Raw genomic sequence first — 278537 nt, forward strand, 5'->3', positions numbered from 1 at the left:
CTCCCCCTCCCCCTCCAACTTTCAAACCTCTTACTAACTCTTCCTTCAGTTAGTCCTGACGAAGGGTCTTGGTCTGAAACGTCGATTTACCTCTTCCTAGAGATACTGCCTGGCCTGCTGCGTTCACCAGCAACTTTGATGTGTGTTGCTAATATTATTATTTCTTTCTTTTTGTATTTGCAGTTTGTTGTCTTTTGAACACTGATGGAATGCCCAAGTTGGTGTGGTCTTTCATTGATTCTATTATAGTTATTATCCTATTATAGATTTATTGAGTATGCCTGGAAGAAAATTACTCTCAGGTTCGTATATGGTGACATATATGTACTTTAATAGTACATTTACTTTTGAATATTTTTGAGGTTGTAGATCGTTCACTAACTGTTGGCTGGCAATTTTTTTAAAAATTCCATTCAAACTCAAAACTTCCTCAAAATATTATAAATGTGTCACTCCTCTCCATATTTTCCCACTCTCCCATCACTTCACCCCTCAACTAGTTCCCCTCAATATTAAGAACAAGGCAATTCGGAAAACGTAACACCCTGCGGCGTCAAGTTTATACGCATGCGCTACCTAACCGGATATAATTGAAAGCCACTGAAGCTGTTTTTCAGAAAACTAGTCAGCAACAAATATTAAATGAAGAATCATCAAAGGTAAATTCTAAAGTGTGTGCTGTGATTTGTAATCTGTACTTATTGAACAGATCATGAAGTTTTATTGGACTATATCAGCTTTGAAATATGAGATTTCATCAACTTCGGTGAGTGTAGACAATGGAGGAGGGTGGGGACGCAGTGATACACCACTCCATTAATTAAGATTTATTATTGACACTCTTGTTTAACTATGTGCCTCACAACAAGTGTAAAAGACTGTCCAATATCAGGATATTTCACGGTCCTCGGCAAGACAAGAAGCTACTAGCCCAACGACACCTTTCGCTATGTTTGAGAATAATATTAAATAGGGGTGGTAGTGTTGGTGTTCACAAATTAAAACAAAGTGAAGCGTTTTATGTTTAATGAAACCGGTAGCACATTTTATTGAACTCCAAAATCTGAACAGATAAACGTAAAAATCCTTGCGTAACATGTCATTACATCACACTATCCTCTTGCAGCGAAACACTATGTTAGTGTTTCTGAATTATGTACATTTTTCCAAATTTCGTAACCCTACAGTAGAAGGAATAAATGAGAAAAGGCAATTTCCTGCTTTGTACGTAAACTATCTCAGGATAGCCTGTGTTTAACAAAATGGCTTGCGTTAAATTATGGTGTTTGCAGCGCCCTCTGCTACGTTATTTCAACCATAACAGGAGCATCGCTTTGAATTGTGGCGACCCACTTTCTAGCACACAGGCAAACAACAGGAATTCTGCAGATGCTGGAAATTCAAGCAACACATAAAAGTTGCTGGTGAACGCAGCAGGCAAGGCAGCATCTCTAGGAAGAGGTGCAGTCGACGTTTCAGGCCGAGACCCTTCGTCAGGACTGGCGAAGGATCTCGGCCTGAAACGTCGACTGCACCTTCTTCCGAGAGATGCTGCCTGGCCTGCTGCGTTCACCAGCAACTTTTATGTGTGTTTCTAGCACACACACACCGGCAGAGAGGCCAACCTCAAAAAGGGCGCTAGGCCATCTTCACCAGTAGGGGGAAAAGCCCGCTCACGGAAAGGGTCTGGGAATATGCATTCCCCACAGCAGTCCCGCCTCAGGATGGCGGGAACGGGAAGGCTTAAAAGCAGGCCGCGAAGTTTGAATAAATCTCTTTATCGCAACTCCAACTCACCGACTCCGTGTGGTTATTCTAGCGCTGTATTTAGCACACCGCTACAGAATGCTATTCTCATTACCACTTTTTCTACTAATCTGAATACTGAGGTATTGCAAACTTTGGCAGTTTGATAGATTTTTAAAATTTATGCAACACTTATGAATTGCTGGATGTTTTTGATGCATGCATCCTAAAAAAATAAACGTTATATGAATATTTAAAATAAACCAAATTATCCAAAGTTATAAAAGGAAAAAATTTTATATACCTTTAAAATATTTGAATGAGCTCAAACAATAGAAAAGCAAAATACTGCAGCATCTAACTCATCCTTCTGTTATTCTTGGTTCCTTTCGTAAGTATTTTCAGCAAATTTCACCAATTCCCATCAACTCATGGCAGGTTAGTCACAAACATCTATGAAGTTAATGGACAGATTGCCAATTACGAGTCACTTTGTTCTGGATGATATTGCTGCTCCATCATCCCTGGGTCCTTAGAGTGTGTCTTTTCCGTTTAATTTCTGAGCTTTTACATCCTTCTACATTTAGTTAGACAATTGGACTGATGTGAAGAATTTTCTTAACTTAGAGGGAGGTGAACCTATGGATTCTTTGCCACACAGGGCTTTAGATGGTCTTGCCAATAATATTCAGATCCTGTGAATGTAAAATAAAAAAGTATCCCTTGCTTTGACTCAGTTGGTGGGAATTCCAAAACACCTTATCATGAAATTTAATTGAGTGAACTGATGAAATCACAAGGCATGACTGCTTTGGTTTTAGACCCCATTCAATACCCCCCTCCACATTGTCACCTTCCCATCAACCAGCCTTTTGCAGAGCTTCACACTGCCCCGTCCCTCGCCAAGATCCGAATGATGCACCATCATTTAACTGGCAAGCAATGGCCATGTTCGTTATCACTGTTCATTCAGATGAGGATAACCAATTTAGTCTGAGTCAGTATTAGATCATTAGTATTTGAATTACGCTCCCCAGGTATCTCGTTTTGAACAGCTTCATCCAATAAAGGTTTCTGCCCCTTCCAAACCAAATCCATGTCCAGGACCAAGACTGGACACTTAGTCCATCACCTTCTCTTTAAAACTGTTTTTGAATCACTGGTTCTTTATCATTCTTTTCACTTGAACAGATGTTCTTCTTCAGATTTTACAAGTGGGGCAAATAATACATTGATTAATTCACTGGAGAATCAAGCATGCTTTATAAACATCGAATGTATGCGAATGATGCTGCATATACATGATCTAAGGTAAGGAATACGTGTAAAAGATTCTACACTGCATCTGCCACACACCAGGGCAGCAAAAATAAGGGAACACTGCCTTCTGCACACACAAGGCTGATAGAAATGTGTTATTGTTCATTCATGTCACTGGATCCACACCCTGTAACTCGATTTATCTTTCCATCAACACTGTCCAATCGGCTGATCGATAGAATGAACTGTCTGGACGGCTTGCAAACAGAAGCATTTCAGTCCAACTTGCTACATGGGACAAGAATAATCCAATCAGTGTGGGAACTTATTCAGGACACAAATTGTTCTCTCCAGAGGGCAATGATGCATCCCCCAGGTGTGTGCCATTCAATAGGCTTTAACATTACTTTATTTTAAAATAACATGAAAGTTACAATCCTTGTGCCCATGGAATAACTTCCATTTATTTCCTGTCAACACACCCTTCATGACTTTGTAAGATTATTTGAAAGAAGTTCAATCTTCTGCCCTTCATAGTGAAAATCCTGAGTTTCCACGTTTATTGACTTCACTGACCCCTTAACCAAGTGTTCTTCAAAGTTTACATCCTTCCATATTGCAATAACACACATTGGTGCTCCCAAGATTTCTGTATCTTAAGACACATTTATTAATTATTTGTTTTCTTTATTTCTTTACCGTCTAAATCAAAATTCCACTGCATCTGTTCGGTTGCAAGAATTGACAGACATTCTTTTTTTTCTGGGGAATTGTTCTTTAAATATCAACCATCAAACTGCAATGGAAGGTACAGTCATCTTATCTGCTTGTTTTTTAAAAACAATGAAACTGACTTGATTGAAAGGGTTGAGTGAATAAAAAATGTGACTTTCACGTTGCAAGACATTGGGAAATAGGGATGCACTCAGCAGTTTGGGTGTCACTATAGACCAGTAATAAGATCAAACAAACATTTTAAAACATCTACAGATGCTGGAAATCTGAATCAAACATACAGGTGCAGCGGGATGTAAAGGATACAAATGATTGTTTGTTCTCATCTAAAAAAGATAGGAACAAGGACATCTTGCTACAATTATTCAGTGTATTGTCAGATCTATAGCTAAAGCACTGGGTGCAGCTATGGTCTCTTTCTCTAAGAAAGGACATACAGATTGAGTCCTACACCCTTCAAACCAAACTGATGCTGAACTGGAACAAATGCCCCAAGGGCGCCCTGTAATGTATAAATAACCTAACACCTAGGCTTGCCAGCTCATTCTGCACATCCAGCATAAATGCCTTTCACTGTGAATGAGTATCGACAGAAGAGATTGCCTGGTCAGTTTCCAAAGCAAATCACTTAAGTGGCGTTCTGCTGTGAACCAGGAAGCTGCAGATGTGTCTTCAGTAAATTAATTCAGTCCTCTGTATATATTTTGCATTTTGGTTTGAAACATCAATTCCATAAGAGCAGATTTCTATTTCATTTCTCAAATGTTGCCAACACAGAAAAGTTTTGCTCATTTACATTGCTAATACAGTGACTCTGTAAGGCTATTCTGCAGAGTAATGGCACCAGTTTCAAGACATGCAGGACTACGAGAATTCTCGGTCCACAGAATGCTACTCTTAAGAGTTTGAGCCTGTACTTGCCAAAGAATGAAGAGACAGAATTTTATGAATCAGATTCCTGGCAGGAATGTTTTAAGAGGAGAGTTTGGTCAGGTATATCTGTATTCACCAAAGTCTATGAGAATGAGGGTATTTTATGGAACTGTTGAGATAGGACTTAGCAGGCTGGTGCAAGAAAGATTCTTTCCTGAAAATGAGGGCACCAGGGTTTGTCTGGAAGAAGTCACAGTCTTGAAATATTTAATTAGACAATTGGACTGAGTGATGAAATTTCTTCACTCAGAGGGAGGTGAACCTATGGAATACTTTGCCACACAGGGCTTTAGATGGTCTCACCAGTAGTATTCAGATCCTGTGACTGTAAAATACAAAAAGTGTCCCTTGCTTTGACTCAGCTGGTGGGAATTCCAAAACTCATCTTCTCATAGAATTTAATTGAGTGAACTGATGAAATCACAAGGCATGACTGTTTTGGTTTTAGACCCCATTGAATTCCCCACTCCACATTGCCACCTTCCCATCAACCAGCCTTTTGTAAAGCCTCACACTGTCCCTGTCCGCCACGTTCTGAATAATGCATCATAATTTAACTGGCAAGCAATAGCCAGGTTCTTTAGTGCTGTTTATTCAGATGAGGATATCCAATTTATTCTGAGTCAGTATTAGATCATTAGTATTTAATTTACGCTCCCCAGGTATCTCGTTTTGAACAGCTTCATCCAATAAAGGTTTCTGCCTCTTCCAAATGAAATCCATGTCCAAACCAACACTGGAAACTTAGTCCATCAACTTCTCTTTAAAACAGTTGTTAAATCACTGGTTCTTTATCATTCTTTTCACTTGAACAGATGTTCTTCAGATTTTACAAGTGGGGCAAATAATACATTGATTAAATCACTGGAGAATAAAGCATGCCTTATAAACATCGAATGTATGCGAATGATGCTGCATATACATGATATAAGGTAAGGAAAACGTGTTAAAGATTCTACACTGCATCTACCACACACCAGGGCAGCAAAAATAAGGGAACAGTGCCTTCTGCATACAGAAGGCTGATGGAAATGTGTTGTTGTTCATTCACGTCACTGCATCCAAGTCCTGTAACTCGATTTATCTTCCCATCAACACTGTCCAATCTGCTGATCTATAGAATGAACTGTCTGGATGGCTTGCAACAGAAACATTTCATTCCAACTTGCTACATGGGACAAGAATAATCCAATCAGTGTGGGAACTTATTCAGGACACAAATGGTTCTCTCCAGAGGGCAGTGATGCATCACCCAGGTGTGTGCCATTCAATAGGCTTTAACATTATTTTAAAATAACATTAAAGTTACAATCCTTGTGCCCATGGAATAACTTCCATTTATTTCCTGTCAACACACCCTTCATGACGTTGTAAGGTTATTTGAAAGAAGTGTTCAATCTTCTGCCCGTCATAGTGAAAATCCTGAGTTTCCACGGTTTATTGACCTCACTGACCCCTTAACCAAGTGTTCTTCAAAGTTTACATCCTTCCAAATTGCAATAACACACATTGGTGCTCCCAAGATTTCTGTATCTTAAGACACATTTATTAATTATTTATTTCTTTATTTCTTTACTGTCTAAATCAAAATTCCAATGAATCAGTTCAATTGCAAGAATTGACAGACATTCTTTCTTTCTGGGGAATTGTTCTTTAAATATCAACCATCAAACTGAAATGGAAGGTACAGTCATCTTATCTGCTCGTTTTTTAAAAACAATGAAACTGACTTGGTTAAAAGGGTTGAGTGAATAAAAAGCATAACTTTCACGTTGCAAGACATTGGGAAATAAAGATGCACTCAGCAGTTTGGGTGTCACTATAGACCAGTAATAAGATCAAACAAACATTTTAAAACATCTACAGATGCTGGAAATCTGAATCAAACATACAGGTGCAGCGGGATGTAAAGGATACAAATGATTGTTTGTTCTCATCTAAAAGAGATAGGAACAAGGACATCTTGCTACAATTATTCAGTGTATTGTCAGACCTATAGCTAAAGCACTGGCTCCTCTAAGAAAGGACATACAAATCTATGCTATGGCCTCCTCTAAGCTATGGTCTCCTCTAAGAAAGGACATACAAATCGAGTCCTACACCCTTCAAACCAAACTGATGCTGGACTGGAACAAATGCCCCAAGGACACCCTGTAATGTATAAATAAATGCCTAACACATAGGCTTGCCAGCTCATACTGCATATCCTGCACAATTGCCTTTGACTGTGAATCAGTATCAATAGAAGAGATTGCCTGGTCAGTTTCCAAAGCAAATCACTTAAGTGGCCTTCTGCTGTGAACCAGCAAGCTGCAGATGTGTCCTCAGTAAATTAATTCAGTCCTCTGTATATATTTTGTGTTTTGTTTTGAAACATCAGTTCCATAAAAGCAGGTTCCTATTTCATTTCTCAAATGTTGCCAACACAGAAACGTTTTGCTAATTTACATTGCTAATACAGCGACCCTGTAAGGCTGTTCTGCAGAGTAATGGCACCAGTTTCTAGACATGCAGGACTACGAGTATTCTCGGTCCACAGAATGCTGTTCTTAAGAGTTTCAAGCTGTACTTGCCAAAGAATGAAGAGACAAAGTTTTACAAATCAGATTCCTGCCAGGACAGTTGTAAGAGGAGAGTTTGGTCAAGTATATCTGTATTCACCAAAGTCTATGAGAACGAGGGTATTTTATGGAACTGTTGAGATAGGACTCAACAGACTGGTGCAAGAAAGATGCTTTCCTGAAAATGAGGGCACCAGGGTTTGTCTGGGTTAAGGAGTCACAGTCTTGAAATATTTAGTTAGACAATTGGACTGAGGTGATGAAATTTCTTCACTCAGAGGGAGGTGAACCTATGGAATACTTTGCCACACAGGACTCTAGATGGTCTTGCCAGTAGTATTCCGATCCAGTGAATGTAGAATAAAAAAAAATCTCATGTTTTGACTCAGCTGGTGGAAATTCCATAACTCACCTTGTCATGAAATTTAACTGAGTGAACTGATGAAATCACGAGGCATAACTGCTTTGGTTTTAGACCCCATTCAATACCCCCCTCCACATTGCCACCTTCCCATCAACCAGCCTTTTGTAAAGCTTCACACTGTCCCTGTCCGCCACCAAGTTCTGAATGATGCACCATAGATTTAACTGGCAAGCAATAGCCAGGTTCTTTAGTGCTGTTCATTCAGATGAGGATATCCAATTTATTCTGAGTCAGTATTAGATCATTAGTATTTGAATTACACTCCCCAGGTATCTCGTTTTGAACAGCTTCAACCATTAAAGGTTTCTGCCCCTTCCAAACCAAATCCATGTCCAGGACCAAGACTGGACACTTAGTCCATCACCTTCTCTTTAAAACTGTTTTTGAATCACTGGTTCTTTATCATTCTTTTCACTTGAACAGATGTTCTTCTTCAGATTTTACAAGTGGGGCAAATAATACATTGATTAAATCACTGGAGAATAAAGCATGCCTTATAAACATCGAATGTATGCGAATGATGCTGCATATACATGATATAAGGTAAGGAAAACGTGTAAAAGATTCTACACTGCATCTGCCACACACCAGGGCAGCAAAAATAAGGGAACAGTGCCTTCTGCACATACAAGGCTGATGGAAATGTGTTGTTCATTCATGTCACTGGAACCAAACCCTGTAACTCTATTTATCTCTCCATCAACACTGGCCAATCTGCTGATCTATAGAATGAACTGTCTGGATGGCTTGCAAACAGAAGTCTTTCACTCCAACTTGCTAGATGTGACAATAATAATCCAGTCAGTGTGGGAACTTATTCAGGACACAAATGGTTCTCTCCAGAGGGCAGTGATGCATCACCCAGGTGTGTGCCATTCAATAGGCTTTAACATTACTTTATTTTAAAATAACATTAAAGTTACAATCCTTGTGCCTGTGGAATAACTTCCATTTATTTCCTGTCAACACATCCTTCATGACTTTGTAAGGTTATTTGAAAGAAGTGTTCAATCTTCTGCCCTTCATAGTGAAAATCCTGAGTTCCATGGTTTATTGACTTCACTGACCCCTTAACCAAGTGTTCTTCAAAGTTTACATCCTTCCAGATTGCAATAACACACATTGGTGCTCCCAAGATTTCTGTATCTTAAGACACATTTATTAATTATTTGTTTTCTTTATTTCTTTACCATCCAAGTCAAAATTCCAATGAATCAGTTCAATTGCAAGAATTGATAGACATTCTTTTTTCTGGGGAATTGTTCTTTAAACATCAAGCATCAAATTGCAGTGGAAGATACAGTCATCTGCTAGTTTTTTTAAAAACAATGAAACTGACTTGGTTAAAAGGGTTGAGTGAATGAAAAGCGTAACTTTCACGTTGCAGGTCATTGGGAAATAGGGATGCACTCAGCAGTTTGGGAGTCACTATAGACCAGTAATAAGATCAAACAAACATTTTTAAAAATCTACAGATGCTGGAAATCTGAATCAAACATACAGGTGCAGCGGGATGTAAAGGATTCAAATGATTGGTTGTTCTCATCTAAAAAAGATAGGAACAAGGATATCTTGCTACAATTATTCAGTGTATTGTCAGACCTATATCTGAGCACTGGGTGCAGCTATGGTCTCCTTCTCTAAGAAAGGACATACAGATTGAGTCCTACACCCTTCAAAGCAAACTGATGCTGGACTGGAACAAATGCCCCAAGGATGCCCTGTAATGTATAAATAAATGCCTAACACATAGGCTTGCCAGCTCGTTCTGCATATCCAGCATAAATGCCTTCCACTGTGAATGAGTATCAACAGAAGAGATTGCCTGGTCAGTTTCCAAAGCAAATCACTTAAGTGGCCTTCTGCTGTGAACCAGCAAGCTGCAGATGTGTCTTCAGTAAATTAATTCAGTCCTCTGTATATATTTTGCGTTTTGGTTTGAAACATCAATTCCATAAGAGCAGATTTCTATTTCATTTCTCAAATGTTGCCAACACAGAGAAGTTTTGCTAATTTACATTGCTAATACAGCGACCCTGTAAGGCTGTTCTGCAGAGTAATGGCACCAGTTTCAAGACATGCAGGACTACGAGTATTCTCGGTCCACAGAATGCTACTCTTAAGAGTTTCAAGCTGTACTTGCCAAGGAATGAAGAGACAAAGTTTTATGAATCAGATTCCTGCCAGGACAATTGTAAGAGGAGAGTTTGGTCAGGTATATCTGTATTCACCAAAGTCTATGAGAACGAGGGTATTTTGTGGAACTGTTGAGATAGGACTCAACAGACTGGTGCAAGAAAGATGCTTTCCTGAAAATGAGGGCACCAGGGTTTGTCTGGAAGAAGTCACAGTCTTGAAATATTTAGTTAGACAATTGGGCTGAGGTGATGAAATTTCTTCACTCAGAGGGAAGTGAACCTATGGAATACTTCGCCACACAGGACTCTAGATGGTCTTGCCAGTAGTATTCCGATCCTGTGAATGCAAAATAAAAAAGCATCTATTGTTTTGACTCAGCTGGTGGGAATTCCAAAACTCACCTTGTCATGAAATTTAATTGAGTGAACTGATGAAATCACAAGACATAACTGCTTTGGTTTTAGACCCCATTCAATACCCCCCTCCACATTGCCACCTTCCCATCAACCAGCCTTTTGTAAAGCCTCACACTGTCCCTGTCCGCCACGTTCTGAATGATGCATCATAACTTAACTGGCAAGCAATGCCCAGGTTCTTTAATGCTGTTCATTCAGTTGAGGAAAACCAATTTAGTCTGAGTCAGTATTAGATCATTAGTGTTTGAATTACACTCCCCAGGTATCTCGTTTTGAACAGCTTCATCCAATAAAGGTTTCTGCCCCTTCCAAACCAAATCCATGTCCAGGACCAAGGCTGGACACTTAGTCCATCACCTTCTCTTTAAAACTGTTGTTAAATCACTGGTTCTTTAACACTCTTTTCACTTGAACAGATGTTTTCCTCCATATTTTACAAGTCGGGCACCTTACTCATTGAGTATATTACTGGAGGAGAAAGCATCCCTTATAAACATTGATGGTATACAAATGATGCTGCATATACATGATCTAAGGTAAGGAATACATGTGAAAGATTCTACACTGCATCTGCCACACACCAGGGCCGCAAAAATAAGGGAACAGTGCCTCCTGCACACACCAGCCTGACGGAAACGAGTTGTTTTTCATTCATGTCACTAGATCTAAACCCTGTAACGCTATTTATCTCTCCATTTACACTGTCCAATCTGCTGATCGATAGAATGAACTGTCCGGACGGCTTGCAAAGAGAAGCATTTCACTCCTACTTGCTACATGTGACAATAATAATCCAGTCAGTGTGGGAACTTATTCAGGATACAAATGGTGCTCTGCAGAAGGCAGTGTCGCCATTCAGTAGTTATTCAACAATGACTAGAATATGCTATCCGACTATCCGAGCTCCATTACTCTGACTATTGAACTCCAGTATACCAAATACCTCCTTTACCACCCTGTTCAGCTGTGATGCCACTTTCAGAGAACAATGTAGTACGCTCTGAGATATCTGTTATGGCCATTCCCTGTTTGACCCACTGCCGTCCAGCAAAAGGTTCAGGACACTAAAAGCCAGAACAAATAGACTGAGGAACAGCTTCTATCCCAGAGCTGTGGCCTCCGTCACACCACTCCCACAGAACAATGACTGAAACTGTGAGCACACACATGCACACACAAGCACTCAAATACTTGCACTAACGGCACTTTGTGCGTTACTGTAATATTCTGGTGCTGCTGCGACTTATTTTCTGCTACGTATCTATCTAATACTGTTTTTCTATTACTGTCTTGTTTTTATCTACCGCTTTATTTAATTGCCTGAGAGGAAGCCAAACAGACTTTCATTGTATCTATGTATAATGTCAATAAAGACCATTCAATTCAATTCAATACCATTCTCCGGCGATCTGCCACAACCTGTGCATCTTCTGCCTTGGTTTAACTTACCAAAGTGCAGCATCTCACACTTACCCAACTTAGGATCCATCTACTGTTCCTTGGCCAACTATCCCAGTTGATCTCGATCCTGTTTAAGCTTAGGTAACCTACTTCACTGTCCAGTGTATCACCAGATTTGGAGTCACCTGAAACTTACTAACCATGTATACAGTGACATCTAGCTGCTCACCATCCTCCTTGAAAACAGGCTGCAAACGTTCAGAGTCATCCTTAATTCTGGCACCTCAGAAGCAACACACCACCCTAGAGGCATTAAAATCACTTTATTTTAAAATAACATTAAAGTTACAATCTTTGTGCCAATAGAATAACTTCCATTTATTTCCATTCAACACGCCCTTCATAACTTTGTAGGAAGTATTCACTCTTCTGCCCTTCATGGTGAAAATCCTGAGTTTCCACGGTCTATTGACTTCACTGACCCCTTATCCAAGTGTTCTTCAAAGTTTACAACCTTTCCAGATTGCAGTAACACACATCGGAGCTCCCAAGATTTCTGTATCTTAAGACACATTTATTAATTATTTCTTTTCTTTATTTCTTTATAGTCTAATTCAAAATTCCAATGAACCAGTTCAATTGCAGGAATTGGTAGACATTCTTTTTTCTGGGGAATTGTTCTTTAAACACCAAGCATCAAACTGCAATGGAAGGTACAGTCATCTTATCTGCTAGTTTTTTAAAAATAATGAAACTGACTTGGTTGAAAGGGTTGAGTAAATGAAAAGCTTAACTTTCACCTTTCAAGAGATTGGGAAATAGGGAGTTTGGGTGTCGCTATAGTCCAGTCATTAAAATCAAACAAATTTTTTAAAAAATCTACAGATGCTGGAAATCTGAACCAATCATACAGGTGCAAATGATTGTTTGTTCTCATCTGAAAGAGACAGGAACAAGGATATCTTGCTACAACTATTCAGTGTATTGTCAGACATATATCTGAGCACTGGGTGCAGCAATGGTCTCCTTATTTAAGAAAGGACATACAGATTGGGTCCTACACCCTTCAAAACAAACTGATACTGGACTGGAACAAATGCCCCAAGGACATCCTGTCACGTATAAGTAAATGCCTAACACCTAGGCTTGCCAGCCCATACTGCATATCCTGCACAGTAGCCTTTCACTGTGAATCAGCATCAATAGAAGAGATTGCCTGGTCTGTTTCCAAAGCAAATCACTTACCTGGCCTTGTGCTGTGAACCAGCAAGCTGCAGATGCTGTCCTCAATAAATTAATTCAGTCCTCTGTATATATTTTGCATTTTGATTTGAAACATCAGTTCCATAAGAGCAGGTTCCTATTCATTTCTCAAATGTTGCCAACACAGAAAAGTTTTGCTAATTCACAATGCTAATACAGCGACCCTGTAAGACCGTTGTGCAGAGTAATAGCACCAGTTCCAAAAAATGCAGGACTGCGAGAATTCTCGGTCCACAGAATGCTATTGTTAAGAGTTTCAACCTGTACTTGCCAAAGAGTGAAGAGACAAAGTTTTACCAATCAGCTTCCTGGCAGGACAGTTGTAAGAGGAGAGTTTGGTCAGGTATATCTGTATTCACTAAAGTCTTGGAGAATGAGGGTATTTTATGGACCTTTTGAGATAGGACTCAACAGGCTGGTGCAAGAAAGATGCTTTCCTGAAAATGAGGGCACCGGGGTTTGTCTGGAATCAGAAGTCACAGTCTTGAAATATTTAGTTAGACAATTGGACTGAGGTGATGAAATTTCTTCACTCAGAGGGAGGTGAACCTATGGAATACTTTGCCACACAGGGCTTTAGATGGTCTCGCCAGTAGTATTCAGATCCTGTGAATGCAAAGTAAAAAAAAGTGTCCCTTGCTTTGACTCAGCTGGTGGGAATTCCAAAACTCACCTTATCATGAAATTTAATTGAGTGAACTGATGAAATCACAAGGCATGACTGCTTTGGTTTTAGACCCCATTCAATACCCCACTCCACATTGTCACCTTCCCATCAACCAGCCTTTTATAGAGCCTCACACTGTCCCTGTCCGCCACGTTCTGAATGATGCATCATAACTTAACTGGCAAGCAATGCCCAGGTTCTTTAATGCTGTTCATTCAGATGAGGATAACCAATTTAGTCTGAGTTAGTATTAGATCATTAGTATTTGAATTACGCTCCCCAGGTATTTCGTTTTGAACAGCTTCATCCAATAAAGGTTTCTGCCCCTTCCAAACCAAATCCATGTCCAGGACCAAGACTGGACACTTAGACCATCACCTTCTCTCTTAAACTGTTGTTAAATCACTGGTTCTTTATCTATTATTCTTTTCACATGAACAGATGCTTGCCACCAAATTTTACAAGTGGGGCACCTAATACATTGATTATATCACTGGAGAATAAAGCACGCCTTATAAACATCGATGGTATACAAATGATGCTGCATATACATGATTTAAGGTAAGGAATACATGTAAAAGATTTTACACTGCTGCTACCATGCACCAGGGCAGCAAAAGTAAGGGAACAGTGCCTTCTGCACACACTAGCCTGATGGAAATGTGTTATTGTTCATTCATGGCACTGGATCTAAACCCTGTAACTCTATTTATTTCTCCATCTACACTGTCCAACCTGCTAAATATTCTTGGCATTTTCAGATGTTGTTTCAGGAGTCAGATACTCAGCCCCTCATGCCTAATGTGTCACAGCTAATGAAATCTTACTTCAACTTCACTTTCATGCCTGACCCCCATAACATTCAACACCTCGACTGGTCAAAAATCTATTTTGTTGTTGAATACAGCCAGCATCTCTACAGATCTCAGGGGATTCCAGAGTTTCAGAAAGACAAAAAAAAAAAATGCTTGTCACATCATTTTTAAATTGGCAACTCTTTACCCAGATGTGCTTCTCTGTTGTAGATGCTCCAATGAGAGGAAACTTCTGGCTAGCCATTCTGTTAAGCCCCTCAAAACCTTCTGCTTCTCCCATTCTTCTGAACACCAATAAGTTCAATAAGACCATAAAACTATGCATATCAATATGTATACACACAGTATTTTATTTTATGTGACTGTATATTTGCTTGCTATTTTGACTGTGTTGCGTACGTTTTTCATCTTGGCCCCAGAGGAACGCTCTGATATTCGGTTGTATCCATGTATGGTTGACTGAGAATTAAACTTGAACTTGAAGACCATACGACATAGGAGTAGAATTAGGCCACCCTGCCCATTGTGTCTGCTCTGCCATCCGATCATAGCTGTTCCATTACTCTTTTCAAACCCATTCTCCTGCCTTCCTGTAATCTTTGGCGCCCTGACATCGGCTTTAAATATACACAATGACTTCTCCTGTACAGCCATTTGTGGCAATGAGTTCCACAGATTCACTACCCTCAGATAAAGAAATTCCTCTCATCCCTGTTCTAAATGGGTGCCTTTCTATTCTGAGGTTGTGCCCTCTGGTCCTAGACTTACCTACTATTGGAAATGTCCGCTCCACATATACTCTATCTAAGCCTTTCAATATTTGATAGGTTTCAATAAAATTCCTGATCATTCTTCTAAACTCCAGCAAGTACAGGCCCAGAGCCATCAAATGCCCCTCATACATTAATCCTTCCATTCCTAGAATCACTCTTATTAACATTCAATGGACCCTCTCCAATACCAGCATAGAGAGCCCAAAACTGCTCACAATACTCCGTGTGGTCTGGCCGGTGCTTTATAAAGCCTCGGCATCACATCCTTGCTTTTATATTCTAGTCCTCTCAAAATGAATGCTAACATTGCATTTGCCTTCCTTAGGCAATATACAAGTTAATCTTTAGTGAGTCCTGCAGTCCTGCACAAGGACTCCCTTGTCCCTTTGCAACTCTGATTTTGAATTTTCTCCATCTTCAGAAAATTGTCTACCCTTTTATTTCTTCTCCTGAAGTACATGATCATACACTTGCCTGCAATAAGTTCCACCTACCACTTCTTTGCCCATTCTCCCAATCTGTCTGTCCTTCTACAGACTCTCTGCTTCCTCAACACTACCTGTCCCTCTACCCATCTGCAAATTGTCTGTAAACTTGGCCAAAAAGCCAACAATTCTGTCATCCAAATCATTGAGATATAACATGAAAAGAAGCATTCCTAATATCGACTTCTGTGGAACAACACTAATCACCAGCAGGCAACCGGAGAAGGCCCCTTACATTCCCACTCGCTGCCACCATCAGTCATCCAACCACAAACACAAGAAAATCTGCAGATGCTGGATATCCAAAGCAACACACACAGAATGCTGGAAGAACTCAGCAGGCCAGGCAGCATCGATGGAAAGAGTGAACAATTAATGTTTCAGGCCAAGATCCTTCATCAGGACTGGAAAGGAAGAGGAGAAGTCAGAGAAAGATGGTGGGAGGAGGAGAAGAAGTACAAGGTGGGAGGTGATAGGTGAAACTGGGGTGGGATAGGTGAAGTAAAGAGCTGGCAAGTTGATTGAGATAGTGCTGGAGAAACATAGAAAATCAGTGCAGGAGTAGGCCATTCAGCCCTTCGAACCTGCACCACCATTCAGTATGATCATGGCTGATCATCCAACTCAGAATCCTGTACCAGCCTTCCCTCCATACCCCCTGATCCCTTTAGCCACAGGGGCCATATCTAACTCCTTCTTATATATAGCCAATGAACTGGCCTCAACTGTTTCCTGTGGCAGAGAATTCCACAGATTCACCACTCTTTGTGTGAAGAAGTTTTTCCTCATCTCAGTCCTAAAAGGCTTTCCCTTTGTCCTTAAACTGTGACCCCTTCTTCTGGACCTCCCCAACATTGGGAACAGTCTTCCTGCATCTAGCCTGTCCAATCCCTTTAGAATTTTATACATTTCATTAAGATTCCCCCTCAATCTTCTAAATTCCAGATAGTATAAGTCTAGTCGATCCAATTTTTCATCATATGAAAGACCTGCCATCCGAGGAATCAATCTGGTGAACCTTCTTTGTACTCCCTCTATGGCAAGAATGTCTTTCCTCAGATTAGGGGACCAAAACTGCACACAATACTCCAGGTGTGGTCTCACCAAGGCCTTGTACAACTGTAGTAGTACCTCCCTGCTCCTGTACTCAAATCCTCTTGCTATGAATGCCAGCATACCATTCACCTTTTTCACCGCCTGCTGTACCTGCATGCCCACTTTCAATGACTGGTGTACAATGACACCCAGGTCTCGTTGCACCTCCCCTTTTTCTAATAGGCCACCATTCAGATGATAATCTGTTTTCCTGTTCTTGCCACCAAAGTGGATAACCTCACACTTATCCACATTAAATTGCATCTGCCATGAATTTGCCCACTCACCTAACCTATCCAAGTCACCCTGCATCCTCTTAGCATCCTCCTCACAGCTAGCACTGCCACCCAGCTTCGTGTCATCGGCAAACTTGGAGATGCTGTATTTAATTCCCTCGTCTAAGTCATTAATATATATTGTAAACAACTGGGGTCCCAGCACTGAGCGTTGCGGTACCCCACTAGTCACTGCCTGCCATTCTGAAAAGGTCCCGTTTATTCCCACTCTTTGCTTCCTGTCTGCCAACCAATTCTCTATCCACATCAATACCATACCCCCAATACCGTGTGCTTTAAGTTTGCATACTAATCTCCTGTGTGGGACCTTGTCAAAAGCCTTTTGAAAATCCAAATATACCACATCCACAGGTTCTCCCCTATCCACTCTATTAGTTACATCCTCAAAAAATTCTATGAGGTTCGTCAGACATGATTTTCCTTTCACAAATCCATGCTGACTTTGTCTGATGATTTCACTGCTTTCCAAATGTGCTGTTATCACATCTTTGATAACTGACTCTAGCATTTTCCCCACCACTGATGTCAGACTTACCGGTCTATAATTCCCCGGTTTCTCTCTCCCTCGTTTTTTAAAAAGCAGGGTTACATTAGCCACGCTCCAATCCTCAGGAATTAATCCAGAATCTAAAGAGTTTTGAAAAATTATCACTAATGCATCCACTATTTCTTGGGCTACTTCCTTAAGCACTCTAGGATGCAGACCATCTGGCCCTGGGGATTTATCTGCCTTTAATCCCTTCAATTTACCTAACACCACTTCCCTACTAACATGTATTTCCCTCAGTTCCTCCATCTCACTAGACCCTCTGTCCCCTACTATTTCCAGAAGATTATTTATGTCCTCCTTAGTGAAGACAGAACCAAAGTAATTATTCAATTGGTCTGCCATGTCCTTGTTCCCCACGATCAATTCACCTGTTTCTGACTGTAAGGGACCTACATTTGTCCTAACTAATCTTTTTCTTTTCACATATCTATAAAAGCTTATACAGTCAGTTTTTATGTTCCCTGCCAGCTTTCTCTCATAATCTTTTTTCCCTTTCCTAATTAAGCCCTTTGTCCTCCTCTGCTGGACTCTGAATTTCTCCCAGTCCTCATGTGTGCTGCTTTTTTTGGCTAATTTGTACATTTCTTCTTTGGAGTTGATACTGTCCCTAATTTCCCTTGACAGCCATGGGTGCACTACCTTCCCTGGTTTATTATTTTGCCAAACTGGGATGAACAATTGTTGTAGTTTATCCAGGCGATCGTTAAATGCTTGCCATTGCATATCCACCGTCAACCCTTTAAGTATCATTTGCCAGTCTATCTTAGCTAATTCACATCTCATACCTTCAAACAACACACATCAAAGTTGCTGGTGAACGCAGCAGGCCAGGCAGCATCTGTAGGAAGAGGTGCAGTCGACGTTTCAGGCCAAGACCCTTCGTCAGGACTAACTGAAGGAAGAGTGAGTAAGGGATTTGAAAGTTGGAGGGGGAGGGGGAGATCCAAAATGATAGGAGAAGACAGGAGGGGGAGGGATAGAGCCAAGAGCTGGACGGGTGATAGGCAAAAGGGGATACGAGAGGATCATGGGACAGGAGGTCCGGGAAGAAATACGGGGGGGGGTGGGGGGACCCAGAGGATGGGCAAGAGGTATATTCAGAGGGACAGAGGGAGAAAAAGGAGAGTGAGAGAAAGAATGTGTGCATAAAAATGAGTAACAGATGGGGTACGAGGGGGAGGTGGGGCCTTAGCGGAAGTTAGAGAGGTCGATGTTCATGCCATCAGGTTGGAGGCTACCCAGACGGAATATAAGGTGTTGTTCCTCCAACCTGAGTGTGGCTTCATCTTTACAGTAGAGGAGGCTGTGGATAGACATGTCAGAATGGGAATGGGATGTGGAATTAAAATGTGAGGCGCTGGGAGATCCTGCTTTCTCTGGTGGACAGAGCATAGATGTTCAGCAAAGCGGTCTCCCAGTCTGCGTCGGGTCTCGCCAATATATAAAAGGCCACATCGGGAGCACTGGATGCAGTATATCACCCCAGTCGACTCACAGGTGAAGTGTTGCCTCACCTGGAAGGACTGTTTGGGGCCCTGAATGGTGGTAAGGGAGGAAGTGTAAGGGCATGTGTAGCACTTGTTCCGCTTACACGGATAAGTGCCAGGAGGGAGATCAGTGGGGAGGGATGGGGGGGACGAATGGGCAAGGGAGTTGTGTAGGGAGCGATCCCTGCGGAATGCAGAGAGAGGCGGGGAGGGAAAGATGTGCTTAGTGGTGGGATCCCGTTGGAGGTGGCGGAAGTTACGGAGAATAATATGTTGGACCCGGAGGCTGGTGAGGTAGTAGGTGAGGACCAGGGGAACCCTATTCCTAGTGGGGTGGCGGGAGGATGGAGTGAGAGCAGATGTACGTGAAATGGGGGAGATGCATTTAAGAGCAGAGTTGATAGTGGAGGAAGGGAAGCCCCTTTCTTTAAAAAAGGAAGACATCTCCCTCGTCCTAGAGTGAAAAGCCTCATCCTGAGGGCAGATGCGGCGGTGACGGAGGAATTGCGAGAAGGGGATGGCGTTTTTGCAAGAGACAGGGTGAGAAGAGGAATAGTCCAGATAACTGTGAGAGTCAGTAGGCTTATAGTAGACATCAGTGGATAAGCTGTCTCCAGAGACAGAGACAGAAAGATCTAGAAAGGGGAGGGAGGTGTCGGAAATGGACCAGGTAAACTTGTGGGCAGGGTGAAAGTTGGAGGCAAAGTTAATAAAGTCAACGAGTTCTGCATGCGTGCAGGAAGCAGCGCCAATGCAGTCGTCGATGTAGCGAAGGAAAAGTTGGGGACAGATACCAGAATAGGCACGGAACATAGATTGTTCCACAAACCCAACAAAAAGGCAGGCATAGCTAGGACCCATATGGGTGCCCATAGCTACACCTTTAGTTTGGAGGAAGTGGGAGGAGCCAAAGGAGAAATTATTAAGAGTAAGGACTAATTCCGCTAGACGGAGCAGAGTGGTGGTAGAGGGGAACTGATTAGGTCTGGAATCCAAAAAGAAGTGTAGAGCTTTGAGACCTTCCTGATGGGGGATGGAAATATATAAGGACTGGACATCCATTGTGAAAATAAAGCGGTGGGGGCCAGGGAACTTAAAATCATCGAAAAGTTTAAGAGTGTGAGAAGTGTCACGAACATAGGTTCGGAAGGGATTGGACAAGGGGTGATAAAACAGTGTCGAGGTATGCAGAAATGAGTTCGGTGGGGCAGGAGCAAGCTGAGGCAATAGGTCGGCCAGGACAGGCAGGTTTGTGGATCTTGGGTAGGAGGTAGAAACGGGAAGTGCGGGGTGTGGGAACTATAAGGTTGGTAGCAGTGGATGGGAGATCCCCTGAGCGGATAAAGTCGGTGATGGTGTGGGAGACAATGGCCTGGTGCTCCTTAGTGGGGTCACGATCGAGGGGTAAATAAGAGGAGGTATCCGCCAGTTGTCGCTGTGCCTCGGCAAGGTAGAGGTCAGTACGCCAGACTACAACAGCACCCCCCTTATCGGCGGGTTTAATAATAAGGTTAGGATTAGTGCGGAGGGAGTGGAGAGCAGAGCATTCCGAAGTTACTCTTCATACCTTCAAAGTTACTCTTCTTTAGGTTCAGAACCTTTGTTTCTGAATTAACTCCATCTTAATGAAGAATTCCACCATACTATGGTCACTCTTACCCAAGGGGCCTCTCACGACAAGATTGCTAACTAACCCTTCCTCATTGCTCAATACCCTTCCTCATTGCTCAATACCCAGTCCAGAATGGCCTGGTCTCTAGTCGGTTCCTCGACATGTTAGTTCAGAAAACCATCCCACATACATTCCAAGAAATCCTTTTCCTCAGCACCCTTATCAATTTGGTTCACCCAATCTATATGTAGATTGAAGTCACCCATTATAACTGCTGTTCCTTTATTGCATACATTTCTAATTTCCTGTTTAATGCCATCCCCAGTCACTACTACTGTTAGGTGGCCTGTACACAACTCCCACCAGCGTTTTCTGCCCCTTAGTGTTATGCAGCTCTACCCTTATCGATCCCACATCCTCTCGGCTAATGTCCTTCCTTTCTATTGCATTAATCTCCTCTCTAACCAGCAATGCTACCCACCTCCTTTTTTTTCATGTCTATCCCTCCTGAATATTGAATATCCTTGAATTTTGAGCTCACATCCTTGGTCACCTGGGAGCCATGTCTCTGTGATCCCAACTATATCATATTTATTAATAACTATCTGCACATTCAATTCATCCACCTTGTTATGAATGCTCCTTGCATTGACACACAAAGAAGGGGGGAATCTGATAAGAGAGGACAGAAGACCATGGAATAAAAGGAAAGAGGAGGAGCTAAAGGAAGATGTGATGGGCAGATAAGGAGATAAGGTGAGAGAGGGAAATAGGAATGGGGAATGGTGAAGGAGAGGTGGTGGGGGGCAATTACCAGGAGTTCGAGAAATCAGTGTTTATGCCATCAGCTTGAAGGCTACCCAACTGGAATATAAGGTGTTGCTCCAGCAAATTGGCATGTGGCCTCATCACAGCAGTAACAGTAAATGTCGACAGTTTACAAAATGATGGTGGAATGCAGCAGGCCAGACAGCATCCAGAGGGAAAAACACAGTCGACGTCTCGGCCCGAAACATCGACTGTGTTTTTCCCTATGGATGCTGTCTGGCCTGCTGTGTTCCACCAGCATTTTGTGTGTGTTGCTTGAATTTCCAGCATCTGCAGATTTCCTCGTGTTTGAATGTTGACAGTTTACTCTTTTCCGTAGATGCTGTCTCCTCGACTGCTGTGATGTCAATGCCCTTCTGAAAATCCAAGTAAACTGCATCCACTAACTTTCCTTTATCTATCCTGCTTGTTATTTCCTCAAATAGTTCCAACAGATTTGTCAGGGCAAGATTTTTCAGCCAACTTTAATCATATGCCTCCAAAATCACATTCTTAATAATGAACACCAATATCCTCCCAACCACTGCAGTCAGGCTAACTGGCCTATAATTTCCTCTCTTCTGTCTCCCTCCCTTCTTAAAAAGTAGAGTGACATTTACAATTTTCCAGTCCTCCAGAACCATTCCAGAATTTAATGATTCTTGAAATATCATTACTAATACATCCACAATTGCTTCAGCTATCTTTTTCAGAAAAATGTGGTGTAGTCCATCTGGTCCGGGTGACTTATCTAACTTCAGACCATTCAGCTTTCCAAGAACCTTCTCCTTAGCAACAGCAGCTGCACTCACATCTGCCCCGACGCCCCCAAATTTCTGATGAAAATAGCGCAAAGATCCCAATACTCATACAGAAATCCTTTACAGTCCTAATTAAGGAAACCAGTTTTTAAGAAATGTGCATTTATGGATTTTAGCAAAGGATCTCCATGATTTGTTTTTGGAAGAACAGATTAAATCTGTTTTATGGACATGCTACAGGTTATATATTTTCACTGTGGAATCAGATGGAAGTTTCCAAAGAATAGATAAGATAAAGTAATGGTTTTATCCTGTTCAGAATATGCTCACTCAATGAAGAATGTATTTGGTTTATTTTAGTTTATAATTCAGAATCTAGTAATACTGTTTCTGTCATTTTAGCACTTTGAACTGAACTTTGTATTTTTTATGTTTTTGACAGATATGAGTTGGAGTCAGTTCTGTTGGATTCCCAGGATCTCGGGCACATGACCCGTTTGGTGAATACTGGTGAAGATTTCCGTCTAGATGATGGAGGCAAAAGAATTCTGTTAGATCGCGTAATATCAGCTGCTCAACTGAAATATAATTCAATCCCCATGGTAGTCTACAGGCTGGTTCCATCAGTCGATACCATGCAGCAAAATAATTCACTATCAGTATGGGATGGGATTCAAGAGAACAGAAACAAAAATGATAAAAAACGCGGTAATAATAATGAAAATATTAAGGATAATAATACTAGTAATAATAAGTAGATTATTGGCTCTGAGTGGAAATCTCATTTGGGTGGATGCTGCACGATGTGTCCCCTCTTTCATATCAGTACCCTGAAATAACAAACAGTACACAATATGCGATTAAACGATTAAGCTTTATAACTCTTACTTTGACTATGTGGTTAGTAGAGAAACAAAATAAAATAGAAAAAGGATGCCAATCTTATTAAGCAGTCTGTGCACAATTGTTGGAGCTCACTCAGCAAGATCTTCTTTCCACCATTCGATCTCCGAGCGTCACCAACCTCCAGACTCCCACTCAGAGTCCACCCTGTCGGGCGGCCTACCACTCCTCTCCATACACGTCTTCTCTCTTCATCCCTCTCGCGGCTTCTGGCAAAAGCCCACAAGACCAATAGCTTCCAGAAAGGGCAACAGAATCGTGATTGGCTAACATGCATAATTATATCCCAGCCATAACCCAAACATTTCTGCTACAGAGAAACCATTATCTCAGCAATTAACATTACAGAGAAGCCATTACATTAGCCTTAGCAGTGAAACATTACAAAGAAGCCATTACATTTTAAAATAAATAGTATAATAATCATGAATAATTAATAATAATATACCAATGTGCAGGTTATGGAGAGGGTGTGCCTCATTTTCCAAAACTGATGTTTGTTTAGTGACGTCCTCTCCACCACTAACTCAAGAGTCTAGGTTGTAGCCAAGGAAGGATGCAGCCTTTTTGATGAGTTTATTTAGTCTTTTTGCATCACCAGCACCAATGCTGCTCCCATAACAGGAAGACTGCACTCGCTACAACAGACTTGTAAAAGATCTCCAACATCCTGCCACACATATTGAGGGATTTCAGCTTTCTTAGAAGATAGAATCTGCTTATCCCCTTCTCGTAAACAGGCTTGGTGTTGGATTTCCAGTCAAGTCTGTTGTTGAGGTAAACAGACAAGTATTTGTACTCCTCCACCTCCATAACTTCTTCTCCCAGAACGTATACATTACAGGACTCATCATCACATTCCTCTTCCTCCTAAAATCAATCACCATCTCCCTGGTTTTGGCCACATTCAGGAGCCGGAGATTCCTCCCGCACCACTCCACAAACTTGTCCACCAGTCCTCCATACTCTGTCTCCTGCCCATCTCTGATACACCCAACCACCACAGAGTCATCAGAGAACGTCTGCACGTGACAGGACTCAGATTTGTACTGAATGTCTGTGGTGTTCAGTGTGAACAGAAACAGAGACAAGACAGTCCCTTGTGGTGCTCCAGTGCCACTCATCACCATCTCAGACTGAAGACTGGGGTCTATTTGTCAGGTAGTCAGTAATCCAGAAGATAGTGGATTTGTCTATGCCCATCCTTTGCAGCTTCTTGCTCAGACCTATTTCCATCTTTAATATCTCTATTTTTCCCTTTCAGGGTTTGTTAGAAGAACCTGGCCTGGAGTTACACGCTGACTACAGTTCTTTGCAGGAATGGGACCCACTCTCGGGGTTCCACAATCGGCCGCTATTCGGCATGCTAAAGTCTCAGCCTAAGATTTCGGCACAGATTCAGAGGCCTATGTCTTTGCTATTGCTTTGCTCACGCTTGAGTGCTGGTAGCGGGTGCATTTTAGTTTTGTCAGTGGGGGGGGAGGGGAAATTGTTGCTTGCTGCCGCTTACCCATGGGAGGGAGGGAGCTGGGGGGAACTTTGGGGTTTTAACATTTAACTGTCATTCATTCTTTGGGGCACTTCTCTGTTTTCGTGGATGGTTGCGAAGAAAAAGCATTTCAGGATGCACATTGTATACATCTTTCTGACATTAAATGTACCTTTGAACCTTTTGAAGAAGTGGCTGGGTTGTTTTGAAGGCACTAGAGAAATCAAAAAACATGATTTTCACAGTGCCACCAACATCATCCAGGTGTGAGTGAGCTCTTTGCAACAGGTAGATGATGGCATCATCCACTCCCAATCAAGGTTAGTAGGCAAACTGTGGAAGGTCCAATGAAGATCTCACCCGTGATCCAGGGTCAGTCAGAACTGGCCTCTCCAGCACTTACATCAAATAAGATGTGAGCGCAATTGGCCTGTAGTCATTAAGCTCAGATGGAGTCACCTTCTGATCTCAGGCTGGCAATGGTGGCATAGTGGTCAACACAATGCTTTGTAGCACAGGTGACCTGGGCTCAGTTCCCACTGCTGCAAGAGGTAGGTTAAGGTACCGGCTGGTTCAGATCGCTGCTAGAAGCGGCAGAACCTGATGTTCAGTCAGAGAGTTAAGTGCTGGGTCAGACTGACAAGGTCAGGGTGTCGTGGTCCGAGGCAAGGTGGGGCCGGTTCAGGTCGCTGCTCCACACATTTACTCGGCTCTGTGCTGCACTATGGGACTCTCTTGCGGGCTTCAGCTCAGAAACACTTGCGGTTACTATTTGCATGATTGTTTTTCATTACACATTGGGTGTTCGACAAACTTGAAATTGTGATCACTTGAAAAAGATATTGTTCAATTGGGCTGCACAATTGATATTTTTCTTCTAGTTTAACATTGATATTGTTCTCCAAGATAAGATCTTAAGATATAGGAGCAGAATTAAGCCATTTGGCCCATCGACTGTGCCATTTCCTGCAGCTGGAACAGTTTGTGGTTGGGATGACTTGGGTCCCCAATGATCCTTCGGGCAACTTATACACTCCTGTCTTTGTAAATGTCCTAAATAGTGGGAAGTTCACATCTACAGATGCGCTGGGCTGTCCGCACCACTCTGCAGAGTCCTGCGATTGAGAGGAATACAGTTCCCAACCAGGCAGTGAGGCAGCCAGTCATTGTGCCCCTGTAGAAAGTCCTTAGGATTTGGGGACTCATTCCAAATTTCTTCAACCATCTGAGGTGAAAGAGGCGCTTTGCGAAAGCCACACTGTGACTCTGACAGCAGGCCCAGATCCAGATGAGTGACCAGACGATTTAGCAGGACTCTTGCAAGGGCTTTTCCTGTGATGGAGAGCAGCGAGATTCCTCGGTGGTTGTCGCATACTTGTCGATTGCCCTTCCTCTTGTAGAGGTGTACGATGGATGCATCTTTAAGTTCCTGAGGAATGGATCCTTGCTTCCAAAAAGACTGGAACAACTCGGTGAGCTTCTGTATAAGTACAGGACCACCGGCTTTGCAGATCTCTGCAGGTATGGCGTCTGCCCTTGGGGCCTTGCCACTGGATAGCTGGCTGACAGCTTTCGTGACTTCGGCTACTACCGGTGCATCATCCATGGTACTGTTGATGTCGACCTGGGGAATCCTGTCTATCGCCTCATCGTCAATAGATGATGGTCAGTTGAGAACGGCTTCAAAGAGTTCAGCCCATCTTTGCAGGATCGGAACCTTCTCTGTAATGAGAGTTGTACCATCTATACTCAGGAGGGGGGAGCTCCCGAGAGATTGAGGTCGATAGAGAGTGTTGAGGGCTTTATAGAATCGTTTCCGTCAGCGTATCCCTGTATTTCATCTGCCTTGGCACTCAGCCAGGCATCTTGCATCTACACAGTTTATTCTGAACTATCCTGCGAGCACTGCTAAAGGCGTTTTTCTTGGCAGCGGATGATGGGTCATTCTGATGGACATTATGAAGGCAGTGCTTTTCAACAAGTAGACCCTGTATCTCTTCATCATTCTCATCGAACCAGTCATGCTGCTTGTGGGTAGAGAGCCCTAGCATCTTCAGTGCAGATGAATGGACAGCATCCCTGAAGCGATCCCAGTTGTCCACAGCGCTGCCTGCAAGGTGTAGGTCAGTAAGCTTGGTTTCTAAATCTTCAACCAGTGCTGAAGCAATGCTGGGGTTCTTCAGCCTGGCCACATTAATCCTTTTCATTGCCTTGCTTCCTTGTGGTCGCCTCTTGGGTCTGATGCGGAGCTTCATTTTGGAGACAGCGAGCCTGTGATCCGTCCAGCAGTCAGCACCACACATGGCCTTGGTCACTCTGACATCCTGCCTGTCTTTTCTCCTGACAATGACATAGTCGATAAGATGCCAATACTTAGAGCGGGGGTGCATCCAGGAGGTCTTGTTACGGGTAGGCAAGCGGAAAGTTGTGTTGGTGATGAGGAGGTCGTGTGCTGCACAGGTCTTCAGTAAGAGTAGGCTGTTACTGTTACATTTGCGCACTCCATGACTCCCAACGACTCCCTGCCAGGCTGCAGAATCGCACCCTACTTTTGCATTGAAGTTGCCGAGCAAGATCAGCTTGTCGATGCTGCTCACTACTAATAGTAGAGCGTCTAGTTCTTCATTGAACCTGTCTTTTGTCTCGTCCGGGTTGGTCATTGTGGGGGCAAAGGCGCTGATCAGGGTGGCTTGACTTTCTGTTCTGTAGCAGAAGCTGTAGTGTCATGAGCCCGTCGTTCACACCCTTGGGGAGACTGGCAAGTTTCCGAACAAGGTGACTCCTGACAGCGAATCCAACTCCAGCATCACGACGCTCATTGCTGCCACAATCACTTCAGAAAAAAGTGTATCCACCTCCAGTTTCAGTCAGCTGACCTTCGTTGGCAAGACGAGTCTCACTCAGGGCTGCAATGTCAAGCTCTCTAGCAACTAAGGTGCATTTGTAGACAACAGATCAACATGCACACATCGACAACAGATCAACACACCTGTGTGAACAACAGTTTATTCACGGTGCTGAGGAGAGTCATTGCTCAAGAAGAAATAGATCCATACATTACAAGGGGATTTCAATCAGGTCCACCACCCAAGTAAAAAAGGCAGCAGCAGGTCACTACAGGGAAAAAGAGTTTTATCTAGAGGGAAGGCAGCATTTGGGACTGATTAGCAAGAGCAAATTAAAGCGCAGGGTGAGAACAGCAGCCATCGTCGCAGTGGACATTGTCTAAGTGGACAGAGTCAGAGTGGTGATCTTGAGGTTTTAGCTCTTCATGGCTTCAGTCAGACAAAACAAAAGAAAAGCTCGAGTTTTTTTTCCTTTCTTTACATCTGCTCAGCTATTGTATCAAAAGGGCAGGCAGGAAGGTAGGGGGTGGCATTGCTTTGTTAGTAAAAACATGAAATCAAATTATTAGAAAGAGGTGACACAGAGTCAGAAAGTGTTGAATCATTGTGGATAGTGCTGAGCAACTGCAAAGATAAAGCGACCATGATAGGAGTTGTATACAGACCCCCAAACTGTAGTAAGGATGTGCTCTACAAGCTACAACAGGAAAGAGGAAATGCATGTCAAGAAGGCAATGTTACAATAGTCATAGGGATTTCAATATGCAGGTAGATTGGGAACATCAGGTTGGTGCTGGATTCCAGGAGGGGGAGTTTCTAGAGTGCCTATGAGATGGTTTTTCAGAGCAGCTCATGGTTGAGCCCACTAGTGGATCAGCTATTCTGAATTGGGTGTTGTGCTCTGAACCAGAATTCATTCGAGGGTTTAAGGTAATCATAATATGACAGAAATCTCTCTGAATTTTGAGATGGAGAAGCTAAAGTCAGATGTATCAGTATTGTAGTAAAATAAAATGAATTACAGAGGCATGAGAGAGGAGCTGGCCTAAATTGAAAACACTGACAGATGATGGCAGGGCAGCAATGTTTGGGATTTCTGGAAGCAATGCAGAAGGCACAGGATATATACATCCCAAAGAGAAAGAAGTATTCTGAAGGGAAGATGACACAACTGTGGCTGACAAGAGAAGTCAAAGCCAACATAAAAAAAAACAAGAGAGGGCATATAATAGAGCAAAAATTAGTGGGAATTTAGAGGATTGGAAAGCTTTTAAAAACCACCAGAAGGCAACTAAAAAAGTCATTAAGAAAGTAAAGGTGGAATACTAAAGTAAGCTAGCCAATAATATTAAATAGGATAGCAAAGTTTCTTCAGATACATAAAGTGTAAAAGAGAGGTGAGAGTGGATATCAGACCACTAGAACACAATGCAGGGAAATCATAATGGGAGACAATGAAATGGTGAACGATCTGACTAAGTATTTTGCATCAGTCTTCCACTGTGGAAGACACTAGTAGTATGATGGAAGGTCCAGGTGTCAGAGGTCATGAAGTGTGTGAAGGTTCCTGAGAAACTGAAAGGACTTGAGGTAGATCAGTCACCTGGATCAGATGGTGTGCACCCCAAAGTTCTGATAGAGGTGGCTGAAGAGATTGTAGAGGCATTATTAATGATCTTTCAAGGATCACTAGATTTTGAAATGGTCCCAGAAGACTTGAAAATTGCAAATGTCACTCCATTCTTCAAGAAAGGAGAGAGGCAGATGAAAGGAAATTATAGTCCAGTCAGTCTGACCTCAGTGGTTAGGAAGATGTTGGAGTCGATTGTTAAGGATGAGGTCTCGGGGTACTTGGAGGCCCATGATAAAATAGGCCATAGTCAGCAAGGTTTCCTCAAAGTCAAATCCTTCTTGACAAATATTTTGCAATTCTTTAAAGAAATAACAAGCTGGTTAGACGAACGAGAATTGGTTTATGTTGTGAACTTGGATTTTTAGAAGGCCTTTGACAAGGTGCCACGTATGAGGCTTCTTGACAAGCTATGAGCCCATAGTATTACAGGAAAGATTCTTGCATGGATAAGGCAGTGGCTGATTGGCAGGAGGCAAAGAGAGCGAATAAAGGGAGCCTTTTCTGTTTGGCTGCCAGTGACTTGTGGTGTTCAACAGGGGTCTGTGAAAGGACCACTTCTTTATAAGTTATTTGTCAATGATTTGGATGATGGAATTGATGGCTTTATTGCAAAGTTTTCAGATGATATAAAGGGAGGTAGATTTGAGGAAGTAGAGGGGCTACAGAAAGACCTAGACAGATTAGGAGAATGGACAAAGAAGTGGCAGATGGAATACAGAGTCTGGAAGTGTATGTTCATGCACTTTAGTTGTAGGAATGAAAGCGTTGGCTGTTTTCTAAGTGGAAAGAAAATACCAAAATCTGAGGCACAAAGAGACTTGGGAGTCCTTGTGCAGGATTCCTGAAAGGTTACTTTGCATGTTGAGTCTGTGGTAAGGAAGACAAATGCATTGTTAGCACTCATTTCAAGAAGACTAGAATATAAAAAGCAAGAATGTAATGTTGGGACTTTATAAAGCACTGGTAAGGCCTCACTTGGAGTATTGTGAGCAAGTTTGGGCCCCTTATCTTAGAAGCATTCACTAAAACTGGAGAGTTCAAAGGATGTTCATGAAAATAATTCCAGGTTTGAATGGTTTGTCATATGAAGAGCATTTGATGGCAGTGGGCCTGTATTCACTGGAATTCAAAAGGATGAGGGGTGACCTCATTGAAGCCCATGGAATGGTGAAAGGCCTTGATAGTGTGGATGTGGAGAGGATGTTTCCTATGATGGGAGAGTCTAAGACCAGGGGACAGTCTCAGAATAGAGGGGCATCCTTTTGGAACAGAGATGAGGAGGAATTTCTTTTGCCAGGGACTGGTGAATCTGTGGAATTCTTTGTGGAGACCAAGTGTTAAAGCAGTTGTTGATTGATTCTTGATTGGTCAGGATATGAAGGGATACAGGGAGAGGGTAGGAGATTGGAGTCGAAAGGAAAACTGGATTATCAGTTGTGAAATGGTGGAACAGACTCAATGTGTCACATGGCCTTATTCTGCTCTTGTATTTTATGGTCTGAAATGAGTACCGATTTTGCTAAGTGTATTGGGTATAAAGACATACTGTTTGCTTTGAATCAAAGCCACTGTTGATCCTGCGCAGAATGCTTTAGGTTTCAGAAACAGAATCAAAATGAAGAGGAGTCCTTTTCGGCAAATGTGGCTGAATTGAAGAGATTGAGCATCATTAATTCGGTATTAGGCTTAATTATATGCTAAGATATCATTTAGTTTGTGGAATCTTAAAGGAAAGCAATCAAAAATGGCTCCTAACCAATGTTCCCTCTAATTTTTAGTAGCCAGTGTGCGCAAAAATCTTAGGTTGTGCAAATTTTTTTCCTGTGACAAAAGATGTGCGCACTGAATGCACACATGGGACAGCTTATGTAGGTTTACAAATAATCTGATATAAAACTGCACAGAATAACAACAAAATAACATACATACTTAAGTCACACTCACACAAAATGTTGGTGAACATAGGAGGCCAGGCAGCATCTACAGGAAGAGGTACAGTCGACATTTTGGGCTGAGACCCTTCGTCAGGACTAACTGAAAGAAGAGATAGTAAGAGATTTGAAAGTGGGAGGGGGAGGGGGAGGGGGAGGGGGAGATCCGAAATGATAGGAGAAGACAGGAGGGGGAGGGATGGAGCCAAGAGCTGGAAAGTTGATTGGCAAAAGGGATACAGAGCTGGAGAAGGGGGAGGATCATGGGACGGGAGGCCTAGGGAGAAAGAAAGTGGGAGGGGAGCCCAGAGGAAGATGAAGAGCAGGCAAGGAGTGATTGTGAGGACAGAGAGAGAGAAAAAAAAGAGGGGGGGGGATAATAAATAAATAAATAAGAAATGGGATAAGGGGAGGAGGGGCATTAGCAGAAGTTAGAGAAATCCATTTTCATGCCATTAGGTTGGAGATATTTAATTTTTATCATATTTAAGTCACTCAGTTATTTTTTTCTCTCTCCTGTCTTTGGCATTTACCCATTCTTTGTAAACTCTATCTCGACTAATAGAACTTCTATCCCATTGATAGCTTTTGATTCTCATTAACATGTCCGAATGGCATTCACCCAAATGGTTTCTCAGCTTGTTTTTGAGTTGATTCATTAGGCTAAAACCTCAATCACAGTCCGCACTAGACGCAAGAAAGGTTCCCCCAATGTCCATCAACTGTGCAAGGTCGCAAAACTGTTCATTTTGAAGTACAAATGCCACCATTTGAGCAAAGCTTGAAATCGGTTTGGATTTAATTTTTTCTTGCACGGAAAATTTTAAATCATGGAACTGTCTAACTATTACAATATTTTCAGCTAGAAAATCATGATATTTTAGACATGAGGCATAAACTTGTTCATTGCCAAATGTGAAGTCACAATCTGCAATTGCGGAGAAATCAAAAGCTGACCATTCTTGTACCTCAATTTTGATCTCCTCTGGGTTTGATCATTTTTGCTCTCGCTCATTTGCACTCAATCGTAACATGTTCTCCTATAATGGGTAATGGGTAATGATGGGTTCTGTTGCCTGAGCTTTTGCACACCGTCCAAATGCGATTTACTTGCCAAATGATGCTTCAAAAAGTCAAACTTCCAAATATCATCCCATTTCTTTCCACTAGCAAATTCTCCAGCAACTTTCTCATCACGACAATACCAACAGATAACTCCAGTTTCTGAATCATACATAAATATTTCTCGTAGCTGAACGTTCATGACCTCATGAGCTTCCAGTGTAACAGTTTCTACTATTTTGTTAAGCCATTCAACTTTAAACAAATTTGCAGTTCTTTTGCACTTCACGCCCTTTGTTTCTTTTGAATTTGACATAGTGAATCAATATTTTTTCCAATAAAAACTTAGTAAGCTATCTAAAGGATTTGAAACAGATCTTTGTAAACTTTATGATATGAACACTGTCTGCCAAACATGGCTGCCGCCATGATACAGCTGTACAAACCGGAACAGGATAGGTGAGGTTACGTTCATTAGTGACATGCATTGTGGTATTTGAAAAACCGACAAACCAGTTAACAGAAATAGTTATGTAAAAAATTATTTTCAATAAGTATAATTATTAACTACCACATTATTTTAGGTAACTAACCTCTTGTGTGCACATTAATTTCCTTTGTGCGCTGGTTGAAAAATGTGTGTGTGTGCGCACATGCGCACAGCTTAGAGGGAACTATGCTCCTAACTGAAGCACAACTTGCATTTAAGAGAGCAGTTGAAATTGATGTTTCAATGGAAACTACATAAAGAGATAAAATTGAGTTGCAGTCAAGAATAAAAGTGAGTGTGAACAAAATTGCAGTGTCTAAACAGAAACCTGCCTGGCTGAACAAACTGTGTTACCATTGTAGCAGGGGCTCACATACACCAAACCAATGCAGATTTAAAGCAAAACTTGCAAGGAATGCAACAAAATAGTTCATATACAAAGAGCATGTCAGGCAGACAAAAAACAATGGTCTGCACAGGAAGAAGAAAAAGATAATAAGTCATAGAAACATAGAAAATCTACAACACAATACAGGCCCTTCAGCCCACAATGCTGTGCTGAACATGTTCTTACTTTAGAAATTACCTAGGGTTACCCAGAAACCTCTATTTTTCTAAGCTCCATGTACCGATCCGGGAGTCTCTTAAAAGACCCTATTGTATCTGCCTCCACTACCGTCACCGGCAACCCATTCCACGCACTCACTACTCTGTGTAAAAAAAAACTTACCCCTCACATCTCATCTGTACCTACTTCCAAGCACCTTAAAACTGTGCCCTCTCATGTTAGCCATTTCAGTTCTGGGAAAAAGCCTCTGACTATCCACATGGTCAATGCCTCTCACCATCATATACACCTCTAACAGGTCACTTCTCGTCCTCCATCGCTCTCAGGAGAAAAGGCCGAGTTCACTCAACTTATTCTCATAAGGCATGCTCTCCAACCCAGACAACATCCTTATAAATCTCATATTGTAGTTTCAAAACCAGCACTAATCTGCATGCTACTGATGAAAAAAAAACTGGTAAGGATGCAGTGACACAGGACTGTATAGCCTTGAGATTTACTGTTTGAAAATTAGTAATAGGCAAGCAATATCGCTTACACCAGAAGTGAACAGCAAGTTAATTAAAATTGGACACTGACTCACAAACAAGAGAAGATCTGCAGGTGCTGGAATCCAAGCAACACAGATCTTGTGTTCCTTGCACACAGGCTCAGCTGTTTTAGTCATTCCACAAAATAAGTTTGAATGTCATTTCAAAGATACCAAACTGAAGTCTGAAGATATTCAATTAAAAACATACTGGAGAAAAGATATCTCCTGTGGGAATGACATTCATAACTATGAAATAAAACAGCCATCAAGCCACATTGAGCTTGTATGTGGTAAAAACAGAAGGATCAACATTGTGGGGCATGATTGGCTGAGACAACTGCAACTTGACTGGAGATCCATTCAATATGTTCATGCCACATCCCCTACAATAAAGTCAACTGAAAGTGAATTAAGTAAGGTACTGGATGAAGCCACAATAGTCTCCATGCCAAGCACCATGAACTGTTGCTCAACAGAAGACAAATAGGCATTGGTGCCAACCTCTTTGTTTCTGTCTGGAAAGCAGACAGGACAAAGAAAGGACTATATTGCTCAGAGGAAGCACAAAAATGATGAAAGCTGTAGGTAACATATCTGAGAAAGCCTCTGATATGTCAACCAGGCAGTTACACATGAAATGTGGTTTGGTTTGCAGCTGGAAGAGAGTTCAAGGAGTCTCAGAAAAGTTGCAAGCAATTGAATTTTTTGAGTATAAAGAACAGAATTTACCCTGTGTGCATTAAGGTTATTGGATGAAGTTCAACTGGGAGACAAAAAGCTGCTTGTAAAAGTAGATGCAAAGACAAAAACCAGCTGGATGAATGGAATGCCAAAAAAAGGAGTCAATGTAGATACAAAAACAGAGGATTCATTCGATGATGTTGTGGATGAGGAAAGCAGCAGGAAAAATCAGATCATAAATGGAGTAATAGAAGCATTCATGAGAATACTCCAGTGAACTAAATGCATCTTCCCAAGATCAAGATGCACAAACTAGAAGAAGAAATAAAGGGGGGGGGGCGTATGAGATGGAGAGAAAGAATGTGAATGGGAAACAGAAAAGGAATGGGAGAAAGAAAAAAAAAAAGGGGGGATTGAAGTAGGTCCGGAGAGAGTAAGGGAGGAGAAAGGTGTCCAGAGCTATCAGAACCACTTCCTACAGTCTCAGAGTCAACTCCGACAACCTCCATGGAGGAGGCCCCAGAACCAGATTGTTTCACAGCCACAAGTCTCTCCTGCCAAGCAGAGTGACCCCCTTGTCAGGAAAGATGTTATCCCAGAAGAGTAAGAAATCTTCCACAGCAATTAAATTTATATACCTGAATGTGACAATTTAAAATTTGCTATGCTGTGGATGTCTGTATATAGCAGTTGCATAATAGTATACAGTGTTTATAATTGAGGTACATTCTCTATTGAGTTTGACTATATACCTAAGCAGGGAGGAGTGCTGTGCATTTAATATTTCAATAATATTTTAGTATTCTTATATATTGGATGATTAAGTGTTCTTGTTTGTTTAAATAATTCATAATGAGGTATATGTACAAATACGTGTATGCATACATCATCACGTTACCACGTGATTCGTGCAGTGCCTCACTTAAATGAAACTCAAAGTTAAATATGCATTTTAGACTCCTGTGTCTTCCTTTGAATTAGCTTAATGGTTTACAGTTACAAAACATAACAGTTATGCTTGCTTGTATTTTCATAGTATCACTTGTGTAGATGCAATTGTTCAGAGATTTTTTCAGTGGTTACAGTTGCCTCTGTATCGTTCTGGAAGCTTCTTGGTTTTAGTGGCAGGTGTCACATTACTTGGATCAGGCTATTTTAATGGTTGATGTTATCATTGGGATTTCAATTGAATTTTCTGTTATCGGTAGTCTGGTATAAGATGACCAAATTAGTCGGCAAGACTTAACCTCATACTGGCTGACTGATTTGCTGAGCATCTGTGCTCTGTTCGCAGTGGCCATCCTCAGCTCCCAGATGCATTCTACCCCAGCCCTCCTTCCCATTCCCACACAACCCCAGTCTTCTCCACTGCCAGAGTGAGGCCAGCACAAGAAAAGCAACACCTCATATTCTGCCTCAGTAATCGACAATCCGTGAACTTTTCCCAGCTTGCACCTCCTGAGGTCCCCACCCCCTCCTCCCCTTATCTCCTGTGTTTCCTCCCCACCGTCTCCCCTTCTGATCAGGTCCCTCTCTGGCCCCCCACCACCCATTTTCATCCCACTCCCCTCTCATTCCATACACCTTCCCCCCTCTCATTCTCCTGCCTCAAATGGTTCCATTTTGCCCTTCACCTCTTTGCTACTGATTCCCACTTTCACCTTCCTTACTTGTCAGGTTCCAATACAGACACTGCTGATCTCCTGGGACTTCCACGCACAATAATCTCCAGAGTTTACAGAGAACGGTGCATGAAACAAAAACATCCAGTGAGCTGCAGTTCGGGGCTGAAAATAGCCTGCTAACGAGAGAAGTCAGGGGAGAATGGCCAAACTGGTTCAAGCTGACAGGAAGGCGACAGTAACTCAATTAAAGGTGTGTAACAACAGTGGTGTGCAGAAGATACTTTGATAGAAAAAATCAAACTGTTGTAGAAGGCATCAAGTGGAATGATCATATGATAATCATGAGAGTCTTTAACCTTCATATATTTAACAGAAAATAAGATTGGTGAAGGTAACTGGATGAAGATTTTGTGGGATGGTTTTTGAGATAGATTTGTTGAATTGGAACCAAACGGAAAACAGATCTGATATTGTGTAATGAGGCAGGATTAATTCAAAGGTTTCAAAAGGTACATTTTATGTTAGAGAAATGTATACAATATACCAGCTGAAATGCGTTTTCTTCGCTCTTAATGCTCTTTCAACTTTAAGGCGGCAGCACAGTGGCACAGTCAGTACAATTGCCTCCCGGCAGCACCAGCGAGCTGGGTTTAATCCTGACCTTCAGTGCTGTCTGAATGAAGTCTGCACGTTCTCCCTGTGACCAAGTATGGCTCCTGTTGCCGTTGGAGGGTGGGAGGTTAACCAGCTGCTGTGCATTACCCTTCATGTGGAAATGAGTGTGGAATCTGGACAGTAATTGATGAGAATATAGTGTGGAAATGGGTACTTTACAGGAGACTCAGAAGGGGTGAAAAGGCCTGTTATTTTTTTCACTCTTTCTTTCTTTCCATACGAGGTAGCCGCAACCATGATATGATTGAATTTTACACCCAGTCTGAGGAACAGAAGAATAAGTCTAGTTGTTTAAATTTAAATGAGTTACTATGAGTCATGAGGTATAAACTGGACAAAGTCGATTGACGTAACATTATGGGGTGTGTCAGTTGTAACGTGATGGCAGTTATCAAAAGGGATTTTTCGAATTTACAGAACAGAAAAGATTGAATGAGAGAAGAAAATTCCATTCTTGTGACGTACAAGAATTAAAAACTAGTATCAGGCTTAATAAAAATGCACATTATTGCATGAACTGGATAGAATAGAAAGACTTAGGATTCGTATGAAAGGAAAAGGGAGAGTTTGAGACTAAGCTAGCCAGAAATTCCAAAACAATATATATTTCTAAAAGTTTTGTGAGTTTGGGAAATTAAAAAGTGGAGGGATGGAGAGGAGAGAGAATGGGCCAGTAAAACAGGCAGGAGTAAAGTAATATATGTGATGGGACAGATAATGTGAGTTTGAAGTGTGTATTTTAAGGCTAGAGGATTTTCTGGGTGAGTGTGACAAACTTGGAGCATGGATCAGTACATGGAACTATGACGTGGTGGCCATTACAGAGACTTGATTTAGAGAGGGACGAGAATTAATGCTTACTGTCCTAGGGTTTCAATGTTTTAGAAAAGATAGAGAAGGAGGTAAAGGGTGGGGGAGAGTTGCTTTACAGTCAAGAACAATATCACAGCTGCACTATGGAGAGCTCATCCACTGAGCCTACTGTGTATAGGCTGAACTCAAAAACAGAAAGGGTGCAATTACTCTGATGGGATTGTACCACCCCACCCCTCAATAGCCACAGGGACATTGAGCAACAGATATGCAGTCAGACTAAGGAAAGCCGTAAAAACAATAAGATTGTTGTCACACAGCGCTCCAAATTCCCGAATATATACTGTGACTTCTGAGTGCTAGAGATTTAGATGCGACAGAGTATGTTAGGCGCATCCAGCAGGGTTTCTTAAATCAACATGTAGATAGTTCACACAAGAGGAGGGGCTGTACTGGACCTGGAGTTGCATAATGAGCCTGGCCAGGTGACCAACCTTCCAGATGATGAGCAGTTAAGGAATAATGATCACAACTTCTCATGTTTTAAGATAACTGTAGACAAGTATGGACTTTGTGGGGCAAATTATGACAACATTAGACAGGAACTGGAGAGAGTCAATTGGGAACAACTGTTTTGGGGCAAGTCCACATCTGACATGTGGAGGTTATTTAAAGAGCCTGCAGAAGAGCTTAGGCATATTCAGAGAATGGGCAAAGTGGCAGATGGAATATAGTGTTGGGAAGTGTATGCTCATACACTTCAGCAGAAATAATAAAGGCATAGCCTGTTTTTGAAATGGGGAGAAAATTCAGAAATCAGAGATTCAAAGAAACTTGAGAGTCCTAGTGCAAGATCTGCAAAGGCTAACTTGCAGGTTGAGTCTTGGCAAGAAAAGCAAATGCAATATTAGCATTCATTTTGAGAGGATTAGAAAACTAAAACAAGGATGATCTTTGGCAAGATCAGGCTTGGGTGAGACAAGTATCTGGTAAGTTGCTTCTTCCTCTTTATTTGTCATTCCTCTTCTGTTAGGGCACAGTTAGTGCAGTGGGAATGGTACCAAGAGCTGTGTTTTGTCCTGTGTGTGAGACGTGGGAATTCTTGGAGACCCCAAGCCTTTCAGACAATCACATCTGCACCAGGTGCACTGAGCTGCAGTTCCTCAGAGAAAGAATTAAGGAATGGGAGCTGCAGTTCGATGACCTTCTGTCATGGTCCGGTCCGCAAAGTCTGCATTCCGGTTCATGGTTGGGTCCATCAATCCTTGTTCCAGGTTTTTCTGTTTTCTCCCTTGTTCTGTTGGGTGCTTTATTTGAGGCACCTGATCCTCATTTCGGTCTGGCACATGAATACCTCTGCAAACAGTTTGCTGGACCGTTCCCTTCCCTTCCCCTTCCACCTGCAACGCTCACCTGAATCTTCCGCAGGCAACCTTCGCCTGTGTCCCCGCCTGTAATGCCGTCAGGTTCAACCACCAGAGCAAGACCAGGGCCTTGCTGTGTCAAGATAAGGAACAGTCTGCCGTTGTTTGGAATTGTCTCTTTGTGTCCTTGCCTTTGCTGGGTAGGTCCGGCTGTTTGCCGTTACCCTGAGTTGGGAACTATCTCTGTGTTCTCGCCTCTGCCGGGTAGGTCCGGCCATTTGCCACTACCCTGAGTGGAGAACTGTCTCTTCGTGTTCAGTGTACTGTGTATAGAAAGAACACCGGCCCTTGGTCCTGTTCCCAAGGAGGGAGTCCTGGCTCTGTGTGCTGTGTACAAGTCCCGGCCCTATGTCCTGCTCCCAAGGAGGGGTCCCGGCTCTGTGTTCCATGTTCTTGTCTCCCAAGCCCAAGGCTCCGAGGTTCCTGTCTCCCAAGACCAAGTCAAGTCTTCGTGTTTTCGTTCTGTCCATGTGTCTCGTTCAGCCCAAGAGTACCTCACCCAGCCCTGTGATAGAGTTCCCTCATCCTGTCTAGGAGTCTCACATCCAGTCCTGTAGCCACGTCTTGTTCTGGGCTAAACACAGATTCCGGTTCCGAGCCAAGACCCAGGTTTCGGGTCCTTGTCCAGGTTCTAGTTCTGGAGTCCCGTGTCCCTAGTCCAGGCTCCTTGTTCCTAGTTCCTTGTCTGGGTTCCGTGTTACTTGTCTATGACCTAGCCCAGGCCCTGCGTCCTAGTATCATCCAGGTCCTGTGTCAATATCCAGCATCCTTTCTTCCCCACTTCCCTTGCTTTCTTGACACACTGAGTCCTGTTCCTAGTACTTCAGTGTCTGTGTCTTGCATTTGGGCCCACCATCAATGCGCCCCCCTCCCCCCCCATGACATCTTCAGCTCATACAGGAGAATGAGGATATGATGGAAATGAGTTACAAGGAGGTAGGAGACAGGGAAGTGAGTAACTGTCAGGAGAAGGAAGGGAAATGGCAGCCAGTACAGAGTACCCTGTGGCTACTCCCCTCAATAATAAGAATACCACTTTGGATACTGTAGGGGGAAGCAACCTACCAGGGCTGTGCCACGGGGACCAGATCTCTGGCACTGTGGCTCAAGTAAGAAGAGAGCTAAAGAGGACTACAGTGGTGATAGGAGATTCCATTGTTAGCGCAATACAGATGAGATTCTGTGGACGCGATGGAGACACCTGGATGATATGTTGCCTCTCAGGAGCCAGGGTCAGGGATGTCTCGGATCAAGTCCACGGCATTATAAATGGGGAGGTTAACAGCCAGAAGTCTTGGTACATGTTGGCACCAATGACATAGGTTGGAAGGATGTGGAGTTCCTGAAGAGAGATTTTAGGGAGATAGGTAGAAAGCTGAAAAGCAGGACCTCCAGGGCTGTAATTTCTGGATTGTCGCCTGTACTGTGCACCAGTGAGGGTAAGAACAGGATGATATGATAGATGAATAAGTGGCTGAGAAAATGGTGAAAGGGGCAGGACTTCAGATTTCAGGATCATTGGGATCTCTTCTAGCGAAGGTATGACCTGTACAAAATAAATGGGTTACACCAATATCCTTGTGGGCAGGTTTGCTGGAGCTGTTCGGGAAGGTTTAAACTAATTTGGCAGGGGGATGGAAACTGGAGTGATAGGGCTAAGGATGGGGTAGTTGGTTTACAAATAGAATCAATGTGTAGTGAGACTGCCAACAAGGACAGGCTGATGATAGGGTAAAATTATAGTCATCGGGATGAGTTGCAAAATCAAAAAAGGTGAATACAGGTGCTATATTTGATTGTGTGCAGTATACAGAATAAGGTAAATGAACTTGTAGCACAGTTACAGATTGGCAGGTATGACGTTGTGGGCATCACTGAATTGTGGCTGAAAGAAGATTATAGCTGGGAACTTAACATCCAGGAATTTACATTGTATCAAAAGGACAGGCAGGAAGGCAGGGGGCAGCATTACTCTGTTAGTAAAAAAATGAAATCAAATCATTAGAAGGGGTGAAATAGGATCGGAAGGTGTAGAATTGTGGTAGAGCTAAGGATCTGGAAGAATAAAAAGGCCCTGATGGGAGTTAATATACAGACCTCCAAACAGTGGTAAGGATGTGGCCTACAAATGACAACAGGAGATAGAAAATGCATGCCAAAAGGGCAATGGGGGATTTCAATATGCAGGTAGACTGGGAACATCGGGTTGATGCTGGACCCCAAATGGGGGAATTTGTAGAGTACCTTCGGGATGGCTTTTTAGAGCAGCTCATGGTTGAGCCCACCGGGGGATTAGCTATTCTGGATTGGGTGTTGTGCAGTGAACTGGAATTGACTAGAGAGCTTAAGGTAAACGAGCATTTAAGGGCCAGTGATCATACTATGACAGAATTCACCCTGCAATTTGAGAAGGAGAAGCTGAAGTGAGATGCATCAAAGGAGTAAAAGGAATCACAGAGGCATGAGAGAGGAGCTGGCCAAATTTGATTAGATGATAACACTAGCAGGGATGACAGCAGAGCAACAATGGCTGGAATTTCTGAGAGCGATACGGAAGATGCAGGATAGACACATCCCAAAAAAGAAGAGAAGTCAAAGCCAATGTAAAAACAAGAGAGAAGGCATACAATACAGCAAAAATTAGAGGGAAGTTAGAGGATTGGAATGTTTGTAAAACCCAACAGAAGACAATTTTAAAAAGTCATAAGGAAGGAAAAATTAAAGAGGATACAAAAAGATTCTTCAGATATATAAAATGTAATAGAGAATAGATATCGGACTGCTGGAAAACGATGTGAGGGAGGTAGTAATGGTGGATGACATAAGTATTTTGTATCAGTTTTCACAGTGGAAGACACTGGTAGTGTGCCAAAGGTTCAGAAACATCAGGGGGCAGAACTGTATCAAGTTGCCATTACTAGGGAGAAGGTGTTTGGGAAACCCAGTGGTCTGAAGTTAGATAAGTCACCTGGACCAGATAGTCTACAAGGCAGGGTTCTAAAAGAGGTGGCTAAAGAGATTGTGGAGTCATTATTAATGATTTTTCAGGAATCAATAGGTTCTGGCATGGTTCTGGGGGACTGAAAAATCGCAAATGTCACTCCACTCTTCAAGATGGGAGAGAGATAGAAAGAAGGAAATTATAAACCAGTTAGTCTGAACTCAGAGGTTGGGAAGATGTTGGAGTTGACTGTTAAGGATGTGGTTTGGGGTACATGGAGACATGATAAAATAGGCCAAACTCAACATGGTTTCATAGAACACAGAAGAGTACATCACAGGAACAGGCCATTTGGCCCACAATGTTATGCCAAACCAGCTAAAAATCCAATCAAGAACACCCAAACACTAAACCCTACCACCTACAGCGTGTCCATACCCCTCCATCTTCCTTACATCCATGTGCCTATCCAAACATCTCTTAAAAGCCTCTAATGTATTTGCTTCTACCACCATACCAGGCAGCGCATTCCAGGCACTCACAACTCTGAGTAAAAGCCTTACCCCTCATACCCACTTGAACCCACCCCCTCTCACCTTCAATGTGTGCCCTCTGGTATTGGACTCTTCAGCTCTGGGAAACAGATACTCTCTCTCCTCTCTATCAATGCCTACCATAATCTTACAAACCTCGATCAGATCTCCCCTCAGCCTCTGGTGCCCCAGAGAAAACAATGTAAGTTTATCCAGCCTCTCAGGAAAGCAGCGTCCTAGTAAACATCTTCTGCACCCTCTCCAATACTCCAACATCTTTCCTATAGTGGGGGTGACCAGAACTGTACGCAATACTCCAGATGTGGCCTAACTAGACTTTCATAAAATTGCAACATAACCTCTTGACTTTTGAACTCAATACCTTGACTAATAAAAGCAAGCACTCCATAAGCCTTCTTAACCACCCTATCGACCTGTGTAGCTACTTTCAAAGAGCTATGAACTTGGATCCCAAGATCTCTCCGCTCAGCAACACTTAACGATGTTGCCCTGAACAGTGTACTGTCTCCTTGTGTTTGCCCTGCCAAGGTGAAACACCTCACATTTATCTGGGTTAAACTCCACCTGCCATTTGTCTGCCCATATCTGCAACATTGTGGGCCAAGTGGCCTGTTCCTGCACGTTTCCTTGAGGGAAAATCTTGCCTGACAAATCAGTTGGAGTTTCTTGAAGAAACAACAAGCAGGATTGACAAAGGAGAATCAGTGGATGTTGTGTACTTGGATTTTCAGAAGGCCTTTGACAAGGTGCCACAAGTGAGACTGCTTAGCAAGACAAGAGCCCATGGTGTCACTACACTCCCTTCCGCAATGCTTACAAAGTTCTCCTTTGCGCAGCTTTTGCAAAATCAGATCACTCTTCAATCCCGCTTTTGCTGACATACAGGCAGAAACTGAAATAAAAGATAGCCATAGTTAAAACTGTCCACTCCATGCTGCAGGACCGCCTCGATGACATCGACTGGAATGTCTTCCATGATGAGGATGTCTCGGATTTCATGGATGGAGTCACACGTTGCATCTGGAAGTGCATCGACGATATTGTCCCTCAGAAGTCAGTAAGTCAGTTTCCTGAACCAGAAACCCTGGATCAATAGTTACGTGCAAGCAGCACTTACCGCATTTCACATAGCTTACACTGCCAACAATCAGCAGCTCAAGAATTGCAGCTACAATCTGTGCATAGCTATCAAGACTGCGAAACAACAATACAGGGACAAGATTAAGTCAAGATTCAAAATGAATAGCACACTATGTGCAGGTCTGTAAAGGGTGACGGGTATACAGTAATCGAAAATGAGTGTTATGCATCAGGATTGTAGAGAGTAGCAAATGATTTGCCAGACAATCCTGAAGACGCCACTGTCTGGCACTCACCTAGAGACATCTGTGCATCTCCAAATGAACTTTATGCAATTACCCACATGTATGGGTTATAATTATTTACTTATATGTTTTCTTGGTGGATAGAAGTTCATCCGGCTGGTAGAAATAATGCTATAACAGTCGCCAAACTCTTATTAGGAGAATTTATTCCTAGGTTTGGAATCCCTGAAAAGATCTTGAGTGTGATTCTGCATGCCACACATCGCTAAGGGATAATTGATTTTGCATAGTGGGTGTCAGGCTTCAAAAGAAACGAGCGCGGAGAGTCGAGACATTCTGCACGCCACACGTCACTAGGAGGCGTTGGATTATACGTAATTAGATATTGGCAAGGGCAAATAAAACGTTAGGCTTAAGCAGAGTGGTCATTGTGGGAGCAGTCATTGTGAGTGAATCAGTAATACTGGAGGGACACAGCAGGCCAAGAACATCTATGGAAAGCATAAACAGTCAGTGTTTCTTGATTGGTGAAAGAAGTAGAGTGCTGGAGAAGGGCAAGTCTAATAGGAGAGGGTAGAAGACGATGGAAGAAAGGGGAGGGGGGAGGAGCACCAGGGCCAGGTGATGGGCAGATAATGAGATAAATTGAGGAAAAAAAATGGGAATGGGGAATGGTGAAGGAGAGGTGTGGAGGCAATTACCGGATGTTCGAGAAATCGAAGTTCATATGCCCCAAGAGGGGGTTTAAACTAGAGTTGTAGGGGAATGGGAACCAGAGCGCTAGGACAGATGGTGGAGTGATTGTGGGGAGAGATGTTGTTAGCCTACATACAATGTCAGGATTTGAAATGTTGAGCATGGTGAGACTTTTGTCCTGAGTTATGCATATTTCAATGCGACGAGTATTTTAGGAAAGGCGGACGAGCTTAGGGCATTGATCAGCACATGGAATTATGTTGTAGTCTTTAGGGGCAGGACTGGCAATTCAATGTTCCGGTGTTCTGTTGTTTTAGACGTGATAAAGTGGGAGAGATTAAAGATGGAGGGAGGGATGACATTACTAGTCAGGAAAAGATTTCATGGCGGTGCTCAGCCAGGACAGACTGGAGAGCTCATCTACTGATTCTATATGGGTGGAACTGAGGAATAAGAAAGGGATGATAATATTAATGGAAATATATTACATACCACCCAATAGTCAGCGGTGTTTAAAAGATCAAATTTGTAGAGACCGCAGACGGTTGCAAGAAACATAAACAAGAGAAAATCTGTAGATGCTGGAAATCCAAGCAACACACACAAAATGCTGGAGGAACTCAGCAACAGGGCGGCATCTATTGAAAAGAGTCCACTCAGCATTTCGGGCTTCTGAGTTCCTGGCATGCTGAGATCCCCCAGCATTTTGTGTGCGTTGTCAGAAACATAAGGTTGTTTTTAAAAACTTTCCACATATTGACTGGAACTCCTATATCGTTAAAGGGCTGGATGGGATAGAGTTTGTCAATGTGTTCAGAAAAGTTTCCTTAATCAATATGTAACAGGTCCCCAATAGAGAGAGTGTTATACCAGAACCCCACTTAGGGAATGAGACAGGGCAGGTGACAGACATGTGTGTAGGGGAACACTTTGCATCTATAGATCATAGTGTCATTAGTTCCAAGATAATTATGGAGAAGTATAGATCTGGTCCTCGCGTTGAGATTCAAAATCGGAGCAAGACCAATTTTGATGGCATCAGAAAGGATTGGAAAGTGAGAATTGGGACAAGTTTTTTTTCTGGCAAAGATGCATTTGGTAAGTGCGAGGCCTTCAAGAGGGAAATTTGAGAGTGCAGAGCTTGTATGTTCCTATCAAGAATAAAAGGCAAGGATAACAGGTTTAGGGAATCTTGGTTCTTGAGACCCTAGTTAAGAAGAAGGAGGTGTTTAGCAGGTACAGGCAGGAAGGAACAAATGAGATACTTGAGCATTATAAGAAATACAAAGGAACACTCCTTCTTAGGAAGGAAATCAGGTGGACTAAAAGAAGGCACAAGGTTGCAAAAGTAAGGAAGGCAAAGGCAATGTTAGCATTCGTTTTGTGAAGACTAGAATAGAAAAGCATGACTGTAATGCTGAGGCTTTATAAGGCATTAGTCAGACAGCACTTGGGGTACTGAGAGCAGTTTTGACCTCTCATCTAAGAAAGGATGTGCAGGCACTGGAGGGAGTCCGGAGGAGGTTCACAAGAATGATCCCAGGAGCGTAAGGGTTAATATTTGAGGAGTGTTTGATGGCTCTGGGCCTGTACTGACTGGAGCTTGGAAGAATGGGGGCGGGGGAGATCTTGAAACCTACCCAATCTTGAAAGGCCTAGAGAGAGTGGATGTGGAAAGGCTATTTCCTATAATGCCTAGGACCAGAGGGCTCACAGCCTCGGAATAGAGCGACGTCCACTCAGAAAAGAGATGAGAAGTAATTTCTTTAGCCACAGGGTGGTGACTTTGTGGAATTCATGACGGATGTGGAGTCAAAGTCATTGAGTATATTTAAAGCAGAGGTTGAAAGGTTCTTGATTATTCAGGGTATCAAAGGTTATGGTGAGAAGGCAGGAAAATAGGGTTGAGAGGGATAATAAATCAGCCACAATCACACTATCAGTCCAATTAATAGTAATTACATCAATGAAACTTTGAATTTGTCACAAGACTGGTAGGGAGAAGCCTGAGATAGCCCAACTATTAAATAGTCTTGAGAAAGTTTTTTTTTAAATAATCAAATAACCTTTAATGCAAATGGAGAGCAATATAAAGTAGAATAGCATCTCTTGTATTTAAACAACATGCTCATATTTTCCCGAGGGAAATTCCTACATCATTATGCTAAACGATTATCAACCTCTTTAAAAAGTACACTTACCATTCCAAAACTGTGTTTTGTCAGTAAATCTCAGTTTATAATCCACTTGAGAAAAAGCAAAGATGGCGTGATTCTCCCAACTCAGTCATCAGGCACAGAAATAAGCAAATGGCTCTGTGTTACTCTCCAACATATTTTCTCCATCAGTGCCCTTTGACAACTTTCACTAATCCCATCAGCCTTCAATCTTGTGTTTTCAGAATTCACCTTTGATTGTTGTACCTCAGATGTGATTTAAGTACAGCATCTTAATAGCTAGTACGCTGTAGTCTGGAAATGTATAACACAAACATGGATGCCTTTTGTGAAACAAGCTTCTGCAATTGGTTCATTAAAATCTTGGGCAATAAGAAATTCCAACACTCCACCAGTCATCCCTCAGAATTGAGATCAGGATAAGTTTCGACTTGTGTGTTTTAATTCCTCAAAGTTCAATCACTCAAAAATGACGGTTTAAACATGCCGGCAAAAACCTGTTAAGGCAGAACTGTTTGAATAATTTGGCTTTGTCACATCTTGTTTCAATGCCTTCTATTTTGTTATGATATTACACTTAGAACTTTTCCTTCATGAGAATCTGTTCATGTTTCAGATTTTGTACAATAATGTGCAATTATGCCAGAATAGGAACAACTTAAAATTAGTCTCTGCTTCCCAAGAAGGGTCATTTTGTCTAGAAACCATAGAAAAAACTACCGCACAGAAACAGGCCTTTTGGCCCTTCTTGGCTGTGCCAAACCATTTTCCGCCTAGTCCCACTGACCTTAGAAACCATAGAAAGTTAGAGCATTGTTGCTCTATTGATTTTTCAATAGCTTTTTTCATAACATACCAACAGAGAGATGCTGTTCACAGGAAGATGACTAGGTGCTTTGTAAAGGAGATCACCTGTTTGCTTTTGTTTGCTTATTACATATTCATCCATCAAGTTACAGCCTGACTGTCCTGGTTCACTGCAGGTCAGTGAGCAGCAATAGTTAAAAATAACTTGGGTTAACTACTTCAGTTTTGAGTAAAATTTTCAACTGGATCACCCAAACCAAAATTCAGACATTTGGTGGGGCAGGGGGAGAGGGAGGAGGGAAATCAATTTAATTAACTACCTTAAAAGTAGTTCCTCCTCCCAAAAACCATGCAGCTGTACCTCCCACAAAATTTGCAAACTAATGAAAAAATCGAAGATGTTGAAATAGTTGGTGTCATCATAAAATTTGTAGGCTCGTAAACAAGCTTAAACTGAATTACATCAAAAAATAAGCACCAGTTCTGGAAATGTGTGCCGAAATATTTGATTAGAGCTGTGATTAGCACTGATTATCACTGGAGATGATGCTGAAAGATTCACCAGCATGTTGTGCATTGCACTTATGAAGTGAGACCGGGTCTGTTTTCTCAGGAGCAGTAGAGATTAGGGGTACATAATCTAGGTGTGAGGGAAAATATGAAAATATGAGGGATATAGATAGCATAGACTTGAGGAAACATTTTCCCATATTAGAGATAGATAAAACTAGACGGCAGAGGTTTAGAGTGAAGGAAAAGAGATACATGGGGGGGGGGCATATAAGGGGGATCCTTTTTCACGCAGTGGGTTTGAGTATACTGGTATGCACTGCCTGAAAGAGTGGTGGAAGCAGGGTCAGTGATAACATTTTGTAAGTCTTTAGCTGAGCATGGCAGGGTAATGGACCAAGTGCTGGAAGATGGCAATAATATGGATGAATGCCCATTAGTTGGCATTGGCCATATAACCGTATGATTCTATGAGCTGATTAGAAGGAAGAAAATTACTCCTCATAGTTCTTGACCTACCCCATGTTAGGAATTCATGGTAGGGCCATGTTCTAGACCAATGTAACTTGACTTTATGCATTGGAGTTGGAATAGGTTGTGTATGTAGACAGATCGGATTGGACTAGTACAGTACCTCAGAGCTTTGAAATGTTTTTTTCCATGACAGCAAGCCTGGGTACAGTCAGTATATCTTGTGTGTTTATGCAGTTGTGATTCTATGGCTAATAGCATCAGAGCAGTTGATAATAGTATGTGGGAACATATCATAATGCCCCTGGCTCAGGCTTGGTTCGGGTTAACAGTGGTTGGATTCAGTTCTGGTTTTATATTTGAGCAGAATTTCTATTTCATAATTACATTCTGGACCCATAATCTGGAGGTAGTGGGTGACAAACTGAGATATATATATATAAGTCATTTTTAGGCAATCACTAAGAGCACCAGTAACTACCATGCATTTCAAAAACATACTGACATGTTCACTGAAATAAAGCATGCTAAACTCATTTCCACTGGACCACCAACTTCTTGCATCATCCTGCTTTGGTCCCAGGTAAAGCTAGTCCTGAGACGGCACCACAGTTGTTGGCCAAATCAAAGGTAGTGATGAATCACCATGTAGGAGGAAGATTGAAAGTGTGGTTGAATGGTGCCCAAACAACCTCCTCTCACTCAATGTCAGCAAAACAAAAAGCTGATAATTAACCATCGGAGGAAGCTGGAGGTCCACCAGTCCGTTCATATCAGGGGATTGGAGATGGAGAGGGTCATTAACTTATATTTCCTTGGCATTATCATATCAGAGGATGTGGCCTGGGACCAGCACTAAAGTGTCATCACAAAGATAGTGCCTCTAATTTCTCAGAATTTTACAGAGATTTGGCATGTTATCTTAAACTTGGACAAACTTTATAGATGCACAGTGGAAAGTATCCTAACTGGTTGCATCATGGCCTGTTATGGAAACACCGATGCCAAGGAACAGAAAAGTATACAAGCTACAGACACACTTTTCTGTTTTTTGAGAAGACCAGAAGGCCCAGAAGGTTCAGATGAGATGTTCCTGTGACTAGTTAAATGATGCATCTGAGGTACTAGTAGTGACTACATGTGGAGGAATCAGTTGCTCTTGTAAAATAGGTTGGACAGAACTTAATTAAGTAACTCACTGGTAAGCAAACAAATCCTATAGTTTTATGCAACAGCATAACTCTAGACCATTCAACAATGAAATAGAAAACTCTAAAGGACAATGGAGAAAGCTGGTAGATGGGGGAAAGCACAGCATTTTTGTGCATGAGAGTTTCAAGTTAGAGAGACTCTTATTGCACAAAAATAGTGTGCTGGCAGAGAGGCTAGTCCCTTAAACTTCCAGTTTTAATGGCATTACCATTACCCTGACTCAGTGTAAATAACCCAGGAACATCACTGACTAGAGACTTACTAGGACTAATCACAAACTCTGTGAAAACAGGAGCAGGTCAAAGCCTTTCCAATAACTATAAGGCACAAAGCAGGTTGTGATGGGATACTCTCAATCCAACTGGATTGGTGCTGTTCCAACTACATTAAGCAAGTTTGAAAGCATCAAGGCCAACAACTCATTTCAGATATCCTGCCACCACTGCACAAGATGTACCATATACAATATGTACTGCTTTGGCAGTTCTATTAGAACCTCACAAACTCCCCACCACAGTCAAGAGGCATGAGAACACTATCTCTGCACATTCTCCTCCAAGTCTCACACCATCCTAACATGGAAGTGTATGACCTTTCTGCCGCTGTTGCTAGGGTCTAAATCCTAGAATCCCCTCAGCACTATGAAAGCATCTTCACCAGAAAGACTGTTGCAGTTCCAGATGACTCACCACCACCTTCTCACAATAAGCAGTGGGTAATAAATATTGATCTTGACAGGGACAACCATGACTCTTAAAATAATTAATGAAAACATGGAGCAAAATTTCAAGACTAAATTATGTTTAGCAAAAGAAATAAATTGAATACAGCAGATGCCAAGAGAGAAACAACATTCCATTATCATCTAATACTTAATAGAGAAGCTACATTCAATTTAGAAATGTTTTGAAATAGTAGTTAGGGGTGTTTTTCTTTAATATGTGGTTTTACTGGGAACATCCTTTACTCAACAGTGTCACAAGTTTGCCATGAGCAGTGACAAAACATGTCATGGGTTTGGACCTGAACAATCAGCATTCAAAGAACATCTCCAGTTTCACAAAATATTCAATGAGAGGACAGAAGTTCATCCAGGTGATAGGATCAAGACTGGGGTGATCACACTGCTGATTTTTGCCACAACTGTGGGAAGGAGACATCGCCTGGGACTCAAACACATCCTCACAAGCCGGGCATCAAGGAAATCGGAGAGGCATCTTCTTGCTTACCTTGATAGTTGGTGATGACATTGATGCTGACAGAAGCTGAGAACTGACGGACACAGAGATCTCTAGGATGCTGTGATGATTTAAAAAAAAAAGGATCATAGCTTCAGGAAAAAAACACCCTAATCACATCAATATCAGGATATTGTTACAGTTTGTCTGGAAATACATTATAATCTGTTTCAGTGGATGATACAATTGAAATCCCTTTTTACTGGGTGTCTCTGGAAATGCAACTCGTTAGCCCCTCGTTAACAGCCACTGGACTCTGCGGTGAGAAACCCACCTTCCTTGGACTTCGTACGTCGAGGGTCTATACGACTTTGGTCCCGCCAAATCCATGAGGTTGAGATGTCTCACTCACCCAAATCCCGGATTGTGTGAATGTTGTGTAATTTACTGGCCTGGCAATCGCCCATCGGCAAGAAATAACAGATCGTACACTGTATAGATTTATAAAGAAGTATATTTAAGAATGTTAATGTAAGCAACCAGCTATTAAAGGAAATTTTGAAAAAACACAAAAGGGGCCCATTATATTTAACCAGTCATAAGTGCATGGTGGAGCTGAAATCTTCCAGAAGCCATTGTTTTCAATGTACACAATGCATCTTCCGAATGTCACTCGAAATCCATCTCAAACAAACGGGCTCTCCCACAGGAGTATTGGTCCTTCCTGTTTGAAGCATTTGTCTGTACAAAGCACCTTGTGCAACATGAACAGATTCCTCAGCCATCCTCCCTCTTGTCTGCTTCCAGCTCCCGCCAACAAAGACCTCAACCCACACCAATGTCCCTCACAAAAACTTCTGCTCAGCGTTCTCTACAACATTCTCCCAATTCCACCATCCTGACTGGCTGACACCACATTCCGAAGATGAACAGCAGAGCTCCTCATCTCAGCTCAAACCAAAACAGTCTGAAAGCAGAACAAACTGCTCCTACAGAACTGCTGAAATGAAATAGCGACAGCATAGCAGCAAAAATCTTAACACAAGTGAGATAAATAATAATTCAGAATAACCATCCAATTAAATAAGGAATTAGAGGAAATAATAATTTACATCCCATCTTATAGACTTTTTATTTCTGTGTTAGACCAAATTCAAAGTTAACTTGTAGTGTTTGAAAATGCAACTTCTCCAATCCCTTAATATGCAAAGCTTTTAAAGCAGGTGCTCCCTGCGGTGGATAATGTAGTGACCACACCTTATAATGCATAGGAGCTGCTGTTACAACACTGAACAGCCTTGTAATAACAGAAAGTCTTTGCATGAATGAGAATCAATATAGCTTTTCCTATAGCACTTGTTAATTAGATAAGGGTTCTGTGGAATTGCTGATGTCATGACCAATTTCCTTAGTGTCAGATTTTGAAAGGCTGTGTGTGTGGATCCCTTATTATTTCTTCTTCATTAGTTGACTGTACTTGGATGTTCTGTGTTCTTTCCGCTCAAACTTGTCATGTCCTTCCCTATGGGGGTAAATTAAAAAAAGAATTCTTTAGACATTTATTGTTTTTAAAGCCGAGGCAAGATCGACAAAGGTGTGAAAACAATCTGTTTTAGATGATAGGGTGCCTTATACAGACGATTCCCTTTATTCGGACACACTGGAACCAGTAAATTTTGGCCCAATTAAGTGGCTGCCCCAATAAGCCAAAGTTTCATGGAAATAGTTAAAAGGTATAAAAAAGACAAACTACTGTTTAACTGAGTAACAAATAATGTATTTAAGTAAATCACAGAACAAATTAAGGCACTCCCAATACCACTACAGTACTACAAAATTCTGTATTATTTCCAGTTATCAATGGAGGAATTCATCTGCCATGTTCTTTTGATTGACTGTAAATGAACAAAATCAGGACAGACGCTGAGTACAGATAATGGACAATCCTTCAGACAATTGCAAATCTTTCTTTTCATTTTAACTTTCAAAAGGACACCTTCAAATCCTTCATAACTTGCTGAAGTAGTAAAATCTATTCATTTTTACTCCCCGCTGTTTCTGGCATTTCTAAATGTAAATGCTTGAACCGTATTGAGCAAACCAGTTCCTAATGGTCTTTCTGCTTATTTCTCACCAACTATCAGAGACAAAAATCACTGTTTTTTTTTTTAAAAACACAAACACACGCAACTGACACCAACTGATTGCTCTAAGCACGGTGTAGTGTCCATGCGAGTGCACACGACTGATGCTAGTTAGAAACTATTCGGCAATAGTCTCCTGGCCCAATTAAGTGGCATGTGGTCTCAAATAAACAGCTGCCCCGATTAACCAGTGGCCCAATTAACCGGAATCCTCTGTATTAACATACTAAAGACTACTCAAAATGCACAACCCAGTTATCTTTCAAAGTCTGTGGAGTATAGCACTTCAATTTCAATACAGCAGTTAAAATATGAGTGAAGTTGTAAAGAATGGGATGCAAATTACAACATGAAACCAGTCTGTTCAGCCTCCAAATGATGAGCAGTTCTCATCCTATATCATTTTATGCCCCCTCTCTATCACCTACCCAACCTGTCTTAAGAAAGTAGCATCCTAATACTTGCTGCAACCTTACAATGCAATTGTTGTTCCTTTCTCTGCCTTGTGGCGCATCGGGCAGCAATCTTGCCATTTCTTTAGCATTTTTGTCTGGTTTTTATGAGGCCGAGTTACTAGCTCGATGCTCAACACAGCACAGATAGAGAGCATGCAAGGAGCCAGTCGGATTCAAACCCAGGACTACTCGCCTCAAATTCCAGTGCGGATGCCATTACACCAGCAGCCGGCTCAATACAAAGCTATGGAGAAAGGTTTTCTTCTTTCTACTCTAAATCTATTAATCTACAGCATTTGCCATTTCATTCTATACCCTTCATTAAATGACACCAGTTTGTTTTGATCCATCCTATTGTCTCTCTTGATAATTTGAATTCTTTTTACTAAATTTCCTGTACCATTTTTGTTCAGATGAAAACATGCCAACTTTGACATATATCACTGTTCCTTCATAAGCACTGTGTCTATATGCTGGAACTCCCGACTCAACATCAAATCAGGCTGTAAATTTGCATTGCTTTGTAGAAATCAGATTCTTTGCAAATTTGCTTTGCAAACTCCTAATGTCTGAACATAGTTAAAGAATGAAGTGCAGACCACACACAGTGCCTTCGAGTGAAAACTTTCTACTGTTGTCACCAGAAAATGTTTATCTTCATAACCACACCTTTTGCCAGTAAATTTTAGCTATTATAATTTTGCATGGTCTTTTTTTGTTTTTTTTAAAACATACTTAAGGTCCAGATAAGCCCACAGTAAAACAAAATGTAGTTAGTAATTGCTTTAAAGCAATGAACAATTTGGACTATCACCTGGTAAATGTATTAAATGTATTAAACTATGAATTAGTAACAGCTTTGTATCTACAGAAGTAACTCTTAAACTCCCTTGAATATATAAACAAAAACAATAAAAAGTCACAATTGCAAGGCAAATTTAATTATTCAAGTAACCTAAGAACAACATGATTCAAAATAGTCTTCATGTTAAGGGTAATTTTGGGTGAAATCGTGACAAAAGGGTTATCACTCTATCACATAGTCAGTGACACCGAGATACATCTTGGAAAACAAGCATTTTGATCTCAGACCATGCCAACCATCAACCATGTACAGTATTTATACTAACTCCATATTAATCCTTTGTCATTTATTCTCTCCACTTTCTCATCAACTCTACCACTCAGCTGCACCGTAGGATCAGTTTATAGTTGCCAATTAAGCTACTAAACCCCCATACCTTGAGATGTGCGAGGAAACTGGCACTCCCTGGTAGAGATCCATGCAGTCACAGGAAGAATGTGCACACTCCCAAGAGTACAGCATCTAAATTCAGCAATGAACCTAGGTGTCTGGTACTGTGAGGCAGCTGCTCTAATAACTGTGTTGATGTACTACCCCATAATGTTGTTTTCACCATCTCTGGTATTCCTATGCTTTTAATATTCATTGGCCTGATCCCCAATTCACCTCTTGCACACAGTAATTAAAGTTATGGGCTCAATTTCAGTTTTGAAGTTCTTAACAGCTTAAAATGTGATCAGGTTATTTCGTAGTTGCTCCATCAGAACTAACCATTCCAAAATTAAGCCTCATCTGCAATTCTGAACTAAGCTCATTTTGAACTGATTAGAAATGGTTGATTCAGATGGTTCTATTTAATATCAGAGAATGTATACAGTACCATCATCATCAGGGGCTGTGCCCAGTTTAAGCTTTGACTGCCATGGCTCACACACTCCTGTTTCAGGTCAAGTGGATCAATTCATTGGTATTCTTTTCCAGTTCTTTGGCTGCTGTCTCCATCATCATGTCTTTGTCTTCCTCTTGCTTTCTTCCCTTCAACCTTTCCCATAATTACCGTGCATTCTAACTCCTCTTTCCAAATCACATGTCCAATGAAGTTACATTACCGTTTCATGATCTCATACATTATTTCTCTTTTTGTGCTTGCTCTGTTCATGACATCCTTGTTAGATATTTGTTTTGTCCATGATATTCTTTGCATCCTCCTCAAAAACCACATCTCTGCTACTTCAATTTGTTTCCTTTATTGTCCAACATTCTGATCCATATAACATAACTGAATAAACGTAACATTTCAGTACTCTGAGGCAGGTTGTCATGCCTAGTTTAGTGTTGGTCAGTATACTCTTCATTCTCATAAAGGTGTCTTTTGCCATCCCTATTCTTCTTTTGATGTCCATGTCACACCTGCCATCTGATGTCACCCAGCTTCCTAAGTAGCAAAAGTTCTGTACCTGCTTTGTCTTCCCTGTTTATTCTCAGCCTGCAGATAGGATTCTCCTCTTTTTTGGATATCATCATACATTCTGTCTTTTTGCAGTTGATAGCTAGACCCATTTTTGCACTTTCTTCAATAACTATATCAATTAAGTTTTGTAGTTCTTCCTCCATACTTGCAATTAACACAGTGTCATCCGCATGTCTGAAATTATTAATGTTTTCACCACCAACTTTGATTCCCAAGATGTCTATTATTTTTTGTAATATTGTTTCACTGTATACAATAAATAAATCAGGGGAGAAAACACACCCTTGTCTAACACCTCTCTTGATTTTCATAAACTGACTCACTTCTCCATCTATTCCTACAGTGGCAGTTTATTCCCAGTACAGATTTCTGATTAGGCGGAGGTCTTTCGAATCTAGATCTACAGTTTCCTGTAATATTTCAAATAACTTATTGTGCTTCACTTTATCAATTGCTATGTACAGCATACAACCTGAAATTTCTACTTTCCACAGACATCCACAAAACCCCAAACATCAGGCCCCCATAGCCCTCCTCCCCCCTCCCATGTACAAGCTGCAGCAGAAGCATTAAAATTGCATGATGGCTGGATACTCATTAAACCAGTCACTCCAACCAAAAAACAATCCACTGAGAATAAGTTCTATACTTGCCCCACCCCATTCTAAGCCAACTTCTAAAGTTTTGGTAAATTTTGCTCTAAAATTCTGAGATCCAGTGTTTTCTGAAAAATCAGGCAAGTTACATTTTTGGCTTTTCCAGCAAGCGCTTGGAACATAGAAAACCCACAGCACAACACAGGCCCTTCGGCCCACAATGTTGTATCAAACATGTACTTACTTCAGAAATTACCTAGGGTTACCCATAGCCCTCTATTTTTCTAAGCTCCATGTACCTGTCCAGGATTCTCTCAAAAGACCCTATTGTATCCGCCTCAACCACCGTCGCCGGCAGCCCATTCCACGCACTCACCACTCTCAGCGTAAAAAACTTACCCCTGACATTTCCTCTGTACCTACTTCCAAGCACCTTAAAACTGTGACCTCTCATGTTAGCCATTTCAGCCCTGGGAAAAAGCCTCTGACTATTCACACGATCAATGTCTCTCATCATCTTATACACCCCTATCAGGTCACCTCTCATCCTCCTTCACTCCAAGGAGAAAGAGCCAAGTTCACTCAACCTATTCTCATAAGGCATGCTCCCCAATCCAGGCAACATCTTTGTAAATCTCCTCTGCACCCTTTCTATAGTTTCCACATCCTTCCTGCAGTGAGGTGACCAGAACTGAACACAGTACTCCAAGTGGGGTCTGACCAGGGTCTTTTATGTAACAATACCTCTCAGCTCTTGAACTCAATCCCACGACTGATGAAGGCCAATACACCATATGCCTTCTTAACCACAGAGTCAACCTATGTAACAGCTTTGAGTGTCCTATGGACCCAGACCCCAAGATCCCTCTGATCCTTCACACTGCCAAGAGCCTTACTGTTAATACTTTATTCTGCCATATTTGACCTACCAAAATGAATGACCTCACACTTATCTGGGTTGAACTCCATCTGCCACTTCTCAGCCCAGTTTTGCATCCTATTAATGTCCCTGCTGTAACCTCTGACAGTCCTCCACACTATCCACAACACCCCTAATCTTTGTGTCATCAGCAAACTTACTAACTTATCCCTCCACTTCCTCATCCAGGTCATTTATAAAAATCATGGAGAAGGGATCCCTGAGGCACACCACTGGTCACTGATCTCCATGCAAAATATGACCTGTCTACAACCACACTTTGCCTTTTGTGTGCAAGCCAATTATGGATCCACAAAGCAATGTCCCCTTGGATCCCAGGCCTCCTTACTTTCTCAATAAGCTGTGCATGCAGTACCTTATCAAATGCCTTGCTGAAATCTATATACACTACATCTACAGCTCTACCTTCATCAATGTGTTTAGTTACGTCCTCAAAAACTTCAATCAGGCTCGTAAGGCACGATCTGCCTTTGACAAATCCATGGGATGGTATTAACTTGGAATGTTATTTTCTTAGAAAAATCAAAGAGCAGATCACAGCAGATTTCTCTTCTAAAACTGAGTTGGTTGTCATACTATATTTTCATGTAGGCAGCCTTAAATGATTAATTATTTTACTTTATTAATTCCATTGGATTATGACCTATATTAAGTAACTTCTAAAATCCTCCTGGTGAGTGATGAAATCTTGGAGGAGTTGTCGAGAATGTGGGGAGAGAGAAGAAAAAACAGGATTTTGCAGGATGAATGTTAAAGGTGGTTGATAGCATAGACTTGGTGGGCTAAGGACCTGTTTCCATGTTGTCTGGATCCATGACTCAATAATAATATCAATACGGTGGAGTCTGGTTAATTGGGACATAGCAGACATACGTTTTGGCCCAATTAACAAGTCTGCTCCAATTAGCCGAAGATTCATGGAAATAGTTAAAAAGGCAAAAAAACAACAAACTACTATTTAGCTGAGTACCAAACTATGTATATAATTGGAAAACAAAACAAATTAGACCACTACCAATACCACTACAGTACTATAAAACCGTATTAGTTCCTAATAGTTATCAAAGGGGGAAAATTTATCCAGCATACGCCGCTATACTCTTTGATTGACTGTAAATGAACAAAACCAGCACAGACACCAAGTGCAGACAATAAACTGCCTTCATACAATGTTTTTGATGATTGTATACACCAAAACTTAATTTTCATTGTAATATTAAAGATGATTGTCGATACATTCAAATTCTTCGTAGTTTCTAACTTGCTGAAGTAGTGAAATCATTTCATTTTCATTCCTGGCCATTTCTAGCATCTCCAAGCCTCAATGCTTGAAATTGCAGTGAGCGAAACAGTTTTGAATTGTCTTACCACTTATTTCTTGCCAACTATCAGTAAGAAACGTCACTGCTTTTTGAACACAAACATAGAGAAATGACACATTTAAAAACCGTTAGCATGCAAAAGCACACGACTGACACTAGTTAGAAACTGTTTGGAAGCAATTTCCTATCCCAATTAAGCAACATAGTGTCCCAAATAAATGAAGGAAATTTAGCTATTTTCTCAATTTTGTTTTTGTTCTTTAAGAGTTGTCCCAAATAAGTGGCAGTCTAGATTAACCAATGACCCAATTAACCAGAATCTACTGTATGTACATTGGTATAAAGTATCATGCACAGATTATGAAAGTTGAATGACATGTTCATCTGTGGAAAGTTTAGGATCATTCCGACCCCTGAAAATTCTTAAACCTGTTAAAGCATGAACTATTTATTCCCATAAAATATTCGCAGTTACAAAGAGTTTGAGTAAAAGTGCCGCAAATCATTTATTCTTCTGAGCTGCTTTCAGCAGCTGGACCTCAAAGCATGCAGTTACCAGCTGCACTTACCTAAAGCATCTGTGACAGTAGAGGTCCCCATCACAGTCATGGCAACGGAGGACAGCATCATTATTGCAGATGGAACACCAAGGCAGCTCATCATCACTGTCTGGTGTCTCAGTCATAGCTGGACTGGGCGAAACATGTCGTTGCTGGAGATACAATTAGAAATTTGCTTTTAGTCAATAATTTGAAAAAAAAAGTTAATAAAGTTGTACATTAAAACTACCCCCAAGGAAAGATGATCAAAAGCTTACAACGGGTTGCAAGCTGCACTTTCAAGGAAGAGAGGAGAAAGGTACAGGCACATGCCTTTTTGAAAGTATAATCTTCCTTCAATACTACCTTTACCTCGATGTGTCTTGAGTGTGTTTATAAACCAATAAACTTCTGATATAAATAAATAAGTATGCTCCTACAGAGTCAAGGCTCTCTTTTAAGGAATAAGACAGTTGTTGGATTAATTTGTCTCTAAAGAAAACGACGAAAGAGTTGAGAAAGAAGATCAATAAGGGGAGATAGAGAATCAAACACTGTTGCAGTACATAATTAAAACTACAGCCAGATGAGCATTGTGAATCCTGGCAACATCTAAATGCTTATTCGCCACACAAGATGTTTAGTTTGATTTCCAATTGCAGACAGTACCTTTCTCCCAACAGGAATTGGCTGCACTGTCTTAGGTTGCTCTACAGGAATGTTGTAGCCACTTCTTCGATCTAGGGCAATTTCTTCATTTACCTGCATGTATAGATAATGAAATGAGAATATATTTTACCACTGCTGACAGTTTACCAACATTTAGACTATTGTTCCTATCCTCATATTATTACATTTCTGAACTAGTTGTGATTTTGCTGTTCAAAGGTTTCAAGCAGAAACTGAGCAAGAGCAACTACAAATTTGCTGATGCTAATTTAATCCAAATCAGTACTGCATGAAAGGTGAGAGGCTTCAGGGAGGCTGGAGATGGGACACAGGCTTCTAAGGGATTAGGAAACGAGAGTGTTTTCAAAATTTATACCAATATATTTACACTTCTCCATCTCAATTCTAACAAAGTAAAACTTAATTCATATAGCCCCTTAGGTCATTTGAAAAAACTGCACAAGTACAGTTGGAACATCATCACCATTGTGAGTTAAGAAACATTTCATTTAAATCTGTAAACAGCAAAATCCCCCAAACAATTAACAAGGTAAATGACCAGAAGATCTGCTTCTTTTTGGAATTGAATGAGGGACAAATGTTAACCACAGAGTCCAGAAGAACTTCTCTGCCCTTCCATTGTGCCATGGATGCCTTCATGTCTGCAGGGTTCCAGTTTATTAACTTATCTGAATGAGACCACATGCTCTCTCATTTCTGAATTACATTAGTGTTCTCGTATTGGAGTAGGGTTTGAACCCTCACGAATCTGGGTGAGCATTACAAGAGGCAAGATTCTGAAATTACTACATGTTACAAATTGGTCTGTCAGTCATTCTTAAATGAAGCCCAAATGTGAACATCTCAACATCTGTCAGCACAAAACAAGGGTTGGTTTTCTTTCTCAGGTCTTAGCAACTTTTGTGATATTTTGAGAGATTTCTTCAGAAACAAATTATTTTGTGATGGGATATATCAGGAAATTACTCCCTTTATTTTCCAGGAGCTAATAGGAATTGAGAAGAATGGGTCATCAATGACATAGATTAAAAAAAAGAGTAAAACAGAGGATTAAAAAATCAATTTTGCATTCCATGGTCCTCCAGTCTAATTACTTTGAATTTATATAAAAAATTATGCTTACCTTGTGTTTAAAAAAAAAGATAACAATCAGACCTGTTTCAAAATTCGCTGGGTCAACATTTCTTCGTTGTCTTCATCGCTTTCCACCCCAGTATATTTCCAGTCATCCACTGGTACTGCAAGCCCCAAAAATGGAAAGTTTATATTGCTTCAACGTTTCAACCTATTAGTTTCAGTCACTCTCAACAATAACCTCATGTAATTGAGAATATTCACATTGGTGGTAGTACAACCACTAACCTTTTGGATCAGAATACAGGTCACCCAATTCAGGACTAACAAATTCTTGTGATACACACTTTATCATGGCTTCTGAGCAAGCAATTAAATCATTCTAATGTAACCCATTATAGTTGGAATTCACTCCTCACTATTCATATTCTACATAAAGGATATCTGAAACCCTGACATTGGCAAACTGTGCCACAGCTTCTGGAGGTAATACTATTGCTAATGCTGGAAGAGTCAGCGTTTATTAGATTAATTCATGGACAAGCTCAATTTGATCATTGCAAAGGATCTGACCTACTCTGGCAATTGCTTATGTCAAAAATTAACACTCCTAAAATCTGTAATTGTAGAGTCATACAACACAGAAACATACATTTTAGCCCACACCAATTATCAAGCGTAATTTTATGCTATTTACATACTAATCCCATTCTCTTCTCCCCATGTTCCCTGCAAACTTTGCCCCTCTCCACCAGATTCTATCTACATACATGAGGTAATTTACAGAATCCAATTAACATAACCTGCAAATCTTTGATTTCTTGAACTTCCAGTAATTGTCCCCTCATTTACCACTCCAGTTTCCCTCTCTCACCGAGTCTCCTTACCTGCCCATCACCTTCCCCTTTCCTTTCTTCCATAGCCTTCTGTCCTCTCCTATCAGATTCTCCCTTCTCCAGCCCTTTATCTCTGTCATCAATCCATTTCCCAGCTCTTCAGATTTTCTCATGTTTGCAAATTTTTAAGTTGTGGGAGGAAACCAGAGCAACTGGAGGAATCCTGCCCATTCACAGAGAAAATATAAAAACCGAATGTAGACAGAACAATACTGGGAGACATATCCACATCATCTTTCTTTCCCAAAGGAACTGCTGGTAAAGCAGTCAAGAAAATAGTACTGCCACACCAATAGACTGTTTCCCAGGAACAATGAAGAGTCTTTGCCTACTTTTATGTAAAAGAGAAGGCTGGATTCTAATGTCCCGAATTTCAGCCATTTACTTCAGGCGGCTGAATGATAGTTAACTTTTCTACTGATAAGATACTAAATTGGAAATCTGAAATAAATAAAACCGAAAAGTCAAATAAAGAGAAGGTCAGTTTGTATCACGAAGATACCATTGAACAGAATTTTCTTAATCCAAGTAACTTTGGCCTGATCTCCCAGTAAAAGTGTTGGTTCGGAATAGACAATAGGTGCAGGAGTAGGCCATTTGGCCCTTCGAGCCAGTACCACCATTCACTGTGATCATGGCTGATCATCCACAATCAGTACCCTGCTCCTGCCTTCTCCCCATGTCCCTTGACTCCACTATCTTTAAGAGCTCTATCTAACTCTTTCTTGAAAGCATCCAGAGAATTGGCCTCCACTGCCTTCTGAGGCACAGCATACCACAGATCCATAACTCTCTGGGTGAAAAAGTTTTTCCTCAACTCTGTTTTAAGTGGCCTACCCCTTATTCTTAAACTGTGGCCTTTGGTTCTGGACTCCCCCAACATCAGGAACATGTTTCCTGCCTCTAGCGTGTCCAATCTCTTAATAATCTTATATGTTTCAATCAGATCCCCTCTCATCCTTCTAAATTCCAGTGTATACAAGCTCAGTCGCTCCAATCTTTCAACATATCCCGGGAATTAACTTTGTGAACCTACGTTGCACTCCCTCAATAACAAGAATGTCCTTCCTCAAATTTGGAGACCAAAACTGCACACAATACTCAAGGTGTGGTCGCACCGGGGCCCTGTACAACTGCAGAAGGATTTGTTTTCTCCTATACTCAACTCCCCTTGTTATGAAGGTCAACATGCCGTTAGCTTTCTTCACTGCCTGCTGTACCTGTCAACATGAATGGAGGTTGGCATATCACTTATTGAAATATGGGCAATAATACAGTGTCAGAAAGCCCAAGAGGGAGCCAGCGATGTCCTATTATTTCTATTAATCTTTCTGCAAGGAGAGGGAGGTTTATCCTCTCATGAAGATGACCCAAAGTCAGAAGAAGATGGTGGTCATGGATTATCATACGAGGAATGTTGGATTGCTCTGGGTCTGTACTCACTGGATAGATCATATAAATCAAACATAGTTTGCCCCTGGTTCATCACAAACTGTAAATCAAGTTTGTGAACAATGTATGATATGCATTTTACAAAATCCAGGAAAACAGATAAAGGTGGAAGGATCTCAAACACCACCCTCTGATAAATCGTGTGTGCATTTACAGATGGATTTTACAGTATTACTTTCATGTGAAGGATATAAATGTTTATTGGTCATTATTGATGTTTTTTCCTTCCATGGTGAGTTGAAGTATTTCCTTGTAAAAAGAGTGATACAGTTACAGTAGCTAAACGTTTATCGAAGGAAATCATCCCAAGGTTTGGGATCCCTTGGAAATTGTCTAGCAACAACTGTACCCTCTTTACTGGGAAGGTAATAAAAGAAACAAGTAAGGCCTTACAGATTGACCAACATGTCCATTGTAGCTACCACCCTCATTGTACTCTACACGCTGAGTAGAAAGGATGAATGGAACAATTAAAAATAAGCTTCGTAAAATGTGTTAGCAATTGAAAGTTAATGGGCAAATAAGGTCTACCTGTTTCCTCAATACTACCTGCCCCTCCACCAATCTTCATATCATCAGCAAACTTGGCAACAAACCCATCTATTCCATCCTCTAAATCATTGATATACAGCATAAAAAGAAGTGGCCCTAACACCAATCCCTGCAGAACACATCTAGTCACTGGCAGCCAAACAGAAAAGGATCCTTTATTCCCACTCACTGCCTCCTACCAATCAGACAATGCTCTAACCATGCCAATAACTTTCCTGTAAAGCCATGGGCCCTTAAATTGGTAAGCAGCCTCATGTGTGGCACCTTGTCAAAGGCCTTCTGACACTCCAAATATACAACATCCACTGCATCTCCTTTATCTACCCGACGTATAATCTCCTCAAAAAATTCCAAAAGGGTCATCAGGCAAGGTTTTCCCTTAAGGAAATCATGCTGATTTTGTCTTATCTTGTCCTGTGTCACCAAGTACTCCAACATCTTCCCAGCCTCTGAGGTCAGGCAAACAGGTCTACAATTTCCTTTCTGTTGCTCGCCTCCTTTCTTTGATGGATTGGAGTGACATTTGCAATTTTCCAGTCCTCTGGCACCATGCCACAGTCCAATGATTTCTGAAAGATCATTAGTAATGCTTACACAATCTACCTCTTTCAGAATCCTAAGGTGAAGTTCATCTGGTCCGGGTGACTTATGTACCCTTAGGTCTTTCAGCTTTTTCAGCATCTTCTCCCTTGTAATAATAACAGCACTCACTTCTCTTCCCTCACACCCTTCAACATCTGGCACACAGCTAGTGTCTTCCACAGTGAAGACTGATGCAAAATACTCATTTAGTTTATCTGCCATCAAAGCTCAAACTGGGCATGGCACCTGATGATGATAATGATGATGCCATCTCCTTGGCCCTCATTATTATTTCTCAGGCCATATTTTCTAGCAGTCCTATACACACTCTGATCTCTTACATATTTGAAAAAGCTTTTACTATCTACTTTGATATTGTTTGCTAGCTTGTTTTCATATTTCATCTTTTTCCTCCTAATGATTCTAGTTGCTCTAAGGTTTTAAAAGCTTCCCAATCCTCGGCCTTCCCACTAATTTTTGCTTTGTTGTATGCCCTCCCTTTTGCTTTTACATTAGCTTTGATTTCCCTTGTCAGCCACAGTTGTACTATTTTGCCATTTTTGAGTATTACTTTGTTTTCGGAATACATCTATCCTGCACCTTCCTCATTTTCCCCAGAAACTCACACCATTGCTGTTGTGCTGTCAATCCTGTCAGCATCTCCTTCCAATTCACTTTAGCCAACTCCTCTCTCATACCACTATAATTTCCTTTACTCCACTGAAATACCACTACATTAGAAGCAACACACATAAAAATTGCTGGTGAACGCAGCAGGCCAGGCAGCATCTATAGGAAGAGGTACAGTCGACGTTTCAGGCCAAGACCCTTCGTCAGGACCAACTGAAAGAAGAGATAGTAAAAGATATCCTGCAGATTTCCTCGTGTTTGTGTGCACCTCTACATTAGACTTTACTTTCTCCCTATCAAATTTCAAGTTGAACTCAATCACATCGTGATCACTGTCTCCTAAGGGTTCTATTACCTTAAGCTTCCTAATCATCTCTGGTGCATTACATAACACCCATCCAGTATAGCTGATCCCCTAGTAGGCTCAATGGCAAACTACTCTAAAAAGCCATGGTGTGGGCATTCATCAAACTAACTCTCTTGAGATCCATTTCCAACCTGATTTTCCCAACCAACCTGCATGTTGAAATCTCCCATGACTATCATATCATTGCCCTTTTGATTCGCCCTTTACTATTTCCCTTTGTAATCTGTGGTCCACATCCCAGCTACTGTTGGGAGGCCTGTATATAACTGCCATCAGGGCCCTTTTACCCTTGCAGTTTCGAAACTAAACCCACAATGATTCAACATCTTCCGAACCTATGTCACATCTTTCTGCTGATTTGATGCCATTTTTTACCAGCAGGTCCACACCAGCCCTCTGCCTTCCTTCCTATCCCTCCAATACAACGTGTAACCTTGGACATTCAGCTCCCAGCTACAACCATCCTTCAGCCACGATTCAGTGATGGCCACAACATCATACCTGACAATCTGTAAAGTGCAACAAGATCATCCACCTTATTTCTTATACTCCATGCACTGAGATGTAACACTTCGAGCGCTGTATTTGCTACCCTTTTTGATTCTGCATCCCTAATGCACTGATAATCATCCTGCTCGTTGCAAATTTGTCCTATCATCTGCCTGCCCTTCCTGACGGTCTGGCTGCACGCCATCTTTGCTTTTTAACCATCCATCCTATCCTGAGTCCCTTCACTCTGGTTCCCATCCCCCTGCCCATTTGATGTTTAAGCCCTCCCCAACAGCTCTAACAAACCTGCCCGAAGGAATATTGGTTCCCTCTCGAGTTCAGGTGTAACCCGTCACTTCTGAACAGGTCATACCTTCCCCAGAAGAGATCCCAATGATCCAAGACTCTGAAGCCCCGCCCCCTGCACTGGCTTCTCGGCCATGCATTAAATTGGCAATCATCTTGTTTCGACTGTCACTGGTGTGTGTCACAGGCAACAATCCATAAATTACTACACTGGAAGCTCTATTTCTCAGCTTTCTACCTAGCTCTTGAAATTCTCTTCTCAGGACCTCTTTGTTTTTCTTTCCTATGTCATTGATACCAATATGTACCAAGACATCTGGCTACTCCCCCCCCCCCCCCTCAAAATGTTGTGGACACGATCCGAGACGTCCCTGACCCTAGCACCTGGGAGGCAATACACCATCCGGGTTTCCCGTTTATGCACACAGAACCTCCTGTCTGTTCCCCTGGCTACCGACTCCCCTAGCTCTACCAGTCCCCTCTTCTCCCTTTTTCCCCTCTGTACCACAGACCAATGCTCAGTGCCAGTAACCCGATCTCCGTGGTATTCCCCTGGGAGGTCATCCCCCACAACAGTACCCAAAACTGTATACCTATTATTGAGGGGAATGGCCACAGGGGAGATCTGCGCTAACTGCCTATTCACATTTCCATTTCTCCTGACAGTCACCCAGTAGTCACCTCCTGCAATTCCAAGGTGACTACTTCCCTGTAACTCTGATCAATTACCTCCTCATTCCCCCGTGCAAACCAACTACTGCTCCAGATCCCTGACATGGTCTTCAAAGAGCTGCAGTCAGATGCACTTCACACAGATGTAGTTACCTGGGAGACTCTGGGTCTCCAAGGACTCCAACATCTGGCATGAAGAATACACGTTAACAAGAAACACATGATAGCAGTCTTAATTCAAGAACATGAAGACCAACTGTATCCTGTTGGTATTACTCTCCCAAAGATTTAATTCTATATACTGATGGCTCACATGTGACAATTGGTTGTCACAACCTCACCACCCTCTGGTCTGCTGGCACAGAAGTCTATAACAGAGGTCAAGGGATTCTGGACGATTGCCCTTCCAGGATACGGGATTGCAAGGTTATCCTGGGAACTGATTAATATGGCATTGGCTTTGGAGAAAATAACAAAGGAAACCACATGTGCCTTTGATCAAACCCAAAAAGCATCTACCAAGTTGTCAGCACAACTGGTGGCTGTTCGTGCAGTAGCATTACAGAACAGAATGGCTTTGGATTTTATTCTGTCAGAAAAAGAGGCACTTGGGTTGCTGTACCTGGCGAATCAGAAAATATAAGTAGGTTGGCAAAATCACATCTGAGAAGCTTCCAAAGATATTAAGAAAGTAAGGGATCAATATCACAATTATTACACTCAGATGGATGGTGACAACTATTCTGTGTTATGGTATGACTATTGGTATTACAATAATGGCTCTGAGTTAATTGTCGTCTGTCCAAGTCAGTGAAAAGTTGCCCGATAACAGCTTTGTGAAAGGAAGGCCCATGACATACTCACAATTTTGAGGGCCTAGTACAAGAGTTTGTTAGGCTACTTTTTTGGCTCCTCCTACTTTCTCCACACTATATAGACAATAGACAATAGGTGCAGGAGTAGGCCATTTGGCCCTTCGAGCCAGCACTGCCATTCACTGTGATCATGGCTGATCATCCACAATCAGTATCTAGTTCCTGCCTTATCCCCATAACCTTTGATTCCGCTATCTTTAAGAGCATTATCCATCTCTTTCTTGAAAGTATCCAGAGACTTGGCCTCCACAGCCTTCTGGGGCAGAGCATTCCATACATCCACCACTCTCTGGGTGAAAAAGTTTTTCCTCAACTACATTCTAAACTGTGGCCTCTGGTTCTGGAATCACCCATCAGCAGGAACATGCTTCCTGCCTCCAGCGTGTCCAATCCCTTAATAATCTTATATGTTTCAATAAGACCCCCTCTCAGCCTTCTAAATTCCAGAGTATACAAGCCCAGTCGCTCCAATCTTTCGACATATGACAGTCCCGCCATCCCGGGAATTGACCTTGTATCCTATGCTGCACTCCCTCAATAGCAAGAATGTCCTTCCTCAAATTTGGAGACCAAAACTGCACACAGTACCCCAGGTGTGCTCTCACCAGGGCCCTGTACAGCTGCAGAAGGACCTCTTCGCTCTTATACTCAATTCCCCTTGTTATGAAGGCCAGCATGCCATTAGCTTTCTTCACTGCCTGTTGTACTTGCATGCTTGCTTTCAGTGACTGATGTACAAGAACACCTAGATCTCGTTGTATTTCCCCTTTTCCTAAATTGACTCCATTTAGATAATAATCTGCCTTCCTGTTTTTACCACCAAAGTGGATAACCTCACATTTATCCACATTAAACTCTTCTGCCCACTCACTCAGCCTGTCCATGTCACCCTGCATTCTCATAACATCCTCCTCACATTTCACACTGCCACCCAGCTTTGTGTCATAGGCAAATTTGCTAATGTCACTTTTAATTCCCTCATCTAAATCATTAATATATATTGTAAACAGCTGCGGTCCCAGCACTGAACCCTGCGGTACCCCACTGGTCACCGCCTGCCATTCTGAAAGGGTCCCGTTAATCGCTACTCTTTGTTTTCTGTCAGCCAGCCAATTTTCAATCCATATCAGTACTCTGCCCCCAATACCATGTGCCCTAATTTTGCCCACTAATCTCCTATGTAGGATTTTATCAAAGGCTTTCTGAAAGTCCAGGGACACTACATCCACTGGCTCTCCCTTGTCCATTTTCATAGTTACATCCTCAAAAAATTCCAGAAGATTAATCAGGCACGATTTCCCCTTCGTAAATCCATGCTGACTCGGACCAATCCTGTTACTGCTATCCAGATGTGTCGTAATTTCATCTTTTATAATGGACTCCAGCATCTTTCCCACCACCAACGTCAGGCTAATCGGTCTATAATTCCCTGTTTTCTCTCTTCCTCCCTTCTTGAAGAGAGGGACAACATTAGCCACCCTCCAATCCACAGGAACTGATCCTGAATCTATAGAACATTGGAAAATGATTACCAATGCCTCCACGATTTCTAAAGCCACCTCCTTAAGTACCTTGGGATGCAGACCATCAGGTCCCGGGGACTTATCAGCCTTCAGACCCAACACCATTTCCTGCCCAATATAAATTTCCTTCAATTCATCCATTACCCTAGGTCCTTTGGCCACTATTACATCTGGGAGATTGTTTGTGTCTTCCCTAGTGAAGACAGATCCAAAGTACCCATTCAATTCGTCTGCCATTTCCTTGTTCCCCATAATAAATTCACCCGCTTCTGTCGTCAAGGGCCCAATTTTGGTCTCAACTACTTTTTTCCTTTTCACCTACCTAAAGAAGCTATTACTATCCTCCTTTATATTCTTAGCTAGTTTACCTTAGTACCTCATTTTTTCTCCACGTATTGCCTTTTTAGTTACCTTCTGTTGCTCTTTAAAAATTTCCCAATCCTCTGGCTCCCACTCATCTTTGCTATGTTATACTTCTTCTCTTTTATTTTTATACTGTCCATTACTTTCCTTGGCAGCCACGGCCTCCCCTTACTCCCCTTAGGATCTTTCTTCCTCTTTGGAATGAACTGATCCTGCACCTTCCGCATTATTCCCAGAAACACTTGCCAAACGTGTGGATCAATAAAGTATGACTAAAGGTGTAGCCATGGGCACTCACAATGGCCCAGCTATGCCTGCCTTTTCATCAGTGACATGGAATAATCTATTGTCCAAGCTTACACTGGTAACACTCCTCTGCTATGTCGATGACTGCATTGCTGCTGCTTCCTGCACCACTGCTGAACTCGACAATATCATCAACTTTGCCTCCACTTCCACCCTGCCCTCAAATTTAGTTGGCCCACCTCTGACATTCCTCAACTTCTCTGGATACAGACAATCCACTGGTGTCTTTTACAAACCTAACGACTCTCACAGTTATCTTGAATATACTTCCTCCCACCCAATCACTTGTAAAATATCACTCCCTTTTCTCAGTTCCTCTGTCACTGCTCTTTCTGTTCTCAGGGTAAGGCTTTCCATTCCAGAACATCAGAGATGTCCTCTTTTTCCAAAGAATAGGTTTTCCCTTCAACCACCGTCGATGCTGCACTCACCTACATCTCCACCATTTCACGCACGTCTGCCGTCACTCCTTCCTCCCACCGCCATAACAGGGATTGAGTTCTCCTTGTCCTTATTTACAACCTCATGAGCCTCCACATCCAGCACTTATTCTCCGTAACATCCGCTGTCTTCAAATGGATCTTACCATTAAAGACATCATTTCCTCTCCTCCCCTCTCTGCTTTCTGCAGGGATCGCTCTATGTGACTTCCTTATCCACTGTCCCTCCCCACTGATCTCCCTCCTGCACTTTCATCTTCACCCTCACCACCATTCAGGGCCCCAACCAGTCCTTCCAGGTGAAGCAACACTTCATCTGTGAGCCTATCGGGGGTCATCTACTGTATCCATAGTGATCCATAGTCTACTGTATCCATAGGGATCCATAGTGCGCATGCCCCGGTCGTGCATGCAGCCTGGTACAGCCGTTCCGATCTATTCTTGCTTTCTTCTTCTTATTTTTTAATTTACATTATTTTTTGTATTTTTTTTCTCATGGTAACACGTCGAAGCTGCACCCTCTCTAACATGCTGGTAGAGAGTTTTATTTGGGTTTTTTTTAGCGCTGGAAATGGTTACATCCTGACATACGGGACAGAAGCAAGGTCGCATTGTGTATTCCAGAAACCAGCTAATGCCGGCTGGTTTAGTGAGCAGAGCGGCGGACACCCCTGCTGAAATCCGGAGGAAAACACACAGAGGATGCAGAGGGGGATCACAAAGTCAAGAAAAGAGGACTGGGTTGAGACAACAGAGACTTATGGAAAAGAGGAGTTTGGTGGGTAATATCGTTCCGGCTGACCGGAAGTGCACTGAGAGCGGTAAGCGTAAAGGAGTTGGGTGCTTACTGATCTGGTTAACAACAGATGGTGCAATCCGGGGCATATTACGATCGAGGAACGTGTTTGCAGACTGGATATCGAATTTCTTACTGTTGGACTTCGGCCACATTCCACCGTGATACAACACTTAGCGGCACGGGAGGTTGTTCCCGCCTGTGGCCATCGAATGTGCAGCTCCTCCCGTGGAGGGTCAGACACCCTGATCCAATAGACTGGTCCTGGACTTATTTTCCATCTGACATAGTTTGCATTTTGTTGTTTGATTGTTGGTGGTTTTTGTATTGTTATATTTACGCTCTATTCTTGGTTGGTGCGGCTGTAACGAAACCAAATTTCCCTCAGGATTAATAAAGTATATCTATCTATCTATCTAGTGCTCCTGGTGTGTCCTACTGTATCCTACTGTATATCAGGGGACCGCTTCATAGAGCACCTTTGTTCTATCTGCCACAAAATGAAAGATCTCCGGGTGGCCACCCATTTCAATTCAACTTCCTATTCCCATTCTGACATGTCTGTCCATAGCCACCTCTACTGCCATGATGAGGCCAAACTCAGGATGCAGAAGCCACACCTTCTATTCCGTCTGGGTAGCCTCCAACATGATGGCATGAACATTGATTTCTCTATCATTCAGGAATTTCTCCCTGCTCTTTCTTCTCTTTTATCATTCTCCATTCCAGTTACCCTCTCACCCACTTCTCATCTGTCCATCACCTCTCTGGTGTCCCTCCTCCTTCCCTTTCTTCCATGGTCCACTGTCCTCTCCTCTGAGATTCTTTCTTCTTCAGCCCTTTTCCAATTCCACCTATCCTCTCATTCTCAGCATCTTACCTCTTCCTCTCCCCCACACCGGGTCTCACCTAACACCACCAGCTTGTACTCCTTCCCCTCCCCCTGCCATCTCATTCTGGTTTCTGTCCCCTTCCTTTCAAGTCCTATACTGAGCACACCATTGCCTTACGAACCTCAAGAGCAAGAAGACAGCATACAGCATTCAAGAAGGGCAATATCAAGGATTACCTATACCATGAGATTAAACTTTTAAAAAATTCTAAAAACACATATTGAAACTTTCCAAAATCACCTGCACTCACCCGTATTTGGATCTTCTCCTTTGAGTGCGGCAAGTGTCCTATTAATCTTTAAGAAATGTTCCTGATGCAAGTTGTCCTGTTTCAGTTCAGCTGTTGCTTGGTCCAGAAGATAATTCTTCTCCTCCTCAAGATTGATGTTTTTGTTGGAGGGACAGTAGAAATTCTGTGGATCGATTCCTTTATTCAGGTCATTCATTTCATTATCTGTGTCGAACACAAGACATCACCCTCTGTTAAATAATATTGAGGACACAAGAGGTACTGCAGATGCAGGAAAACTAGGACAATACACACAATATGCTGGAGTTGCTCAGCAGGTCAGGCAGCATACATGGATGGGAATAAACAGTTGATGTTTCGGGCCAAGACCCTTAATCAGGTCTAGGAATGAAGGGGGAAGAAGTCAGAATAAGAAGATGGGGGGAGAGGAGCAAGTAGTACAAGGTGGCAGGTGATAGGTAAAATTGCGAGAGGGGAAGGGGGTGAAATAAAGAGCTGGGAAGCTGATTGGTGAAAGAGATAAAGGACTGGAGAAAGGGGAATCTAATAGAGGAGGACAAAAGACCACAGAAGAAAGGAAGGGGGAGAAGCACTGGAGCCAGGTGAACGGCAGGAAAGGAGAGACAGTGTGAGAGGAAAACAACAATGGGGAATGGTGAAGGAGAGGAGGTGGGAGCAATTACCGGAAGTTCGAAAAATCAAAGTTCATGTTGTCAGGTTGGAGGATACCCAGGTGGAATACAAGGTGGCGCTCCACCAAGCGAGGTGTGGCCTCGTCATGGCAGTAGAATAGGCTGTGGACTGACATGTCAGAATGGGAATGAGAATTGAAATGGGTGGCCACCAGCTAATTCTGGTTTTTGTGGCGGATGAAGTGGAGCAGCTCGATGAAGCGGTCTCCCAACCTACGTTGGGTATCCATGATATACAGGAGGCCATATGAGTAGCACTGCCACTTACCCTCACAAGCACAAGTACCACATCTGCCCCTCACTACTACTCAGGGCCCCCAACAGTCCTGCCAAGTGAGACAACACTTCCCAGCTCTTTGCTTTACTTCCTCCCCACTCCCAGTTTCACCCATCACCTGCCATATGTATTTCTTCCTCCACTCCCCCACCTTCTTATTCTGACTTCTTCCTCCTTCCTTTCCAGTCCTGATGAAGTGCCTCGACCCAAAACATCGACTGTTCACTCCCATCCATTGATGGTGCCTGACTTGCTGACCTCCCCCAACACACTGTGAATATTTAGAGGAGCTGGGGATAATGGTGGCCTTATAATTTGCTTATGAGAAACTATGCACATGCAACAGAGCCACAAATGGCATTCAGGATGCAGACAGATGTTTCTAATGAGAAGTACACAAGACCTAATGTTGTAAAGGGGCTTGTGCACGAAGACCAGTTACATAGACAATAACTAATTATCAAACAAATCTGTTCAATGTTTAAAGATGTTTTCAAAATCCACAATCCGAAATGCACCTTGATTTACCTTGAACGCCTGAATAAATCAAATCGAATGCATTATTCTTAAACACCCCTTAAAATCAGTTACAAAATCTTACAAGTTAACTGTAAAATTATCAATTTCAGCTACTGGACAAATGGGACATAGAAATCAACAGCACATTACAGGCCCTTCGGCCCACAATGCTGTACTGACCATGTAACCTACCCGAGAAACTACCTAGAATTTCCCTAGTACATAGCCCTCTATCTTTCTAAGCTCCATGTAAGAGGCTCTGAAAAGACTCCAATGTATCTGCTTCCACTACCGCCGCCGGCAGTGCGTTCCACACACCCACCACTCTCTGTGTGAAAAAATCTCTCACATCCCCTCAGTGCCTGTTTCCTAGCACCTTAAAACCGTGCCCCTGGCGTTAGCCATTTCAGCCCTGACAAAAGCCTCTGGCTATCCACACAATCAATGCCCCTCATCACCTTGTACACCTCTATCAGGTCACCTCTCATCCTCCTTAGCTCCAAGAAGAAAAGACCAAGTTCACTCAACCTATTCTCACAAGGTACGCCCTCCAATCCAGGCAACATCCTTGTAAATCTCCTCTGCACTCTCTATAGTATCCACATCCTTCCCGTAGTGAGGTAACCAGAAATAAACACAGTACTCCAAGTGGGGTCTGACCAAATTCTTATATAGCTGTCACATTATCCCACAGCTCTTGAACTCAGTCCCATGGTTGATGAATGCCAACACACCATATGCATTCTTAACAATGCTGTCAACCTGCTCAGCAGCTTTTAGTGTCCAATGGACTTGGATCCCAAGATCTCACTGATCCTCCACACTGCCAAGAGTCTTACCATTAATATTATATTCTGTCTTCAAATTTGACATACCAAAATGAATCATTTCACAATTATCTGGCACTTCTCAGCCCAGTTCTACATCCTATCCATGTCCCACTGTAACCTCTGGCAACCCTCCAAACTATCCACAACACCCTCAACCTTTGTGTCATCAGCAAACTTACTAACCCACCCTTCTACTTCCTCATCCAGGTCACTTATAAAAATCACAAAGAGGAGGGGTCCCAGAACAGGGATCTTATTGAATTTTTTGATGAGGTTACTAAGAAAGTTGACAAGGGTAAAACGGTGGATGTTGTCTATATGGACTTCAGTAAGGCCTTTGACAAGGTTCCACACGGAAGGTTAGTTAGAAAGGTTCAATTGTTAGGCATTAATATGGAAGTAGTAAAATGGATTCTGCAGTGGCTAGATGGGAGATGCCAGAAAGTAGTGGTGGATAACTGTTTGTCAGGTTGGAGGATGGTGTGTAGCAGTGTGCCTCAGGGATCTGTACTGGGTTCAATGTTGTTTGTCATATATATTAATGATCTGGATGATGGGGTGGTAAATTGGATTACTAAGTATGCAGATGATACTAAGATAGGTGGCATTGTGGATGATGAAGTAGGTTTTCAAAGCTTGCAGAGAGATTTAGGCCAGTTAGAAGAGTGGGCTGAAAGATGGCAGATGGAGTTTAATGCTGAAAAATGTGAGGTGCTACATTTTGGTAGGACTAATCAAAATAGGACAGACATGGTAAATGCTAGGGCATTGAAGAATGCTGTAGAACAGAAGGATCTAGGAATAATGGTGCATAGTTCCCTGAAGGTGGAATCTCATGTGGATAGGGTGGTGAAGAAAGCTTTTGGTATGCTGGCCTTTATTAATCAGAGCACTGAGTATAGGAGTTGGGATGTAATGTTGAAATTGTAGAAGGCATTGGTGAGGCCAAATTTGGAGTATTGTGTACAGTTCTGGTCACCGAATTATGGGAAAGATGTCAATAAAATTGAGAGAGTCCAGAGGAGGTTACCTAAAATGTTGCCTGGGTTTCATCTCCTAAATTACAGAGAAAGGTTGAACAAGTTGGGTCTTTATTCTTTGGAGCGTAGAAGGTTGAGGGGGGACTTGATAGAGGTGTTTAAAATTATGAGGGGGATTGATACAGTTGACGTGGATAGGCTTTTTCCACTGAGAATGGGGGAGATTCAAACAAGAGGATATGAGTTGAGAGTTAAAGGGCAAAAGTTTAGGGGTAACATGGGGGGGGGAACTTCTTTACTCAGATAGTGGTAACTGTGTGGAATGGGCTTCCAGCAGAAGAGGTTGAGGCAGGTTCGATGTTGTCATTTAAAGTTGAATTGGATAGATATATGGACAGGAAGAGAATGGAGGGTTATGGGCTGAGTGCAGGTCGGTGGGACTAGGTGAGTTCAGCACAGACAAGAAGGGCCGAGATGGCCTGTTTCCGTGCTGTAATTGTTATATGTTATATGGTTATAACAGGTCCCTGCGGAACACCACTGGTTACTGACCTCCATGCAGAATACGAACTATCTACAACCACCCTTTGTCTTCTGTGGGCATGCCAATTCTGGATCCACAAAGAAAAATCTCCTTGGATCCCATGCTTCCTTACTTTCTGAAGGAGCCTTGCATGAGGAACCTTAACAAAGGCCTTACTGAAATTCATATACACTATATCCGCTGCTCTACCTTCATCAATGTGTTTTGAATCCTTTGAGGAAGTAACCATCAGGCTCGTAAGGCATGACCTGTCCTTGACAAAGCCATGCCAACTATCCCTAATCAGAATATGTCTCTCCAAATACTCATAAATCCTGCCTCTCAGGATCTTCTCCAACAACTTACCCACCATTGAAGTCAGACTCACTGATCTATAATTTCCTGGATTATCTCTACTCCCTTCCTTGAACAAGGGAAATATTTGCAACCCTCCAGTTCTCTGGTACTTCTTCCATCCCCATTGATGATGCAAAGATCATCGCCAGAGGCTCAGCAATCTCCTCCCTTGCTTCCCACAGTACCCTGGGGTATATCTCATCCGGTCCCAGTGATTTATCTAACTTAATGCTTTTCAAAAGCTCCAGCACATCCTCTTTTTTAATATGCTCAAGCATTTCAGTCCGCTGTAAGTCATCCCCGCAATTGCCAAGGTCTTTTTCCCCTGGTGAATACTGAAGCAAAGTATTCATTAAGTACCTCCTCCGACTCCATGCACACATTTCCACTATCACACCTGATTGGTCCTATTCTCACATGGCATATCCTCTTGCTCTTCACATACTTGTAGAATGCCTTGGGGCTTCTCTTAATCCTGCTCACCAAGGGCTTCTCTTAATCCTGCTCACCAAGGCCTTCTCATGGCCCCTTCTGGCTCTCCTAATTTCATTCTTAAACTCCTTCCTAGCAACCTTTTTTGCAAGCTTTTCTTTTTTTCTTAACTAGATTTTCTACATCCTTTGCACACCATGGTTCTTTAATCCTACCATCCTTTCCCTGCCTCAGTGGAACATACCCATGCAGAACTCCATGCAAATATTCCCTGAACATTTGCCATATTTCTGCCGTGCCTTTCCCTGAGAACATCTGCTTCCAATTTATGCTCCCAAGTTCCTGCCTAATAGCACCACATTTCCCCCTACCCCAATTAAGTATTTTCCCAAATTGTCTGCTCCTATCCCTCTCCAGCGCTATGGTAAAGGAGATAGAGTTGTGATCACCACCTCCAAAATGCTCTCCCACTGAGAGATCTGACACCGGACCAGGTTCATTTCCCAATATCAGATCAAGTACAGTCTCTCCTCTAGTTGGCTTATCTACATATTGCGTCAGGAAACCTCCCCGAGCACACCTAATAAACTCCACCCCATCTAAACCCCTTGCACTAAGGAGATGCCAATCAATATTAGCAAAGTTAAAATCTCCCATCACAACAACCCTTTTATTATTGCATTCTTCAGGCTTGCTCTGCAACAGCCAACCATGGAGATAGTGAGCTGAATGTTCTGACAACGTCAATGCTAATGCCTGGAGCTACCGTGTTTCTGCCAGAAGTTCCAGATTCTGGCACTGGCATGGACCCCGCTGTTGTGCTGAATCACTGCACTCCTCAGAATCCAAAAAGAGAACACTAACTCCCACAGGCTTCTAACTCCCGGACTGAGGAGAGCGTACCATTATACGGCACATAAAGATTTGACGAATGTGGAGATTACTGTGAATTTTCAGCACAGAGACGGGTAATGAACGAGCCTCCTCCCAGTCTACTACACCCAACGGTATCAGCATTCTCTGCCTCTCATTTCATTTTTTTTGAAGCACACCCAAGCAATTCATTTTAATGACTCATGTATAGAAGCATGCTCCACATTCCAGCCATGTCCTGACTAATGAAAAATGTCTTCTGAATTCTTAACCAGTTATTCATGACAGTCACATTTTCACCAAAAAGTCAAATATAGTATCTCAGGGTACTTAATGTCCCCTAATGTGCAAATGTCCTGTTCAATTAAATACCAAACCGCAAAAAAACCCCCAAAATGTTTTAAAGTTTCATTTCTGGCTTTGCTCACTTACTTCTGCCAAGGAGACGCTTCGGAGAGCGTAAATGAATATATCAATAGGACATGCCCTAACATAGATAAAAAATAAAACAGCCGAGCTTCCTAACGGTGAAAGCTATTCAATGCCAGCCATTGAAAAAGTGAGCACAAGTTAATATCAGATATGCTGTTGCCCCTTGTGGGGAAGCAGCAGCAGACAATCACAGTGAATCTTAGATATTTAATAAAAATAAAAATAACACCTTACTTGTAACACCAGAGCTATATTTCGCATCTATAGCTGCCTCTTCTGACATCTGTTCGAGAAGGTCACTGACTTGTTCTGTTTGTGTCCTGTTATCAGGAGCTGGGTGATTCTAAAATAAAAGGCAGAGAATTCAACTGAACTTTCTTGAATGCAAGAGATTTTGCAGACAAATTCATGATTACTTGGGCTTTATTTTCATTGCTGGTTATTTGATAGGCCGAGGAAGGGTCATTTTAGGAAAAGCATTTAGTTGTATCAGCCATGATCTTACAGAATGGCAGAGCCGGCTCAATGGGCCAGATGGCCTACTCCTGCCACTATTTATGTATTTAATAACAAAAATATTAATTTGAATGACCAAGCACCCAAGAACACTGATCATTCAGCACAGTAAAGGAAAAATGCTGTTACGGTGGAAAGAGTGCAGAGGAGATTTATGAGCATGTTGCCAGGATTCGAGGGCTGAGCCACATGGGGCGTCTTTTACTGGAATGGCCGAGCAGACTAATGGGCTGAACAGCTAATTCTGCTCCTATGTCTGATGGGCCGAATGGTTAATTCTGCTCCTAATGTCTGATGGGTTGAATGGATAATTCTGCTCCCATGTCTGATGGGCTGAATGGCTAATTCCGCTGCCATGTCTGATGGAATCTTAGTTTGTGTGGACCAGTTGTACCAAAGGGCCTATTTCTTTGCAGTACGACTCTAATACCAGGTGGTTGCAAAGTTAATTCCTAGACTGCACTAAATTCAGCTAATGTCAGTCAGGACAGCAGTGAGCAGGGCCAGATTTGGTCCTTGTACACAATGAGTCAAGCACCAGTTTTAAATTTGGCCATTTAGTGAAGAACTGATGCACCAGCAAGAAATAATATTCTGTATTGTGCCAAATCCACATGTTGAGACACAGGCAGAAGTATATAAAAGTGCACAACATTAAGCCAAATCTGTCATAAATTTCTAAGCTACTTTTCATATTTTTGCAGCAAATTGAAGGCTCTATGAATTTTTAGGTCACATGAAAGTGTGTTAAGTATACTTTCAGCATGGTACAAAGATGTTAGACATTCTTACAGGTTTAGGGATCTGTGATGGTGGGGTCTGGCCCTTTAACAGGGCTAGCCTGTCCTCCATTTCCCTGGTGGAGGGTATGGGTCGCTGAGGTTCCTTCTTCAGTGCAGCTAGCCGACACTCAATCTCTTTCTGAGAGGCTACATATTCTGCAATATACAATAACATATTGATACAATACAGTACAGAGGAAATGCCTCACTTTGATTAATCCAGATTATTCAATTAAAATTTGCAGATTTGTTTTTACATTTCTGCTGAGGATTGCGCCAAAAAAAAAAAAATCCACTTGGTCCAAGTTTTGCCTGTTTTTGCTTCTCTGTGTTGGTATTGTTGAATCTTGCACTAATTGATGTCAGGAAAAGAAAAAAAAAACTTCTTCTGGAGAGGATCAATATTAAGCTGTCCCAGCTTCAGAATATCAGAGATGAATCTTTCAACACTGAAATGGACTTCCATTCACACTTTTTGTCTTCATAAGTACTTCACTGTATTCAGATGAATAAAAGGTGATGCATCTTATACACGGATGAGGGAATAGATACTGTTTTAATTACAGAATAAAGATTAAAGATCAGTTTATTTCTCTCATGTGAATCCGAACATACAAAGAAATGTGCCATTCTGCATCACAAGGAGTATTGTGCTGGGGCTACATTGCTTGTGCCAACATAGCATGCCCACAACTCACTAACCCTAACCACACATCTTTGGAATGTGGAGGAAACTAGAGCACTTGGAGAAAATCCACACAGCCATGAGAACGTGTAAATTCCTTACAGACCACTGGTATTGAACCCCTCTCGGTAACTACTAGTACTGTAAAGCAACTGCACTAACTGCTACGGTACTGTACATCAGACCCTTGGAATTACTGAACAATGGTTTGGAAGCTTCAGATTGGATTAAATGGTATACCCACAAATTGTACCTTTTGATCACAACTCCAGTTCTGAGTAAAATCATAGCTTAAGGAACACAAGAATAGAAAGAACATGTTGAGGTAATATCTGAAAAGGGTTAAAAACATTGGCTCACAACATCAATAGGATAAGAATACCTTGGTGTGAACATTTACAAACCCATTTATAACAAAGATCATTATATTGCTTGCAGGTATTAAACTAAAATCCTGTTGGCCAATGAAATTTCTACGAAGAGCAGACAAAACCTTTTGCTATTGTCACCCAAGTGAACACATTTTCCCTTCTTTTTATTGTTTGATCAAAATCCTGGAACACTTTACCTCATTGCAGGATTTCTTTCATCACAGGGACAACTGTGTTTCAAGGTGACACCTTACGACTAACCTTAAGTGCATACAGGGATGAACAACAAATGCTGCTGTTGCAAGTTGTCACAGATATTTGAGTTGAATTGTATTTCTTATATCCTTCACATACATGAGGAGTAAAAATCTTTACGTCTCTGTCTAATGTGCAATCATAGTAATTTATAATAATTTATAATAAATAGAACAAGGTAACATAAAAATACACTCAAATCAGCACGAGTTCATCAGTCTGATGGCCTGGTGAAAGAAACTGTCCCGGAGCCTGTTGGTCCTGGCTCTTATGCTGCGGTACCGTTTCCTGGATGTTAGCTGCTGGAATAGATTGTGGTTGGGGTGACTCGGGTCCCCAATGATCCTTTGGGCCCTTTTCTCACACCTGTCTTTGTAAATGTCCTGACTCATTGGAAGTTCACAATTGCAGATGCGCTGGGCTGTCCGCACCACACGCTGCAGAATCCTACGATTAAGGGAGGTACAGTTCCCATACCAGGCAGTGATGCAGCCAGTCAGGATGCTCTCAATTGTGTGCCCCTGTAGAAAGTTCTTAGGATTTGGGGGCCCATACCAAACTTTCTCAACTGTCTGAGGTGAAAGAGGTGCTGTTGTGCCTTTTTCACCATACAGCTGGTGTGTAAAGACCATGTGAGGTCCTCAGTGATGTGGATACTGAGGAACTTAAAACTGTATACCCTCTCAACCCCAGATCCATTGATGTCAATAGGGGTTAGCCCGTCTCCATTCCTCCAGTGTTCCACAATCAGTTTTTTTGTTCTTGCGACATTGAGGGAGAGGTTGCTTTCTTGATACCGCTGTGTCAGAGGGGTGACTTCTTCCCTGCAGGCCACTTTGTTATTGTTTGAGATTAGGCCAATCAATGTAGTGTCATCGGCAAATGTGATTAGCATATTAGAGCTGTGGGTGGCGACACAGTCATGGGTATACAGGAAGTAAAGAAGGGGGCTTAGTACACAGCCCTGAGGGGCTCCTGTGTTGACAGTCAGATGGGTGGAGGTGAGGCTGCCTACTCTTACCACCTGCCGGCAATCTGACAGGAAGTCCAGAATCCAGCTGCACAAGGCAGGCTCAAGGCCAAGGTCTCTGAGCTTCCTGTCGAGCCTGAAGGGAGTTATGGTGTTGAATGTTGAACTGTAGTGCACGAACAGCATTCTCACATAAGCATTCTTCTTCTCGAGATTTGCAAGGACAGTGTGTAGAGCAGTGGCTATTGCGTCGTCTGTCAATTGGTTGTGTCAGTAGGCAATAATTATCAATGTAGTTATTAACAATGTAATCCAGTAATTAACAATGGAACTAACTTGGTTTGGTTTCTTCCTTCAGCTTCTCCAGTCGTTCAGCAATGGCTTGATCCTCTTTTGAAAGACCCCAGTGCTTAAACTTCATGCCAATGCTGGGCGCCTGACACCCTGCATTCTGGACTGCAGTTTGACCTTGTTGTTTGGCTTCCAAAGCAGCTACTCGCCTACAGACCAGAAGATAGTTTTATTGGACAGGGATTATTAGAGGAATTAGCTATTACAGCTGCTCATTTCTTTCATTCTGTAAAACCCTCATATTACAAAGAGTCGGAATTAGAGAAAATTTTTTATGTTGAATCATCTAAACCATGTTCTGTCATCTTAGAAAAACTGTTCACTGCAGTAGAACTCCATTAATCAAGCATGTGCAGAACTTCAGCAATGCTGGACTGGCAGATTCTCCAGATCACTGGATGTTGTTAATCAGCAACACACTTTTTTTTTTAAAAGAAAAGGGGTTACACAGCAGAAGTGATAAATGTTCCAGCAAACCTTGTATGTTTAAGGGGAGCATCAGAACTAGGGCCTCACAGCATCACTAGGGAGTCTGGGAACGGGGTGAGCGACATCTGTGGGAGGAAAGGAATTGTAGATATTTTGGGTCAAAATCCTGCATCAGCACGTGCAGATTGTTTGTTTCTCCAGATTTTAGCGTCTGCAGTCTCTTGTGTCTCCAAACTTCAGAGGGAATTGGATACGTACTAAAACAAAAAGTAAATTTGAAGGATTAATGGAAAATAGTAGGGGAGTGGTAAATCAAAGGGGCAAAACTAAATATTACTTAAGTTTGCATGCAGAGTCATCCACTCTTTAACAGATATTTTCATCCTTACCTAGCACATTACTGAGTTTCTACAATGTCACTGAAGGCACACCAAGGGAAAATCAGGTGCATTCCAACAGAAAAAAAAGAGAGGAAGTATTGATGACAAATTTAGACACTGTACGGCTGTCTTGATGTCACTTTCACAGCTGAATGACAGGACCTATCCAGCCTCAGTGTTAAAAATACTAATGGGAAGAAGACCAAGATTAAAGTTGAACTGAGAGCACAAAAAGTTACGAGTTTGCAGATTTCATTGTGGAAGATTCAGGAAATTATAATTAGGAAAAGAAAGAAAAAATTGTAGTTGGACTCTGGCTGGCTCACTCTCACTTTTCCAATATTTCTCAATCACCCCTCAATTTCTCCGTTTTTAAGTAGGCGTCCAATCCCCTTACTTGCTTTTTTTTTGTATCCTTCAGGGGAAGTGAAAGAACTGCGAGTAGAACCTCAAAAAGTAGTGTATCAAGCGAGCAGATGATGATTTTAAGGGCATTTGCACAGAACACAGTACTTTTCAAAAGATCGCATTGGAAATGAACACATGGGAGTCCCTTCTGATGCTACAGAAAAACAGGCAAAAAATGTTTAAAAGTGACTCAGAAAATAATAAAAGATCAGTGATCATAATAATTGCTTAGATGTTTGAGGGGAATTTAAAATTATCTCACATGCCGAAAGAAACTGCTTGTGCTGCTGATTTCAACAAACTCTGCACTAGTACTCCCAGGTCCATCTGTTCCACATCACCAGGTCTATCTCGTTTACGGTCCAAAATGCATCTCCTCACACTTACTGAATTTGAAAGCCATTTTTCATTCCACAGCCCATTTGTTAACTGACAAAGGTCTCTTTATCATTCTTTGCTTTACTATCAACAAGACCCTTTAATTTAGAATAACAGAACGTTGAAAGGACTAGATAGGGTGGACGTGGAGAGGATGTTTCCTATGGTGGGGGCATCCAGAACCAGAGGGCATAACCTCAAAATTGATGGGCAACCTTTTCGAACAGAGGTAAGGAGGAATTTTTTTTTTAGCCAGAAAGTAGTGAATCTGTGGAATGCTCCGCCACAGTCTGTAGTGGAGGTCAAGTCCATGGGTATATTTAAGGTGGAAGTTGATAGTTTCCTGACCGTCAGGGCTTCAAAGGATATAACAAAAAGACAGGTGTATGGGGTTGAGTGGGATCCGGGATCAGCCATGATGAATGGCGGAGGAGAATCAATGGGCTGAACAGCCTAATTATGCCCCTATGTCTTATGGTCAAGGTCTGATTTCAATTTGTAAAGATATTTCTCATCCAGAAGTAGAAAATATAGCTGGTAAATGGTAGTACTGTGTTGAAAATGTACTAATCACTCAAAGTTCAATTATTCACATTAGTGAGCTTCCATACCTCATCATCTCCACTTGAACTTTAGCAAGGATATAGCTCAAAGGCAGTTAGGAGATGGTCACAGTGCCCATGTCCATGAAGCCATTCAGTCATACAACAAAGAAAGAGGACCTTAAGCCCACTACATCTGTTCTAACCACCAATCACTAATCTACACATACTCATTTACTCAAATCATATTTCATAGTGACACAAGGGAAAACATTTAGCCTACTGAATGCCAACCCTCAAAGCATTCCCATAATATTAATTTGTCTCTTTATTTCTCTGTAAACTATTCTCTGTCGTAGTTCATCAACTCCCCTAATTTATCTGCCACCCACCTACAATACAGGCCACCTACACCAGTTAATTAACCCACCAGCAAGTCATAGCAATGTCGGAGGAAACAAGAGTACCCAGGGACAACGAGGAACTCAGCACACACAGGCTAGAATTGAACCCAGTTGCTGGAACACTAACTACTGATCCAATGAGTCATTTATACTGAATGAAGATTAACTCGTCTACTTAATTTCCCACATCTTTGCTAGCTTTCCATCGATACCATTCTGATGTAGCTATCCTTATTTTAAAGCAATAAGGTAATCCAAAGAAGTTGCAGTTTTATATTACATCGGCACTCTCTAATGTATGTTATAAATACAATCCACCAATCTGGAAGCAACCCTTACTTTTTGTAGTTCTCTGGTGGAGACCATCTTGCAGTATTGTCCTGTTTTTTGTTGCTGTTAAAGAACAAAAAAATAAATATTCATTAAAATAATTTTCTCTCCCTCTTGCTCCACATTCACATACTATACTGTTAGCCTTGATTTTTCTCCCAGTGCTAATTGTTTTTGCATCCTTAAGCAAATATGACACCTTTAAAAATGGCAATTATGGATGTACCGTATGGCCTACAGTGTAATAAGGGACTACTTTATGTTGTAGGGACACATCGTTGCATGCACTATTAGGCGTGTATTGATCTGTACATGTGTGTGCTGAGTTCGGATTCAGCCAGTAAAGAACCATGAAACTTAGCTCCCGCCTCCGGTGTTTTCACTAACAGCATTGCTGTGTAATCTGGCCACATACACAACACATTGGTGACGAGGTTAATGAACCTACATCTTATCAGAACGCCATCTATTAGTTGATAACGGCACTCGCAGAAAGAGAGCAAGGAATAAGCCAAGGAGCGAGAGAAGGAGGCAGAGCGAGGCTGCGAATCTGAAAGGAAGCAGGAGCACAGCCAGGGTCAAGAATGTCGGGAGACCATGAGACACAGATGGAGCTGCAGCACGTCCAGGCAAGACCACAGCCGGCGCTGACCCCCAGGGCTGAGAGTCTGCCTGCCCCAAAAGCGAGATAAAAAGAAGCGACACACACACCGAGGTGGAGTGCACTCATGGTTCTAGCAAAAAGGATAGGCGAGTCAAAAAGAAAACAAGGGGAAAACGGGGCTAAATTAACATAACAAAGATTGTGATGATTAGAACCATTACAGCATTTGATAGTGGCATTGAAGACTGGGCAACTTACAGTGAGAGAGTGGAGTTATATTGTGATGCTAACGATGTTAATGATGAAAAGAAAGCCAGTGACTTACTCAGTGTTATGGGAGCAAAAACATACGGCCTGCTACAGAGCTTGTTAACCCCTGAAAAGCCAGCTGACAAAACGTTCAAGCAAATAGTAGACACTCTCCAACAGCATTTAAACCCCAAACCACTGATCATTGCTGTAAAATTTATATTTCACAATCGGAATCAGAGCAAAAATGAAAGCATTTCTTAATATTGTGCTGAATTGCACAAATTATCCGAACATTGTCAATTTGGAGCTGGTCTATCGGATGCATTGAGGGACAGGTTAGTGTGTGGCATGCACTGTGAAACCACACAGAAAAAGCTCCTGGGTGAAAAAGACCTTACATTCGAGAAGGTGCTGAACATTGTAATATCAATGGAAACAGCAGCGTGGGGTGCCTCACAGATACAACAAAAATCTCTGGAATATGCTACGAATAAAATGTCACTGAGCAGAAATGAAGGAAAGAAATGTTACTGCTGTGGGAACATGTCACATGGTTTAAAGACAGAAAATGCAGAAACTGTGACAAGCAAGGCCACATTGGCAGAGTATGCAAAGCTAGTAAACAATGTTACCATTGTGGGACCATGCCACATAACCCTGATGATTGTTGGTTTAAAGACAAAGAATGCAGAAACTGCGGCAAACAGGGCCACACTGGCAGAGTATGCAAAGCTAGTAAACAACAGAAAAAGGACAAAATACAGAGAAACAAGAAACCCCAGAAAGGAAAACACAACAATGTACACAAAATGAAAGAAAGCAGTTCTGATGAAAACGACTCAGACGAAAGTGAATTGTCTTGTCTGCAACTTCACAGCCTGAAAGAGAGAGATGATCAAAGAGTAATATGGATCACTTCACAAGTGGCGGGCGTGAGACTGAAAACGGAGTTGGACACAGGCTCAGCTTTAACAGTGATCTCTGTACATGATTACAAATGACTGTTTTCTCACCTACCTCTGAAACAAACTAAACTACTGCTAAAGACTTACACAGGACGGAAAGTGCGTCCCAAAGGCAAAATTAAAGTGACAGTGACCTACGGAGACAAAACACAGCAGCTAAACCTCTATGTACTGAACAATGGAGGACCACCATTGCTGGGACGTGAATGGCTCAGGAAAGTCCAGTTGGATTGGAAGACCATCAAGGCACTAGATGTGTCAACAAAGGAGGGCAGCTTGGCAGGGAAGATGTCCGCAGCTCTCCTCTCACCCATTGTCGACTATTACAACGACGAAGAGGAGCTAGACAGCGTCGACGATGAGGACGAACACAGTATCCGTGGCCGTGAGTCGGATGAAGATACAGAAGATGCAAGGGAGACAGATATTGCCAATAAGCAGGATGATGAAGACTACCTGGAAGTAAAAGAGCAGATGTACCAGGAGAAATTGACATCTCTCAAAAGACAGCTACAGCAGTTACAGGAAGGCACTTTGCAGGAGTATCAGAAAAGGATAAAGAAACTAGATCAACAATACAAGGAAAGAATACGAAATGCAGAGCTCTTTCTGCAACTGGAGACAGAACAAGTGGAAAAGAATTACATTCAAGAGAAGAAAGCAACAGTGCAGGAATCTGAAGATAAAAAGATTGAGTTAGAAGAAAAGGAAAAGGTGATTGAGAATGAGAGGCTAACAATGGAACTCACAGGAGGTTCTATGGAGGTAGGAAACCAAGGAGGAGACCTAATGACCCTGTTCCAATTACCGACAAAAGACGAAAACCTGCACCTGTGCAGTTAAATTACTTGTTAACAGATGAACAGATAATGGAAGACCTGTGAACTCTCAATAAGCTTAAATCTCCGAAAAGACCAGCATCTCCGTCTTCTCCTGAGCATCTTCCCAGCACTCCTGCTGAATCACCAGCACAAAGATATGAAGCACAAATAGAAGATGGAAAGTTATATTACGATAAGAGATGGTATCATAAAGGTTAGGCTATCTATTTGGAATTCAAGGAGAAAACAAAGATTGGCTATGTAATTAGCTCAGTTGGGGAACAAATGAGATATGGGTAAGGAAGACAAGTGATAGCACAAAGATGTGTATATATCTAGGACAGCTGCACAGAGCAGTCTTCATTATACAGAGGCGATCTGCTGCCTAGAACTCTTAGCAAGTTGGAGGCGCACATCTTTTTAACTCCCTATGCTCAGGGGTCAACTTTTCATGACTTTTATATGGAAATCTGTATTAAAACAAACAATTTTATTGACAGACGTTACCCGGAGAGGCAGAGAAACCCCCCCCCCACCCCGAGACTTGAGTTAGAAATGGGTCATAGACCAAAAATAAAAGAAGCTCATTATAATTTGATATTATCATGTTACTTTGTTATAATTTGACATTATGTTACTTTGTTATGATTTGATATTATTAAGTTACTAAGTAAAACAAATGGTAGGCATTTGTATGTTACGGGTAGACATATTTGTTTAGCATAGTGACCCAGTTAAAAAAAAAGTTGATATACTATTAAAATAAAAGGGGAGGAGTGTACCGTATGGCTTATAGTATTATAAGGGACTACTTTACGTTGTAGGGACCCGTTGCTGCATGCGCTATTAGGCACGTATTGAGCATGCACTATTAGGCACGTATTGATCTGTGCGTGTGTGTGGCAAGTTGGATTCTGCCAGTAAAGAATCATGAAACTTAGCTCCCGTCTCCTGCATTTTTATTAATAGCATTGTTGTGTAACCAGGCCACATACACAACAATGGATATTTAATACACAAATGAAAAATGTGTGGTCATAGTAGAGATTATGAACTGTCTGGGCCATATCTAGGGTGGTGGTGGGGTAGTACCATATTTTTGATTCAATATTTGATTCAGTTATTGGTTCAAAGATTATAAATGTCATTATAGTAATCCACTTGTTGTCCCCTTTTCTGCCCAGCTCATCGTCACTTCAAATTGTTCACCAAGCTTTTGTAAACTTTAATTTTGATTAACCAACATCACATCGCCCATTCTCCATAAACATTATCCAAGTCTACTTTGAGTCTTAATAGACATCATTTCATTCATACAGCCCTCAATGACCTACATTTGCAATGGTTAAACAATGCTTTTTAAAATTCTAATTTTCGCATTCAAATTACTCCATAGCGTCGTCCCTTCCAACCTAATAATCCATCAAGATATCATCCATTGTAATTTCTTCCACAGCTTCCATTTTGATCATTCTTCTTCTGGTGGCCTTGCCTTCAGCTGCTGAAGTCCTTCACTCCCGACTTTCCTTCCTCTGGACCCCACTTTTACACAAACCCATTTTAATACCTTACGAGGCTTGCCATCAAATTTTGCTTGGTAGTACTCCACGAAACACCTTCAGACAATAAGTTGCTATATAAAAAACGGTTTTTTCCATTTATTTATTTATTAACAGTGAGAAATAAACTACTAATAGCAGAAATCCTATGCAAGTGACCCCAATTATGTTGTAGTCAGTTGTTCTATGTTACATAGCTGCCTTGTAAAAAATGGTAATATAAAATATTTACATTATTTCAATTGTTCTTCCTATGTAACACCATAAGCTCTGCTTTTATGACATTATGAATAATAACGAGAAGAAATTGAGGCAGCTGGAGGAACTCAGCAAGTGAGGCAGCACCTGTGTAGGAAAGGGGGTGGTTGATAACTCAGGTTAAGACTTTGCATTGAGACTGAGAATGTAAAGACATAGATAACTGGAATAAAGAGGTGAAGTAGGTGGGGGCAATGGTAGGTGGAACCAGGTAAGGAGGCATTGATAGGCAGATGCAGTCAGGTAGAGGAGGGGTAAAAACTGGGCAACTTTCTCCTGCACCACCTGGTTCCTTCTGCCTAAAATAACACTGGGTCCTCAATGCACTACTCCCACTGTTCCCATCTTCCCACCATCCCTTCCTTATCTACAAACCCCATTTCCAGAAAAGTTGGGATATTTTCCAAAATGCAATAAAAGCAAAAATCTGTGATATGTTAATTCACGTGAACCTTTATTTAACTGACAAAAGTATGAAAAAAAAGATTTTCAATAGTTTTACTGATTAACGTAATTGTATTTTGTAAACACACACAAATTTAGAGTTTGATGGCTGCAACACACTCAACAAAAGTTGGGACAGAGTTAAAATAAGATTGAGAAGTGCACAGAATATTCAAGTAACACCGGTTTGGAAGACTCCACATTAAGCAGGCTAATTGGTAGCAGGTGAGGTATCATGACTGGGTGTAAAAGTAGCGTCCATCAAAGGCTCAGTCTTTGCAAGCAAGGATGGGTCGTGGCTCACCCCTTTGTGCCAAAATTCGTGAGAGAATTGTTAGTCAGTTCAAAAGGAACAATTCTCAACACAAGGTTGCAGAGAATTTAGGTCTTTCAACATCTACAGTACATAATATTGTGAAAAGATTCAGAGAATTCAGAGACATCTCAGTGCGTAAAGGGCAAGGTTGGAAACCACTGTTGAATGCGCGTGATCTTCGAGCTCTCAGGCGGCACTGCCTAAGAAACCGTCATGCTACTGTGACAATTATAGCCACCTGGGCTCGGGAGTACTTCGGAAAACCATTGTCACTCAACACAGTCCGTCACTGCATCCAGAAATGCAACTTGAAACTGTATTACGCAAGGAGGAAGCCATCCATCAACTCTATGCAGAATCGCCGGCGAGTTCTCTGGGCCCGAGCTCATCTCAGATGGACCGAAAGACTGTGGAACCATGTGCTGTGGTCAGATGAGTCCACATTTCAGCTAGTTTTCAGAAGAAACGGGTGTCGAGTTCTCCGTGCCAAAGATGAAAATGACCATCCAGATTGTTATCAGCAAAAGGTGCAAAAGCCAGCATCTGTGATGGTATAGAGCTGCATCAGTGCCCACGGCATGGGTGAGTTGCATGTATGAGAAGGTACCATTGACTCTGAGGTGTATATTAGGATTTTAGAGAGACATATGTTGCCATCAAGGGGACGCCTCTTCCCGGGACGTCCATGCTTATTTCAGCTGGTCAATGCCAGACCACATTCTGCACGGGCTACAACAGCGTGGCTTTGTAGGCACAGAGCGTGTGTGCTCGACTGGCCTGCTGCCAGTCCAGATCTATCTCCTATTGGAAATGTATAGCGCATCATGAAGAGGAGAATCAGACAACGGAGACCACGGACTGTTGAGCAGCTGAAGTCTTTTAACAAGCATGAATGGACAAAATTTCCAATTGCAAATCTATTACAATTAGTATCCTCAGTTCCAAAGCGAATTACAAAGTGTTGTTAAAAGGAAAGGTGATATAACACAATGGTAAACATGCCTCTGTCCCAAATTTTGTTGAGTGTGTTGCAGCCATCAAATCCTAAATTTGTGTATGTTTACAAAATACAATTAAGTTGGTCAGTAAAACTATTGAAAATCTTTTCTTTGTACTTTTGTCAGTTAAATAAAGGTTCACGTGAATTAACATATCACAGATTTTTGTTTTTATTGCATTTTGGAAAATATCCCAACTTTTCTGGAAATGGGGTTTGTAATTGTAATCATCACCTTCCTTTCTGTTCAGATTCCACAATCTACAGCCCTCTTATATCTACTGATCACCTCCCGGCCTCTGTCGCTAACTCCACCCCTCCCTTCTCCATCTGCCCATCACTTCCTCCTCACTCGGCTCCATCTGTCCCACTCCTCCCCACGCGCCTCTTCATATAGCACCAAACCGTTGCTGGAAAACAAGTTTCACGACAAGCAAGTCAGTGATAATAAACTTGATTCTGATTCTCCCCCTTCACACCCTCAATGCTGATGCAAGGTCTCCACTGAGAAAGCTGATCACCCCTTTCCTCCAAAGATGTTGCCCAACCCGCTGGGTTCCTTGAGCGACTTGTTTGTTTTACTCCAGATTCCAGCATCTTCAGTCTCTCATGTCTCCGTTAAAACAGAATACGCAGGAAACATTCTGTAGTAATACAACATATATGAAAAGAGGAAGAGTTACCGTTACAGGTAGAAAACATCCAGACAAATGCTACATGACCAGCTGAATGTTTCCAGCAAATTCTGTTTTTATTTGAGATTTCTAATATCTGCACTTTAATGATATTTATTATAAACAAGAGATAATTCACTAGTTTTCTGGATTATGCTACTTTCATATCATCAGTTACCTTGTAAGTGCTCCATGGCATTGCCTGCAGACCTTTTGCTGTGTATGCCCACCACAGGGGACAAAGGCACTGTAACTGAGGCAAGATGAACAATACGCATAGCCACAGTTCTTGCATGCAAGCTGCAAAAATTTTTGAAACAATCGTGAGTTAAAGAATGTCAATTAATTTACAACTATTAGATATTTCTCCTCCCCCACCCATTGAGAGTTGCACTCTGTAAAACTGATAAAAGCAGAACAAAACACATAATACACATCTAAAACAATGGTTAAGTATGACAGAATATCAAAACCCTGTTCTGGAGCCTGTCGGGAAATTAGACAAATGCAAATATTGGTTGTGTACTGCAAATTGATGTCTGAGATTGGGGTGATCTTGGTTGGGCTGTGCACTGGCCAAGGTTGAACGGTTTCCCATACATCATGCATGCTTCTTTCATTCTAGGGGAACCTTGTTGGTGACAGAACAGAATATTGTAATGAAAGAGACTGAGAAGGGGCGTTCAATGGCAGATTCTCACTTCACCTCAGTTTGCATGGGTCTATGATAGACCAGTTAACATAATTTCTTAGATGTTCATACCTTCATTTAGCAGATGTAGAAAGATGAGCGTTTTGAGGACAGCCCAATTTGAAGAGGAGCTCTACAAATCCCTATTAATAGAAGAGCTAATGTTTTTGTGCAGCTGAAAACATGCCATGTATAGTGAATACTGCTGTCCTCCAATATGCTCTGTGTGGTGAAGATCACACCCATTGTATCTCTTGAATGACAAAATCCATATTGTGACTATGAGAAACTCAAGACACATGAGACTGCAGATGCTGCAATCCAGACCAATAAACAATCTACTGCAGAAACTTAACAGGTTAAGCAAACATCTGTGTGGAGATGAAAGAATTGTTGAAGTTCCAGGCTGAAACGAGACTGAGACTGAGAATGGAGAGAGAAGGGAAGTATAAAGGGAAAGTGGAGAGGTGAGATACAAAGACAAAGTGATTGGTGAGGAGGGATGAAAGATGATGGGAAGGTTGCACAGGTAGAGCAGAGGAAAGGGGATGGAAAACACTGCCCATTCAAAGGAAGTAGTTGAAAAGTACCTTTGAGATGATTTTCCCTATAGCAGTACCAACAGACCCTTCTACATTTACTACAAATAGACATGGCTTCCTTCTTTAAAATTGTCATATTTCTGGTCAGTCATAAAGAGAGTCATAGAGCACACCACGTTCATGTTGACCATCAAGCACCAATCTGTAGCAATCTCATTTCAACTCACTTGGTCCATAGTCTCTGTGACTTGACCATCCAAGTGATTGTCTAGATACTTCTTAAAAGTTGTGAGAGATTGTCTCCACCACTCCAACCACTCTCTAGATGAAAAGCCCTTCTTTACATGTCCTCTAAACATCCTATCCATTACTTCAAACCAATGCCCTTTGCTATGAGCGAAGTTTCTCACTATTCACTTTATCCATACCCCTCATTATTTTGTATACAGTATACCTAAGAGATTTTCTCTCAGTCTCTCCTACTCTTAGGAAAGCAGACCTAGCCTCTGCAGTCCCTAATGTGTTTTGTTCTTCTCAGATGTCATAAATTCACACCAGCACTTCTCTGCTGTGTTCCAGTACTTCAGCGAGGATTTTGTTCATTCTAGAAGCTTTGTTGGTGACTTTTTCATCCGGTTGCCATGTTGGGGGTAGCATAGAAAATCTCGTGCATAGTGGACTAAAGGATGTCAATCAGGGTAGGTGCATCAAAGAGGGAGTGCTGGTTGAGGAGGGTCCTGGATGTCCTCTTCCAGTAGCTGCTATCCCTGATGTACCTTTTCTATGTCATTACCTCTTCTCAGGATGGTGCTTGGCCATAAATAGTCTTGACAGCACTGACAAATCAAAGTAGCTGGATCTCTTGTGCTCCTTTCACTTACAATCCATTGTTAGGGCCTCCAATTTTTTTTTTGTTGGACCTTGTAGTCTCTAGCTGCCAGGAAAATCATTTTGCATTCATTTTTTTTTAAACTCCCAGTCAATCTCACAAAAAACGGTCTCAGTGTTTTCTGGTAGAGAAGTCATGAGTGTCTTCACAAATGTTAACTATAGTGGACTCCAGGGCATTCCAGACACTGGATTCTCTGTGGCTCCTGTTGATTAAAAGTCATTCGTGATGCATTAACAAGCTAGAGTTTTCTTTGCAGGGTCTTTTGAGCCCTTCGATATTGATTTTTCTGCAGTGTTTCATGTCGCAATCAATATTTTGAGGCCAATTTTACAGCTATGACTGGAGTCAGTAAGCAGCTAGCATTCCATCATTGATCCAGGTGGCAATTTGTTCCCTAGTATATGCCTAATGCTTGGATCAAGGGAGATACCATATACTTTTCTCTATGACAAGACAGGATGTTGATTATGATTATCTTTTCCCCCAATCATTATTGTCAGATGAAGACTATTTTAGAGTCCGCTTTCCCCAAGTTTAAATCCATTTCAACTCTGAATTGATGCTGTCAAGAAGGATTACTTAATGGGTGGGTTAGTAAATTTGCAGATGAGACGAAGATTAGCAGTGGTGTGGATTATGTCGAAGACTGACAAAGAATACAATGGGAGATAGATCAGTTACAGATAAGGGACGAGAAATGGCAGATGGAGTTTATTCTGGCCAAGTGTGAAGCGTTGCAGCTTGGTAGGTCAAATGTAAAAGAGACAGTACAGGACAAGATTCTTAACAGTATTGATGAGCAGAGGCATCTTGGGGTCCATTTCATAGCTCCCTGAATGTGGCTACACAGGGTGATGGGGTGATTAAGAAGGCATATGGTATGAGTTGAGACATTGTGTTCAAAAGTCAGGAAGTTATGTTGCAGCTTTATAAAACTCTAGCTATGCCGCATCTGGAATATTGCATGGAGTTCTGGTTGCCCCATTATAGGAAGGATATCAAGGTGCTGGAGAGGATGTAGAAGTTTACCACGATGTTACCTGGATTAGCGGGCATGTGCTATAAATGAGAGGTTGGACAAACTCGGGTTGTTTTCTCTGGAGTGGCACTGGCTGAGTGAAGATCTGATGAAGGTTTACAAAATTATGAAAGGCATAGAGTAGACAGACGGTATCTTTCTCCCCAGGGTTGAAATGTCTAGTACTAGAGGGCATGTATTTAAAATGAGAGTGGGTAAGTTCTAAGGAGATGAGAGGGACAAGTTTTTTTTCTGTTATACACGGAGTGGTGGGTACCTGGACTGCGCTGCCGAGACAGTGCATTCAGCCCATCCATCATGGCCGATTTATTATCATCCTCAACCCCATTTTCCTGCCTTTTCCCCTTAACCTTACATGCCCTGACTAATCAAGAACCTATCAAACTCCACTTTAAATATACTCAATGACTTGGCCTCCACAGTCCCCTGTGGCAATGAATTCCACAGATTCACTCCTGTCGAGCAAAAGAAATTCCTCCTTATCTCTGTTCTAAATGGATGACCCTCTATTCTGAGGCTGTGCCCGTTGGTCCCAAGCTCACCCCACTATAGGAAACATCCTCCCCAAATCCACTCTATCCAGACCTTTCAATATTCAAGAGGTTTCAATGAGATTCCCCCCACTTCATTTTTCTAAACTCCAGTGAGCATAAGCCAGAGCCATCAAACACTTCTCAGATGTTAACCCTTTCATACCTGGCATCATTCGTGTGAACCTCTTCTGGACTCTCTCCAATGCCAACGCATCTTTTTCTTTTAGATAAGAGGCCCAAAACTGCTCACAATACTCTAAGTGCAGTCTGACCAGTGCCTTATAAAGCCTCAGCATTACATCCTTGTTTTTATATTCTAGTCCTCTTGAAATGAATGTTAACATTGTATTTGCTTTCCTTACCACCAACTCAACCTGCAAGTTAACCTTTAGGGAATTCTGTACGAGGATTCCCAAGTCCCTTTGCACCTCAGATTTTTGCATTTTCTCCCCATTTAGAAAATAGTCCACACCTCTATTCCTTCTACCAAAGTGCATGACCATGTACTTCCCTGCACTATATTCCACGTGACATTTCCTTGCCCATTCCCCCAATCTGTCTTAGTCATTCTGCAGATGTCCTACTTCCTCAACGTTACCTGTCCCTCCATCTATCTTCATACCTTCCGCAAACTTGGCCACAAAGCCGTTAATTTGATCATCCGAATCATTAAACATATAACGTGAAAAATAAGTGGACATAATACCAACCCCTTCAGGCAACGAAGGCAGAAACATTAGAGACCTTTAAAAGATGTTTAGATAGGCACATATATGTCATAGAGTCAGAGAAGTACAGCACAGAAACAGGCCATTTGGCCCATCTAATCCATGCTGAAACTATTGAAATGGCCTACTTCCAGTGACCATAGCGCTCCATACCCCTACTATTCCACGTACCTATCCGAACTTCTCTTAAATATTGGAATTGAGCTCTCATCTACCACCTGTGCTGGCAGCTTATTTCACATTCTCATGACCCTCTGAGTGAAGAAGTTTCCCCTCATGTTCCCTTAAACCTTCCACCTTTCACCCTTAACCTATGACCTCTGGTTATAGTCCCACCCAACCTCAGTGGAAAAAGCCTGCTTGCATTTACCCTATCTATACCCTTCATCATTTTGTATACCTCTCATAAATCTCCTCTCAATCTTCTATTTTCCAAGGAATACAGTTCTAACCAATTAAATCTTTCCCTATAACTCAGGCCCTTCAGACCCATCAACATCCTTAAAAAATTTTCTCTGTACTCTTATAAACCTATTTACATCTTTTGTGTAGGTAGGTGACAAAAACTGCACACAATACTTCAAATTAGGCTTCACCAATGTCTTATACAACTTTAAAATAATATCCCATCACCTGTACTCAATACATTGATTTATGAAGGCCAATGTGCCAAAAGTTTTCTTTACGACCCCATCTACCTGTGACACCACTATCAGTGAATTATGGACCTGTATTCCTAGATCCCTTTGTCCTAACACACTCCTCAGTGCCCTACTGTTCACTGTGCAAGACCTACCCTAGTTGGTCCTACCCAATTGCAATACCTCAGACTTCTCTGCATTAAATTCCATCTGCCATTTTTCAGCCCATTTTTTTTCCAGTTGGTTCAGATCCTTCTGCAAGTCATGATACCCTTCATCACCGTCTACCACACCTCTAATCTTGGTGTCATCTGCAAAGTTGCTGATCCAGTTAACCACATTATCATCCAGGTCATTGATATAGATGACAAACAATAAACGACCCAGCACCAGTCCCTGTGGCACACCATTAGTCACAGGCACCCAGTCGGAAAGGCAACTATCTACTACCACTCTCTGGCTTCTCCCACAAAGACAATGTCTAATCCAATTTACTACCTCATCCTGAATGCCAAGCGACTGGACCTTCTTGATCAACCTCTCACGAGGGACCTTGTCAAATGCCTTGTTAAAGTCTATGTAGACAACATCCATTTTCCTGGTAACTTCCTCGAAAAACTTCCCAAGTTTGGTTAGACATGATCTACTATGCACAAAACCATGCTGACAATCCTTAATCAGTCCATGGCTATCCAAAGTTATATATCTGGTCCCTTAGAATTACTTCCAATATCTTTCCCTCAACTGATGTCAGGCTCACCAGTCTATAATTTCCTGGATTATGCTTAAAGCCTTTTTTAAACAGCATAACAACATTAGCTATACTCCAATCTTCTGGTACCTCTCTTGCCGCTAAGGGTGTTTTAAATATCTCTGCTAGGGCTCCAGCAATTTCTGCACTTGCCTCCCATAGGGTCCAAGGGAACACCTTGTCAGGCCCCGGGGATTTATCTACTTGATTTGCCTCAGGATTGCAAACACTTCCTCCTCTGTATTCTGTACAGGGTCCATGAAGTTGAAGCCACTTTGCCTCACTTCTATATTCTGCGTCTATCTCCTAGTAAATACAGATGCAAAAAATGTATTTAAGATCTTCCCCATCTGGTTTGGTTCCACAGATGCATTACCATTCTGATCTTCCAGAAGACCAATTTTGACCCTTGCAATCTTTTTGTTCTTAACATATCTGTAGAATCCCTTGGGATTCTCCTTCACCTTGTCTGCTAGAGTAACCTCATATCTTCTTTTAGCTTTCCTGATTTCTTACTTAAGGAGTACAGAAATGCAAGAGAATACTTAAGCACCTCATTTGTTCCTAACTCTCCCCCCCCCCCCATAACCAGGGCCTCGATCTCTCTTGAAAACCAAGAGTCCCTTGTTATCTTTACCTTTTATTCTTCTGGGACATACAAGCTCTGTACTCTCAAAACTTCACTTTTGAAGGCCTCCCACTTACCAAGTTACACCTCTGCCAGAAAGCAGACTGTCCCAATCCACACTTGCCAGATCATTTCTAATACGATCAAGTTCAAAATTGGACTTTCTCCAGTTTAGAATCTCAATCTGTGGATCAGACCTATCATTTTGCATATTTACTTTGAAACTAATGGCATTGTGATCGCTAGATGCAAAGTGTTCCCTGACACAAACTTCTGTCACCTGCCCTGTCTTGTCCCCTAATGGCAGATCCAGTATCACATAAGAACATAAGAAATAGGAGCAGGAGTAGGCCGTCCACCTATCGAGCCTGCCCCGCCATTCAATAAGATCATGGCTGATCTGTCTGTAAACTCAGCTCCATCTACCTGCCTTTTCCCCATAACCCTTAAATTCTTTACTATGTAAAAATCTATCTAATTGTATCTTAAATATATTTAATGAAGATGTCTCAACTGCTACCCTGGGCAGAGAATTCCACAGATTCACCACTCTCTGGGAAAAACAATTTCTCCTCATCTCCATCCTAAATTTTCTCCCCGAATCTTGAGGCAATGTCCCCTAGTTCTAGTTTCACCTACCAATGGAAACAACTTTCCTACTTCTATCTTATCCATCCCTTTCAAAATTTTGAATGTTTCTGTAAAATCCCCTCTCATTCTTCTGAACTCCAGAGAGTATAGTCCCAGGTGACTCAATCTCTCCTCATAAGTTAACCCCTTCATCCCCAGAATCAACCTTGTGAATCTCCTGTGCACTGCCTCCAAAGCCAGTATATCCTTCCTCAAGTATGGAGACCAAAACTGCACACAGTACTCCAGGTGTGGCCTCACCAGTACCCTGTATAGTTGCAGCATGACCTCCCTACTCTTGAATTCAATCCCTCTAGGAATGAAGGCCAATATTCTCCTCTAACTGTTCTGGCACTCTGGTTCCCATCCCCCTGCAACTCTAGTCTAAACCTCACCATGCAGCATTAGTACGCATTCCCACTAGGAATCTGAGGAAATGGGCTTTGTACAGACAGAAGAGATTAGTTTAATTAGCCAATCGATTATTAATTTGATTGGCTTGGCACATCATTATGGGCTGAAGGGCCTGTTCCTGAGCTGTCGTTCTATGTTCTAAGGATGTGAAAGAGGGCACCATTAAGAAGATATTCACAGTTACCGGTAACCTGACATTGAAGTTTGATAATGAAGATTCAGGCAAACAGAAAGAGGCCTGGGATTTATTTGCTTGAATTTACCTCTTTTTTCAGCAGAGTGAATTTAGCTGCGCAGCCGAAGCAACGTCCAGTCATCTCCAATCAGTGGTGAAATACACGTCCTAAAATTGTAAAAGGAAAATAATCTGGTAAACTTTGGCTGAATTTCCATCCACAACAACCTTTCGTCAGTTTATTAACCTCCGTTCCTCATCTCCAGGGCCACCCGGAGACGTCGATTGACTGCTCGACACCTGAAGCACCCTGGGTAATGTAGTTCTCATCTCTCAGGGTGGGCGTTGTAAACTGAACAGAAATAACAATTAGACTACAAACTCTTAGGACATCATCATCAATCGCCGGCGCTCTCTTGATTGTCGATTTGACGATAGTCCCAGCATGCATTCTGATGCCTGCTGGGAATTGTAGTCCATCTATAATGAGATGCGAAGAAAGATGCGGGGTTGCTGCATTTGGAACTACAATCCCAAGAGTCATCGCGGTTTTCTTTTTGCGGGTCAGGTTGAAAGATCAAGTGTCGTAGTCGTTTACAATCTGGTGGTCGGAATTTGCGTTACTCCTTAGTAAAACCGGCGAAATGGCAGCCAAAGAAATCCTGCAGTTAGATCTGTATTCGCTTCTAGGTGTTGGGGAGGACGCTACAGACAAAGAGGTGAGCAAATACTGGTCGCGGGTTTAAAATCTTCGTCAGCTGTGCCAGTGGTCTCCTTCTTCGTGTGCCTTGCGCGTTACGCGCTTGGGCGATCATGGCTTTCCTCATCGAACGATCCCTCGCAGCGTCAATGATATCTCGCACACTTAGATCTGTTAGTTCTTTCACAGTGTCCTTCTTTGCCTTCCTCTTCCGTGTTTCCCAGGCATACGGCCTTGTAATGTTAGGTATTCTATTTCTCCCTTTCTCATGACATGACCCAAGAATTTAAGTTTCCTCTCATTTAATGTTCTCATTAAAGATCTTTTTGTATGGGCACGTTGGAGTACTGTCTCATTAGTTACCCTATCTCTGTATGATATTTTCAGCGTTCTTCTAAGAAACCGCATAGTTCTGGTGTTATAGTCCATGTTTCGGAAGCATACAGCAAGATTGCCCAGATGTAGCATTTTAGTACTCTAAGCCTTGTTGTCATAGAAATGTGTCTGTTGGTAAAAATGGGTTTCATTTTTTGGAAGTTGGTTTTGGCAATGGCAATTCTTTTTATTTCTACTGTATTTCTAGCATCTTGTGATGTAAAGCTACCAAGCTAATTAAAGCTGGTCGTTTGTTCAGTCTCTTGGTTATCGATGTACAATTGGTAGTTGGGAGTATCCTGCTGTTTTGATATTACCATACATTTGTTTTTTCTTACAGTTGATGGTTAGACCAAAATCTGCACTTGTTTGTACTACTTTGTCTAGGACGATTTGTAGGTCTTCTGCAGCACTTGCTATTAGGGTGGTATCGTCTGCATACCTTATATTGTTGATGTTAACACCTCCAATTTTTATCCCATCTAGGTCTTCTATTTCTCTGAGAATCATTTAACTAACTATCTAGTATACTACTAAAATTCTCATGCTCTGTTTGTCTGTGACCTCCAATTAGCCCAAACGGTGCATTATAGCGGCACTTTTTTTTTTGACTAGATCGACTTAAAATGCGCTAACTTACAGAATCCATGCAAAGTTCAGGGTTATATATTTGTATAAAATTGCTCACTCGTCAATCAACAGGCCATGGTTTCCACAACCCGAGCCGATTCCACCTTTCATGAAAACCGCAACGCAACACCACGACGCATGGGCACGGCCAACCTCAGCAGCGCCTCATGATGCTCACAGCAGCGACTCCAACCGCAGCAAAAGGGTAGGGCTATCATGTCCATTTAGGAGAGTGCCAACCACATCATCAAGAAAAATCAGCATCCTGGAGGCTTTGGTGTTACTGCTTCCTATCTTCTATCAAGCATTAGGGTAAAAAAAAATATGGACAGCCTAATTATGCCATGTGGAAAGGGAAGGGGGACATTATAGTCAAGAGATGACGCCAAATGTTGTCGGGAAGCGGCAAGGAGAGGGAGAGAACAGCAGTCGGATGAGGCCAGGGCCGCACAACTCCAGGATCAAAGGGTCAGGATAAAAAAGATGAGAGAAGAAGAGACAGAGGAGGAGAGGCATGCACGTCTCCAAAATGACAACAATAGGCACAGAAGGAGGAGAGAACAAGAATCGGATCAGGCCAGGACCGCATGACTCCAGGATCAGAAAGAAAGAACAAATGGTAGAAAAGATAAAGAGACAAAGGATGAAAGGGCTGCACGTCTCCAGAATGACAAAAACAGGCAGAGGAGGAGGAGAGAGGAAGGGACAGAGGAGAAAAGGAAAGATCAACTTGAGGATATGCGGCAAAGAGTACCCTATTGAATAATGAGCAAAGAGAAGTATATGAATATGTGTGTAACTGCTTGGAAAGGAATCTCTCTTCAATGATTTTCATTGATGCACCAGGAGGAGCGGGCAAGACATTTATCAGCTTGATCCTCGCTAAAGTTAGGGGAGATGGAGGTGTTGCTATTGCTGTAGCACCATCAGGTATTGCAGCAACATTGATGCCTAGTGGTAGGACAGCACATTCAAGATTCAAAATACCCCTCAAAGTCAATGAGGATGCCCTTTGTAACATCAATAAAAACACCAATACTGCAAATTTACTCCAAAATGTGAAGCTTATTGTCTGGGATGAGTGTCCCATGATTAGGAGGAAGAGCTTCAAAGCCACAGACAGGACTCTTCATGATGTATGCGGCAAGAATGAGGCGTTCGTGGGTACGTTAACCATTTGCTGTGGCGATTTCCGTCAGCTTCTAGCAGTTGTGAAACGAGGAAATGGTGTTGATGTGGAGAATTCATGCATAAAAAATCCTACTTATGGAGAAGCCTCAAGTTTCAATTGAAGAGAAGCATGCGATTAAATGAGGAAGAAGGACAGTATTCTCAGTTATTGGATGTTGGAGAAGACAAGATTGAGAAAAATGAAAACGATGAAATCGAATTACCTGAAGATATGATTCTGCCAGCAAAAACTATGGAAGAATGCTTTGATTTCATCTACCCGACATTAGACAATCCTGCAGAACAGTTCTCAAGGAATTCTATCTTGGTTCCTCTCAATGAAATGATGCAAAAAATAAACTTCACATGCACTAGACGCTTCTCTGGAATCATGAAAGAATACTGTTCCTTCAATGCCATGAGTGAAGGAGCTAATGCCACTCATTTTCCTACAGAATTCCTTGATTTGGTCGAACCCTCTGGATTGCCACCACATAAACTGGAATTGAGGAGGGGATCTCCCATCATTTCAATGAGGAACTTGGATCCACCAAGGCTTTGCAATGGAACGCGAATGATGGTGGAAGAACTGCACCACAATCTCATCGTAGCCAAGATAAACATTGGTGCGTTCAAAAATGACATTGTCATGATCCCAAGAATTGCTCTCAGTTTATCAGAAGGGGAAGATGTCCCTCTTCAGCGGAGCCAGTTCCCGATACAGTCATGCTTTGCTGTGACTAGACATGAGGCGCAAGGCCAAACCATGGAGAATGTGTTGATTTATTTGGAGAAACCGCTATTCCCGCATGGTCAGCTGTATGTGGTGTTAAGCTGGGGAAAAAGAAATGAAAACGTTAGGGTATTCTTGAAGGGTGGCAGATCAACCAGAAATGTTGTCATCAAAAGTGTCCTTTGTTAAACGAGGAGGAGCTATATTTGTCTTGCTATGCGTCTTTCTTCTTTAATAAACTGAGTTTTTCTTCTTTAATTTCCAAAGAACATCACATCAGACCACACTACCTTTCTCTCAAAGGATGCCCCAACAGGTCACCCGTTGTCTAGCAGATACTAAATAATTCCAGTGAGGCGACGCATCCCTGTCTAACTCCTCTTTGAATTTTAGTCCAACTGCTTATATTATCATCAATTTTTACTGCCGCCATTTGGTTCCAATATAAATTTCGAAGCAGTTGTTGGTCCCTTCTGTCAATGTTTAGTTTAGCGAGAATTTGAAATAATTTTTCACGTTGCACTTTGTCGAATGCTTTAATGATATCAATAAAACATAAAAAGACATCATTTTGATATTCAATTGCCCTTTCTGAAAGCATTCGTAGTATGAAAATTGTGTTCCTAGTTCCTCTATCCTCAATAAATCCTTATTGCAGTTTAGAAGTTTCTGGTCTTAATTTGTTTTTAATTCGACTCGGAACAATTCTCAACAAAATCTTTATTATGTGACTCATAAGACTGATTGTTCTATAATTTTCGCAGTCAATAGTTCCAGGAATTTTTGGCAGTGTTATAAATACTGATTTGAAGAGATCGTAAGGCGATACACCAGACTCATGTTTAAGCTGGGACTTAAACTGCCTATTTAGTAGGAAGGAGGGCATCATGAGGCACTGGATCTCATAAACCAGAATGAACCTGTCATTTCACCTAAACTGTGTGTATGGCATTAGTTATGGGGCCATTTCAGTACAGTATTGAGCTGTTCCTTTAAGACAGTTATGGGGATAATTCACTCCGATGGTGGTGGGTGAGTTTATCAGGTTCAGTTTATTATCATTCAACCATACACGTGTATATGGCCAAACGAAACAAGGCGCACAACACTGTGTGTGTGTGTGTGTCTGTCTGTCTGTCTCACACACACCAAATAGAATAATGTCATGACAAATCAATAATCAATTAAAACTATGCACATTCGCAATCCCTGTAAAAGATCTTCACATTAGTAAAAGGCAAATAGTTGAAGCTATGGGCTGGGGAAGTCCAGTTTGATTTCAACCAAGGTTCTTAAAAGAAATGGCAGGTAAGGTAGTTGGTGTGTTTGGTTTTAATTTAACAAACATCTTTTGATTTCATGGACTCCTTTCAACCCACCTCCCTCCTACTTTTCACTTCTCATCCCTCTGACCACATGTAGCACATCCTTTGTCATTTACTCCAGCTGCAACAAGATCCCACTACAAGCCCCATCTCCTCCGCTCCGCATCCCTTTTCACCTTCCTCAGGGACCACTTCCTGGTCCGTTAATTCCCCCTCTCCCCATTTTTGCTGGCAACTGCAAGAGGTCACACTTGTTCTTGTAATTTCTCCCTCATCACCATCCTGGGTCCTACACTGCCCTTCCAGGTGAGGCAAAGATTCATGTTTACTTCCTCCAACCTCATCTACTGCATTTGATATTCCTGGTGTGGCCTCATTTATATTATAAGACCAAGCACAGATCAGGTCACTAATTTGCAATGCATCAGCACTCTGTATACATTGGCAATCCTGAGCTCCCAGATACATGCCATTTCAAATTCCCTTCCCTTTTCCACATCCTTGACCTCCATTGCCATGGTGAGGCCCAATACAAACTAGAGCAACACCACCAAATATTCTGCCTGTGAAGTCTGCAACCTTATGATTAGAATGCTGTATTTTCCATTTCAGATGCTCCCTCCCGCCTGTGTATTTTCACCCTCTCTCCACTTCTAGTCATCCCATTTTTTTGTCCCCTTCCCCTTCAACCCTTCCCTTTGGCCCCATCATTAATCATTTTCCTCCCTCTCCTGTTCCATCCACCAGCAACCCTAAACTTCCCCAAATGGATTATTCGGCAAACAAGGTCTGTAGGAAAGAGGAGAAAGGGCTGTGATGATATTGGATTTGCTATCGACGAAGCTCTGAATTCAAATGAAGATCTATCGGATATAAATAGCTATGAATATCTTCACGAAAGGGAGGTTATACTGCAGCTCCCTACTCTTCAAAGGCTAGGTCACTTCACTTTATACTCTGCGGTGAGTTTAGCTGCCTATACCCACTATATGAATGGTGCTCCCCCCTCCCCATCCGGACCAAGGAGGAGATATTTCCAGCTAACAAAGTAGTTTAAAACATGCTTTATTTATTTTTAGTGATACGGGTCTAAGTTTAGAAAAAAATCTTTAAAAATATTTAAAACTCACACAAGTTTTCTATCTTATAAAATAGTTCCATATTAGAAAGGATTTCTGAAACACAGTTATAATTCCTATAAGCTGGAAAAACATACTAACAATTTTCAGATGAACAAGTCATCTGTCACAGAAATCAAAAGCAGAGGAATGGATTCTAGTTCACCCCGTCTTTCTGTAACTCTTCTTATCGACCCTTGACCCTAACCAGCCTGACTGTTGTCTTTCATTTATACTGTTCTTTTGTCACTTGGGTAACCCCACACCACAGTCAATGTTCAAGCACATCTTCAATCTTTTACTCCAGCCAGTGGGTCAGCACAGTGTTGTTCAATACTTGGCCAGGTACACCTTTGGGACCTAATTCCCGTAAGCGTTCACTCTCTTGAAGGATGCTCTGACATTGGCCTCCAAGACAGAGATCACAGGATTGCTAGATGTTATGGGGATTCTCCCAGGTGTTGTTATTCCCCTTTTCAAAGTATGCATAGAAGGTGCTGAGCTCATCAGGGAGTGAACCATCACTTCCACTTATGCTGATAGATTTCGCTGTATAGCAAGTGGTGACATGCAAACCCAGCCATCGATGTCATGTACCCAATTTGTGTCTTTAGCTTTACATGGAATTTCCTTTTTGCTCTCACGAAGGCCTTCCATAAGCCGTGCCTGGATGTCTTGTTAAATTCTGAATTGCTAGTCTTGAAATGCCCTGGAAATATCCCTCAGCAGAACATGAACCTTGCAGTTCATCCCGAGCTTTTGGTTTGGGAAGATTTGATATGTTCTTGAATGCACACTCTCATCCACACAGCTGCAGCAGATTCATCCAGATCTGAAGATGAACCCCTGAATGTGGTCTATACCACCAGTTTCAAGCAGTCCTGAAAACTGCTTCCTTTGACCATACCTCTGTGGAATATTACTGAGGCTATATTGCCCACTACAGGAGATGGCTTTAGAGTGACCACCGCCTGTAATGAACAAAATAGCCTCTGTATTGCTTCAGAGACTTGCTGCTCTTCAAACGATCCCGGTCCCGCGCGGCATGCTGCAATGGATGAGAGGTGTCCAAAGGGAAAAACCCTAAGAGGTGTCTCAGTTACTTGTCCATTATCTAAGAAAGTTACTTATTTTTTTCCTGTAGATTTTTAATTTGTTACCATGACAGAGCATAGAACATAGAACAATACAGCACAATCTGGCCCATAATGCATGCATTACTAAATGACAATAAAAGAGGACGACGTGTCTTCATAATCATAATGTTGTACCAACTGATATAAACTTAATCCACAATCAATCTCACTCCTACAAAACCCTAAACCTCTATTTTTCTTACACCAATGTGCCTAGCTAAAAATCTTTTTAATCTCCCTATTGTATCAACCTCAACCAACACCCCTGCAGTGCATTCCAGTACTGTCTGTATGAGAGAGGAGAACTCGCCTCTGATTTCTCCCCTAAATTTTGCTCCACTCACCTTAAATGTGCATCCTCCAGCATTGGCCATTGGTGCCCTGGAGAAAATGTGTTGTTTGTCCACTCTCTATATATACTTCTCGTATTATACACCGATGACTGGTCACTTTGTGCCAAAGGGAAATAGCCCTACCTTGCTCACCCTTTCCTCATAAGACATGTTCTCTAATCCTGGTAAATCTTTCCACCATCTCCAAAGCTTCCACATCCTTCCTATAATGAAGCAAACAAGTTTAACACAATATTCCAGGTGTGGTTTGACCAGAGATTTATAGAGCTGTAACATTATCTCATGGCTCTTGAACTCCATCTACAGACATCATTTGTCTTCTTATCCATTGAGGGATTTATGGACTTGGACCCTAAGACATCTCTGTTCCTCCACACTGCTAAGAATCATGCTATTAACCTAGTATTCCTACTTCAAGTTCAATCTTCCAAAGAGTATGTGGATCGGGCACTTCTCAGCCCAGCTCTGTACTCTGTCTACATCCTGTTGTAACTTATGACAACCTTTGCACTATCCACAATATTACCAACATTCATGTTATCTGCAAACTTACTAACCTACCCTTCCACTTTCTCATCTAAGAGTAGTTGTCCCAAAACAGATTCCCTTAAGGATACTACTGGTCACCAACCTCCAGGCAGAATATAGTTCATTTGTTATGACCCACTGCCTTCAGTGGGCAAGCCCATTTCAAATCCACAGATCCAAGTTTCCATGGATCCTGTGCTTCTTGATATTCTGAATGAGTCTATCATTGGACACATTGTCAAAGATTTCACTAAAATCCATACATGACATACCATACCAATCCTCATAGAGGGATCAGCAGTAGAGAGAGTGAGCAGCTTTAAGTTCCTGGGTGTCAAGATTTCTGAGGATCTAACCTGGTCCCAACACATTGATATAGTCATAACGAAGGCAAAATAGAGGCTATACTTTATTAGGAGTTTGAAGCAATTTTGCATGTCAACAAATACACTCAAAAACTTCTGTAGTTGTACCATGGAGAGCATTCTGACAGGCTGCATCACTGTCTGGTATGGAGGGGCTACTGCACAGGACCGAAAGAAGCTGTAGAAGGTTGTAAATATAGTCAGCTCCATCTTGGGCACTAGCCTACAAAGCACCCAGGACATCTTTAGGGAGTGGTGTCTCAGAAAGGCAGCGTCCATTATTAAGGACCTCCAGCACCCAGGGCTTGCCCTTTTCTCACTGTTATCATCAGGTAGGAGGTACAGAAGCCTGAAGGCACACACTCAGCAATTCAGGAACAGCTTTTACCCCTGTGCCATCCGATTCCTGAATGGACATTGAACCCTTGAACACTACCTCACTTTTTAAATATATACAGTATTTCTGTTTTTGCTCATTTTTTAATAATCTATTCAATATATGTAATTTACTTGTTTATTATTATGTCATTTATTATTACTTTTTTCTCTCTCTCTGCAAGATTATGTGTTGCATTGAACTGCTGCTGCTAAGTTTAACAAATCTCACATCACATGCCGGTGATAATAAACCTGATTCTGATTCTGACCTTTATCAATTTTTTTTCACCTACTTGAAAAATTCAACAGGCTCACAAGGCATGGCCTACACCTCAGAAAGCTCTGCTGACTATTGCTAATAAAACTATGCATTTCTAATTGCTCATAATTCTGTCCTTAAGAATCCGGTCCAATAGTTTGCCCACCACTGACATAAGACTCATTGGTCTGCAATTCCCAGGGTTATCTCTATTACCTTTCTTGAACAAAGGACAATATTTATCATTCTCCAATCCTCTGGTAGCATTCCTATGACCTGGGAGGACACAAAGATCATTATCAATGCCCAAGCAATCTCTTCCGTTGCTTCCTGTTTGGCCCCAGGGACTTACCTATCCAAATGTTCTTCAGAAGCTCCAACATTGCCTCTTTCTTAATCTGAGCTCCTCAAGCAATTAGTCTGCTGTATGCTGATGTCACATTCATCAATCTCCCTCTCCTTCGTGAACATTGAAGCAAAGTATTCATTCATTAAGGGCCTCCCCTACCTTTTCCTTCTCCAAGGCATGTTTCTTTCTTTACCCTGAGTGGTCCTCCCCTCACTCGTCATCCTCTTTTTTTGTATATGTGTAGCATGCTTTGAATGTTTCCTTAATCCTACTCACCAAGGCCTTCTCACATCCCTTCTTAAGCTCCTTCCTGGGTATCTTATAACTTTTGAGAGTATGTCTGTCTTTGCCTCCTCAACATGAAGTATGCTTCCTTCTTCTTGACTGAATGTTCCACTTCTTGTCAACCATGGTTCCTTCACAGTACCTTTCTTTTCCTGCCTTAATGGGGCAAACCTATCCAAAACCCCATGCAAGTGCACCCTAAGCAACCTCCACATTTCTGCTATGCATTTCCATGAGAACACCTGTTCCCAATTTACAGTCCCAAGTTCCTCGGCCTAATACCATTGTAATTAGCTCTCCCCCAATTAAATACTTCGCTATGTCGTCTGCTTCTGTCCTTGTTCGTGGCTATGCTAAAGGTCAGGGAGCTATTATCACTATATCCAAAATGCTCACCCACTGAGAGGTCTGTCACCTGACTAGGTTCATTGCCTGATGCAGTATTGCTTCTCCAGCAATAGTTGGCCTGTTCAGGAATCCTGCTAACAAATTCTGACCATCTAAACCTCTTGCTCTAAGGAGGTGCCAATCAATATTTGGGAAACTGAAGTCGCTCATGACAACAACCCTGTTAATTTTTGCACCTTTCCAAAATGTGCCCACTTATCAGCTCCTCAATGCCCCAGTTGCTATTGGGGGTCTATAGAGTACTCCAAATAGAGCGATTGCTCCCTTCCTGGTTCTGACTCAGTAGGCAATCCCTCCATGAGTTCCTTACTGCAATTGTGATATTATCCTTGATTAGCAAAGCCACTCATCCCTCCCAAAGCTCTTTCCCTGTCTCATTTGAAACAGCGAAGCCCCAGGCCATCGAAGCATCCAACCCTGACCTTGTAGCAGTCTTTTCTTTGTAATGGACACAACTTTGTAATCCCATGTACTGATGCATACTCTCCTCCTTATTCTTAATACTTCCTGCATTAATGTAAAGACATTTCAACCCATCCAGCTGACTGCATTTATGCCCTATCTACTGCCTACCCTTCCTCACAGTCTCTCTCCACATTGCATCTACCTTTACACCAACTGCTCCATCATCGAGAACATAAACAGGCCTTCAGCTCACAATGTTGAGATAAACCATTAAATTAGTAATCAAATGGCCAACTAAATTAATCCCTCCTGCCTACGTAATGCCCATATCCTTCCATTTCCCTAACATTCATGTGCAGATCTAAACACCTCTTAAACATATAGGGAGGTAGTTACACCCAAGGTGCAGGACACTGATGTCAGATCTCTGTAATTTTCGATCCCTGGGTTCTTTTAGGAGTTCAAGGAATGAGCAAGAATCATTGATTTTTCATAATTGTTTACTTTAAGGTTTAAACACAGACACAGAGGTTTTGAAATTAAGTGAGGAGCTGAGAAGCAAATCAGAGGTTAAAGAGATACAATAGATTTGATGAAAAGAAGAAGATGGCACCTTTGGAAAATATCCATCACCTTTATACACGAAATAACAGACAATTCTTCAGATAACAGAACCTAATCGAAAGTTTATATAATTATAACACGTGTATAATGTGCTAATACTTAGCCAATTAAAAATGAAAAGAGATATGTAACTGCTATTTCACCTTCTGCCAGTAAGTGGAGACGAACCATCACGTACTATGAAAAGTACATGAGTTTGTTAAAATTACAAATTATGGTTTCATTTTACTGGCATGATTAAAACTACAATTTTAATCTTGAATTTGTTCAACTAATATATTATAGAAAGTATACATTAAAAAAAGCAACGGATTCCAACACAAGTAATTGGGTGACTGTTAGGAAGGGTAAAGGGGATAGGCACCCTGTGGCCATTCCCCTCAACAAAATGTGTACCGCTTAGAAAACTACGTGGGGGGAGGGGTGGGGTGGACGACCCAGTAGAGGAAAGGTACAGTGGTCAGATCTCTGGCTCTGTGGTTCTGAAGGGGAGGGGGGGGGAGAGGAGTGCAGCAGTCAAAGGGAATTCTGTGGACCTGAAAGAGACACCCTGATAGTATGTTGCCTCCCAGGTGCCAGTGTTAGGGATGCCTCAGATTGTCTCAGCTTATAGAGGGGGAGAATGAGATGCCAGAAAAAGTGATACATAATTAATTCCAACGACATAGGAAAAGGGAGGAGGTCATGAAGAGAGAAAATACAGTAGGAAGTTGGGTAGAAAGCTGAAAAGCAGAACTTCCAGGGTGGTAGTCTCTGGACTGCTGCCTGTGCCTCACGCCGGTGAAGATTAGAATACGATCATTTGGCAGATGAATGTGTGGCAGGGCAATGAGTGCAGGGGCAATGATCATTGGGATCTTTTCTGGAGAAGAGATGACCAGTGCAAAAAGGTCGGGTTATAACTGAACCTGAGGAGGACCAATATACCTATGGGCAGATTTGCTAGAGTTGTTGGGGAAGGCTTAAACTAATATGGCAAGGGGATGGGGACCGGGCTGTTGGTGTACAAGCAGATGCAGTGTGTAGTGAGACTGAGGAAGGGCAGGAAGATGATAGGACAAAATTTCAGTCAGTGGGATGAGTTGAGGTGTAACATGGGGGCAAAATTGAAATGGGTGATGAATACAGGACTGAAGGTGTTATATATGAATGCACAGAGTATACAAATAAAGCAGTTGATCTTATCGTGCAGTTAGAGATTGGTAAGTATGACGTGGACATCACTGAGTCATGGCTAAAAGAGGATCATGGATGGGAGCTTAACATTCAAAGATACACATTGTATTGAAAGGACAGGCAGGTAGGCAGAGGAGGTGGAGTGGCTCTGTTGGTTTAAAAAATGAAATTAAATCTTTAAAAAGAGGTGACATAGGATTGCAAGATGTAGATCCTTCTGGGTAGAATTAAGACACCGCAAGGATAAAGAGATCCTGATAATAGTTATAGAGAGGCCTCTGAACAGTAGCCTGAACGTGGGTACAAATTACAACAGGAGGTAGAAAAGGCATGTAAAATGGGCAATGTAATGAGAAGCATGGAAGATTTTAATATGCAGCTAGATTGGGAAAATCAGGTTAGTGCTGGATCCCAAGAGATGGTATTTGTAGAATGCCTACGAGATGGCTTTTTAAAACAACTTGTGGTTGAGCCCACTAGGGGAAAGGCAATTCTCGATTGGGTATTCTGTAATGAATCAGATTTGATTAGGGAACTTAAAGTAAAGAAACCGCTAGGAGGTAGTGGTCATAATATGATAGAATTCACCCCGCAGTTTGAGAGGAAGATAAAGTCAGATGTATCAGTATTACAGTGGAGTATAGGGAATTATGAAGCCGCCCAGTGGTGTAGTGACCTCTGCAGTGAACTTTGGGGGAAGTGGTCCCATGTTCAGATCAGGCAGGCTCTTCCATGCTTTTCAATTGTGCTGGGTTGAGTGTTGAGCTAGCAACTTGGCCTCATAAAACAGGCAAACGCTAAAGAAACAGCGCCAGTGAGGTGTGGGAGGATCAAAAAATTAGGGAATTACTGAGGCATGGGAGAGGAGATGGCCAAAGTTGATTGCAAGGGACACTAGCATGGATGATAGCAGAGTAGCAATTACTGGAGTTTCTGAGAGCAATTCGGAAGTGCAGGATAGATGCATCTTAGAGATGGAAGTATTTTAAAGGGAGAATAAGGTAACCGTGGCTGACAAGAGAAGCCAAAAACAATGTAAAAGCAAAAGAGAACAAAAATTAGTGGGAAGTTAGAGGATTGGGAAACTTTTATAAAGACAACTTTTATGAAGACAACTTAAAAAACCATAAGCAGAGTAAAGATTAAATATGAAGGTAAGCTAGCCGATAGTATAAATGAGGATACCAAATGTTTTTTCAGATGCATAGAGTGTAAAAGAGAGGCAAGAGTAGATATTGAACTGCTGGAAAATGATACTCGAGAGACAGTAATGATGGAGGAACTTAAAATATTTTGCATTGGTCTTCAATGTGTCAGGGTCTAGCAATATGCTAGAAATTCGAGTGTCAGAAGGCAGTGTAATTGCAAATACTAAGGAGAAGGTGCTTGGGACACTGAGAGGTCCAAAAGTACATAAGTCACCTGGACCAGTTCAACCACACCCCAGGGTTCTGAAAGAGATTGTGGAGGCATTGGTAGTAATCTTTCAAGAATTAGTAGATTCTGGAATGGTTCCGGAGGACTGGAAAATTGCAAATGTCACTTCACTCTTGAAGGAGGGAGGGAAGCAGAAGAAAGAAAATTATAAGCCAGTTAGCCTGACATCAGAGGTTGAAAATATGTTGAAGTCTATTGTTAAGGATGAGGATTCAGGGTACTTGCAGGCAAATGATAAAGTAGGCCAAAGTCAGCATGGTATCCTTAAGGTGAAATCTTGCCTGACAGATCTGTTGGAATTCTCTAAAGAAATAGCAAGGTAGACAGTCGGTGGATGTTGTTTACTTAGATTTTCAGAAGGCTTTTGGGATGGTGGGGTGGAGATACGTCTTTACTAAAGGAGGTTTAAGGCGCTCCTTCCCTCTGCTAACCTTCAGGTCACCCTTGGACAAAGTGTAGCACCTTCTTAGCCCCCTAGTCAGGAGCAGGTGGCAGGTGAGTGTATGAGCAGTAGGTGCATATCACAAGTCCTGGTTATGTGGCCACTGACACCAGGCAAGAGCGTTAGTAATGGCTGGGCAATGTAAAAACACTGCCCAGACAAAAGCAATGGTAAACCGCTTCTGTCGAAAAACTTGCCAAGAAGAATCATGGTCAAAGACCATGCGCCCATGTCATACGACATAGCACATCATGGCGATGATGATTAACTTATAGCAAGTAATTATGAAAAGGAATGGAATGTTATTTATTGAAATGAGAATAAGAATTATTTTGCAACATTATGGGGTGCTGACCACTGCTGGAATGCGGCATACAATTTTGGTCTCCATGTTTAAGGAAGGATGTACTTGTACTGGAAGCAATACAGAGAAGTTTTACTGGTTAATTACTAGAAAAGTGAGATTGGTCTTATTAAAACACAAGATTCTGAGAGGTTTTGAGAGGGTGGATGCTGAGAGAACACTTGCATAGATGTCTAGAACTTGGGGCAAAGGCTCAAAATAGGGCTGCTCAGTTCTGATGGAAGTGAAGAGGAATTTCTTCTCTGAGCACTGTAAATTTTTGGAATTCTCTATGCTAGAGACCTGTGGTTATTGATTACATTCAAGTTGAATGCTGGCAGACATTTGAGCTACAAGAGGTTTGGGGAGAGAATAGGAAAACTGAATCAGAATCAGGTTTACTATCACCAGCATATGTCATGAAATGTGTTAATTTTGTGCCAGCAGTACAATGCAGTATGTGATAATATAGAGAAAAAATGTGAATTACAGTAAGTGTGTGTGTGTGTGCGCGCGTGTGTTCCTATAGAGCAAAAATATAGGAATTTTTTTTTAAATGAGGTAGTGTTCATGGGTTCAATGTCCATTCAGAAATCGGATGGCAGAGGGGAAGAAGTTTTTCCCAAATTGTTGAGTGTGTGCCTTCAGGTTTATGTACCTCCTTCCTGATGGTAACAGTGAGAAGATGGCACGTGCTGGGTGTTGCAGGTCCTTAATGATAGACACTGCCTTTCTGACGCACCCGCTCCTTGAATTTGACCTGGATACTACCATGATGCAGCTGATTAATTTTACAACTCTCTGTAGCTTACTTTTATTCTGTGCCGTTGCCCCCCACCATACCAGACAGTGATGCAGCCATGTAGATACTCTCCATGGTACATCTGTAGAAATCTGCGAGTGTTTTTGGTGACATACCAAATCTCCTCAATGCCAAAGAAAAGTCATAATCTTATTCAAAAGCAGCTCAGGCTTAAGGTGCTGCTTGGCGAACTGCTTCCAATGAATAACAGAAATGATGGTGATGTTGGCTTAAAGAATGAAGTAAAGGCCCGTGAATGACACAGGGGGCTGTGTAGAGGGGTGTAGCTATAAATGGGAAAAGATTAATGAAATCTGAAAGTTCTAGGCTGATTATCTCAATTTGTTCAATTCAACACTGTGATCTTACAATGTTCCCAAGATTCTGAAAGCAATCTAGATTATTGTAAAACCATAAAAATACTTATGCCTACTGAAGAAATGAGAGAGAGAAGGCAGACTGACTATAGTCGGTTTAGCCTAATGTCTGTTATTAAGAAGTGCTAGAATACATTATTATGAAAATCATAGCAGGACATCTAGGAAATCATAATACAGTTGAGCAGTTTTATGTGAAAATTGTGTTTGACAAATTTATCATATTCTTTTGCGATTTAACAAAAGAGGAGAATAAAGGAGAGCCGATAGATGTAGCGTATTTAGATTTTCAGAAGACATTTGTTAAGGGACTACATAAAGTTACTGTAGAAAGTGATATTGGGGGTTATATATCAACAGAAAATAGCACATTGGGATAAGTGGGCCATTTTCAGTTTGGCAAGCTGAAGTAAGTGGATTGCCTGTGGGATCCGTGCCACTGCCTCAACTAGGTGCAATCTGTGTCACTGAGGTAGAGGAAAGGATCAACGTTGTTGTAGCCAATGTGCAGAATGCTTCAAAACAAAAGGCAGGAGATACAAACTGTCATGTATGGGGTCTGCCAAAGGGATATACGTAGGTACATTAAGTGAGTGTTCAAAAAAAGTTGGGAATTAGGGAAAATAGAAAAGCAAAAGGCCATTGACATGGAGAGAGATTCCAGAATGAAACCATAATGTTATTATGTACAGCAAGTAATTCAGAAAGCAAATGGAATATTAGGCTTGATTGCAAGAGGAATAGAGCCTAAAGCCACTACAACTATAGAAGTATTGTTGAGAGCACACTTGGGAGTACTGGGTAAAGTTTTGATCTCCTCATTTAAAAAGAAGTATATTTGTGTTGGAGAGTTCAACTGATTGACTCCTGGAGTGAGGAGATTATTTTGAGAAGGAAAAGTGTCGTAGGTTGAAACTATCCTAAATTTTAAATGACTGAGAGCTAATCTTAATGAAACCTAAGACTGAGGAAGCTCAACAGGGTAGATGCTGAGAGGATGTTTTCCCTCCATGGGGAGTCGAGAGCATAGATTCAAAGTAAGGGGTTGACTCTTTCAGATGGAAATGAGGAGGAATTTTTCACAGGCTTGCAAATGTTTGGAATTCTACCTCCCCCACAGAGCCGTTAAGCTGAATCATTGACTATATTTGAGGTTAAAACAGACAGGTCGTTGTTCTACAGGGGTTATGGGAAACTGCAGGAATGTGGAGTTGAGTTCAAGATCAGGTCAGCTAGAATTTAATGAACACCAGACCAGGGTTTGGGGAGCCATGTGGTCTGCACCTGATACTATTTCTTAAGTTCTTAATGTAGTCTAGGTGGTAAACACTGGCCTTGTCAGTGACATCCATCCAAGTTAAATCAACATATTTTGACAGGTTCAACTCTGGCAATTAAAATGCAGTAGCATTGTAATGTGTCAGAATGGGAGTGGAGATAGGGGAAAAAATGGTTGGCCACCAGGGATACAGCATTTTTGCAGATGGAACATAAGTGCTCGACAGTGGGGGGGGGGTCTCAGTCAATGTCGGGTGTCATCAATGTAGAGGAGGCTGTTTCAGGAGCACCCGATGCCGTAGACAACCCCAAAAGATTCACAGGTGAAGTGTTTTGCTCACTTGGAAGGACGGTTTGGGGCCCTGAATGGAAGTGAGAGAGGAGGCGAATGGGCAGATGTTCTGTCATGTCAGTCCATGCTGTCCTCTTTTGCCACAATGAGGCCACTCTCAGGTTGGAGGAGCAACACTTTATATGGTATGAACATCGATTTCTCCAGCTTCCAGTATTGTTTTCCCCTACCGTTTCCATCTTCAATTCCCCACTCTGGCCTGTTATACTGCTTCTCCTCACCTGCCTATCACCTCCCCATGGTGCCCCTCCTTCTTCCCTTTCTCCCATGGTCCACTCTCCTTTCCTTCTTCTGCAGCCTTCTACATTTTACACCTATCACCTCCCAGCTTCTTACTTTATCCCAGCTCCCCCGCCCACCAGGCTTCACCTATCACTAGCTTGTCCTCCTTTCCCACCGTCCATCTTCTTATTCTGACATTTATCCCCTTCCTTCCCAGTCCTGAAGAAGATCTCAGCCCAAAGCATCAACTATTTGCTTATTTCCACGTATGCTGCCAGACCTGCAGAGTTCCTCAAGCATCTTGTGTGTGTTGCTCTGGATTTCCAGCATCTTCAGAATCTCTTGTGTTTATAGCTCATAACAGCTAAGTTCTAACTCTCTGCTGCTTATTCATACAATGCTGTTTGACAGAGATGTACTGTATATCTACCTGAAATGTTAAAGCTATCCTTTCTGCTTTCTGTCAATGGAAATTGCTGCTCTCCATTTAATCTATTAAAACCCTCAACGTCGAAGCCCTTCTAAATAATATCATTAACTTCCTTCCTGCTAGTTTCTGCATAAGATCAAATTCCTCCATGACTCTTGCCTATACTTCTCTCTGCCTCTGTAAAGCAGCCAGCAGAATCAAAGACCCCACCCATACCACATGTGCTCTCTTCTGCCCTCTTTCATTGGGGAGAAGATAAAAGCCTCAAAGCACATACCACCAGGCTCAAGGACAGCTTCTACCCCACTGTTGTAGACTATCGAATAGTTCCCTAGTATGATAAGACCTTGCAATCTACCTCATTATGATCTTACACCTTATTGTTTACCTGCATTGCGCTTACTCTGTAGCTGTTCACCTTCTTCTGCATTCTGTTATTGTTTTACCTTCTACCTCTGTGTGCTGTGTAATGATATGATCTGTATGAACAGAATACAAGATGCGCTTTTTACTGTGACGATAATAAACGAATTTTTGCAAACCTTGTAGCACACTTCAGACTATCTTCTGCAACCATCCAAAATACTTAATAACCTTCCAAGAGTATTGTGCCTGGAATTCAAAGCAATATTCTCGTTGAAACCAGGAAATTGTAAAAATTTAGTATGCTTTGATACTCAGTGCCTTTATGTAGAAAGCTTTGGATCCAGTATGTTTTTTTTAAAGTGTCAGTTTGATTCCAGAGCGCAACCGCTCTCAAAGTGAGGAAAAATTTCCCCTGATCCTTTCCAACTCCACATCTTAAAACCTATGCCCTCTTGATTGAGTCATTTTCATTATGGGGGAATGTTTCTATTAGTTTCTCCTTCTCTGTCCCACAGTTATTTATTTATTTTTATTTATTGAGAGACAGCACCGAATAGGCCCTTCAAGCCACACTACCCCCAATTCCTCAGTTTAACTCTAGCCTAATCACAGGATAATTTACAATGACCAAATAGCCTACCAACAAATGGGTCTTTGGACTGTGGGAGGAAACCAGAGCACCCAGAGGAAACCCATGCAGTCACGGTGTACAATCTCCTTATAGGCAGCAGTGGGAATTGATCCTGGGTCGCCTGTACTGTAAAGCATTGTACTACGCTACCATGCCCCCTATTGTTTTGGGTATTTTTGTTGGGTTCCTCTCATTCTTAAATTCTCAGGAAAAGAAACCTAATGTACAGAGATGAGGCAACATTTTGGGAATTGAGCCTGGGAAAGTGACTTGAGTGCAAATCCCTGGCTTCTCTTGATAGAATTACAGTCCCCAGCATACCCGGTCACTTCATACAATATTGCTTAACTCAATGAAAAACTATATGGCTTCTGTCTAAAACCTTGCTTCCCAACCCCCTTTGCCTACAACTGCAGTCCAACATCGGTTTTCTGCAGATTCTTGTAAACCAATCTTGTGGTCAGAGTGTACAAAAACTCAGTTCTACAACCTCACCCAGGCATTTTTCATTCTGCTCCAGTCCAGATAATATCCCATCACATTTTTTTTAAAATAAAGATTAGCTTTGTTTTCACATGTACATTGAAGCATACAGTGAAATGTGTCATTTTGCATCAACAACTGACAAAATCTGAGGATTGTGCTGTGACCAAACTGCAAATTCCACTATGCTTCTGGTGCCAAAATAATACGCCCACGACTTACTAACCCAAACTCTTAACGGAATGTGAGCATCACACACAGAATGCTGGAGGAACTCAGCAGGCCAGGCAGCATCTATGGAAAAGAGAATAGTCCACATTTTGGGCTGAGACCCTTCAGCAGAACTCCAACATCTGCAGATTTTCTCTTGTTTCTAGTGGAATATAGGTAGAAATCGGAGCATCTAGAGGAAACCCATGCAGTCACAGGGAGAATGTGCAAAGTCCTTACAGACGGCAGCGGGAGCCAAACCCGGTGGGTGATCGCTGGCGATGTAAAGCAAATTACACTAACTGCTATGCAAAAGTGCCACCCTCCTTTGATTCCTTTGGCTCTGCACAGATATTGTTGCAGACTCAAAATCATAAGAGTTGAAGCTAGTCAATCTATGCCCAACCCTCTTCATTGACAACTGTACAAAACTTCAGCCTGCTTTTGGATATTCGTTAACCCTTGCCTGGCTGGAAACATATGCAACCAACCTGTTTGCTTGGGAATGCATAATAATACCTTGTGCAAATGTGGAATAGTCCAGACAATATGGAAGTTATTTATATTTGCTCACTGATTCAGCTAGAATCATTTGCCACAGAAATGTGTCCAGCAGGCCATCACATCCATACCAACCATCGAGTAATCCCATTTACCAGCAAATGATTTGTGACCTCGTATGCCCTGGCTGATTTAAGATACCTTGGAAACAAGCACTCTGACACCATTTTGCCACGTCTGGACCAGGATCAATGCATATTCTAATACACATTCTGCAATGTACTGACTTCCCTAATCTTGCTGCGGTATTTGGGTACACTCCTATACAAAACTAGCATTGTCAAAAGTCGATTATTGGCATGTCTTAGTGAAGCTGAGAGTTCAATTTATCTTCTGCAGACACCGCAATAGTCTATGTTTGTGTTGCATTTCTAATGAACAGTATAAATTCCAAGATTAAAACCAAAATCTTTAAGATTGTGGATTGCAAGTTGAAGGAAGGACAATCTTGCTGCTTTAAATCTGGTCACATTGAAAGCAGATAAGCTCCATATCCAGCAGGTGGCACTGTAACTCTACAACCCACTTTTCCTCTCAGCTACGTGGGCGGGAGGTTTCACTTAAATGCAAATTCATTCAAAGGTTGTAACAGGACTTCAGGAAATTCAAACATAGATTAACTTTCATTTATTATAAATTAATGGCAGCAATGTTACAGCTCATCAAGATAACTGCACTCCTTTCTATAAAATAAAGTGAGTCAAGTGGCAAAGGTTCATTAGTTCTCATACACAACTTCCCCCCACCCCCCAAATCCTCCTATTTCACTTTTCCCAGGGGGCCAGTTTGTAAATGGGCTACTCATCTTGGTAATAAACAATGCTGATCAATGGATTGACCTTGTCCATTTCTTGACAACCTGTCGTTAAAGCCTTTGGTTTGGAAGAACAAATGTCTGCTGAGTTTTGACTAAGGTCTGCCTCCTGTGCTCTCTGCGCACACATTCCCACCTCCCCCAAATAACCTGGTATTTGGTAGAGAAGAAGCAAGCCCACGGCGTGCGTGAGCTTCACCTTGGGGTAGTTCGAGCAGTTTTCTATGAAGTTAAAGCCACTAAAATAAACCATTCTCTTGCACCAAACTGATTCTCCCTCTAACAGTATCCACAGCATATTCTTTTTCTGAAGAGGGGAATATTATATACGTAAAAAGCATCACTGAAGTACTTGTCCCTATTATGAATTATGGATCAAGGTCCACTTTTGTATTTCATTAGACTCCATTACAGGTATGGGGAGTCTTGACATCTTGCTTTTAATAAGTCACGTTGGCTTGTGTTTTCCTGTAACATAATGTGACCCAGGGCTTTAACAACAGAATAAACTCCCTTGTGCCTTGAATCTGACATATTGTCTTTGGCTTATGTCTACTTAATTTTTATTAAGATCTGACTGAACATTAAATGATGCAGCACTTGGTTTAAATTATCATGCTGCACAATACTCAGTAGTAGTTTAATCAGATTCATCAATATAAGCTTACTCCTTGTAATATGAAAACAATGTGCATGACATCCTACCCCACTTTATTCAGTCATTTTGCTTGTTTTAAATGAGCATTCTGCCTTTTTATTTGCTTTTTTCCCCTTAATTATCTGCAACTTCTCCTGAAAAAGCCAAAATGTTTATAGGCTTAACATTTGGCTTTAACTCCAACTGTTTAGAATTAGAAAGAGATCCAGAAGGTTTGAATAAAGTGGGTGTATGAGTGTTTTAATCAATTATGAAGGATATCAGGGAATTGCTGCTTAAATGCTCTTTGAGCAAACAACATCAACGCTAATTAATTTCTATTTCCAATTCACTTCCTTAGTATCTAACGGTTAAAGCAATTCTTTCCAATTCCCTTTTTGGAAATTGTTTAAAAAAAATGTCCTGAAATAACTTCACATTTGGTTGGTTAGGTTTAATGAAGTGCTGTACGGACAAGATCAAAAGCTTAGTTTTGTTACATGTGCACATTTCACTCTATGTTTCAATGTACATGTGATAAATCTGAATCTGATCTCACACATACTGTTGCTCTGAGATTTACAGAACATGGATGCAGCCTTTCTGCCCACCAAGTCTGTACTGACCATCAGCCACCCATTTATACTAAGCAAAGAAAAAAAAACTGCTGGGAATCCCTGGGTTGAGTAGCATCTGCAAGAGCTTCGTTGAGTGCCTTCACTCTGTCTGCTCCAGGAGAAAGGCTGTCCAAGTGGCCAGGCATTTCAATTTGACTTTCTATTCCCATATTAACATTTTTGTCCATGGCCTACTGTATTGCCACAATGAGGCCAAACATGGGTTAAATGAGCAACACCTCATATTCTGTTTAGGTAGCCTCAAATCTGATTACATGAGTATCAGTTTCTCTAACATTAGGTAATTTCCTCTCTTCCCCCTTCCCCTTTCTCTTTTTCCATTCCATATTCTGGTTACTTTCTCACCCCTACTCTTCTCATCACCTTCCTCCTGTTCCACTCCCTTCTTCCCTTTATTCCTTGGTCTAATGTCTGCTGTTAGATTCCTTCCTCTTCAGCCCTTTACTTCTTCCACCTATCACCTCCCAGCTTCTTAGATTATCTCCCGTCACTTAGACCACAGGCAGAAATAGGCCATTTGGCCCATCGAATCAGTTCTGCCATTCAATCATGGGCTGATCCAATTCTTTCAGTAATGCCCACTCCCCTGCTTTCACCCCACACCCTTTGATGCCCTGGCTAATCAAGAAGCTATCTATCTCTGTCTTGAAAATACACCCAATGACTTGCCCTCCACAGCTGCTCGTGGCAACAATTTCCACAGATTTATCACCCTTTGACTAAAGTAATTTCTCCGCATCTCAGTTCTAAAAGGACGTCATCTCACATCACCTGCCAGCTTGTACTCTTTCTTCCCCACCCCCCCACCCCCCCACCCCATCACCACCCCCCCACCCCATCACCACCCCCCCACCCCATCACCACTCCCCCACCCCATCACCACTCCCCCACCCCATCACCACTCCCCCACCCCATCACCACTCCATCACCTTATCCTGGCTTCTTGGCCCCTTCCTTTCCAGATCTGATGCTAGGTCTTAGCTTAAAACGTTGACTGTTTATTCCTTCCGTAGATACTGCCTGACCTGCTGAAGTTCCTCCAGCCATTTGTTTCTTTTAATGCTCTAGCATCCAGCATCTGCTGTCTCTTGTGGCCCCCATGTACAGGAATCTTATACAACTGTGTCCTAGAGTTTAAATTACCAGCAGTCAAGGTTGTTCTTTTAATATTAACACTTTTTCACCTTTTGTCCTTGCCCCATAAAATACATTCCCTTCCTCACATACTGCCTCGCCTCTTCTCTGCCTGTGCCTGATCTCCAGTCACCCCTGTCTTTAATGCTACCTTTGGGAGTTGTACAATAAATTTACTTCACTGAGGGAGCTCATTTGCTTCTTGAGGAAGCAGTAAACAATGCAGGCTCTATATCTCAGGCCAATTTGTAGCCAACTCTAAGTGATCTGCAATTGGAGTTCCAGATGTAGGTACTGTGTGCAGCCACGGTAATTGGTTTCATATGCCTGCACTTCAGTTAACCCAAGCAATCTGCCATGTGTGATGACAGCTGATTAGGTTTTTATTATCGGGTGAATTACAGCTTGATTTTGAGTATTTGTGCAACCTGCTCTTGTCACGTGTTAGAACCAAGTAGTTAAAGTCAATGCAAGTTTAGCCACCTCTGTCACGAAATATCAATTTTCCCAATGATTTTTTTACCTCCCTTTGACCTTTCATTTTTGATTGTGTAAATACCCACAATATCTTGTTCAAGTGACTGTTCAACCTCTCACTCAACCTCAGCAAGACCAAAGAGATGATTATTGACTTAAGGAGAAGGAAACCGAGATCCATGAGCCAGTCTTCACTGGAGAGGATCAGAGATGGAGAGCATCAGCAACTTTAAATTCTTCGACGTTGTCATTTCAGAGGATCTGCCCTGGGTCCAGCACATAACTACCGTTATGAAGAAGGCCAAGCAGCAGCTCTACTTCCTTGAACTTTGTGAAGTTTCAGCATGTCATCCGAAACTTTGACAAACTCCTATAGATGTGTGGTGGAGGGTATGTTGAATTGGTTGCATCATGACCTGATATGAAAACACCAATGCCATGAATGCAAAATCCTACATAAAGTAGTGGATACTGCCCAGTCCATCACGAGTAAAGCTTTCCCTGCCATTGAGCACATCTGCATGGAACACTTTGGCAGGAAAGCAGCATCCATCAATAAGGAATCCCGCCATACAGCGCATGCTGTCTTCTCACTGCTGCCATCAGGAAGGAGGTACAGGAGCCTCAGGACCACACCACCAGCTTCAGGAACAGTTTTTACCCCTCAACCATCAGGCTCTTGAACCAGGGAGGATAACTTCACTCGCTCCATCACTGAACTGTTCCCACAACCTGTGGACTCTTTCAGGGACTTTTCATCCCATGTCGTCGATAGTTATTGATTATTTATTTATTATTACGGTGCATTCAGGTTAATTGGGTCAACCATTTATTTGAGACAACTCATAAAGAACAAAATCTAAATCAAGAAAGTAGCTGGGATTCCCTTTGATTATTTTGGACACTATGCTGCCTAATTGGGGCAGGAGACTTCCTAACTGGTGTTAGTCATGTGCACTTGCGTGGCCGTTAGACACTACTCCATGCTCAAAATGATCAGTTTTTAAATAGCATCAGTTGTGTATGTTTGTATTCAAAAAGCAGTGATTTTTGTCTCTGATTGTTGATGAAGAATAAGCAGTAAAACGATTTGAAACTGCTTCCTCACCACGGTTTCAAGTATTTAGGCTTGGAGATAACAGAAACAGCCGGGAGTGAAAATGAAATGATTTCATTACTTCAAGTTAGGAATTGCAAAGGTATTGACAATTATCTTGAATGCCACATTGAAACTAAAGATTTGGAGAATGCAGTCACCAAAAGCATGGTATAAAGGCAGTCTGTTATCTGCTGTAGGTGTTGCACTGATTTTGTTCATTTACAGTCAATCAAAAGTATTCTAATTTGTTTTGCATGTCATTTAAATAAAATTTTACTCAGTTGTACAGTAGTTTCTTATCATTTTAACTATTTTCTTGAAATTTTGGCTAATTGGGGCAACTGCTTAAATTATTTTGTATCAGAGTTTGTTGACTTTTGCACATTGGTTGTTTGTCCATTCTGTTGGGCATGGTCTTTCATTGATTCTGTTGTGTTTCTTGGATTTACTCTGTATGCCCACAAGAAAATGAATCGCCAGGTTGTATATTGTGACATCTGTAAGTTTACTCTGAACTCTATTCTTCCAGTGTCAAATTAGCCTTGCACCATGATGTATTGTGTTGCACTGTGTTGCACCATGTTGCACTGTGATCTGTTTGGATTTTATGTCTGTCCATAGACTTCTGCTTGCTCAGTGATTCCCAGATTACAGTCAACAAATTCTAGCTGAGAGTTCCACCATCTCAGTACCACAAAATCTTGGTTGTTGAAATATATTTCATATTTTGGATGTTGTGACCCATAGACCATAGAGTCATAGAAATGGTTCCACAGTAATGCAGAGTATAAATTTTTACTGGGGTAAGTATGAAGAGTGAGGAGTCGACTTCACAGTCAGAATGCTCAGTCTAGCTATTATGGCCGGTGGGTAATGACAGATTAGGGGTGATTGATCTCAATATAATGATCACTGAACAAGATTGAGAAGCTAACAGTGATTGCTCACTCGGCTAGTGGGCTGGGTCAGAGATTGATTATGGTCAGTCTGATTATAATGGTTGGTGGGGAGGGTCAGAGATTGTTGACAATTGGTCTGATTGTAATGGTTAGAGGACAGAGTAAGAGACTGTGATGGTCAGTCTGACGACAATGGCTGGTGGAAAGGGTCAGTGATTGATGGTCTGTCTACTGACAAAGGTTTGTGAAAATCCAGTCTGACTGATATTTATGGATAACAGTCAGTGGCGTGCAATGGTCATATGTTCTGTGGGCAAGGTCAACAAATAGCTATTAACTGTTACACCCAGGGTGACAATGGCAAGGTCAGAAACAGGTGTTGTCTGTATCAGTTAGTGGGCAGGGTCTAAGACTGACGATGGTGAAAGTAACTGTCCTTTAACTTGAGTATTTTAAAATAACAGCAAATGCAAGATTTTGAGCTAGCTGTCAACTCTGGATGAGGTCACAATGACCATCCATTCCTTTGGAAACACATTTACAGAAGTGATGGCTCGTGGATCAAGTTTATTTGGGTTTGTGTCATTGGATTGGCCTGGAGCTGCTGGAAGTGTGGAGCACTGTGTCTGCAAGCCATTGGTATGGAAGAGGGTTGCTATCACCCTTGTATATAAATTAGAAGAAATTTGCAATCATTTTTGTTGCTTTATTGTGATTAACAAATGCTGTAAAGACATTGTCCTTGAGTTGTCTCCTCTGGCACTGGTGATTTGACAAGAGCAGACCTGTGCAATACCTGGCAACTGATCTCTGATAACAGTTCCCTGTTCAGGGAACAGGGCAGGAGGAAGGGCATAGACTTGGACAAGAACACCTTTGATGCATGTCACACATGTTCGTAATTTAGGGAGCAAATCTTGAATTGCTCATCAAATCTGTCAGTAGGAGGCAAACTGAAAGCCTCCTGCTCAAGTCTTGGGGGAGAATATAAGCATAAAAGGGGTTGACACTCCCATTAGGTGCTGGTGCTCAAATCAAACCCTACATTAATATGAACAATGTCACCATCTTCTGCTTGGATCCACTGTTAGTTCACAGTTGGATAAGCATCTGTGACCAATTGCAACTACCCGAACTTAATTGCAAGAAAGCAATACCCAAATGCTAATACAGCTGGACCTTTCTCCACCCTCATGTCCCATTACTTGATACAGCTTGGGGATGTGGTTAGGAGGCACTGGCCAATGCACGAGGAACAGGGTTAAGCAGACACTGGTATGGGAGCACCAATCTCTGAACTGTGGAAAGGAACTGGTCATGATGTGCAAGATACTTTTGTGTTGCTATATACTGTATACTGCAGGAATGGTCCACCTGCAGTCACTTGCATTAGCTTCTATATTTTTCCTAGAACAGAGGAGGCTGTGTGAACGTAAATTTGCCGGATCAAATAACCACAGCACAAAAAGATCGTAACTTATGTTTTCACCAGTTTTCTTCTATCTCAGCCGGCGAGTGAACTTGGTCCCAACATCAGGGGAGAAGCGTTTTCATCCCTCCGGCGGTTCAACAAGTTCACTGCCTGACATCAGAATTGTTACAAGTTATAAGCCCACCGATACAGGTTGATACAAAAGAACAATCAGTTGGATAGACATCCCGGCTACTCAAATAGAGCAAAACTTAGGGTACGTCCACACTACGCCGGATAATTTTGAAAACGAAGCTTTTTCTCTTTGTTTTGCCCTCCCGTCCACACTGAGCCGGCGTTTTCAGCCCCCGAAAACGGAGATTTTCGAAAACACTCTCCAGAGTGAATAAATCTGAAAACGCTTAATATCCGGCGTAGTGTGTACGGGGTAAACGGAGAGATTTAAAAATGTTATCATGACAACACCACAACAACAATGCTTATTTCTGCTTCTGCTTGGTACTGCGCAAGCTGTTATAACGCGCAGTCAGTGTGAACGGCGTGAGAGTTAAATTGTAAAGTGAGCTTTTTTGAGTATTTAAAAACGCTGTCATGACGTGCCGGAACAGATGTTCGTTGTTTTAACAGGTGTTGGTTGGGATAGAAGTGAATAAGTATACTCACTTCGCCCTGTTTTCTGTCCTTGCTTGTATGAAGGTGGTTTACCTATTTATGCAAGTACTTCTCTGACAATAGATGTGTAACAGCCTAATGTAACATTGTATGGAAATACAAGATAACACTGATGCAGACGTTTTATACATTTAACAAGGTGCTTTATTAATGCAACAGAGTTAGTCAGTTTTTCAATGTTCGTCGTCAGCTGGGTCATACTGTCCGTGAACTCCCTGTCGGTTGCCTCCATATGCTCCAGTATTTGTTTTTTTTTAAGTTTTAAGTCCTCCTGCGCGAGAGCCAAGAGCAATTCTTTTAAAGTTTTTCTACTCTGTAACTGGACAAACGCGCACCAAGTATACCGTTTCCTCTTTGCTTGTTTTCTGTGTGTCCTGCGCATGCCCAGTAGGAGGAGATTCGCCCAAATATCCGCCTAATGTGGACAGAGATATTTTGAAAAACGCTTAGTGTGGACGCCTGTTGTTTTTACTTGAAATCGGCGTTTTCAAAATTATCTGGCGTAGTGTGGCCGTAGCCTTAGATGAAAGACTCCACTGAAATTTAAATTTTAATTGATAAAGGAATGTCCTGTCTTAAATTCCATCAGCAACCACCTTTTGTCGAAACCAAAAGGTGTGAAAAGTCGGGAGACGTCTTTTGTGGAAAACTTAACAACTTTTATCAGCTGCTCAGCCCTTTGAGTCTATGCTAGCTCTCAGAGCAATCCCGTTGTTCTCTCTTGCTTTACCCCATTAACTATCCCAACCAACACCTATTTACTCTTGTGAGAGGAAACCAAAGGATGACATAAATCCTGCAAGTTCTACAAGGTTGCTGGATCTGTGAGGCAGCAGCACTACCTGGGCAAGGCTTTCGTGTGAGCCATCGTGTTGTGCAACATTGGTCTGGCCACACGACTGGAAGAATGTTCCTTTCAGGTGGGCTACATTGCATCACCAATCCCTTGTAGGAAGGTTTGTATGGGATGAAGCAAGTCAATCAGCACATCACAGAAACCATCCTGGCCTCTTTGGACACTGTCTATACTTCTGACTGGCTCAGTAGAGCAGCTAGTGTAATCAGAGACATCCTCCCTCTTCCCCCTCCCATTGGGAAGAAGAAAACAAAGCCAGAAAGCACATACCATCAGACTTAAGGGTGATATTTAACATATTATTGAGTGGACCACTTGTATGATAAAATGGATTCTTGTCCTCGCAATCTACCTCATTATGATCTTGCAATTTATTGTTTACCTGCACTGCATTTCTCTGTAGCTGTTACATTTTACTCTGCATTATTATTGCTTTACCTTGTGCGTTCTCGTTACACTGTGTATGAACAAAAGGCAAGACAAGCTTTTCCCTGTATTTTGGTACATGCAGCAATAACAAACCAATACCAATCAGACAGTGGTCTGTTCAGAAGGTTGTAGAGAATGCAGTGAATGTGAGATCTTCATTTATCACTGTATTGAATCATGTATGCCAAGAAGTTTTAGAAAGGAATTTGATGATCTTTGCCCAAGTTCATTTTAGATACCTGCCTAACACTTTTAACCATGCAGCACTGGCTGCTTGCAGGGATATGCATTAAGACCTATGCTAGCTGATGCGAGGAGTTTTATCAATTTGGTGCAAGGCAAACTTGAGTATGCCTATAATTGTTTGTCTTCCACTGCAAGGATGTATTTCCTTTACAGTGGCTTCCTCTCCACTATAGTTGACAGAGCTTTTTTCTGCACCCTTGCTCTTACCTATCCTCTTTGCTAAAGAAATAATTGGATTTCCACGGCCTTTACACTAACATCCCACCCTCCCTGTTTATTGGATCATTCTTTGCAATTTCAGCCTCTTTGAACACGATTCTACCATCAGGTAATTTTCCCCACCCTTTTCCTCATTGAACTCTAAAGGAACCTTACTCTTCACTTGATTATTCTTCTATCTGCTTTCTAGCCTACGTGTGATTTCAGGTCCTGCACCAACATGGCTGCAATTTGCTTTGTATGGTCCTACAAGGTCAGAGCCTGGATATACTTAGGATGATGGCAGCCCACTCAAGTGGCTAACACTGCTTACCTAAACTCTTCCCATTGACTGCAAGGCGCAAGAAAGAAACTCAGGTTCAACACCAAGACGAAATTACCAGTTGTGTATGGGATTGCTGTCTGAGATATCTAACGCAGCAGCAGCAACAACAACAACAATGAATAAGCGAGTGCAGCCAGGGCTGAGTCGAGGGTCAAAGCGTGCGGGTGCGAAGTGAAGTCGGAGCGAGGACGAGGCACGCTTGAGATGCAGTCGGACCAAGGTCAAGGCAGAACGAGGTTGAGGCATGTTCGAAAGATGTAGTTGGAGCATAGGAGAGGTAAATTGGGGGCCCATCTATCGAAGCCAAGAGCGAAGTTTGATCGATGTAAGCACCAGGCCGATTTGGAAAGGTCAGCCATGGGCCGAAATATGGCGGCAGGGTCTGGGCCCAGAGTATATCAATGTGACACGTTAAACACCGTCCAGATGGATTGAAAAGGCACCGTATCGGGACCAGAAGTGACGGTCGGGCCGGTTCTGCTCACTGCTCCGCAATAGTTACTCTGCTCTGCTCTGCGCTAAGACTGTGGGCCTCCTCTGGCTGCTCCAGGCTCAGTGACATTTACCCCCCTACGTGCTGAAGTGAAGCTCCAGGCTTTGTGCCTGAGGACTGACCTTCGTTCTAAATGCTATTTGCTTACTTTTATCATTTACACAATGTGCTTTATTTTCGCTCTCTGCACATTGGGTGTTTGCTGGTCTTTTTTTAATGGGTTCTTTTGGATTTCTTGTTTTGTAAGGAGACAAATCTCAGGATTGTATAATATAAAATAATATATATTGTTGATAATAAGTGTACTTTGAACTTGTGGTAGATTCTTTAGTGAAGCTGACTAGCAGGAGCTTTAGGAATAAAGACAAAATGATCCATAGGGATACCAATTACTTTTAAGTTCTTCAGGACTCACACAAGCCAATATCTGATATTTCATTGTTGTATGGTCAAAATCCTAGAACTGTCTGCTTAACAATATTGTGGAGCACTGACATCACATAAATTGGTTCAGGAAAGCCCACCATCATGTTATCGGAGTTATTGGAGATGGTCATCTTTACCAGTTCCCTTGCTGAAAAGACATTAATTAGGTAGTATTTTACTTTAGTACAATCCAGTAGTTCCACATCTTTCCCTCCCCCCCTCTCTCTGCATTCCACAGGGATCGCTCCCTACACAACTCCCTTGTCCATTCGTCCCCCCCATCCCTCCCCACTGATCTCCCTCCTGGCACTTATCCGTGTAAGCGGAACAAGTGCTACACATGCCCTTACACTTCCTCCCTTACCACCATTCTGGGCCCCAAACAGTCCTTCCAGGTGAGGCAACACTTCACCTGTGAGTCGACTGGGGTGATATACTGCGTCTGGTGCTCCCGATGTGGCCTTTTATATATTGGCGAGACCCGACGCAGACTGGGAGACCGCTTTGCTGAACATCTACGCTCTGTCCGCCAGAGAAAGCAGGATCTCCCAGTGGCCACACATTTTAATTCCACATCCCATTCCCATTCTGACATGTCTATCCACGGCCTCCTCTACTGTAAAGATGAAGCCACACTCAGGTTGGAGGAACAACACGTTATATTCCGTCTGGGTAGCCTCCAACCTGATGGCATGAACATCGACTTCTCTAACTTCTGCTAATGCCCCACCTCCCCCTCGTACCCCATCTTTTTATGCACACATTCTTTCTCTCACTCTCCTTTTTCTCCCTCTGTCCCTCTGAATATACCTCTTGCCCATCCTCTGGGTCCCCCCACCCCCCCCCGTATTTCTTCCCGGACCTCCTGTCCCATGATCCTCTCGTATCCCCTTTTGCCTATCACCTGTCCAGCTCTTGGCTCCATCCCTCCCCCTCCTGTCTTCTCCTATCATTTTGGATCTCCCCCTCCCCCTCTAACTTTCAAATCCCTTATTCACTCTTCCTTCAGTTAGTCCTGACGAAGGGTCTTGGCCTGAAACGTCGACTGTACCTCTTCCTAGAGATGCTGCCTGGCCTGCTGTGTTCACCAGCAACTTTGATGTGTGTTGCTTCAATTTCCAGCATCTGCAGAATTCCTGTTGTTTCCAGTAGTTTCATGGTCACTTTTACTGATATGGGCATCTAGAAGCTCAATCCGCCAGTGTTTGTTGCCAATGCAGGATATGTGCAAATATAAAAATTGATTTTCTCATTTCAATCCATCATTTGCAATAACACAGAATTAATCAGACATAAAATGCACTATATTATATTTCAGCATTCCAAGTATGCAGTATACTTTTCAAATAGCCTCTGTTATAACTCTCTGGCCAGGTGCCAGAGCTGTGCGTGTGAGCCTTAGTACAGGAAGTGTCTGAGTGGCATACTGCAGTGTTATGTGCTGCACCCTGTATTTCTGTATATTGTATCTGGGACATGAACTTATTATTCTCATAACAGGAGCACGAACACATTTAACCCTATCAATCCTTCGTTACACTCACTTGTCATATGCATGTCATATTTAGTCATCTGGTTTATTTAGGAGTTTCAGGTTAACTCTATGGGAAGGGGTAAACCTTTGCTCTCTTGTTGATAACACAGCTGATACTGCTGGATAGGTAAGAGACAGGGTGCAAGTGTACTCTTTCCTCCTGGCTGTTTGAAGAGTGAAAACACAAAATAATCTGTAGATGCTGTGATCAAAGCAACACTTTCAGTGCACTGGATGAACTCAGCAGGTCAGGCAGCATCAGTTAGAAACGATGAGTCGACGTTTCAGGCCAGAACCCGTCGTCAGGACTGAAGAATGAAAGATGGGGAAGGATTTGAAGAATGCTTGTAGCTTCAGTTGAAAGACCAGTAATTTGAAAGACAAAGGGGTGGGGGAGGGGAAGCATTGACATCATAGCCCTGAAAACAATGGGTGGTAGAAGAAGGAGGCAGAACCATGAGGGAGCTGGGGGAGAGGCAGAGTGAAATAAGGATAGAGGAAGGGAGGGGGAGGGAATTACCGGAAATTGGAGAATTCTGTGTTCATACCAAGGGGCTGGAGATTACCTAGACGGTATATGAGGTGTTGCTCCTCCAACCTGAGTTTAGCCTCATCATGGCAATAGAGGAGGCCATGTATGGACATGTCTGAATGGGAATGGGAAGCAGAGTTGAAGTGGGTGGCTACCGGGAGATCCTGTCTGTTGTGACGGATGGAGTGGAGGTGCTCGACGAAGTGGTCCCCCAATCTGTGTAGGGTTTCACCGATGTAGAGGAGGCCGCACTGGGAGCACCGGATGCAATAGATGACCCCAGCAGACTCACAAGTGAAGTGTTGCCTCACCTGGAAGGACTGTTTGGGGCCCTGAATGGTTGCAAGAGATGATGTGTAGGGACAGGTGTAGCACTTACGCTTACAGGGATAAGTGCCGGGTGGGAGATCAGTGGGGATGGACGTGTGGATAAGGGAGTCACGGAGGGACGGATCCCTGCGGAAAGTGGAGAGTGGCGGAGAGGGAAAGATGTGCTCAGTGGTGGGGTCCTGTTGAAGGTGGCGGAAGTTGCGGAGGATAAGGTGCTGGATCCGGAGGCTGGTGGGGTGGTAGGTAAGGACAAGGGGAACTCTGTCCCTGTTGTGGTTGAAGAGTGGAACCCAAGTCCCTACACACCCATACACTTCAACCTGGTTATTATTGGGACTTTGACTAGCTGATTTGACATGGATCCCACCTTGCGTTAGCTATTACAGACAAAGCGTGTGTATATCTACAGGTATTGAGAGGTACCTTGTTAACGTTTTAAATTCTACTGAGACCTGATGAAGGATCTTGGCCCGAAACATCAACTGTCAGGCCTGACCTGCTAAAGTCCTGAATTTTGTTCAGTGTGTGTTACTCTGGATTTCCAGCATCTGCAGAATCTCTTGTGTGTACATTCTGCTCTGTGTTTTGTAAGTTGGCATCATCTTGTCGTAAAATTGCTCAAGTGAGTTCTTCAAGCTGACACTTGGCTCCTATGAAATAACTTTCCGGTTTTAACTTTGTTGAGAAGATGGCTTGGCACTATTTCTGTAAGAATATTTATTGCCATTTTGAAATATGTGATTTAAGTGGACTGTAATGCTTTGCTCTTTGGCTTAAGTAATGAATGGTTATTTTTCATTTAATTCAGTAGTTATTAAGACCCTACCTAAGGTTAATAAACTCCATCTGGAATTGCACTGTGTTTAGCACTGAATTGGCAGTTTGAGTGGGGAAGACTCCAGTGATGACTACAGGAAAGAGAAGTTTAAAGATTAGCTTTATTTGTCACACACATCAAAACACACAGCGAAAATGATGGTTTTCATCAACAGCCAACAGAATCTGAGGTTATACTGGGGGCATCCCCCCATGCTTCCAGCACCAATGTAGCATGTCCACAACATGCTAACTGTTTGGCGTGTGGGATGAAAGTGGAGCACCCAGAGGAAACCCACACAGTCACAGAGAGAATAAACGAACTCCTAACAGACAGCGGTAGGAATTGAACCTCGATCATTGGAGTTACACTAGTCGCTACACTACTGTCCTTATGTGATTAATATGTCTAAGAAATAGTTATAAACAGTGGTTTTAAAAAATCACTTCATTATAATGTTTGAAAAAGTAGGGAATCAAATAACTGGGGCTGTGGATAGGGCTTTAAACTAATAGTATGGGGGTGCTTTCAACATCTTAGAAAAGTATGGGTAAAGTAAAAGGGAAGGAGAGTGCAGAGAGGTCACTGAAGCCCCCAATATACAGACAAAAAGTTTAGAAATGGTTAGAATTTAACTTCAGGCAACATGGAAGCAATTGAAAAGAAGGCTGGTGAATACAGGACAGAAGGTGTTGCATTTGAATGCATGTGGTATACAAAATAAGGTAGGTGATCTTGGAACACAGTTAAAAATTGGTAGGTATGCAGTTGTGGCATTACAGAGTCTTGGTTGAAAGAATATTACAGCTGGGAGCTTAACATCCAAGGATAAATAGTATATTGAAAGGACAGGCAGGGGGTCGGGGTGGCTCTGGTGGTAAAAGATAAAATCAAATCCTTGAAAAGGTGACGTAGGATCACAAGATGTAGAATACTTGAGGGTAGAGTTAAGAAATTACAAGGTAAAAAGATTACGATAGAAGTTATATACAGGCCTCCTGAAGGTAGCTGATATGCTGAAGGGAAAGCCTAGTTGTTGGCAATATTGTGTAACTTTTTGCCCAATTTATGGTTGACTTTGAATTGAATGGCATGAAGATTATTATTAATTTGAAGTTACTTTATCTGTTTGAAATCTCACTTGAGGCCTGTGCTCCATTAAATTTGTGTATATTTCATTAATGACTAAATTAACAGTTGCAAACTGAGTTTGAATAAAATATTCAGAGACTGCTTGGTTTTTAAACATTTATATTTGGTGTATCAGCTGGCATAGTGTGTTACACCGACTGATATGGTGTCTTGATTAGACTGCAGTTGGAGTGGCATCTTTTCTTTGTGCCTTGAATTTATATGACTCAAAGTGGGGCTGAAGATTGTGGTCTGAAAAGAGATTTACAAGGGGGATACCAGTTAAAGGTTCTACTTGTCAGGAAGCTGACATGAGGTTCGTTTGCCCAGAAAAGTGAGGATGAAGAGTATATTGATAAAGGTCTTTTAAACTATAGACAAAGCTCACGTTTCCCCTTGAGCTAGAGAGCATTTAAGAATCGATCATAATTGTAGTGAAGAGTTGACACAGAGAGAACAATTAGAATTTGAAACCCACTACTGCAGCATCTGACCATAGAGGAATCTGATCCATTTAAGAGGAAACGTAAGTACATGAGGAATGAAGGTATTAAAGAATACAGTGATGGGGTGTCAGGTGGCATTATTGAACAAAGACCAGTGGAACTAAATGTTCTTCAATAAATTCTTTCTGTGTTCCCTCTCATAATATACAATCTTTTGGCCCATTTTCACTTTGTGTATTCACCAGGCCCATCATTCCCAAGACAAGATGGTAAGTGTGATCCAGTGCTGACAGACTTCCAGCAGTCTTGCCTTTAGGCCAATTAAGAGTCATGCAAGAACAGTTCATGGAGATTTATAATTCCAGCATTTTCCGTGTTAGTCTCAATCTTCAGATTCTCTCATTCCCGGCCTGCACCCCTGATTGAAGAATGGCGTGAGAACATTTGAACTGCATCCATGGTGTGCTTGAGACTAAGGCTTGAATTTTCATTTTGTTTCTTTTTCTAGCAGTGGTTGGCTAATGGCTGAGAATATGGAAACAACTGGATATTGAAAGCTATCCAGCCTCTCCAGTTCCTTTTTGGCCTTATTGTGAAACAGTATTATTTTCTTTCTCTATTCAAGAGTGAGGTATACAGGGAGCAGCCAGTCCCATCTGCCACACGGCCTAGAGAGCAGTTCCTGTCCAGTTCAGAATGAGCAAGGATAATACACAAATAGGACTGGCCTCGTTATTGGATTGCTGTCATTTCCTTTTTAAAGTATGCATTTTAATTATTCGTGGAAAAGGACCAGTCACTTTTGACTTTCTGAAGGTCAGACCTCAAACTTCTCAGAGCAAAATTACTGTAAATGTTATTAAGTGGATTTAACTACTTACTAGCCAGGTTAGTACACACGGAGTTTAGGACGGAGATGAGGAGGAACTGCTTTTCCCAAAGAGTAGTGAATCTGTGGAATTCTCTGCCCAATGAAGCAGTGGAGGCTACCTTAGTAAATATATTTAAGACAAGGTTGGATAGATTTTTGCATAGTAGGGGAATTGAGGGTTATGGGGAAAAGGCAGGTAGGTGGAGATGAATCCATGGTCAGATCAGTTATGATCTTATTGAATGGCAGAGCGGGCTCGACGAGTCAGATGGCCGACTCCTGCTCCTAGTTCTTATGTTCTTATGTTACTGTATTTAAGATTCTATCTTGAACATGAATAAGCCCTATGATCTAGCCTCTGGGTCCGTGGAGCTAGAGTATGGTGAATTCCTATGTATGGCAGTATGTTGTCAGCAATGGGTTCACTCCGTTGCTTACTCAGTGTTTCCTGACTCAGTAGTGACAGTATAAAACATGTAACCAGATTCAATTTTTTTTTGCATTTTAGTGTTGAATACCATTGCCATAGTATTCATTTAATTGTCATTCAACCATACATGAATACCCATAAATACAGCCAAAAGTCAGCATTACTCTGGGGCCAAGGTACCGCAAAGCTCAGTACCATCAGTCACACACAGCATAAGGCACATATATGTGCTTGCTATCTTGTATGTGCTATATGATATCAGTAACATACAGCCACACAAAAAAAGTATAGTCCAATTCCCTGAGTCCATGAAAGTTGCAGCAGTCTGCAATTGAACACAATACAGTTGTCTTCTGCTGAGCAAATACTGGGGAGAGCACCACTTAAAGCTTGGATGCCATGACACATGACCTCTGGTGGAACATACCAACTCCTCTTTCCTGGGTGGCTGTAAACAGGCAACACCACAGCTTGAGGTTTAGTCCTTGCTACGACTGAGGCCACGCAGCTCCCCCATCGTCCGCCAACAGATCAGTGAATCGGACTTGCAGCATTCCACATTAGCAGTGTCCAACAGGGTCTTGAAATTGAGGCAATCACTTGCTGTTAGACTACACACTGCCTTCACGCACCAACACCTCTGACGCATGCAGCAGCACAATCTGCTCCTTCAGCTTCTCCACCAATGAGCAACTCACTGATGGGGTAGACCTGCAGTACCTTAATGTTCAGCAGGGTCTTGCAGTCATAACAAATACATTTTAAAAAAAAAAGACAATAACACCCTTGGTTGACCCCATAGAAGCCTCTGTGATCGAACGTGCTGCTATCTTACTGGAAGGTAAGTTTATTGCTTAAACTCTGTTGCTTTTTGATTCGGTTTTACTTTTGTTATTCACAACTCAACTTTGTTGTTTTGTTTAGCTGACACTTCCCAAATTCATTGTTGTAAATTAACTCAGTTTGTAGATTTTGTTCCTGATTATTTTGTATTTTTCCCCATGTTTTCACAGATAAAGAAAGCATACAGACAAAAGGCTTTGAAGTGTCATCCTGACAAGAACCCAGATAACCCCAAAGCAGGTTAGTCAAGGAAGAAGTTTGGGTTGCAGCTTTTATTTTTACTTTTATTTTTATTATAAATGGTTAAAGATCATCCTTGTTCGCTTCTTGGAGCAGTTCAGATCAAAATTTGCACTAGAGATTAGATGCATGAGTAAACTTAAAATTGTAAGCAACACACATAAAAGTTGCTGGTGAGCGCAGCAGGCCAGGCAGCATCACTAGGAAGAGGTGCAGTCGACGTTTCAGGCCGAGACCCTTCGTCAGGACTAACTGAAGGAAGAGTGAGTAAGGGATTTGAAAGTTGGAGGGGGAGGGGGAGATCCAAAATGATAGGAGAAGACAGGAGGGGGAGGGATGGAGCCAAGAGCTGGACAGGTGATAGGCAAAAGGGATATGAGAGGATCATGGGACAGGAGGTCCGGGAAGAAATACGGGGGGGGGGGGGGGACCCAGAGGATGAGCAAGGGGTATATTCAGAGGGACAGAGGGAGAAAAAGGAGAGTGAGAGAAAGAATGTGTGTATAAAAATAAGTAACAGATGGGGTACGAGGGGGAGGTGGGGCATTAGCGGAAGTTAGAGAAGTCGGTGTTCATGCCATCAGGTTGGAGGCTACCCAGACGGAATATAACGTGTTGTTCCTCCAACCTGAGTGTGGCTTCATCTTTACAGTAGAGGAGGCCGTGGATAGACATGTCAGAATGGGAATGGGATGTGGAATTAAAATGTGTGGCCACTGGGAGATCCTGCTTTCTCTGGCGGACAGAGCGTAGATGTTCAGCAAAGCGGTCTCCCAGTCTGTGTCGCGTCTCGCCAATATATAAAAGGTTTGCCTTTTGCCTATCACCTGTCCAGCTCTTGGCTCTATCCCTCCCCCTCCTGTCTTCTCCTATCATTTTGGATCTCCCCCTCCCCCTCCAACTTTCAAATCCCTTACACACTCTTCCTTCAGTTAGTCCTGATGAAGGGTCTCGGCCTGAAACGTCGACTGCACCTCTTCCTAGAGATGCTGCCTGGCCTGCTGCGTTCACCAACAACTTTTGTGTGTGTTGCTTGAATTTCCAGCATCTGCTGAATTCCTGTTGTTTGCGTTAAAATTGTAATGTCAGGTCTGCTGTCACATGTGATTTCCAATGAGCTACTTCTGATGATTCTTGAGAAATTAGCAGATCAGATCAGAAGGAACAGGAAAGGACGAAGAGGGTTTGTTTTCTATGTTGAACATATGTTTAAAATAAAAGGAGTGAAACTGTTTCTTAAAACCTTTAAAAACTGAGTATTTGGGTAACTGGTTTATTATCGTGACATGTAGTGCAATACAGTGAAAAACTCTTACTTACAAGCTTATCAGGGAGATCATTCCACCATGAGTACATCTAGGTAGTCAAGTCAAGTTTATTGTCATTTAACTATATACATGTATATAATGTATATAACCATATAGTGTACATTTGCAAGAAACAGTTTGTGAACACTTTGCAATTACTTGGTTTTCTGCATTAATTACCCATAAAATATGGTCTGGTCTTCATCAAAATCACATTAATAGACAAACACAATCTGCCTAAACTAATAACACACAAACAATTGTACTACTTCTTGTCAATGCTGAGTACACTATTTAAACAATCACAGTCGAGGTTCAAAAAAGTATGTAAACCTCTGGGGTCATGCCTTCTACAAAAGCTATTTGGAATCAGGTGCTCATAGTCATAGTCATACTTTATTAATCCCGGGGGAAATTGGTTTTCGTTCCAATCAGTGAGTGCTGAAGGAGGTGAAAATGAACCCAAGTGGTAACAAGAAAAACCAGCAGAGATCTCTAGAACTTGCTGAAGTCTCTGTTCATGTGTCCACTATAACAAAAACACTGAACACAAATGGTGTTCATGAAAAGACATCACAGATAAGGTACCCCATGCCAGGCTTATTGAGAAAGTAAGGAGGCATGGGATCCAAGGGGATATTGCTTTGTGGATCCAGAACTGGCTTGCCCACAGAGGGCAGAGAGTGGTTGTAGACGGGTTGTATTCTGGATGGAGGTCGGTGACCAGTGGTGTGCCTCAGAGATCTGTTCTGTGACCCCTTCTCTTTGTGATTTTTATAAATGACCTGCATGAGGAAGTGGAGGGATGGGTTAGTAAGTTTGCTGATGACACAAAGGTTGGGGGTGTTGTGGATAGTGTGGAGGGCTGTCAAGAGGTTACAGCGAGACATTGATAGGATGCAAAAATGGGCTGAGAAGTGGCAGATGAAGTTCAACCCAGATAAATGTGAGGTGGTTCATTTTGGTAGGTCAAATATGATGGCAGAATATAGTATTAATGGTAAGACTCTTGGCAGTGTGGAGAATCAGAGGGACCTTGGGGTCTGAATCCATAGGACACTAAAAGCTGCTGCACAGGTTGACTGTGTGGTTAAGAAGGCGTATGGTGTATTGACCTTCATCAACCATGGGACTTAGTTCAAGAGCTGAGAGGTAATGTTACAGCTATATACGATCCTGGTCAGACCCCACTTGGAGTACTGTGCTCAGTTCTGGTCGCCTCACTACAGGAAGGATGTGAAAACTATAGAAAGGGTGCAGAGGAGATTTACAAGGATGTTGCCTGGATTGGGGAGCATGCCTTATCAGAACAAGTTGAGTGAACTCGGCCTTTTCTCCTTGGAGCGATGGAGGATGAGAGGTGACCTGATAGAGGTGTACAAGCTGATGAGAGGCATTGATCATGTGGATAGTCAGAGGCTTTTTCCCAGGGCTGAAATGACTAACACGAGGGGGCGCAGTTTTAAGATGCTTGGAAGTAGGTACAGAGGAGATGTCAGGGATAAGTTTTTTACCCAGAGAGTGGTGAGCGTGGAATGGGCTGCTGGCGATGGTGGTGGAGACGGATACAATCGGGTCTTTTAAGAGACTCTGGATAAGTACATGGAGCTTAGAAAAATTGAGAGCTATGGATAATCGTAGGTAATTTCTAAAGTAAGTACATGTTCGGCACAGCATTGTAGGCCGAAGGGCCTGTATTATGCTGTAAGTTTTCTATGTTTCTAGAAAACAACACTGTCCAAAAAAACAAATAAGGCTGCACATTTCAAGTTTGCAAAAGACTAACTGTGTGTTCCACAATGCCTCTGGGACAGTGATCTGTGGACAGATGGGACAAATATTGAACTCCTTGGCAGAACTGCACACCACTATATTGGGAGGAAAAAGGGCACTGCACACCAACACCAAAACCTCATGCCAACTGTGAAGCATGGGGGAAGGTACATTATGGTTTGGGGCTGGTTTGCTGCCTCAGGACCTGTACAGCTTGCAATCTTTGCAGGAACAATGAATTCAAAACTGTATCAAAACATTTTACAGGAGAATGTCAGGGTAGCAGTCTGTCACCTAAAGCTTAATAGAAGTTGGATGATGCAACAAGACAATGATCCAAAACACGAGTAAATCAACAACAGAATGGTTTAAAAAGAATGGTTTAAAAGGCTGAGTCAAAGTCCAAACCTTAACCCAATTGAGATGCTGTGGCAGGACCTGAAGAGGGCTTTTCATGCAAGGTATCCCAGACATATTGATGAACTGAAACAGTTTTGTATGGAGGAATGGCCTCAATTTTCTCCTCACCATTGAGCAAGTCTGATCAACAGCTACAGGAAAGTTTGGTGGAGGTTATTACTGCAAAAGGAGGTTCTACCAATTATTAAACACAAGGGTTCACATACTTTTTCCATCCTAGACTGTGAATGATTAAACAATATATTCAATAAAGACATGAAAAGTACAATTGTTTGTGTGTTATTGGTTTAGGCAGATTGTGTTTGTCTATTGTTGTGACTTAGATGAAGATCAGACCACATTTTATGAGTAACTAATATAGAAAACCAAGGTTCACAAACTTTTTCTTGCAACTGAATATAGAAATGAGGCACATAACTTATAAAAGTAAGAATAAAATGTACAGATGAATCCCACATAAATAACAACCTAAAGTACATTAATATTGAATATTGTAAGGTAGGGAACAGATTAACCAGTGACACTTTGAATACGATTTGGGTGGGAATTCAGAAGCCTGATGGCCTGAGGGGAAGAAACTGTTTCTCATCCTGACCATTTTAGTTTTTGTGTATCATAGTCTCCTTCCTGATGGTAGATAGTCAAAGAGGATGCTGGATAGATGGGTGGGATCCTTCATAATACTAAGGGCCTTGCCTATACAACACCAAACTGAAGTTTATAAACAGCAGTCTGGCACATGTGACCCATTTTCTTGGTGGGACAGGACAGAGTGGAGGGCAGAGGCTATTGCATCATCGGTGGATTGATTTCCGTGATAAGCGAACTGCAAAGGGTCCGGTGTAGCCAGGAGAAAGGCTTTAATGTGCCCCATGACCAGCTGCTCAAAACATTTCAGAATGGTTCATCTTAATAGCATATAAGGGGGAAAACACAATGCAGAATATAGTGTAGCAGTTACAGAAAGTGCAGTGCCTGTAGGCCATGATAAAGAAGATTGAGAGAATAATCTTTATCAAATAAGAGGTCCATTCAGCAGCCTTATTGCAGTCAGGTTGAAGCTATTCTTGAGACTGATGGTACATGTTCTGAAAGCTTTTGTGTCTTCTACCTGATGAAAGGGGACAACAAGCAGAATGACTTGGGTGGGAGGGGTCCTTGATTCTGTCAGCTGCTCACCCAAAGCAACCGGAAATGTATACAGCCTCACTGGAGAGGAGGCTGGTTTGAGTGATGGACTGGGCTGCATTCACCTCAATTTCTTGTGTTCTTGGGCACAGCAGTTGCCATACCAAGTTGTGATGCATCTAGGTTTGGTGCATCTGTAATAAATGACAAACATGTAGAATCCTGTTCTGAAAAATGACTGGAATGATTACTATGGATCAAGATAAGATTTTTGATGCTGCAGATGAATCGATGCATTAAATATATCACCAAAAGATTACCATAACTCTAACTTAGAGTGCAATCCGTGACATTTTTCTATTCCTCAAACCTGGGTGGATAAATGGGTATTTTTACAGTACGTGTACAGGTAGGGAACAGAGCAGATAAAATTTAGCAGGTGTAGACATGCAAAAGGAATTTGGTAAGGTGTGGCTCAAAAGATTACTGCACAAAATAAGGGCTCTTGGAATGAAGTAACATTGGAATTGTTTTATTATTGTCACAGGTACTAAAATAGAGTGAAAAGCTTGCCTTGCATACTGCTCATACAGATCAAATCATTACACAGTGCATTACATAATGTATCTGAGTTTGCTGCTGAGAAAATGATAGGAAAAGTATGCTGCAAGGGTATACGTAGTTTCACGTTATGTGTCAATGATTTTGTTGGCTTTGTGGCCAAGTTTGCAGATGATATAAAAATAGATGGAGGGGCAGGTAATGTTGAGGAAATGGGTACTCTGCAGAAGGACTTGGGTAAATTAGAGTGGACAAGAAAGTGGCTGATGTAATACAGTGTGGGGTAGTATATGGTCATGCACTTTGGTAGAAGGAATAAAGGTGTGGACTATTTTCTAAACAGGGACCAAATTCACAAATCAGGTGCAAAGGGTCTTGGGAGTCCTTGTGCAGAATTCCTGAAAGGTTAGTTTTCAGATTGAGTCGGTTATAAGGAAGTCAAGTGCAATGTTAGCATCCGTTTCAAGGGGAATCGGAATCAGGTTTAACATCACCTGAAATACGTCATGAAATTTGTTAACTTAGCGGCAGCAGTACAATGATATTATAAGTAAAGGTAGAAAAAAACACTGAGTTACATTGCGTGTGTGTGTGTGTATATAGTTAAAATAGTTAAGTAGTGCAAAGAAAGAAAAATTTAAAAGAAAAAGTAGTGGAGTGGTGTTCACAGGTTCAATATCCATTTAGAAATCGGATGGCAGAGGGGAAGAAGCTGTTCTTGAATTGCTGAGTGTGTGCCTTCAGGCTTTTTAACTCTTTCCTGATGGTAACTGTGTGAAGAGGGCATGTCCTGGGTGGTCCTTAATGATGGATGCCGCCTTCCTAAGGCACTGCTCCATGAAGATGTCTTGGATGCTATGAAGGCTGATACCCATAATATAGCTTACAAGTTTCTGCAACTTATTTCGATCTTGTGCAGTAGCCCCCCCCCCCACCTTCACCCCATACCAGACGGTGATGCAGCTTGTCAGAATGCTCTCCATGGTACATTTGTAGAATTTTTCAAGTGTTTTAGTTGACAAATCTAATCTCCTCAAACTCCTGATGAAATTTCATCACTGTCTTTCCTTCTTTATAGTTGCATCAATATGTTATGTCCAGATTTGGTCCTCAGAGATATTGACACCCAGGAACTTGAAATTGCTCACTCTCTCCACTTCTGATCCCTCTGTGAGAATTGGTTTGTGTTCCCTCATCTTACCCTTCCTGAAGTCCACAATCAGCTCTTTGGTTGAGTGCAAGGTTGTTGCTGTGACACCATTCAACTTGCTGTTGTATGCCCTTTCATCACCATCTGAAGCAAATTTATAGATGCTGTTTGAGCTATGCCGAGCCACACAAGACTAGGATGAAGACTAGGATGTAATCAAGGATATAATGCTGAGACTTTGTAATACATTGGTCAGTCCACACTTGGAGTATCATGAGCAGTTTAACATATTCATAACCTTGCCATTGCAAATCAGCTTAAACAAGGAAATTGACAGCAGGATATCCGTGAAAGGTCATTTGCCTCTGGCATGCAAGTATGTTACAAGCAAAAGATACTCATTGCAGACTGGAAATTCTGAGCCAAAGGAAGCTACTTTATGTTAAAATGGGAAAATAAATGCCTTTGGAGTTCAGACTATTATTTTTCTTCATGGATCTGACTCGTCCACCATGTCAAATTAAAGTAAATTCTGTAAATGCACCTTTCACCCCAAATAACATCAGACACTATAGATATATTAGACTGTAATCAGTACAATATGATGGGGTGTTTTGGCAAACAACCTACACAATAGAAAATGAATGAACTCATTTCCTTACAATAAAAGCTATTTCTCACTTTGCCTTCCTAAAAGGTTACCTTGCCTCTTGAAAGACATTGGTGAAGTTTTGAGTAAGTGCAGCAGTATTGATTGTGGAATTCAAGAATTGGAAGGGGAGATACACAATGTTAAAACTTTGTTTTCTTTGGAGGAAAGATGATTGGGTGGGTGACTCAATCCAGGTACTTAAAATGCTAAAGGCAGAGATTATGTAGATACAGGGTATTTGTTTGGTTTGGACTATGAAGACAAAGCCAGCGCATAAACTTCAAAATTAGCAAGCCTCAAGCAGAACTGGAATTTTTACCCCACCCCCACCCCACAGGGTAGTGGTTATGTGGAACAGACCATGTTGCCTTGATTAACTTTTTGAAAAAGAATTGGAGACCTACCTAGGAAAGGAGTGGAAGTTTTTAAGGAAACTGCGGGCTTGTGTGATTTTTTTTTAAATATTCCACATTACTTATAACTTCTTCAACTTTGGGCTTGGTTATCTCTCCATTAATTTCTGAACTTTAGTTTGGGATAGTCAGGATCATTGTGGGTGAAGAGGTGTTATTCCCTCTGAGAATCAAATGCTTTACAGAATGGGTTATATTAGTCTGTCAAGGATGTAATTGGGGGAATACTGTTTATTTATTTTATTTATTGATTCCTTGGATGCCAGCAAAGCCAGCTTTTGTTGTCCCTGAATGTGCTGGAGAACTGCTGCAGTTCAGCTATTTCATTGTAGTGGTTGAGAGAGACTTGCTAAGCTTCTTCAAAATTAGTGAAGAGTCAACCACATGACTGTAGGCTTGGGGTCACACACAGGCCCAAGAGAACAAGGACAACACACTCCCTCCCATGAAGGGCATTAATGAGCTAGATATGTTTTTTGTAACAATCATAAGTATTTTTATATTCCAAATTGTTAATTAAAATTAAATTCTACAGCTGTCTTGCATTTCTGCCTTCTATTTCTTTTCTGATCCAGGCTTCAGTTGCTGGCCTGGTAACATTTACTGTTTCAGAACTGTAAACTCACCTAAAGAATTAAAAAAGGGTTTAAAATATTACAATGTAAATTAATTCATGTGAAGATGGTGATTCTGTTCCACTTTCCCATGACCTCGCTTGACTTCTCCAAGATCTGTGTATTCACAGCCTGCTGGTCTCACTCCTAGATGAATCATACTTTCTTCTAATCAAAGAGTGAGAAGGTGAGTTCCTCCAGTTGCTCTCTCAAGCTCTGTTTCCTTCTTCATTCCAGTCCATGGTGAACCAAACTGTAAAGGAACAGAGGAACAGTGATTTATTTATTCTGGTATAAGTTAAATATTTTCCAAATTTCTGTTTTCTTATCCGGATAATTCTCACGCTGGTTTTCAAGCAAAGGAACAGTGGGGTCCTCTTTTTCTTCAGGCTGAGCTGAACCCATAACCTGTGCATCATAAAGACCTCCTGCTTCCACCTCTGTCACGTGACTTCATCCATGTCTCAACCTATCTTGCTGCTAAAATCCTCATTCATGCTTTAGTTTTTGTCTCATCCTTGCCTATCTCTGCACTTTACTCTCACTCATAAATCATCCTTCCTCTGAACTTGGCCTCTCGTTCCTTCTCTTTCCTCACCGCACCATTTTGAACTTCCCAGGGAGTTACTCTAGCTTTCCACTTCTACCTTCTCCTTTGTGATCCTCCTTAAAACCTGAAGACTTGGGCATACTTCCTGTACTGGTCTTTGAAGATTTTGTCTAATAGTTCTCTTTATGAAATGCCCTGGGCTTTTTACCTGTGTAGAAACTGCTATTAAATTATTCTTAATCTCATTCCGTTTTCAATGAGTTTATTGGAGATGGTTGAGGAACCAATCTGTAAGGATTATAATCCTTGGTGCATCTAAGTCACTCATTACAATATTGAAACAAAATTCCAGTTTAGCAACTTTAAAATTGTAGCAGAATGAATATTTTAATATAAAGTTTTTCCAAATTTCAGTTTTCTTCTGTCAATTCTCGTGTTGTTTTTCAGTCAAAGGTGTGAACTCTTTGCTGCTCAGTGGGACAGAAAAGAATGGTATGTTCCCTTTCTGGAACATGATAGGTTTCCATACACCTAATCCCAGAGGTTTGACTGTCTTTTTCTGATATTATGCCACAGAGTACTTGATATATTGAGTCCATTTTCGCAATTCCTTCTTTCTTTTACTTCCATCTGGCTGTGATCCTACTGCTAGTGTACAGGCAGAGGCTAAAAACCGCAGCCCCAGTGGTGAGGACCAAGGAGGCAGAGGAGTGCTTACAGAACTGCTGTGAGTCAGTGGACTGGACAGTATTCGAGTCTGAATGAATATGCCACAGTTGTCACCGACTTCATCAAAACCTTTGTGGATGAGCGTGTACCTTCAGTAATGTACTAGGCACACCCAAATCAAAAGCTGTGGATGAAACAGGAGATTTGTCATCTGCTGAGGGCTAGGTCTGTGGCATTCCAGACCAGTGATCCAGTACTATACAAGAAGTCCAGGTATGATTTATGGAAGGTTATTTTAAGAGTGAAAAAACAATTCCAATTAAGATTAGAGATGAAATTGGATACACGTCAGCTCTGGCAGGGTTTGCGGGCCATTACTTCCTACAAAGTGAAGCCTAACATGAATGCCTGTGATGCTTCCTTCCCAGTTGAGCTCAGTGCTTTATATGCACGCTTTATGAAAGGGAGAATAAAGCACACCTGCACAAATCCCTGCAGCGTCTGATGACTATGTGATCTCTGTCTCAGAGGCCGATGTCAGAAACCTTGCCTTTCAAGAGGGTGAACTGTTGCATGGCGTCAGGCCCTGATAGAGCCCTTCCAGGTACACTGAAAACCTGTGCTAACCAACTGGCAGAAGTGTTGAAGGGCATCTTCAATCTTTCAGTGCTGCAGTCAGAGGTTCCCACCTGCTTCCAAAGGGTGACAATCATTCCAGTGCTCAAGAGCTGGGTGAGCTGCCTTGATTACTGTCGCCCAATGCCGCTCACATCCATTGTGATGAAGTATTTTGAGAGGTTGGTCGTGGCTAGAGTCAACTCCTGCCTAAGCAAGGACTTGGTCCTGCTGCAATTTGCCTATCATCACGATAAGTGTACAGCGGGTGTAATCTCACTGGCTCTCCACTAAACCTTGGATCACCTGGACAATAGTAATACGTATGTCAGACTGCTGTTTATTGATTACAGCTCCACCGTTCAACATAATCATACCCTCAGTTACAATCAACAAGCACCAATACCTGGGCCTCTCTACCTCCCTCTGCAACTGAATCCTTGACTTCCTCACCAGAGACCATAGTCTGTGTGGTTCAGAAATAACATCTCCTCCTTGCTGGCAATCAACACTGGTGCACCTCAAGGATGTAAGCTTACCCCTCTGCTAAACTCTTCTATGCCCATGACTGTATGGCTAGGTACAGTTCAAACGGCATCTATAAGTTTGCTGACGACACAACTATTAGCAGAATTTCAGATGTGACGAGAAGGTGTACAGGATTGAGATAGATCAGTTAGATGAGTGGTGTTGCAGCAATAACCTTTCACTCAGCCTCAGTAACACTGAGGAATTGATTGTGGACTTCAGGAAAAAAGTAAGTCAAAGGAACACACCAATCTTCATAGATGGATCAAAAGTGGAAAGAAAGAGCAGTTTCAAGTTCCTAGCTGTCAACATCTCTAAGGATCTATCCTGGGCTGAACTTATTTATGCAATTACAAAGAAGGCATGACAATGACTATATTTCATTAGGACTTTGAGGAGTATTGGTATACCACCAACAGATGTACCATGCAGAGCGTTCTAACTAGTGCATTACCATTAGCATCACTATTGTATCGCTGCCTGGTATGGAGGAACCACTGTGTAGGATGGGAAAAAGATGCTGAAAGGTGGCATCTATCATTAAGGAGCTCCATCACCCAGGGCATGCTATTTTTTTTATTGCTACCTTCAAGGAGGAGGTACACGAGCCTGAAGAGAGACACTCAATATTTCAGAAACAGCTTCTTCCCCTCCGCCATCAGATTTCTCAATAGATAATGAACTCACGAAGACTTTCTCAGTACCTTTTTCCCTCTCTTTTTGCGCTAATTTAATTTATTTTTTTATATGTTCTTATTGTAATGTATAGTTTTTATTACTATATATTGCAATGTTCTGCTGCTGAAAGACAACTAATTTCATGACATATGCCGGTGATATTAAACCTGATTCTGATTCTGATTCAATTTGCTTACAATGGATCTGAGCTCAATAAATGGATTGCAATTAAGACTAAGTTACTATTCTCAAGAAAAACTTCTGTGCATTCGATGAGGTTTAGAGAAAGTTTAGGAAGTATTTAGATGTGTTCTTGAAATGCTGTGGCAGAGAAGGCTATGGGCTCAGTGTTGGAGATGGGATTAGCATAAATAGGACCTTGTTTGCGGGTGTGCAAAGAGTAGACCAAATGGTCGGTTTCTGTGCTATTTGACTCTAATTCCTAAACAGAGAATGGGCAAAGTTTAGAAGCGTATAGGTGGCCTGATTGAAACACAAGATCAAGAGGGTTCTTGGCAGAATGGAAGTGGAAAGGATGAATCCTTCAAGGAAAATCTAGAACTAGGACCTATCTTAAGAAATAAGTGACCCAATTTAGACAATTTTTTTCTCTCTTTGAGTCATGAGCCTTTGAATCTGTCTTCCTCAAAGGATGATCTTTGAATGAATTCTTAATAAGCAAGGTGGTAAAGAACTACAGAGGGCTGACAGGAGTGCGGAGTTGAAATTGTAGTGTGATGGGTCTTACTAAATGCCAGAGCCAGTTTGATGAACTAAGTGCTCCTGATTCATATGTTAATATTAACAATCCTTGTTTGATATCTCTCAACATTCTATGCAATTTTGTTAATCTTAGAAGTTTCAATTCACTCTGGGTTCAACCTTTTACATATCTACAAAAGATTACCTTTTTATTCAATATTGCTTTTTAATTTGCAGCGGAATTGTTCCATCAGTTATCACAGGCTCTGGAAGTCCTCACAACTGCAGCAGCAAAGGTAAGATGCTGAAAGAAAGAAATTAAACCTTGAATTTGTATAATACTTTTCATGGTCTCAACATCATATACTGTCCTGATGAAGGTTCTCGGCCTGAAGAATCAACGCTTTATTCCTCTCCATAGGTGCTGCCTGACCTTCTGTGTTCCTCCAGCATGTCGTCTGGGTTGCATCATATATTACTTTATTACCAATGAAGTCTCTGCTTTAAATATGGAGTATTGTAGTCAATTCAAACTCAGCCTGCTCCCAGAGTAATGACTAGATTCTCTATCTTAGTGATGTTGATTCAGAAATACTGTTGCATAAAGAATTTGGAATACCTCTCCTCTCTTTGAACTGGTGCCATGTGATTTTATTTGGCAACTTGATAAGGAATTTGTCTCAGTTTAATTGCTCATCCTGAAAACCTTTTGGCTGATAATATTTATACTGAAACCTCCATGAAACTTGAAACCATTGCCTTCAAATTCAGGCCCACGTGCCATAAACTGAGCTATGGTGGGTATATACTTGTATGCTGACACCACCTAGGATGTATTTGTGGTTTAGCAAGTTTTGAAAACAAGATTTTCAGAGTTGGTTGATTCACTCAACCCTAACCCTAATGCAGCTCATTTTCAGTAGCTCCCTCTTCTCCCATCCCTGCCTGTGTACATCTCCAGCAATTGAAGGTAGCAGAAGCAGCAGCAGATACTGTGAATTTTGTTATGAAAGTGACAAGTGGCAGTTAGTAATCTTGAGGAACTCACCTAGTTGAAAACTCCTTGTACAACATGGATTGGATGTATTAAAGTTCCAACTATATTGAATTCTCTCTATACTTATTCAGAAGATGTTGTTTACTAGGTCAGTATTAGTTAGTATTAAGTTTCCTTTGTGTACCCCATGAGTCTTAGCCATATATGGTTAAGATTGTTTGACTACAGGGAAAAGAATCTGAATCAGATTTGTTATCACTGATTTACATGGTGTTAAATTTGTTTTTTTTTCGCAGTAGCAAAGTATAGTGAAAAGATATAAAATTACAAAAATAAATTAATAGTTTAAAAAAAGGTATGGCAAGCTAGTGTTCTTAGATTGTTCATAAATCTAATGACGAAGGGGAAGAAGCTGTTTCTGAATCACTAAATGTAAGTCTCAAGACTCCTTTACCTCTTCCACTGTGGCAGTGACAAGAAGAAGGCATGTCCCGGATGTTGAGGGTCCTCAGTATGAATGCTGCCTTCATCCAGCACGGCCTTGAAGATGATCTTGATGGTTGGGAGTGTCATGCCCATGATGGAGCTGGCTGAGTCTACAATCCTTTGCAGCCTCTTGCAATCCTGTGCATTGAAGCCTCCATAGCAGCTTGTGATGCAGCCAGTCAAAATGCTCTCCACTATGAGAGGTTGCCTGTTATGCCACTGGCATTTAGGGCTACAATGGGGGTCCTCCATCTCTGCCTGTCCTCAGCTATCAAAACCACATTGGCCTTGGTCTCTGGCAGTGTTCAGCGCTTCCTTCGTCATGCCAATAGCTTCCTCTCGATTTTCACTACTGTCAGTCATGCAAGTTCAAGGTGAAGACTGAGGAATACCGTTGCACACAGATATAGAAGGATTCTTCATTGCTGTTGACGCAACATTTTTGGTTGTTAGCCCTGAGCTGAACCTCCGAACCTGGAGGACTGGTGGACCGCTCTTATTCTGGCCTCTATTCTTTGACCTGTTTAGCATGAGTCAAAGCACAAGGCCCTTACACCAGCCAATATTGCTTGAGGCACGTAACCCTTCAAACCCTATGATGAGGTTGTAGTCCTCTTGGCGGGCACTCCACCATACATCTATAGAAATTGTAAGAGTCTTTGGTTACAAAGACTGTTGTAACCAAATCTTCTCAAACTCCTAATGAAGTAAAACTGTTGGGAAACCATGTTAGATTGCATCAGTCAGGGTAGAGAACTCTCTGCCCCACCCAATTCTCAAAGTGCTTTCTACTAGACTAGTATGAGGGGTGATTGATAAGTTCGTGGTCTAAGGTAGAAGGAGTCAGTTTTAGAAAACCTAGCACATTTATTTTTCCTACATTTACACACTTAGTCCAGTGGTCGTGGAGCACACGGATCCTTTCTTTGTAGAAGTCGGCGTCTTGGACCTCCAGAAGTGGTCCACAGCAGGGGTGGTTGGTAAGTTCGTGTCCTAAGGTAGAAGGAGATGAGGAGAAACTTCAAACTTTCTGCATTTTCACTCAAAGAGTTGAACTGCACGTACATGTAATGAGAGCTGTATAACTCATCTCCTAACCTTAGGCCACGAACTTATCAATCACCCCTGATGTGGACCACTTCTACAAGGAAGGGATCCGTATGCTCCACGACCACTGGACTAAGTGTGTACATGTAGGAGGGGACGATGTTGAAAAATAAATGTGCTAGGTTTTCTAAAATTGACTCCTACCCTAGGCCACGAACTTATTAATCACCCCTCGTCTGTCTTGTTTCCATTTGCTACAACGAACAGCTGCCAGTCTTTGAATGAGAGTTCCAATTTTGTTTCTTTTTTCATTCTAGTCTTGAGGCAGATGATGTCAACATATATTAGTGTAGATATTGAGATTTTCTTCTGTTTTTCATGAGCTTCTCAGTCATTACTTGCAGCTTATTACTTGCAGAAGGTCATTGCAGCTTCTGCCGCTGTAGGAACCACAATTCATCAGTAAAAGTGGACTGTAATTTATACCAGATGATGGTTACAAGGATGTTTACAAATGGTTGCCAGCTTTCCCAGTGTAAAAGATTTAAAATGTTTTCAACAGATGATTAGTTGCAGGTTCACTAAAGCTTTTCCCAAAAGACTGCTTTCACTTTATCTTAATTTATGTTTCTTCTCAGAACAACCCCATCTATACAATGCCCATTTCTTACTTGCTCATGTTGAAGGTAAGGGATTGCTGTCATTAGATTCAAACAAGAGAACAGAAACAGCCTTTCAGACTACTTGCTAGAAAAGTTTGGATCTTTAATCCCTGGCTACTTGTTGAATAAAAGCACAATGTCTTATAGTGCCAGGTTGTGTAGACCAGAAGATCCAAGTTCGATCCTTGGCCAATGCTGAATTAGCTGGCTTCACCCATGGCAGAAGACATAAATGAGAAGATTGCAATTGGCTTTGTAGAAACGGAAGTAAGCATTAAACAGATAAATAATTTTTGATCTGGAAATTGCACAGGAACATCATGGTTGAGCTGCTTTGCCCATTGGAAAAATCAGGCACTGAGTTTTGTGGGCTCATTGATGCTCCAGAATAGAGGCTGGATCTGATGGTTGAAGGTTGTGCTTCACAACTTGCAGACCTTTCAGACAGGGTAACTTTTCTTGTTCAAACATACTCAACTAAAGAGTATTAGTTTCATTAGTTATTTGTTGCATTTAATATAGTCTTTGTAGAATGACATCTCAAACTCTCACTTGGAAGAGATTCCTGAAGTTGAAAAGTACTCTTATTCTATGTTCATCTCAAAGGTTATTTAAAGTGAACCTTAGCAGAATATGTTCCATGTATGCCCTGAATCTAGCATAGCTCCTTTTTCATCTGCTGGGCATTAGGCTACTCATTCAACAAAGTCTAGCAGTACAACAGGAGTAGAAGATTTCTGTTTAACCAGCCGTCTCCTGGGTATTGAGATTATAGCCATTAATCTAACCTGTAAGCATTTATCCCTTCCAACACAACCACATTGTTCCTGCAGTGTGTGCTTTTTACAAAATCTACTGTAGTTAACTTGGAAGGCTTCTTTGAGTCTCCTACATGGTGGGAAAGTCACCAAGAACAAGTTTGTTTTCTGAGTTATCCGTTTGTTTGGGAAATGCATCAACATCTGTAAATATGCTTTAATTTTAGAATTCTTACCCAATGCCACTAAGGGAGTACCTTCACAGGTGGTGCTATAGCAGTTTGCCATTTGACTTCAAAGGACATGAGGATGGATTTAAATGCTAACCTTGCAGCAATGCCTACATCCCATAATTTACTGGAAAACAATTAACAGGTATCACCCCCCCCCCCCAAACATTGTACACTGTTTTTATTTATGTTATGAATCTACTTTTCCCTTGGTCCCTTGAGTGCTGATATTTTCCCCTCAACTATTAGAGCTCTTCACAAAAAGCAGAGGTATTGTTCTTAATACTTGCATTTCAAAGGAAAGGTATGACAATGCTCTGCTATATATTTCTGCAATCAGAGAACAACTTTGGTGTCAAGATGCAGCATTACGAATGCCATTTTCGTTGCTGTTTTATTCAGTGTTCGTTTTTGGAAGGTATGTGAATGGGAGTGTTTATTAAGGACCACTGCTGAAATTTCTTGGGAACCATAAAGGAAACTGTATTCAGGATATTTGGAGAGAGGTATATAGAAATGGCTCCTTGTATTATTGGTTGCTGGCAACAAAGCATGTACTTTGTATATGGATATCAACTGCAGGTTATTCTGGTTAAACCAATTTGGCTTAAATTTTGAATAGAGAAATATGATAAGCATGCTAACTTGATTTTCTTCCTCTTCAAGGCAGCCTATGATCAAATTAGAAAAGCCAAAAAAAGGGCAGCAGAAAGGAACCAGAAACTCGACAGCAAAAGGAAGAAGGTTAAGCTTGGTATGTGAGATATTAATAAGAATTTTAAGCAATTTAGGAAAATATAAATTTTACTTCTCATCACAAATAAGGCACCAGAGGACTGAACATGAAAAAATATTGGGATATCTGTGAGCAAGTTGTATGATATTGGATCCATGATTAAAACCAGAAAAGATAATGATAGTGAAAGCAATTAAATCTATATTGAAGTTTTTCTGTGGCTAACTTTGAAGCCTTTGACCAGGCAGAGCAAAGGCAGTATTCCATTAACGGACAAGACAAAATCTGCGGACACTGGAAATTCAAGCAACACACATAAAATGCTGGAGGAACTCAGCAGGCCAGGTAGCTTCTATGGAAAAGAGTATAGTCGACGTTTCGGGCTGAGACCCTTCATCAGCACTGGAGAACAAAAGGTGGAGGAGTCAGTGTAAGAAAGTGGGGGGAGGGGAGGTAGAACCACAGGTGAAGGGGGGAGGGGTGAAGTAAAGAGCTGGGATGTTGATTAGTGAAAGAGATACAGGGCAGAAGAAAATCTGTGTCCCTCCCCACTGATCTCCCTCCTGGCACTTATCCATGCAAGCGGAACAAGTACTACACCTACCCTTGCATCTCCTCCCTCACTACCATTTAGGGTCCCAAACAGTCCTTCCAGGTGAGGCGACACTTCAGTTGTGAGTCTGTTGGGGTCATCTACTGTATCCCGTACTCCCGGTGTGCCCTCCTGTGTATCGGAGTCCAAATGTAGATTGGGAGACCGTTTTGCCGGGCACCTACGTTCTGTATGTCAGAAATAGTGGGGTCTCCCAGTGGCCACCCATTTTAATTCCACTTACTGTTCCCATTCCGACTTGTCAGTCCATGGCCTCCTCTACTGTTGCGATGAGGCCACACTCAGGTTGGAGGAGCAACACCCTTTGTTCATCTGGATAGCTTCCAACCTGATAGCATGAGCATCGATTTCTCAAACTTGCGGTAATACCCCCCCCCCAACCCTTCACCATTCCCCATTCCCATTTTCCTCTCTCACCTATCTCCTTACCTACCCATCACCTCCCTCTGGTGCACCCCCTTTTCTTTCTTCCATGGCCTTCTATCAGATTGACCCTTCTCCAGCCCTGTATCTCTTTCACCATTTAACTCCCCAGCTCTTTACTTCACCCCCCGCCAGTTTCACATATCAACATGTGCTTCTTCCTCTTCCCCCTACACCCCACTTTCTTACTCTAACTCCTCATTTTTTTTTCTCTAGTCCTGATGAAGGGTCTTGGCCCGAAACATTGTCTGTACTTTTTTTTCCATAGATGCTGCCTGGCCTGCTGAGTTCCTCCAGCATTTTGTGTGTGTTCCTTTAACTATCTGCCACGGAGCATGAAATTGATAGTACTAGCTACATAAAATTAAGCATGTGCTCCTGTGGAACGTAAACTAAAAGTCCACACTGTCACAATTACATTGTCTCTTCACTTCAAGGACAATGAAGAGAAACAATATGTGCTGACATTTGCCCCACAGTATATCTGTGAATGAACAAGTAACTGCTGTCCTTTCATCTTAGATGACATGTCCTTCTTTGCCCTTTCTGGATGTGTGTTGTTGGCTCATCTGAGAATCAGTACCATTTTCCCTCTGCTTGCCCTGTCCAGTAATACTTATTTTATATCAGATAGATAGCTGGATTGATCATGTGAAGAATCTTTGCACTTCCTTTAAGGTGTTGCAGTGGCACTGGGGAATCCTTAGAACTGATTTGCAGCCAGATCTGCTTGCAATATTTGAATTTGCACTGGAGTGAGAAGTTTGCTTGGCTGCTGTCAGTTAAACAGAGAGAATTTATTTTTGACATCTTGACAGCTTGTTAATACCACAATCTTCTTAATTCAATACTTTTGGGAAACTATAGTGGCAAATCTTATCATGATTTTAGACAGGAAATACATCAGTTTTTAAGAGTAGGAGGTGCTCTTCTGATTGAGCCAAAGTGCAGTCAACTTTGCTCGCATTCAGCTATACCTGTATAGAATCAATTCTTTTAAAATCCTCTTTAAAAAATGAGCATCCTTCCCTTCTGAGAAAATTTCAGCTGAATTGTGTAAACAAAGTATCTCTTTTAAGCATCAGAGAAGTTGTGCTACAGTTGATTTTTATCTCCTTTTGCCTATTGTCAGAATGGGTAACTATCATATGGAAGCCTTGTTACATGTAACATTGTAGTTTAATTACAGACTTAGAGGCCCGAGAGCGAGAAGCCCAGCTCAATGAAGATGAAGAAGTTAAGATTACAAAGAATTTAGATGAAGTGGTAAGTGCAAAAGCAGGTCAAACTGCTGAAAGCTATTAAATTCATATCACTTGGTTTCCTGCCTAAAATTTAGAATTTGCACGTAAGTGCAGTTGTTACGTTTAACTGTGACCATATGGTTTTCTCCTGGGTGCTCTTGTTTCCTCCCACATCCCAAAGATGTGAGTTGGTAGGTTAATTGCCCATGGTAAATTGCACTTTAAAATGCATGTGGGTGATGGAAATGTGGGGAAAGTAGTTTGAGGGAATCATGGGGAATGCAATTGTAAGGAAATTAGTCACTTTGAGGTACATTTAGGCTGACATTTCAAATGAAACTGGGTGACATTTCAAAAAGACAAATAAAATCCAGTTAACTCAATGGTATTCATAATGTAGTGTTTTGAATGTTAATCTGAGCAACAATGTTTGAGCATTTATTTAGTCAGTAATAATCAGGGCATTGGAGGATGGGACAATTAAGTACTAGCTCAGGCTGTGAAGCCCACATATCTTGTATGAATAATATTCCTGAAGTGGAGCCAGGCCAATCTTTGGACTGCAGCACCAAGGAATAGATAGCACTGGGGCAAGGTCAGCAAATGATTCTTCCTAGAAAGTAAGTGCAAATGTTAGATGGAAACACAAGATCAGTCTGGGTTATATTGTCGCTGGCTTTATAACTGAACAGCCTTTCAACATCTGTCTGTCATTAAGGTCCCCTGAAACCCCTATGCCAACCTTGTCAGCACCTGTGAGAGAGGAGGGTAGAAAGTACCCTTATAAAAAAATTTGCTGCACTCGAACTGCATCCAACTGTGTTTAATTTACTTTTGAGGCATTTCCTTACCTTTACTTTGTATAGTAAGAGACTTCAGCATTCACCTCCTTGACGTGCATAATTTGACTTAATTCTCAGGCAAAGGTTTGGTCTCCCCATTCTTTTTATAATCATATCCTTGCCTTTTGGAGTATGTGGTGTTCCATGACTTGAAGATATCCAGAGATATACAGTGCAGAGAACAGTATCTATTAAATGGTGGTAGTTGATTATGTTAAAATCTTGCATCTTGGCTCAAGTCTGGGCACAAGATTCTGCAGATGCTGGAAATCCAGAGCAACACACATAAAATGCTGCAGGAGCTCAGAACGTCAGCTAGCATTTATGCGGAGGAATAAACAGTTGACATTTTGGTCTGAGACCCTTCATCAGCACTGGGGAAGAGAGGAAAGCTAGAATAAGAAAGTGAGGGAGGAGCAGGTGTTAGGTGAAACCAGGTGAGGGAAAGGAGGGATGAAGTAAGAAGCTGGGAGATGACGGGTAGAAGAGGTAAAGGGCTTAAGAAGAAAGAATCTGATGAGAGAGGACAGTGGACCATGGGAGAAAGGGAAGGGGGTCTCTGGAGAAAAGTGAGGAGAAGGTTTTAGGGGAGCCAGAATGGGAAATGGAAAAAGAGAGGAGGAAGAAATTACTAGAAGTTAGAGAAATCATTGTTCATGCCATGAGATGGAAGACTACCCAGATGGAATATGAGGTATTGCTCTACTAACCTGAGAGTGCATCGTTGTGACTGCAGAGGAGGCCATGGGCTGGCGTGCTGGAATGAGAATGTGTGGTAGAATTTTTAAAAGTGCCACCGGGAAATCTCACCTTTTTGTCATGGGTGGGGCAAAAGTGCTCGATGAAGTGGTCCATCATTCTACGTTAGGCCTTCCCATTGTAGAGGAGGCTGCACTGGGTGCATCAGATACAATAGATGACCCCAGCAGACTTGCAGGTGAAGTGTCGCCTCTCCTGCTAAAATTGTTCTGGTGATGAAAGAGGAGGTGTAGGGCAAGTGTAGCACTTTTCCTGCTTGCAGGGATAAGTACTGGGAAGGACAAGTGAACAAGTGAGTCATGCAGAGAGTGATCCCTGGAGAGAGTAGTGGATGGGGAAGGGAAAGATGTGTTTTGTGGTAAGATTGTTGAAGATTGCAGGTTACAGAGAATGATGTGCTGGGTGCAGAGGCTCATGGGGTGGTATGTAAGGATGAAGAAAACTGTATCACTGTTTTCCTTTCCTTCAGTGACCAGCTTCACACAAATCTGGTCCAAGAGACAACCCATTGGCTTGAGGGTAGAAATAGATCCACAGACTTTCAATTTTCTGAATCTCTTTCGTGGTATGTGAAATGGTAACTGGCTTCACAAATCAAAGTTGCTGGTGAACGCAGCAGGCCAGGCAGCATCTCTAGGAAGAGGTACAGTCGACGTTTCAGGCCGAGACCCTTCGTCAGGACTAACTGGCTTAGGTGCTTCTGATGTATGGATTCAGTTTTCATTGTTATCCTAATGCTGCTCTGTTTTGAGTGGTCACAGACCCCAGAGATTGTCACACTTCTTCAAGGAACCTTTGAGAACTGTCTTGAATTTTTTTTGTCTGTCTGGTAATCTCTTCCCTTAGTAGAGCTCAGGATAGGAAATGGGAGTTTGTTATCAGGCTTGCAAACAAAGTGGCCAGTCCATCAGAACTGAATGAGTCCAGCTGGGGAGGATAGCCCGGGAGAAGACAGTGACATAGGTTCACTTTGCTGAACAGTGGATTTACAGGATCTGTTAACGGCTGTATTGGTTGTACTTCTCTAGTGTATTGAGGTATCTGCTCTAGGTAGACTGTCTAAAACAGGGGTTCACAACCTGTTTTATTCCATTGAGTGTTACCAGTAACCGAGGGGGTCTGTGAATCTCAGGCTGGGAACCCCCAGTCTAAGAAGTGTGCAGGAGGGCAGTGATCATTGTATGACTGGTTAAAACAAAATGGAAGGGCGTACAAAGTTTGCTGTAGTGTGGCTTGCTTCTCTGGTGATATCACAAATGGGCAGTGAAATGCCCAATTTGTAAGATCACAAAATTTTAAATCAGCTGGAAGGGCTGGAAAGGCCTAAATGAATGAAGTCGCTCTGCATCCTCCTCACAGCCAACATTGCCACCCAGCTTTATATCATTATGATTTTGGATACATCATAGTTAGTTCCTTGATTCAAGGCATCAAGGAGGTTGTGAACAGCCAGAAATCATCTCGCAAGTCACAGCTTGAAAATGACCCTGTGTGGTCCATTTACATGAAAAAGCACTTAAAGGTCCTAGAGTACAGCCATGAAGTGTTTTTGAAGTCTGCTCTTAGCAGTTTGGCACATAGTTCAGACACATTAAGATTCCACAAAGGAGCCCAACAGGAAGAAAATGACTTTGTTTTGCAAACCTGATATTGGTGGCAGGTCAAGTGGTAAATTTTAAGCAGAATTCTGTGAATGATGGTCTCCTCAGATTGGGACATGGGATTAATTTTATCCATCTTAATAAGGTTTTAGTTTACTGAATTGTTTGAAGGACAATATCTCTGTCCCTGCCAGGTTCCCTTGAAGGTAATGTGCCTGGATTGAATACTCAATCTACTGATTTGCTCCTTGCCACTTTATGTAGAAGCAAGAGCAGCAATTGTGATTTCCCTGTAGTCTTTCACACAGGGCAGAGGTGTGATGGAGGGAGAGAATGTTGACACTTTGGGGCTATGTTTTGTTGCTGGCTTCATTATAATTTTTTAATGTTTCTGACATTTGGAACAGAGACAGCGTGAAGTCCAATGACAGTGTGGTAATAGACGCAGCAGATCTGTCAATCATTAAATCCCTGACTGACTTCTGTCCGAATGACGCCACCCTTCAGAACTGATGGTCATGGACAAAATTCAGCCCATTGTTTTTCAGTGGAACAGTCCTTAGTTCATGTTTTGAAACTAACTAATTGAATCCAGGCTTTTATCCCTTCAAGTAACTTAAAGTCAGAAATGGTAAAGCTAAAAATTAGATAGCAAAAGATAGCTGCTGTGGAACAAGTAAAGATGTAGGGGGAAAGAGGAAAGGTGTGCCAGAAGGGTACATGGTAGAACACTCATTCCTCTTTAGGCTGCTAACTCTGTCTCATGGATAGACTGTGGGACTGTCCATGCTTGTTTTCACACAACACACTCAAAATGTTGGAGGAGCTCAACATATCAGGCAGCATCTCTGGAGGGGAATAAACAGGAGACATTTCAGGCCAATATCTTTTATCAAGACTGGAAGGAAAATCCTTTTTTTTTGGAAAAAAGGGACATCTCGATATCATTGGATAGAAATTCTCATTCTGAGAACAGATGCAGCAGAGGGAGAGGACCTGAGAAAAGGGAATAGCAAGTGACAGAGTGGGAAGAGGTATCATCAAGGTAACTGAGAGACTCAGTGGGTTTGTCAAAAAAATGTCGTCAGGTATTATGTCTCTGGAGATGGAGACCGAGAGAGGTCAAGGGGTGAAAAGAGTCAGAGGTAGACCAAGTACTGAGATGTCCTTTATTTCAGAAGTCAGCATTCCACTGTTGATGCTGCCTTCATCTGTATCTCCTCCATTTCCCATACTCTCCTCCCGCCCCCAACATAACAAGGATTGGGCTCCCTTTATCCTCATCTACCTCCCCACCAGCCTCTACTTCCAAAACACTATTCTCCACAACTCCTGCCATCTCCATTGGGAGCCCATCACAAGGCACATCTGTCCCCCCCCCCCCCCCCACCCCAACTCCACTTTCCACAGGGATTGCCTTCTCTGTGACCTGGTCATTCGTCCCCACTGATCTCCCAACTGGCACATCACTGCAAATGCGGCAGGTGCTACAGCTGCCCCTACACCACCTCCCTTACCACCATTCAGGGCCCTAAACAGTCTGCTAGGGTCATTTATTGTATCTGGTGCTCCCGGTGCAGACTGCTCTACATCGGTGAGACCTGACGCAAATTTGGGGACTGTTTCATCAAGCACTTTCACGCTGTCTGCCACAATAGCCAAGATCTCCCGGTGGCCACCCATTTCAATTCCACTTCATATTTCTGCACCAACATACCTGTCCAGAATTCCTCTGCTACGTTATATTCTGTCTGGGTAGCGTCCTCCAACCTGATGGCATGAACATCGATTTCTCTATCTTCTGGTAATTATCCCCTCTGTTCTTCCCCCCCCCCCCCCCCCATCTTTGGTGGCTCACTCACCCCTTTCCTTCCAGTCCTTCACCCTCATGACCTGCCCATCACCTCCCTCTCGTTCTGCACCTCCTACCCTTTTCCCCATGGTCCACAGTCCTATCAGATTGCACCATCTTCAGTTCTTTACCTCTTCCACCTATCACCTCCCAGCTTCTCATATCATTCCCTTTCATCTGCTTTCTACTCCCCTCACCTAATCTCCTGCCACCTTGTACTCCTCCACTGCCCCCATCTACTTATTCTCACTTCTGTCCCCTTCCTCTCCAACAATGATGAAGGGTCTCAGCCTGAAACATCCACTATTCCCCTCCATGGATACTGCCTGACCTGCTGTGCTCCTCCAGTACTGTGTATGTATTGTTTGAGATTTCCAGTATCTGCAGAATCTCATATGTCTTTTGTTTTCACACAGATAGTTTTATTTTTGCTGTCCTTGGTTTGAAGCAATGATCTGCCTTATCACCCTTGAGGTCAAACACAATTGAATTTTTACGTGATGTGCTGTTACTACTGATCCCAATTTAGAGAGCTTGATCCTTTGCTCAAAGCAAAGGTTTGCAAGTTCATTCTTGCCAGGTCAGGTCAGATGGCCAAGCAATATTAAGAAAAATTCCAGGTGGATTTTAACTGAATTTTGTAGAGTTGAGTGAAGAAGTTTAATCCTTCACAACATTTCTTCCCCCTCTAAAGCCCCTCTGTTCATTCACAAGTTCTGAAAGATTGTATGATCTTGGAAGAATTAGAAGCAGCCACAGCTTCTGCTGCCATGGACTCCCTACCAGAAAGGAGCGTGTCAATGGTGAATGGACCCCATTATATTTCTTTGTTTGAAATATCTGCTGATGTTTATGTACAAGGAACTGTGTTTTGATCAGGAGCCAGTAGACAAAGTAACCTCTGCTCCCCATAAAAATTGATGCCAAAAGGGGAAGAGATTGGAAACACGAACAACTAAATCGTATGGTTTAATATAAGCAAGAGTCATAGTTGTTTTTGTTGGATTGTCATGCTAGCTATAATTTTGCTTCTGTCTTGTTCACTGTCATTCATAGTATTGATTAATTCCTCAGATGTAATACTTGCTTGGCTCTTGTCTTCCTACAGATTGCCAAGCTGAGGGAGGAGGGCTCCAGAAATTTACTGAAGCAGCAGAGGCTCATCGAAGAACAGATAATACTGGAAAGAGAGCAGAGGTTGCGAGGTAAGTTTGCACCTGTGATATTGTAGGTAAGGACACCTGCCATGGATGAATGTTTATTGATTACAACTCCAGCTTCAATACTATAATTCCAAGTAAATTCATCTCCAAACTCCTGGGACTCAACCCCTTCTTTTGCAACTGGATCCTTGACTTCCTGACCAATAGACAGCAATCAGTAAAGGTAGACAGCAACACCTCTGCCAAGGCTATCCTCAGCATTGGTGCCTCACAAGGCTGCGACTTCAGCCCACTACTTTACTCCCTATGCACTTGTGGCTGTGCAGCCATATTCTACTTTAACTTTATCCACGAGTTTTCAGGTGACCATCTCTTAAATAACAATGTCAGAATACAGAAAGGAGATAGAGAGCCCTGTGACATGGTGTCATGACAGCAACCTTTCCCTCAATGGCAGCGAAACAAAGGAGCTGTTCAATAGGAATGGGGAGAGTGCACATTCCAACTTTTACAGGCTAAAGAAATTAGCATGTGCCCTTGGACTCTCACCAATTTTTATCAGTGCAGCATAGAAAGTATTCTATCTGGGTACATCGCTGCTCGATATGACAAATGCTGTGCCTGAGACCACAAGAAACTGCAGAGTTGTGGATACAGCTCTACGCATCAGAAGCCAGCATCCTCTCCATAGACACTGTCTCCACTTCTCGCTGCCTCAGTAAAGCAGCCAACATAAATCAAAGACCCTCCCCACACAAGGCATTCTCTCTTCTCCCTCCTATCAGGCAGAAGACACAAAAGGCTGAAGGCATGTACCACCAGGCTACAGGACAGCTTCGATTGCACTGTCATAAAGCTACTGCTCAATTCCCTAGTACAACATGATGGACTCTTGATTTCATAATCTACCGTGTTATATAGTGTCGCGCCTTATTGTCTGTCTGCCTGCACTGCAATTTCTCTGTAACTGTAACATTTCCTTCTGCCTTCTGCTATTGTTTTACCTTGTACTACCTCCGTGTACTGATAAGATGAGATGATCAGTATGGATAGCATGCATAGCAAAGTTTTTCACTGTACATGTGACATGACGATTTAACAATTTATTCAGCGGTATGCTTGGATTCATTGGAAGCTTGTGAGCATGTGAAATTTAACGTTTTGCAAGGAAATGCAGAGTAAATAGCAACTTATGGAGGAATTGTTGAACATTTGCAAGTGCTGTGATGGGTTGACTGGTGCTTTATTTTATAAATCGCACTCTATGGGGAAGGCTAGTCTTGCAAATAGGTACTAATATGGCCAAATGTTAGCATGTCGTCCAGTTCTGGAGACTTTATTTGCAGGCCAGGGAGTGAAAACAGTGTCAAAAGAACTGTAAGTTATAAGAAAATGAATAAAGGACAGGAGAGTATATGTATGTATGCTTGACATTAAATTATAGTTGTGGAATGCTTTACAGGATGTAGTATTGGTGAGGAGGGAAGGTAAGAGGACTTCAGGGAAGAGCAATATGGAGACAAAGGAGGTGAGGGGTTAATGGGAGAACCAAGGAGAGTACTCTGGGGTGGAAGGTGAATAGAGTTTCAGGAAAGAACAGAAGGGCAAGTTACAGATGAATGTGAGGGGAAAGTAGCAGCAATATTCACTTGGCATTGTACATGACAATTACAGCAGCAATTTGAAATTAATTATTTAAATTTTTTTTGATATGGTGAAATTCTGTATTAATGAATCTGCTTCCTATGTCAATGAAAATTTGGTAATATGGTTTCTTTTCCTTCCAGGTTTTGCTGTCCAAACAGACTCCAAAAACAAACCAACCCCCAAGCTGAAAGTAAGTCTAGTTCTCATGCTGGCTTTTGTTAATGTCTTGTGAAATTGATTTCCTGGAAGGTTCAGAGTTACTGTGAGCTATGGAAGGTTTGGGAAACTGGTAATGCAATCCCCACTGTAGCGGTTACTTTAAAACAACTGAAAACCTCTCAGAGGCTAAGCATGGGGGTGTTGACTCTGTATGACGTACTTTCCATCAATAATAAAGTTCTAAAGTCAAAGAAAGTACGTTTGATCTTTATTGCGAAACCAGCAAAGACAACCTATCTTGTAATGATAAAACTAACAATATAATGAAATAAACAATCTAAGCGTATTCAAATGTACTTAAGCTAAGCGTTCTTAAACTTAGTTAAACAATAAATGAAGCATAACTAAGCAAAGCAGTGGACAATAAAAATGCCATTCTGAGTGCCTTTAACCACTAACCAGACTAAAAACTAACCTAAAAAGAAAGCATGAATACGTAACTATACTCTTCACTTCTACCATGCATCAATCTACGTGACAAATTACCCAAAATAAACACTCAATGCAAAATGCAGACAAACAGAAAGTAGGTACATGGCTCCTACACCTTAGAAGATATGAAGTATACTTATTTCACTAATTGTTTTCCCTTTGATTTCTGGTTTTTAACTATTTTCATAATTTCTTTTGGTTTGCCTTTTAAGTTGTCAGCATTTTTCCTTAATTCCTTAGAAATCATGAAAATATTTTATCTTTGCCCACACCTCCCCCCCTTCCTCCCCCCCTTCCTCCCCCCCTTCCTCCCCCCCTTCCTCCCCCCCTTCCTCCCCCCCTTCCTCCCCCCCTTCCTCCCCCCCCCTCCCACCTTCCCCCCCTCCCACCTTCCACAACCCTCTGTCCCTTTCCACCCTCCCTGGCAATATATAGCTCAGATGGAAGTGTAACAAGGACGATGAATCAAATGGTGGTTATTCTCATGAATTTCTCCTATCAATCTTGCGAAAGGTAAGTTCTTCTGCAGTGGAGCCATCAAATGAAGAGTACTTTCCATGCTTCTACCAATTGGTATCTATCCAAGTGTGTCAGTTATGATGGGAAATACTTAGGGTGGTGAGATTATTTTGAAATTACATTACTCATCTGCAGTTACAAAATACCTACAGACTATTAAGCCCTTGTTCCATCCCCCTCCCCCCAATCTTGCTCATACAAATTCTCATCATTCAGCCCCATCAGCCTACCTTTCTAAATGATGCTGTGATGTAGATTTAGCTGGTGTCTTTTCTGCATTAAAAAATACTAATCATTTTTTCTTTCTTTTTGAATAACGTGGCATGCTAAGTGCCATTTTTCCTGATGCCAAATCATGGACAATTAGTTATTTCAATTGGATATTGCAACTTGCCCAGATTTGAGATCATAACTTCTGGATTCCTCATCCATGTCAGTGACCGTTCTGCCATTTTAGGACAGCATTATAGCACAGATTCCTGTTGACTGAGCAAAGCAGGTTTTGAAACAGATTTAAGGGGAAAATTAAGACTCTTTTAATCTTGTATTGGCATAGTCCAGCAGTTGTCAGATTCGTTGTTTTTACGCACTGCACCAGATCGTAAAGGTTAGGGTGTCAGGGTGGAGGTGAGGGATCAACCAATTCAACTCACTACTCTGTGAGGTTTACTTGTCTCTGCGTTGAACTAGCGGGCTCCTGGATTGGCTGCTGACTGACTGGCTTCGTGGCTGTGAACTCACTTTTGTGAACTTCAGTTCTGAATGTTATTTGCTTACTTTTATTGTTTGCACAATTTTTTTTCTGCACATTGGGGGTATGATGTTCTTTGTTTTTTTTAATGTGTCCTATTGGGTTTCTTTGTTTTGTGGCTGACTAAGGAGACGAATCTCAATGTTGTACAGTATGTAGTATACATACTTTATACAATCTTCGACAATAAATGTACTTCGAACTTTGTTTTTGTCAGCTTCCTGCTGACAAAGATCCTTTCCTTCCTCTTCAAACAAGAGAGCACCAGAGTAAAATCACATTGTAGGAGTTACCCGCAAGTAGAAGCCAATTCACGTCTCTGAAATGTACGGTATGTTCCTGTAGATTTATAGTTGCCCATGTCAAATAAGACAACAGCTGTTACTTGTCTTAAGGAACTGATCATGGAAGAGAGGAAGATGGCAACAAGCTGAAAAGCAAGCAGGGGAGGTAGAGGGAGATTGTGAGTAAGATGCAAAGTACATCAATCTAACCCAAAGTAGCTTGACTGTTCTCATCTGGAAGTTGCTTGTAAGTGAAAAATGTGGATAATCATTTCATATACCCAAGTTTATCAGCTTCCTGTTAGCAAATCATAGTTCTTCCACCATTTGTTTCTGTAAAAGATGTAAATATTTTGGGGTGTTTATCGGTCTCAGGGGAGAAATGGTTGCATACTCAAGATGAGAATGAAAGAGAGAGATACTGAGCATGAGGACAGTAATTTAACAGATCAAAAACTGATAAGTTAATTGACCAACACAGTTCACACTACCCAACACTGCCCTTCCACCAGCTCCACCTCCCCCTCCTGTCTTCTCCTATCACTTCGGATCTCCCCCTCCCCCTCCCACTTTCAAATCTCTTCCTATCTCTTCACTCAGTTAGTCCTGACGAAGGGTCTCAGCCCGAAACGTCGACTGTACTACTTCCTATAAGATGCTGCCTGGCCTGCTGCATTCCACCAGCATTTTGTGTGTGTTACCTAAAGTTCTGTTTTTTTGTTTTTGTAAGAGAAACTGTTGTGCAGAGGAGGGTAAATAAATGACAGCAGAAAGTAGAGAGAAATGTAGATCAACATAAATTTAACATGATAGCATGCATGCTTTAGTTAAAAACATCAATCCAAATCCGTCATACTGTTAGGCATTGAAACTGCTATATAAAGACGCTCAGCTGGTTAGCATGCATCCTTTCTCCAGTGACTTAGCATTTTGTAATGAAGGTTAAATGCTGTAAATCCCTGAAGTGGAAGAAGCTGATGTTCTATGCTCATGTTAACCTTGTTAACAGATACTGAAGCTGCTTCTTCTTACAGTATGGCGAAGTTTTGAACCTGCTCATATCCAGTAAAAAGAAAGGTAGTGCTATAGTGGAATTTTCCTCAACCAGGACCGCTGTGAGTATTGCACACTTCATTTTTCCTTTTGAAAGTGATGGACAGTTGCTTTTCTAATATTTTCTGTAAGAGTTGTAACTTCTGTGGGTTTTCTGTAACCTTATCACTCCTGAACACTTGACAGAGGCTTCAGCAGAACTGTTTGGAAGAAAAGATAAAAGCTCCCAACCCCTTTCCTACCAATTCCTGTGTGCCCCAAGCTTCTCATACTAACAGGTCAGGGTGTTCTGATCCACTCTTCGCCTACCAGCACAATAATAACTCCAGATCTCCGGTGCACAGAAGTTTTCAAGCTGGATTAAGCCACACATAATGTAAAAGCACACAGGAGACTGAATTTTCTGGGTTCAAGTTGCCAGGTAGAGTTTTCATGCCCTGCATGGACTGTGTTTTAAACACACTCCACCAAATAATGAGGATATTCTTACCTTGAAATTCGATGCATTTGTGCGTGTTTTTCTCTAGCCGTTGAATACGTTCTTAAAAACGGTTTTGTTTGTGTTAGATTTCACCAGAAATTGTTTGAAGGCTGATTAGAATCCATTGTGAAATTGACCCTGACGCTCCTAGCCATCTTTTCACCTTTGCATGTCACCTTTAGCCTGGCATCAGATGCCACTATTATGACATCATCAGGTGTTCATTGCCATTCTTGCATTAACCAATAGAAAGTGGGTGTTTACAGACCATCTGCATTTTTGCACAGTAAATCAAGGTGCAACCCTTCAGCAAGTCCAGAATGAAGTACAGACACACAGAGCCATCGATGTTTTGTCCTTGACCTTTGCCATTTTTCTTCATCAGCAACATTAATAAAGGTAATAGCACCACTAATGTGATAATATACCATAATAACTGGCCCCTTGGAGATCTTCCACCTCACTGCTCCTCAGGTATCAGATCAGTGCAGTAGACCATTTCCACTCTCATCCCCAACCATCTGTTTTCAATCACATTCATGGCACCTTGCAGCTGCTGTGTTCTAAATGTCGTAAAAGGTTCTTTTAAGGTCTGACTTATTTTGACATTGACAATGGCTATTAAAGAACCAAAAAATAGCTGAAAATTTCTTGCCATCCCTGTGTTACACCCAGCCTCCTCCTATATGCTATGAGATTTGCTGGCCCAAAGGTGGAATGCTTTTCAAATTCATCCTAAGTGTAAAGTAATGTGTGAGCTGTCTGTGGACTGTTGAAAATAGTATGATCCATGTTCACCTTGGCTGCACTTATGAATTGCTGTCAGTTAAAAGCATCAGCTACAACTGGTTAGATTGATAAGCACATGGCAGTATGACTCATCTCTCAAACAGAGCATTGGGACAAATCCCTTATTGTCATTTAAAATCTATTGACGACATTGGTTGTGTTACATAATATAGATGACTTTGTGTAAAATGAATGAATACATTGTTCTGTAAAAACGTGTTGGGGTGTGTCATTTTAATGAGTTATGTGTCTACCTCATTTATGGTATCAGCCACGGTGACTTGCTAATTTTGTGCAAGACATCTTGCTGAGGAAAATGGAGATGGAACAATGAAGACCTGACAGTGCTTCACTTGTTCAGTTGATTTGTGATACGAAGTAGGAATTGGCAATCAGGACGTAACACTGTATAAAGTGGACACACTTGATTCTTACCAAATATGATAAGAATACTCATTATGATTATCAGTGCCAAATGACTCCTGGACCAGCTTCACTTGCTTCAGCGCTGAACTGACTCCACAGCCTGTAGGCTTGTACTTGGGGACTCTGCAACTCACACTCTATTATTTGTCTTTTTTATTATTTGCACAATTTGTCCTCTTTTGCATGTTGGAAGTTTGTTGTATGTGGTTTTCGTTGTTTCTATTGTGTTTCTTTTGTTTTGTGGATTCCTGCAAGAAGATGAATTTCAAGGTTGTATATGGTATACATAATTTGATAACAAATTTACTTTGAACTTTGGCCTTTGACTTGCTCTTCATTTTGACTAGGAGCTGGCCCTCAAGAATGAGACTGGCTTAATAAGTAACCCCTTGAAGATTTCCTGGCTGGAAGGACAACCCCCTGTAAACACCAAGAACAACACACCAAATGTCTCATCAGCTTCTGTGGAGACAGGCACACACAGTTTGTTACAGGTAGGATGCTTTGAATACATCTGTGGGTTTTATAGTGTCATTGCAACACTCCAGTTCAATTTGGGCATAGGCATCTCTGGTATCAAATACGTATTTCATACTGGTACCTCTCACATCAGACAGCAAAGCAAGGACAAATGGTGGCCATCAGGCTTTTAGACATCCTAATGATTGAACTCTTCACCCAGGAGAGTTCTATTTAAGTAACTGGAGCTTAGACTTGGATATTCTTTGTGTTCAACTAATTGATCTTGGTTATTTTGACATTGGGTCCTGTTGTTTGATCTGAGGTATCAGTCACAGGTTCTGGTCCTAAATGCTATACAGTCACTCTGACAGGAAAGTATCTGCGGGCATTGTAAGCACTGGATTTGGTCACAGCTGTCTGGTGATGGATTTGATTAGGTGTTTTGGTCTGATATTTAAGAGCGGTTGCAAACTACACCTCAGCCATCGGAATGTTTGCAAGTCATGACAAGAATGTGGACTTTTTCTCCTCCCTACACAAAGGTAATATTACGTTCTGGTCATAAGTGTATTACTCAGATTAATGATATTGTCTGAAAATGCAACCCATGGCCATTCTAATCATGGACTTCTAATAAACTAACAATACTCCAGTAAAATTCCTTTAAGACCGTCTAGTACCAGTGAGTCAGCAGGTTGCTTCTTTACTTCACTCCAGTGTTTAGAACATAACTAACTGACAAGTTAGATAAGATGTTAAACCCAGGTCTTCTTTCCATTTTTGAAAAGCAATGTTTTTGTACTCTAGTATACCTCCAAATGTGTGCGCATAGAAGCCCTATTCAACTGATCTATGTATTAATGTGGTGCATCCAGTTTACCTACAATCTCATAATTCATGTTTGCATACTTTATGTATAGTAGAGCAAGAACCTACTTCTGGAAGATCACCTGGTCATAACTTTACAATAGTGAGGTTTCATAGTCTGTAAAAGGTAGCCAAGTGCAACCTATATAACATGGTGTTCTTAATTTACTAAAAATGATAAATTAAAAACCAATATTTCCTCATCAAAATGCCATTCATCTCCAATTTATCCTCTGTCCTGTTCGCACAATGTGCTGGCAGAATGGGAAGAACTTTTAGAGATTAAAGCAAAGTAGCTGTGAGATATGTCAGCCATGTTGCAGACCACAGTTTATCTGGAAGAAGTACAGCTTGACTTTTTTAAGTACAAGGTTTAAAACATCTGCAACTGAAAAACTGAGAGTTATTAATAAAGGATGTGCAATTCTTCCTATAAGTTGATTCTAATTAATTTGTGGAAAATATTTTGAATTCATTATCAAAGTTAATTTGGCATGGAGAGTTATTGAGAAATGGATGTACAGTGGATTCCGGTCAATTAATCTAGCAAATAATCGGGATTCCCTTTGTTTATTTGGGACATTATGCCGCTTAATTGTGACAAGAGACTGTTGCCGAACAGTTTCTAATTAGTGTCAGATGTGTGCACTTGTGTGCCCATTAGACACTGCACCATGCTTAGAGCAAATAGTTTTTAAATTGTTGCCTGTGCTGGTGTTCAAAAACCAGTGACTTTTGTCACTGATAATTGGTGAGAAATAAGCAGTAAGACAATTCAGAACTGTTTTGTTCTCTGCGGTTTCAAGCATTGAAACTTGGAAATGCCAGAAACAGCTGGAAGTGAAAATGAAATGATTTCACTACTTCAACAAGTTAGGACCTACGAAGAATTTGAAGGTATTGACAATCATCTTAAATATAATGTATTTGAAGATTTGGAGGATGCAATCATTTAAAATTTTATGAAGGCAGTCCATTACACTGGACAACAGTTTTTTTGAAAGTGTCGCTTCAGTCAGTAATTTTGTTATGTTTATAATAGACTGCTTGAAGCTGAACACAAATATAATTTCAGATTACTTGTATCATGTAGAAATTTGGAGAAACAAGAAGTTAACTTTAGTTGAATATAATGTGTTTAATTGCATAATAATGCTGACAATTTGTAATTGTTCAGCTAAGCTAAACATGTTTTGTTGATGAGTGTCTAAGGCTCCTCGCTTAAGTGGCTAACAATAATCAGCCAGCATTAACAAAGGAAAGTCTACAGATGCCAGAAATCCAAGCAACACACACGTTTTGTGTCTGCTGAGTTCCTCCAGCATGTTGTGTGTGTTGATCTGCCAACATTAATGGATTCCAGTTGCCCTGATACCGTTTCCCCATGATCTCAATATTCTAGTGAAACCTTTCATCATGCTCGTCACTGAGAGTGCCAAGATTTACAGGAGAAAAATCTAAATGGAAATGCAGAAAGTGAATCTTTAGTGGCATGTTGCATTTCATGGTTGTGTATGCTTGAAGCATGTTGTCAACCAGCTGCAAGTAGTTTGGTGCTCTGTAATTGCCAAGAAAATTTTCAACAACATGCGATTTTTCTCAGGTCCTACGAGAGATTCTTCAAATTGCCTGCCATTGATGACCTGTTTGATTTGTGGACCAGCAAGAATGCCTTCCTTAATCTTGGCATTAGCTATTCTGACTTGAATTGCAAATTGAAATAAAAATTATAGGTGATTTCAAAAAAATGATGCATGATAGGGAAATTTCATGGTGATTTTCATAAATCCATAAAATAGACCCAAAAGTACTCAGGAAACCAAATCTTTGTTGTCCAGTGTGATCTACATGAGGTATCTGCGCTAATTTTGTTCATTTACAGTCAGTAAAAAGAACAAGACAGCATACACTGGATGAATGCCTCTATTGATATCTATTAGGAACATGTACACAGTTTTATAGTACTGTAGTAGTATTGGTAATGTTCTAATTTATTCTGTATTTCATTTAAATAGATAATTTGTCACTCAGTTAAATGGTAGTTTGTCTTTTTTATACTTTTTAACTATTTCCATGAAACTTCGGCTAATTGGGGTAGCCACTTGATTGGGCCAAAGTGTGCTGGTCCCAGTGAGTCCCAATTAACTGGAGTCCACGGTATTTTGAAAAGTTGTAATCTTTAATTACTAATTACTTGGAATAATATGCCATAGTCTGGCATGGACTTGAAGTTCTAGTTACCTTATTCTGTATATAGTAATAGCGTTTGCTTCAGTGAATCTCTTTCAGATTCTGGTTTTCTTTAGGTAACCTGCTTATTTCACTGGTGTCAGTTAGTCCTGTAAATGAACCTGAGGATTTTTTATAGAATTTGACTCAGACTACCCTTTATTTACTTGTAATAAGCAGAATCCTAGAATCCAATATGATATCCCTCCCTCAGGTACTTACATATTTTACATGTCATTATACTCTGACCCACCAGAGTATAAAGGAGTTTGTACATTTTCCCCATGACCGGGTGGGTTTCGTACGGGTACTGCAGTTTCCTCCCACAGTCCAAAAGGCATACCGGTTGTTGGGTTAATTGGTCATTGTAAATTGTCCTGTGATTAACCTAAGGTTGCTGGTAGCTGGAAGGACCTATTCCGTGCAGTATCTCAATAATTTAAAAACATCTGCCAAGTTGGCCTTAATTGATGGGCATAGTTAAGTTGCTTTACTTTACATCACACTTCCACACTTGGTCTGCTGTCTTGCATCAAATGTTCTCCAATACCTCTCTCCTCAGCTAAAGTCCTTGCTATTTTTCCCCCTACTGCCTGCCTCTTAGCTCAAACATTTTTTTAAACACTTTTGAGTTTTAATAAAAACCAAACATGCTAAAAACACTCAGCAGCTAAAGTGACCTCTGTGGAAAGAGTAACAGGGTTAACATTTCTGGTCAAAGGCCCTTGTTTCTCTTTCTACAGAATATTGAGTACTTCCAGCGTGTTCCATATGTATTTCAGATTTCCAGCATCTCTGGATCCTCTTTAACTTTCTCTTTATATTTATTTTGCCCCGTACTGCTATGTGGGTGAAATTAATTTCTGACTTAGTGGTTATGATGTGCTTCTTAATTTTTAAGATGCTCTTTGCATGTGTTGCTAACCTGGTAAATAATTTATTACTTAACCTCTGGGATAAAATACTTTTTACCAGAACGCATGAACACTACTTGACTACTTTTTTTTTCTCTATTATCATGTATTGCATCGTACTGCAGCTGCAAGGTTAACAAATTTCACGACCTATGCCGGTGATATTAAACCTGATTCTGATTCTGAGTATGTGCTAATTTTCCTGCAGTGTAATATTGAAAGTAACTCATTATTTCAATCCTTTGTGTGAGGTAAAAGAAATTCTCAAAACCCTGAAATACAACTACTCTTATTCTAATTTATTTAGATTAAAGACCCTCTTGTGATTAAGCACCATTATTGTCTTATGTTAGTGGTAACTGCAAGCATTGTTGCAACTCATCCGTGTCATTTTCTGAAGGTTCCTGTACCCTCAGCTGAGACCAAATGCTGAGTGCAGTATGAAGTGTTGCTGCCAGAAATTTAATCTCTGGGGTTTGATTTGTTCTTAATACTAGAAACTCCAGCCATTGCTGCCAAAGTGTTACTGACAAATTTACTAAACATTTCCAGCTGTAGGTTTGCATGCCAAAGGGGGGAAAAATGCAGCGGCCATCAGTAACATGCTGCCTTCTCAAAGCAACTTTATCGCGAGCCACTTTTAAATATTTCCCATGCTAGTCTATGAGTGGAGATTTGTACTGGTGATTTTGTTTCTACATACATTGAATAATAACTGAAGCTTGCACCAAAATAAAAATTGTCACTGATGGATTTTGGAGAATAAATTACTCACAGCTGAGGTAAAAAACATTCTGTTAAATGTGGGAAGAGCTGTATCTTAATTCAATCTTCATTTTAAAATCTTAAATACGCTCCTGTAAAGTATAGGGTAAGTGAAAGGCATCCTGATAGGTACATGATGTGCATGTCTCTTTTTAGTGCCACTTGTACAAGGGGAGCTTTCTTTTCTTCTTGTGCATTTATTTCAAGATATAAAATCTGGTGTATTTTTCATGGCAAAGAAATAACATTTCTGCCAGAAATCTAAAGTGCAGTCAAGTTAGAAGATTGCTGCAGCTGAATCTGAATATTAGCAAATAGCCGTTCTGCCTTTCATCAAGCTGTGCCATGGTCTGTTGCAAAAGTGGTCTCTTTACCTTTGCATAAGGGAACATGGGGACCACAGGAGAGTGTGGAATCCTTCAGTCACTTGTAGAGAGGTCTTAATCCGAATGCAATGTATTCTTTATCTTCCAGAGAAAATGCTTCCTCTTCCTTTCTCTCTCTTAACTCCCTGCCCTCCTTGCTACCCACCCCTACAATCAATTAAAATGGAAACAGCATTTGAAGAAAGTTATTCTCTACTTACTAAGATCCCTTGTTTGTAGCCCTCAGCACCACACTCAAATACCTTGCAGCCAGAATTATGGGAAGACTTCCAAGGCCAGAAATAATGACAGAGAGGTTGCCTGATAAACCTGCCATTTCCCACAAACCAATTATAACTCCCTTACGGCATCTTTGCTGTGGAACTTAATTTTTGCTTGAAGTCCAGATCGCCAACAATTATTCAACAAACGTCAATAAAAGAGTATATCTTAAGAGGAAGTAACAGTGTCCATGGTGATCTCATAGATAGAAGCGCAGTGAGAAGTTGAGATGATCCTGTGTTCATTGTGATAAATGGGTTAACCAATATCATCAATCCTACCAGCTTCTGAGATGCTGCAGTTGACTTTGCCTCCCTTTGACAAGGTGTAATTTTTTTTTGGTTTGCTTGTGCATGACCCCCTAGGAGCTAGTCTTGGATGCTGTTAACATGCTACCGATGAGTAATTGTTGGGTTCTTCCAGTGCTGAATTGCACATGGGGTGCATCGTTGAACCAAAGTAGAGCAACTCCCACTTCCCATAGGATTGAGCCCACCCTCTGCTGGAGTGGGGACCAGAGAAAAGATGTGCACACATCAGTAACCTGACTGGTCCAGGTTATTTGGAAAGTATTGCTGAGAACGCTTAAGCTCACACGCAGTAGTTCACACACAGCCATTGCAAAAGAATGAGGGGAAGATGATTACTGGAAAAATAAAGGGAAAATTCCACAGCAACCAGAACTGGACAGAAAGCAACAAAAACTTGAGCTGAGCTGGCAGAATATGATAGAATTGCTCCCCTGTGAGTTACTTGTCCATCCATTTAAAAAAAATTCTGAAGAAATCAGTTCAACAATAAATATTGATTTTTCTTTTTTTGTTTATTATTTTTGAAGTTGATGAATTGTGGGAATGAGGCAGTTTCACAGTGGGAACTGGAAATTCAGATCTTGGTGTGTTTTTCTTTCGCAAGTATCCTCTGTGCAGGATATCTTATCTTTTCAGCAGTCTTTTGATTTATATATTAAAAAAATTATTCCTGAACTGGGGCAAAAGACACAGAGGTTTTCATTGAATTTTACAGCTGGTCTCTGAATGCTTCTGTTCCTTTTCAACTAAGCCTCTACAGTTCATGCTCAATCTCAATTCAATGCCAAATGAGGTGATATCAGCAAAGGATCGGACCATTGCTTTCAGCATCTCTGGGTTAAGGCTGGTTCAAGGGGATGAATCACTGTCAAGATTTGCCCCCCCCCCCCTTCAGTGCAAAGGCATATCCAGAACACAAGCATGTTCACTAGTTAAATATGTAAAACTAGTTAATGGTCTAAATGTATTCTTCAGGTGATGTGTGATTGGAGGCAGAGAAATAATGAGGATAATGAGGATAATGAAGCCCGCATGTTACCAGTTCTCATTTTAAAACCACATCTTAGTCAATAGTTGAAGCATAGATGTGCTACATTATCAGAAATGCTAACATACCAACTATTAAAGTGTCATTTCTCACAGATGTGGAATGTTCCTAAAGTGGAAAATTCCAAAGAGTTAAAGAGTTGTTAAACATCTCAGTTGGAACCACAAAAAAAAACCTAGCTGCTGACTTCTCTCACTGTGAGACCTAACTGGACTAATTTTCCCTAAATAATGTATATATGAAGTACTTATAGGCTAGTTTGGTTTGGAATCTTATCACCTTGCGTAAAATTCAGGAAACTTCATAAACCTGTCTCATTTATGTTAGCTCTTAGAGTCAGAGTTATACAGTGTAAGAACAGGCTCCCTCCATGCCCAAGTTGAACTATGCACCCATCTATATTAATTGCTATTATGTCTTATAAATAATTCTGCTAAAAGAATATAGTTAGGGCAGCATGGTAGTGTAGTGGTTAACTTAACACTATTATAGCCCCAGCTATCAGTGACCGCTGTGCAATTCCCATTGCCATCTGTAAGGAGCTTGTATGTTCTTCCCGTGACTGTGTTGTTTTCCTCCAGGTACTCCGGTTTCCTCCCACATTCCAAAAACATGTGGAAGGGCTAGTAAATTGGGGGCATGCTAGGTAGCACCGGAAGCATGACAGCATGTACTGGCTGCTGCTAGCATGTATTCGGACTTTATTGGTCGTTGACACAAATGGCACATTTCACTGTATGTGTCAATGTACAATGGATAAATAGAGCTAATCCTGTTCCTTAGAAATTTAATAGAAAGATGTGCCATAACACAACAGATTGTAGATGCCTTCAGAGCACAAGTTAGTCCATTTGTGTTTGTGCTATAACCAATTCAGCCTGCTCAGTACAAATAGTGTTCCCTAATCCATCAATCACATCACAATCAACTTCTGTTATGAAAAAAGATGGTATTGAGATTGGTGCAAAGTGAATGGATTGCTATACATTTCGAGGGGGTGAGGTTACAGTGGGTGAGGGGAGTCCTGATAGCAGGGTTTTGACCCAAAACATCATGTACTCCCCCACCACCCTATTGCTTTATTATACTATATTGTATTTCCCCACATTACATTCATAACCATCTGTGCTTTGGCAATTAGTGTGCTTATCTATGTGTTTCTTAAATGTTGAGAGATCTGTTTCCATTACATCATTATGCAGTGCATTCCAGATTCCAAGCTCTGTGTGAAAATAATTCTTCCTCATATCCCCTCTAAACCTCTACTGCTTATCTTAAGCATATGCTGTCTTTAACACTTTCAGTGTAAGTAAAAGATTCTTTGTCGCCCATCTATTCCTTGCATAAACTTGTATCCCTCTATCACATCGCGATCAGTTTCTTTCTCAACACTCAACCGATCTCTCCTTATAACTGAAATGTTCCGATCCAGACAACACCCTGGTCAATTTCTTACACAACCTAATTTTTTAAAAAATATTTATCCTGAGATCTTAAAATATCTCTTAATGTTAAAGTTATTAATTTTTGATCATTTAAAATATTTTTATTATTAATAACTATTACTGATATGGTTAGCAGGTTGGTCATGTTCAGAGAGATTAAGTAGTCTAGATTTGTACTCCAGAGTTCAGCAATTCTGAGATATAAATCCAGAGAGGGGATTTCACTGAAACAGAGCTTGATAGGGTAAATGTGGAGTTGATACTTCCCCGATGGGAATATCTAGAATTAGAGGTCTCAAAATAGTGGTTTAGACTCCGAAGGTAGAAATGAGAAAAAAATTGTTCCCCTACACCTAGATGATACAATTCTTGTACTATTTTTGCCTAGAGCCTCATTCAGGTCACAGATCAACAGATTTTAGATATTGGGAGATATGGGTTTCGTGCAGCAAAGTGGCATGGAGGTAAATCAGCCATCATGTGGTGATTCCTCAATACCGAATTGGAATGTTAAGCTAAATTATGTGTTCAAGAGTAAGGCTGAAATTAGAACCCACAACTTTGACCTAGAGTCAAGAGTACTTCCAACTATGCAACAACTGACCCCCAAAGTAGACCATTTGCATCTCGTAATAATTAGTTTTTTTAAGTGACTTTCTGTCACAACCCACTTCAGTTGCTAATGTAAAAATGTTTGATCCAATTTCCCCAAAGCTTCTACCACATCTGAACCCACAAGAACATACATAATTCCTTATACTTCCTTGTGCAATTGGATCCTCGATTTCTTCATTTGCAAACCTTAGTCGGTTCAGATTGGTAGCAACATCTCCTCCACAATCACCATCAGCCCAAGTGAACTGCAAGGCTGTGAGCTTAACACCCTGCTCTACTTGTTTTATAGATATGACTGTGTGGCTAAGTATAGCTCCAATGCCATATTTACGTTTGCTGGCGACACTGCTGTTGAAGGCTGAATCAAAGATGGTGATGAATCAGCACGTAGGATGATGTAAATTTATTACACACTGAATAGTGCCACAACAACTTCTCACTCAATTTCAGCAAAACCAAAGAGCTGATTATTGACTATAGGAAGAGGAATCTGGAAATCCATGAGCCTGTCCTCATCAGGGGATCAGAGCTGGAGAGAGTCAGCAACTTTAAATTCTTCGATGTTATCAAAAACCAAATTTCATGACACATGTGAATGATAAACTTGTTTTTGATTTGAGTCTCTATTGTGGACTGAGAGTGGGAAAGGGGGACCGAGCAAGAAGCACCAGAGAGACATTCTGCAATGATCAATAAACCAATCGTTTGGAATCAAATGACCTTGCTGGTGTCTCAGGGCTGGGTGTGCCTGCACCCACACCACTCCTCACCCCTGCCACTCCTCTGTCACCTGTCCTACTCCCCTCCCACAGCATTCCACCCTTGCCATTCCCAATATCCTTTGCTCCTGCCAGATTTATAAACTCACACTCAGCTGCACGTTGACAAATACAGTACTATCCAAAAGTCTTAGACTTTTGGATAGTACTGTATAATAAAAATAATAAATATTGCTTATTTATGTTGTTCTTTTTATATTTGCACAGTTTGATGTCTTTTGCACGTTGATTTTTTTTACCCATCTTGTTCTGTATGGTGTTTCATTGATTCTATTGTGCTTCTTTGTATTTACTGTGAATGCCTGCAGGAAGATGAATCTCAGGGTAGTATATGGTGACATGCATGTACTTTGATAATATATTTACTTTGAATTTTGAATTCAACTTATGAATACATCAAGTACGGGTACAGAGGCATGGAGGTTACGTTTTTGGACTGGCATCATTAGTCCTGGACCATTGATCCAAAGATGAGCTCAAATCACACCACAACATCTGGGGAATTTAAATCCAATTAATTAAACAAATCTGGTCTTCAAAGAACAGGCTAGTTTCAGTGATGTTCACCATGGAATTAACAGATCGTTGTTTTAAAAAAAATTAACTAATTCAATCTCCTTCAGAGAATGAAGTCCACCACCTTACACAGTGTGGTGCATATGTGACTGGGCCTACTGCCATGGTTAACTGCCTCAGCTCGAGAACTGTTGTGAAAGGGCAATAAACATAATCTTTTCCTTGTCTCTCCATCCCTGTGTGTAGTGCTTCTGGTTTCTTCTATAGTAAGAAGAAGGTTGGTTTAATTTTGGTGTGTTCTGTATTTCCCCATAAAATGCAGGCAGCATGACAGGAATACAACGCAAAGTCAAGAACATTAAACCACGAGAAAGTAGGAGTAAGCCTCTATGAGGTCACTGAAGCCTGCTCTATCATTCAGTATGGCCTCAATGCCCCTCTGCTCATCTGTGCCAGTTCACTATAGCTCTCAGCTCCTCAGTCTTTCAAATATTTATCTAACCCCATCTTAAACATATCCAATGATCTTGTCTCCACCACTCTTGGGAGGGAGAATTCCAGAGATTCTTTGCCCTCGGAGAGAGATGAGAATAGGAGAAACCAGCTGAGTGAAAGCCTTCCCTCACACAAAGAATTCAGCTGACCTGTGCACGAATAGTAGTCTTGTTATTTTAATAATCTATGAATGAAATATGTTTTCTGAAGAAGGATGAAACCTTATGGTGATCAGCAATATAAAACATCTTAATCTAGAGTTGCTGAAATCAGTTTCCTATGAGAGATGCTATCAGTTAGAAAGAAAGGACCTTATTATAATAGGACCTGGTCACTGTGTACAAAAACATAGAATGTAGTAATGTCTTGGGCAGGGCAAAATAGTGGTCAATTTACACATATGATCCAACTAAAGTTAGAATTACCGTGCCTGCTGTTTGTATGTGGGTTGTTAAGGAAGGAAGTTTGATTAAGACTTCGGAAGAATCAGAATCAGGTTTAATATCACTAGCATATATCGTGAAATTTGTTAACTTTTGTGGCAGCAGTACAATGCAGAAATAAAGAAGTAATGAGGTAGGGTTCATGGGTTTAATGTCCATTCAGAAATTGGATGGCAGAGAGGAAGAAGCTGTTCCTGAATTGTTGAGTGTGTGCCTTCAGGCTTCTGTACATCCTTCCTGTTGGTAGCAATGAGAAGAAGGCATGACCTGGATGATTGGGGTCCTTAATGATGGATGCTGCCTTTTTGAGGCACTGTTCCTTGAAGGTGTCCTGGATACCACGGAAGCTAGTGCCCATGATGGAGCTGTCTAATTTTGCAACGCTCTGCAACTTAGTTCAATCCTGCAGAACTCACTACTGTTCTTGGGATGTCCATGAGACAGTATCTCCAGAAATTTTTCAATATTACATTGGATAGCAGGCTGAGGCCTTGCTGGCTGGAGGCTGTGACTTGAACCAAGCTGAAGAAGAGATGCTTTTGTTGCAGGAAATTTAAGAGTTGTTGAGAAATAATATTTAGCTTAAAGAAGCAAGTGAAAGAGAAAACCATCACAGGATCATAGCAGCAGTAAATGATAAAGCGCTCATTAACATGTTAAATAAGAACAGCCAGAGAGTGAAGATAATGGAGGTTTGGCTGAGAGTTAAGTCTTGACTACAAATATAATCTGCCAATCTGATTTGATGGTGTTTGATTTTGGCTGTCTAATGTTTATGCCCAGAAGCAATCTCATTGCTTCCTCTTCCACCCCCTAATCTGATTAGCAGTAAGTAAAGACAGGCCAGGAGAAGGATAGGCCATACCCCTACAAGTGAGACAGGAAAACTCATAATGGAGGTAGTGGTGTTGCCAAGTTATTATTGTCTGCCTCCCAATCGTTAGCCAAGGTGGGGGGTGGAACTGCTGTGTTCTGCAAGTTGAGTAGGTTCTAAGAATGTAATGCCTTTCGAGTAAGTAACACAACATCACCAACTAAAATATAAGCAACCAGAAGAGTTGAGGTAAATGCTTCTCATCCTGTTTTTGTTCCACTCATACTGTGTGATTGCATTTGGAGTTACTTAAGTTTTCAGTGAGGCCTACAAATCCATTACTCAAAACAGACCTTGTATTTCCCATGTGCTGGTGTAAAGCCTTTAGAGAGTAATTGAAAGCTGGAAGTGATTACAGGGCAGTCATTTTGCCTGGAGTTTCTGGTTACATTGTGAACTGCAAGGGAGAAACTCAGGTTGCTGTACAGCTGTCATGCTAACCTCTATGTGAGCTTACAGTTATGCTGTTACACTTAACCATCAATCATTTTTCATTATGCTTATGAACTACCTGGGAGCTATTTACTGGCATGCCTTCCAGTAGTGTATTTCTGCAGTTGATCAACGGTGGTAAGCAACTTTAAGTATATGGTATAAGCACGATAATCTCGATTTTTTTTTTAAAGTCAGCATTGCTGTTTTTAAATTCACCCCCCCCCCCATGATGTTGCCATATTTACACAAAAAGGATGGGTATGCTGCTTGGTGCCAATACAATTGGTTAGTCAGCCGCTCAAGGCAAAATTAAGTCCAATGATTCAGGAGGGATGCAAGGAGTTAAGTTGGTTTACTCCTTACAGTCACTGACTAACACACATCGAACCTACAGCATTCCCTGGAGTTTGTTCTTTGGTTTGGGAAGGAAATACTCCAGTAATTAAGCATACAGTGTGTGGGACTGGTGGTTTAGGAGACCGCAAGATGCAGGATGCAGAATGGGATTAGATTGTCTTTCTTACTTGGGATTTGAAATAACTTATTTCAGAGAACATGCCTGCCAGCTGAAGTTGATATGTCAGGCTGCCAGACTGAGCAATCAGCTCATCTTGTATTGACGAGCCAGCATTATTTCAGGAATTTGTTTCTGTAAGTGGTTAAATTTAGTCCATCGGGTTTTTTTTTAAGAATTTCTCAGCCCAGTCATTACAGAATCTTCACAAAGATGTAAGGGGTACACTGTGACATGGAAACAATTTCCAAAATAATTCTTTCCATGGTGCCTTTCAAGGATACTTGGCCAAGAAATAAAACAGTATCTGTCAGTCTTGCTTATAAGTATAGACTATGCAGATCAAGTGAGAAGTGTGCACTTATAACGATCAGCTCATATAACCAGTGAACCAGATCACTTCCTATTCACTTCAGTTCATAATTTCATTGGTTACATTTTTCCAAATATCTCCTTAAATGACATCCTACTGGTCAAAATATCTTGCCATTTATTCTCTCAAACAATTTCAGAAGAGGCCAATTTACCTGTATTGTTATAAAATTGCTTCTCAAAACAAAAGCTTGACAGTGTCTTTCGTGATCTCAGAATGCCTGTGCTGAATAATTCTGAAGATTAGTCAGTGTTACTATACATGGAACTTGAATATCCATTTGCTTACAGCAAGGCCTTTCATAAAGTGACCATATAACTCAATAGTTGAGGAATAACTGTTGTTCAGGATACCAGGTAGGATTACTTCAGACTCTGGAGTGCTTGACAATTTGGAAAATGGGATATGGCTTTTGCTGTGACAGGGTTTGAGTATAAAAGGCAACGATGAGATTACATCTCAAACTATACACTAGTCTGTTCTACTTATACGTGCTTGAAATAGGATTGTAGCAAAGCTTCACCAGATTGAATCCTGGGCTGGCAGGTTTTTCATATCAGAAGAGATTAACTCGTCTAAATTTATATTAGCAAAATGAGAGGGGATCTCATTACAGCAGACTGTTCTTACTAGAGCTTGATAAGGTAGATGCGGAGTTGCTGTTTCCCCTGACTGGAATGTCTAAAAAATAAGGATCTCAGATTCAGAGTAAGTGGTAGGCCTTGGAGAGGACCAAATCCTTGCAATTCTCTACCCTGGAGGCTCAGTTCTCTGTATATCCAAAACACAGATCAACTGATTTTTAGATATTGGGAGATCTGGAAAAGTGACACTGAAGTAAAACAGACATGATGTAATTTCTCAATACTGAACTGGAATGTCGCCTAAATGATGTGTTTTGGAGTAAGACTGGAACTAGAACAGCCTTTGACCCAGAGTCATGTCCTACCAACTATGCAACCACTGAACTTTGAGGTATATACTTTGCATCTCTCAGACTTCCCTGATGGCAGCTGAGTTTTTCCAGTGGGTTCGCAGGGGACGCAAAGAAGATGACTCCAGGTTTGAGTTCCAACCTGCAACAATATTTCACAACGTCCTGAGTTTGGGAATGAAAAAAATCAGTTATTATTCCCACTGCTGATGCTTCTCTGCTGACATCTATTAGAATTGTGCAGACAGGGAAGTCGTGTGAGATTCATCTGTGAAGCATTCAGCAGTTAATCAGTGTGCCAACATTACAGTGAAGCACATACTTGAATTGTAATCACTTGGAGCTTTGCCTGCAACTATTATTAATCTCCTGAACCCAGACTTTAGCTTGCATCATCCATCTTCACTGAGGCCACCATGGGATGATGCTCCCTGAAATGTTATTGCCCTTCTCTTGCCTTGCCTATTCACCTCAGGTGCATTACTCCAGAACCAGTGATGGAATGTTTGGAGGAGCATGCAATCTGCTCTGGTAGAATTTAATGCTTGAGCACCATAAGATGTTGCAGTATTCTGAAATGAAAAGCTCTTAGTAAATTTTATTATTGAAGTACATATGTCACCATATATCATTTTCTTGTGGGCATACTCAACAAATCTAGAGAATAATAAATATAATAGAAACAATGCAAGACCACCCAGCTAGGACATTTAACCAAAGTGCAAAAGATGACAAACTGTTCAAATGCAAAAGAAGAAACAATAATATAAATAAATAAGCAATAAATACCACGAACATGAGATAAAGAGTCCTTGAAAGTGAGTCCATTAGTTGTGGGAACATTTCAGTGATGAGGCAAGTGAAGTTGAATGAAGTTATCGCCTTTGGTTCAGGGGCCTCGTGGTGTGAGTCCAGAGGCTGGTGTACCACCTTCCTGATGGCAGCAGCAAGAAGAGAGCATGTCCATAGTGGTGAGGGTCCCTGATGATGGATGTTGCTTTAGTGCAACAGCGATCATGTAGATATGCTCAACGGTTAGGAGGAATTTACCTGTGATGAACTGAGTCAAACCCACTGCATTTTGTAGGATTTTCCGTTCAAGTGCCCCGGTGTTTCCAAAGCAGGCTGTGATGTAACCAGTAATATTCTATACTACACATCTATAGAAGTTTGTCAAAGTTTTAGATAATGTGCTGAATCTCTGCAAACTCCAAAGAAAGCTGCCGTGCTTTCTTCATAATTGCACTTGCGTGCTTGGTCCGGGACAGATCCTCCAAAATAATAACACCTAGGAATTTAAAGTTGCTAATCCTCTCCACCTCTGATCCTCAGATAAGAACTGGCTCATAGACGTCTGGTTTCCCTCTCCTGAAGTTTATAATCAGTTCCTTGGTCTTGCTGACATTGAGTGAGAGGTGGTTGTTATAACATCATTGTCTCTCTCCTATATGCTGATTCATCACCACCTTTGATTTGGCTCACAACAGTGGTGTCATCAGCGAACCTGAATTTGGCATTGTAGTTGTGTTTAGCCACATAGTGCGTAGAGCAGGGGATTAAGCTCATAGGTTTGTGGTACACCTGTGCTGATGGAAGTCGTGCAGGAATTGTTGTTGCCAGTCCAAACTGACTGGGATCTGCAAGTGAGGAAAGCGAGGATCCAATTGCACAATTGGGTATTGAGATCAAGGTCTTGAAGCTTGTTGATTAGTTTTGTGGGAATGATGTTATTGAATGCTGAGCTGCAGTGGATAAGAGCATTCTGATGTATGTATTTTGATGTCTTTATAGTTGAGCTAAGGTTGTTCACCCAGTGAGCTTGTAGTCTTGTTATTGCTACGGGGGCTGTGAATTGTTAGCTGAAGTACTGGTTCTTGGTATGTGGTCAACACACAAGAAGCACTGGAGGAACTCAGCCTTGGCAAGGCAGCATCAATAGAAAAGAGTACAGTCGACATTTCAGGCTGGGACTCTTTGGCAGGACGTGTGGTGTTGGTATGTGGAATTTAGTGAGCAATTAAGGTCTGGAATACACTAGTTCACCAACACCAGGGCAAACATCCTGAGCCACAAAGTAACTGATGGATATTTCAGGCTGTTATACAATTAGATTCTGATTTGAAAACTCTCAGAATGCTCCTCATTTACTTCTGACCTATAAAAAGGAGGAAAACATTGTAAGGATCTACATGCACCTGAATATCTGAGAAGTGCTTTAGTAACATAGACTTGGTGCCTGATATCACAGCAAATTCAGTGGATTAAGAGGAACAGAAAATTTCACAATTAGTACAAGTGTAGAATTCCTCATCAATATGATAAAGGCTGCATCTCCAGTAGTACTGTTGGTTCATCATAGTCATAGTCACAGTCATACTTTATTGATCCCGGGGGAAATTGGTTTTCGTTACAGTTGCACCATAAATAATTAAATAGTAATAAAACCATAAATAGTTAAATAGTAATATGTAAATTATGCTAGGAAATAAGTCCAGGACCAGCCTATTGGCTCAGGGTGTCTGACCCTCCAAGGGAGGAGTTGTAAGGTTTGATAGCCACAGGCAGGAATGACTTCCTATGACACTCTGTGTTGCATCTCGGTGGAATGAGTCTCTGGCTGAATTCATACTGTATGCATGAGGCACACTGAAATTGTATGTGCTATATACAGTATACCTGAGCTTGGTGCAGAAGGAAAATTTGTGCTTCAGGTCAAGGGGACCACAGAATCAATGTAGACAGGTCGGTCTGAAGGTTGTGGACTCAAAGTTTCAAGACTTCTGCAATTGAACAGAGCTAGGAAAGTGTAGCATTGTTAGAAGAGCTTTGGATCCAACATTTTGATTAAGCATTGTTAATTCAGAGAACACATGGTATCCTGTATTTCTAGACTAATAACCTCAACTTTGTCATCACCATATCATCACCTGCATCTCCCTTGCCTCTGTCGACTTTGGTGTGGAAAAATAATTGACTTTGCACGATAAAAGCTTGAATTTTTTTATGTTTATTTGAATCACCATTTTTACATAGTATTATAGTGATATTTAATACAGATTCAAATCTTTAAATTAACCTCTGAAAAATGTAATAATAAATAACGTGAGAAGAGGAGGGAGTTTGTGCATGTCTTGAGGACAGAGTCGGAATGAGAAACAATGCAGGACTGAGCTATCTGCTACCGTGACAGCTTTTCTACCACTAGAGGTCCTGTGTGCGCTATAGAAAGGATCAGGGTCCCCAGGGTACTAGGCAGGTGCTTTGGTAGGCAGTGTATCTAAATCTATAACTGGACATGTGGAGCAAGGTGTGGACTAGTTTTAATTTCACCATCAGTTCTACAATATTTCAGCAGCAAACTTTGCAATATTTGAGAAAATATTTATTTATTATGACACAGATCCATGTCAGCTACCAATAGAACAATTCTATCAGTCTCATTCCCATTCCCTCATTTCCTTGTAACACTGCAATTTATTCCTCTCACCTGCTCATTAAGTGTTTTTATTCTGCTACTGCCTGTGTTAATAGGTAATTTACAGTAGCCCATTAACTCATTGGCCTTTTGTTACTGGTGCAGCTCTTATCATTAGTACTTAAGTATATTAAAAGTACATCTTTTGTGTGCCTTTTCTGAAGTGGGTATCATTATTTTCTGAATCCTGGCGTTCCTGTTGTTTTCCCTTTTGCCTTTGGAGCATTGGTTTAATGGAATAGTAACTTTTTTTTAAAGGGAAGTATGGTATAAGCCACATTGTTATTTACGCAACTTTGAGGGGGGCTATAATTGGCTCTGGAATATAGGAACTGGAGACCTTTCAACCTATTTCATCAAACTATTAGAACAGGACTGAAATAATGTTAAGTAATATGAAGGAAAACAGAGGAATTTGAGCACTATTTAATTATGGCAGGTGTGATGACATCAGTAAGCAATACGCTTCAAATATAGAAGGTAAAGTTTTCTCTGCACTGTGCTAACTCCATGGCTGAACCTAATTTTTTGAAGTGCTTTGTATGCAATTCCAATTTGGCATGTCTTTTTCCCTACTCTATTTCATCTTTGAATGAAACTGTGGATTTAAGTCTCTCTGTTGGTTAGACTTTATTTAGAAGATGAAAAAAATATTCTGTTGAAGTGTTTTACTTCTGTGTCTCTGTTGCTATGTCACCATACTTCCAGCTACTTTAATGAAGATGATAACTGGAGGAGGAATCAAAGTGTGCTCAGTATACAATGCTGAAATCCTGCTTTGCAAATCTCATTGCAGATGAGTCTAAAGAGTCAATCATATCTATATATTTAATCAGAATTTCAAGCACTATTTATTACTTTGTTCTCCTTGGATAGGTTTGGTTGCCTAAGGCAAATTGTTGCTATTGTGTTCAATATACGAAGACTTTTAATTCACCATCTTAAAGTCAAGCAGTCAGTGTAGCGTTACTGCTGCGATGTTATGGATTTGTGATTATCCATTATTTTGAGAACATCTTCCAGTATCGAAGGCCCCAAATCCAGTTCAAATTGAAACATATATTCAGAAGGGCTTGAATGAGAGTCGTCCATTCCTCTCTGAGCTGAGCACTCCCATCCTCCTTCACCTTCAGTTCGTTGCTGGTCTTTGTCATCTATCTGCTTGTCATCTGGTGGGGCTTCCTCAGATGCCTCCAGCAGGTGGTATTGTACGGAGGGTGAGTAAAGAGTTGGTGGTTGGTTATCTGGAGACTCAGAGGTTGCCTGTGTAGAATTGACAGCAGTTGTGTCATTGGGCTCTCCTAGGTGTAGTCGAGGGGGTTTAGGGGGTGCCACGTCCCTTGGATCTTTCGATGTACTCATGGAGGACAGAAGGTCATCCTGGCCTTGTAGGAAGGAAAGATCCCCAAACGTATCACCCTCTCCTCTCCTGCCAATGTGCAATTTGTGGTGAAAATCTCCCAGAGGTGGGCTGATCATGTCTGCTGATAGGACTTCACGCAGTTTTGGCTTCTTGCCCTTTTTAGTCAACCCAGTTTTGAGATAGATGGGCGATTTGACAGACATTCTATAACGACCAGTAGGTTTCAAAAGTTTAATTATTATGAAGGGTCTTGAAAAAGATAATGAATATCCTGGAGAAGTTGTGGTCTGGTAGCCCGATCCTATAGAAATAGAAATTTTACAGTAAGTGAATTGGTGATGATAAAGCTTGCTGATTAATAAGTAAAAGCATATTCAGTATCAGGTGGGGGCAAATAAACCAAACTGCTGGAAGGCCTTAGGTCATGCAGCTAAAGAGATGATGGTTGATGCCTTCCACCAGGACCTGCACCAGTTCTGAATCAGGACCTTGACCTGAAACACTGACTGTCCCTTTACCTCTGTAACCCCCTAGTAAGCCTTAGACTCACTCAACTCGCTTTCGTCTAGGGGGAGCAGCCTTCGGCCCCACCAGAATGGGTAATCAAGTTTGTGTGGGTGCTGTGCGATTGTACCCCACCCCGCCGAATAACAGACAATACACCATATGCGATTAAATGATTACACTTTATAGATCTTACTGGAACTGTGTAATTAATAGAGATAAAATATAAAAGGAAAATAAAAGGCGCCAGACTTATCAAAGTTCAACCACTTCGTGCACAACAGTTGGAGCTTGATTAACGGAGTCGTCTTTCCACCATTCGATCCCCTCCGACCCCCTTGACCCGCCGCCTGGGACCAACCACGGTGGTTGACCAGACGCTCCACACGAGTCTGTCTTCATCTCTTCTCCTCGCCGAAGACCCTGGGTCTTGGACTCCCGCTCAGGATCGGTCCCGCCACCCAGGGTCACAGCATCGCGTCTCCTCTCTCTGTCCCCATTGCGCTTTCTGCCTCAAAGCCCGCGAAAAATAGCTTACAGACACACAAGAAAGAATAACATCTATCCCAATTGGTTCGTTCACTCTCTCTTCAATAATATAACCCAAACAAGCAGAGAGAGAGAGAGAGAACTCCTTACATCGCAGTTATTATTACAGAAAAGCCATTTTAGTTATAACATAACAAAGAAGCAATTTTGTTAGCCTTCGCAGTAACATGAAAGAAGAAACCCCTTACACCTCTATAGAGTCTGCCTGACCTGATGAGTTCTTCCAGCAGTTTGGAGTTAGTTGCTTCAAATTCTTGTATCCATAATCCTTTCTATCTCAATCAGGTGGCAGATTTCTATCCTGTCTGCCCTCCCTTTGAACAATGTACAGTTCAGTGGGTTCTGGTTCACCTTCTGCTCCAAGCAGCCACCCCTGATGTGTTGGCATGAACAATGAGTATCAACAGGTTCTTAAACTGTAAAGAAGTTATAGCCAAGTATAGTGCTGCTTCGGGGATAGAATGAAGAGCCCTGTGCCAACAACGCGAGGGTCACCACCCAAAGCATTTACGATCTGAATGTATCAGTCACATATCAAGCTATGAGTTTGTCAATTCAGCTTTCAGGAGAGGCATTGAGATATTACTCTGTCATCACTTTAGATCATGAACATGAGAAATTCTGCAGATGCTAGAAACCCAAAGCAACACAGAAAATCCCACAGAAATTCAGCAGGTCAGGTAGCATCTATGAAACTGAGTTCAATGTTTTGGGCCAAGACTGTTTTTCGGAACTGGAAAGGAAGGGAGACATCATCAGTGCGCTGTTAATTGTGTGTCCTCCAAATGCTTGGCCATTATATACTTGTCATTCGGCTGATTGGTTGTCTTTTCGGAAACTCAGTTGCGATGTGAAGATCGAGAGAGGCTCAAATTCAACCAGGCATCAGTTAAAGTCATGGTGCAAGTAAATGTACAGCATGCAAGAGAATTCCTAGAAGTGTGGTTTTCCACGAACAATTCTGTAAACAAACATGTTGACTTGGCTTCTATTTATGAGCCAATGCAGGCATAATTCCAGACAACAATGCACCAAGTTTGTCACGCAACTAATCAGCAACAGGATTTCCTCCCAACATCACAACTGGATGCATATCATAAAAGGGAGCTCCTGATACAAAACTCCACTAAAACCCACCACAAACTAAAATCCCTACCCACACAGTGAATTTTCAATCCAGCTTGCCAATTTAATTTGAAGACTGCATGACTGAAATATTCAAGCAAGTAATGAGATAGATGGATGAAAAAATAGCAAAGCATGTCATAAAATTTAACATACAGGCTGATCAGAAAAGTAGAAACCCAGGCCCAAGTGATTCAATTGAAAGTGAATATTTTCCTACCTCTGGTTCACATTAATGATGTATCACTGCTGCTTTATTAGCATTATCCAATAAATCCCAGTAGCCTTATCTTTTTCCATAATCCTGTATATTTTTCCTTCCATGTATTACCTAAATCCCTCATTTATTGAATCTACTTCCACCATCCTTTCCAAGCACTAAATCCCAAAATTTTTTCAAAGCCTTTCTACAATAACTAATTTTCCTTCTGACAATGCATAGTTTCACCTTGTGTGCTCTCTTATCAAATCCTTTGCTGATCTTTGAATATCTCAATTACATTTAATCCCTTTGCTTTTAGGAGAACAATCACAGTTCAGTCATAGTTTGTAACAAGGGGCACTAGATTTGTACTCTGCAATTCATCTGGGTGGGTTTCCTTTCAAAATCAGGTTTAATATGACTGGCATACATAATTATGTTAACTTTGTGGCAGCAGTACAATGCAATACCTAATATTAGAGCAAAAAACTGAATTACAGTATACATACATCTCAAATAGTTAAATAATTAGTGCCAAAAATAGAAATAAAAGAAGTAGTGAGGTAGTGTTCATGGGTTGAATGTCCATTCAGAAATCAGATGGCAGAGTGAAAGAAGCTGTTCCTACCTTTGGCTTGAATTGTTTGCTGATTACTCATTAATTTAGTGTTGTAATCGCTCCCTAGTGTCTGTATGTCATTATGTATACTGCTTTCATCATGTTTGAACTGTGTATCTTATCCCCATGGTAGCTGACTTCTGAAGGTCAGTAGACTGAACCTTATCAGGCACTGGCTTCAAAGTATTAAATGAGTGCTGTGGGCAACCTGGCTTATTTCTAGCCAGTTCTTCCAGAGAATTATTCCGGTTATCTTACCCTATCAAACTCCAAATCCTCCAAGTGTGTTTATCCAAATTCTCTGTGTAAATTATTTTTAAAATGCTTCCACCACCTATCCAGCCAGTCCTTTCAGATACAGCAGCTCATTACATAAAAATAATCTCATCTTGCCTTTGTATTTTGCCAATTACCTTCAATCTATGACTTTGTTCCTTATTCTTAAATGTGTTATGATTTTAAATAATTCTTTTGTGTTCCATTACTGCTTTAAGAAGAAGAACCCCAACTTTCTGTTCACAATCCTAAATCCTGTTTCCTGCAATTCCTCATGTCATTAATTCTTTTCTCCACTCACTGTAAAACCCTAATATCTTTCTGTACTATGGTATTTTTCTTTATGAATGAAATGTGGGCATTGTTGACAAGACCAGCATCTACTGCCCAAATCACTCTCCTTGAACTTCAGTCACTTGAGCCTGCCATTGGTTAGACCCAATTTCAAGCCAAGATATGGACAACATGATGGTGTAGCAGTAGCAACAAATTTCCATCAGGATAGTGTACGGTTTCTAGCATATTTGCAGATAGTGATGTCTTTGCATCCTTTGCCCATGGTAGAGATTTCAGCTTTTGGGCTGTGCTCTGTTAACAACCTTGGTGAGTTGTTACTTTCATTTTCATGATGATACCTATGGCAGCCGTATCAAATGGGCAGTGGAAAGCATCTGTATTTAGAATGGTAGATGAAGTGCCAGTTGGTTGGAAGTGGGCAGCTAGTTAATCCATTCAGAGTGGACTGTATATTAATAAAATCACCTTCAAAAACTCTAAAGGCTTGTGATACCAAGAAGAGACAACAATCATCTTTTTCCTCAGCTAGGTTGTTGGGTATTTTGGCAAGAAATGAGGCTTGAGGTGGATGCAAGAACTGGTAACCAAAGCCTGCTTTGGACACTGAATTTCAGCTGAATGTCTGGCTCCAAAAGCAATTCACATTCTTAGCTTGGGCAGTCAGCAGTTGGTGACGTAACCTGTACACAGCCTGATAATGGCTTAGCAGTGTAGAAATAGCTGCAAGCTCAGCAGTCTACCCGTTGTGGCCACAACAAAGTAGTAAGTGGGGGGCAAATGTTCAGTCAGATGTTCAGGCTCACTACTCATGGTGATTGAGCCAGTATTTTATCAAAGGCCCTTGATTTTATCAAAATTGCTTGTTATTATGTTCTGTGCTCTTATTTATAAAGCCCAGTATCTTGAACTGTTTTCTTAACCTGCCCTGCCAACAAAAGTATAAATTGGGTGGGGTGTGGGGGGGGGGGGGGTTGGTCATTGTGGATCCGTGGGCTGAGAGGTTTGTTTCTGTTCTGTTGTTCTGTATCTCTCTATGATTCTATACACCTTTTGTTCTCTATATGTTAGGCATGCAACTTTGATGATGTAGCAAGAACCTTGTTTGAAACTCCTGTGCCCCTTAATATTGTGAGTTAACCTACAGCAGTATCCCAACATCGTCTTTGAGTACATTGCAGTTGACCACGACACCTCAAAGTGGAATTGGCATGACAAAAATGGGTTAAAAATATCAGCCTGGGGTGCTTTTACCTCAAGGATTTTGAAAGATCTGTAACTGCAACACGTGTTGAAGAAGGGACCTAACATTGAATCTCCCAAGTGCAGGCTCAGTAAGTCAATTTTTGTGGACGGAAATGGGGAGAACTACAAACTACAGGCAGCTACTTCTGAAACTGAATCTTAGCGCTGTACAGTGAAGAAACAGGACCTCATCCAAAGTGACCTTTTTGCCCATTTCTAGTATCCATAACCTTCTATGCCTTGTCTAATTAAGTACCAACTCAGCTATCTGTAGGTACATGGTGATTATAGCAGCCTCCGCTGGCAGTGACTTCCGGATATCAATCACTCTGATTTGTTTTTTTTAAATACAAAAACCTTTTCCTCTAATCCCCTTTGAAATACTTTCCCCTTACTTTAAACCTCTGCCCTCTTGTCTTTAATACTCCAGCTATGGGAGGGAGAAAAACATGTCTATCCATCCACCTTATCCTCCTCTGATAATTTTATATAGAAGTCTTCCTTTGCTTCAGGCATATCCATTTCTGCTCATAACTAAAGTCCTTCAATTCAGGCAATATCGTGGTGAATTCCTCTGCATTCTCTTCAGCATAATCACATCTTTCCTGTAGTGTGGCGAACAGAACTATGTACAACACTACAAGTGAGTCTAACTGGTGTTTTGACAAATTGCAACAAAACATCTCAGTATATCCTGTGTCCCAGCCTATGACGGAAAGCATGCCCTATGCCTCCTTCACTACCCTATTGACCTGCATTGACTCTTGAAGTGACAGTGGACTGGAATCCAAAAGTCCTTGGATTCAACAGCATTCCTTACCATCCTACTATTTATTGTCTATATTCTACCCGTGTTTGACTTGTCAAAATGTATTGCCTTATGACTGTTCTTGAACTCGGTGGTGTGGGTCCTGAAGAAGGCTCTTGGCCCGAAATGTCGATTGTTCATTCATTTCTATAGATGCTGCCTGACCTTCTGAGTTCCTCCAGCATTTTGTATGTTTTGCTTGGATTTCCAGCATCTGCAGATTTTCCTCTTGTTTGTCCACGGACTTGGATTGGATTAAGCCAGGTGGATACTTTACAAATAAATGCACCAGCTCGGTATTCTGGAACCTGATCAGGCCTGCCTGACCACAATTTGCTGGGAGAGTGCAGGTAACATAAGAAGTGGTTCCTACTAAAGACCATAAAATATCAGAGCAGATTTAAGTCATTTGGCCCATTGGTTCTTCTCTGCCATTCAATCATGGCAGTTGCTGATTTTTTTTTAATCAACTCCATTCTCCCACCTCTATCCCTTAACTCACTTACCAATCAACCTTGCCTTAAATACACTCAATGACTTGACCTCCACAGCCCTCTATGGAAATAAAATCCACAGATTCATCACCCTCTGGCTGAAGAAATTCCTCTTCTCTGCTTAAAATGGATGTCTCTTTATTCTAAGGCTATGCTCTCAAATCCAGGACTCTCCTTTTAATAGGACATTTTGTCCATGTCAATTCTATCCCAGCCTATAGGTATCAAAGAGATTTCCTCTCATTCTCTGACCTATATTGAGTATAGGTCCACGGACCTCAACCACTCCTCATAGTTTCAGCCCAAAATTGCTCGGTATGTTTCCAGATGCGGTCTGAACAACGACTTACAAAGCCTCATAATTACATTCGTGCTTTATGTTCTAGTCCTTTTGAAATGAGTGCTAACATTGCATTTGCCTTCCTTACTACTGAATTCTGATTATTTGGCTTCACACTATATCCTGCGTTAAGTAATTATCATCTAGGCATCAGCTTCTCACTGCTTCCACCTTCAGCTTTAATTTATTTAAAATGCGTCAGGGTTGCCAAGAAAGTATTGGGGGAGGGAGCAGAAACAACTCATGACCATGTGATTGTAAGAAGTATTTGTCAAATGTGCTCTAACTCCACAGTTCACAGTGAACAGGTCAAAGTACTATGCAACTGCTGTCAAAAATTAACCACTACATTTCTTTTGACGTAGAGATTGATATGCATTAGATGGAATTGTCTGGAAATTAAAAGGATTATGTTGGATTCTTTTGAAAGAACTAGTATTCCAAAATACTAAGTAGACTGATAAAATGACTGGGAGAATTTCAAAGGTTTTTGAATTAGGGCAATAATGCTTAAGGAAACTCAGTGGGTCAGGCAGCATCTGTGGAGTGAAATGGACAGTTGACATTTTGATGTAAGACCCTTCAGTGGAATGAGAACTGATTTCCAATGATTCACAGCAACAAATAACAGTCTACACTGATTTTTCCTGAAATAATAAAACAAGTTGGACTCTGATCTATAAATAGTAGATACCACGCTCTTTTGGAATCAATTCCAAGTGCCAAGCTTGACTACCCAGTCTGAGCCAACTGAGCCATTCAAATGAATCTATGTCAGCTTTTGATTGTCTCCTCGTACTTGTTGCCTGCTTTGAATGGACTGAATGAAGACATACGTAGGAATCAGAATGAAATGTGGAGATGGATCCTTGCTACCTATGTCAGGTTGTTTATTAATTAGAGCTCAGATTCCAACACCTTCATCCACCATCAGTGCTAATCAACAAGCTTCAAAACCTGGGCCTCTGTACCTCCCCCTGCAACGGGATCCTTGATTTTCCTCATCAGGAGACCACAGTAAGTGTGGATCGGAAATAACGTTCTCTCCTCACTGACGGCTAATATAGGAAGACCTCAAGGAGGTGTGCTTAGCCTACTACTCTACTCTGTCTGCACTCATGACTGTGTGCTAGGCACAGCACAAACACCATCTATAAATTCAGCAGCAACACAACTATTGACAAAATCTCAGATGGTGACGAGGAGGCATAGAGGAGTGAGATAGATAGGTTGGTTCAGTGGTGTCACAATAACAACCTTGTCTCAATGTTATTAATACCAAGGAACTGATTGGAAGAACACAGACGAGTCTTCGTTGTCAGGTCAGCAGTGGAAAGAGGGAGCCACTTTAAGTTTCTGAAGATCTATTATGGGCTCATCATATTGCTGCAGAATGAAGAAAGCACGCCAGTGGCTATATTTCATTAGGATTTTGAGGAGATTTGGTATGTCACCAAAGACTCCAGCAAATTTCTGTAGATGTACTGTGGAGACCATTTTGAATGGTTGCATCACCTTCTGGCATGGAGACGGCAATGTATAGGATCAGAAAAATTTGTAGAGGATTATAAACCTGGCCAGCCCCATCTTGGGCACAATCCTCCCCATCATCGAGGATATCTTCGAAAGGCGGTGCCTCAAGAAGGTGGAGTCCATCATTAAGGACCTTCTGCATCCAGGACATGCTCTTTTCTCATTGTTACCTTCAGGGAACAGTTATAGGAGCCTGAAGACACCCTCTTTTTTTTTAGGAACAGCTTCGTCCCCTCTGCCATCAGATTTCTGAATGGACAATGAAAACTACCTCACTTTTTGCACTACTTTTTAATATATTTTACTGTAAGTATGTAAGGATACTGTTTATTGCTTATAGCTTGGTCTTCAGTCCCATCATCACTGAGCTTCTAAACCTGGGCAACTGTACCACCTCCTGAAACCAGGTCCTCAGCTTCCTCATCAGGAGACCAGAGTTAGTAGGAATCAATGATAATATTTCCTCCTCGCTGATATCAACAAGATGCAACTCAAGGATGTGTGCTTAAGCCACAGCTCTACTCTCTCTACACTCATGACTTTATGGTTAAGCACACCTCAAGCACCATCTATAAATTTGCAGATGATACTACTGCTATCTGTAAAATTTCAGATAGTAATGAGGAGGCGTACAGCAATGAGATAAGGTGGTTGGTTGAGTAGGGTCACATCAACAACCTCACACTCAACATCAGCAAGCCCAAGGAATTAATTGTGGGCTCGAGAAAGGGGAACTCAGGGGAATATGCACTGGTCCTTATTAAGGGTCAGTGATGGAAATGGTGAGTGGCTTCAAATTCCTAGCTGTCAATATCTCAGAGGATCTATCCTGAGCCCAACACATTGATGCAATCATGAAGAAGGCACACCAGCAGTTTAACTTCATTAAGAGTTGAAGAGATTTGCTGTGTCACCAAAGACTCTTGCAAATTACTATAGATACACAGTGGCGAGCATTCTGATTGTTTGCATTGCGGAGGCTCCAGTGTACAGGATTGCATTGACTGGCTGCAGAGGGTTGTAGATTTGGCCTGCTACGTCACAGACACAAACTTCCCCGCCACCAAGGACATCTTCCAGAGATGGTGCCTGGAGAAAATGGCATTCATCATTAATGACCCTCACCATCGAGACATGCCCCTCTTCTCATTACTACCATCAGGGAGGAGGTACAGGAGCCTCAAGACCAGCAATCAATGATTCAAAAACTGCTTCTTCCCGTCCATCTCATGAACCCTTTTCTTTGCACTATTTATTCTGTAATTTATAGTAATATTATGTACTTATGCTACAAAACTTATGCTTAGAAAAATAGAGGGCTATGGGTAACGCTAGGTAATTTCTAAAGTAAGCACATGTTCAACACAGCATCGTGGGCTGAAGGGCCTGTATTGTAGTTTTTCTATGTTTCTCAAACAAATTTTGTGTTGTCATAGGACATCATCAGGTGTGTACGTATATTTTATAGACACCATTTGGCGCCATTTCTTGGCTGTCGATGTGGAATTAAATAAACACTCTTGTCTGAGCTCCTATATTTTATAACAGGTACTCTGAGTAGAACACACAACTGCAATTGCACGTTTTTCTTGTTTTTCTTAAAATACATTTACTGGGCAAACATTCCAGAGTAGTGTAGTGTGTATTGACGCAGGGGGAAATGGTGCACTGACAGGATATACAGGTTCTGTCATTTATCTCTATTTACAGGTGTCTCTCAGAATTTCCATCCATAGCTGTTACTCTGTGAAAATCACTTAGGGACAGGCTGTGTATTTTAAATATTAATATTTATCCTGTTGATTATTGTTCGGTCTTATACTCAGGTATCTCATTACTATGTCATTAAACATTTCTTTGACTTTCCCACAAGAATGATAAAAATGGATTGAACAACATGAGCCTTCTTTAATTAGCCTCTTTCTTTACAATACCCAATACATCAAAACTAAAGTGCTGTGGTTCGCATAAAGAACAAAGTGCTACCTCCCTCCCCCATTGCAATCATAAGCACTACAATATGTCAACTCACACAAATCAAATGTGATTTAAAAAGTACAAACATCCAGATCCCACAGAGCAAGCTGCGCCAGCATTTTCCTAGGTAGTGCAGAATGTTCTAACAATTCTAAAAAGAAAATAGCCATACTAACCACCGCACAAAACTCAGAAAATCCAGAGCCGCACACCACAGAAACGCAGCCGACTTGCAAAGGAGCAGATGCAGTGTGTACCCTGGAACTGGTGCTGACTCCTCAAACTAAAGCTCTGCAGCGCTGGTGATGTAGATTGCACGTTATTGCTACTCGAATTTAATGAGCATTGTCATCAGAACAGTCATGAGGTCAGAGGCATGCTGCCACACAAAATCCAGACTCTCTCAGTGTCCCTTTCTAGAATGTGATGTCAGAGGAGAGCCGCAAGTTGGTGAATATTCCAATAGCTGAGTATTTAATGGGATATTTTCCCCTGTCTTTTCACCATTGCCCAGCAGGTTGTCCCTTCACTCTCTACAGAAACTCAGTGCTGGGCTTCTGTCCCCATCACTCGGAGCCCAGTATATGAGCGAAGGAGCTATGTTTTTCATTCTTTGGTTTGCTTTGTTTCTCATTCCCTCCCTTCCTGCGTTAACCAATTTGAGATTATCTGCTTTTAAACAGCGTAAGTTGGCTGCTCTTGTTAATATGGAAGGTGTCTATTGTGATGAGGGCAAAATGTGCTTTAGCTGTTCCCATTTAGCATGGAAGAGCAGGTAATTACTGCTCTAGGAATGAAATACCAGACCCTGTCTTATCATTCTCCAATGCAGGACTTGCTCTACAATAGTGGAATGATGGAGCTAATCTAAAAACACTACCATAGCAGGTATATTACAGGTTAGGTGGAAGCCTATGTTTGCTCCACATTTCTAGTTAGAAATGTCCATAAAATGACACCGAACAATCTCATAGCTCAAAAGAATTATGAATTTTGGGAATGGTTTCATGGCGAATTATAACACTTCAAACCTATATTTTCCAGCTAACCAAAAATCGCTCTTCTGGAGAGTTGGTCATATCCCAGCTTGCAAATGTGAATATTCTCCAATTGCACTTGTTTGTGGTCTTGACATTTAGACCAGATTTTCAAATGCAGCAGAAATCAAAGTTATCTTTCTAGTTTTCCATGTATGCTTAGACGCAGAAGGAGTCAATGCCAGATCACAGGGCAATTCCACTCCCCATTGATTTTACCCATAGTCAACCTCTTATCTCCACCCCACAATTTCTTCCACTCATCCATACACTAAGAACATTTGCACTGGACAACTAATCTACTATTGACCCACATATATTTGGGACATGGGAGGAAACTCACATTCCTTCAGTGGGAACATGCAAACTCTACACAGGAGATTGGGGCTGGGAGGAAGATTGGATCAGCTATGATGAAATAGTGGAGCAGATGCGATGGGCCAAATGGCCTAATCCTGCTACTAAATCTTGTGGTCTTGAATCCACATACATAAGACCATAAGATATAGGAGCTGATGTAGATCAGGCTAACAGGTCTATAGTTTCCTTTCTGCTGCCTCCCACCCTTCTTAAATAGTGGAGTAACATTTGGAATTTTCCAGTCATCTAGTACAATGCCAGAATCTTATTGATTCTTGGAAGATCATCATTAATGCGTCTGCAGTCTCTCTTCAGCTACTTCCTTCAGAACCCAAGGGTGCATTCCATCAGGTCCAGGAGATTTGTCTGAGCACCTTCTCAGTCGTAATTTTCACTGCACAAACTTCACTTCCCTGACACTCTTGAATGTCCGGTATACTGCAGATGTCTTCTATTGTGAAGACTGATGCAAAATACACATTCAGTTTATCTGCCGTCTCTGCATCTCTCATTACAGTATCGCCAGCGTCATTTTGTATTGGTCTTATATCTACCCTCAACTCTCTTTTACCCTTAATATACTTAAAAAAGCTTTTAGTATCTTCTTTGATATTAGCTGCCAGCTGCCTCTTATAGTTCATTTTTTCTTTCCGAATGACTCTCTTAGTTTCCTTCTGCAAGTTTTTAAAAGCTCCCCAATCCTCTATCTTGCCACTAGCTCTGGCTTCCCTTGTATGCCCTTTCTTTTGCTTTTACTTTGGCTCTGACTTCACTTGTCAGCCATGGTGGTGTCCTTCTTCCCTTTGAAAATTCTTCTTATTTGGAATATATTTGTCTTGCACTTCCCTCATTTTTCACATCCATTGCTGCTCTGCCGTCTTTCCTGCAAATGTCCCTTTCCAGTCAACTTCGGCCAGTTTCCCTCTCGTGCCATTGTAATTTCCTTTATCCTACCGAAATACCAACACATTGGATTTTACTTTTTCCCTCTCAAATTTCAATGTGAACTCAATCATAACACTGTTCCCTAAGGGTTCTTTAACGTTAAGCTCTTGTATCACCTCCAGATCATTGCACAACACCCAATCCAGCACAGCCGATCCCTTTGTGGGCTCAACAACAAGCTGTTCTAAAAAGCCATCCCTTAGACATTCTACATATTCTCTCTCTTGAGGTCCAGTACTGACCTGGTTTTCCCAATCATGTTAAAGTTCCCAACGATTATCATGACATTGCCTTTCTGACATGCTTTTTCTATCTGCTGCTGTAATTTGTAATCCACGTCCCGCCTGCTGTTTGGAGGCCAGTATACAACTGTCACTAGGGTCCTTTTACCCTTGCCATTTCTTAACTCAACCCATAGAGACTCTACACCTTCCAATCCTATGTCATCTCTTTCCAATGATTTAATATTATTTTTTATACACAGAGCCACACCACGTCCTCTGCCTACTAACCTATCTTTCCGATATACCGTATATCATTGCACATTCAGCTCCCAATGGCAGCCATCCTTTAGCCAAGTTTCAGAGATGGCCACAACTTCTTATTTGCCAATTTGTAGCTGAATTTCAAGACATAACAATGTCCAAGCATTTTTAGTTTTTTGAGTATGTGGTTCACTGCACTGAAGCCTCTTTCAACAAGGTAGGAGCAATGAGGAGCAGTCTGGCTCTTCTCCCAAGTCCAGCAAACTTTGTATAACAGTGTAGCCACATACCACAGGAACCAACATTTTTGAAAAGCAGTTTTGCATCTTCATCATTCTGAATTTCATAATTTCTTCTTGCAAGCCCTCTTCCTGTTCTTTCACCTTACAGAGAAGTAGGTTAAATACCCAGTCCGGAATTTCCAGGTTGTTCAAATCCTTGAATCTATTTGAAAATCCTTCTTCAGTGACTGCAGGTGTAAGTAGTACTCTTGGAAATCACCATCTGTGAAAGAGAGTGCCATACTTTCCATGCAGGGAAACAGAACATTCTTCTCCCGATGTTTTGCTTATATATTTCCAGTTTTCTATTAAAGTGGACACTGTACTTTTTGCCTGGAGTAAATTGCAATTTTCACCCTCCAGTTTCATATTTAGTATGTTCATTTTGTCATACAGATCTTCTAGGTATGCCACATCTCCACATAGAAGTTCAATCTTGTTTCCCAAGCTCTTGTCGACTTTGAGCAAAAATTCAACCGCAATGTCAAAAAGATCAAAGAAACATTTTAAGCAGCAGCCTTTTGACAGCCAGGCTCTCCATCATTATCTTAGCATAACTGGTGAAATATCCTGCTTTTTAATGGATGAGCTTTAATTTTGTTAATAGCAGATATTACAAGTCATGCTTGAAAAAGTTCACTGCCTGAGGTTTTTGGCTGTGATATGTTGATGGTGAATTACACTACACAATGGATTGCAAACAGATTTGGAATTTCTTTTTTCATAAATGCCACTAAAGCAGCATGGCACCAGTCGGAAACGGTGCTCCAATCCTTAATATTCATTTTGAGTTTGTAGATTGATTCTTCGTTGATGTTTGTTTTCAACTTTTTACAAAGAGAATCTCTTCTTGAACTTTTCCACTTTTGATAAACCTTACATTAGCAATGCCTCATTGTCTCACACGGTTGATTCCCAAATTGTATCCCAAGATCTATTTTTTGTAGCTTTGCATAGATGATACTCGGTGTCTTCACTCATTTCGTCAATACGATGAGCTGAAGAGTTATTACTTGGAGGAATTGATTATAAAGTACTGGTATCCAATTCGAGAACAATGGTGAGCACTTCTGATACAGCAGGCATTATTAATATTTCACCAGTTGTATGAGATTTTCCACACTTTGCTATCATTTTAGGAATGTTATCAGAAGCAATGAGACCACTATCAAGGTTATTTTCAGCTTTCTTGGCAAATGACTCGAGTGTGCAACATTTTTCAAATGCTTCTTTCATCTTCTGGAACTGAGTAATACCTTAAGTAGCCTTTTCAGGTATTACAGTACGGTATTACAAATAACACACATGGGGCATTGCTGATCTGACGGGGAATGGAATAAAGCTATACTCAAAGTATGTAGCATTGTATTAATGCACTTTCTATAGTTTCTGTTTCTTAGCAGGATTAGAATTCAAGGCTTCACCGCCTTCAGCTTCATTAAGATCGCATCATACATATTTATCCATCATTAATGGGGCTAAATTAAAAAAAACACAAACCGGGAATGCCTGTTGATGATGGCAGTGAGTTGACATGTCTGCCAGGTCTCGTGCCTCAAATTAGGGTGCTACTTACCGCCCACCCTCTAAGAATCTTGAACAGCTCTCGACAACTTCTCTTTCTGCTAAAGTTCTCTTAAGACACGGAATGTCTTTCCTGAAGACGTGAGGATCTCACTTTTTTTCCTCGCATTCCTCTACAGCTTTATTCAGAGGCTTGATGGCGTATCCCATGTTTATGTTGATAACTGGTAGATTTGCCTCACCATTTCAGCTCTGGCTTCCAGTCGGCTGTGAAGCCTGCCACCTTCAGCTCTGGCTCCAACTTCAGCCCCGGCCACCTCCAAGCTAAGACCTTTCTCACTATTGCTGGGTCCTACAGCTCCCCTTCTTCCACCACTATTCCCCACCAGCCCCAGGTCTCTCAGGCTCCCACCTACTCCTCATCCACCCTTCCTCTGAGCCCCCATCTCCCCCACTTTACCTGAATAGCTCAATCCTCCCATCCCCTCTGACCTACCCCTCTCCAAGGCAAAATGTTCTGTCCTCAGTAAGGGCCTTACTTTTGCCCCCTGCACCCCCACTCAGTGAATTCGATGACCATCATGACACTGAACTCTTCTGATGCCTCCATCTCTGCACCTATTTTTAGACAAGGATTCCCCACCCACCACCAATAATCTCTTCTCGCAGCTTCAACCCTCCCCTTGGATATCCCACTTTGGTCTCCTGCCCGCTCTGGATCTCTTTATCTCTAACTACCGACGAGACATCTGTTGTCTCAGTTCAGCAGTCCTCTCCCCAATTTGAACACCCTCTTAGAACACATTGCCTTCCACACTGTCTGTATCAATCCCAACTTCACCATCAAACCTGCAGACAAGAATGGTGTTGTTATAATCTGGTGGACTGACCTTTACCTTGCTGAGGCAGGACAACCTCTTTTTACTTTCCCCTTGTAAAGGTGCACACTAAGCAGCATCAAACCATTGTTTCCTGCACCATCTCCAACCTCATCGACTGAAGATCTCCCATTCATTGCCACTAACCTCATAGATCCTGGACCTGACGGCTGATTTCTACCTCCTTCCCAAGGTTTACAAATCTGACCCGGTAAGCCACAAACAAGAGAAAATCTACAGATCCTGGAAACCCAAACAACACACACAAAATGCTGGAGGAACTCAGCAGGCCAGGCAGCATCTATGGAAAAAAAGTACAGTCGACATTTTGGGCTGCAACCCTTCAGCAGGACTGGAGAAAAGAAGCTGAGGAATAGATTTAAAAGGTGGGGGGAGGGGAGAGGGAACCACCAGGATATATGTGAAACCTGGAGGAGGAGGGCTGAAATAAAGAGCTGGAAAGTTGATTGGTGAGAGGGATGAAAGGGGATGAGAAATGGAGAAGTGCGTAGGGGGGTGCCGGTTGGAGGGCATTACCGGAAGTTTGAGAAATTGGTGTTCATGCCATCAGGTTGGAGGCTACCCAAATGGAATACAAGGTATTGTTCCTCCAACCTAAGTGTGGCTTCATCACGAAGTAGAGGCCATGGTTGGACATATTGGAATGGGAATGGGAAGTGGAATTAAAATGGGTGGCTACTGAGAGATCCTGCTTGTTCTGGTGGACAGAGTATAGATGCTCAGTAAAGAAGTTTCCCAGTCTACGTTGGGTCTCACCAATGTACAGAAGGACAAACCAGGAGCAGCAAACACAGTAAATGACCCCAACAGACTTACAGGTGAAGTGTCGCCCCACTTGGAAGGATTGTTTAGGGCCCTGGATGGTAGTGGGGGAGGTGGTGTTGGGGTAGGTGTAGCACTTGTTCTGCTTGCAAGAATGGATAAGTGCCTGGAGGGAGATCAGTGGGGAGGGACGAATGGACAAAGGAGTCGCATAGGGAGCGATCCCTTGTCCAGTCGTCCTTCCCCACTGATCATCTCCCCCCCATTTTCTGCTTTCCACAGGGATCGCTTCCTACTCGACTCCCTTGTCCATTTGTCCCTCCCACTGATTCTCTTCCATTTCACACACGTCTACTCTTACCCCATCCTCCCGCCACCCTACCAGGGATAGGGTTCCTTTTGTCCTCACCTACCACCTCTCCAGTCTCTGCGTCCAGCATGTAATTCTCCAAACTTCCACCACCTCCAACGGGAACCCACCACCAAGCACATCTTTCCCTCCCCCCACTTTCTGCTTTCCACAGCGATCGACTGTACTTTTTTCCATAGATATTGCCTGGCCAGCTGATTTCCTTCAGCACTTTGTATGTGTTGTTCCAGTAGACCCATTGTTTCTGCCTGCTCCTGCCCCACTAAACTTGTGTCAGCATGCTCAACTCCATTTTGTCCCCCTTAATTCTGTCCCTATCCACCTACTTCCATGACACTTCACATGCTCTTCATCACTTTAAGTTGCCTGGCTCTGATCACCTCATTTTCACTATGGATGTACAGTCCCTATACACATCTACCCTCCTATCAGGAAGGCCTTAAAGCTGTCTGTTTCTTTCAGGACAAGAGACCTAACCAGTTCCTAATCACCACCACCCTCCTTATGGTAGAACTGGTTCTCACTCAAAACAATTCTTCTTTCGGCTCCTCCCACTTTCTCTGAACCCAAGCTGTAGTCATGAGCGTGGGCAGAAGCTATACCTGCCTTTTTGTCTGTTCCACGTAGCCGACTACATTCTAAGCCTACACTGGTAACACTCCCCAGCTTCTCTGCATACGTGCTGATCTCATCGAATCAACAGCTTTGCCTCCAACGTCCACCCTGCCCTCAAAGTTACTTTATAAACCACTGACACACACAGCTATCTTGACTATGCCTCCTCACACTCTGTCACTCGTAAAAATGCTATTCTCATTTTTCAGTTCCTCTATCTCTACTGCATCTGTTCCCAGGATGAGGGTTCCCATCTAGAATATTTGGAGACCTCCTCCTTCTTCAAAGACTGAAGTTTCCCTTCCAACACCATTGATGCTGCCCTCACCTACATCTCCATTTCCGCACATCTGTCCCCACCCATCCTCCATCACCATAACAGAGGTAGGGTTCCCCTCTTCCATACCTACTACCCACAAGCTTCCATATCTAGCATATCATTCTCCATAACTTCCGCCATCTACAATGGGATCCTATACTAAACACACCTTTCCCTCCTCTAACTCTCCGCTTTCCATTGGTATTGCAACTCCCATGTCTACTTGTTCTTCCCCTCCCTCCCTCCACTGATCCCCCTCCTAGCACCTATCCCTGCAAACGGGACAGGTGTTATACCTGGCCCGACACCTCCTACCATCATTCAGGGCCCCAAACAGTCCTGCCAGGTGAGGTAACACTTCACCTGCATATCTGTCAGGATCATCGACCGTATCCGGTGCTGCTGGTGTGGCCTTCACATCAGAGACCCAACATAGATTAGGGGATAGATTCTTCAAGCACCTTTGCTCTGTCTGCTACAAAAGGCAGGATGTCCCAGTAGCCACCCATTTCAATTTCACTTTATATTATTCCGACAAGTCTGTCCATGGCCTCTTCTACTGCCACAATAAGGACATATTCAGGTCGGAGGAGCATCACCTCATATTCCAACTGATAGCATGAATCAATTTCTTCTAACTTATAATAATTTCAACCCCCCTCCCCCTTCTGTCATTTTCCATTCCCCATTCTGGTTCCCTTCTTTTCTCATAACCTGCCCATCTGCTCTCTCTGATTGCCCCTCCTCCTTCCCTTTCTTCCATGGTCTACTGTCTTCTCCTAGCAAATTCCTTTTTTCTTCAGCCTTTTACCTCTTCCCCATATTACTTACTTCAATCTCCTCCCCAGTCCCCCACCTCCCCCCTCACCTGTTTCACCTATTACCTGTCAGGCTGTACTCCTTCCCCTCCCCCACCTTATTCTGACTTCTGACTCCTTCCTTTCCAGTCCTGAGGATGGATCTCGCCCTGAACTGTCGGCCATTTACTCTCATCCATAGATGCCGCCTGTACTTGCTGAGTTTCTCCAGCAGTTTGTGAGTGTTGCTCAAGATATCAGAATTTTAGAGTGTTGCAGAATCTCTTGTGATGTCAGAAACTATCCATTTCCACCCCAAAGAAATGCCTTGGGTTGTTTTCATAAATTAAATATATTCTACTACCAAAAATGATTTTTTTTGCTGTATTGACATTATCCAACATCTGCTGTATTTACGTTCTGTATAAGCAGTTACTTGCCTTACAGATTATTCTTCCTGTGTTTCTCTTGGATCATTAAATAGTGCATTTGTGAGGAAGGTCTGACCTAGAGTGTTGATGTTATTCCAGCATAATGAAGAGAAGACAATAATGTGTGCTGCTTCAAATTCACTTAAAACTATAACTATTTGCACCTCCACTACAACTGCGTCTTCATTTTATGCAGGCACAAGTTTCGAAGAACAAATTTGTACTGCTTGCTGCTTTCATAGCTTTTATTTTGTAAGTAATTCACTCATCTGGTGTTTACGGAAATCGTCATTTCATTATTGAGCTTTTGACATTTTTTGTCCTTCTCCACCTAACTGGTATTTGGGGCTACAAGTTTAAGAGCAACTGATTGGTTCTATTCAGTACAAACAAAGTCCTGAATTGGTCTGAAAGTTGCTGAGCAAGTCTGTCATCTTGGAAGCATTTTGCTTCCAAGTTAATACGTATTCACTGAGTAATATGGCAAAACACTACCAAACTAGTATAAAAGTATTGAACGCTCCAAAATCACAAACCTGTTTTTGGCGTTGTTACAGTGTTCGGTATCTTGCCTTTAATAAACTCGTGTTTCAGAGTTTCCACGTCGCTCTGCTTTGGTGAATTGCTCACTGTTCCTCTGTCATTTCTTGCCTACGCTTCTCTCTGACTAAAGATTCAGCTCCAACCCTCCGAGGCGTTGTTTTGCTTTGAAGGAGGTGTCACTCTTGCGCAAAATCTGTGGCAGTTGCTGTTTTGTGTCTGGAGCAACACAGAGCAGGCAAACCAGCATGATGAGAACAGGTTTTGTACTCCAATCCGTGTCTAAATTAGGAAGTTTCCCAGACATGTGAATATCATATGTGACCCACCCAGAGTTGACTGGAATTCTGCAGACAATATTGTCGTCAGAAGTCCAGGCACATCCTCTGAGAGCACATCATCAAGAAACTATGGTACGGTAAGAGGCCCATACTTCCACAATTGTGCAGAATAGTGTCAATGCAAGAAATGGTGTTTATTTTTAATGGTTTTGCATTAGCAAGTGGCAAATTTTATCAATTCTTTTATTTTGGTGACTGCATGTTTGGCTCCAGAGTTGAATAAAACAGTGTCGCACCACTCATGTTGGATTGGCCTGCATGCAACTCTGTAAAGAAGATGTGAGATAAATCACTAAAACATGGCCTGCTAATTACTAAAAATAGTTCTCTGTAAAATTAAGCTTTCTGCTTTTATAAAATATCTCCAGCACCTATAGACCTTTGCATTTTTATAGTAAGGCAATGCAATTTGGGGATGCCTTTCTACAACATTGTCTGCAGCACTATAGGTACAAACACAGACAGTCTTCAGAGAGGTTTAGATACAAACCCTAGATAATCAGGGCGTATTCAAGGGGCTGCAGGAATGAGATGGCACCAGCAGGGGTATGATGTCTGGGTCCCTTCCCAATAATCATTAAGAATATATGCATTATGTATGTTTAATTTATTACTTTAAAGTCAGTTATATTGAAATCCCAGTATAGGTCTTGCTATATGTTCAAATGTTGGGAACCACTCGCAGTGGCACAAATAGAAACAAAGCCAATCACTTGAACTCAGACCAGTATTTGAAAGGAATCCTATTACGTATGTGAGAGAAAGCAACAGAAGCAATGACTGATGAGGTTAGGAGTGGTTGAAACTGATATGGCAGGGGGATTGGGACCAGTATTGTAGAGCTGAGGATGAGCCAGCAGGTTTACAGGTAGATTATGTCATATGTAATATGAATGTACGGAAGGACAAGCCAGTGATTGGGTACAACTGCAGACAGAGCAAAGAGTTAAGATGTACCACAGAGGCAAAATTCATATGGGGAAACAATGCAGGACTGAAGGTGCTGTATTTAAATGTGCGTAGCATTTAGAATAAGGTGGACGAATTCATGGCATAATTATAGATTGTTTGGTATGACTTTGTGGGTGTCACTGAACTGTGGCTGAAAGAAGGCCATAGTTGGGAGTTTAACATTAAAGGCAGTGATGTGGCTCTATTAGTAAGAGATGGAATTACATCTTTAGAAAGAGGTGACATAGGGTCAGAGAATGTCAAATCTTTGCAGGTGGAGTTAAGAGACTGCAAGGATTTTTTTAAAAAACGTTATGAGAATCATATATAGGCCTCCAAATAGTAGCCAAAATGTGGGTTTGGGATTGCAAAGAGAGCTGCAAAGAGCATGTAATAAGGGTAATGTCACAATTGTAATGGGGGACTTCAATATGCAAGGAGATTGGGCATATTAGAGTGGTGTCAGATTGCAAGAGAGGGTATTTGTTGAATGCCTATAAGATGACTTTTTAGAGCAGCTTGTGCTTGAGCCTACTCAGGGAAAGGCCATCTTAGATTTTCTGTAATAATCCAGATCTTATTAGTCAGCTTAATGTAAAGGAACCCTTAGGGGATACTGATCATAATATGATTGAATTCATACTGCAATTTGAGAGGGAGTAGCATAAGTTACGTGTACCAGTACCACAATGAAATAAAGGGAATTACAGAGGCATGAGAGAGGAGCTTCCCATGTGGATTGGAGGATACTGATGGGGATGACGGGAGAGCAGAGATGGCTGAAGTTTCTGGGATTAGTTCACATGGCGCAGGATACTTATGCCCCACATAAGTTCTCAAATGGCAGGGCTAGGCAACTGTGTTTGACGAGGGAAGTTAAGAACTGCATAAGAGCCAAGGAAAGGGCATATAAGGTAACAAAAGTGGGTGGGAAGTTGGATGATTAGAAAGCTCTTAAAATCCAACAAAAGACAACTAAAAAAGGTATAAGAAGAGAAAAGAGAAAAGCCAGCTGATAATATAAAGCAGGATACTAATTTTTTTTCAGTTATATAAAGAATAAAAGGGAGGTGAGAGTTGATGAGACCACTGGAAAATGATGCTGGTGAGATAGTAATGGGGGACAAAGAAATGGCAGATGAACTTAATAAGTACTTTGATTCAGTCTTTACTGTGGAAGACACGAGATGTATGCCAGAGGTCTGTGAGTGTCAGGGAGCAGGAGTGAGTGCCATTGCTATTATAAATGAAAAAGTGTTAAGCAAACTCAAAGGTCTTAAGGTGGATAAGCTACCTGGACCAGATGGACTAGCTCCCAGAGTCCTGAAAGAGAGTGCTGAAGAGATAACAGATGCACTGGTCATGATCTTTCAAGGATCACTTCATTCTGGCATGGTCCTGGAGGACTGGAAGATTGCAAATGCCACTCCACTCTTTAACAAGGGAGGAAGACAAAAGAGAGGAAATTATAGGCCAGTTAAGCTAACCTCAGTGGTTGGGAAAGTGTTGGAGTCCATTATTAAGGACGAGATTTCAGGGTACTTGGAGACTAGTGCTAAAATAAGTCAAAGTCAGCATGGTTTCTGTAAAGGGAAGTCTTGCCTGACAAATATGTTATAATTCTTCGAGGAAGTAACAAGCAAAGTGGACAAAGGAGAGGTAGTGGATGTCATTTATTTAGATTTTCAGAAGGCATGTGATAAAGTGTCTCACATGCTGAGCAAGATAAATTCCTGTGGTGTTACAGGAAACATACTGGCATGGATAGAGGAATGGCTGACAGGTGGAGGTAGTGTGTGATAATAAAAGGGCCTTTTCTGGTTAGCTGCCACTGACTAGTGGTGTTCCTTGGGGGTCAGTATTAGGACCACTACTTTTCACATTGTTGTCAATGATTTGGATAATGGAATTGATGGTTTTGTGGTAAAGTTTGCAGATGTTATGAAGATAGGTGGAGGGGTAGGTAGTGCTGAGGAAGCAATGTGATTGCAACAGGACTTAGACAAATTGAAAGAATGGGCAAAAAAGTGGCAGATGGAATACAGTGTTGGGAAATGTATGATAATGCATTTTGGTAAAAGGAACAGTAGTGCAGACTATTATCTAAATGGGGAGAAAATTCAAACATCAGAGTGCAAAGGGACTTAAGGCTGATTTATACGTGCATACGGGCTACACCGTAGGCTACGCAAGTGGCCTACGCCGTTGTGAGCATTTATACTTGTGCGTTGGTATGTCTGCATCGCTCTGCAATTCACCACCAAAACGCTAGTTGGCGGTGGGGTCTCTGTGCCACTGTGTTGAGTTTCTTCCTGTACTTTAAACAATGGTGATTGAAACTGAGTGCATCATGTTGGAGTTGGAGCTAATAAATGTTGAACAAGAGTTTCTTCTCTCTCAATTTTGAAATAGCGGAGAAGAAGCAGCAACCGCAAATGCGATGCTACCAAGTGGACCAATCACAGTTGTTGTGGTCTGCGTCACCGCGACACGTGGTTTCATTTTGGGAGAGGTGCGCGTTAGGCTACGGCGTAGGGTTTGCTGTACAGTACAGTGTAGGGTACACGGCTATGCCATACCTACAGCGTACATTTGACACAGAAGTATAAATTGGGCTTTAGGAGTCCACATGCAAGACTCCCAGAAGGTTAATTCATAGGTTATGCAATGTTGCCATTTATTTCAAGGAGAATAGAATATTGTTAGAGTGGATTTCTTTTTGGGTAGATGATTTGTTTACACTTAAATGACTTTGGCCACCAGACTTCTATTTTAACTGTTTGATAAAGGACTGTGGATTAGGTCCACCACAATGGGCTTCCTAAAAGGTGTGAATACCAGATACTTCTGGTAGTTTGACCTGATACCGTAGTTTCGAAGGCAGTATCACCTATACATTATAAATATTAATTGTATTAATTGTCTTCAACGTTAGCACGGGAAATGCCAAATAAATGTATCGTAGATTTAACTTACATTCCTAAAGGCTGTAGATACCAACCCAGACATGTTGGCGTCGGGAAGAAAGGATGGTGTGATATTTTGTATGTAGCTTCAATAGGAAGCATTGTCTGTGCATTGTCTGTACCTTTTTAAGTAGCGATTGCCTTTGTGTTTAGCATATAAATATCGAGCCCACATTTAGCTAGCAGACCTTTCTGCAGAAAGTGTCTCCATCCTTAAGATGCCTACTGTACCTTGTGTCGAAAAAAGAAGCTGCTTTGTAGCTACTAGTGACTGTCTCTCCGGTAATTTCATCCACGCTACAACAGTGTAGGGTACGCAGCTATGCCGTACCTACAGCATACATTTGACGCAGAAGTATAAATTGGGCTTTAGGAGTCCACATGCAAGACTCCCAGAAGGTTAATTCACAGGTTATGCAGTGTTGCCATTTATTTCAAGGGGAATAGAATATAAAAGCAAGAAGATAATGCTAAGCCTTTATAAGACACTAGTCGGGCTGCAGTTGGAGTATTGTCAATAGTTTTAGGGCCCTTATCTCAGAAAGGATGTATTGCTGTAGGAGACAGTCCAGAGGAGGTTCATGAGTCTCAGAGGCTGCCCCCAGAACATCTTTCAAGAGGGTGAACCCTTGCAAGGCATCAGGTCCCAGTGGTATACCTGGCAGAATACTGCAAACCTGTGCCAAACAACTAGGTAGAGTGTTCAGGGACATCTTCAATCTCTCACTGCTGCAGTCAAAGTGCCTACCTGCTTCAAAGGGGCAGCGATGATATCGGAGCCCAAAAAGAACAGAGTGAACTGCCTCAATGACCATAGCCCCTCAATGACTGTAGCCCAGTAGCACTCACATCTACTGTGATGAAATTGTTTGAGAGATTAGTTGTGGCTAGAATCACTTCTGCATAATCAAGGACCTGAACCCACTCCAATTTTCCTACCACCATAATAGGCAAATACCAGATGCAGTTTCAGTGGCTCTCCACTTGCTCTTGGACCAATGAGACAATAGCAGTACCTATGTCAGGCTGTTTATTAATTAGAGCTCAGATTTCAACACTATCATCCACCATCAGTGTTAATCAACAAGCTTCAAAACCTGGGCTTCTGTACTTCCCCCTGCAACTCGATCCCTGACTTTCCTCATCAGGAGACCACAGTAAGTGGTATCACTGACGGTCAATATAGGAGGACCTCAAGGATGCTGCTTAGCCTACTGGATCTCTGCACTGATGACTGTGTGGCTAGACACAGCACAAACACATCTATAAATTTGGCAGTAACACAACTATTAACAAAATCTCAGATGGCGACGAGGAGGCATAGAGGAGTGAGATAGATTGGCTGGTTCAGTGGTGTCACAACAACAACCTTGATTCAGTGTTATTAATACCAAGGAACTGATTAGGAAGGGGAAGTTGGAAGAACACAGACGAGTCTTCGTTGTGAGATCAGCAGTGGAAAGAGGGAGCCACTTTATGTTTCTGAAGATCTATTATGGGCTGAGAATATTGCTGCAGAATGAAGAAAGCACACCAGTGGCTATATTTCATTAGGATTTTGAGGAGATTTGGTATGTCACCAAAGACTCTAGCAAATTTCTGTAGATGTACTTTGGAGACCATTTTGAATGGTTGCATCACCTTCTGGCATGGAGACGGCAATGTATAGGATCAGAAAAATTTGTAGAGGATTATAAACTTAGCCAGCCCCATCTTGGGCACAATCCTCCCCATCATCGAGGATATCTTCAAAAGGCGGTGCCTCAAGAAGGTGGAGTCCATCATTAAGGACCTTCTGCATCCAGGACATGCTCTTTTCTCATTGTTACCTTCAGGGAACAGTTATAGGAGCTTGAAGACACCCTCTTTTTTTTTTAGGAACAGCTTCGTCCCCTCTGCCATCAGATTTCTGAATGGACAATGAAAACTACCTCACTTTTTGCTCTCTTTTTGCACTACTTTTTAATATTTTTTACTGTAACTTAAAATATTTTTGTTATACATATAAACCTGATTCTGAATCTCATACAGAGTCATCCATTGTTCGAGTTGCAGAATACTTGTTCCAGGCATGGGAACCATGGTTAAAGAAGCTGAACTGACTGAGGAAGTACTCACAGATTGAACCTGCAACTACTTGCTGTAATTGTGAAATGTTTACAGATTTTCTTCCTGTGAAGTCAAAGTAGTATGATATATGTAAGGATACTGTTTATTGCTTATAGCTTGATCTTCAGTCCCATCATCACTGAGCTTCTAAACCTGGGCAACTGTACCACCTCCTGAAACCAGGTCCTCAGCTTCCTCATCAGGAGACCAGAGTTAGTAGGAATCAATGATAATATTTCCTCCTCGCTGATATCAACAAGATGCAACTCAAGGATGTGTGCTTAAGCCACAGCTCTACTCTCTCTACACTCATGACTTTATGGTTAAGCACACCTCAAGCACCATCTATAAATTTGCAGATGATACTACTGCTATCTGTAAAATTTCAGATAGTAATGAGGAGGCGTACAGCAATGAGATAAGGTGGTTGGTTGAGTAGGGTCACATCAACAACCTCACACTCAACATCAGCAAGCCCAAGGAATTAATTGTGGGCTCGAGAAAGGGGAACTCAGGGGAATATGCACTGGTCCTTATTAAGGGTCAGTGATGGAAATGGTGAGTGGCTTCAAATTCCTAGCTGTCAATATCTCAGAGGATCTATCCTGAGCCCAACACATTGATGCAATCATGAAGAAGGCACACCAGCAGTTTAACTTCATTAAGAGTTGAAGAGATTTGCTGTGTCACCAAAGACTCTTGCAAATTACTATAGATATACAGTGGCGAGCATTCTGATTGTTTGCATTGCGGAGGCTCCAGTGTACAGGATTGCATTGACTGGCTGCAGAGGGTTGTAGATTTGGCCTGCTACGTCACAGACACAAACTTCCCCGCCACCAAGGACATCTTCCAGAGATGGTGCCTGGAGAAAATGGCATCCATCATTAATGACCCTCACCATCGAGACATGCCCCTCTTCTCATTACTACCATCAGGGAGGAGGTACAGGAGCCTCAAGACCAGCAATCAATGATTCAAAAACTGCTTCTTCCCGTCCATCTCATGAACCCAAGCAACACACATCAAAATTGCTGGTGAACGCAGCAGGCCAGGCAGCATCTCTAGGAAGAGGTACAGTCGACGTTTCAGGCCGAGACCCTTCGTCAGGACGGTCTCGGCCTGAAACATCGACTGTACCTCTTCCTAGAGATGCTGCCTGGCCTGCTGCGTTCACCAGCAACTTTGATGTGTGTTGCTTGAATTTCCAGCATCTGCAGAATTCCTGTTGTTGCATCTCATGAATCCTTTCCTTTTGCACTATTTATTCTGTAATTTATAGTAATATTATGTACTTATGCTACAAAACTTATGTTTAGAAAAATAGAGGGCTATTGGTAACCCTAGGTAATTTCTAAAGTAAGTACATGTTCGACATAGCATTGTGGGCTGAAGGGCCTGTATTTGTGCTGTAGTTTTTCCATGTTTCTAAAATGAGGACGATTCTGGGAATGGAGGAGTTAACATACGAGGAGCATTTGGCAGCTTTGGGCCTGCACTGACTGGAATTTAGAAGAATGCATGGGGATCTCATTGAAACCTACCGAATGTTGAAAGGACTAGATAAGGTGAATGTAGAGAGTATGTGCATTCTGGTGGGAGTATCCAGAACTAGAGGGCATAGCCTCAAAATTGAGAGGTGACTTTTAGAACAGAAGTAAGGAGGAATTTTTTTGTTTTAGCCAAAGAGTGGTGAATCTGTGGAATGTTCTGCCATAGACTCTGGTGGAGGCCAATTTTGTGGGTATATATAAAGCAGAAGTTGATAGGTTCCTCATTGGTCAGGGCATCAAGGGTATATGGTGAGAGGGCAGGTGTACTGGGTTGAATGGGGTCTGGGATCAGTCATAATGAAATGGCCAAGCAGACTGGATGGGCTGACTGGCCTAATCATGCTCCTATGTCTTATGGTCTTGTAGTCTTGTGTAGCAGGATGGGAAGAGGTTCATGTGCAGCATAAACACTGGCATGGTCAAGGTGGGCAAAATGGCCTGTTTTTCATCTTGGTCTCTGTTTAATTCTAACTAACATGAATCTATACATTCTACTTCATGACTGATAACAGTGTATGCTGATTAGGGGAAAACTCTATACACAGGTAACTTCTTCAGTCACTTTAACTCAAAAGCGTAGTGAATATATTGGCTTTCTTTCCACTGTCACTACTAGATATAATCTACATAGTCTCATTTCCTCATCCAGCAAATGCGATAGTGCATTTGCAACAGTGCAGCGGAGGGTTTAATCATACTTAAATGATTGAAACTCTCTCAGGCTTCTCTTGCAGTCATCAGAAGAGAACTGTAAAGTGTAGCCAAGCCACAGCCATGGGTCATGAGTTTGTACCCCCTTGTGCGTTCCTAATAGTGGCCATGCTGTCTTCACCTGCCGAGTGCTGGAGCACAGTGGTCATGTTGGGAATTGGACAAGCTCACTCTGCTCTGCTGACCAAGGTTACCATTACACTGCCACCAAGGTACAATTCAGCCATAAACATGATTGGGAGAAACATTGAAAGCACTGTTTAGGAGAGGCGATGATATCACATACGAGAATGCTACTGCTCACCAAAAGCAACTGAAACTCTTGACCCTTTCAGTTCTGTCTAGCTGGAGAACAGTTAATGACATACTTTATTGAATTATGCAGAGCCTCTTTGACAGTGGAATAAATTACCCTTTCCTTTGCTCCTTCACCATGTTTGTCTACCGTGCTTTCACACTTTGTCTCCTCCCTCCCTCGTTTTCTTCCCACACTTTTCTCATTCATTTCTGCTCTCTCTTGCACATTCACGTGTTCTTGTGGAACTCCATAACCCAATGGAATTTCTACAGTGACACTGACTAAATTAGTTTGGTACTTTTAAACTTGGTGCTGATATTTATAGATTAGAGGCATTATTTTTTGTCAGGAATTAAAAACTCTGGGTGCACATCAGGAAATGAACAGATTAGGGGAGTGCCTAAACAACAAAGCGTACTGCAGTTCGTCTCCCTCATAAAATAACCTTATGATTCGAGAGGTAATGATAGATTTTTCTTTGTAGGTAACTAGCTGTGTACAGCAGAGCTTTGCCAGTTCCATATTTGCACATTCCAGAGTAGATTCAACACAAAGTCTCTGTAAGGTTCCTTGAAATGCATTTCATGTTTCATGGTTTTGGACATTTCTATTGGCCCTATTATGGGCAGATGGCTTTTGAAAGATTGGTAGAAATAAAGGATTTTTAACTGTTAACCTCTGGCCCAGAGCCAAGCCATGTATGAACTGGGACTATCACTGTTTCACCTTGATTTATCTGGTTCACCAAACTTTTTCTTGCAACTCTACATTCTCTCTCATTCTTTCTTGCAAGTTTATTCGTATGCACTGGCACAAGGAATCTCAGTCTACTTTCACGTTTTCATAGAAACATAGAAAATAGGAGCAAGAGCAGGCTATTCAGCCCTTTGAGCCTGGTCTGTCTTTCAGTTCAATCATGGATGATCCTCTGTTTAGATCCATACTGCCAATCTTTCCTCATGCCTCCTGAAGACTTTTGTGTCAAAAAAAAATCTGCTTACCACATTAAACATATTCATCAGCTTGGTCTCCACAGACTTCTACCACCCTCTGACTGAAGAAATTTTATCTCATTTGAGCGCTCAGTTTCACACCCCCATATCCTGAGATTGTGATCATATACTTTCCCCATCCACAAAACCCCCGAGCCATGGGAATTGTCATCCCAGCATCCAACCTAAAGAGCCTTGCTGGAAATTTGTACATCCTGATAAGATTCCTCTTTATCCTAAATTCTATTAAGTACATGCAAGTGAACCCAGTTGTTTCTCATACAACTGCTCTGGCACCTTCGTAATAAATATATTGAACCTTTGCTGCACTCCCTCTATAGTAGGATAGATAGGCCAAAACTGCACACAATACCCGAGGTTGTATACAACTGAAGCAAGATATCCTTGCTCCTGTACTCAAAACCTCTTGCAGTGAAGATCGACATACCCATTTACCACCTTAACTACTTGGTGAGTGCTGTGACACCCAGATCCTTGGTAAGCATTTGTTTTCATAGCAAAGTGGAAAACTTCACATTGATACGTGTTATTCTGCATCTGCCATGTATGTGCGCAGTTCTTCATATTACCTAAATCTCATTGCATCCTCCACACAATCTTACCCAATTTCAAGTCATTGGCAGCGTAGAAATTTTACATTTGGTTTCCTCAAATAAATTCCTGATACATATTTTTCAAATGCCTGAGTGTGAGCATTCATCTCTTCAATATCCCACTGATAATCTTAGGATTTTCTCATTTATTTCTGTTGTTTGTTTTCCCTAGCTACTAATCAATTTTCCCCATGCCCCCACCCCGGCTGTGTGCTTTAATTTTGCATACTAATTACTTGTGTGTAACTTTATCAAAGGAGATTTGAAATCCAAGTTCCACACCAACAGGTTCTCTTTAATTTTGTCTACCAGTTACATCTTCAAAAAAAAATCCACTATCAGCATTTAATGTGTCTCTTCAACTGAAACCTTCCCCTTTGCTTTCATTCCTAAAGATACAATTGATTAGCTGAACCATGATAGTTAGGGGCATGGATTAAAATCAATACAAATTATTAGTACAAATTGTCATGTTAGGCAAAGATCGCAAGATCCTACACCTACGGACTCCAGAGCCTGCTGGCCATGAAACTAGCAGGCATGAACTTCAGATTGCCTCTGCCATTGATCTCGCCGGCTCCAACACCTCAGGGCGTATTCAAAACCCGGACTCCAGCAACGACCATGGACACCTTCAAAGCGATTGCGCAACCACCAACTGCGACTCCAGCCTTGAACTCCAGGCCGGGTCTTTATGTGCTGCTATTGTGACTTCCGTCTCCCCTTCCCCCATCACCAATCTACAACCCTGTCTCCCTCAGATCTCACCGTCAGCTCCTGGGCCCTCAGTGGCTCCATCTTCCTCTCACCCCAACCCTCCACTCTCCATTGACAGCCCCAGCCTGCCTCCTCCCCCCTCTGATCCCAGCTCTCATCCATGCCGGGTCTTTACCATCCCCTCCGACCTTCAGCTGTCTGAGGCAGAGCGCTCTGTCCTCGGTAAGGGGCTCACCTTTGTCCCCCTTCGCCCACACCTCAGCGAGTTCCGCATTCGCCATGATGCGGAACTCTTCTTCCGCCGTCTCCGTCTCCGAGCCTACTTCTTCGGCAAGGACTCTTCCACCCCCACCGATGACCCCTTCTCCCGTCTTCAACCCTCCTCTTCTTCATGGACACCCCGCTCTGGTCTTCTGCCTGCTCTGGATCTCTTTATCGCTAACTGCCGACGGGACATCAACCGTCTCGACTTCACCGCACCTTGTCCCCATCCCAACTTCACTCCTTCAGAACGCTCTGCTCTCCCCTCTCTCCGCACTAATCCTAACCTTATTATTAAACCCGCCGATAAGGGGGGTGCTGTTGTAGTCTGGCGCACTGACCTCTACCTTGCCGAGGCATAGCGACAACTCGCGGATACCTCCTCTTATTTACCCCTCGATCGTGACCCCACTAAGGAGCACCAGGCCATTGTCTCCCACACCATCACCAACTTTATCCGCTCAGGGGATCTCCCATCCACTGCTACCAACCTTATAGTTCCCACACCTCGCACTTCCCGTTTCTACCTCCTACCCAAGATCCACAAACCTGCCTGTCCTGGCAGACCTATTGTCTCAGCTTGCTCCTGCCCCACCGAACTCGTTTCTGCATACCTCGACACTGTTTTATCCCCCCTTGTTCAATCCCTTCCTGTGTTGTGCTGACCCTCAAACCCTGCCTCCCATATAACCCCCACCTTAAATTCCTCCATATACCTGTCTAGTAGTCTCTTAAATTTCACTAGTGTATCTGCCTCCACCACTGACTCAGGCAGTGCACTCCACGCACCAACCACTCTCTGAGTAAAAAACCTTCCTCTAATATCCCCCTTGAACTTCCCACCCCTTACCTTAAAGCCATGTCCTCTTGTATTGAGCAGTGGTGCCCTGGGGAAGAGGCTCTGGCTGTCCACTCTATCTATACTTCATAATATCTTGTATACCTATCCACTCTATCTATTCCCCTTAATATCTTGTATTGCCATTGCCTTCTGCCGGGTGAGTTTCCAAAGAGATCACCAGCTTGTAACCCAGCACGGATGGAATGCATGCAAAGGAGCTGACTGGATTTGAACTCAGGACCTTTCGTCCCGAAGTCCGGCACTGATGCCACTACGCCACCAGCTGGGTCACTTCATCTCATGGATGGTTTGATAGAGTGGTGCTTATTATTATTTTAACCATTGTATATCAGAGAAAACATTATTCAGATTGGTCATATCTGACAGGACAGATATCAAGCACATCTGGTGTTAAATGTAATATACTTACGTGGTTGTAAATAAACAGTTTTATTTAATTAGAATGCTGTTAATGAAGGCACTTTGTGAATCAGCTTGATGTGAAGATTATTATCATGTATTTGACTAGAGCAGCTTAGAAACAACACTGTTTAGTAAATATGCAAGGATCTAATATTTTGGTTTATACCAGTTGGAAAATACATCACTGCATAACGTTAGTCAGTCCATTTAGCTGCCGTGCATAGATCTAAGTATGGTTGTTTATTTTGTAACGGGCCCAAAGTAAGGACCTAAATTGAAATTGTTCTGATCCCCAATTTACTGCATGGAGCTTTTTTCAGATTTCTATATTTTAACCTTTTACAAAGAATATAGATATTCAACAGGGCAAGAGGACAGAATCCAGTCCTGCTGAAGGGTCTCAACCAGAAACATCAACTGTGTATTTCTCTCTACAAATGCTTCCTGACCCACTGATTTCCTCCAGCAGTTTCTTGCTATTTTTATTGGTAGTTGAAGTTGCTACTTAATGTAGGATTCGGTTCAGTCAGGTAAAGGAGGGTTGTGGTGATGGGCACCTCTTGGTCCTCCGCTCAAGGAAGAAGCAAATGACCCTAAGGCCATCCTGGTGTGGGATTGTTCTGTAGAAGGCTCATACCTCCATGATGAAAAGCTGGAACCGTGGAATATTGTTGGTGGGGGGTGTGGTTGTTGGGAGACCTGCCACAGTGATGGAAGAAGAGGCTATGGGTAGAGTCAAGATGGGAATAATCAAGCTGTATAGGACAAAACAGGTGAAAAAATGTATTTACCAGAAGACAGGTAGAATTGGGTGGTGTGTTGTTGGGGACTTTGGAGGCCAGATCTCATCACCAAATGAAGTCAGTGACTGTGGTAGACTGGTGTCCTGTGGTGTGATCGTGGTCCAGAAGGGGAAAGAGGAGGTGTCTGAGCTGAGATATAAGTCACCTTGCTAAACAAGTGTCACCTCCATCAGCAGCTTTGATCTCCGTGTTGATTAATTGAGTAAAGTGCTGTTAGTTCACAGGGAAGTGGGTTAGTGTAGATAACTTTTGATGCCATGTGTAAGTACAGAGGGGGTAGGCAACCAGAGGGAGGGGTCCAGTTGGAAATTCCGGAGATGAGGAAAATGTTTTGCCAGAGACCTCAGCCCATGCAGTGAACGGAGTGGGCCTCAAAGATGGCAGAAGAAGAGCTCATTGTCATGTTGGGCTTGGAATTCACTGAAATGAGGGCACGGAGGAATGAAGCTGAGGACTGAACGTAGAGGGAGAGATCGGGGGTGATAGTGGAGGGACAAAAGAGAAATGAAAGGAAATTAATCAAGTGAGAAAGAATTTCTATTTTGTGATCCTCTTTTTACAATTAAGGATCAATAACAAGATTAAGTTGGCAACTGAAAAAATATAAGATTAACTTACTGAAGTAGGACTTCATAAATACAAGAAATTATGCAGATACTGGAAATCCAAAGCAACACACACAAAATGCTAGAGAAACTCAGCAAGTCAGGCCCATTTAAGCAAATGAACAGTCGACATTTCGGGCCGAGTCCTGAAGAAGTGCCTCGGCCTGAAATGTCAACTGTTTATTTATTTCTATGGATGCTGCCTGACCTGCTGAGTTCCTGCAGTATTTTGTGTGTGTTGAAGTAGGACTTGTTGCGCAGCTGGTCATGTGGCAAACATCGGCAGAGGGGAAAAAAAAGAGTTAATGTTACAGGTTGATAACCTTGTGTTAAACTGGCCAGGTCTGATCTGAAATTGTTGCATTCAGTATTATGTCCTGAAGGCAAGCAAATGCTTAGCTGGAAGACAAAATATTGTTCCTCAGCCTTACGACAGGTTTGTTGAAACTGTTTAAAAGACGAAAGCAGAGTATTAATGTGAGAAGCAATTGGAAGTTTAAAGTCATCCTTACAAATTAAAAGTGGCACTCTGTAATCACCTAATCTCTTGGTTTCTCCAAAATAGAGAGCACCATATTGTTAGCACTGAATGCAATTAAACTAAATTGGCAGAATAGCACCATACTAATAGTGATTATACTCTTGGTACTGACAATATTTTTCTTTTACCCAGAACACTGCGCGGACAGAACGGGATTACGAGAGTCTTGTGATGATGCGGATGCGACAGGCAGCAGAAAGACAGCGTCTCATTGAAGAGCTTCAGAAAGATGATGACTGAACATGTCGTGGGACTGTATTTGCACTTTTTATTTTCATCATGCTGGAATAAACTGCTCTTTTTTTTTTCTTTGGTCTTGACTTAGCATGTGTTAATGTTAGGGGGAAAAGACCATGTGTGCAGCTAGACAGTGTTCGGAGGAGATTGTAGGCCTCTGATTTCTCGTGCACAATTATTGCGCTCAGATAGAAACATAGAAAATAGGTACAGGAGTAGGCCATTTGGCCCTTCGAGCCTGCACCGCCATTTATTATGATCATGGCTGATCATCCAACTCAGAACACCGCCCCAGCCTTCCCTCCATACCCCCTGACCCCCGTAGCCACAAGGGCCATATCTAACTCCCTCTTAAATATAGCCAATGAACTGGCCTCAACTGTTTCCTGTGGCAGAGAATTCCACAGATTCACCACTCTCTGTGTGAAGAAGTTTTTCCTAATCTCGGTCCTAAAAGGCTTCCCCTCTATCCTCAAACTGTGACCCCTCGTTCTGGACTTCCCCAACATCGGGAACAATCTTCCTGCATCTAGCCTGTCCAATCCCTTTAGGATCTTATACGTTTCAATCAGATCCCCCCTCAATCTTCTAAATTCCAACGAGTACAAGCCCAGTTCATCCAGTCTTTCTTCATATGAAAGTCCTGCCATCCCAGGAATCAATCTGGTGAACCTTCTCTGTACTCCCTCTGTGGCAAGGATGTCTTTCCTCAGATTAGGGGACCAAAACTGCACACAATACTCCAGGTGTGGTCTCACCAAGGCCTTGTACAACTGCAGTAGTACCTCCCTGCTCCTGTACTCAAATCCTCTCGCTATAAATGCCAGCATACCATTCGCCTTTTTCACCGCCTGCTGTAGCTGCATGCCCACTTTCAATGACTGGTGTATAATAACACCCAGGTCACGTTGCACCTCCCCTTTTCCTAATCGGCCACCATTCAGATAATAATCTGTTTTCCTATTTTTGCCACCAAAGTGGATAACTTCACATTTATCCACATTAAATTGCATCTGCCATGAATTTGCCCACTCACCCAACCTATCCAAGTCACCCTGCATCCTCTTAGCATCCTCCTCACAGCTAACACTGCCACCCAGCTTCGTGTCATCCGCAAACTTGGAGATGCTGCATTTAATTCCCTCATCCAAGTCATTAATATATATTGTAAACAACTGGGGTCCCAGCACTGAGCCTTGCGGTACCCCACTAGTCACCGCCTGCCATTCTGAAAAGGTCCCGTTTATTCCCACTCTCTGCTTCCTGTCTGCTAACCAACTCTCCACCCACACCAATACCTTACCCCCAATACCGTGTGCTTTAAGTTTGCACACTAATCTCCTGTGTGGGACCTTGTCAAAAGCCTTCTGAAAATCCAAATATACCACATCCACTGGTTCTCCCTTATCCACTCTACTAGTTACATCCTCAAAAAATTCTATGAGATTCGTCAGACATGATTTTCCTTTCACAAATCCATGCTGACTTTGTCCGATCATTTCACCGCTTTCCAAATGTGCTGTTATCACATCCTTGATAACTGACTCCAGCATCCTTGATATCACATCCTTGATAACTAACCCCTCCGCAGCAAATTGCCCTTGTTTAACCTCCCTGGTTGCTACCCATGTGGTTTTAAGCCAACCAAGAAATTTTAAGTTTAAAAGGCAATAAGTGAAAAAGCACAAACACGAGAAAGTCTGCAGATGCTGGAAATCCAAAGCAACTCCCACAAAAGCATATTTAGTGTTACGGAAGTAATGGTCTCAGTAGTAATGTACTCAATACATTCACTGACACCACAGATAATAGATACTGCATATTGACCATCAAAATGGTATTATGGCTACCAGCTATAGATCATCATATATTTCAAATGACATTTTCAATATTAATTCCTTCACATTCTGTGAAACAAGGGGATTGGAGCACAAGTTTTGAGAGATTTCAGGGTTTTAGTGAGATCTTGTATGGAACAGTATTAGTTGTGTCTCTATTTCTGAAGATGTACTTGAATCTGTGCAGTGTGGGCTGATTCTAGAGATAAGGAGGCTGATGCCAAAGGTGAGACTGAGTAAGATGGCCACTATTGACTGGAGTACAGAAGAAGGGGAAGTGATCTCATTGGGATGTAAAAAATTCTGAGAGGAATTGACAAAATGGACACCAAGAAGTTGTCTTCATCTTGAGTATCCAGAACTGGTGACAGGATAAAGCTTTCACTATTTCAGAATCAGAATCTGGTTCATTATCACTGGCATCTCGTGAGATTGTTGTTTTGCAGTAGCAGTACAAAAATTACTACAAGTTGTAAAAATAAATAGTGCAAAGGATGAATAATGAGATGGTGTTTGAGGCTCATTCAAAAATCTGGTCACAGAGAGGAAGAAGCTGTTATTAGACCATTGAATATTGGTCCTCAGACTCCCATACCTCCTCCCTGGCTGTAGTAATATGAAGGGGGCATGTCTGAAATGGTGAGGGTCTTTGATGCTGGGGTGAATTGTACCCATGATGGAGCTGGCTGACTATTCAACTCGCTGCAGCCTCTTGTGATCCTGGTCATCAGAGGCTCCACACCAGGCTGTGATGCCACCAGTCAGAATGCTCGCCACCATGTACCTGTAGAAATGTGCAAGAGTCTTTGGTAACGGCTCAAATCTCCTCCATCTCCTAATGAAGTAAAGCTGCTGGCTATATGTGTGATCCCCCCAGGACTGCGATGAGGTGAAATTTCTTTAAACATCAGTTGTAATGTAAAACCTAAGAATCCTATTTCCAAGGGCTGGATCAAGACACGAAGGAAGTAGCTGGATATCGGGATCAGATAGGAAAGTAGACAAATTATGATGTTATTGACTTGGTTACTGGTGGGGCAGGCGTTGTCTGAACTCTTACCTACTTAAAGCCATCCATATTTTCCAACATGAGTGACGAAGAGAAACTACTGTTACTGACACTACTCTACAATAACTTCCAACTGGTGTACCAGTAAGATCAAACATGACACAAACCTGTTTTCACATCACTATTGACTTTATCTTTGCGCCTCTACGGAAATTAGTATGAGCTTTATTTAAGCATGTCATTATTTTGCCCCCTTTTATATGAAATTTGAATTGGGCTTGTAGATCTGATTTGTAGATGCTTAGATCAAATGACAAAAGGATGGACGACACAGGTAGGTAAATCATTTATTAGACAATCACTTAAGTGCCATTATTCCAATGTGAAATTGGACAGTGAAGGTCAGTAGAAAAGCAAAAACACAACTCATGTTATCACATTTGAAAATGTCTCAAGTAATTATTTTGAAATGCATTGGTTATTACTTACATTGTATTTAAGGAATTAAAGGCATCAGCATAATCTGTTCCTCTCCCACACTCCATCAATTACTGCATTCCCACTGTGGCTTGTGAGTAGGTGTGGAAACTTTTGTATTTTTTTGCTGTCTATGTCAGAGAGCAAGGTACTGAGTCACAGTACCAATTGTCCTTCTCTCTAGTGAGCCACTGGCAAATAAAATCAATGTAAGACTGGTCAGAGACTAGGCTTTATTAATGAACTAAACATCACATTCCAATAGTATGGTTGAATGTTAGGGTGCAATTATTACTGTACCACGATTTTCAAAATAAATAGTTCCCTGCACAATGGTGTGGTGCAGGTATGTTAATTGTGCCTTTCAGTGCATTAAGAACTAATGAGATGCCTTGTCCTGAGTTAGCTGATCTACCATTGATTGTGTTCAGAAGGGTGAGGGTGCAGGGAAAGAAATCAACCCCAAGCTCTGTTCCCACTCACAAACCAGTGTTCCATATGCAGGTGTATTGGAGGATGAGGAGGCAGTGCTGATTCTTCTCAATATGTCATCGAGAATCACTGCTGAGGTTTGGGGAAGGGTAAGATTGCTCCCCCCACCCAATAGGACAGAACAACTGACAGTTAGGAGGGGAGAAATAAAAACAATGGATTTAGAGCAGGGCTTCCCAACGTGGGGTCCACAGACCCCCCTCAGTTAACGCTAGAGGTCCATGGTATAAAAAAGGTAGGGAACCCCTGATCTGAATATTTCTAACGAAATGTTTCTGAATACGCTGAACAGCAAAAGTGAGAGTTCAGCTCCTCTCCTTGATAGGCAGACAATCCATCTCTGATATTAGGCAAAGCATTCAGTTCTATTTGTTTAAGGGCCATGTTGAGCTTTGTGTAGACACCAGACTAGGGTCTGTCCCAAGCCTGTCATGCTGATTACATGGTAGCCAAGAACCTCCAGTTTATCCAGCACCACTCGTGGGGGGTATTTAACCCGATATTCTGAGCTGTGGATAAAAACACAAATTAATCAACCTTATTAAAATATGAAATATACTTTGGCTGATATGTGGATAGTCTTTTCTTGGCTGACTGCTCAGCATCCTATTGAATTCCTTAATAAAGGCCCATTGAAGAGTGGCAGACTCTGCTCCAACAGCAAATTTGTCCCTGGAAGCCCTAGCTAATAACAACAATATAACTTATTTATAGAGTGCTTTTTGAGAGGATAAAGTGCAAATACAAATGTTTGTATGAAAATAGATGACAACAAGGTGTTCGTTAAAAGTGAGGTTAAATAAATAGGTTTTGGGCTGGTGTTTACAAGTGTCAACTGAGAGCATCCCTCACAGTCTAAGGTATTGAATTCCAGTTCAGGAGTGTAGTTCAAAAAAGCTGATCTGCCAATTATCTTTTGTGGAAGGTTGTTTAGATTTACAACCAGCACAAGAAGACCTGAGAGCTTGAGGATTATAAAACAAAACAATGCTGTAATTTGGATATTGAACTTTTTGCTGTTGGACTCCGGCCATATTATTTGCCAAGGGAAATCTCGCATGCAATTGTGGTTGTTGTGTACATCCCTCCCTCTGCCAACCCAACGTCATCGTGTAACATCATTTACACCGTCATAGCCAGATTACAAACCCAGCACCTGAGTGCTCTCATTACCATCTCGGGTGACTTCAACCAGGTTACCATGGCTAGAACACTGCCCAACTTCACGCAGTATGTGAGCTGTACAACCAGAGGGGAGAGGACTCTGGATTTGATGTATGCTAACGTTAAGGATGCATACAGCTCCTCTCCTCTCCCCCCACTGGGAAGGTCAGATCACAACCTGGTGCATCTAAAACCCTGCTATGTGCCTCTGGTGAAGAGTAAACCTGCAACCTCGAGGACAGTGAGAAAATGGTTGGATGAGGCTTATGAGGCGCTCCAGGGTTGTTTTGAGGTGACAGACTGGCAGGCACTCTGTGAGTCACATGGAGAGGATATTGATGGGCTCACAGAGTGCATCACTGATTACATCAACTTCTGTGTGAACTGCAATGTTCCGACAAGAACTGTCCTTTGTTATTCAAATAACAAGCCATGGGTGACAAAGGATATTAAGGACATCCTGAATGCTAAAAAGAGGGCATTTAGAGATGGAAATAGGGAGGAGCTGAGGGCAATACAGAGGGACCTGAAAGCCAGGATCAGGGAAGCTAAAGACAGGTACAGGAGGAAGCTTGAGTGGAAACTCCAGCAGAACAACATGAGAGCGGTCTGGAGGGGGATGAGGACCATCACTGTGTTCCGGCAAACCAGCAACAGAGGAGCTGAAGGCAGTATGAACAGGGCCAATGAACTTAACCATTTCTTTAACAGATTTGACATTGTGGCCCCTGCCTATCCCCCACATGAGCCATCTGTTATTGGCCCCCAACCAACACATATTCCACTCTCCCCTCCTACCCCTCTTCACAGTCCTCCACCCTGCTCTCATGACTATACCCCTTCCCCACACGAAACCACCACAGTGGGCTTCACAGCTGAACAGGTGAGAAGACAGATGAAATATCTCAATCCAAGCAAGGCTGCAGGACTGGGTGCTGTCAGTACCAGGGTGCTCAAAGCCTGTGCCCCTCAGCTATGTGGAGTACTTCGCCATGTATTCAACCTGAGCCTGAGGCTCCGGAGGGTTCCTGTGCTGTGGAAGACATCCTGCCTCATCCCTATGCCGAAGATGCCGCGCCCCAGCGGCCTCAATGACTACAGACCAGTGGCATTGACCTCCCACATCATGAAGACCCTGGAAAGACTTGTTCTGGAGCTGCTCCTAACTATGGTCAGGCCACACTTAGACCCCCTCCAGTTCGCCTACCAGCCCCGACTAGGAGTTGAGGATGCCATCGTCTACCTGCTGAACCGTGTCTACGCCCACCTGGACAAGCCAGCGAGCACTGTGAGTGTCATGTTTTTTGACTTCTCCAGTGCATTCAACACTATCCGCCCTGCTCTGCTGGGGGAGAAGCTGACAGCGATGCAGGTGGATGCTTCCCTGGTATCATGGATTCTTGATTACCTGACTGGCAGACCACAGTACGTGTGCTTGCAACACTGTGTGTCCGACAGAGTGATCAGCAGCACTGGGGCTCCACAGGGGACTGTCTTGTCTCCCTTTCTCTTCACCATTTACACCTTGGACTTCAACTACTGCACAGAGTCTTGTCATCTTCAGAAGTTTTCGGATGACTCTGCCACAGTTGGATGCATCAGCAAGGGAGATGAGGCTGAGTATAGGGCTATGGTAGGAAACTTTGTCACATGGTGTGAGCAGAATTATCTGCACTTAATGTGAAAAAGACTAAGGAGCTGGTGGTTGACCTGAGGAGAACTTGGGTACCGGTGACCCCTATTTCCATCCAGGGGGTCAGTGTGAACGTGGTGGAGGATTACAGGTACCTGGGGATATGAATTAACAATAAACTGGACTGGTCAAAGAACACTGAGGCTGTCTACAAGAAGGGTCAGAGCCATCTCTATTTCCTGAGGAGACTGAGGTCTTTTAACATCTGCTGGACGATGCTGCGGATGTTCTACGAAGCTGTGGTGGCCAGTGCTACCATGTTTGCTGTTGTGTGCTGGGGCAGCAGGCTGAGGGTGGCAGACACCAACAGAATCAACAAACTCATTTGTAAGGCCAGTGATGTTGTGGGGATGGAACTGGACTCTCTCACGGTGGTGTCTGAAAAGAAGATGCTGTCTAAGTTGCATGCCATCTTGGTCAATGTCTCCCATCCACTACATAATGTACTGGGTGGGCACAGGAGTACATTCAGCCAGAGACTCATTCCACCGAGATGCAGCACAGAGCGTCATAGGAAGTCATTCCTGCCTGTGGCCATCAAACTTTACAACTCCTCCCTTGGAGGGTCAGACACTCTGAGCCAATAGGCTGGTCCTGGACTTATTTCATAATTTACTGGCATAATTTACATATTACTATTTAACTATTTATGGTTCTATTACTATTTATTATTTATGCTGCAACTGTAACGAAAACCAATTTCCCCCAGGATCAATAAAGTATGACTGTAACAATTTATCCTGGTCCCAGACCTTTGAGAGCTTAAAAAACAAGGAGGAGAATTTTAAAATCAATTCTAAAAGATACAGGAAGTCAAAGCAGAGTAGCTAGGACAAGAGTGATATGCTCCCTTGTCCTGGTTTTAGTTAAAAGTTTAGCGGTGGCATTCCGAATGAGTTGCACTTTGTCAAGATTGCTTTGGAAGGCCAGTAAAAAGTGCACCGGTAATCTGGTCTATCCTACATAAAGGCGTGAATTAGTTTTACAGCATCATTACGTGACAGAAGCTGACGTACCTTTGCAATATTTCTTAGGTGTAGAAATACTTCTCTGGTCAGTTTATTTATGTTTTAATTTAATTTCATAATTCTTTAGTCATTTCTAGCATCAACTATTACGGTACTCTCCTGCCAGCCTCCTAGCCTCACTCTTCAGAAACCTCAGCAAACGCAGAAAGCATGAGTTTACATCTCGTTGTATTGATACCTCTTAAATATAATACACCTGCCCTCAGCCAATCTCATCTCTAAACCTGCAATGCTGTAACCTGCAAACTTGAGGTGTCCACCTCCCAACCTTTGGCCTTCTGTGCATCTCTCTTACTTCTGCTCTATCCTTGGTGAGGAGTCTTCAGCCAGGGAAAGCGTGTGCTAGAAATTTTAAAAAAGCTACACCTTCTTTAACTGTGTAATTACTGGAAACATTCAGCGAGGCAGGCAGCACTTGGAGAATGAAATAGGATTGATGCTTCAGGTTAAAAACAGCTCATTTTGGCATTTGACCAGTTCATGACCATGTGATAGTTTTTAACATGAAGGAATTCTGCAATGTCTTCTGCCTAGGAAAAGACATGGAATTCAGCTCTTTCCCATTCTATGCTACAATATCCTACTGCCATTCCAATGTCAGGTTACAGAGAAGCATAGAAAATAGGTGGAGTAGGCCATTCGGCCCTTCGAGCCTGCACCGCCATTCAGTATGATCATGGCTGATCATCCAATTCAGAACCCTGTACCAGCCTTCCCTCCATACCCCCTGATCCCTTTAGCCACAAGGGCCATATCTAACTCCCTCTTAAATATAGCCAATGAACTGGCCTCAATTGTTTCCTGTGGCAGAGAATTCCACAGATTCACCACTCTCTGTGTGAAGAAGTTTTTCCTAATCTCGATCCTAAAAGGCCTGCCCTTTATCCTCAAACTGTGACCCCTTGTTCTGGACTTCCCCAACATCGGGAACAATCTTCCTGCATCTAGCCTGTCCAATCCCTTTAGGATTTTATACGTTTCAATAAGATCCCCCCTCAATCTTCTAAATTCCAACGAGTATAAGCCTAGTCAATCCAGTCTTTCATCATATGAAAGTCCTGCCGTCCCAGGAATCAATCTGGTGAACCTTCTTTGTACTCCCTCTATGGCAAGAATGTCTTTCCTCAGATTAGGGGACCAAAACTGCGTATTTAGAATTTAGAATTGGCTCATTTCCCTCAGATTCAAGTAGAACAGCATAAAAAGCTGGAACTAAATATCTAAAAATGTTTCCAAACAATGCAAATGAGAGGACTCAATTCTGGGATTATTTCAAACATGGATGACATGATATGGTTGAGGAAGCATTCTGTAGGAACATAAATGAAACAAAAATTCAATGGTCAGAATCCATAGAACAAGCTCAGCTGGTATCACCAGAAATACAAATCCTTAAAATGACAGGCCAGTGAGTTATAATGGGACACATCCCAAAATGATGATTAATTCAGCTAAAAATGGAAACATCTCATCCCTCCATACATCATATTATAGTATAGGGAGACGGGGGAAATTCACTGGATAACTTTGTGTACTTAAAAATGGTTTATACATAGGACCCAGCTTAATTGCAGCCTAATTTCCTCATGTTGCACTTCCCATTTGCCAGCCAATTGGTGACTAGAAAATTAAGAAGAGCTTCATTCCATTACTTCAGAGTGCCCAGAATTTCATTAGAATTTGTTGGTTTCTATGTTTTTAAGCTGCCACCACGTCAGGCAGGAATCATGCAGGACAAATTAAATTAAATAAATGACACTGTTAACAGAAGGTATCTACCAGGACTGTAGCACTTGTGTTGCAGCAAAGAACTACTCTTCCTGGTTTCCATTTTTGTCATGTTTCTAAACAAACCTTTCAGAGTCATGGGGTAAAACATATCCTCACAGATTTATATTTGTTCTAGCACTATATGCTCAAAATCCTTCAGGTTGAGACCGTAAGATATAGGAGCAGAAGTTGGCCATTCAGCCCATTGAGTCTGCTCCACCATTTAATCATGTGCTGATCTAATTCTTCCAGTCAGCCCCACTCCCCTGTGTTCACCCCATACCCTTTGATGCCCTGGCTAATCAAGAACCTATCTGTCTCTGCCTTAAATACACCCAATGACTTGGCCTCCACAGCCGCTCGTGGTAACAAGTTCCACAGATTTACCACCCTCTGACTAAAATAATTTCTCCACATCTCAGTTCTAAAAGGACGTCCTTCAATCCTGAAGTCATGCCTTCTTGTCCTAGAATCCCCTACCATGGGAAATAACTATGCCATATCTAATCTGTTCAGGCCTTTTAACATTTGGAATGTTTCTATGAGATCCTCCCTCATGTCCTGAGTTCCATGGAATACAGCCCAAGAGCTGCCAAATATTCCTCATACGGTAAGCCTTTCATTCCTGGAATCATTCTCGTGAATCTTCTCCGAACCCTCTCCAATGTCAGTATATCCTTTCTAAAATAAGGACCCGACCCCAAACCTGCACACAATACTGGAAGTGTGGTCTCATGAGTGCCTTATCGAGCCTCAACATCACATCTCTGCTCTTATATTCTATACTTCTAGAAATGAATGCCAACATTGTGTTTGCCTTCTGCACCACCAACTCAACCTGGAGGCTAACCATTGGGGTATCCTGCAAAAGGTCTCCCAAGTCTCTTTGCATCTCTGCATTTTGAATTCTCTCCCCATCTAAATAATAGTCTGCCCATTTATTTCTTCCACCAAAGTGCAAAACTACACTTTCCAGCATTGTATTTCATTTACCACTTCTTTGCCCATTCCCCTAAACTAAGTCTTTCTGCAGGCTCTCTGTTTCCTCAACACTACCCGCCTCTCCACCTATCTTTATATCATCGGCAAATTTAGCCACAAATCCATTAATCCCATAGTCCAAATCATTGACATACATCGTAAAAAGCAGTGGTCCCAACACTGACCCCCGTGGAACTCCACTGGTAACTGGCAACCAGCCAGAATAGGATCCCTTTATTCCCACTCTCTGTTTTCTGCCGACCAGCCAATGCTCCACCCACGCTAGTAACTTCCCTGTAATTCCATAGGCTGTTATCTTGCTAAACAGCCTCATGTGCAGCACCTTGTCGAAGGCCTTCTGAAAATCCAAGTACATCACATCTACTACATCTCCTTGCTTGTAATTTCCTCAAAGAATTGCAGCAGGTTTGTCAGGAAGGATTATCCTTTCAGGAAACCATGCTGGCTTTGGCCGATCTTGTTATGTGCCTCCAAATGGCCTAATTCTGCTCCTATATCTTATGGTCTGAAGTAAGGAAACAGGGGAAACCAAGAGCCATCCATCCTTGGTAAACTATTAGAACATACAAAAGTGCATGATAACCTGATTTTTGTTAATTATAATTGATCAGCTACCAGAGAAATGCAAGGGTAAGTAACATTCTTAAACTTCTGGATAAACCTGGCTCCCCTTGTAAAATCAGAAGTAGCAAGCCTGGATATTATTCCTGATCCAGATTTGAATTTTAAATCCCTCATAAAGAAAGTGACCAGAGAAATATTGCAAAGGTACATCGGTTTCTGTCACGCAATGAGGATGTAAAACTAATTCACACCTTCATGTGGAATAGACCAGATTACCAGAGCACCTTTTACTGACCTTCCAAAGCATTCTATTGGCAAGCTTTAACTCATTCAGAACGCCACTGCTAATCTTTTAACTAAAACCTGGATGAGGAAACATATCACTCCCATTACTCTCTCTATTACTACTCTGCATTAGCTTCCTGTATCTTTTAGAATTCATTTTAAAGTTCTCTTACTTGTGTTTAAAGCTCTAAGGTCTGGGACCAGAGTATCAGAGAACAGCTCCCTCAGAAGAAAGTTGGCAGGTCAACTTTTTTGAACTACACTCCTAAACTACGGAATTACAAACCTAAAACTATAGGGGGATGCAGTCTCACTTGACGCTTTTAAATGCCAACTCAAAACCTATTTATTCAACTTTGCTTGTAATTAACATTTTTGTCTTTTATTTTCAAGTTTGCACTTCATCCCATTGTTGGGAACGTCGACTCAGACCATGAGAGGCCTGCGTCGGGCATTTTCATGCCTTACAAAAGGCAGATTGGAAGTCTATGTGGGGCACCACTCCTCGCACAGACTACAGCAATGTGTGATTAAGTGCCTTGTTCAAGGGCACAAACACGCTGCCACAGCTGAGGCTCAAACTAGTGACCTTGAGGTAACTAGATGAACGCCTTGACCACTTGGCTTCATCCCATTGTAAAGCACTTTGAACTACATCGTTTGTATGAAAAGTGCTGTTAATAAGTTACTAAAGGAATGCAAAAGATTGTTTTGAAAAAGACAATTAATCAGAATCAGATTTATTATCATTGACTTCTGTTGTGAAATCTGTTGTTTTAATACAGCAGTACAATGTGACAAAATTATGTTCCAAAAATAACTAGTGCAAGAAGAATAACAGCAGATCTATAGCAACACATCGTGCATGGTGTTGGATATACTGAACAGGTCAGACTGCACCTGTGAGAAGAAAAACATGACATTCCAAATCAAAAACCCTTTGTCAGAATTGCACAGAGATAAAAGAAGCTTAAATTCCAGGGAGAATTGGGTAAAAGAATCTTTGAAACCAAGGAGTGTCTCAGGAAGGCTCTGGGCCTGTGCCCGCTGGAATTTAGAAGGATGAAGGGCTATCTCATTTAAACCTACCAAATACTGAAGATCTTGGGTAGAGTGGACATGGAGAGGATGTGTCGTACAGTTGGAGAGTCTAGGATGAAAGGGCACAGCCACAGAATTCAAGGATGTCCTTTTAAAACAGAGAAGAGGGGAATCTCTTTCATCAGAGGGTGGAATTCATTGCCACAGGCAGCTGTGAGACCAAGTCATTGGGTACATTTAAAGTTAAGGTTGGTGGGTTCTGGAGTAATAAAGGTGTCAACGGTAATGGGGACAAACCAATGTCTTATTTATTTCTCACTCAGCCTTCTCCTTTGTTATTTATTGCACACAATAGGCTTGAAGGGATTCTAGTGCACATTTAACAGTATGATAACCCTCAGATATAAAGTTTGAGGAGAGGTTATACAAACTATAGTTATGGTTTCTGGAAGGTGGAAGATGAAGGGATGATCTAATTGAAATGGAATTGATTGCCAATAATGTTTATTTTGCGCATGAGAAAGATAGAATTTTGTCAGCCAAAGCTGTTGAATGATGTGGGGTAAAAGTGGGTAAGCAGGGTTAGGTTACAGATCAACCAACAGTAATGAAGAAATTAAGTGGCCTAGTCATGTCCTAAATATCTTCTTTCATTTGCTCTTCAGTTGTGAATATTTCTCTTAACTAATTATTTCCTTCAATTATTTTTGCCATTATATCTGTTTTGATGCCAGAATCTTCTGTTATACAGTACTGTGCAAAAGTCTTATCCACATATACGTAGCTAGGGTGGCTAAGACTTTTGCACAGTACTGTAGTAATTTTACATATTGCACTGTACTACTGCCACAAAAAAAAACAAATTTCATATGAGTGATGATAAACCTGATTCTGACATGGGTCTCTATTGTTGCCTGAGAGTGGGACCAGGGCTGGGAGAGGGGAATCATGGCTGGGTAAAGGGGAAGGGAGAGGGGAGGGAACAGGAAGCACCAGAGATACATTCTGTAATGATCAATAAACCAATTGTTTGGAATTAAATGACCTTGACTGGTGTCTCAGGGCTGGGTGAGTCTGCACTTGTATTAGCCTCCACCCCGGCACCCCTAACCCACCCCCCTCCCACGGCGCTCCACCCTCACCATTCCCAACGTCCTTTGCTCCTGGCAGATTTACAAACTTGATATCCGCTCCATGTTGACAAATACAGTACTGCGCCAAAATCTAGACTGCTCTGGCTATATACATGTGCCTAAAACTTCTGAACAGTACTATATAGTCTCTCAGATTAAGCAGGTGTAATTTATGCGTGAGTGAGCTGAAGTAAATTGGGAGTGGAAGGAGCCATTTGTGCAGAAAAGACAGCTTAATCATAATGGTTTACCTCAGCTGGGGCTCCTCACCACTTATGCTCAATTTCTCAGCAGGAACGAAGAGATCATAGCATTAGGATTTTCATTGGGATTTCCTTTAATAATAATGATAAGCACTTTATTGATCCCCAATGGGAGATTCTTTCATTACAGCAGCAATGTTTAAAAACACACTCAGCAGTGTGCAGACTTAACTAATAACAACACACACAATATTAATGTGCGAAATAATAAAGCAGAGGATATTGTACCGTGATGTGTACTCTCCTGTCGCACAGAGAGAACTGTGTGTCAGAGTCTCTCAGTGTAGGTAGACAGTAAGAGAATCTGGATAGACCAAGTAACATTTGAGAAAATGGGTTACATGGAAATAAGTGCAGGAAATTAGACTGGGGGATTAACCTGAGAGCCAGATAATAAGGAATTAATCTCTATAACTCCAAATATTACTATGCTGCTGGCCATTTGCAAGGGACAAAGGCACATCTCTGAAAAATAAAAAGAATGGAAGGCAGTGCCTCAGGGACTGCAGAGGGTGGCAGGGGATTGCTAATGAACTAAATTCTGAAGCGATCTGTATCAGAGATATTGTAATTTACTTCGAAAATCAGAAACTCATCGAGATTTAAATAGGAAAGGTACTAATTGTCGAGTTCAGTCATTCCCACTAAAATTCTCTCTGACTCATTCAGTACTAAGGTGAGCAGCTGGTATAAATCTGGTAAGAGCCAATTCCAGGCTGCAGAATACAAAGAGCCAAGTAGATCGACAATGAATTGTTAAAAATCACAAGACGTCAGATGCCCTACTTTGAGGTGTTTTGACATGTATTACTCACAAATTATTTCCCAATACAGTGGTTTTCTCAGCTCCAAGGTAGTTCATAAGATTCACATCTGAGTTCTCATCTCCAACAATCGTGGGTCCAGTTTCCTGAAAAAGTAAAATTTCCCATTATGACAATTTATATGTCTTATACTTTATTCATTCTCCTGTCCTGCCCAAAACCCCTGGCGTGTTGCTAATAGCAGGGCTGTTGCACATGTCCAGATGGTCAAGTAAAACTAATGGAGAGAGAAAAACTGAACCAATATCTTGGATGGATGACTTAAAGCAGAGGTGTCCAGTTCTGATAACTCACCGATAATGTAAGTTATCTGAAGTAGGAGAACTTGATACAGAGTCCATATGCAGTAATGTGCCCAGACCAAAGGCAAGTTGTTTTGAAGGTGATGCAAAAGGATCACAAAAACAGCTGCGAAGGGAGAACAAGCTGGTAAAGGGAGCGTGGCCACCAGCTGGCTTCTCAGAGTTAAGTGAGAGAGTCTGCTCAGTTCAACCCAGCCCGTAACTGTTTCAGCACAGGGGTGGGGGAAGGGAAGGCATGCAGAGATGCCCCATTTCCACCACTACCCCCACATCCATCCTACCACACTCCCAGATTCATGATGCATGCCATGTATTGGCTGTCTATATGTGAGCATTTGTAACTCATGCTGAACCTGTATTCCGTTGGATTTTTGGTACCAACTTGGGTTTTATTTTTAGCAAGCTGCACACTTGTTACCAATCTCTCAACTCGAAAGAGATGGTAGGCAACCAACAAGCAAAGGCTGACACATATCGTGTTATTTTAGCTTAGAAATGGACTTCAATACATCTCAACTAGAATGGTAAACTGGGATCCTGTATAGACTTCAAACTAGAGTTTTACAGAGGCCCCTTGAGATATGACCAAAAATCATTCATTACCCAATATTTATTGATTCACATCGTTCTGCAATCTTAATTCAAAGCCACATTATTTATGTATCACCCTAGATCACAAGTGCCAGCAGGTCTGGCATGATCTGGCTGTAAATGTGCTGTTTCATTCTGACTTACAACAAAATAAACTTTCATCCACCAGATAGCAGGGTGACACATGAGTCAGTTCTGAGGGTGTGCTTCTGTTTGGTACTGCGCAAGCACTGCCGGACGGCTGTTATAACGAATGCACAGTCGGTGTGCTGCCTCCTTCAGGGAGCAGTCTATTCCTCAACAAGTCAATAATCCCGAAGTTCCTCATCTACAAAAGCATACAACTTCACAATCACAACCATTGACAACCCCCAAAGTAAAAACATCTCTTCTCATCTCCTCTATAGGTCTTTAGTCAATAATTTTGAACATATGAACACTAGTTGTCTACTCATCACCACAGTTTTCTCTTCCTGCTCTGTCATACCTATAATTTCCACAAGAAACAAGCTGCAGGAAGAAATCAGCACGCCAATAAACATCCATGGAGACAAAGATATAGTTGACATTTTGGACCAAGACCCTGCAACAGGACTAAGAATGTACTAGGAAGGTGGTCAGTATAATGAGGTGAGTGGAAGGCTGGTAGGTGGTAGGTGGTAGGTGGTAGGTGGTAGGTGGAACTATGTGAGGTGGGGGATGATGTGCTGATGGAGCCAAATGGGGGAAGGTTAAGGTACAGAAAGAGGCTGGAAAACTGGATAAAGGAGGGAGGATGAGCTTTATGTCTACCTCTTTATTCTCTCAAACTCTGAAGCAGGGACTTGATCTGAAACATCAACCATTTCTTTGCCTCCATTGATGCTGTTGAACATGCAAGCAGTAGTCTTTTTGCTCCAGATTCAAATATCCATGTCTCCAAACCTAGAATTATTTTGAAAGCTTGGTAGGTAATAGCTTGACATTGTTTGTTACAAGGAGAAAGGCAATAATTGTCCATTGAGCTGCTAATTCCCTGCTAAATTTGTCTGTACTTTTTCTTGAAATATGTCTTCCAGGACTGTAACACTTCATCTGAGGACTAAATTAGATTTTAAAGTTCCACTATGATCTACACACTTTTATACTCTAAAAAAATTAGATTTATAAAATTTAAAGCATTAAACACTTCATGCTAGAAGCACCCAAAGTATCAGTGGAGAAGATAAATGAAGATGCTTGCTTTGCGCTATGGATTATTATTCAGAACAAAAAAGGAGAGAAGACATGCATGTTTTAAATTGAAGAGATATGGCAGCATGGAAAGATTAGAGGGGATATCTGTGACAGGATGCAGGCAAACGTTATCCATGTAACGGTTAATTAAAAAGCAGTTCGTGAGACAAAAAAAAATTGAAATGGAAGTAAAACCAAAGACACAGCCACATCTGTACAGAGAGAAACACATTAAATTCAATATTAATTTCCAGTGGCTGTAACACACCCACACACAGCTCTTTCTTCACTACAGTGATGCAGCTACTTCCAATAGTCATATTGGACTCAAACTTCTTTACCTTTGCTGCCAGTTTCCATCCTGCTCTCACATTCACAGAGTCCATATCTGACCTTCTTCACCTCTCCATTTGCCAATGTCTACCAACTCCCACAACCATCTCAGCAACACGTCGTCCCATCCAGCAAGAATTCCATTCCATACTCCCAATTTCTCCACCATATCTATGGTGTTGATATGACTTCAAACATGAGTGCCTTTAAAATATCTTCCTTTTCCCTTCATTGAAACTCCTCCTCTACTATAGGTAACAGGGTTTTCAGCCATGTCTCCTTTATTTCTCATACTTCTGTTCTCATCAACTCTCTTGCCAGCCAGTACTAGGAAAGCATTTGCCTTGACCTCAGTTTCCATCCCACCAGCCTCCATGTTCAGTAGATTGTCCTCTATAATTTCTACCTGCCCAATGAGATTCCATCAGCAGATATTTCTTCAGCTTCCCACACTCCTTCCAGCATTCTAAAGAGGTGATTCTATTGGACATGGAGGCTGGTTGCATGGAAAATGAGGTCATAGCAAACTTCTTCCTCAACCAACCAATCCCCTTCTCACACATTTTCCCATGCATCCATAGATTCAACACCTGCACTTTCATCTCTTCCCACATAGCATCCCAGGATCCAAACAGTTCTTCCAGTTATAGCAACAACTTGTGCACTTCCACTTTAGTGCCTTGCATCAGTCACTAATGGTGTTTGTATTTTACATTTGCTTTCTACATTGGACAAATCAAATATAAATGGTATGCTGTTTTTATAGAACAGTTCCATACAGTTTGCAAGGGATACCCTGAATTTCCACAGTCCTATCTCTTCCAATCTCCATCTCCTTCTCACTCTGACCTCTCTTCAGCCTCCTACAATGTTCCAATGATACCTAGTATTAGTTTGAGGAATAACAGCCCTTCCTCTTTCTAGGTATAGTACAGCTATTGTGGCTTAATTGGTTAAACTTGATTTTTCAGGTAAACCCCAAACTGCGCCCCCCCCCACATCCCACCCCTGTGATCTGGATACTTCTTCCCCATTCAACTTCATTGTCTGTTGCCAGCTGACTATGCCCACCCCCAACCCTCCAGTGATGGTGGGACAATTTTGTTATCCTATCGTAGCCATTCTGCCATCCCGCCATCATCCCACTCTCTTAGCAAACATGTATTATAATGAAGGAACAAGCATGTGTTATAATGAAGAAATAGCGACTCAGTTTCTTTCACTACCAGTGCTGTGTGATCTGTTTCCAGGATCTTGTCTGGAATACTTTCAATATTTTTGTCGTAGAGGGGCAGAGCAAAATCAAGATGGCGCTAAACGGTGTCTCCTTTACTTGCATCTTCGGGAACAGCTCTATTTCTATCTTTGATATCTCTTTTTTTTCCCCCTTTTCAAGCTTCTTTTGAATACTTTGACCTGCAGTTACACTCTGACTTCGGTTCTTTGTGGAAATGGAACCCGCTCTCGGGGCCTCACTACCAGCTGTTTTTTGATATCCCAAGGACGCGGCCTAGAAAGTGAGCACACCTTCAGGGATTCTGGATTTTTATGGCTCTGAAGACATGCTGACTAGGCTGGAGCCCCTGACTGAAGTGTCACAGGAAAATACGGAACATCGGGGGGCAGCAGGTTAGCTGCCGAGGGTTGTGTGCCCAGAGAGCTGCGCCTTTTTGGTGCCAACTCTCCAGGTACAGAGCTCGGAAAAAGCAACACAATAGACTTTTAACTTGGTAAATCAGCAAGTTGTTTGTTATGTCTCCCCTCTCGCTGTGAAATGGAGACACCTCTTTTTCCCTTATTAGGGAGAGAGAGAGCCTGTGCTTTGTTGAATACCAGGTGAATGAGTAGTCTTTGGGGTACTGCAAGTCTATGTCTTTATCGATGCTTTGCTGCACACTTGTGTGCCAGTGGAGCGTGCTGATGCTTTATTTGCTGGTGGGGGTGGGGGGTGGGATCATTGTCTTGCTGCTGCTTGTGTGTGGGAGGGGGGAACGGGAGGGCTTTGGGGTTCTAATGTTTTAACTGTCATTCATTCTTTGGGACACTTCTCTGTTGCCATGGATGTTTGCGAGAAAAAAGAATTTCAGAGTGTATATTGTATATATTTCTCTGACATTAAATGTACCTATTGAAACCTATTGATGTTTCAGAATTACACCATTTACATTTTTGCTCCAGTTTTGTTTAAATTATCTTCTAATTTCAAAGACTGTTTTTAGATACTGTTGCCCCAGTTCAACTAATTTTCAAAGTTTAAAGTAAATTTATTATCAAAGTGCATATACGTCACCATGTACAACACTGAGATCCATTTTCTTGTGGGCAATCACAGTAAATACAAACAAAAAACACAATAGAATCAACAAAACACTGCACCCAAAAGGGTGGACAACAACCAATGTGCAAACAAAATAAACTGCAAATACAAAAAGAAAGATAAAACAATAATAATAAATAGAAAAGTAATAAATAGAGACCAAGAGATGACGAGTCCTTGGAAGCGAGTCCAATTCAATGGGAACAATTCAGTGATGGGCAAGTGAAGTTATCTCCCTTGATTCTGGAGCCTAATGGTAGAGGGGTAATAACTGTTCCTGAACCTGGTGGTGCAGCTCCTGTACCTTCTTTCTGAAGGCAGCAATGAGAAGAGAGCATGGCTTGGATGGTGGGGGTCCTTGATGATGGATGCTGCTTTCCTACAACAGCACTCCATGTAGTTGTACTCAGTGATATGGGGAAGGCTTTACCCACAATGGGCTGGGCTGTATCCACTTCTTTTTCTGGGATATTCCATCAAGGGCATTGGAGTTTCCAAAGTAGGCCGTGATGCAACCAGTCAGTATACCCTCCACCACAGACATATAGAAGTTTGTCAGGGTTTTAGATGACATACTGAATCTTTGCAAACTGGAAATTTTCAGATTGCCTTTTATACCACACTTACCACAAATTTTCAAGTTGCCTTAGGGGAGGGAATGTCGATTCAGACCATGCTGTTAAGGGAAGATCACACAGGGTAAATATATCAAGGATGAAGGATACAAAAGTAAATGGCAGCAAAATCAGCTGAAGGATAATTTTTCTGCATTGCAGGGCTTGGGGATGGTCATTACCAGAAAGGCAGTTGGCAGGGAAAGGGCAGATGGAAAAGCCAGGGAGGTAATATGTTTGAAGTGGTTGCATGTGAAGTGGGTCTGAAGAACTTGATCGGGATCCACTGAGTACGTGGAATTCAAGCCAAACTGTGAAAGTCGAATTCTGCTAGAATAGCTGCAGACTGCGAATGCATCCAGATATAGGTTGGTCCTCCACATTTTGATATATTGATACACCAACAACTGCTGGATAGCACTTGGTGTATCAATATATCAAAACGTGGAGGACCCAAAAAAGGGAGAAGAGCAGGCAGAATCTATTTTATGTAATTGAAGGCAAGTCCAGCCTTTATACAGCGGATTCTGGTTAACTAGGCCATCAGTTAGTCGGGACAGCTGCCTATTTGGGACAACTCTTAAAGAACAAAAAACAGTTGAGAAAATAGCCTGGATGCCTTTAGTTTACTTGGGACCCTATGCCACTTAATTGGGACAAGAGACTGCTGCCGAACAGTTTCTAACTAGGGTCAGTCATGTGCACATGCATGGTCACTAGACACTACACTGTGCTTAGAGTGAACAGCTTTCAAATAGCATTAGTTGCAAGTGTTTGTGTTCAAAAAGCAGTGATTTTTGTCACTGATAGTTGGCGAGAAATAAGCAGCAAGACAAGTTAGAACCGTTTTGCTCACTGTGGTTTCAAGCATCCAGGCTTGGAGATGTCAGAAACAGCTGGGAGTGAAAATGAAACAATTTCACTACAAGTTAGAAACTACAAAGAATTTGAAGGTGTAGATAACCATCTTGAATGTTACAATGAAAATACAAATTTGGAGGATGTAATCATCAAACACAGTATGAGGCAGACCACTATATGTCTGTGCTGATTTTGTTCATTTACATTCAATCAAAAGAACAAGGCAGCAAACACATCAATAACTAATTTCATCTTTCATTGAATTTAAAAAGGTATAGAGCATTAAAAGATCTTACTTCCAGGCAAGCAGTCCTATAAACCCATAAGACAGGCTACTGAGTCTGCTCTGTCATTCCATTATGGCTGATTTATTATCCTTCCCAATCCCATTTTCCTGTCTTCTCCCCATAACTTTTGATACACTTGCTAAATGACCTCCACTTTAAATGTAACCAATGACTTGGCCTCCACAACAGTCTGTGGCAATGACCTCCACAGATTCATCACCCTCTGGCTAAAGAAATTCCTCTTCATCTCTGTTCTAAATAGACATCTCTCTATTCTGAGGCCATGCCCTCTGGTCCTAGACTCTCCCACTATAGGGAAAATATTCTCCACATCCACTCTATGGAGGCCTTTCAGTATTGGATAGGTTTCATTAAGATATCCCTCATTCTTCTAAACTCCAGCGAGTGCAGCCCCAGAGCCATCAATTGCTTCTCACACCTTAAACATTTCATTCCCGTGAACAACTTCTGAACCCTCTCCGAGGCCAGGACATCTTTTCTTACATATGGGGCCCAATACTGCTCACAATACTCCAAGTATGGTACCACCGATGCCTTCTTAAACCTCAGGGATTAGTTCATTCAGAGTGCATCATTTTAAATATTGAGCAAGCTTCTGCCCTCCCCTGTCTCCCATCTTAGAAACATAGAAAACCTTCAGCACAACACAGGCCCTTTGGCCCACAAAGTTGTGCCAAACATGTCCCTACCTTAGAAATTACTAGGCTTACCCATAGCCCTCTATTTTTCTAAGCTCCATGTACCTATCCAGGAGTCTCTTAAAAGACCCCATCATATCCGCCTCCACCACCGTTGTCGGCAGCCCATTCCACACACTCACCACTCTCTGTGTAAAAAACTTAACCCTCACATCTCCTCTGTACCTACTCCCCAGCACCTTAAACCTGTGTCCTCTTGTGGTAACCATTTCAGCCCTGGGAAAAAGCCTCTGACTATCCACACGATCAGTGCTCTCATCATCTTATACACCTCTATCAGGTCAGCTCTCATCCTATGTCGCTCCAAGGAGAAAAGGCTGAGTTCACTCAACCTATTCTCATAAGGCATGCTCCCCAGTCCAGGCAACATCCTTGTAAATCTCCTCTGCACCCTTTCTATGGCTTCCACGTCCTTCCTGTAGTGAGGCAACCAGAATTGAGCACAGTACTCCAAGTGGGGTCTGACCAGGGTCCTACATAGCTGCAACATTACCTCTCTGCTCCTAAATTCAGTTCCACGATTGATGAAGGCCAATACACCATATGCCTTCTTAACCACAGAGTCAACCTGCGCAGCTGCTTTGAGTGTTCTATGGATTCGGACCCCAAGATCCCTCTGATCCTCCACACTACCAAGAGTCTTGCCATTAATGTTATATTCTGCCATCATATTTGACCTGCCAAAATGAACCACCTCACACTTATCCGGGTTGAACTCCACCTGCCACTTCTCAGCCCAGTTTTGCATCCTAACAATGTCCCGCTGTAACCTCTGACAGCCCTCCACACTATCCACAACACCTCCAACCTTTGTGTCATCAGCAAATTTACTAATCTATCCCTCCACTTCCTCATACAGGTCATTTATAAAAATCACAAAGAGTACAGGTTCCATCTATTAGCGTCTACAACCACTCTTTGCCTTCTGTGGGCAAGCCAGTTCTGGATCCACAAAGCAATGTCCACCCTGAAGCTGCCCCTCACACCAGGTTTTTTTACAAAAGACAATCAAAACCCTTTTGACGTTCTGGAAGATTTCAGTGTATAAACAATCTCCTCGTTATCCCTTGGCCACCTGTTTCCTTATACCGAGCCTAATTTGTAACTGCCTTTTCACTTGCAATTGTAATTTCACAGCAAGGGTACTGGCTCAGCTACTGTTAAGACAAAAGCAGTAGTAGGAGGGACGAAGGCGCAGCCTGTCTCTCCAGGCGGGCTCCTGGTATCCATCCACTTTGTGGAGTCATTACCAGGTGGTGGGAATCACTCCTCCCCACAAGTCATCACAACGTGAATGAACCTGAACAAAATTTCTCAGATCAGGTCAACTTCGCGTATCCAACCAGTGGTCAAGAAGATACTTTCTCTTTCGGTATAACTAAACTGCTGTAACTCAAGGAGAAGCTTCCGCCAGATCCCCCCGCTGTTCAGTAAATAAGGACGTTTACTTTGGACAAGGAGTCACGGTAATCTCAGTAGTTAAATGGCGATGGAGGCGGCGAACAGATTATATTCTGTAGGTTGTTAACAGGCACGAGTGGGATTCGCCCATGACCCTGCTTCCAGGCACAAACGCTTTGGTGATGTTTACTCACCAGCCGGATCTGGGTACTGATAAGAATGTAGGGCATTTTCACAGCTCTTCCTCCAGTATTTCACCCTGTTCCGACAGCCACGATCGCAACAACTCAGGACTGATGGTGTAATTTCCTCCCTAAACCTCTCTGCAGCAAATAATTCCCTGCTGGAGATCACGTAATTGCTCTTAAAGAGCCAGCTGCCGCCTCTGGAATATCCGCGCAGTGGTTTTATGTGGGAATGTGTCCACTTTACTGTAATTTTGTGTCAGCCAGAGCATCGGGCGTTTTCTTTAAAAAGAACATAATATTTAATCCCGTGGTGAAAGGGTTCGTTTTGCACCAAACGTTCAAGTTTGTGCTTCATTCCTTAATCTCTGGCGTGATTCAGGTTTAGGCGCTCGGCACCTGCCTATAAACGATCTAACCAATCGGCAGCGAGGTGGCCAAACCCGAATGCCGAACTGTAACACTCCGAGGACTACATACAGGGGGTGTCAATAGTTCAAAGAATAGTTCTCGAGAATAGTTCAAAGAAATTTCACAAGATTGATTCATAGGATTAAAGATGGTGTATTGTGAGGAGAGTTTGACTAGGTAGGGCCAATGTTCTCTGGAGTTTAAAAGAACAGCAATTGATGGTATTGAAGCAGAATATTATGAGAATGCATGACAGACAAATGCTGTGAGGATGTTTCCTCTAACTAAGCCCGGGATAAACACCAGATACTGGAGAAGGAGCAAGTTTCCTGGCCCATCAGGTCTGCCCTATTATTCGATATGGTCACAGCTGATATGCCGCAGACCTCAATGTCTCTTCTGTGCCAGTACCACATAGTCCTCAATTCCCCTCTCTTTCACTTCCTGTTTACCTATTTTCTATAATATTGCTTCCACAACTCTCTTCCAGCAGGTAATTGTAGAGATTACAAAACAGAATAAAGAAGCTTCATTTCTTGTCTCTTGAAAATTATAACACATCTATTTTCAGAGGGGAGTAAGAAGACACTGTATGAGACTATAGATGCTAGAACCTCCTGCTGGAGGAATCCAATGGGTCAGGCCTCATCTGGGGAGGGGGGAGGGAGGAGGGGGCAGGGAGGAGAGGGCAGGGGGGAGGGGGGAAGGGTGAACTGAATTGTGGAAGTTTGCACCAAAACCCTGCAGCAAAGAAATGAATTTAAGGGAATTACATAGAACATGCAGCAGTTCAGCACAGTATAGACTCACAATGTTGCACCAACCTATATAAATCTACTCCACAATCAATTTCACCCCTCCCTCTGACACAGCCCATAACCCTTCATTTTTCATATGCCTGTCTAAAAGACTCTTAAATGTCCCTAACATATCTGCCTCAGCCATGACCCCAGGCAGTGCATTCCAGGCACCCACCACTCTCTGTAAAAAACATACCTCTGACATCTCTCCTAAATTTTCTTCCACTGAGCTTAAAAAAACGTCCCCTGGCCATACCCATTGCTGCCCTGGCACCTTATCTATGCCTTTTACAATCTTATACAAATCTATCAAGTCACCTCTCATCCTCCTTAGCTCATTCAATCTCTCCTATAAGACACATTCTTTAATCCAGTCAGCATCCTGGTAGATGAACTCTGCATTCTCTCTAAAGTTTCCACATGCTTTCTTTAATGGAGGCAATGAGAATTGAACATGATATGCTGTGCTCTAAGAGCAGCAACATTACCTCGTGATTCTCAAACTCAATCTCCTGATTAATGAAGGTCAACACACCTTACACCTTCTTAAGCAGCCTATCAACTTACACAGCAACATTGAGGATTTATGCACATGGACCTCAAGATCCCTCTGTTCCTCCACACAGCTAAGAAACCTGCCATTAACCATGTACTCTTCCTTCAAGTTCGGCCTTCTGAAGTGTATCACTTCGTGCTTTTGAACATATCGGCCGAGCTCTGCATCCTGCCTATGCCCTTTTGTAACCAAAGACAACCCTACTGGCCCATCTTTCAAATTCCACATGTAAGTGATTCATAAAAATCACAAAAAGCAGGGGTTCCAGAACAGATCAGTGCAGAACACCAGTAGTCACTAAACTCCTGGCAGAATACACTCCATCAACTACTACCCTTTTCCTTCTGTGGGCAAGCCAGTTCTGAATCCATGCAACCAAGTTTCCATGGAGCCCATGCCTCATGACGTTCTGGATGAGCCTTCTATGGGTAAACTTGTCAAACGATTTGTTACACCATTCTACCTTCATCAAATTGTGCTGACGCTTCCTCAAAAAAGTCTATGAGGTTCGTGAAGCATGACATATCCCTCACAAAACCATGGTGATTATCCCAAATCAGACGATGCTTTTCCAAATGTTTGTAAATCCTGTCTCTGAGAATCCTCTCTGATAGTTTGCCCACTGCTGATGTAAAACTCACTGGCCTATAATTCCCAGGATTATCCCTATCATCCTTTTTGAACAAAGCTACAACATTTGCCAACCTCCAATCCTCAGGTGCTGGCCCTGTGACTAGTGATGGCATAAAGATCACTGTCAACGCTCCAGTAATCTCTTTCCTCACTTCCCATAGTAACCTGGCCCCAGAGAAATTTCTATCCTAACATTTTTCAAAAGCTCTAACACTGTCTCTTCCTTAACCTGAAAATGCTTCAGCATATTAGCCTTTCTAAGCTGACCTCACATTTGTCAAGGTTCCTCTCACTGGTGAACACTAAGCAAAGTATTCAATAAGGACCTCCCCTACCTCCTCCAGCTCCAGGCATGTCTCCTCTTTTTATCCCAACTCTCACACTAGTCATCCTCCTGTTTTTTTCACGCACATGTAAAATACTTCAGAGTTTCCCTTAATCTTACTCATCAAGACCTTCTCATGACCCCTTCTAGCCTTCCTATGTCCCTTCTTAAGCTCCTTTTTGGCTACCTTATAACTCTCAAGACCCCAGTCTGTTATTTGCTTTCTATACCCTAAATATGCTTCCTTCTTCCTCTTGACTAAAGGTACCTTCCTTTCCTACCATCCTACCATCCTTTCATCCTTCCTACCACCCTTTCCCTGCCTCAATGGGACAAATCTATCCAGAACCCCATGCAAGTTCTTCATAAAGAACCTCTATATTCCTGCTGTTCCCTGAGAACATCTCCTCCCAACTTCCTGCCTCATATCTTTGTAATTATCCCTCCCCCAATTAAATACTCTCCTTTACCATCTGCTCCACTCCTTGTCCATGGCTATGCTGAAGGTCAGGGGATTTGTCTCAGAGGATTGTGAGTCTTAGAAATTCTTTACCTTAAAGAGCTGTGGAAGCTGTCAACATTTATTTGAGACCAAGATAGAAAGCTTTTTAAACTAAAGAGTTGTAAACTAAACTCAAGGATTATGGGATGGGATGTGGGGGTGGGGATGGTGTGGTTTAGGCAGGAAAATAGAGTGGAATCAGTGATCATCTCAGCTATAATTTTGCCAAGTGGGCTTATCAACCTACTCCTTTTTATGTCTAGTCACACTTAAGAGGGAGGCCAAAAATCTATTCGTTTTGGTGATCAATTTTTATACATGCAAAAAGTTCCTGTGATTTGTATACCAAGATACCAACACCCCTTTGCTTCACATATTGTAATCCCTCTGCCATTTAGAAAAATATCCTGCATTGTCTTTGAATCCGAAGTGGATGAGCACACACGTCTCAATTTTGACATATTGTGGCTTTCTGCTACTTTTTGTACAACTTGCTGTATACTTTCACTTCCTGGTTCAGAAGTTTGTGAACTTAAATCTTGCTCCTGAAGCCTAAAACAAATATCTTGGCTGACACTCCAGAACATAGTGAGACTGCTGCGGTCTGAGATGTGACATTTTAGGTGAAACTGCAAACTGGGGCAATATTTTTCCTCTCAACTGATGTAACAGCTGGCATAGTATAATTATAGAGTCATAGAGTACAACAGCAAAGTAGCAGGTCTTTCAGCTCAACTGGTCCATGCTGACCTGATCTTCTACCTATTCTCATCTACCTGCACCCTGACTATATCCCTCCAAGCCCTTATTTTAGAAGAATTTTATTTATTTACTTATTCATTGAGACACAGCATGGAATAGGCCTTTCTGGCCTCTCGAGCCACACTGCCCAATCCCAGGACAATTTACAATTAACCTATGAACCAGTGTGCCTTTGGGAGGAAACCGTAGCACCTGGAGGAAGCTCACGTGGTCACAGGGAGGACACACAAACTCTGTACAGGCAGCAGCAAGAGCTGAACCCCGGTCGCCTGTACTGTAAAGTGTTGTGCTGACCATTATGCCACCGTGCCACCCCACAGTCCCCTTAAATATTTCACCCTTCACCCTAAACCTATGACATCTAGTTCTAGTCTCGTTAAGCCTGAAGGGAAAGTGTCTGCATGCATTCACCCTATCTATACCCCTCATGATTTTGTATACATTGTTAAGATCTCCCCTCATCCTCTTGTACTCCAAGCAATAAAGTCCTAGCCTACTTAGCCTTTTCCTATAATGCAGGCCCTCAAGTTCTCGCAACATTCTTGAAATTTTCTTTCTGTCCTCTTTCAAGTTTATTAATATATTTCTAGTAGGCAGGTGACCAGATTTGCACACAATACTGTCTCACTGATGTTTCAAAAGTACATTTAATGTCAGAGAAATGTATACAATATACATCCTGAAATGCTTTTCCTTCGCAACCATCCAGGAAAACACAGTGCCCCAAAGAATGAATGGCAGTTAAATGTTAGAACCCCAAAGTCCCCCCCAGCTCCCCTCCCCACACCCCCCCACACATAAGTGGCAGCAAGCAACGATCCCCCCCATCAGCAAAAAGCGTCAGCACCTGCCACTGAGCACTCAAGCGTGCAGCAAAGCTACAGCAAAGACACAGACTTGCAGTACCCCAAAGACTATCCGTTCACCCAGTACTTGACATACCACAGGGAGAAAGAGGTGTTTCTGTTTCACAGTGAGAGGGGAGACGTAACAAACAACTCGCTGATTTATGATGTTAAAAGTCCATTGTGTCGCTTTTTCCAAGCTCTGTGCCCAAAGATCTCAGGTCTCTGGGCACACAGCCAAAGATCCTCTGACTCCTAAGACACACCAGTCTATCGGGACACCGAACTTCCATCCGCTGTTTCCAGAGCCCCGAGATCTTAGGCCTCCAAAGGCAAGCCAAGCTCTCAGACTGCGCCCTTGGCATGTCAGAATATGGCCAGTTCTGAAACCCCAAGAGCAGGTTTCATTCCTGCAAGGAACCAAAGTCAGCATGTAACTCCAGGTCAGGGTCTTCAGAAGAACCGTGAAAGGGAAAAATAGAGACATTAAAGATGGAAACAGAGCTGTTTCCAAAGATGCAAGCAAATGAGTCGCCGTTTAGTGCCATCTTAATGTCTTGTAAACTTTAACATAACATACCAGCTCGTGTGTCCAATACATTGATTTATGAAGGTCAATGTGCTGAAAGCTCTCTTTATAAACATATCTATCTGTGATAAGGAATTATTATTCTCTTTTCCCAATTTCATTTGCTTTACTGCACACTTCATTGTGTAAGTCTTACACCGGTTTATCCTTCCAAAGCACAAAACCTCACACTGTCTGCAGTAAATTCCATCTGCCAGTTCTAGCCTATTTTCCTAACAGATTAGATTAGATTATGAGGACACTCAGACCTCGTTTATTGTCATTTAGAAATGCATGCATGCATTAAGAAATGATACAATGTTCCTCCGGAGTGATATCACAAAAAAAACCCAGGACAAACCAAAGACTAACACTGACAAGACCACATAATTATAACATATAGTTACGGCAGCGCAAAACAATACCATAATTTGATGAAGAGCAGACCATGGGAACAGTAAAAAAAAGTCTCAAAGTTCTGATTGACTCCCGATAGTCCCGATAGCAGGTGGCAGAAGAGAGAACTCTCTCTGCCATAAACCTCCAGGCACCGACAACTGTCGATGCATTGGAAGCACCCGACCACAGCCAACAGTGAGTCCATCCGAAAACTTTGAGCCTCCGACCAGCCCTTCGACACCGAGCACCATCTCTGCCGAGCGCTTTGACTCCGTCCCGGCTGCCAACCAACAAGCAAAGCCGAGGACTTGGGACCTTCCCCTCCGGAGATTCAGGATCACACAGTAACAGCGGCAGTGAAAAAGGCATTTCAGAAGTTTCTCTAGATGTTCCTCCATTCTCTCACATCTGTTTCCATCAAATCAGGATTGTGCACGGCACCCTACTTGACGATGCTACAAGTTTTGATAGTTTGCCTCATTGTCCAGTACACCCTCAATCTTGAAGTCATCTTCAAATACGCTTAGTGGCCACTTTATTAGTTACACCTGTACATCTGCTTGTTAATACAAATATCTAATCAGCCAATCATGTGGCAGCAACTCAATGTACAAAAGCATGCCTACATGGTTAAGAGGTTCAGTTGTTGTTCAGACAAAACTTCAGAATGGGGAAGAAAAGTGATTTTGAATGTGGAATGATTGTTGGCAGTGTTGGTTGTGTTGTGATGGGTGGAAAAAGCTAGACAAGTCAAAGTGTTGATATGCTCAGGTTCATCCTCAGTTCTAGCAAGTTTAAGGTCTTTTCACTCAAACAGTTGGCAAGATGTACTTTATTGAATCCTTCAGTCAGTCACAAGAATTGCACATCAGGGACGTCAGATAAAATTTCTATGAGTTCCAGCACATGTAGGGGTGAAGGGGAATGAGAAGGTGAATGAGTTGGCAAAGAGGGCATTAAAGAAAGAAAGTATAGAAATGCACATTAGTATCAGTAAAGCAGAGGTTAAGTGTGTAATCTGGGAAAAAATCAACCAAATATGGCAAGAAAGATGGGATAGGGAGGGGAAGGAGAGGCATTTATATCAAATACAAAAGAGTGTTGCAGGTACTAGGGTAGGTAGTGGATACAGAAGAGAGGAAACTGTGTGGACTTGGTTAAGGCTGGGGCACTGTACGTTAAACAAAACATTGAAAATGATAGGGAAACACCAGACAGGATTGTGTGAGGAATGTCAGGAAGGGGAGTCAGTAGAACATGTAGTTCTGAGTTGCAGGAAGTATGGGATACAGAGAGAGAGGATGAGAATTAATCTAAGGGAACTGGGGGTGCAGGAATTCACATTAAAAGGGTTGCTGGACATGGGTGAGAGCGCATAGGTCAGAGTATTTTTAGCTTTCTTAAAGGATACGGGGTTTTATTTAGAGGATATGATGGATAAGCGGGAATAGGGTACTAGGATGGCCAAAGATGGTTAGGGTGTGTGTGTGTGTGTGTGTGTGTGTGTGTGTGTGTGTGTGACAGAGAGAGATTGGGTGAAGGGATTTAGAATGTAAGTCTATTGCACACTCCAGAGCAGAAGTTGACGGTAATGCACCATTAAGCTGGGTGCCAACCACTGTAAAACAAGACGGAGAAGAAGAAGAAGAAGAAGGAATGATTGTTGGTGCCAGACAGGATGGCTTGAGAATCTTTGAATCTGCTGATCTCCTGGGATTTTCATGCACAACAGTCTCTAGAGTTTACAGAGAATGATGTGAAAAAGAGAAAACATTTTCTTTTATATTATTGGCTAACGTATCTTCGTATTTCACCCTTTCTCTCATTATTGCCATTTTAGTTGCCTTCTGTTGTTTTTAAAAGATTTCCATTCTCCTAGCTTCCTCCTGATTTTTGTCATTTTGTATGCTTTTAAGCTGTCTTTGCTTCCTTTGTCAGCCATGGTTGTGCCATCCTCCCCTTAGAATGTCCTTTCTTCTTTGGGATGAACTGATCCTGTGTCTTCCAAATTACTCCCTGAAACTCTAGCCATTGCAGCTCTGCCATCATCCTTGAGAGTGTCCCCTTCTCAAACTTCTTCTCTCTCAAGCTGCAGGGTGAATTTTATCATATTATGATCACGGCCTCCTAAGGGTTATACTCAAGTCAATATTAGGGTAATGCATTTTGAACCATTTCATGGAGGCAGTCTAAAACACAGCAGTAATGTGAAGTTATTCTGTGTATGCAAACACACAATCCAGTTGATAGCCAAAGAAATGTCATCCATCAGAATAACATATCATCTATATTTGTATTACAAATCAAAAACAGGCCTATTCAATTGACATCAGATTAGGTATATGGTTATAAGTATCAGAGTACAAGAAAGTGCCTGTCCTCAGAACAAGGCCATCACTGTTCCTTCTCAAATCTGCAACCAAATTGTTCAGCTCTAATTCCCAGAATAGACATGATGGAGACATTCAAATTTGGATTCCATGGAGAATTTCAGCAGTGATTTTAATTATTTTCATGGGCATTCAACCCTCTAACTGCAGCATCAATATTCTAATAGGAAAAGGAAGAATCTTTTTTTAATAAACCATAGTTTATTTTGTTTTAATTGAAGGCTACTAGTGTTCCTGAAAGAATTAAAAAGTACATATCTTTTTGTCTCATATTGTGAGCTCTTAGATTGAGCATGGTGTCACTGATTGATTGAACACCCTTAGCTGGATAAAATCTTTAATAACCGCAGCTCCCTGCATTGGGCAGATATTAGCTTCTCTGCTGCCAGGAATTCATTAAAGCTGTACCATACTGGTAGGTGTCCTATGAAAATGTTCAGAGTATAATTGCAAGTTGAAATATTATTCCAACAATTATACCAGTGCCTAAGAAGAATAATGTGAGCTGCCTTAATGACTATCGCCTGGTAGCACTCACATCGACAGTGATGAAATGCTTTGAGAGGTTGGTTATGACTAGACCGAACTCCTTCCTCAACAAGGACTTGGACCCATTGAAATTTGCCTATTGTCACAATAGGTCAATGGCAGATGCAATCTTAGTGGCTCTTCACACGGCTTTAGGCCACCTAGACAACACAAACACCTGTGTCAGGATGCTGTTCATCGACTATAGCTCAGAATTTAATACCATCATGCCCACAATCCTGATTGAGAAGTTGCAGAACCTGGGCCTCTGTACCTCCCTCTGTAATTGGATCGTTGACTTCCTAACTGGAAGACCACAGTCTGTGGGGATTGGTGATAACATATCCTCTTCGCTGACGATCAACACTGGCGCACCTCAGGGGTGTGTGCTTAGCCCACTGCTCTGCTCTCTGTATAAACATGACTGTGTGGCTAGGCATAGCTCAAATACTATCTACGAGTTTGCTGATGATACAACCATTGTTGGTAGGATCTCAGGTGGTGACGAGAGGGCGTACAGGAGTGAGATATGCCAACTAGTGGAATGGTGCCGCAGCGACAACCTGGCACTCAATGTCAGTAAGACGAAAGAGCTGATTGTAGATGTCAGGAAAGGTAAGACGAAGGAATACATACCAATCCTCATAGAGGGATCAGAAGTGGAGAGAGTGAGCAGGTTCAAGTTCCTGGGTGTCAAGATCTCTGAGGATCTAACCTGGTCCCAACACATTGATATAGTCATAAAGAAGACAAGACAGTGGCTATACTTTATTAGGAGTTTGAAGAGATCTGGCATGTCAACAAATACACTCAAAAACTTCTATAATTGTTCTGTGGAGAGCATTCTGACAGGCTGCATCACTGTCTGGTATAGGGGGGCTACTGCACAAGACCAAAAAAGGCTGCAGAAGGTTGTAAATCTAGTCAGCTCCATCTTGGGCACTAGCCTACAAAGTACCCAGGACATCTTTAGGGAGCAGTGTCTCAGAAAGGCAGCATCCATTATTAAGGACCTCTAGCACCCAGGGCATGCGCTTTTCTCACTGCTACCACCAGGTAGGAGATACAGAATCTCGAAGGCACACACTCAGCGATTCAGGAACAGCTTTTTCCCCTCTGCCATCCGATTCCTGAATGGACTTTGAAGCTTTGGGCACTACCTCAATTTTTTAATATACAGTATTTCTGTTTTTGCACATTTTATAATAATCTATTCAATTTGTGTAATTTACTTGTTTATTTATTATTATGTTTTGTTTTATTTATTATTACTATTTTTTTTCTGTCTCTGCTAGATTATGTATTGCATTGAACTGCTGCTGCTAAGTTAACAAATTTCACATCACATGCTGGTGATAATAAACCTGATTCTGATTCTGACTATGCAGGGTAAAGAATTGATGAAAACCTTTAACACATTAGAGAAAAACATAGCTTCATTTAGACAAGTTAATTATTAACACTCTTTATGTTTAGCTTTTCGAGAAGGACTTTCATAAACCTGGAGCAATCATTACTTAAGTCAACGTTCAAAGTTCTAAGTAAATTTATTATCAAAATACATATATGTCATCATATACAACCCTGAGATTCATTTTCTTGTGGACATAATAAATCCATAGTAGAATAATAACCATAATAGAATCAATGAAAGATCGCACCAACTTTCATTACAGACAAGGAGTTCTACACTTCCCTTCCTAAATCGCTCTGCTTAATCTCTTAGATTAAGCTTCTTGCTGCCTGTTCTAATATATTTTACCTTAATTTATGTTGATTTTTGCTTCAACTCAAATTATCAAATGTTCCTTTGTATCCAAAGATGCTGCTTAACTTGCTGAGTTTTATTTTTTGCTCCAGATTCCAGCATCTGCTGTCTCCTATCTCCACTGATTTTTGTGTGACTGCAAGTCTGCAAAGTCCTTCACTAATGACAGCATCTTTAAAATAATAACTTGACTCAAGGTGCTTCGAAGGAACAAAACCTCACACTTCACATCAGTAGATGCATACCAAAATGGTAGTCTTTCAAGGAGCACCTGAAAGAGTTGGTGCGTGAGGGTGGTGTGCAGTGAAACAGTGAGTGGCTGTCATGGATGTTTCTCTTGTGATCACAAGACCCTGTTGGATATAGATTGCCACAGGCCTATTTCCCTTACTTGGTGGGGGAACAGGAGGCATGGGAGATGCATAGCCTCCATTGTAGCAAGGACTGGGCCTCAAGTTGCAGGTTTGCCTGCTGCTGCGGTCCAGGTGAGGTGACACCAGAGGCAGTGTTGCATGGTGTCCATGATCGGCTGGGGGCTGGCCTCTCACGTCAGTGAGTAGGATGGGTAGGATGACAGGGTAGATTGCCAGGAACCATCAATTTGCAGGACTTGTCACTCATGGTCTTGGACTAAAAATGTGTTTTCTTGCATGACATTGTTGTTTTCTTCTTTATAACTATTTTGGATGCATGTGTATGTTTTTCACCTTGGCCACAGAGGCATGTTGTCTCATTCAGCCGTATGCATGTATGGTTGAATGATAATTAAACTTGATTTGATTTGATTTCAAAGTGAAGTCAAGAAGTAGATGGTTTAGTAAGGCAGTTTGAAACTCTGTGCATTGGCAGCAATGGCTTGCTACTAATGGGGCAGAAATCAAACTGGGTATGAAGCAGAAGTCAGAACTGCAAGAGTGCTGATATTCCAGCAGGTTGTCGGTTGGTAATACTTATAGAGATAGGGAGGGAAGAAACCCTACAAGCCTTTAAATCAAAAGGATAGACTACAAAAATCAAGGAATTGCTTCGGTGGGAAATATAATAAGTCAACAAACACAGGAATGACGCATAAATAAGACTTTTCATGAATTAGAACAAAACTACAGTCCTTGATGGTCCCATGTTACAGATAATAGGCAATAAGGTAGGAGTGCATTAGAAGAGTCAAGTCCAGAGGTAACAGAGATGAAAGTTTCAGTAGGAGTAAGCAGAGGCTAAAGCAGACTTAATTGATGCTGTGAGGAAGAAAAGAGTCTTTCTGAAAAGCTGAATATAGTCAGAAGGAGGATGGTGTGGTTAATATTAAAAGACTGAAAACGGGTTGAGGAGTGATAGTTTACCTTTATCACAGACATAGAGAGCACAACTTAGAGTTAATAAGAGCAGTTCTCATCAATTCAAAATGGAGTTGACTTTAGGGAGGAAGCGGAGGTTTATGACAGAATGGAATTTGGCAAGAGAGGTTCAGGTTCTATATCTTAGAAGATGGGAATGTCAGCAGACTTGAGGGGAAAGATTATGGTGCCTTAGGAATGAGAAACAAAAAGAAAAGCAGGATTGTTAACATTTTTCTGGGAATGGGATGGACATACCAAGGCAAAACTGAGCTTGGAGAAGGCATGAGTGGAAGAATTAGAGGAAGTGTCAATTTCAAGCTAGAATGGGGGAATTTTGGCACAGTGAGGTAAGGTAAAGGAGAGAAATAAATCAACTGAACTTTACAAGAATTTTACCAGGACATAAGAGTCTGAGTTCAAAGAAGAGTTTAGGCAGGCTAGGTCATTATTCCTAGGAGCATAAGAGACTAAGGGTTGACTTTACAGAAGTACTGTATATAAAAATATGAGGGACATAGAGAGAAACAACAGTTTTTTCCCTAGGGAAAAGGTATCAAAAACTAACAGGCATATGTTTAGAAGGCAAAGGTTTGAAAGGAACCTAAGTGGCAATTTCATCATGCAGAGGGTGGTATATACATGGAACGAGCTGCTGAAGAAGTGGTTGAGGCACAAAATACTGGAGGAACTTAGCAGATCAGGCAACATTTATGGCAATGAGTAAATGGTCGATATTCTGGGCTGAGACCCTTCTTTAGGACACTTAAAAGAAACTTGCAGGCACATAGCTAGGAAGGACTTAGAGGGACATAGGTTAAATGGGACCATTTGCTGTGCTTCTTAGTTGGCATGGACGAGTTGGACCAAAAGGCCTGTTTCTGTGCCGTATTATTCGATGATTCTAATATTAAATTTCAATGCTTACATAACACACCTGAAATACTATTCAGGTAAAAAGTGTTAGAATTGTTTACTATAATATTATTCTGTCATTCACTGTACTTCATGCTATATTGATGAACAATTTATAACTACATGGTGTTTTCTGCTTTTGTTTCAGGTGTTAATTTCCACAATATTCTGCTTATTTATTATTGTATTACAGGGTTATTTTCCTAATTCAAATAAACATCTTTCCTAATCTAATCTTTCCTGCATGTCTCATCCCAGACCCCTTCCCAATCTCCAGACCCTCTATCTATATACGGTATTTGCTTTCAACTTACTATCTACTAGGCTAACACATTTTTGAATAGATTGTTTCTCTCAACAATTTTAACAGTCCTGTTTTACGCCTAGTTCATTCAACAAATCTCAAGTATTCCTTGAAATTACTAAATGAGCCACTCAATTGTATCTTTAACACTTGAATGAAATAGAAAAAGAATAAGATTGAATGGACATTGTGCATCTACCTACACACCACATTCAGTCACAGTCTCTCCCTAAGTTCATGTGACAAGCAGATGTCTACATTTGGGGAGTAGTTCTACCTACTAGTTAGCACTTGTCTGACATAGTATTCATCATAAAATCACACTTACAGACAACGTGCCAGATTCTTCCATGTATAATCCCTGGCTATGCCTTGTCCTACGAATGCAATAGAACAACCAGATGAATACTGTACAGCTGGAAGGGAATACACCTGGGAGCCTTTACCTTTGATTCCAGACCCCATGTCATCAGTTCAAAAGTGGGCAAGGAAACCTCATTCTGATTACCACCCACCATCCTCTCTCAGCTGGGTTCCTCTTGGAAAAACGCTTAGAAAAAAAGCATGAAAAATAGCAAGGTCACAGAATATGCCACTACTGACTGAACTGAAGCAGGGAACAAACTTACCTGACCTCATCCTCGGCAATGTATTAGTGGAAAATGCACCTGTCCATGAAAACATTGGTTGAAGGTGACAACCGTATGGTCTTCATGGAGACAAAGTCCTGTCTTCACCCAAACAATAGTCTGCATTGCTTTGTGTGCATTACATTTTCGTTAGAATGGATAGATTGAGCAGATCTGGCAGTACAAATTTTGGCATCCACAACATCTGGAAAGTAGAAGTATAAATCTGTACAATCTGTAATCTCAAAGGGATATAGTGGGTTATCATTATGAATCTGTACAATCTGTAATCTCAAAGGGATATAGTGGGCTATCATAAATCTGTACAATCTGTAATCTCAAAGGGATATAGTGGGCTATCATTATAAATCTGTACAACCTGTAATCTCAAAGAGATATAGTGGGCTATCATAAATCTGTACAATCTGTAATCTCAAACGGTATAGTGGGTTATCATTATAAATCTGTACAATCTGTAATCTCAAAGGGATATAGTGGGCTATCATTATAAATCTGTACAATCTGTAATCTCAAAGGGTATAGTGGGCTATCAATGATCTTAATTGGAAGATCTATATTCCTAAAATATTATAACTGGTGGAAATATGCAGAAGGGATGAGAGAATTAGATGAAGCTTGCTGAATCATGTTATTAAAAGTAGATACCTGACTCAGCCACTCACTAAAGTGAAGGAACAGTAAGTCAGAAAAACAATGCCTAAAAGAAATTCAGAAAAAGAAAGCTTCTATGGTTGAAATCCAGGAAAACAAAGTAATTTTTAGAAAAATAGGCCATCTTATGCCACGTAGAGGGATCCTACCACCAAACACACCGTTAGTTACCCCATTCTCCACTTTCTGCAGAGATTTCCTTGTCTATTTGTCCCTCCTCACTAATGTACCTCCTGGAACATGTCCCTGTAGTTGCAGAAATGCTACACCTGCCCATTCACCTCCTCCCTCACCTCCATTAAAGGTCCCAAACAGTCCTTCCAGGTGTGGCAACACTTCATCTGCAAATCGGTTGGGGCCGTCTAGGCCTGATGTGGCCTGACCTGCTGAATTCCTCTAGCATTTAATGTGTGTTGCTCTGGATTTCTAGCATCTGCAGAACCTCTTGTGTTAAGATCAAAACTGAAACTAGCTCACTGGAGCTAACTTCAGTGCCACTGTGATTTTGATAGTGAAGGTACACCAGTATTTTGACCAAATGTTGATGAATGACTGAAAGACCATATTTTTGCAGTCCAGGTAGTGTGAAGTCTCTTTTTCTTGTTTTGCATCTCCATTTCACCTTCTCCGACCCGTTGTAGATTTTTAGAGCTAGGTTTTTGATTGGCTCCTTAACCTACTTAGTCAGAATCTCAGTGTAATGGTCAGATTTTGTGTGTCTATGAAAGAATTGAACATTCAAGAAGTCTGCTGGAGAATAGTTCATGAATTCTCCATTGTTCCAACATCTGCACGAAAGTCAGTGTCATTGGATCTGGTAGTAGTTTGGAAGTGTGAAAAATGGGTGTGGTGATGATGGCTATGTGGTAGAAGGAGAAGAAAATGACTTATTTTAAGGGTACTTTGGTCAAGTTGAATTGACTGATAGTCAGAAATTCGCTATCTACTGTTTGGGCCTTAGCATAATTCAGACTTTCAGAAAAGCCTAGTCTGCAAACAAGTTTTATGTCAAAAGCTCCTGCAGCTCTCCCTGCAGTGCACCAGTGATTTACCATCAAATTGCAGAAGAGCAGTGATGTGCTGAAGAGAGGAATGTTGTTTGAATCATGGGACACAGAAGAGGCAGTAATCTTTTACTTATAGGATGGCTCTGTTGGTAAAAATTGAAATCAAATCCTTAGAAAGGAGTGGCATAGGATCAGAAGACTTAGAATCCTTGTGAGCTGAATTAAAAAATTGCAAGAGTAAAAAGACCTTGATAGGAGTCTTTCATCCTCATCATCATTACATGCTGTGTTGTATGACATTGGCAGACATGGTCTCATGACCATGATTGTACCTGGCAAATTTTTCTACAGAAGTGGTTTGCCATTGGCTTCTTCTGGGCAGTGTTTTTACAAGATGAGTGACCCCAGTCTTCATTGACTGCCTGGTGTCAGTGGTCACATAACCAAGATTTGTGATATACACCAGCTACTCAAATAACCAACCATCACTTGCTCCCATGGCTCAGTGACCCTGGATTAGGGGGCTAAGCAGGTGCTACACCTTGCCCAAGGGTGACCGCAGGCTAGCAGAGGCAAGGAGCCCCTGAAACTTCCTTGGCACCCCACCACCCAGGAGCTACATACAGGCCTCTAAATAGTAGTCAGGGTGTGTGGTACAAATCACAACAGAAGATAGAAAAGGCATGTAAAAAAGGTCAATATTATGATAGTCATGGAGATTTCTATACACAAGTAGTTTGGGAAAATCAGGTTGATGCTGGATCCCACCTGAAGGAATTTGCGGAATGTCCTTGAGATGGCTTTTTAGGGTAGCTTGTGTCAATGTCAAAGTAAAATTTAATTGTGAAGTACATTCATTGTATCATTTATTGTACTATCTTGAGATTAATTTTCTTCCAGGCATTTACAGGAAAATAAAGAAGCATAAACAAAGACTGACAAGCAACCAATGTACAACAAAACACAAACTGTGCAAACAAAAAAAATACCGAGAACATGAGTTGTAAAAAGAATTGAAAGTGAGCCTCAGTTCAGAGTTGTGGTACTTGTAGCTATCCCTGCTGGTTCAGGAGTCTGATGGCTGTAGGCTAATGACTGTTTTGAACTTGGTGGTGTGAGACTGTATCTCCTGCTTGATGGTAGTAATGAGAAAAGAACATGGCCTGGATAGTCAGGTTCCTTGATGACAGTTGCTGCTCTCTTGTGGCAGTTCTCCCAATATATGTACTCCATGGTGAGGAGGGCTTTGCCTTTGATGAACTGGGCTGTGCCCACCACCTTCTGTAGATTTTTCCATTCCATACTCCAAAAATCTATCTTTATAGTATCCAAAAATCTATCTTTTTAAAGGTGGCACCAGAAGGTGACAGCTCTTTATTCCCATTTATCACCACTGCAGTGGAAATTCAGTCACAGCCATGGGTACTTCAGGAAGCAACACTGTTTTCATCATCATCATCAGGTGCCGTGCCCAGTTTGAGCTTTGACTGCCATGGCCCACACACTCCTGTTTCGGGTCAAGTCGATCAATTCATTGGTATTCATTTCCAGTTCTCTGGCTGCTGCCTCCATCATTGTTTGTCTGTCTTCCTCTTGCTTTCTTCCCTTCAATCTTTCCCATAATTACCATGCATTCGAACTACTCTTTCCTAATCACATGTCCAATGAAGTTACGTTGCCTTTTCATGATCTCATACATTATTTCTCTTTTTGTGCTTGCTCTGTTCATGACATCCTCGTTAGATATTTGTTTCATCCATAATATTCTTTGCATCCTCCTCAAAAACCACATCTCTGCTACTTCAATTCATTTCCTCATGTTACAAGATATTGTCCAACATTCTGAGCCATATAACATAACTGGATAAACGTAACATTTCAGTACTCTGAGGCGGGTTGTCATGCCTAGTTTAGTATTGGTTAGTATACTGTTCATTCTCGTAAAGGTGTCTTTTGCCATCCCTAAACACGAGAAAATCTGCAGATGTTGGAATTTCAGGCAACACACATAAAAATTGCTGGTGAATGCAGCAGCATGCCAGGCGGCATCTATAGGAAGAGGGACAGTTGACGTTTCAGGCCAAGACCCATCGTCAGGATGAAAGGTCTCGCCCCGAAACGTCGACTGTACCTCTTCCTATAGATGCTGCTTAGTCTGCTGCGTTCACCAGCAATTTTTATGTGTTTTGCCATCCCTATTCTTCTTTTGATGTCCATGTCGTACCCGCCATCTGATCTCACCCAGCTTCCTAAGTAGCAAAAGTTCTGTACTTGTTGTGTCTTCCCCTTTTATTCTTAGCCTGCAGATAGGATTCTCCTTCTTTTTGGATATCACCGTACATTCTACCTTTTTCCAATTGATAGATGGACCCATTTTTGCACTTTCTTCAACAACTATATCAATTAAGTTTTGTAGTTCTTCCTCCGTACTTGCAATTAACACAGTGTAATCTGCGTATCTGAAATTATTGATGTTTTCACTGCCAAATTTGATTCTCAGGATGTCTCTTATTTTTTGTAATACTGTTTCACTGTACATATTAAATAAATCAGGGGAGAAAACATACCCTTGTCTAACGCCTCTCTTGATTTTTGTAAACTGACTCACTTCTCCATCTATTCTTACAGTGGCAGTTTGTTCCCAGTACAGATTTCTCATTAGGCGGAGGTCTTTTGAATCTAGATCTAGAGTTTTCTGTAATATTTCAAATAACTTATTGTGCTTCACTTTATCAAATGCCTTTATCTAGTCAATAGAACAAACAAACAAATCTTCTTGCACTTGAATAGTTCATTCTAATAGTATCCTTAACATTAATATTGCATTTCTTGTACCTTTGTCTTTCACAAAACCACATTGTTCTTTACCTATTTCAGCTTGTATCCTACTTTACCTCTTGTCATCAAAATTCTTAGAAGTATCTTGCTGATTTGACTCATTAAACTTATGGTCCTGTGTAATTCACATTCTATTGCTCCAGGTTTCTTGGGAAGAGTGATAAATACTGATTTTTTCATCTCTCCTGGTATTATTCCAGTCTCATAAATGTCATTGATTAAATCAGTAAATTTTTCAATTACATAATCTTCAAGGGCGATAATTTGTTCTATTACTAATTCATCAGGACCTGCTGTCTTTCCTTTCTTCATCTTATTTATTGCATAACGAACTTCAGATTTTAAAATACTTGGACCTTCAATGTTTTTCTTAATTTCTGGTTTTTCACCTCGATCGTCTTCAAACAATTCCTCAATATACTCAGTCCATCTGTTTATAATCTCATCTTTTTCCATGATAATGGTACCGTCCTTTGCTTTCAAATATCCACCTGAAGAACAGAGGAGCTTTCTACCTGTGATATTCTTGATTTGTTGATGTAACCTTTTTGTAATAGAGATTCTTTCTACTTGCTCACATTCCTGATTTATCTATTCTTCTTTGGCTTTTTGACATAAACTTTTAACTTTTTTATCTAAGGACTTATATTCTATAGGATTTGCTTTCTTCCGTCTCCTTTCTTCCATCAGATTTTTGATTTCATCTGTCATCCATTTATTCTTTGTGCTTCTTCCTTTTTTATGAATCACTGACTTTGCTGATTCTACTAAGGCATCCTTTAGAGAGTTAAATTTCATTTCTACATGATTGCTATCATCTTCAACAGATTCTATTTCTAGACTTTGAAATCTATTCCTTACTTCAATTGTAAATTTTTGTCTTAAGTTTTCTTCTTTAATTAATTGCAAGTAGTCAAGGGATTGTTCAGGTTTTTGCTTCTTTAGCTTTTTAAGTTTTAATTTTACATGACACACTACCGAGTTATGGTCACTATTACAGTCTGCACCTGGATATGTTTTGCATTGAGTCACTGAGTTTCTAAATCTTTGGTTTACAGTAATAAAGTCAATTTGATTTCTAGTGTTATCACCTGGACTTTTCCAGCTCCACAAGCATCTTGGATGGTTTTTAAAGTAGGTATTCATAATGTCCTGATTATTCATATTGCACCATTCTACCCATTTCTCACCTCTTTCATTTCTTTCCCCTAGTCCAAATTTTCCTATGGTGTTTCCATCAACACCTTGTCCTACTTTAACATTTAGATCTCCCATGACAATAACAATATCTTGAGATTTGCATCCATTCTTTACTTGTTCAAGCTCTTCATAGAATTTATCTATATCCTCATTTGTTCCATCTGTTGTTGGTGCTTATACCTGTATAATTGCTAAATCAAATGGTTGTCCTCTGAATCTAACAAGGAGCACTCTTTCTGATATTGCCCAATGTCCTCAAACACTTTTTGCATGTTGTCATCCATAAGAATTCCTACTCCATTAGTATGGGATATTCCACAAGAATAAATTAGTGTTTTATTTCTATTCTGATATGTTCCAGCACCTATCCAATGAACTTCGCTAATTCCCATGATGTTAATCTTTAGTCTTTCCATTTCATTTATCACATTGTCCAATCAATCTTCCTGCTTGATATAGGGTTCTTACATTCCAAGTGGCAATAATTTTCTTTTGTGTTACTTGAATTTTATGAGCAGTAGCTTGATGATGGTCAGGGATCCCCTTCTGACCAGAATCAACCCTACGGAGCGAAGCATCTTCATTGTTTTAAGATGCTTAAAAATCTATCAGTCCTCAAAATCGGCAGATTCCCGACTGCAGATGAAAATGGAAACATGGAAAGTGTGAGGAGCTGCAAGTAAGTTTGAAACGTATAATACCACAGTTTCTGGAAAGATTGCTAGGATCTTGAAAAAATACCAGATTAATACATCCACAAACCTGTAAGGAAGCACAGCTTATGCAGGTCAAAGATGACCTGGAAGTCAGGATGGCTAGTATTTACAGCATTCCCTGTGAATGTGGAGCAGCCTATATCAGCCAGATAGAGCGCATGGTGGAAACTCGCATCAAGGAGCACAGGAGGTGTACCCATTCGGGAGAAATTGGCAGCAGCAAAAATTACCCAGAGAAATTGGCAGTAGCAGAACATTGCATTCGCAAAGGCCATAGGATTGACTTCAATGGCACAAACTACTGTGCTACCCCAATGGCTTTTGGACTGCCTGGAGAAGGAAGGCATTAAAATAAAACTGGAGAAAAAGAATTTTAACAAAGACAAAGGTCTTGCTCTAAGTAAGAACTGTAATTCGATTGTAAACAAGGTGGGACAGTGGAAATCCGACTGGATGAGGACTAACCAATCAGGAGGGATAGATGTCAAGGGATATATATACATATATACACACACACCATCAGACTAGACATGCCTAGGCATCATCCCTGATGAAGATGGCAGAGTTTGTCATCGAAACATCGTTTAAAATAGATACTCGTCTGGAAGCCTGAGAGTATTTTGTTCGCAATACCATCCAGTTGGCTAATGTACTATCTCTGGAAAATAAGACTTAAGACTTCAGAGCAAGATTGCAGTACCAGAGGGATATCAAGGACTGCTCTGTACTGTGCTTCAGAGACTTGACACACCTCAGTACTCTGAACACAGCATTGCATTCTGAAGGCTTCACCTTCCACCACATAGACAGGACTGTAGTATCACTGAAAGATAGAGGAGGCAGCGTTTGCTTCACTATGAACTCATCCTGCTGCACAGACACAGTGGCTCTGTCTCAGCACTGCTCCTCTGACCTGCAACATCTAGTGGTGAAGTGTTGTCTGTTTTATCTGCAGAAGTTCTCTGCCTTAACTACACCCAATTACCAGGTCTCCACAGTCACATATGGCAAGGAATTCCACAAATTCACCACCCTCTGACTAAATAAATTCCTTTGTCTCTGTTCAAAATGGACGTCCCACTATTCTGAGGATATACCCTTTGGTCCTAGGCTAAACCACTACAGGAAACATCCTCTTCACATCCACTTATCTAGGCCTTTCAACATTCAATAGGTTTCAATAACTGGCCTGTAATTTCCTTTCTTCTGCCTCCCTCCCTTTTTGAAGAATGGAATGATATTTGCAATTTTCAAGACCTCTGGAATCATGCCAGAATCTAGAGATTCTTGAAAGATCATTAGTAATGCCTCCACAATCTCTTCAGGTAGCTCTTTCAGAACCCTGGGTTGTAGTCCGCCTGCTCCAGGTGACTTATCTACTTTCAGACCTTTCAGCTTCCCAAGCAGCTTCTCCCTAGCAATGTCCCTAGTGGATATTGAGAACATATTTCCAATAGTGAGAGAACCTAGGACCAAGGGGCATTACCTTAGACTAAAAGGCTCTCTTTAGGACAGAAATGAGTGGGAATTTCTTTAGCCAGAGGGTGGTGAATCTGTGGAATTCATTGCCACAAATGGCTAAGAAGGCCAATTCATCAGGTATATTTAAAGTGGAGAAATTGTAGAGGTTTTTTACTAGTAAGGCTGTCAAAGATTACAGAGAGAAGGCAGGAGAATGGGGTTGAGAAGGAAAATAAATCAGCCACATCAAATAGTGGAACAGACTTGTTGGGCCAAACAGCCTAATTCTGATCCTATATCCGATGGTGTTAGGTCTTTTACAGCATACCAGGTAGACAAGGGAGATAGCTCTGACTGATTTAATTTTTTACTAGAAAAGATGGGAGCAATACGTAGTTATGAACATTGATTCTACAGAACTGATATGTATCCTTAAAAATGAACCTCAACGCCACTTAAGTTAGTGAGCAATATTCAGGTTCTTTTTGAGTTGTATCTAAATACAGGTCGAACACTGATCTGTGTGCCATCTATCTAGACTGTGAAAGTTACAGAAAATGAAGAGTCAATTTTCTATATTGGTTCAAGTAAATCAAGCCACAGTATCAACTGGTCTTTATTGCAAGTTTTCCTCCACATCAGACAGTGGAATCTAACAAGCAAACTTGGTATTTAAGTAAACTGATTGAGGAGCAAATGGGATTAAAAATGTTACTACAATAACACTTAAATTTACAAAATGAAAAGGTGTGGTATCATGCACAATTAATGGTCACCATTGGGTGTTGGAGAGATAAGTTATGAATGGGAGGACAAGATGGCAAAAAATGAATAATAAACATAAGGGAGATTGAAAGATGAATATAAAAGTATAAATGTGATAGTGTGGAAAAGGAAGAAGGTGCTTAAGTCTTTTTCATGGTGTTAGCATAGAGGATGAGTTGAACCTAGCACAGTTTGTGAAAATCCCACAAAGATATTCAATTATAAGGTTCATAGAAGAGTTATTGTCAGTTTACATATTTTCTTGCTCTGTTGAAATTTATGTAGTTGCAAGCATTCAACCTCACTGGATAATAATGTGGTAAATTGGATCAGCAAGTTTGCTGATGACATTAAGATTGGAGGCATTTTGGACAGCGAGGAAGGCTTTCAAAGCTTGCAGAGGGATCTGGACCAACTGGAAAAATGGGCCAGAAAAAGGCAGATGGAATTTAATGCAGACAAGTGTGAGGTGTTGCATTTTGGAAGGACATCCCAAGGTAGGACATACACAGTAGATGGTAGGGCACTGAGGAGTGCGGAGGAACAAAGGGATCTGGGAGTTCAGATACATAATTCCCTGAAAGTGGTGTCACAGGTAGACAGGGTTGTAAAGAAGGCTTTTGGCATCCTGGCATTCATAAATCAAAGTATTGAGTGTAGGAGTTGGGATGTTATAGTGAGGTTGTATGAGACATTGGTGAGGCCAGATTTGGAGTATTACATAGAAACATAGAAAATAGGTGCAGGAGTAGGCCATTCAGCCCTTCGAGCCTGCACTGCCATTCAGTACGATCATGGCTGATCATCCAACTCAGAACTTGTCTTCTCTCCACACCCCCAATCCCTTTAGCCACAAGGGCCTTATCTAACTCCCTCTTAAATATAGCCAATGAACTGGCCTCAACTGTTTCCTGTGGCAGAGAATTCCACAGATTCACCACTCTCTGTGTGAAGTAGTTTTTCCTCATCTCGGTCCTAAAAGGCTTTCCCTTTATCCTCAAACTGTGACCCCTCATTCTGGACTTCCCCAACATCGGGAACAATCTTCCTGCATCTAGCCTGTCTAATCCCTTTAGAATTTTATACGTTTCAATCAGATCCCCCCTCAATCTTCTAAATTCCAGAGAGTATAAGCCTAGTTGATCCAGTCTTTCATCATATGAAAGTTCTGCCATCCCAGGAACCAATCTGGTGAACCTGCTTTGTACCCCCTCTATGGCAAGAATGTCTTTCCTCAGATTAGGGCACCAAAACTGCACACAATACTCTAGGTGTGGTCTCACCAAGGCCTTGTACAACTGCAGTAGTACCTCCCTGCTCCTGTACTTGAATCCTCTTGCTATGAATGCCAGCATACCATTCACCTTTTTCACCACCTGCTGTACCTGCATGCCCACTTTCAATGACTGGTGTACAATGACACCCAGGTCTCGTTGCACCTCCACTTTTCCTAATCGGCCACCATTCAGATAATAATCTGTTTTCCTGTTCTTACCACCAAAGTGGATAACCTCACATTTATCCACATTAAATTGCATCTGCCATGAATTTGCCCACTCACCTAACCTATCCAAGTCACCCTGCATCCTCCTCACAGCTAACACTGCCACCCAGCTTCATGTCATCCACAAACTTGGAGATACTGCATTTAACTCCCTCATCTAAGTCATTAATATATATTGTAAATAACTGGGGTCCCAGCACTGAGCCTTGCGGTACCCCACTAGTCACTGCCTGCCATTCTCAAAAGGTCCCATTTATTCCCACTCTTTGCTTCCTGTCTGCCAATCAATTCTCTATCCACATCAATACCATACCCCCAATACCTATCCACGGTAATTGTCTATCCACGGCCTCCTCTACTGTAAAGATGTGTCTATCCATGGCCTCCTCTACTGTAAAGATGAAGCCACACTCAGGTTGGAGGAACAACACCTTATATTCCGTCTGGGTAGCCTCCAACCTGATGGCATGAACATCGACTTCTCTAACTTCCACTAGGCCCCACCTCCCCCTCGTACCCCATCTGTTACTTATTTTTATGCACACATTCTTTCTCTCACTCTCCTTTTTCTCCCTCTGTCCCTCTGAATATACCTCTTGCCCATCCTCTGGGTCCCCCCCCCCTTGTCTTTCTTCCGGGACCTCCTGTCCCATGATCCTCTCGTATCCCCTTTTGCCAATCACCTGTGCAGCTCTTGGCTCCATCCCTCCCCCTCCTGTCTTCTCCTATCATTTTGGATCTCCCCCTCCCCCTCCAACTTTCAAATCCTTTACTCACTGTTCCTTCAGTTAGTCCTGATGAAGGGTCTCAGCCTGAAACGTTGACTGCACCTCTTCCTAGAGATGCTGCCTGGCCTGCTGCGTTCACCAGCAACTTTGATGTGTGTTGCTTGAATTTCCAGCATCTGCAGAATTCCTGTTGTTTGCCCCCAATACCGTGTGCTTTAAGTATGCACACTAATATCCTGTGTGGGACCTTGTCAAAAGCCTTTTGAAAATCCAAATTAACCACATCCACTGGTTCTCCCCATCCACTCTACTGTTACATCCTCAAAAAATTCTATGAGATTCGTCAGACATGATTTTCCTTTCACAAATCCATGCTGACTTTGTCCGATGAATTCACAGCTTTCCAAATGTGCTGTTATCACATCTTTGATAACTGACTCTAGCATTTTCCCCACCACCGATGTCAGGCTTACCGGTCTATAATTCCCCTGTTTCTCTCTCCCTCCTTTTTTAAAAAGCGGGGTTACATTAGCCACCTTCCCATCCTCAGGAACTAATCCAGAATCTAAAGAGTTTTGAAAAATTATCACTAATGCATCCACTATTTCTTGGGCTACTTCCTTAAGCACTCTAGGATGCAGACCATCTGGCCCTGGGGATTTATCTGCCTTCAATCCCTTCAATTTACCTAACACTACTTCCCTATTTCCTTCAGTTCCTCCATTTCACTAGACCCTCCGTCCCCTACTATTCCCGGAAGATTATTTATGTCCTCCTTAGTGAAGACAGAACCAAAGTAGTTATTCTAAAACGCAAACAACAGGAATTCTGCAGATGCTGGAAATTCAAGCAACACACATAAAAGTTGCTGGTGAACGCAACAGGCCAGGTCGCATCTCTAGGAAGAGGTGCAGTCGACGTTTCAGGCCGAGACCCTTCGTCGGGACTGCAGTCGACGTTTCAGGCCGAGACCCTTCGTCAGGACTGACGAAGGGTCTCGGCCTGAAACGTCGACTGCACCTCTTCCTAGCGATGCTGCCTGGCCTGCTGCATTCACCAGCAACTTTTATGTGTGTTGCTCAAAGTAGCTATTCAATTGGTCTGCCATGTCCTTGTTCCCCATGATCAATTCACCTGTTTCTGACTGTAAGGGACCTACATTTGTCTTTGTGTGCAGTTAAAATGGATATGGGATCTTTGATTTTGTAAATTGAAGGATAAAAACAAAAACAAGGACCAATCCTACATATTTAAGAGACTGTTTAAGCCAGTTGCAACTGTCTTTATATTGTGTGCAGTTCTGGTCACCTAACTATAGGAAGGATATCAGTAAGATTGAAAGAGTGCAGAGAAGATTTACTAGCATGTTGCTGGATCTTCAGGAGTTGAGTTACAGGGAAAGATTAAACAGGTTAGGACTTTACTCCTTGGAGCATAGAAGAATGAGGGGGGATTTTATAGAGGTTTACAAAATTATGAGTATAGGCAGAGTAAATGTGAATAGGTTCTTTCCACTTAGATTTGGAAAGATGCATGGCTTTAGGGTGAAAGGGGAAAGGTTTAGGGGGAACATTAGGGGGAACTTCTTCACTGAGGGAATGGTGGGTGTGTGGAACAAGCTGCCATCTGATGTGGTAAATGCGGGCTCACTCTTAAGTTTTAAGAATAAATTGGATAGATACATGGATGGGAGAGGTCTGGAGGGTTAGGGACTGGGTGCAGGTCAATGGGACTAGCAGAATAAAGTTTTGGCACAGACTAGAAGGGCTGAATGGCCTGTTTTCTGTGCTGTAGTGTTCTATAGTTCTATGGTTCTCTCCCCGCAGCCAGCTCTCAAAGGACATACTGTAATACAAGCCACAAACTTCCAGTTGTAGACGATACCTGTGAATAAATGTAACAATAATACAAGGGCTGTGGAAGAGTGCTCCCTGGTGGTTAGAGGAATCTGGACTTGCTGCTAATTAAGTACTTGAAGGAGGCATGGTCTTTAGGCAAGGGAGGGAGCCATGGAGACCCACTGTGAAGTTGCTAGGGAGATCTCTGTAAAGACCATGTTTAGATGACTGCAGTGCATGAACGTCTCCACTCTGAGGTAGACAGCAAATCACGGAAATCCCATGTCTGTCTGCCCCCTGCAATGAGCTTAAGGAAACAGATAATTTTTTCTTTGTATTGTTTGTGCAAAACTTAGGAAGAGCTATTCCATTAATTCTTCTCACCTGCCTTTTCTAGTAACACTTTTAAAATGTCTTCTTCAAGTATTTATCTAATTTTCATACTGTTGTTGTATTTCCTTCTATTTCAGGCATGTAGTTTAGATAATACCACCATATTTTCCTCCACAATCATTCATGTTTTTTCTGAATTACTTTAAATCTGTTACTTGTTGTTACCAATTTTCCACCATTAGAAACAGTTTTATCTCATTTACTCTGCCAAAACTATTCACAATTTTGAAGATCTCTGTCAAATTTCCCGAGTCTGATTTCAGGAAAAGTAATCCCAGTTCCTCGAATCTCTCCAAATAACTGTCCTGCTCTTCCAGTAGAATTCTTCTACATCATCCAATGTAATTTCTCTTATCATCTCTCCTAAAATGTGGTGCACAAAATTGATAAACAAATTTGCAACTGGATTAAACAGTCTCTTAAATATGTAGGATCCGTCCTTGTTTTTGCTTTTATCCTTCAATTTACAAAATCAAAGATCCCATATCCATTTTACTTACTGTTCTCAACTTGCCCTTTCATTTCTAAATAATATCGTATAAACATCTTCATATCTCTGTTTCTACATGTTCTTTAAACTGTTTCATTTATATTTGTCACTCGTTTTTCATAGAAAAATGAATCATGTCATAATGTTCTGAATTACAATTCACCGGATTCAGATTCCTTTACTGATGACATGTACATTAAAACATATAGTGAAATGAGTTATTTGCATTAACAATAAACACAAGTAAAGGGCATGCTAAACACAGCCCACAAGTGCCAATATTCTAGTGCCAATGTAGCATCCTACAATACTTGGCAGAACAACACAGAACACATAAGTAACAAAACAACAACAGCAGAACAAGCCCTGTTTCTCCCACCACCCACACACATGCACAGTACTTCAACCCCAGAATAGGCCGTCTTTGACTTCCATGCTCCAGTGGACTTTCAGATTTGCAGACGTCGGGCCTCCAACTTCCCCAATGGACTTGCAGACACAGGACTCCAGTCATCAAGCCTCAACCTCCATACTTCTGACTGATCTTTGGTCTTCAATATTTGGTATCAACCCCAGGACTTACCGATGATGATGAATGAGGACTCTGATCAGCCTTCAGGATTCTCTAGCCATAAGATCACAAACCAGACTTCACCCACTCAACACCTGTCTGTGTGGTTTTCCCTTAGCAACAAGCCTGGCTGGCTGGAGGGTGGCAAAGTCCTTGGATCAGTAAGGCCACTTTAGTACTTCCAGACTAATACTGGCCTTTGTTTCTGTATATGGTAATGAAGGAATACAGTACTCACCCTCTTACTGAGAATAAATAGTGGTAGCCATGGGAAGGAAGTGAGCAAGGAAAGGAAGTCCAAAGATACAATGCAGCAGTAAATCACAAAATATTAGTCTTTCATATCGGTATATATATAGTAAATGGTATGAAGACACATGTAGCTGATCAAGAACCCAGTACAGATATTGTACAAAGCAAAAGGAGATATGGCAAACTTTTTTTACTTTGCATTTGTATTTACAAGGTTATCAATGTTGTCAACGTCACATTTTAAGTGGAAAATAAATTGGTTGAAAGGCAAATTTTTTTAAAGGGTAAGTAATTAGAAAGGTTGGTTGCACAGCAGGATGAAGTACCCAAGTGTCCAGAATGCATTTGCAATTTGTTGAGATGAATATTGCAGAGATACTGATCATAATTTTATGAAGCTTCTTAGATGTGAAGATGGTGATAGAGGACTGGAGTGCAAATATTGCACACTTGTTTAAAAGAATACATTGCATTTCACTGAAGGGAAAGAAGCAATCACTGAGGAGATTGATTGATCTCATTGAAAGGAAAAGTAGAAACATAAAGCAAAATAACATTAATAACACAACTGAACAAGTTTGAAAAAGTAAAAGAAAGGCGGCAAATTTGATCAACCCAATTTATTTTTTTATGAGGGAGTAGTGTGTGTTGATTGGTAAATGGCCAATCTAAAGGTCTTTGGTAAACTCTACATAAAATATACATAAGCAAAATTGAACCACTTTAAATCAAAAGGGCCTTGGCAGCTTAGATACAAAACCGTTAAAATACAACTAGATCAGGAAAGGAAATTTGCCATTCTTGTTAATATGCAACGCTGCAGCCACATGATTGCCCCTTCAAGTGGGTAAAAAGTAATGACATAATGTAGTTTTTCACAGCTGCTGGCAGCTAGTGAATTGAATTTCAGCTAAATAAATAAATTATGCAGATTCTTAATAAAAAGCTGAGATTAGTAATGACAACCACAGAATTACAGTGATGTGATAAAACAGAGTTAGTTCAAGAAAGGAAACTTATTATTCTTATGAATATGCAACTCTGGAGCCACATTGATGTCTTCTGAAGCAAATAAAAACTGTTGGAGTGGGTCAAGCAGCATTTGTGCAGGCAAGGGTATTGCAGCAGACATTTTGGGCTGAGACCCCGCATAAAAGTCAAGGGTGAGAGAGAGTGAGAAAGTCCATTTCTATGAGTCAGAAGGTGGGGTGAGTCAGAGGATGGTAGGTGATAGATGGAACCAGATGAGGGGAAGGGGAAGACCAGTAGTAGGTAAATTAGATGTAACCAGGTGGGGGAGGCAATATAATCTAAAGTAAATAATTTTTTAAATTATTCATTAATTAAAAGAACTGAAGAAATATATGTGCACAAGTCTTTGAGGATGGCAGAACAAATTGAGTAAGTAATTAAAATAGCATATAGGTGTTGTTTTATAAATAGAAGCCGAGAGTATAAAAGAAAGCTGTTTACCCTTTATAAAACATATTTGGTTTCAAGTGCACTATTGCACCCAATTGCACCCAATTCTGGGCATTACAATTTAGAAAAAATATGAAGATCTAAGAGAGGGGCAAAGAAACCTTAAATTGTGAAAAAAAGTATCTCGGTTATGCTAATACACTGAGAAGATGAGGTTGATACCACTTCCAGGAGTGAAGATTACACTGAGGCTTGATAAAACTGTTCAAAATCATGTAGAATCCAGGCAGTATAAACTGCCACCTTTAGCAAAACTGTCAAAAAGCAGAGGATACAGGCTTGCTGGGATTGGTAAAATATCCAAAAGACACAATGATGACTCTGACTCCAACCCCTACCCCCAGCCAAGTATAGTGGACAGCTATATTCACTGCTTGAATAGATGACAGGTAAGGTTTTAATTATGGATTTCAATAAATAACTTCATTAAGTAAAAATATTGCAATACTTCAGAATTAGAATGTGACTACTAAATGGGTACTGCTTGATGGACCAAATGGTCTTCGTCTGTGCTGTAACAATTTTATAATTATATTTTGGTTGCTGTTCGGGTTTTTAGCTGCCTTGGTCTCAAGATCTGGAATTCCTGAGTAAAAGTCTGTCTCAGTCTCCGAAGTTTCTGGCCAATTGTACACAAATACATACACATGTGAATGAATGTCAAGTTTTGCTTGGTAGCATCTTGATAAGAATAAATTTGTTAAATAAAATACCAGCTGTTAATAAGGGGAAAACATTAGACAAGATACCTGGAAAAATTCTTTTTCATATGCAACACACACAAAATACTGGAGGAAATCAGAAGGCCAGGCAATATCTATGGAAAAGAGTAAACAGTTAACGTTTTGGGCTGAGACCCTTCATCGGGACTGGAAAGGAACAGGAGAAGTCAGAGTAAGAAGGTGGGGGGAGGGGAGGAAAAAGTACAAGATGGCAGGTGATAGATGAAACTGGGAGAGGGAAAGGGGTTTAAGTAAAGAGCTGGGAAGTTGATTGCTGAAAGAGATAAAGGGCTGGAGAAAGGGGAAATCTGAAAGGAGAGGACAGAAGACCATGGAAGAAAGCAAAGGGCAGGAGCACCAGAGGAAGGTGATGGTCACGTAAGAAGATAAGGTGAGAGAGCGAATCAGAATGAGGAATGGTGAAGGTGGGGGGGGGGGGCGCAATTACAAGAAGTTCGAGAAATCGATGTTTATGCCATCAGGTTAGAGGCTACCCCAACAGTATATGAGGTGTGGCCTCATCCTGACAGTCGAGGAGGTCATGGACTGACATGCTGGAATGGGAATGGGAAGTAGAATTGAAATTGGCAGCCACAAATTATCCCGCTTTTTGTGGTAGATGGAATGAAGGTGCTTGGAGAAGCTGTTTCCAATCTTTTTCACATGGTGTGATATTACAGAAGATAATGTTGGCTCTGAAGGGGAGGCAGGAAGAAATCAGGGGATATACTATAGATGGGTTTGGTGAATGGGCAAAAACATGGCAGATGGAATATAATGTGGAAAAATGTGAGATCATCCACTTTGGTGGAAATAATAGGAATTTTATTTTAATTAATGAGAAGAGTACATGCTTATCTGAATGAGTATAGAACAACTTCAAAAAAACATGCAACCCCTACAGGGTCTTACAAATGCTCACAAGACTAGGACTTATCCTAGGACTAAGAATGGTAGGACTCTAAGGAGAGTAATGGAACTGAAATACCCAGGAGTACAAGTGCATAGATCAGTGAAAGTGGCAACACAGGTAGACAGCTTGGTGAAAAAGGTGCCTAGCATGCTGGCTTTCATTAGTCAGGGTGATGAGTATCGGTGCTGGGACATTATATTGCAGCTGTATAAGTCATTGATGAGTCCACAGTTGAAGTACAGTGTACAGTCTGGTCGCTCTATTATAGATAGGACACAATTAAACTGGCAAGAATGTGGAGAAGATTTATGAGGATGTTGCCAGGACTAGAAGATCTAAATCAGGAGTTCCCAACCTAGGGCCCACATACCCCTCAGTTACTGGTAGGGCTCCATGGCGTAAAAAAGGTCGAGAACCCCTGGTCTAAATGATAAGGAAAGGGCAGGGCTAGGTCTTCATTTCTTGGAACATTGGACAATGAGGGAAAACCTTACAGAAATGTTTAAAATTATGAAAGCATGGATAAAGTGGAGAGAGAGAGGAAAAGTATAAAAAGGACCTGAGGTATTGGGAAGTGTTGAGACAGAGGGTGATGGGTAGAAACAGACAAGGGAAGGTTGAGACTGGGGATGGTAGGTGATAGCAGGA

The 278537-nt window shown here is 41.7% G+C and overlaps 5 protein-coding genes across 6 annotated transcripts; 2 read left to right on the forward strand and 3 right to left on the reverse strand.

Moving 5' to 3' along the window:
* Positions 1–574: 574 nt before the first annotated feature.
* On the forward strand, positions 575–24601 carry LOC140201078 (uncharacterized). Of its 2 annotated transcripts, XM_072264677.1 has the most exons (9): positions 575–659; positions 2938–3057; positions 5490–5606; positions 8083–8202; positions 10631–10750; positions 12224–12328; positions 13987–14106; positions 22669–22934; positions 24394–24601. In XM_072264677.1, the coding sequence occupies exons 1-9, from the start codon at positions 643–645 to the stop codon at positions 24429–24431; spliced, it is 1023 nt and encodes a 340-aa protein (XP_072120778.1). In that variant the 5' UTR covers positions 575–642; the 3' UTR covers positions 24432–24601. The 2 variants fall into 2 exon arrangements, with proteins under 2 accessions (XP_072120778.1, XP_072120769.1); XM_072264668.1 differs by having other exon boundaries at positions 22669–24601.
* Positions 24602–51263: 26662 nt separating this feature from the next.
* Positions 51264–99764, reverse strand: zfyve19 (zinc finger, FYVE domain containing 19). The gene is made up of 11 exons (XM_072264690.1): positions 99556–99764; positions 91982–92103; positions 84923–84976; positions 82028–82191; positions 79421–79566; positions 78347–78455; positions 72198–72401; positions 60887–60969; positions 59711–59803; positions 59072–59214; positions 51264–52291 (listed from the first exon to the last, which is right to left on the reverse strand). The coding sequence occupies exons 1-11, from the start codon at positions 99607–99609 to the stop codon at positions 52219–52221; spliced, it is 1245 nt and encodes a 414-aa protein (XP_072120791.1). The 5' UTR covers positions 99610–99764; the 3' UTR covers positions 51264–52218.
* A 269-nt stretch (positions 99765–100033) lies between these two features.
* Positions 100034–223336, forward strand: dnajc17 (DnaJ (Hsp40) homolog, subfamily C, member 17). The gene is made up of 11 exons (XM_072264702.1): positions 100034–100186; positions 137619–137688; positions 149686–149744; positions 154295–154382; positions 156590–156666; positions 162807–162903; positions 164649–164698; positions 165595–165672; positions 167748–167828; positions 169810–169956; positions 223156–223336. Exons 1-11 carry the CDS (start codon positions 100112–100114, stop codon positions 223261–223263), a joined length of 930 nt encoding a protein of 309 aa, XP_072120803.1. The 5' UTR covers positions 100034–100111; the 3' UTR covers positions 223264–223336.
* On the reverse strand, positions 187211–191934 carry LOC140201106 (cdc42 effector protein 2-like). The gene is made up of 2 exons (XM_072264716.1): positions 191856–191934; positions 187211–189267 (listed from the first exon to the last, which is right to left on the reverse strand). Exon 2 carries the CDS (start codon positions 189167–189169, stop codon positions 188570–188572), a length of 600 nt encoding a protein of 199 aa, XP_072120817.1. The 5' UTR covers positions 189170–189267; positions 191856–191934; the 3' UTR covers positions 187211–188569.
* Positions 223337–226441: 3105 nt separating the features above from the next.
* Positions 226442–246885, reverse strand: gchfr (GTP cyclohydrolase I feedback regulator). The gene is made up of 3 exons (XM_072264728.1): positions 246678–246885; positions 237835–237929; positions 226442–227585 (listed from the first exon to the last, which is right to left on the reverse strand). Exons 1-3 carry the CDS (start codon positions 246711–246713, stop codon positions 227450–227452), a joined length of 267 nt encoding a protein of 88 aa, XP_072120829.1. The 5' UTR covers positions 246714–246885; the 3' UTR covers positions 226442–227449.
* Positions 246886–278537: the final 31652 nt, after the last annotated feature.

Source organism: Mobula birostris, chromosome 1 (genome assembly GCF_030028105.1).
Source record: "Mobula birostris isolate sMobBir1 chromosome 1, sMobBir1.hap1, whole genome shotgun sequence".
Taxonomy (NCBI): Eukaryota; Metazoa; Chordata; class Chondrichthyes; order Myliobatiformes; family Myliobatidae; genus Mobula; species Mobula birostris.

What these genes read in the sequence shown, in the direction of transcription:
- LOC140201078 (XM_072264668.1), top strand. An exon ending in GCATCAAACTGCAATGGAAG is followed by an intron (nt 12,329 to 13,986) that starts GTACAGTCATCT and finishes TCACATGAACAG; the next exon opens with ATGCTTGCCACCAAATTTTA. An exon ending in CTGCATATACATGATTTAAG is followed by an intron (nt 14,107 to 22,668) that starts GTAAGGAATACA and finishes TGTTTTTGACAG; the next exon opens with ATATGAGTTGGAGTCAGTTC.
- LOC140201106 (XM_072264716.1), bottom strand. Translation starts at nt 189,169, where the DNA reads ATGTCTGTCAAATCGCCCATCTATCTCAAAACTGGGTTGACTAAAAAG.
- gchfr (XM_072264728.1), bottom strand. Translation starts at nt 246,713, where the DNA reads ATGCCCTACATTCTTATCAGTACCCAGATCCGGCTG. An exon ending in TCAGTACCCAGATCCGGCTG is followed by an intron (nt 237,930 to 246,677) that starts GTGAGTAAACAT and finishes TTACTTTTTCAG; the next exon opens with GAAACTGGACCCACGATTGT. An exon ending in ACTGTATTGGGAAATAATTT is followed by an intron (nt 227,586 to 237,834) that starts GTGAGTAATACA and finishes TTTTATCCACAG; the next exon opens with CTCAGAATATCGGGTTAAAT.
- dnajc17 (XM_072264702.1), top strand. Translation starts at nt 100,112, where the DNA reads ATGGCAGCCAAAGAAATCCTGCAGTTAGATCTGTATTCGCTTCTAGGT. An exon ending in AAGGAAGAAGGTTAAGCTTG is followed by an intron (nt 154,383 to 156,589) that starts GTATGTGAGATA and finishes GTTTAATTACAG; the next exon opens with ACTTAGAGGCCCGAGAGCGA. An exon ending in TCCTATCAATCTTGCGAAAG is followed by an intron (nt 165,673 to 167,747) that starts GTAAGTTCTTCT and finishes TTCTTCTTACAG; the next exon opens with TATGGCGAAGTTTTGAACCT.
- zfyve19 (XM_072264690.1), bottom strand. Translation starts at nt 99,609, where the DNA reads ATGACTGGACGTTGCTTCGGCTGCGCAGCTAAATTCACTCTGCTGAAA. An exon ending in CCACCAGAGAACTACAAAAA is followed by an intron (nt 82,192 to 84,922) that starts GTAAGGGTTGCT and finishes TCTGGTCTGTAG; the next exon opens with GCGAGTAGCTGCTTTGGAAG. An exon ending in CAATTCCTGTTGGGAGAAAG is followed by an intron (nt 59,215 to 59,710) that starts GTACTGTCTGCA and finishes TTGTATCTCCAG; the next exon opens with CAACGACATGTTTCGCCCAG.